This window comes from Antedon mediterranea, chromosome 7, assembly GCF_964355755.1.
Source record: "Antedon mediterranea chromosome 7, ecAntMedi1.1, whole genome shotgun sequence".
In the NCBI taxonomy this organism is placed as follows: domain Eukaryota; kingdom Metazoa; phylum Echinodermata; class Crinoidea; order Comatulida; family Antedonidae; genus Antedon; species Antedon mediterranea.
Window position 1 is genome coordinate 14073562 of NC_092676.1, and position 235923 is coordinate 14309484.

The 235923-nt window shown below is 33.6% G+C and overlaps 9 protein-coding genes across 11 annotated transcripts; 3 read left to right on the forward strand and 6 right to left on the reverse strand.

The window, feature by feature from the left end:
* Positions 1–525: 525 nt before the first annotated feature.
* On the reverse strand, positions 526–21713 carry LOC140054714 (G-protein coupled receptor GRL101-like). Its single transcript, XM_072099794.1, has 7 exons — positions 21648–21713; positions 8313–8384; positions 4417–4491; positions 2761–3752; positions 2305–2364; positions 1326–1570; positions 526–1125 (listed from the first exon to the last, which is right to left on the reverse strand). The coding sequence occupies exons 1-7, from the start codon at positions 21704–21706 to the stop codon at positions 979–981; spliced, it is 1650 nt and encodes a 549-aa protein (XP_071955895.1). The 5' UTR covers positions 21707–21713; the 3' UTR covers positions 526–978.
* Positions 21714–49893: 28180 nt separating this feature from the next.
* Positions 49894–114600, reverse strand: LOC140055431 (uncharacterized). The gene is made up of 20 exons (XM_072100769.1): positions 114502–114600; positions 106908–106992; positions 105141–105281; positions 87314–87433; positions 84956–85084; positions 77261–77365; positions 74801–75079; positions 73669–73707; positions 66222–66382; positions 62775–62945; positions 62205–62349; positions 61843–62009; positions 61225–61386; positions 60918–61062; positions 60513–60700; positions 59637–59795; positions 54187–54334; positions 51622–52026; positions 50578–50700; positions 49894–50252 (listed from the first exon to the last, which is right to left on the reverse strand). Exons 1-20 carry the CDS (start codon positions 114598–114600, stop codon positions 50050–50052), a joined length of 3174 nt encoding a protein of 1057 aa, XP_071956870.1. The 3' UTR covers positions 49894–50049.
* A 1567-nt stretch (positions 114601–116167) lies between these two features.
* LOC140055432 (uncharacterized) lies at positions 116168–120740 on the forward strand. The gene is made up of 2 exons (XM_072100770.1): positions 116168–119050; positions 120645–120740. Exons 1-2 carry the CDS (start codon positions 116168–116170, stop codon positions 120738–120740), a joined length of 2979 nt encoding a protein of 992 aa, XP_071956871.1.
* A 93-nt stretch (positions 120741–120833) lies between these two features.
* Positions 120834–156338, reverse strand: LOC140055342 (uncharacterized). Of its 2 annotated transcripts, none has more exons than XM_072100661.1 (11): positions 156087–156338; positions 152380–152623; positions 148828–148973; positions 140813–140930; positions 140247–140636; positions 139387–139498; positions 138339–138448; positions 137281–137423; positions 135485–135714; positions 129593–129781; positions 120834–129432 (listed from the first exon to the last, which is right to left on the reverse strand). In XM_072100661.1, the coding sequence occupies exons 1-11, from the start codon at positions 156179–156181 to the stop codon at positions 127742–127744; spliced, it is 3468 nt and encodes a 1155-aa protein (XP_071956762.1). In that variant the 5' UTR covers positions 156182–156338; the 3' UTR covers positions 120834–127741. The 2 variants fall into 2 exon arrangements, with proteins under 2 accessions (XP_071956762.1, XP_071956761.1); XM_072100660.1 differs by having other exon boundaries at positions 140247–140648.
* Positions 156339–156696: 358 nt separating this feature from the next.
* On the forward strand, positions 156697–218752 carry LOC140053862 (transcription elongation factor SPT5-like). The gene is made up of 25 exons (XM_072098590.1): positions 156697–156853; positions 162622–162714; positions 174118–174229; positions 176589–176721; positions 179396–179527; positions 180279–180378; positions 187611–187831; positions 188056–188250; positions 188513–188618; positions 190557–190632; positions 191152–191306; positions 196688–196843; positions 197411–197508; positions 200080–200149; positions 200399–200524; positions 200940–201065; positions 203364–203445; positions 206806–206901; positions 211593–211698; positions 212075–212202; positions 212537–212645; positions 215715–215923; positions 216091–216386; positions 216574–216669; positions 216940–218752. The coding sequence occupies exons 2-25, from the start codon at positions 162640–162642 to the stop codon at positions 217078–217080; spliced, it is 3144 nt and encodes a 1047-aa protein (XP_071954691.1). The 5' UTR covers positions 156697–156853; positions 162622–162639; the 3' UTR covers positions 217081–218752.
* On the reverse strand, positions 169360–170687 carry LOC140054819 (uncharacterized). The gene is made up of 3 exons (XM_072099912.1): positions 170510–170687; positions 170213–170233; positions 169360–169940 (listed from the first exon to the last, which is right to left on the reverse strand). The coding sequence occupies exons 1-3, from the start codon at positions 170685–170687 to the stop codon at positions 169522–169524; spliced, it is 618 nt and encodes a 205-aa protein (XP_071956013.1). The 3' UTR covers positions 169360–169521.
* A 3653-nt stretch (positions 218753–222405) lies between the features above and the next one.
* On the reverse strand, positions 222406–226991 carry LOC140053871 (uncharacterized). 2 transcript variants are annotated; one of them, XM_072098602.1, is made up of 4 exons: positions 226892–226991; positions 225861–226052; positions 224263–224366; positions 222406–223597 (listed from the first exon to the last, which is right to left on the reverse strand). In XM_072098602.1, the coding sequence occupies exons 2-4, from the start codon at positions 226028–226030 to the stop codon at positions 223446–223448; spliced, it is 426 nt and encodes a 141-aa protein (XP_071954703.1). In that variant the 5' UTR covers positions 226031–226052; positions 226892–226991; the 3' UTR covers positions 222406–223445. The 2 variants fall into 2 exon arrangements, with proteins under 2 accessions (XP_071954703.1, XP_071954702.1); XM_072098601.1 differs by lacking the exon at positions 226892–226991 and adding an exon at positions 226570–226729.
* Positions 226992–227014: 23 nt separating this feature from the next.
* LOC140053869 (uncharacterized) lies at positions 227015–228165 on the forward strand. Its single transcript, XM_072098598.1, has 2 exons — positions 227015–227223; positions 227651–228165. Exons 1-2 carry the CDS (start codon positions 227015–227017, stop codon positions 228069–228071), a joined length of 630 nt encoding a protein of 209 aa, XP_071954699.1. The 3' UTR covers positions 228072–228165.
* A 16-nt stretch (positions 228166–228181) lies between these two features.
* LOC140053865 (uncharacterized) lies at positions 228182–231193 on the reverse strand. Its single transcript, XM_072098593.1, has 3 exons — positions 230913–231193; positions 230255–230353; positions 228182–230164 (listed from the first exon to the last, which is right to left on the reverse strand). Exons 1-3 carry the CDS (start codon positions 231125–231127, stop codon positions 228352–228354), a joined length of 2127 nt encoding a protein of 708 aa, XP_071954694.1. The 5' UTR covers positions 231128–231193; the 3' UTR covers positions 228182–228351.
* Positions 231194–235923: the final 4730 nt, after the last annotated feature.

A 235923-nucleotide genomic window follows, 5' to 3' on the forward strand; every position in this document is an offset into this window, starting at 1 on the left:
ATATATATTAGTCTAGGACAAAAATCTGAAAAGATGCTTAGAAATCAATTTAGGGGGAGTGGAATGTTAGAGGCTGTCAACATAGCCAGATATCCTAATTAATCCCTTCTGATCACTCTAGGCCCTGTTGACACTTCATTTTTTGCCTCGTCTTGAAATGGCGGCCATTTTTCAAAATGGCCGCTATTTCAATACGAGGCAAAATCTGAAGTGTCAACAAGGCCTAATGGATTCCGTGTCTGAAGTACATGTGTTTAGACACCAAGATTGTGTATCTACCTTATTTAGATCTGATTTTATCCACATTTTATATAAAAATGGCGGCCATTTTGAAAAATGGCTGCCATTTTAATACGAGGCAAAAACTAAAGTGTCAACAAGGCCTAATGGATTCCATGTCTGAAGTACATGTGTTTAGACACCAAGATTGTGTATCTACCTTATTTAGATCTGATTTTATCCACATTTTATATAAAAATGGCGGCCATTTTGAAAAATGGCTGCCATTTTAATAAAAGGCAAAAACTGAAGTGTCAACAAGGCCTAATGGATTCCGTGTCTGAAGTACATGTGTTTAGACACCAAGATTGTGTATCTACCTTATTTAGATCTGATTTTATCCACATTTTATACAAAAATGGCGGCCATTTTCAAAAATGGCCGCCATTTCAAGACGAGGCAAAAAATTAAGTGTCAACAGGGCTTAGAGTGATCAGAAGGGTTTAATTAGGATATCTGGCTATGTTGACAGCCTCTAACATTCCACTCCCCCTAACTCATTTTTTTCACATTTTTTGCCTAGACTATATATCATATAAATCCAAAGGCAAAAAAATAAGCGAAAAGCTAAATCAAAAAATATATTATTATATACGGTATATATACAAGCCCACTAATTTCTACACGTTATGTAACTTATAATTAGTCCACGCTCTTTTTACTGTTGCTAACATCGACAAGATTTACACTCTCTTTATTTTACAATGTTGCTTCTCGTGGTTCTTTCAGTTTTGCTATAAGCGATTTCAGTTGGTCATTGTCGGAGTCTTGTAGTTTATGTACATCACTTGGATTGTCTAGATTCTTTTCCGTGTTTAATATTAAATAGGCTCGGCGAGGTGTCCCCTAAAATGATAATAGCGCAATTTTATACAAGAATTTATAGTACATAGTAGGCCTATATGTATAAGCGGCTACAGTAGATAAACATTGATTATTGCAAAAACTGTCATGACTCAAGTAATTAAATGGATAACTTTGTTAACATATTTCAGAGTTGCATGTGTTTATACAATTAGCATTATGTATGCAAGATTGCTACCTACCGCCTGCACTAAAATATAATGTTCGTTGACCAAACCATGCGACAGCCCATTTTTATGTACGAATGATACAGCCTTAGTAAGATCATCCTCAAATGCGTTTATATCATCTTCGGTTAGATGTTTTTCGGAACTATTCAGGTATTGAGACAGTAGAAATGGTCTTTTTGAGATAATACTGATCATTGGGAGAACATGGTATCTGTCTATCTCTCGAAGCACCATTTTTGTAAATCGATCTTGCTTATCTATTTTTTTTTTTAAAAGAGGTAACCTTTTAAAATATTTATTAATTAATTTTAAGAATTTTAGTTTATCTTTTTAAACTAAATATTTACATAATTTTACTAGGGTTGGACAAACTGAATAAAAAGTGGAGATCAAAAAAAAAAACTAGTGAGAAAATTAAAAGATTGAAACGGACCTTTAACGTAATGTCGAAGATTGGGGAAATAATATAGGCCTAATATTTAGAGGCGTTTTGTTAGCAGAATTTAAGAAGTAGACCACAGGATATTAAAATATTGTAGGCCTATTATATAAAATGGATAAAATGCACGATTACAATTTACCTTCATTAGAATACAATGTAACAATTAAAACAGTTTAATTATAAAAATGAAATAATTAATTTTAATTTTACTGGAAAATATTAACGAGCATGCAAGTTTATAAAATTAAGTTCATCGGACTTTGTGGTGATGGCAATGAATGGCCCAGAACATCGGTAGACTCATGCAAATTTCTGGAGACGAGAAGTTGATATTTTAATTTTTATTTATTATTTATTATAGAATTATTGGTAATAAATAGATAGCAACAGGACATCATCGCCAACCAATTTATATGTATTTACAAAGGTAAATAAGACCTCATTTTTATACATATTATTTAAAATAAATCCTGTTTATATATTTCACATTATTTGAGCGCTCTCATTAAATAAACTAAATGGATCAATAATCATGATTTAAAAAAATACCATTGTTAGATGTCATTTTTAGAGATTCCCCTTCATTGATTATTTGTCTGACAGTATTTCCTAATTTCAAAAATAAAATATATATTTGGTTAAATATTGAATTTATTTATATATAATGTATATAATGTATAAAATACGTAAATATGGTATTTTACTACAGTAGTGCAAACACGAGCAATGCATAACCGTTATCTCTCTAGCCTTCTCGTGTATTTCAGTATTTTATTGGTAGGCCTACTCACTTTAGAATCAGTGGCACACACCTTTCGGTGGTGCGTCCATACAAATATAAACAACAACATATAAAAGGTAAATGATGATAAAACTTACATAATTTACTTACATTGAAACCAAAAAAAACAAAAAAAAAACAAAAAAAATAAAAAAACAAATGTACAGTAGTAATTGTACACTTGAACATCGTGTACATTTGTACTTTTATACAAAATTACTTACGTGATATTTCGGAACAGGAATTTCTTGATTTTCTATTCCGGAACTTAATGGTAGATAACGTATATATGTAAGGATTTAACGAAGAATTTAACGGCAAGACAAAAACAGCAGTCCACGCATACACAGTTCCCGGAATGCTGACAGTACCAGATAGTGCCAGTATGCCCATTGTGACTATTGGTACCCAGCAGAAGAAGTCTGTAGATATGATTAACGCCATCTTGACTGCAAGTTTCTTTTCAGCCGATACGGCTTTGGTCGTTTTTGAAGCTACTGTTTTTGCAGATTGTTTAAATTTGAAATAAATCATTGTGTAGCAGAATAGTATAGCTAAGAAGCAAAACAGATTCAGTACAATAAAAATAAACACTGAATAGAGCCATCCATCGGGCTTGTCGCTTGTTAGTGGTATTGCTAAGCACACACTTGATCGACCATAGAAGTCCGAGGCAAATGTTGAAGCCACTAACGGATATCCAGCCAATGTTAACAGGAATATCCATTGCGAAAGAATGATAACTTTTACCGAAAATGGTCCTAGATGAAATTTACTAAAAGGATATTGTATACAGATAAATCGATCCATACTTATTGTTGTGAGTGTCAAGACGGATAACTCACTTGAAACAACCGAAAGAAATCCTGCCAGATGACAAATAAAACTGTCTTTCCATTCTTTAGCATGTAGCACGTACACATCACGATAATACATGTCGGCACTGGCTATAATTATCATGTACGTCCCGATTAAAAGGTCAGAAATTGCTAGATTCAATATCAAACTACCCTGGACCTTGTTACGTTCTTTCTGATGGCACCGCCAGGCTATTACAAACACGTTTCCTACTAAAGCCCCGATACCCAGAAGCCACATAAAAACGCGTAACACATGGTTTCGCATTAAATCGTCACATGATGAAAATTCGTCTTCTTCTGGCTCACATCTGGATATTTCGCCAATAAGACAACAGAACAAGAAGTCATCTGATATTCTACAAAATTGATAAAATTGTACAACCATAGTAGTTAAGTGTGCATAATCAAATTACCTTATGCCTTAAAATTTGTAATATCGTAGTCATATTCATGGACCATCGTAGGTCGCAGTATTGTCTCGTCGTGACTTCTTATTCACTCGTTATTATTCGCGGTGGAAATTCAACATGACTCTTCCAAGACGAAGATATTATCAAAGAAATGTAATCATTACATGTAATTTATTATGATTAGGCCACTCAGCCTAGTTAGGACTCGGCTGGACTCAAGCTAGGCTTAAGAAAGATGATTCAAGCGAGCTATAGAGAGCAGAACAATTATTTGGGTATTAATGATAAGTGTCGCATACCAGATCCTCAAATAACAAAAATATAACTTCACAGATGATCAAACGATTGACATCGGGAAAAATTGTAATAATGCGTAATGACTTCGTAGTACAGTCTTAAAAATTTGTAAAAATTCGTAACAATATTGTATCTCCATCGTGCGACCGTCGTAGTTTTTAGTACGAATGAATACGATTTTTGTAAATTCGTGTTCATTCGTAGACAAACTCGTGAATGTGGGAAAGGGGAATTTACTAAATATAAGTATCTATGTTGAATTTAATATAATTAATTATAATCTTTAACAATTCATTTATTTAGGTCTACTTACAAAGTTTCCAAACCATCCAGTCCTTGAAATACGTCTTCCCCAAACTTACTTAAGTTTTCATTCTCAGATATGTCCCTATAAGAAGAAGCAATACTTTTACAATACTCTGATTGTTACATTGAGAAAAATACCATGATGGCCTATATATCGTGAAACCTTTCACTATATTTTTAGTCGCGTGGAAGCGACTCTATAGTTCACTATGTCGGTCGGTTGGTCGGTCTGTCTGTCGGTTTGTCTGTCTGTCGGTCCGGTATCACTATGCGTTTTATCGCTTTCTGACCTTATCTTGATATCAGTTTAATCTAGCTAGGTCAATTTTTCACAGTATATTCCTTATGGCCAGGAATCAATGTGGTTATGTTTTCACGGTGCGCAATAAAAAATTACGTGGTCTACGCACGATTTAACGAAATCACGTTTGTAATCATATCTTCACAACCATGAATCACAATTAAATAAAATTTGGTACTCATAAATTTCAGGGCATAAATCATCATAATATGGCAATACAATTACGTGCGTAGCGCATGTAACGCATGCGTACGCGCGCTTAAAATTTTCAAAATTTATTTTCGATGAAATAAGAGTACATTTCAGGCAATTTTAAGCGTTTACAAAATTGCCATGAGTGCGCATTTTTTCGCGCGTTAAATGTTATTGCGCACTCTTTTTGCCCGATTTCTGTTTTCTTGACTTTTCAACTCGAAATTACGTTATACGAGCACGTCGAAAGTGACAGGCTACGCACGTGTAAATTAAAAAAATGTAAATGTTTTTAAACATTTCAACATTTTTAAACATGTTCAGTAATTTCGGTCAGTATAGTTCACTATGTCGGTCTGTCTGTTGGTCTGTCTGTCGGTCTATCGGTCTGTCTGTCGGTCCGGTATCACTATGCATTGTAGCACGCGACTTAATGGCTGTTGGCCTTGTTTCTTGTAAAAGTAATTGGAATTCTTGGTAATTATCCGCTAAATAGTAATTGTGTACATCATGGTATATTTTGAAAGCATTTATCATAGTATAGTAAGACATTTTTAAAACTACATGCATTGGATTACTTATATCTTATAGTATCAGAAAGTGACCTCGGGGGTTAGATCTATAATGATAAACCTAATTTTATTTGGAAATATATGTCACAACTTTAAAGTTTTATACCGTATGATGGGGGGGGGGGTGTCATATATAAAGTGTGTGCGGGGGCGACGCGAGGTGAAAACAAGGAGTAAGCAGTAAGCTGAGTGTGGCGCTACTTGATTGGGTGTGGACAACTGTGTTGGTGTATTGATAAGATGCCAAGCGGAAAAATAACGGGAAAATGTAATTAACTCCCTAACTTATAGGGTTTTCTTAATTGAGTTGTTCAGGATTGAAGAACAGTTTGACTAATGAAATAACCAAAAACACTTGTGAAACCAGAACATTTGTGAGTACAAAACAGCATGTGAAGTGATAGATAGCTAATAAATTATATTTCAATTGAATGGGACTTCACTATTGTAAAGTATAACGATGATGCAAATACAGTGTGGGGGAATTAGGGTAGAGTGTATTTGGGATAGAAGGGAGTCTGGTGGAGTAATTATTTATCTATTGTTGTATTCATTTATTTGTTTATTGTTGTATTTAATTGAAGTTTTGATTATTATGGGATATGTAAGATAATTGAAGGTCATGATAAATTCAATCTCTTGAACTTGTAATATATTTTTATTTATTCGTTTACAGTTATTTATTTACTAGATAGTATTGGATGCTTAAATGGGAAACTTTGTTGGAATGCACGAGTTATAAATGTTTTAAACAAAAGAAACATTTTTATTAAAAAACGATAGAATTTTTAATTATTTTTCTGTACGATTAAATTAAATTGGCGAGGTTTTGTGACAAAGTACCTAAGTGAGAGATATTAAGGCGGAAGTGTTATGAAGTAACCGATCTAATGTTGGTAATTGAAACTTGAATTTGAGCACAATGTCTATTTTTAAATCAAACCACACACTATTAACAATAAAGATAGTATAGTAGGATAGTAACGTAGGATAAGTTGCAAAAGGGAAATAATTATGAGGGCGCAATACTAATGAGACAACTGAAAGCAAAGATAGTGTAGTAGGAAGATGTTACACTTCCTATTCGTTCAATGCAAATAAAAGCGAGACAACATGGAGCTAAATTACGTCGAGTAGCTAAACTACGTCGAGTAGGGATACGGAAAGTTATTGTATAGGAAATAGGCTATTATAACAGTAGAATAATATGATTGTAAAATTAAGATTTAATACGAATTAACATATAAAATGTAATGTTATCTTTATAGAAAGTGCAAATGAATCATATTTATATGTTTTGGAATACAAATTTGTGTTTCAATTACCTGGAATTGTTTAGGTACCTGGAATTTATCTACCCGTATTTTATTTCTTTTATTTTAATGTTTTTATTTGCAAATCAATTGAACTTTTTTAAATTATTTACATTTAATTGTTTATCATTGGACATAGATAGAAAATTTAATACCTAGCTTTAGAAACACTTCTTCATCAGAGTGAATATTAGGAGCCTAGTGGTAAATAGGCCTACAATTTGGCATGTAATCAATAATCAATCAATCAATCAATATTTATTATAATCAATAATATTATACAAATAGTTGATCTGCATACACTGAATACGGTACAGTAGGCTTGAACATTATAGGAATTTAGGACTACGAGTATGTTTTTTTACTGAAAAAAAAACAACAATTATTGTTAATTATCTATTAATTTTAATAATTTAATAATACTGTAACTAATTATTATATTATGCTTTTAACACTCCGAACTTTCGTGCATTCATCGTAATTGTATATGCCCTGATTATGTAACGCCTAACATTATTGATAATATTAATTATAAGCCAATGAGTTCATTATTGGTAAGGTTATATCAAGGAAAATATATCCGTGGGGAAGCCTACTTTACCCCCTTTCATTATACTACCATTACAAAAAATGTTCTATCTATAGAAGTTTTACAATTCTATGTTAATCTATAGAAACAGATAATTTCTATAGAAATGAATTTACAGATTCTACCCCTAGAGTTTTATAGAAATTGCAGAAGAATTGTTATCATTTATTCATAAATCATATATTGTTTGTCAACAACAATACTGTATACTGTAAAATTAGCATTATGACTTCAGACTTAACTGGGGTTTACCAAGATTAGGTAAGAGTTTTTATGGGTACGGGTTGGTTTGGGTACGGGTTGGTTTGGGTACGAGATGACCAGCATCCATTCATGAATGCGTCTACAGGCGCGCGTAAGCCTCCTCCTGATCCTAGCTCAGTGTTTACAGTCATGTCATGACAAAACTCACTCCAAATAAATGTATTAACAATTAAAAAGATCCAAAAACAGTATGAAAACATCATATTAATTTTTAACTTTGTATAATAAAGACAAAAAAGAAGTTTTTGTTTGTTTTTTGTGGCTTATTTTTACAATTTATTGCCGAAAACAACATTTTCATTGGGCTTTGCCATTGCGCTCCTCATGTTTCAGATTCGTCTATCCCTACTCGTCGTGAGAGGCGCCCTATCTCGAGCGGTTCTCTAATTTTTGAGCGAAGTGTAAATCTTCCTACTACACTATCTTTGCTGAAAGTGACTAGTTGAGGAGTTTGAGTAAAACACATGAAAAGATGTAGTGCTAATATGAGACAGATATGGAAGAATGCCGCTGTACCGTGACTCAATACACGTTCCGAAAAGTATCTGAGACAGCTATGGAAATAACCGAGACAGAATTGTTTTCATAAGTTTTTGCATTTTGTTTGTCTAGATCAAAATTATGCATATGCCTACTTTATTATATAGATATAGTTACTATTAAACAACTTACAATTCAGTGGTTTGGTTCAAACTATTGAATGTCCCGGATGCAATTGTCTCCAAACTACTGTTTCTCAATGACCTTAAAATACAAAGCACATGTTCGTGAAAACTATCTTGAAAGATTAATGGTTTAATAAAAAGTGTTATATAATAGTAAGAATAGGCCAATATATCACACGAATTGAGAATTTTCTTCGTTACGTGTTTAGAAGAGAATCAATATAACAGGGACTTTACGAAACATGACGGTTACAGGCCCGTAACCAGGGGGGGGGGGGGGGATCGGGGGGATCGTACGATTTCGGTCGTACGATCGCTGAACAGCGAGTTCCGCTTGGCCTCCCACTTTTGTTTTGCTGGGCATACTAACACAACACGACGATTGTTCACTACAGGCCTAGTCAAGCCTTAATAAATTTAATTAATATATATATATATATATTTTAACTAAAATATAAAAACCTAACACTAAAATTTACAAGATAAGTTCTATTTGATAACTGCTGAACATCGTGGTTCTGGAGCTAGCGAGCTGTACACAGAGCATAGTTGTTGTTTGGTTGACATAACAGGGTATTCCCCTACACAGGTCTCCGCGTGCGTGTGTGACGTGCCCAGCCAGCTGCTTGATAGAGAAAGCATGCAGCTCACACGGACGCAAGTGCAAGATGCAATGGTTGAGTGAATTCAGGGATCATCTTAATTCCATGGTTTTTTACCTAAACACCACATGATGGTGAATATGCCTGTTAAAGTCTCAATGATACGATCCCTAATGTACCATGTTGTTGCTAGGAGGCTTGAAAGGAAGAGGGATCTAGCCTAATTTCGGTCGGCAAGAGAATGCCGTCCTCTGACAATATAAGGTCGGCAATATTAAGGTCGGCAATTGAAATTTGTGGGCTGGAAATTACACCAACAATATAGTTCATAAACAAAAGAGAATAGCCGGAAATGCGATTTGCGGCCATAGGCCTATAGAGAAAAAAAATTCGAGGGTATGGTTCCAGTGGCGGATCTAGCGGGGGCGTATTTTTTTTTTTAATTAAATAGATTTTAAAAACACGTATCGTTTCGACGGTCATCAATCACCGATGGTTTGCACATTTTCATAGTGAAAATAGTACGTCGGAGCACATCGTCAGCTTGATCGCATTCCACCAAGCATGTACGTCGACATCCTTTGTGTACTATCAATCTCTAGCGTTACCAACGATCATTCACAGTTAAGTGTAAAAGGAGCAAGTTGATAAAAGCCACGTGGTGAGCTTGGTCGCGTTCCACTAAGCAGGCGGCATTCTTTGTGATCGTCACTCCCGTATTGTAGAGTAGCGGTACCTCAGACGATCAATAGAGTTGATGAAGCCACATGGTCAGTGCTACTATACTACGCGCCCATTTATTAAGTACAATAAAAACAAAGGCTAGGACTGTATGCCTATGAAAATTATCCCGTTAGGGCTAAATTTGATTAAAACGTATTACTATTAAAATATTAACAATGCTGCAGCATTTCATGACCCTTGTTGTTTTATTTGCTTTCCCGTCGATGATTCTCATAAACACATCGCGATGACATCATGACAAAAGACGTGTTTTGTTTTTTTCAAATCACTAAATATAATGTAATCGAGCCGGACCGCTAATTTTTAAACGATCGTTTAAACCAGGTCGTTGAATATGCCGTAATTTTAATTGTCAAAAACATGACCGTCAGTCGATGGCTCGGAGTTTCGATAAATCTCGCGTCGCATGTGTTGCGTGGTGAAAACACTCTCAGCAAGTTTGCTTCATTAATATGCATGAGACTCTGTGACGACCCGCTTTAACGTGACGTCATTTTACTTTAGCTGCATGCGAAGTATAGTGACCGCGATCGACCCGGCGGCGATTATTTTTTTTCGTACATAAGTTGGGGACCCCCTCATGAAACGTCACAAAATAAACATGAATAATTCATCAGTTAAATTTTCTTGTTCCGTGTGCACCCAAGCGTATAGCAACAAGAAGTGATTACACAAGTGCGGTACGATTCTAGGCCTATCTCCGCTGTTGTTGCGGCGTGCGATTTCATAGAAGAATAGCGGCATTTTGTGTGGATTGTCGAAATAATCAGCCTTTAGTTTATGGTGTTTTTAATATAATTTATTACTAAAGAATTACGTGTTAAAATTATAGTTTCTATTAATACTATTATGTATTAATACTATTATGCCTAATTATTAGTCTCTAAACCCATGTCTATTCTAGTAGTAGCTGTGGGTGTGTGTGACGTGTGTGTTAGGTATGACCAAAGATAGTTATCTTTGGTATGACACAATCCGAGTAATAAGTCAGCAAAATTAAACAATAAATTACACAAAAATACATTTTTTATTCTCGTGGGTCAAATCTTCCCATCTCATGTGTTCATATACGCGCATTTTTAAAGTTCCTTTGAGTACATGCATATTGTTTGATAATAAAATAGCAGAATTAAAAAAATACAGTACACAAATTATACATATTCTTTATTCTTGTGGGTCTAAGCTTTCTTTGGGCTATGTCCAATGAATTACTACTTAGTTTAATGTCTTGCCTAGCTGTCGATTAGCCTCGACTCGACACATTTTGTGTGAAGAAGAGTGCGCGAAGGCAATCACGTGAATTGACTTATTCTAGGCCTACTGTAGAAAGTATCGTATCGCAGTTGTGTAATCACTTCTTGTTGCTATACGCTTGGGTGCACACGGAACAACAAATTTAACTGATGAATTATTCATGTTTATTTTGTGACGTTTCATGAGGGGTCCCCAACTTATGTACGAAAAAAAAAATCGCGGCCCGCTAGGCTAGTTTCCCTTTGCACCTGCCTTGTATTTTAACCAACTTTATCCTGAATACCACAGCTTAGAATTAGTAGGCCTACTTTAATGAAGAAAAATCACATAAAAGTAACAATAAATCCATTAAATTGGTGATTTTACAGACGTTGTTTTTCTCGCATTTCGCACACTCAATGTTCAATATTTTGGTTTCTATGGAACGCCAAAAGAGCAAAATTAATTAGAGGCTAAAAACTCTGTGGAATCCATTTATATTTAACGCATTATTTGGTGAAAATCAAGTACAATTTCAATAGATTTTGTCACTGTCAGTAAGGAAAAATGTTACTGTTGATAATGTACACGGTTTCGTTAACCTTTTAAAGAATAAAATAGAAAAATTCATCATAATATCCTTAGTAGGATGTCCTAGGTCTAGACTAGGTAGTAATGTTGATTTAGGATCGATTATTATTCGTTGAAAACAGAACAGTATCAGCAGTAACATATTACAACATTTTTATTGACAAATTAACAAATATATTGAAATGAAACGTGTTTTTCACCAATAAATGCATGAGAAATTGACGCATTCCACTGAGTTTTAGTCCTCTATTATCGTTGCTCTTTTGGCGCTCCATAGAAACAAAAATATTGAACATTGAATAAGTGAAATTCGCGAACAGTGTGCGAGAAACACGCCTGTAAAATCATTAATTTAAGGATTTATTTGTTACTTTTTATGTGATTCTTTCATTAAAGTACTCATGAGGTATACTTCTAAGGTGTGGTATTCACACGATAAAGTTAGTTATCAAATTTGGAGTAAAAATACAAGCGAAGGAAACTAGCGCCAGGTTTATTAGTACGTAATATACCTAGCTTACTAAAACAGGAATAGTGTATCATTATTAAATATTACACCAATTATTATTATATCAAAATTGATTAAATTATTTTCTACATAGGCCTCTTATCTAGGTTAGGGCTAAGCATATTAGCTAAAGTTTAATTTTAGGCCTAGTATTACAATTGTCGGACGTAAGTCTTTTTTCACACGCGCTCCAGAATTCTGTCGCAATTTTTTTCTTTGCGGCATGTTATTGGATCGGCATATCAGTTACCTTTTATTCACCGCCAGTTATTGAACTTGTCCTGGCAATCGCTGTTCACCTTATTTGCGAGAGAGGTACACGTGTTGTTCCTAGAGAATGGAATGTCAAAAATGTCTTTGGCACGCCGCTCAGAGAGAAGTCTGTGCGTTGCTGCTGAAACCACGTGCTATAGGAGGGGAATGCACCACAATCCTCTGAGCTGAGGGCTGAATCATTCCGCTACCTGCTAAATAGTAAAGAGGGATTTTCCATCTCTCGGGTCTACCGGATCTAGGCGCAGGGGTGTGACAAAATATTATTTTCACTCTGCTATGTTCGAGAGACATGTGAGTGAACACGCTCGAAATGCCAACAAACATTGCAGTCATTTGATGAGTGTGTCGCTATAACAATTATTGTTTATCGAAAGTTGAAGACTGTCGTTCAGATTTTTGAACCGTAGTTTGGGCACTTTTGTAAAAGTAAAATTTGACACGATATGACTTGAATGAAAAAACAATCGTTACATAAAAATAAACAACATGATGAGTGTATACACGAATCTATTTAGATACGCTTGTATCGATTGATTATTAGGCCTATAATATAGCATAATAGCACGTTAAGCTATGCCTCGCACCTTTTTGAAATTGTAAACTATATGCCTCGCATGCCTCGCACTTTTGGAAATGATAAAATGATGCCTCGCACAAATATTTGGCATGCCACGCTTGCCTCGCGTGCCTCGCTGCCTCGCACTTTGTCAACACTCCTTTCTTTGGGCTATGTCCAATGAATTACTACTTAGTTTAATGTCTTGCCTAGCTGTCGATTAGCCTCGACTCGACACATTTTGTGTGAAGAAGAGTGCGCGAAGGCAATCACGTGAATTGACTTGGAATCCTAGGCCTAATGTATAGAAAGTATCGTATCGCAGTTGTGTAATCACTTCTTGTTGCTATACGCTTGGGTGCACACGGAACAACAAATTTAACTGATGAATTATTCATGTTTATTTTGTGACGTTTCATGAGGGGTCCCCAACTTATGTACGAAAAAAAAAATCGCGACCCGGCGCGCGTGTAAAAAAATAATACCGGCCTAGACTAGGGCAAGTTTATAATATAAAGGTGAAAAACATCGTCGCGTTGTAAAAATTTAGATGTAAAGCACAGGCAAGTTGTTAGCTTGCTTTTGGTACCCTAGGTAAGTATCAGCTGCATATTCCACATGTCGTAATTTGCGAGCTTTAGAGTGTTTGGTAAATGACATTATGAGATGTTTGTAAATCGTTTTAAACGACTTACAATGCGCTAGAACGCCAAAATTTCCAGGGGCCGTCGGCCCCTGGATCCCGACCGGGGGCCCTTGGCGGCCCCCTGGCCCCCAGCCAATGTTTGCTCGCTTCGCTCGCAAAGCTACGCCACCTCTATTTCAATATCCTGGATCCGCCCCTGGGTTCCACTAAACAACTTAACGATCCACCCCGCCGTCAAACCTGGTTACGGCCCTGGGTTAGTGGGGGAGGACGACGAATATCCGGTGTTTTCTAGAGCGTATAATCATAACAGTTGTTACAACCGTTAATGTAGAACAATCCACCGCATATGTAGTAAAGCCTCCAGCTTATGTAGAAACACCAACAGCTTATGTAGTAAATAACAAGAATATTTCTTACAAAAAACGCTGCTCGCTTATTGTTATTGCTAAGGTCAAGTCTGGGGGTCACTTCATCTCGCCTAGATACTTCAAGTATCCTATTACAAACAAAAACTTCAATGGACTGTTTTGATAATAATTCAATGATTATAAAGTAGAGCAGTTAATGACATGAGCTGTGCATTTTATTACCAAAGCATGAAACTTGGCACAAAGTTTCTATAATGTATATAGATTCAAAATATCGGGGGGTGCCAAGTGTCCAACGTCCGGTATGGCGGCCATCTTGATTTCAAAATGGCCACCATAAAAACAAAAAATGTTCATATCTTGGCAACTATACACATTAGAGACTTAATTCTGGTCTCAAATTGTTCACAAACTATATATTTCTATTTACTCTAATGAAAATTTTCGTCCAAAAATGACCGGAAATGACGTTTCTTTCAGTTTGACCTTTGACCTCGTATTTGTATATCTCTGTAACTACTGGTCATTTTCAATCGATTTTGGTGTCATTTTGTTCAGAATAAATACATTTATATTTGTAGTAATGAAACATTTTCACATAAAATAACCGGAAATACAATTTATGACCTTTGACATTTAATTATTGATTTTTAATTATGTGAATATACTGTATGTGGTTTTTTGTGGTCTTAAATGCACCTAATTTTGAACTTTGACCTGATAGGCGTAATTATATTAAATGATTAATGTACTTAAATTGTATATTGTACATAAAATTGGTAAATATTGTGCTTGGTGGTACCATTAGTAGTTCAACGATGTTGGCACCTTCTGATTCGCTAAAAGTTTTAATAGTTTGACAGAGGAAATAACATACATGTTATGGAATACCGTCAAACCTCGAAAAGGTGATAGTATGAGCTTCTTTTCGAGATAGACTGTATTTGAATGTCAAATGAATAGTATGATGATCGTGTTTATATCAATATATTATTAATGACCTTACAAAGAACCCTTTATATTTCAACAATCAAGCCTCAGTTATTCTACAATTTATTGTTTTCCAAGTGGCTGGTAGGCCTATTTTGATTGCATCTTCTTTTTGTAGGCCTATGCTTCCTCGGTAATATGGTCCTACCCCTCCTTCTTTGTCTGTAGATGGTCTTATACCCCATTCTTTGTCTGTGGATGGTCTTATACCCCCCTTCCTTGTCTGTGGATAGTCTTATACCCGCTTCTTTGTCTGTGGATGGTCTTATACCCGCTTCTTTGTCTGTGGATGGTCTTATACCCCCCTTCTTTGTCTGTGGATGGTCTTATACCCGCTTCTTTGTCTGTGGATGATCTTACACCCCTTTCTTTGTATGTAGATGGTCTTACACCCCTTCTTTGTCTGTGGATGGTCCTACACTCCCTTCTTTGTATGTGGATGGTCCTACACCCCCTTCTTTGTCTGTGGATAGTCCTACACCCCCTTCGTTGTCTATGGATGGTCTTATACCCCCTTCTTTGTCTGTGGATGGTCGTGAACCCCTTTCTTTGTCTGTGGACGGTCTTATACCCCCTTTTTTTGTCTGTTGATGGTATTAAACCCCTTTCTTTGTCTGTTGATGGTATTACACCCCTTTCTTTGTTTGTGGATGGTCTTACACCCCTTCTTTGTCTGTGGATGGTCTTACACTGTACACCTCCTTCTTTCTCTGTGGATGGTCTTATACCCCCTTCTTTGTCTGTGGATGGTCTTATACCCCCTTCTTTGTCTGTAGATGGTCTTATAATCCCTTTTTTGTGTGTGGATGGTCTTACACCCCCTTCTTTGTCTGTGGGTGGTCTTACATCCCCTTCTTTGTCTGTGGATTGTCCGACACCCCCTTCTTTGTCTGTGAATGGTCCTACATCACCTTCTTTGTCTGTGGATGGTCTTATACCCCCTTCTTTGTCTGTAAGTGGTCCTATACCCTTTCTTTGTCAGTGGGTGGTCTTACACCCCCTTCTTTGTCTGTGGACGGTCCTACACCCCCTTCTTTGTCTGTGGACGGTCTTACACCGCTTTCTTTGTCTGTGGACGGTCTTACACCCCTTCTGTGCCTGTGGACGGTCTTATATCCCCTTCCTTGTCTGTTGATGGTATTACACCCCTTTCTTTGTCTGTTGATGGTATTACACCCCTTTTTTTGTGTGTGGATGGTCTTACACCCCTTCTTTGTCTGTGGATGGTCTTACACCCCTTCTTTGTCTGTGGATGGTCTTACACCCCTTCTTTCTCTGTGGATGGCCTTACACCCCTTTCTTTGTCTGTGGACGGTCCTACACCCCTTTCTTCTTTGTCTGTGAATGGTCTTACACCCCCTTCTTTGTCTGTGGATGGTCCTACACCCCCTTCTTTGTCTGTAGATGGCCTTACACCCCTTTCTTTGTGTATGGATGGTCTTATACCCCCTTCTTTGTCTGTGGATGGTCTTACACCCCCTTCTTTGTCTGTGGATGGTCTTACACCCCTTCTTTGTCTGTGGATAGTCTTATACCCCCTTCTTTGTCTGTGGATGGTCTTGTACCCCCTTCTTTGTCTGTGATGGTCTTATACCCCCTTCTTTGTCTGTGGATGGTCTTACATCCCCTTCTTTGTCTGGACCCACTACTTTGATTGATTGATTAAATCAGACATTGTTTCTTGTATGATTAGGAGACCAAGACCTTCAAAGTGAAAGTCCACAAGTGGATGCCTAAAAAGGTCTTGTACAGAACAGTATATTGTAGGTCCATGTCACTAATTTGAGAATTACTTGAATAATTATATTGAGATGTCTTTTACGAATTGATTTGGTTCGGATTTTGCTAAAAAATCAATGAGTAGAGAAAATCGAGGAAAAGGATACAGATGGTTTACAGCAAAGGCCCATTACCATAAAAATGGAGTACATTTTTTTAGATGCAACGAAAATGAACAAGAATTATTTGAGTTTCTGACTAATGAAAGTAGGTCTACTGCACAAATGCAGGATAAGTTTGTAGTAAGTTTGAAAGACGGTATTCTCTTAACTCATGAAAATGAAAACTTTCCGAACTTGTCTCGTATGCAACATCAAAGAGGCCAACGAAAGAATGCTACTTTACATCAAAAATATTTCCAAATGGCATCTAACAATTCAATTCAACTTTTATTTCAGACAATTGTCCATATGGTATAATACATTGCAAAAAAAAAAGATGATGGAGAGAGGACCAAAACTTTTATCTAACGATTGACACATCACAGTTTAGCAAACAAGTCGGCATAGATGAGCTCAGTGATTGCTGTTTCTCAGTGATCTGTCATACTTTACGCCTATCCTATCACATCAAAAGTCAAAAATTCAGAATAATAATTCCTGCTCATTTTTGCAGTGTCATTTATTTCGTTAAAAAAATTAGGTGCATTTATACCAGTCGAGCAGCAAAGTGCTCATTTAACCGTTAAAACGCTGTTTTTTAACTGCGCAGGTCACTGAGCATCGCCAAGTTATAGTGACTTCCGGTTCGCTTTTCACTTCGCGGCAAGCATTTTGCATGGGAATACCCTTACAAATCTGCTGCAATTTCCACCATCCGGGTTAAATTATATCTTTCTATATTTGGAAATTGTTACTCCTAATATGGAAGATTATTCCCGCCACAAAATTTTGGTATAAATAGCCCAGGAAATGACGACAGAGCTTATTGAAGAAAAAAGTGCAGATGGAGGTGTTCGTTGAGGTAGGCTACATGATTTATTTGTTTGGTTTCGTAGGGAATCCGGCACTTTTCTCATCAGCACGGAACCTTTATAAAAACTTAGTGGTTGGTTATTAGGTTATTAATCTATCTTTTCTGAAAGTTTAAGCTTGGTTCAGCTTGTGGGACGGATTCAATATCCGTTCAAAGCTGGGGATATATTCTAAGCAGACTCCATCTAGGATTCGTATGTTTAGTACAGGCCGTGTGGTTGAGTAATTTCAATCCTTCAAAATCACTATGTGCAATCCGTTTTTAAACCAGTTAATATACCAAAATATGTTATTAGTAGCTTTATTATTTTGGATTTGGTGCTAGTTTGGTAAATATTGCAATATAATTGTAGATTATTTGGTTGTAAAAAAATGTACCCAACTTGTAGTATTATCTAGGCCTAGGCTAGGCCTAGCCCATTTGACGGAAACCCAGTGCTATTTGTAGGCGGATAGAGAGCGCCGCAGGCTAGTTTTTAGTGGCATATCGCCGACTTATTATAATCAATGTGAAGCCATATTATTATTATGTTTAAAATGTTGAATCTATATCCACTGGATTATGGATATATATCGTCGGATATTTAAAGAAAGGCCTAGGCCTAGACCTTTTGATTTATTTAATTAATTTAGGACTATATTACGGGAAATTCTTTGCCAAAGAAAAGAAAATACGTTGTGGCTGTTGGAGGTTTGTAAATATATGACAATAATGTAGCCTAGGCTAGGAAGGACTGTAGGTAGGATGAGGTAATTTGGATGGTCGTACATATGATATTTATATATACAGTATTGTGTATAGTAGTGATCATGGCGACAAAATTTAGGATGACTAAATTTGACATTAAAATTATTTAACTATGAATAGCTCATTATTGGTGTTTTTTTTTTCTTTCAGGTTTCTAAGAATAAACTATCCGACTTGTGATTCATCTTGTGCTGCAAAAACAATCCTATTTTGATATTTGTAAATTGATGTACGTAACAGATGTCTTTTAAAAATAAAAAAAAAATAAAAATTTTTATTATCGCGATGATTTAACTCAAATATTGACATATTATACAGATATTGACTGCTTAGAGGTTAAATATAAGATTTGACATCCCCGAGGGAATGATATTAAGTTCGAGGGAATATATATTTCCCGAAGCGCCAGCTGAGGGAAATATATATTCCCCCGAGAACTTAATATCATTCCCGAGGGGATGTCAAATCTTATATTTAACCGATATAAAAGGCAATATCTGTTATATTATATAGCCAAGAACAAGTCTGCTGGGTTGGGTGAAGCTAGGCTAGGCCTCCTAGGCTAGCCTATAGTATTTGTATTGTATTTAAAACAAGCCTGCCTAGACACCTTACCTTGTGAAGAATAATATACAGATAATTACTAATTAATGATTCCTTGGCAATAAAATATTCACTTAGGCCTAGGTCGTTTAAATTAACAGAAGAATTTCCATCAATAAGCCTATTAATAATAATATTATAATCAGGTAGGCCGAATAAACAATTCGTCTTCTCTCGATCTTCGAGGAGCCGAATCACCGGATGTTCAGCGCGTACTAGTTACTAGGTTACTACCGTGAGTATTGACCAATCACAAACGGTGTTTCATCACATTTAGGGTGGACTTATAACAAATGAGGGCGCTATGTATGCATAGCTTAAATAGTTTAGAAGATTAATTTCTTCAAGCAAATTCCGTGGCCCAGCGGATGAAACGTTGTCTTGCGATGGAGTGACAATTCCACCCGAGTTCAAGATCGAGTAGATGACTTTTGTTTATTTATCGGCAAACTCGAGTGTTGCACACGAAAATTACACAGTCAATATCATCGTACTCGAGAATTTATATGATTAATGACAGGGGACACGATTATTACGCGAAAATTACACAGTCAATATCATCGTTCTCGAGGATATATACGATTTACGATCCTCGCAGCGGTAGTCATGTGATGCAGTTTCAACCAATCACGTTCGCGTATTTACATAGGCTATGTAATATAACTTGATATTTGAGCCTGAGCAAGATAGTTTGATAGGCATATTTTACTTCGATGTAAATAAGATATTACATGTTATACTGTATGTAAAATACTTTTTTGTAAATAAAAATATTTAATGGTGGTTAATTTATTAACTTGTTAATTTGTTTGTTAGTTATGATGTTATACTATTAATTATTTAGTTATTTATTAACCAAAGTGGAGTGGATTCGTGGCAATTGCAACTTGACTGTAATATGCAAATATATAATAATATTTACTTCTTCTTGGATAAAGTTAAACCAAAATAAGCAATAATAAAAATTAAATATTTATTTTGCCATAAAGAAAGCAAAAACTAAACATACAGTACTATATGTACAGTAATACCATGGACCTATAGGTCCATGGTAATACATACTGTAGTATTGAGCACCAGTAGCAGAGACGTCTGGACAATCGAATATAATCGTTATCAGCTGTCTGGGTACCCAAGGCTAGTGCTAGAAAATGGCGAAAATTCGTGTATTCATTCGCCGTCAGCGAAATGAATCCGACACTTTTCTCATCAGAAGCAAATCAACAAATCCTTTTATCAGTTTGTTTTGATATATAATCTGGATAATATATATTAAAATGGCCTTGGTTCAAGCATGTTTAACAGGTAAAATCAGATTTTTTCCTACCTAGGCCCCTTAGCACTGCGGTACCCTACGCCGTGTGGGGGAACCGATCTCGGCAGTATTTCTTAAGTAGCCTATCTTTCGTAAAATCCTTAGTTGAATTTTATTAATATAAATTTAATTGTATGAATATGCTATTTAAATGTTATTGAAATTTTTTTTTGCTGCATTTTGTAATTCCGCACTACTTGCTTTATCGCGATTCCAAGATGGCGGCAATTCAAATTTTGATTTGGTAATAATTCGCGAGGTCAACCACTTTGCTGCCCGACTGTATACCAATGTAAACCACATACAGTATGTTCACATATTATATATGTCAAAGGTTATAAATTGTATTTCCAGTCATTTTATGTGAAAATGTTTCATTACTACAAATATAAATGTCTCTATTCTGAAAAAAATGACACCAAAATCGATTGAAAATGATCAGTAGTTACTGAGATATACAGATAAGAGGTCAAAGGTCAAACTGGGAGAAACGTCATTTCCGGTCATTTTTTGACGAAACTTTTCATTAGAGCAAATAGAAATATGTGGTTTGTGAACAATTTAACACCAGAATCAAGTCTCTACTGTTTATAGTTGCCAAGATATGAAGACTTTTTGTTTTTATGGTGGCCATTTTGAAATCAAGATGGCCGCCATACCGGACGTTGGACACTTGGCACCCCCCGATATTTTTAATCTATATACATCAAAGAAACTTTGTGGCAAGTTTCATGCTTTGGTAATAAAGTGCACAACTTGGCTATTTTTATGGCACTAACTGCTCTACTATTATCTGACAGCGAATTATAGTAATATCATGGGACTCATAAATACCAGAATGCTTTGGGATTTGTCGTTAGACTCTTTTCCCAGCCGTTTTTGGATTGGTGGTACCAATAAATTATAGTGGAGTTTCCATTTTAACAAAAATGTCAAAGTGTAGTACTATAAAGCTGCTTGATTTCATCTAATGAATGAGTCATCTCGTGTGACGTAGCGGGCTAGAGCAGCAGCGTGAAAATCAACACCAGCTAATGTAGAAACAGTCAACAGCTTATGTAGTAACGAAAATTGTCTCCCAGCTTATGTAGTTACTATCGCCAGCTAATGTAGAAAATGTTATATATTTTACAAAAATGTCTAAATCATTGGAGGTGTGGTCGTTAAGAGAGGTGGTCGCTTATGAGAAGCGGTCCCTTATGAGAGGAGGTGATCCCATACAAGAGGTGGTCGATTAAGAGAAGCGGTCCCTTAACAGAGATGGTAGCTACGATGCGTGGTCGTTTTAGAAAGTTGGTTGCTTACGAGAGGTGGAAAGACTGATAGGTAAGTAAAGATCGATGCATTTAACACCAAATTGCATCGTGGTTATTCACTGTTATTTATAAAACACTTGATATACTCACAAATATGTTAACCTCGTCATACCGACAAATGTGTTTTGTGGTAACTCTTTCAAGAACATATCTTCTAAGAATCTGTCAAAATATTAACCTAATTTAAAATATCACAAATGCTATTGAATCGATACAGCGATATGGTTTATATATATTATAACAAACCAAGATCTATCTGTTCATTTATTTGGCGACTATTCCAAAAACCTTGTGGATATTTCATGTAACAGCCTTGTGAAATCCTCGTTAGCCACCAGAGGTCGCAGCCAGAGTTCATAATATCCAAAACCACAACAAATATGTACAAGGGTATGTTTTTTTCATACACCATCCGTCTTTGGAACAAACTACCACAAGACGCTATGGAGTCAACATCACTAGAGGGATTCAAAATTTATATCTCTTATGTTGACATAAATTTGAAATTGTTGTTTAAAAAAAATTGTTTTACTCTTAATTTCATTATGGACTTGAACTATTCTTTAAAGCTCATAAATTATATATTTTAAGAGTCAAACAAATTATTTTTAGGCTGTGGGAATTCATATTGTCTAATTTGCCTAAATAGTTCAATATTTGATTTATATACTCACAGATATGTAATGCTATGCAAACCCACAAATGTACCACTTTCGATTGTGTGTATTGGATTACCACTAATGTCTCTGTTAAAGAAATATTTAAAACATTAGGCCTATACCATACTCACTATATGTTGGTTTTACAACCTTTATAACACACATTACTTTAAATGTTGACCCAAGTTTCCTATTTTCTTTCTTTTTAAGGAAAACAAGACCCCGTCTCATTCTTTAACAAAAAAGAAAAACAATTTGATCCACGTCATCTCTTTTGATCTTCTATTATTGATACAATCGCGTTGTAGACCTATTTCTAATAAAATTATAGGCCTATTTTAGATTACAGAAAAAAATTACTTGCAAATTTGTAGAACGTCAAAAGTGATCGTTTTTACATTTAACCGCGTGATGTTTGCATTAGTGAATTACGAATTTACAGATTTGCACATTTTTTTTGCAAAACTGTGGTTGTTTGCACATTTGAGGGCAAAATGTTTGCTCAAATGTGGTTGTTTGCACAAATCTTTTTGCACATTTCACGGCTCAAAGGGCGTAATAATTTTATCTGTATTTATCATGCAAACAGAACACTACGTATTTGGGTCTATTGTACTTACATGTTGATAAGTTGATTGAGACCAATGAACGACCCATTACGTAAATGTGTAATTCTATTTCCAGACAGACGTCTTTAGATAAAATATACATACATTTTAAATAATAATGAAAATAATATAATAATAATACTACTAATGCAAAATTAAACATGGTTTTGCTATATTTGAAATTATATTTTAATATAGCCCTATACTGGTGCATGTTGTATTATCTCAAGTTAAATTTATAACACATTGTATAAATAAACACATTACATAATAGTACATTGAAACGTGCCTTGTAAGTATGATAATGTAGTCACTGAATAGAAGAAATATTTTGTGCATATCTTAAATTAAACATGTTAATTTAAATTACAAATTATACTTACAGTGTACGAAGATTATTTAATTGAGAGAACATTCCTGGGTTTATAATTTCCAAACCTACATTTGATAAATCACTTTGGAAAAAAAAGAATGAAATAAATACAAAGTTTTCCAGAAACTACACGGCTGTTTATTGTCTCTAGATATAGTACGCAAACTGGTGATTATGCACACATTTAGATTATTTAACAAACTAAAATTTACTAACAGGTGTAATAGTAATTTGAACTTATTAATATCTGTCAATATGACATCATTGAGTGTTGCTCCATTGATGTGGTCTGTGTTTCTACGTTTCCTTTCATTTTGTTCTATATCACTAAGATTCCTAAAAGATTTAATTAGATTAATAATTAATGAAAACTACTATTTTCGTAATGTCAATATTAGCAAAATAACTTCCATGCATTTTTCTCTCAGCAACCTCTACACATACACATTTTCAAAATCTCGTTTAATACAAAATGTTGGGGTTTAATTACGAAAAAATATCAACAAGTCAATTAAACTCTGAATGTCAAACTTACAAAGCCCTTGACTTCTCTGGTAGTTTAGAAGCTATATTGGAATTCCAGTATGCTCCTGCACACGAAACGGAATATCCAACACAGTTGCACTCATCGGGACAGTCAACATCTGTATAAACAAACATATCAATATTATAAGGCATGCTTAGGCCTATACAAGGCTATAACGAACGACGATAGATGTATAAAGAATTAGAAAAGTTTAATACAAGAACTGTATAGAATAACCATTTATATGCCCACGGTCTGTGATGAAAACAACATTTTCAAACATTTTATTAAATGACGCCATGATTAATAAGAATAATGGTTACGATACAACGATGTTGTTCTTACTGATCATGATGTAATTTGTTCGACTTTTCATCAAAGACAGTATCAATGGTTATTATTTAGTTGTAGGATGAAAACATTTGTAAATTGTTTTTTCTTTAGGGAGTATGTGAATTTATCTATTCATTGTCGTCGATATAAATGTCGTTGATATAAATGAGCCTTTAAGGTACTCATGGATATGGGTTTGGAAAAAATAAGTAATGATAAAGGCCTATTTGTCTAAAAATAAGTTATTCAAAGAGTACATGTTCTATTCGGTGTCATTCACGATATCTTTTTTTTTTATTCACTAACAATAACAATGATTGTGGGCCCTAATTAAAAAACTTTTAAACAAGCTTTCAATATTACTAGATACGGCTCGACTTAATCCTATTAAACTCGGATGTATAATAAATAGCTCATTAACAATTAAATAAAGTATATTTACCACAATATAACTCATCGTCTCCTTGTGGACAGTGGTTAATGTTGTCGCACACATGATCTTGAGAAATACAAACACTACCTGAGCATCTGTAACTTCCTGGACATGTAAACAAATCTAAGAAATAAGATTTAACATTATATTAAGCTCTTTGATTTTGACAATCAGAATGATCGTTCATAGTTAATTATGGTTGGCAACAACAAATACTGTATGCCACCTTCTATTATTATTAAAATTAAGCCTATAGTTTAATTTAAACAATTTAAGTGACATGTGAGGGTAATAAGTAGCATTCAAGTTACCACAGTAATCTTCATCGCTTCCATCTGGACAGTCTTTTTTACCATTACATCGTAGCAGCTGAGGTATGCAATATGATTCTGGACATTTGAATGCCATTTCTGAACATTCAAAATAATCTGTATACGTTACAAAAAAAATGTTGAAACAAATTATATAATATTAAAAGAGATTGATTTTCATTGTGAGATGAGCATTTTTTTCTAGAGATATTCGACATGAACATTTTAATATGAAACCCCGATATCCGAGTTGTTGAGTAAGCTGGCAGGTCTGTATAACTGCGCGCTATTGTGTCTCAACTAGGCCTATGGTATTTATTTGAATAAACGCACAACGTCCCACACTTCCCCCCAATAAAACAATTGGAATAATGATCACTATTATGGATTTTCACTGTAAAGCATTAATTATTATTACGTGTTTATTGATATGTGGCATTGGCGGAGGCTTGCGCTCTCTGAGTGCTCTTTTAGTTTTTGTAGTTCAGTGGTCATGAATACAATACATTAATTCCCTGTCAATACATAGCACATAGCCCACAGCATGTATTTTACTTTTTTATGCACACAAATAAAATCTTAAAATGATCAGTCACAGAATATGAAATAGATGTTTAAAATAGTAGTGTTTGTAGGCCTAACTGGGATTACAGCAGGGAGTTACAATTTCCTGAAAGCTGCAATGTGCAAGTGATTGCTGCGAGCAGAGAATAACGTACATATTGATATGTACTAGACGTTGCAAAGTGTAAGCAGATTTATAGCATTATGTAGTGCACTGTCGGAAAGTTCCCTTATGTTATATGGAACAACATACTAAAAGTCCCTATATTAGATCATATCTTGGTAACCGATGGGTGTAAATAAACAGTTGTGGTGTCAAAATACTCAGAAGACCCATATTTAAAGAAATGACCCGAAATTTGGATTGTCTCAATATCTTTGACTGACCGTTGGAACAAAAATCGTCACAAATTATTCAGGAAGATTTTTTGTAGACAATGAACTTTCGAATCGGACAATTCAAATTGCTGTTGCTGAATATAAATAGCACCCATTGTTTTTATTCTAAATAAGGTAACGTAACACCTATTTCATTAAAAAGAAGCCAAATGGCAAAAATTGATTTTTCTTCATACTTTGGTAATTAATCACACTTTAGGCAGGGAGTTGTTATCTTTAGGTAAATATAACAAAACTTAAATATATTTTTTTTAAATAATGGTTGCCATGGTAACAGGTGTGTGTGTGTCCTTTGTAGTATCCGATTAGATCATAGTTTAAGAATTTAGATTTTCACTTCGATAAAGTACATGGTAACTGAGTTGTTCCATCCAACCAAATATATTTATAGAAAATACAACTTCAAAAAAAATGTCACCTAGAAGGGACACAGACCAAGACTATCAGGGTTTTTTTTTTTTTTTTTATAGCCTTGCACACTAGACTAATGGAAGTGGTCTATTCTGTTGGCTAGAAGAAAGATTAACAAAATCAGGAGACACCTCAACATCTTGTTATTAAGTTCTTGACATGGCCACAAGTTTGAGCAATGAAGTAGTGAAGGGAAAAACAGGTTTTAAGCAACAAAATACAGTACTGTACATGGGATTGGAGAGGTCTACACTACGTACATTGTTTGGTATCTTTATGTATGCCTACCTATATCCGGTGAACACAAAAATTTTTATTTTGATATAAGTTTATTGTAATTAGATAATTAATGACGTCACATAAAGACATAATGTTATGTATATTTAAAGATGTATTGTCCCCCAAAAACATGAAAAATGAAGATTAATTACATCAGACTTTGTAGGTTTAATCAAGTTAATCAATTGCGTAGAAAAAAACGAAGACGAAATTATGTTTTCACTAAAATGACAAAATAAATGGTTAAATTCAACCAAAAATCCATTGGCTGCCAGCCAATTTGACTTGTTTGCTTTAAATTACAGTTTTTTTTTCAGGTAAATAATTTTGTTTAGATCCAAGTGTTGGCTATTATATGATATTAAAATGGCATAATCAACAAAAAAATATTTTTTTAAGGGGGACAATATATCTTTAAATAATGAACATTTCCGTATCTAAAACCTAAAATATTATTTTAAAGATATGACTAATATATCTAAAATTCTCATATATATATATATATATATATAATATATGATAGGCCTATACACTGATTCATTTAAGCATCGTTATGCACATGTTTATAGCTATGAATATGTACGTACACAACAAAACACTGAGTTCTAGATTATTAAACAATTTTGGGTAGGGTTTGATAAAAAATAGCCATAAGTACAGTTTTTCTTGTTTTAATATTTGATTTAATTTGAATTCAGTTCAAATTTTATGCCATTACTTTACAAATAACATATCCTGAAATCAGAAAAAATACCAACTTTTGTAACAACATCAATATAACAAAAATGTATTCCCCAAAATTTTTTGCCTCTTATCCATTCACACGCAAATCAAGTGTTACCATAGACGTTGTGAAGCTCCAAACCTTGACCAAAATTTGATTTTTTACCACAAGTAAAAACACCCCTATTGACAATAAATGGTACGGTCCATTTCCATCCCCGCGATCAACAATTTTTTGCTTTCAGTTTGTTTATAAGTCTTTCATCATCTTGTATTAAAAATTAAATTTCAACAATCCGAATTATTGAAATAAACGTTTACCCTATTTGACAGTGAAATAATAGGAAAAATTACAAGAAAATGCTGTAATTTTTTAAGTGGCCGTTACTATGGCAACAAGATACAGATACCAACAATAATTTTATCTGTGCATGTTTCAACCAAACATCTTTTATTGTGCAAATTTTAAAGAAAATCTATTTTTTAACTTGGGCCACCTAAAGGTCGATATTTATAGACAACTGCCCTTAGAAAAGTAACAACATATATTTATATATAATATACAGGTATATCTTATTCAGACTCCACCCTGTCTCCTTTTGTTGTATTTCTTTTATTCTTGTCCACCCAGGCAGCACTTGCCAGCTTTATACTCTGACGTTATCCAAATTCCTTCACTTGCACTGATGAAGGGCTAGTGTTGCCCGAAAGCTCTGCTAACTTTTCTGTCTGTTTTACTTTATCGTTTTGATTTAGCTTTTCGCTTTTTTTTATAGATCCAGCCAATGATATCCACAGAATTATCATTTTTTCAGTAATTTGCATTTGGATGTATATAGTATATATATAAACACAACAGGCAAAGAACATTAATTCTAAACCGCCCGGTGATATACTGAAATTTAATTAATTAATTTGAAACGATAAAGATGAGGAAATCTGTGAGAATGAGAAAAAGTCGCCCCAACCGAGACTCGAACTCGGACCGCCTGCTTGATATGCAGATGTCCTAACCATTAGACCACTGGGGCTTTCATGGTATTGTTCGAACTCGATTGGATAACGACTCTTTAACATTCTCGGCGTGGTACGGCGGAACAGCACTAGTCCTCAGTTGTACGCACGCGCAACAGAGATCAAATTGATACGCCCTCATCTTTCAGTATTTTTATTCACGAGACGGGATCTCCGAAGAGATACTTTTATATATATAAACACAATAGGCAAAGAACATTAATTCTAAACCGCCCGGTGATATACTGAAATTTAATTAATTAATTTGAAACGATAAAGATGAGGAAATCTGTGAGAATGAGAAAAAGTCGCCCCAACCGAGACTCGAACTCGGACCGCCTGCTTGATATTGATACCACTCCTAGTAATAAAATAGGCATTAAAGTGTTATGAAATACTTTTAGTAAGAATACAAGATTGATGGAAATACCATACCACAGTATCTGAGATGGGTTGAATCTCTACAACCTTTCTGAAAACCATCAACAGTCAACTCGTATATACATCTTGTATCATTTTGCATACACGCCCCGTTATTACACTGTATATCATCATCTTGACATTTAAATAGATGGTTGTGGTATTCTAAAAAAATGAAGTTTGTGTATGAGTAGGATGTGAATACGTTATTCATGTTTCAGTTTAAATTCGATGTTAAGTATATACATTTCGATAGATTATAGATACATTTGCTGTACACACACTTCAAGAAAATAGAAGAGCTTTTTTTGAAAAGTTTTAACTTAAAAGTAGTGATTTATTAAATATGTCATGACTATCGAGAATAAGGAACTAATTTGATGTTTGCGTAAAAATTAAACATTATTTTTTAATCATCTTATAATAAATTTTGCAAACAAAGCTATAAATCAGTATAGATTATTAATTAAAATGTATTAGATGTATTATACCACAGTTTTGTTCATCTTCCCAATATTGACCACTGCAGCTTTTGTAGCCATCGCAAACGGCACTCATTGGTTGACAAGTCCCATCGTAGCACTGAAAACTGTTGTTACATATATCTTAAAACATAACACAGAAGTACTATTTATGTAATTTATATGACATTTTTTCGTCTTTTTTTTAACTTGTACGTTAAATCGTCGTAATAAATGATGTCTATCATTTGAAACTCAAAGAGCCATCACTTGATTAGCTGATGCTCATACTTAGCATATCGTTCACAGTTTGGGCGTAGTAGGCCTAACACTTTTAAATGAGTATCCAATTACTACTTGTATGCACAATGCTGTGCACAAACTGGATTTCTACTTTACTGATCGTTAGTTTCACCAGTATTATAGTGCCAGAAATAAGGTCGATCTTTCGTGAGATCTTTTGACTATACCAGCCTACATGGCTGTTGGACTATATCTTCGTTATAACAATTTACAATCTGCTGAACCACTTTGAAAATCAAGAAAGAATAAATAATAATAATTTGACTAATTAAATTACATTTTTTTGGCTATTATTATTATTTTTTAGTTTCTTTTCGTTAGTTTGTACGTCATGAGCCTTCCCCTTTGTATGCATTTTACCGAATATAATAATAATTGTATTTTAAAGAAATATATTGTAATCAATTCTTACCGCAACTGAATTCATCAGAACTGTCAGTACAGTCTTCAAAGAGGTTACACCTGTACGATTCTGGAACACATTCTCCATTATGGCATCGGAACTCGCCGCCTTCACATTCCGAATGTACTTAATAAAATATTTATTGAAATTATTCACATAATACACTTTTAATAGTCTAGTTATTATTAATAGGTCATGCATAATACATAATAGGCAAATGTAATTCTGATATATAATGACGTTTTGAATAAAAATAGTATTTGTTTCTTCAAGATATTCCTTGCAATCGCCATTGTAATCATGTGTGGGAAATGTCGTTTTCGTGTCCCAAGGTTGGCCAACATGACTTCATGTATGATACAGTCCTCCAGAACAGGTGTAATATCGACATTGGCTGTACAAAAACAATGGACATAACCTCTACTCTACCAAAAGATGTAGTGGGTTCTTTACACACGTGCGAGATGTGTCCCTGAACATCCGTTTTAACGAGAATGAACGAGAACGCTTTCACCGAACTGTAAAGAGAGCTAGCCGTTGATTGTATGGTTAAACGCGTCTAATGCGTCATAAGTATGTACGTTTAAGCTTACATAAAATAATAATCTTTGATAATTCTTACCGCATCCTTCCTCGTCTGAACCATCTATACAATCAACGATGAAATCACACACGAGGCTGACCGAAATATTTTCCAAGCTACTTTTACATTTGAAATATTTGAAAATGTCAACACTTTGTGAATCATTGAAACCACAATAGAGTTCATCACTGTCGTCAATACAGTCTGAATGTTCATCGCAGACATATGTCTGTAAGATGCATTCACCATTGTCGCACCTAAAATGATTTCTTCCACAGGAATTGTCATAACCTAAAAATGATTATACGATTTGTTAGATTAGATTTAGATTTTTTTGTGAGATTATAATTTTTATTTCATTTTCACGAAATAAGGCCATTTATAATGTGGGACTTGAAGTGGTTAATTTTACTTACTTCATAATTTTATTTATTCAGATTGCGTGTAAATTTTACATTATAAAAACACACAAATAGACACAAAAAGAAAAATAATCAGACAGTAATATAGTTGCGTGAGTGAGATTTTAATTTGGAATCGTTAGGACTATTAGAATTTATTGCAACTGATGGCCAATTTTTAGCAACATCATTTAATCGTGGAAAGCAAATGGTAGTACAAACAGAATTACTGTAGGCCTATTTTTAAAAGTATATTGGATGTGCCCAACCGGGTATTCCTAAACACCACAAGCCTCCAAAACAACATAGCAAATCACATCGAACAAACATTCAATTGATGCTTTACAGTTTCACAACCAACTATTTTTTATGTAAAATAGCTATTTTTTTTTTCAAAATAAAAAATAATGGCTTATGTCAAATAAAACTGCTTTTACAATGTATTTTGGGTACATGATTAAATTATATTTATTTGATGATTTGTTTTTGTTGGTGTCATCATCAAATATCATTATCATTAACTATTAATAATATTACTAATACTAATATTACTATTATCACTACTACTAATACTACTATTATTATTATTTTTATAATTAAAGGCTAGGCAATCTATCTAAAAACAGCCTAAAGTAAAACAAATTGCAAACAGAGAATTTTCTTTTTTAAATGGTCACATATGATGAGGAGATCAGAAGCACATCACACTCACCGACAGCATCATTAATCCTCTGTTCGTTAGTTGCATTATCTTAAAAATACTATCCTGAATTATATTATTCTGAATTATATATAAACCTCTACACATTTTATTACATGGTGGTAGACCCGATTTTTTATAAGGAACAGAGTGAGCAAACCAGAATTAACAAGAAAACAAGAAGCAGAAAATAAAAGCAAGAAATAATTTCTTGAAATAGAAGAGACGAAGACAAAGACAACCAGATATTTGTTTGATAGGAGAAAACCAGAAATGTATTACTGTGTAAGGTACATTCATATCATTCATATTATTAAAAACTCAAGAGCCAGATATAAAACCATAGATCATCATCTTTTTCGTAAAGATATATTGTCCCCATGAAAAAAAAATTCTTAAATATTTTTTGTTGAATATTCTATTTTAATGTAACATAATAGTTATCCACTTTGACCAAAAGTGGATCAAAAAAAATGTATTTACCTGAACAAAATGTAATTTAAGGCAAAAAATGGTCAAATTGGCTGCCAGCCAATGGATTTTTCTGATTTAATTACTCTTCATTTTCATGTGTTTTGGGGGACAATACATCTTTAACAATTACCAAACTGAATACCGACGCCAGAAACGAAGGAGTATTGTATCTATGTTTCTAAGCTCAGAAAAACAAATTTCATGTATGTAATATTATGTGACAATAGATTGAATCTTGAATGAATAAAACATACATTATACGTAAGCATTTTAACCGACCAATCACAAAAGGGTTGACATCTTTTCTTGAACTTTGAACTTTGGGTGACATTTCAGAGCATCCCAATGCTTCCGAAGACGTTGCTTCCGAAGACATGCTGAAGATGACGTTCTTTGTGACGTCACAGGTTATTTAAATAAACTCATAAAATTCACATTTTGGCTCAGATTTCGTATGTTTTCAGCGTTTTCAACCCTCTTGAAACCATTCTAATGCGTTCTATGCAATACAATGTCAAAATGTTGGCTACAACAACATACATATCTGGGGCATTTTAGGTCATTACCTGATTTCTCCCTACGAAAGTATTGAACGTGTTCCGTAAAAGCTTTAGTCGTGTACAAAAGTTCCGGGAACATTGCGTCAAGAATGAATGATTTGGCCAAACTGTGCTATTTTATACCCTTAACCCAACAAATTAATTCAAATAAACGGGTTTTGAAATGCGTTAAAAACCTCCCTCGGGAATTAGCATATTTAATGTTAACATTAATTTTTCAGTTTTCATCAGATATATAGGTATATAAAAACACCAACAATGTAAGGATCTTCCGTACTGGTAACAGATATCAGAAGAATGGACAGTTTTGTATTTTTCCGTTTCACCAGAAAAGAGTGAAATTCATATCTTCCCTGGGATGACAGATTACAGACATCTAAAGTATTTTAAATATAATGCGACAGGCTCAACGTTACAGGGATTCAATAGCCCTAAGCAATTATGTGTCTGAATGATTTTCACTGAGAGTAGCAGTATATAGTTAATTAATTAATTAATTGTAAGTACGACATTCAATGTGTACGTTGTAACATAAGTTTGTTTTCATAGGTATAATGTAAAATTAGAAATGATACTTGCCATATTCGATTACTGTTGGTTCCTTAGGTGCCCGTATGTTCGTATTAAATACACCTGATTGAAACATAATATTGGTCAAAATCATCTTACTGGAAAGGATTATGCAGTTGTTCAACGTGGCATTTGTTACCGGTATGGTATGTGATTTTATCTAATGAGATTCGTCAGATTGTATTTATTTTAAATATAACTTACCATTAACGAACTTCTTGCAGATATAACGTTTGGTATGTTCTCTAGCGCACGGTACGTCGTGCCAGTGATTAGTTGAATGTATATTTTTAATAACGATTAGTCCACAATTCTCTGACGTGAACCCATCTGGTTGACTATTTTTCCAATCCGACCTAAATAACATAAGTTTGAACATAAATAAAAATGGTGTGTTTTTAATTCTTCTTAAAGATGTATTGTCCCCCAAAAATATGAAAAATGAAGATTAATTAAATCAGACTTTGAATATTTTATTTTGTAGTTTTTAACAAAGTTAATCACTTCCATAGAAAAAAAATAATGTTTTCACTTGTAAAATGACAAACTAAATAGTTAAATCCAACCAAAAATCCATTGGCTGGCAGCCAATTTGAAAATTTTTTGCTATGTTTACGATCCAATTTTTGTTCAAAGTGGATAACTATTATGTTACATTAAAATGGAATATTCAACAAAAAAATTTTAAAGAATTATTATTTCAGGGGGGAAATATATCTTTAATACATTTGATATTATTGACTTGCTGTTGACACTAATGATATACTGCTTTTATTGTAATGATAACCAGGCCTTTCGATGGAACCATATGCCTGGGATTAATTATTGTTGCTCAACTTGTACAGTACAATCCAATCCGACCTAAATAACATAAGTTTGAACATAAATAAAAATGGTGTGTTTTTAATTCTTCTTAAAGATGTATTGTCCCCCAAAAATATGAAAAATGAAGATTAATTAAATCAGACTTTGAATATTTTATTTTGTAGTTTTTAACAAAGTTAATCACTTCCATAGAAAAAAAATAATGTTTTCACTTGTAAAATGACAAACTAAATAGTTAAATCCAACCAAAAATCCATTGGCTGGCAGCCAATTTGAAAATTTTTTGCTAATTACATTTTTTCAGGTAAATACATTTTTTTTTCGATGCAATTTTTGTTCAAAGTGGATAACTATTATGTTACATTAAAATGGAATATTCAACAAAAAAATTTTAAAGAATTATTATTTCAGGGGGAAAATATATCTTTAATACATTTGATATTATTGACTTGCTGTTGACACTAATGATATACTGCTTTTTATTGTAATGATAACCAGGACTTTCGATGGAACCATATGCCTGGGATTAATTATTGTTGCTCAACTTGTACAGTACTGTATCTTACAAAACTGTAGCCTACATTTAATTGAATGAGTATGAAGTAAGTGTTTACTAACCCATACTGTCTTGCCCAGTCTGTATACGATAGAGGATTTCCGTCTGTCCACAGAAAACGTCCTTCATCAACCTCATCCGTCAAACCTGTAAATATGAGATGGAAAGGAATAGAACTATGCTCTTACTGCTCTGACAAAATGTTTAGCGTAATTTACTCGTACTAATCAATTTGGTTGATTGAATCCCAAGTGAAATTTTGGTTTCAAATATTTCGTACTTTACATTGTTTGTACAAAAAACAAGAAATAACAAAAATAGAGGTAGACTAAACAAATATTTCTTTCAAATTTTGCACATGTTTTGAGAGAAATCAATTTTTTTTTATTTCACACGAATGTTTCGATGGCAACAGGCAAATTTATGTGTGACAATTTTGTCTTTAGAGGTTATTAAAAATGAATATTGGTAGTATTTTAATACTATTAATACTTGTGTATGTATAAGAAAGCATTGTGTACCTATTTCATATTTATTACCGTATGAGATTAAACATTGTTTCATGAAGGCGAGCGAATACAAAATATTTCCCTTAAACAAAAAAGTTTAATTAATAAAGATGGGAGCTTAGCAACAAGCCCAACTGATATTTTAAAAGAACAAGTACAGCATTTCGTTTACACGCAAACAATGCCATAAAAAAATACAAACTTTTGTGACAACATCAGTGTGACAAAAGTTTGTTTAATTAACATATGCTGCAACTATTACTGATGTTCCAAAATATTTTGTAATTTTTTTGTATTTGTATTTTGTATTAATATTTGTCCTCAGTGAGGAAATTCGGATTAGGCCCTCCATGGACCCACGGCAGCCAGCAGTGCAGCGCCTACCAGATTAGGCAATGAGAGTAAAGCATCTTGCCTAAGGATGCAATTAGTATGGTACAGATAACCTCGAACCCATGCCTATCACATGCTAGTCCGATATTACCATTACACCATCAATCTCCAGTATATACAGCACCCGCCACGATTTCTAGACGGTCTCCCATCCAGAACGCAACCGGGCCCAACGTTGCTTAACTTCGGTGATCTGACGAGAACCGGTGTTTCAACGCAGTATGTATATGCATAGGTTAAAAAAATAATATAAATTTAATATGGAATAATTGGTGATGATGAGATGAGAGGCATTAAAATGCCTGATTTTACTCTTCATGTAAGCGCACTAATGTGTGGCTCGTTAAAAATATTATGAATGTTGATGGTGCTAATTGAAAAAGCATTCTAATGTATTATATTATACATTCATAAGTTCATTTTCATAAATTCATAATTTATATACAAGATTCTTGTTGACTGTTGACTGCGCGCACAAGTTGATGTTTGAAAGCGATCGCGTGGTATCAATTCTCAAATTGTTTACAAGACATTGAACGTGCATTAGCATACAAAAAAACACGCTGTAGTTTTAATTATGTCAAAAAACGACCATTAAATTCTAGGCGTACCTAGGCGCATAGGCCTGGCCCAATACTATGAGGCCTAGCTAGGTTAGAAAGGGAGCGATACCATTACGAAACTTCGACAGGCAACTGAAACTCATCTTATCTAGGCAAATTCTGTTTTTTCCAACGATTCCACGTCTTGTAGAGAAGTTTTCATTCATTAATTAATTTAATTAATTAATTGTTGGTTAGGTTTGGAAATAACTTGAATTAATTAATTAAGTAATTAATCAAAATCATACAAACGATCGAAAGGTAATTTAAATGTTTTTTTTTGGTGTAAGTTAGTACATATATAAAGCGCGGTAATTATCAGCATTAAATAATTTTTTCGTTAGGTATGGCTAATTCCAAATTACAACGTGCGTAATTAACAAATAAAATTGCAAGAATACAATCAGGCTTGTTTTAATATGACGTTTACCTTGTAGTAGAACTAAACGAAATTAATCAATCAGATGCGTAATACAAAACATTACTTACCGATGTATATACCATCATATGTATTTGAAAAGTTAGCAGTCCATGAAATAGTTATCATTTTATGAAGAAATATCATTTCTTGTGCTGTCTGTATACTAACTAAGAATGCATTCGTGGCAGTACACGAAGCATTCGCCTTAAACCATGTTATATATGTGTTTTCTTCAAACATACGATAACATTGTTTGTCAAAGATATCCCAGCCATCTGGACAGTATGCATCTTTAAAAAAAAATTATAACTCGTTCACTAATTTTTGTAAGCCATTTTTATCAATTAAAATAAAGTGATACAAAATACATTGTTTAATTACATACGCATTTAAAAGCATTTGAAAACCACAGTATAACCATAACCCGTCCGTTGTGACGTGCCGGTTAAGGGAAAAGGAGGAGAGGAGATACGTATTTTAACACTACGAGGGTTTTGTTCCGAAGGTCCTTAAAATACTGTATTTAAAGATAGAAAAAAATATCTTTTAATTAAAAAATACGTTAATGATTCGTAGGCCTATACCTGTTTCATTCTGACTTGTCTGAGGTATATGTGCATTGAATGCATAAGAATGATATTCCATTAAAAATCCATCGCCAGTTGAGCCAAGGTTCGATGAAAATTCAAGTAAAACTTGGTTAAAACTGCTGAGGCTTTTGTTTCTTGGCGGATGTTCGTTACAAAGTGTAAAAAGTAAAGTACTTTCAATTGAATCTCCATCGAATATTTTGACATAATCCGTCGAACAGGTACCATCACCTTTGACGTCGAATGTAATAAATGTTAGCTGGATGTATGTTCCAGGAGGAGTAGTTATTAACCAAGAACACCTCGTTCCATCTGGATAACCATGGGGATAATTTGGTGTTGAGATGTAAGCGGCTGGTGTGTCACATTTACTTTGATGACATGTGCCAGAAAATCCGCATCCAGGAATATCTGTAATAATAACTTGTTCATACCAGTAAAGAGGATATAGTATAATCCAACATTAGATAATTACTTTTAACACTTGTCAGACAAGATTGTATTGATACATACACATTATTCTTAGTTGACTACTTTCTTGACAGCCTAAAATACACGTACGGTATTATTTCTAGGAATATGAAGTTATGACTGGGCATGTTACATTCAGCAGACAAGCTGTTTATTGTCGGTATAGACATGATACCGTATGTGCATCAGCCACCTTAATTTTCTTAAAACCACACCTCTACATCCACTGCTAAAATAAAAGTTAAATTACCTATGCTATCTTTACTTCTATCGTTATATATAAGTCATTACACATTAGTCATATATAACAAAACAACAATAAACAACATTTGGGTTCTTACCTACTTCATGGTACGAGGCAGAAAAGCCATAACTCTTAAAGATTAATCCAGTTGAGTAGAATATTGCAATACATGAAGTCCTTGATATTAGAAGAGGTGGCTGCACACCACAAAATTTGCCCAATAATTCTCCATTACCGTCACATTCCAGTACCGATAAAAAATCATTGCACTGCAAATCATAACTATTCGATGATGAAATCTGAATATCAATAAATTGTAGAGATATCGACTTTTCCGGGCTTACAGTGATATAATAGACACTAAAGCTGAATGGCTCAAGAAGGCTAGGAAAATTTGGTGACATCACTGTTCCAGATACGTCTGTATAGTAATGGTGTAAGTCTGTACATTTCTCTCTATTGCAGTCTCTTGATGAACCATCTAATACAAGCAAAATATTGTGTTTTCATCAAAGTTCTTAAATATTTCTTGTCATTATTTTTATAAACATTGTTAAATATGAGATCGAACTTACCAATTTCCTCGTAGGCCATTACAAAACTAATACTAGTAGGCATGTCTGGTTTAAGTTCATCTATTTCAACTCTAAGATCAATTTGATTGGATAAAGACATAGCAGTCAAATCTTCAAATCCGCCACATACAATACCTCTTTGAAGTACGCCAAGGAGTGAATGCCGTTCAGTTATCACTACTTTGTCGATACACTGCAATGTTTCAGGATTTTGTCGAAGACTTGACCAAAGAAATGTAAATCTAGTAATGATACACAAATATGCAAAATGTGAATACTGTATTGCATTTGTTTGTTCTATCTTTGCACTATCTCTATACAGGGTAAGCAGTAAACAGTAAAACTAACGTTTGTATCCAAATTAAATTCATACTAACTTTATATAATGGCCTTTAATGCATGTGATACGAAATTTACAGGATGCACCAGCGTTAAAAAATGGAGGATAACCGAAGAAGCTAAATGTCCCGGAAGAAGTGTTCGATTCATAAAATAGCGTTTCCTCCCACGATAAGTCCTGACACCTTACATCTGAAATGTCTGTAATCGAAAAAAAAACAGTAAATGTATAATTTTATATAATGATTATTAACATAATAAACTCCCGAAAATGGTATCAGATGGAAATGTTTATGAACAACAGTAATCGTTTTTAATCGAAATTGACATTAAAATTAAGGCATATTGTCACTTAGCCGTAGCCTACTGTATACATATAAAACATCCTTCATGATAAACACGACAATTGTTCAACATAAGTGCTAACCTTGCTTACACAGTACTGGATACTCATCTAAGCAGCTGACATTAGCCACCATTGACGTGTTTAATTCCGTCGTCAGAACTGAGCAGTATTCATTATTCGTATCAACCCACGCACTTCCGATGCCAAACTGAACCAAAGCCTGTACAAAAAGTACAGTGTTTAATATAGTATTAGTTGTTCAACATTAGTACTAACCTTGCTTACACAGTACCGTACCGGATAAAACTGACATTAACTACCATTGTCGTGTTTATTTCCGTTGTCGTGTTTTTATTAATAACTTTGTCAACTTTCAGATTAAAATTTATTCTTATTATTTTTTGTAACTATTTATTTTTCTTATTCTTTATTGCCAATCAACAACAACAACAAATAACTACAACGTAAGTGGCAGGAAACACAAAAGGGAACTAAACCAGTAGCTAAAAGATAAAATATAGATTTTCAATAAATATATCAGAAAATATCCACACAAGAAATATAAAAAAAACATTCATAAAAATACTAAAACAACCAGAAAAAGTAAAACACAGAGAAATTCATTTTAAGTTTAAACAAAAATGTCCATTAAAAATGAGTCCTTGACTTCATCTTAGATTCCTTCCCACAATCGCGGGAATATGTGAATTACTGATCGATGCAGGCAGTTAGTCCGTGCATACAAGTGTCTGAAACTTAAGGTTTTTAGACGACGTGTATTGACGCAAATATTTTAACGGATACTTTCCATGTCTATGTACCCCATTAGCGTTTTACAGACAAATGCTCTACGGCTGGATAGCCGAGGCAAATTCAGTTGTGCTAATCTAAAATCATAATCACCCCGTCTCTTTTTCAATGCTAGTCTAGTGGCTCTACGTTGAACAGATTCAATCTTATCTATCAATTAACTGTTTGAAGAAGCTATGCAGAGATTCCATACTCAATTATAGGAATAGTAAGTGCACGGTATAATGAAAATATAGCTGGTACCTCCATCAATAATATAACCAATCATCATATTTGCCCTTGCTGTAACATTAGGAACATGGTTGTTAGTCCAGTCAATCTAATGATATACCCACGCAATAGTAACAAAACAAGTATTTTTGAATTCCATATAAAGTGTAGAATGACATTCTAAAAGTCACCGAAAATCCAAGCATTGGATAAATGGGTCAGAGGTCAAATTAATATGAACCATTAATTACATATATTTAACCATTTGAAATACATTATACAAGTGTGATTTATGTCTTCCGAAAGATTATTAAATTTCCTATTCATTGATATCAAACTTATTGTTATAACATTTTAAGTAGAATGTCATTTTTGCGGAATAATGTGTCAATTTTAGATAAAAATGTTGTTTTCGCTGTAAATAACAATGGTAAATACACAGTGATACCCCTGGGGTGAACATATCAGTCCAAAGTGATACACATGACTAGCTCAAGATGCAGTATGAGTGACATCTCCGTTCCTGTTGCTTCTGGATGATCTACATTCCATTTTTCCAGATGGAATTTGTGTTGCTATGGTTACAGAATTTATAATGGGACGTATAAGTATAATATTTTAACGATTTTGTGAATTTTAACCAGTAGACTTCATACCATTTACACGGGCGTTACTGCAGATGACTCGGTTAATATTGACAATGTGGTATTAAGCATTGAATATTTTAGACGGATGTTAGGCCAGTGGGTCTTGCAATGTATTCACTGCGTGAAAATAAAGTCATATACAGTCATACATCCCATAAGGGAAAATATGTGTGCATCGATCCTACAGTATTAAATTACTTTCTGAAATATTATCATCAAGCAATTGGTCTAACAAATCCTCCAGATTACCGGTCTCGGTTTCTGAAACATCAGTCATTCTAGATCTGATTTGATTTGTATGCCTTTTTCATGTGTATGATCCCACTTTAACAATATATTTTAATGGACTTTTCTCCTCAACTATGATTCATGGAGCCCATTTAATTTTGTGACTCCCTTCCTTCCTAAAATCTCTTACATAATATAATTGATCATTCACAACAAAACTTCTCAATTTCTTATTAGATTTTTCCATCTCTTTATGTAGGTGATCTGTAATTGTTATACAGTATTAACATTAGGTCTAAGTAAATCTAATCTTGTTCTTAGCTGTCTCTTTACAAACAAATTGAGCAGGTGATTGTTTGTTACACTGTGTTCAGCGTTTCTGTATATATGCTAACAGAAATTTACTTAATCTTGTTTGAATCGAATATTTATCATCAATCGCGGCTTTCAACCCTTTTTTCATTGTTTGAACGAATATCTCGGCCTGACCATTAATAGCCGGATGACCTGAATATGAATACTTATAAATTATGCCATTTGCTTTCATAAAATCCTTAAATTCTGAAGCCGTAAACTGACTTCCATTATCCAAAACTACAATTTGTGGAAGACCCCATTGACTAAACATTTGTCGAAGTGCTTCAATTGTGTTTGTGGTTATGGTCGAATTCATTATTTTTACTTCTGGCCATTTACTAAATGCATTAACTACAATAAGGAACATTTTTCCTTGAGATGGACCTGCGAAATCAATATGAATTCTTTCCCAACGTTCCCTAGCAGGTACCCAGTGATGCATCGGCACTGTGGCTGGTCTATTTTGAATACGTTTGCAAGGATCACATGCCTTAGCCAACTGTTCAATTTCAGAATCAATATTCGGAAACCAAATATAAGAGCGAGCAATGCTCTTCATTTTAACAACTCCAAGATGACCACAGTGTAGATCATCCATGACCCTGCTACGGAGCCTTGGAGGAAGTACTACTCTCTCTCCCCACAAAATACAACCTTTTTCAATCGATAATTCATTACGTCTTAAATAATATGGCTCTATGGTTTTATCATCATTTGACACCCAACCATTCATTATTAAGCGTTTCACTTTACTTGGCTGTTTATCTCTACTAGTCATTTTACTTTTTTCGTCAGCTGTTATAGGTAATGCATTTATCATGTCCATAAAGTTAACATTTAGATTTATGTTTATGTTTTCCGCTTTATCAAATGGTGACCTGGAGAAACAATCTACGTTAGCATTTGCCTTATAATACTTGCCACTACCACTACTGCTGTCATTCTATGCACCTCTTTGATTTGTACGATGATGAACTACATGTACATTTCTTGTTCTACTACCCGTTGCCATAGTATCAGACTGTTTCTGCAAGAGCTCAAAGGAATTTGCCATGTTGACTGCCTTTGGTAGAGTCAAGTAGTTACCTTTTCTTAGCTTTTCTGACGTACATCCATCAATCAGTTGATCTCTGATGTTGTTATCTATTTCTGTGCCAAAATCACACAAACATCAGCCTTTTGTTACCGATTCTGCTTCCAATTGGCTTAATTTCCTAAATTTACGTCTCTCAAACGGTGAGTTCACTTGAGCTTCAAAATAAGCATCAAGCTTCTTTATGGCGATTTCATAAGCATTAGTTCTCGCCTCTCCGTCTTCAACAACTATTTCGGGCAATGTAAAATACATTTCTTGCAGGTGTATGCCTCCCGCATGCAATAAAATTGCCTCTCTCTCTGTGATGAGAATATGCACGGCCTTTTTAATTGCCGCCATCTCGCTGCTAAATTAGTTGTATCGTTTCCTACCTCAAATGGTTGAATATTTTCCAATGTGTCTTGCCTAATCATTGTCAGTAACTTGTATAACTCACGTAATACGCCTATATACATTTTATACCAATTTGACACGTTTTGAGACTTTAGAATATCATATAATTCAAGTCATATAGGCCTACGCTCGTTCGGGTTCGTGGCCAAAGAGGCCGTTTATTCAGTTCCGTGTCAAAGGTCATATGTCATTACAATATTATAATCAAGTTTAAATACTTGTCATGGTGACAACAAGGGAGTTTTTGAACATGAACTTTTTTATCCACCAGCACTTTTTAAAACTTACAATACTTGCAGCTAATAAACCAACATGATGCCATGTAGAAACAACTTCTTTCTGAATAGCCTAACACACTGAATGATGTCCACTAGGCCTACATCCTAGATGGTGGTGCTCTAGCCTACTGCACAGAATTACATGGAATAGTGTAGAGACTTATGATGCGATCTGCACAAAAATATGACGCTGCTGATGCAGATGTTCTTTCGGTTAGTACAAAAAACTATTGAATCAGCAAACCGGAAAACATCTGTCATTATCCAATGACACGGATCTCCTAGTGCTCCTCTGCAGTCAAACATTTAAAACATCTTGTGATATTCTTTAGACTGGAACTGAGATCTGGACTATCAAACTGGTTAAAACATTACTTTTAAGAGAAATATGTGATAAACTTCTGTTTGCTCATTCTATACTGATGTGACACGACATCCAGAGTTTTTGGAATTGGAAAATTCTTCCAAAATATAATAATATAATATATATAAGCATAATTTAGTTTTAAGTTATTTTAAGAAAAATTGAGTTTTTGTAAAAGGTCAATGACCTCAGGGAAGAGTTAATGACCTGAGAGTAAGAAATATTTATTATACACATTTGAAGTTATTTAGATGTAATTGGCAGGTATAAATGTTACCTACTACTAAACTACCTGTTGTTGATATCAATTTATCATTATTATAGGATTATTAAAGTAAAGAAGTACATAACTAATTCAAAATACTTCTAAAATTATTTAGATATGATTATAAGGCCCCAGAATTGTTTACGTTACATTTGATCAAGAATCAATTTCAATAAGAATAGTACACCATTATTTTAAAATTCTTCTAGTTAACATCATGTTTTCTATTTTATGTATTGATATATATTATAGGTTATAGAAAAACACATGTTTGATTAAATACATCCACGATTATGGCATACGACATTATAAGTTAATCTTTTTAAAGGAAAAAATGAGTTTTGTAGAAGGTCAATAACCTTTTGACCTCTAGTTTTATAAATAAGTGTTGTTTTATTTTTTATTTATTTTTTTTTTTGGCATATTGCAAAAATATATATATTCTACACATTTATATCAAGATGATTGAGATTGGATTATAAAACCACAAGTTATGGGCATAAATGTTACCCCCTACCCAAACAATATTTATGGAATAAAAACATTATATAGTTGTTAAGATTACGTTTTAAAAAATGTGATTTTTAATATGTCATTTTAAACTATATTTGGAATGAAAAAGTCAATGCTTCGTTACTATTGTAATTTTTGGTGGGTTTACCTCTAAATATCACTAGATTGACTAGACTATATCCTAAGTCAGATTATGATTGATAATTACACCAAGATGAGAATGATTAAGAACAGATTGAATTGGGGAATTATTAAGATAATATATCGGACGGTACATCCTTTTAGATCTAGTGATATGTAGAATACAGGTTTTATTTGAATTTAATTCCATTTTGTTTAAGGTACACCATGTGTAGAGCGTGTTTAGGTCATTTTGAACTAAGAGTTCATCATTTTTCACTATGTATATTCATAAAAATAATGGTATCATCGGCGAAAAAAGCACAGGACGGCAAGCATGAAGAGCAGAGGACGGCAAGCATGAAGACAGATCGTTGATGAATGAATTAAAAATAAGAAGGGACCCTAAACACTACCCTGGGTACTCCAGATGTCACGTGGGCCACTGATAGATCCTTGGAATAAAACCTTTTGAATTCTATCGGATAGAAAAGATCGAATCCATTTCAATATTTGGCCTCTAATGTTAAATTGTGAAGCGACCTTGTTGAGGACAATTTGATGGAGTAATTTATTAAAGGTTTAAGAGTAATCCAAAAAGATAACATCAATTCTAGGTGGACGAGGTTTTTCTAATGACGATGTCCAATTATGAAGGAGGTTAGTTAGCTGCGTAACAAAACAAAAGAGAGCGAGAAGGAAAAAAACCTACACTGAACATCAATGATAAGCCCATTGGAGGTGACATGTTCAAATATTGCAGATTAAATAAACTTCTCAAGTATTTTACAACATATTGGTGTAAGTGACGCGGATCTGTAATTTGATATTGAAGTTTTGTTTACTGATTTGAAAATGGGAGTTATATGCGATATCTTCCAGGACATTATCTTTCTAACCTTTAAGGACAATTTGAACATACTAGATGGTACGCTCGTACGTAAATTTATATAATAGATTATGAAGAGGAGGAGCAAGCCTATCTGCTGCCATTTTAAGTATATATGGTTGTACCGTATCAGGACCAGGGGATTTATTGATATCGAGCTATTTAAGCTGTTCTTAATATTACCTAAATCAAAATCTACTAGTGAAAGTTCGGGAAGCGGAAAGTTAGCATTAGTAGATTTCGATATATAGGACAACTGTAATTTACCCCCCCCCCCCTCCCCTTATTTGCATATTTTATTTAACTTGTACTACTAATTTGCATACTTTAGAGGTGTGTGACAAAGGCGTGATTTGGGGAATTACAAAGTGGTCCTATACTGGTTATTAGGAACCTATATCTGGGTCAGTTGACGGCAAAATAAAGTCTTTACAGACATTTTAGTCACATTGTGTATGCCCCAAGAAATGGGGTTGAGGGTCAAATGTTGTACTTTCGGTCATTTTTTCGTAAAATGTTTCATTAGAGTAAATATAGCCTAAATATATACATTTTGAATAAATCAGTGAAATAATCAAATCTCTCGGACTAATAGTTTTTGATATGATAACCCTGTAATTTTACCCTACCTTGCATAGTTAAGCTAATTTGCATATCACCGGGATCAGTGACAGAGGTGTGATGTTCAAATTTTGATCTCCTCATCATATGGTGACCATTTAAAAAAGAAAAATATCTTTTGGCAACTTGTTTCACTTTAGGCTGTTTTTTTAGATAGATTACCTAGCCTAATAATCAAAATAAGATTTTTGGCACCACAGTTTGACATCCTTTCGGACCACCCTGTACGCCTCCCATGCAATTGTGGTACCTCGGATTTTGGGTTTCTTAAATAATCTGCGTTTCTTAGCTATCGCTTTCTTAATATCATCGTTAACCCAGGGGTGACCTTTTTTCCTCTTCTTTACGACGAAGAACACAATAACGCAATACAGCATCATAAATATCAAGAAATCCTTCCCCTGCATCATCTACATTATTGTCGATGAATATTCCCCATGGGGCAAGATAAAAAAAAAGCTGTAAGAGGTGATTAACGTCAGTTTTACGATAAGCTAGACAATTATTAATCAAGTTTTTAGAATAAATTTTAGATTTACAAATGTTTAAAAAAAATGGCATGATGGCCACTTTCAACATGTTTCTGACGTTGACCACCTCTTAAATGTATCTACTTATAGCAAATAATTATACTGGAGAGATTGGAATGTTCCATTCTTTGCCAAGCAATACGTTTGTATAAACGTATATTAAATCAAAATAGTATTGTTTAAGAAAATCGGCTTGTATTCAACATTATGATTCTGTTAACCAATTTTCAGCTATTAAAAACAATTAGTTTATTCTATTGTAATATAAGAAGTGTGAAAAACAAATTATTAGATTTCAATGTTAGATTTTCTTCTTCGTCTCATGACGTCATTGCTATATCAGAGACATGGCTCGATAGCACAGTATATGATAGTCAGCTTTTAAACAATGATTATACCATTTTTAGAAAGGATAGAAATTCTCATGGAGGGGGGGTTTTAACTGCTTGTAAAACATGTTTAAATCCATCTTTATGCACAGATCTCAATGTTGATACACTTGAACTGATTGGATAGAATGTCATAGTAATATAGGTAAAATTTTATTAGGAGTGTTTTATAGGCCGCCTTCTTCAAATGTTCAATATTTAAATTCCTTTAATGATAATCTAGATAAAGTTCAAGCAAAAGTTGTTGATTACAAACAGGTATTACTCATAGGCGACTTTAATATTCATGTTGATTGGAATTGTTTGAATGTGAACAATGGTTTATCCGCCCAAGCAGGAAGCTTGGTAGAAGGAACAATGGCAACTGGACTAGTGCAAATAATAGATCAGCCTTCTTATGTAACACGAAATGGGGATGGGCACTTTTTGGACTTGGCTTTTGTTAGTAATCCACTTTTAATTGATAAATGTCAAATTATTAACAATTTTGACTCATGTGATCATGAGGCAATTGAGATATGTCTAAGGATATCAAAACAACGTGACAAAGTTATAACAAAAACTGTATATGCACTAAAAAATGCAGATTTTGAAAAGATGAAAAGCATATTAATTAATTTTAATTGGGAAAATTGTTTTATGTTTGAAAATATTAATAATATTTGGGATAGTATAATGAACAATATAAACAAGGCTATTTCTGAATCTGTGGCTATTAAGAAAAGAAATAAGACTAAATCATTTCCATGGATTAATACAGAAATTAAGAAACTTTGTACAAAGAAAAGAAAATTATATAGGAAGGCTAAGATTTTAAAAACAAATGAAGCTACAGATAGATTTAAGTGTTGTAGTAAGGAACTGAAAAAAGCCATATATTGTAGTCACAGAAATTATGTTCTAGACATCTCAAATAAGGCTACTTCAAATATAAATCAATTTTGGGCATATATTAGGGCAATTAGACAAGATTCACAAGTTATAAGTTTTAAGATTAATGATGCTATAGTAACAGATGCTAGAGAGATAGCAAATTTGTTTAATGATCAATTTTCTAGTAATTTCAGTAATAATGATGATGGTGGTAATGATGACTTGCTCTGCAACTCTGATATTATCCCTCAGCATTATATGGAACTTGAGAAATTTAATGTGATGGAAGTTTATCAGGCATTAAACTATTTAATTATTTCAAAATCTCCAGGACCTGATAATTTACTTCCCATATTTCTAAAGGTTTGTAGGGTAGGACTAGCACGATTGTTGTGCGACTTTTTTAACTTATCTTTAGAAAAAGGCATTTTACCAAAACAGTGGAAAACTGCTAATGTTGTACCTGTTTTCAAAAAGCATGGAAAACCTAAAGGTGATTTTAAGAGTTACAGACCTGTGTCTTTAACACCAATTGTTTGTAAAATTATGGAGAAACTTGTGTGTACCCGAATCAATAATTTCTTAGAGGCTAATAGTATATTATCAGATAATCAGTTTGGTTTTAGATATGCTTATAGTACTGAATTGTTACTCACTAAGGCGTTTCATTCATGGGCTCAAAGTTTAGATGCAAAAAATTGTAAGCAAGTAGATGTAATTTTCTTAGATTTTTCATCTGCTTTTGATAAAGTACCCCATAATCGTCTGATTAAGAAACTTAACAATATTGGCTTAAACAAAGGTTTAAATAAATGGATCCAGGATTTTCTTTTAAATAGAAAACAAAGAGTTATCTATAGAGGTGAAATATCGCATTGGAAGAATGTAATATCAGGGGTACCCCAGGGGTCAGTTCTTGGCCCTCTTTTGTTTCTATTGTATGTGAGTGATCTTGAATATGGTATAGAATCTTCAATTTTTCAATTTGCAGATGACAATACCATTTCAAGACCTATTCATGAATTAGAAGACTGTATAAAGTTACAGAGTGATTTAAATAAGATTTATGAATGGTCAGTTTTAAATAAACTACCATTAAATGCATCAAAATGTGCAGCAATGAGTTTATCCAGGTGTAAAGATCCCATCATATTTGCTTACGATATCAATTCCGATTCAACGGAAAGAGTCCATGAATTCAAACTACTTGGTGTATATATCAACAGTAAATTAACATGCCACTCTCATGTAGATTATGTTTGTAGTAAGGCAAGCAAACTTCTTGGTTTTGTTTCAAGATGTAGTAAAGCAATGTCTTGGATGGCAATGCTAAATCTTTACAAAGCACTAATACTACCTGTTGTGACTTACTGTTGTTGTATGTGGGCACCTACTGAAATATCTCATATGTATAGACTTGAAAGGGTTCAGAGAAAGGCCACTAGAATAATTATGTACAGAAAAGAAGGAAATTGGGACACTTCATATTTATATAGGTTAAAGACCCTAAATATTTTAAGTATTGAAGATATATTTAAAGTGTATAGACTCACATTAGGTTTTAAAATAATGCATGGCCTCTGTCCATCATCCTTTAATGAGTTTGTGAGATCAAGTGAGAGGTGTGAAGGGCGGTTAATACATTGGAAGGCAAAGACCAATACATTTTTAAATTCATCGTTTGTTATTTTCCCTAGATTATGGGAGCAACTTCCCAATGAAATTAAACAATGTGCTACAATTTCAGACTTTAAAGCCCAACTCATCAAACATTTGATCTCTAAATATTAAGTTGTAATTGTTTATTGTTTATTCAATGCAGCTTATTTTTAATTGGTGTATCTCATTATAACTTTGTTTTGTTTTATTTTGACTTAATTTGTGCTACTTAGTTTTGTTATTTTTGTATTTTATAAGTAATGATGGAGTAAGAGCAGTTTTCTGTTTGGGCTCATGCCTATTACTTGCTCCTGGCAAGATGAATTGTAAAATGTACTTTATGAACTTTTGCCGAATAAATATTATTATTATTATTATTATTATCGTAGAAGGAGATTTTATTGCGTATTATTGTGTGAGGGTATTTTTCAGCATCGACATCCATTAGACTGTGTATACCACGGCGATCGGAAAACACCCCTATTTGGGGCAAATTGTTGAACCTCAATTCGTTTTAATCGTCAATAACTAATTATCTAACTCAACTTAATTAGTAAACAGGGTCACATTAGGTGGTTAAAATCAGTACCGAACGTATGAAACTTTATTTAGCATCAAGTAAAAATGCTAGAAGTAATGTGCGATTTACCGAATTTTGCCCTTCCGTAAATATAGATTATTATTTAATCTAATCTATATAACAAGATATGTTTAAGATATGTTTCCGTTACATGTGGAAGGTACAACAACTCAATAATGTACCGTTATATTCAATGATCTAGACGGTAATTCGGCTTAATATCCGCAAAAAAAGAAAACATTTTAGTCCATCTCGTCACCACATGGATGCCGATACCTTTTGATCATAATTTTATTTTTTTTTTAAATAAATATTTTGTACCTGAATATCAGTTTCGTGAATAAGAGTTTCAGACGATTCATTACATGAATGCCTGCTTGTTGCTGAATTAACTTCTTCATAATCTGTCGTGTAGCACGTCCTATTGAATTGAATCAGTGACATGTTCATTCCATTGTGTTCGTCTTCTTTATCATACTTATGATGGCAAATGGCTGGAAGATACAAGGTAAACGTAATTACTTTAACTTCAACGTTATTAAATCTAACAATACAGTATATATTTAATTATTCTTTTGCTGACCGTTTTGTTTACCCTAGAGGGTCCCTGAATAGAGCAGTGGTTCTAATGCATTTACTATTTGTAAAATGTCCAGAATGGATTAATGTATCAAAATTTGATTATAATTTTTTTAAATAACAGACTTTGGTGGAGGAGTAGCTGATTTGCCTACATAGACATACAGGTGCGCACGATTTTCCACATTAGTTGTATTAATTTTAGGCTATATATACAAAAAATGCTAATGTTATCAGTACCTTCACATTCGCTTCCACCAACCTCATGTAGTAGATAACCACGTGGACAAGAACAGTAATAAGAACCAGGAACGTTGACACACGTATCACACGTACTTTGATTCCCATAACACTCGTTTAAATCTAAAATAAATTAGTTTGTAATTCGTTATTATAACATCTATAAACTAATTAACCATAGAAACATCTCATAATTTCAATCAATGCGGTATACTATTTTTCAAATACGCTTCATAACACTGTAATCCCTCTCTAACTGAGTTGTTTTATTCACAATTTATTTTCATTTGCGGTGCAATGCAATTTCTTATTACTGACTAGATCCATTGTTGACAATACATTTCAATTATAAATAATTAATATCTAATGTGCCATATTATTAAATTATAGATAAAATGCAATAAACCATAGTTTGATTAACGTGAGCAATAATAATTGCCTTTGTAAATCTATTTGTAGAATCGCAATAAAGTGCGAAACCAGTAACTTCTGCACGATAGCAGTCGGTGTTGATAGTATTATCAAATATTATTATACAAGATTAATGTAATTTGAATAGCCATCTTGTATTTTTATTGAAGGTTAATCACTAAATTCTTTAGGGGGACAATATAATATATCTTTATTGTCTTTATTTACCATATAGAATAAAGATATGCTTAAATTACTTAGAACAATGAAATGTTAATTGAAGAATCTGATATATATATTATTATATAAATATTTATTGTGTGTGTGTGTTACCGCTACGTCGATCTGTTTTTGATACCATGAAATATGAAATAAATTAAAAATAATTATTATTATTATCAACATAATTAACACTAAACTATCACTTTAGTTGTCTGTATTGTAGTTTCTACTGTGTTAATAATAATGCATAAGAAATCCATAACGATTAGATATTTAAATATCATGAATAATAAAATAAAAGAGAAACAGGAAAGAAACATTTATTTAGTCGTGTTTCTTGTCCCTTGTTTTATTTTTCTCCTCATAGTACACTATGAAAAAAAAATGTATGGAAAAAAAACACTATCCTACCAAATTGACACAATGTTGCAAATATTAGATTGCCTGTCATACAATCATACGTGATCCATTGTAATCCCAAAAAGCGATCTGCTAAGACACATATACTGGTAGAGTTAACAATGGGTTCCTCGAGCCAGTTTTCATATACAAGGGGCGTTCTATCGTGCCAAGCCATAGATACAGAAGAATGAGTATCGATGATCCCTTCTATTCCAATTCTATAATACCGATATTCCTCAGTTCCAATTCGTTCAAAGTTGATTTTCAAAAAATCTTGTATTTCATAGCCATCGATCTTCAGCTTGTGACTGTGCTCTGAGAATATCTCACATGCGTCAGGTTCTCGACTGCCAACTGAACCTATACATTGACCCTTATATTCAACCCTTGTTCCTCCACATATCTGACCAGTTTCTAGAAAATTAAAATAAGTTCTATTAGACTTCGACGAATTATAGGTGATTTTGTTGATAGAAGATAACTTGCCGACATTTAAAAAAAAAGCAAAAATACTGTATTCGTCTTTCACTGTCTATTTTGATTTAATTCTAAAAGCAAGCTCACTGTCTAAAAAAACCAGAATCTTGTTAATAATATTATTGTTTAATATACATCTGTATCTTTTGTCTTGTTTTGTTTATGTAAATATATTAAAATAATAGACGTTTATTGATTAATACTATTATGTCAATTATTTTCCGTCCTTGAGTTTGGTATAGGACATACTACTACATTACATAGTTTTCTGGTAAATTGTCATGTTTTGTAGAAGCTTCCGAATAATGTTTTGTCATTTCAAACTGGCGAACAGTTACTTAAATCTGGTTGAATATTCTTGCCGTATCCTATTGTTCAGTTGAATGTCTTGATTTGTGGTTTTAAGAATGTTTGTGGTTTGTTTTTAAGATGAACAACGCTGTATGTTTGCTAGTGGTGTAGGCCTAATTAGAAATAAGTAAATATGATAGCAACTTCATTCTCCTTGTTTTAACCTAACTGTATGCCTACACCGCTTGAAAATAAATTACATAAAACGAACAATTAAAATTCCCCCAAAAATAACAAAACATAATGCAACACAATATTTCATATCGTAAAAACCTACCAGGAGCTAACAAAATTAGAAGCCTCTCTTAGTTAGTATATCGGCCTAAACGTGGTCTAGTGGTATCACTGTATTTGGTGAAAAATGGTAAAAAGGTGCTCAATCTTATGTTTGGCAGGAGCGGTGTGCATGAGGTAGAAACATGAGCAAGAATACAGTTTTGTACTTACCGCCCCGGTATTTATTTGAAATGGCGCACGGCAGCATTGCCGCTATACTATAACTGCAGCTGCGCTCTGATCACATGTGCTGCTGTCTCGATATCGCTAATGACCAGAGTGATCTAATTGTGACGCAGGAAAATGGCCAAGAATTTCCGAAAGCGGCGTTCGGCAGTTGCAAAGAAATGGACCTAAACAACACATTTTCGAACAAATTTTCCGTTCTAATACAGACTAATGGATAGAGGGGAATTAAAAGTATGGCGCTAGTATTAGACAAGCGGTTTGGGAGGAGATAGAGGAACAAATTTTAGCTTAGTGCTATTATATTATATATTATCTTTCTCATAAGATTTAACCTTACTTATACTTTACTTATTTACGCCAAGGAGGTATATGTAATCGATCGCGTGTGTTTGTTTGTTTGTCTGTTTGTTTGTTAGCAGGATTACTCAAAAAGTATTTACAAGATATCTTTACCAAAATAAATATACAGATATGTGGTCAAGGACCATTCCATTAAATTTTGGGTACCATTTGGGACCATGGTCCAAATTCTGGACCACTTTTTAGTATACTTTTCAGACCTGCTAGAATTTTTCAAAAGCCGGGGAGCAGTCTTAAAGTAACAAGTAAACCGAAGTTGCATTTTCTCGAGAACTGCTAGTCCAAAAAACTTCATGTTTGTACAAGAGGCAAGAGTTGTGATTTGTAATTTTAAAATATAATTTGATTTAATGTGCACCTTTTTTATGCGAGTAGTTTAAAACGGAGAAATATTATGTTAGAAAAATTTTACAGTAGGCGAAGGTATGCACTCTCAGAGTGGCTTTCTAGTTTATAATCTATTTATATTGTACGTGAAGCCGAACCTGTTAAAATTACAGTTCTTCTTTACTTGAAATAATAGGTTAGCCTTGCCGATATAGAACTCTCTCATCCTCTGTCTATAAATAGATTATTGTGTGTGGGACGCTTCTGATGGTCGGTTTATTAGGAGAACACTCCGTCCGATTACCCAAAAATCTTGTCTTTAATAAATTATAATATAAAGATTTTACCTGGCTTAAAAGGAACTAACCCGAGAAACGGACGTTATTTATTTTTTTCAAAAACCTCTCGAAGGAGAAGCATAAAATACACATATTTAAAATACAAGAATAAAATGTTAAAATGGTTAAAAAGGCAATAAAATTGAAACAATTCGACTTTGATTATACAGATTACCATCAAAATTATATGTGCAATTATGAGATCCTTAAATTACTTTTGTTGAATAATAGTGAGAATAATAGATCTTTCGTTTACCGTGTAAATTGCAGCCTACAATTTCAAGTCGTACACATGGTCCATAACCTTCCCACACCTCTGGACTAACTCGAATAGTATTTGTTATAAAAGGACGCTCTAGATTATTTTGAAACGGTGTGTTGTTATCAGCGTAAGATTTAAATGTCTGAAATAAAACCGAAAAGATTTAATTAGATTTTGTTTAAATAATTTTCATTTTCCATGTTTTTTGGAGATAATACATTATTAATAGTAATAAACCTGAAAAAGTTATAATATCCACCTAGGTACTACTATGTTTAGAAAACAATGTGAGATAAAAATGGAAATATGCTTATCCAATCAAGCTAATTTCAAGCTATTATTAGTATGTACTTATTGTTTAGTGTGTGTGTATGTATGGAATAAACGAAGAAAATAATTTAAACATGGTTTCCAGATTCAGAAACCTAACATTATATAGACGCTCTAAATTAAAGTTTGTGTTACCTTTGTGATAATATTTGGGTTTTTTTCTAAAGGGTTTTACGACTACAGACAATTACTTGTCTCTGTAAAATCCTGTAATGTAAATACATATATTGCTGAATAAATGTGAATTGAATGAATAATAGGAACATTTGATAACAGTTCACATTTATATTTGCTTTTCAGCTTTAGAAGGCCCGGATCCAGTAAGACAGAATAGGATAATCCGCTTTAAAAATATTTTCTAAATATATAAAAAAGTAAATTATTAATACCAGACGGTGAGCTCTCTTCGCTCGCTCCCCCTCTAGGAAGTGTAGACGATGGTTCTCGGAATGATAATGACTCGGGTAAAAAGATTTTAGAAGGACGTTCTCCTTGTACGTTTTCTGTCGGTTACCATTATTGAAAATGCTTGACATTCGTAAAACTAAACCTACTCTGTTTCACAGTGTCTTAGATGATTAATAACATTTTAAAACATAGTGTTTATTGTTTGGTAAGGTAGGGCCCTTATAGGGCGAAGGTGTGAAGGCGGGGTTCATTTGAGGGAGGTGTTTATTCGAGGGATATGTTACATTTCTTAGTTTTAATAATATGGTCACATTTATAATCAAATGAAGTGGTAAAAAAGAATAAAAAATGCTTGGTAAATTGTAAATAACAGTGCGATGAATTCTACTACAAATAGTATAATTGTGTTTTTATAAATATAAAACAATATTGTGTGTATTATAAATGTGGATGGGCGTTTATTAGATAGTTGGGTTGAGGTGGGGGATTATTATTCAAAGTGATGTTTTATTGGAGAGGCATTTATTCAAATAAATACCATCGTAATAATTTAACATCTTTTGAAACTAACTTCCGCGACAGAGTGGGCCGTTTCGGCACAAGAAAGAAGTCATTTTAGACGACTTGCAACATGGACTGACACCCCGGTCCTAACGGGACACAGACAGCCTACCGTTATTCCTGCCAGCTTACTCAATAAAACTCGGCTATCGGGATTTCACTTGACAAAATGTCTTATCATCAAATCTCCCTATGTAATTTTATAATACTATTTCCCACAATATATTCCGATGCTTTATGGGTTATATTTAATTTGATCTTTATTAATTTTCAGTATAATTTTTATTTTTTAACTACTGTACCTTCACGTGCGCGGTCCGTTCTTAAAATAAAAATACAAATAAAATGGCTATAGCCACTATAACGGCCAACTTAGTTCAATCCAGGTTGTTGCAAGATGAACTCGGAAATTGCTTTGACCGTGTAGAATTGAAATTGAGTTGAAAATCTACCGTTGAAATTATAATTTTTTGTTAAAAAACTCTTTATAATATCTTCTTAAAGGCCAGGTGCGGGCAAAAAGTTTCTATTGATCATACATTCCAATAATACAATATTGTGTGTATTATAAATGTGGATGGGTGTTTATTAGATAGTTGGGTTGAGGTGGGGGGATTATTATTAAAAGTGATGTTTTATTGGAGAGGCATTTATTCAAATAAATACCATCCTAATAATTTAACATCTTTTGAAACTAACTTCAGCAACAGAGTGGGCCGTTTCGGCCCAAGAAAGAAGACATTTTAGACGACTTGCAACTTCGGCAGACACCCCGAACGGGACACAGACAGCCTACCGTTATTCCTACCAGCTTACTCAATAAAACTCGGCTATCGGGATTTCACTTGACAAAATTTCTTATCATCAAATCTCCCTATGTAATTTTATAATACTATTCCCCACAATATATTCCGATGCTTTATGGGTTATATTTAATTTGATCTTTATTAATTTGCAGTATAATTTTTATCTTTTAACTACTGTACCTTCACGTGCGCGGTCCGTTCCTAAAATAAAAAAATAAATAAAATGGCTATAGCCACTATAACGGCCAACTTAGTTTAATCCAGGTTGTTGCAAGATGAACTCGGAAATTACTTTGACCGCGTAGAATTGAAATTGAGTTGAAAATCTACCGTTGAAATTATAATTTTTTGTTAAAAAACTCTTTATAATATCTTCTTAAAGGCCAGGTGCAGGCAAAAAGTTTCTATTGATCATACATTCCAATAATTATCGATCTAGTTTCCCCTATGTTTCATAATTTTTTTGGATTTTATTCTTAATAATAATTTATAATAATAATCGTATTAATGATCACTTTTTTTTATCAGTGGGGGGATAGTTCAAATTACACAGTAAAATCTCTATTTTTTTGTACACACATTTTGTAAATAGAGAGGCATTTTAAAAAGCTATGAAAAATAAACGGTGTGTTAAAAAATGTTATCAGATGACTAAATATAGGTAATATAACTTGAATTTTACATTTCTGGTATTTTTATTCAACTTCAGTTTTTTATTTTCGTGCTATAGCAAAAATTATCCACCGTATATCCACTATCTTTTTTCACCTTCTAGGGAGTCACCAGACATGTTATTACATTAGGTTAAACTACCTAACTGGTTTTTATGGCAGAGTTATGCCAAATTTTGTATTTGACCATATTAAGGGAAATTCATGTTTTTTCGTCTTGATATGATTTCTGTTATATTTGATTTATGTACAATTAACCAGATATTATATTTAAAATTCATGCCTGTACCTGAGCTTGAAAAGAGAAATATGGAACAATATCGTAAAAGTGAAAACTAATGGTATAAAATTTACATTTCACGGTACATCTGAGATAGATCAGGTAGGTATCCAAGGCAGAGATTTGTACCCGAAGTTTTTCCATTGTGCTCGCCTATGTCAGAATAAACCATACTTTATATAGATTAGTGTATACAATAGAGTACTTTAATCCAGAATCAATGTATATCATCTAGAAATACATACAATACAACGGGAAATTGCACTTAAACAATGTATCAAAACAATTAATTGAATATAGCATTTTGTTTGCAGCATATAAAAGCGTTATTTTGCTGAGTCAGTATCTATATAAAAATTATGGTTAATTCTGACATAGGCGAGCACAATGGAAAAACTTCGGTATAAATATCTCCGTGAAACGTAGATTTGATAACATTAGTTTTCAGTACTACGCTATTGTTCCATTTTTTTTATTTACAACGACAAAATTTAGCGTTACCTATCGAACTTTTTGAATATCACAGGGTTATTTTCACACATTCGTGCTGTTGTTCAACTAGCTTCCGGGTTCGTCACTTCCTGCAAAATGGCCGTTGGTGGCGAAATACAAATATTTTAGTGGTTCAACTGATCGTGAACTACTGCAATTAATTTGTTTTAGATATTTAACTAAAAGACATTTACTTTACGTGAACTACAATTTGTTTTAGTAATTTAACTATTATTAAAGCCTTTACTTTTACGTGAACTACAATGTGATTTTAGTGGTTTAACTGAATTGTGAACTACAATTTATTTGTTTTAGATATTCAACTAAACAATTATAAAGGTCTTTACTTTACGTGAAATCAGGGGTCCCAAGTCTACCGCTACTTGCGGTAGTCTACCGCTTTTAGTACCCATCTACCGCGCTACCGCAATCTCGACGTTTTCTACCGCATTTTGATTTTTTTTACCGCATTTTCAAATTTCCCTATATTTTTGGCCAAATTGATTTACGGTTACACCCAGGCTCAGCCCAGGTCAACAATAGTCAATAACCAGACAAAAGTGAGGCAGGATGTTGAAACAATGTCTATTCATGCAGTCTCCATGGTCTATTATTGTATTTTTATTTGTATGCACTGCCTTTGTTAAACCGTAACAATAATATAAACATGCACGGTAGGCCTCTAGCCTAGGCCTACTCCTCGATCGATCGATGTCGCTGGTGGGGAATTTCCCAGCGATAAGAAATCGGCGAAATAGCTCGGCCTACATTTTAATGTTATATCTTTAATGCCAGTGTAATTACGTATGGATAAAACAATATAAAACTCAATGTTTTTCATCTGAAATAATATGTTAACAAAATGTAGCAAAAGACGGATTCGAAATAGTTATTTCGATTTTGTTGGGGTTTTAAAATGGTAGCTAGCTAGAGCCTAGAAGTAGAAGCCCTAGGCTAGGCCTAGGCCTGTGCCTAAAAAAAATGAGTAAATTCTATTGGGCAATACTATCATGTGTAAATATTGTACATTATGTAATTAAGTTAAATTATTTTATAATATACTGAATTTTAGTTAAAATACAGTATATATTTTTTAATTATTTTTTTGTACTGAGGATGGGTCCATAAAAAAAATAAGAATGTAAAAATACTGATGGATAAACCTATGTAAAAATTTATGTGTAAATATTGTGTATACTGTATAATGTAACATATTTAGTTAATTAAGAGACGTAAACGACACGCGTGTTGATTTTCGATTCCCCGCGCGTTGACTTTCGACGCCCCCACGAATTGAATGTGGTTCACGACAAAATCTCCTGCGAATGGACTTTCCCAAGTTGGGACCTCTGGTGAAATACAATTTGTTTTAGTAATTGAACTAATTATTTATTAACATTCTTACAACCACATCAGAACGTGAATGGCATTTTACAAGTCCCACATAGAATACCCACGTTACCGTATAACTTGCCCTACCACAATATACACTAATTTGCTATATTACCATGGAAGCGATATTTTTGGCGTACCTAATTTATGGACCACCATAAAACATCGGTCATGTGCATAGGTGTCACCCGGTCTTCAATTTCCAGGGGCGTTGGTCATGTTTTCAAGGGTGCGCTGACAAATATGCCAGCCTAACTACTTATATCCAATAACTTGTATTTGCTTCTTCATTTACATTGGGCTCCACCGTCGAGGCGAATTGCCCACTGCAAACCGTACGTAATACACATTTGAACGTTCACACAAATAAATAAAATAGTGTTAGCCATTCACCGGCTTCTTCATGAACATTACACTAAAATGCATTATACATAATATTATTTACTAGATGATAGGCCAACATTATTAAATAATCATTATTTAATAATGTTGGCCTAATCCTACCTTGATCGCACCATCCAATGTTAAATAATCTTTCCAAATATCTGACTCATACCTGCTAAGGTATTGTAAAGTGTATAAGTAAAGCCACGACAGATCATGGTCGTCGCCACTACCTTGTGTTATTATACCAGTAACGGTGTGTAACTCAAGCAAATCAACCTTTAAAAAACATTAACCATTTTTATAATTTACATTTCATAATTTTGTTTGTTTTTATTATGCTAAAGAAAAGATGACATACGGTAATTTGTTTTTCAACATGGTATACAACATAACTCAGTAATATAATCAATATTCTACCACCGCATCACTGTGTTATTCGTCTAACTTGTAAACCCCAGTAATGGTTATGACATCTGCATATCAAGCATAAGGTTCCGGGTCCGAGTCTCGAAAAACAGATTTCCTCATCTTATCGTTTCAAATTAATTAATATATTTTCAGTATGTCACCGGGCGGTTTAGAATGTGTTCTGTGCCTGTGGTGTTTATACATATAAAAGTATCTCTTCGGAGAATACTGAAAGATGAGGCCGTATCGATTTGATCTCTGGTTTCGCGTGCATACAACTGAGGGACTAGTTCTGTTCCGCCGTACCATGCCGATAGTGTTAAAGAGTCGCTATCCAATCGAGTTTGAACAATACAATGAAAGTCCCAGTGGTCTAATGGTTAGGACATCAGCTTAGCAAGCAGAATGTTCCGGGTTTGAATTTCAGTTATGGGCGACTTTTTCTCATTCTCACAGATTTCCTCATATTATCGTTTCAAATTAATACATTTTCAGTATATCACTTATGGTCTAACTAAATCAATATTCAGAAATTTTCTACGTAGAATTGTTGAAGAGGTATTCATCAATTAGATAGAAACAAACCTGAAGCCATTGGTTAGTTTCCTGGATTCTAGGTTCCCAGCATGATCTTAGTTGATTTTTTGCACTACCTGTCCATGTTTCAAGATGCAGTCGAGCTTGAGATGGTGGTAGATATGTATAATAAGATGACGCCGATATCTGTGCATCTGAAATCTCACCAGACTCCAGACCAAGACGTGTATTACAAACTAAATCATGCAGCAAACAAAAACTATTAAATTGTCAGTCAACAAGAATATCAATTTAGACGACTATGAATGGGGTACGGGAAGATATAAGAATAAGTCTGAGCATATTTGAAAAACCTTGTAGTAATGACTAAAAAGAGCATTTGGCCTAAAACGTGTCAACATTGAGCCGCTGACTGCACCGTTGTGTTTATAATCTGATTATTTTAAATCTTACCAGAATAAAGGCATCCAATAAGTTCTAGTTTCAGGCATACACCATTGTCCCACGTACTAGGTACAATTCTTATTTGACTGGCATGGATGTCAGGTTTCAAAATATTCAACTTTATTCTTTTTGGGTCAGTGTTTCCTTCAAAGCTCTAGATATTTATAGACAAAAGGTATCGAATTAACGAGCATAAAATGTTATTTTGTTACAACAGATACTAGAAATAGTAGATAATACAAGTAGTATTATGTTTCACCAAAGTTTAACATAAATTAAGACATCATTAATCGCGACAATTATAAAATCGCCTCACCTTTACTGAACCATTGGATTCAAGATATGGGATCCATGTATCGTCCTTTCTAGGCCTATATTTGATTTGGTAACGCGTCACCCATTTGTTAGTGTATTCACAACCTTGTGTTGATATAGCAGTAATAATGTACGTTTCTTCTATAGGCCTACCTAAGTCGATCTAAAATAGAAATTCAGAATGACAAAAGCCATAATTTTAGTATAACGTTATACGTCATAATAAATATATTATGATTGATTGTCATAACACATCCATATATACAAAATAATACTATAAGATACAAATGTATTTTTAGCTTTAGCTAAATATGTTTGACCTACTAGGTATTTGGGTGTTGCTGTTGATATTCAGCTTTTTGGTATGTATTTGAATAGACCTGAGTATACGTTGAAATAAACTAGCGAATTTTACTTTATGTAAATCATTAGGAAAGGTAAGGTAATTTAGTCATTACTAAATTGATTATTTTAGACATCACAATTCCCTGATAACTATTCTGAATTAAAATAAACTCACAGAATATAATTTATTGTGAATAGATAACTTAAATTGTTTATCTATAGCTAGTTTCCGATTTGTTATATAATATATAGTATAATAGTAAATGCAATAAACCTCAATCCATTGATTTTTATTCTTTGATGGTATCCACCCATGTCCAGGTCGTCCATACGGCTTTAGTCGAGCAGCGGGCCCAGTGTGGTCTGCATCAAGTGTGGTTGATGCAACAATCTGACTATCTTTAATTTGGCCATTTATAAGTCCAAGTGCACTGTTACAAACTTATATATATATACATATATTATATATATGTAATAATAATATAATAATAATATAATATAATAATATATATAATAATAATAATATAAAATAGTAAGTTTTGGAATGCTTTTACTTGTATTTTTTATTTTTATAATGAATTCAATACTAATTCTACCGTTCTAGATGAAACAAACAGCATTAAATCTAAAACCTACCGACATCCATACAACCAAGGACTTCTACCCGCAAAGAAATATTATTAAACCATTGAAGCGGATAGATTCGAATACAATTTGCCCAGATTGGTGGTTCAAAAAATATTTTTGCATAACAATTGGGTTCACCATTTGCTGTAAAAACCTAGAAGAAACGGAAATGTTAAGCATTTTAATGCATTTACAGGATTTCATTTTAACGTACAGGTACGGTATTATAAAACCTTGTGAACTTTTTTCTTTGTCTGAAAAATGTAAAGGTTCGTAAAAAAAAATGAGTATAATTGATATTATTTTTTAGAAGCAAGGTACTTTATTATCTAGAATAAATAAAGTAGAGTTAATCCCCATTTAGTTTTGGTATTAGTATTAGTTTTGTTTTTCTGTGATTGTGATTGATGGGCGTGTACAATTAGGCTAGTTTCCATGTGTGCTTTAAACAGGAAAAGTGCTATATCACGTTATCTGTTGTTGTTGTTGTTGTCGTTATTAGTATGTAGATTTTTTATTTTATTGTAAGAAATATGGTTGTTTACCACAAAAAATGGTACAGGTTGAAAATATGTATACCTGATCCTTTAGGTCTACGTATTCTCCACCAGTCTTTTCGTATACTTTAAGATTCCACCAATTATTTCCATTGAGACTATAACGAATAGAAAGACTCTCAGTCCAGCTGTACGTATCACCACCACCTTGTATGAGTACTCCAGTAATTTTCATTCTTTTTCTGAATGATACCTAACCGTAAATTAAAAATTATACATTATTTTCTAAGGTTACAGGTGTTGAAAGGTGTAACTTTATTGTCATAATATTATAAATTATATATTCATCATGATAAAATCAATGTACTGTATTACTGTGTGATAATAACTCATCTTTAGGGAATTTTCTAGATAATGCAAATTAATAAAGATTGAATTGTATGGTCAACGCACAAATTGGAACAGAGAATGTAAGAACTTAATAACATCGACATCGTTTCAGGTACATGCTGCATTCATTCATATTAGGTTGTCTTTATAACTACGTTCATGCTGAGTCCGGATTTCTGATTTCCAGGCGATGCGTTCTTGCCTTGTCCTTCGGATGAGGCCTAAAACCGTTGATCTCGTGTACATAGTGGACGTCAAAGAACTTGGCACACTATCCCAAATAGTATGAAATCGTCTCCCAGTATGTTAACCTGGTAGGCGCTACTCTGGGTCCGTAGAGGGCTTAATTTTCTTTTCAGTTAAGCCTGAGGACAGTATAATACTATATCAGTTTAATTATATAGCCGGCCTTGCTAGTGCACAAAAAATGGATTGATATACCTAAACACGCAGCAATCATCGATGATTTTAACATGGATGAATTATTTCGATGTGAATAATATTCCTGATTTTATTATGTACTGTACAGTAAGTTGATTTAAACAACGTCGCATTTGCTCATTAGAGTAACATTTCGACAACGTTATATTTTGGTTAGCACATTAATCGTTACAGTAGGGAAGAGTAATATTTACTCTCCCCTGGGAAAAGTAAATATAATGTAGTTGTTTAACTTTACCGAGGTAACGTTGAATTAACAATTTATACTACCCACTAAACGTTTATATTAGCGTTATACTTCCCATTGAACGTTCATAGGCTATCCTGCCTCTAATTGTATTTTCAAGATTATTGCTATTTGAGAGTTACTAATGTGTTTGCTATTGCCAATTGTATACTAGTCTACAGTGTATAACAATAATAAGCCCACTACTAACTCGTATTACTTTCGAGTACTTTATTGTTATTCAAACCTGGGGAGGTTAATTTGTTCATGATGATTTCCAAAGCAATCGAGTCACACGCTTATACAAACATTTGTTGTTGTTTAATTTCTCTTCAGCAAAGTACTCATCAAAGCAAATGCAATAACATTGCTTCAAAATCAACAGTCACTTCACATTGACTATCAACCGTATTGATTAAATTTCTTAAATTTTAATATCCGTTGACATATCAAGACGTATCGGACCGACGGAACACGGCCGCCGGTGCCATACCTGCCATACCTGTATGTATACTAGCCTAGCTAGTGCCTAGGTACTGCTGACCACTACCACCACTATTATTAAATGTCTTAATCAAAACTATAATCATTATTAATTATTATATTATTTTATAGCATAAATAGTATTAGGCAATTTATTATTCTATCTAGTAGCCTTCTAACTAAGGCTAGACCTTCGTACACGGTATTTATTAGACAAATAGGACTGCTGTTAATTATTAAGCAAAGTCTTGGTATAACTGATCGGAAGATACCATCAGTACTTGATAGAGTTGTACAACAAAGTCAACTTACTAGATGCAACTTCATTGGAGCCTGCTTCAACAGAAATTTATAATTTCCAGAAATGTTTTAACTGTATATATGAACTGTTTTATAAGTTGTTTTGTGACTGTGCAATTTGGTAATAGTCACTCTCATAATGTACATTTAAAAGTAACACATCCAAATGCCAACTTTAAAGGCAAGGTGCGGGGAAAAAATTTTTATTGATCATACATTCCAATAATTATCGATCTATAGTTTCCCCTATGTTTCATAATTTTTGGGATTTTATTTGTGTTACACGAGCTTGTTGAAAATAAGCACTTTCTTATCAGTGGAGGGATAGTTCAAATTACACAATAAAATCTCTAGGCCTATTCTTTTGTACACAAATTTTGTAAATAGAGAGGCATTTTAAAAAGCTATGAAAACTAAACGGTGTGGTAAAAAATGTTATCAGATGAGTAAATATAGGTAATATAACTTGAATATTACATATCTGGTATTTTTATTCAACTTCAGATTTTTATTTTTATGCTATAGCAAAAATTATCCACCGTATATCCACCATCTTTTTTCACCTTCTAGGGAGTCACCAGACATGTTATTACATTAGGTTACCTACCTAACTACTGGAAAAAAGTCTTCCTGGTTTTTATGGAAGAATTTTGTATTTGACCATATTAAGGGAAATTCATGTTTTTTCATCTTGATTTCTGTTACAAATATTTGATATATGTACAATTAACCATATAGTATATTTAAAATTCATGCCTGTACCTGAGCTTTAAGTCAATGGCTACCAGATGTCTCAGTGAGACGGTTATTTGAACCAGTACCACCAGTACCAGGATAATTATCCATTATAAATAATTAATATGCCTATGTAAGCTATAACAATCTAATTTGATGTTCACGTACAAAAAATACTTCAATCTTAAAAGCGTTTAAAGGTATTAAATAGTAGAGGTTTTTGTATCGCGTGTTAAATCTCTACTGCGCCAAGTTCAATCTAGCCCAAAGATACACTATCTTTGATTTAGCTAAACGCTGATTGGTCAGAGTAAAAAAAAATTGTACGATCTGAACGCCTCTATTCTTCAACACTTAACCCATTTTACATGATTTTTTCGGGGTAAGTGTGAACGTAGCTTAAAGATGTATTGTCCCTCTGACTAATTCCAAAAAAAAATTTAAAAAAAGATTTCGAAAAAAGTGGGCTATTAACTTTCACCAAAAATTAGTCAAAGTTTTCGATCAAAACATATCTCATAATGCAACGCACTTGTTTTGCTACTCTGTATACATAATCATAAAACTTCCTCGCGATCTGTATGAAAACACCTTCTCAACCGTGACGATTTGTAAACAATCTTAATTAGCATCATGCATAATGCATACGCGTGGTTTGAAATCTTTGTTTACTTTCGCTCGTAACAATTTTCCGGACGTAATGTAATCAAATTAATTTACCTGTTAATTACGTAAACTTGTTGTTTTTGGCTCGAATGTTCTACTTAAAGTGAATAACTTTAATATTACTTTGATATGGCCAATTTAAATTTAGAATATTTTGACCTTCATTTTTTGTGTTTCAAGGAACAATACATCTCTAATATAACCAGGATACACCACACATAAAATAAAACATTTAGAATAGTGTTTTTTCAAAAGACTAGATTAAGATTAATCATTAATTAATCTTACTTGAAGCCAATGGCCTGGTTCAGTATCATTTGCCATCCATCCTGTTGGGTCATTAAGCCTCGCATTCTCTGGTTGATGGTCTTCGTCGTAGCTACTGGAAGCACTTAGTTGACTATCCAATACAATTCCCGTTTCTACTCCTACTGGTAGTGGACATTCATCTTAATAAATGAATAAAATAATAACTAGATACGTGAATAGAGACAAAGCTTCTAAAGAATTCATTCATCTAGCCTAATTGCTTATTTGACATTCATATTTTTTTCTCCAGGCTCTGTTAATTGCATTGCACTGTTTATTGGTTCATAACTTGATTATCTTATTGATTTCCCCAACCTAAGATTCTTGGTAACATGTAACAAATGAGGTTCGTCATAATGACTTGCATCAATTTTTTTCGGAGTTTGTTAAATGATAATAAGTAATATAATGTTTTCATCAAAAAAAGATTAAAAACGTAGTTTACTTACTGTAACACGGCTTGCTTATACAAAATTAACGTTGTTATATTATTGTGCTATATGTGTAACTATCATTTAACTACCGGGTATTATTTGTTATCTTTCATTACTACTATTAATTTGTTTTAATTTGTGACTCAAATAATCAAAATTAATGAGATTGTTCCTAGGGCACTGGGAACTGAACGCGTGCCGTATTGTACTTATCCATTAGGGACTTTAATAGATACAAATTATCAATAATCTGTTTCAGATTTTAAAAGATCAATGTAACAAATGCTTGAAAAATGGGGTCAACAGGGGCTTACATTAACCGTATGTGGGAATCATTTGTGAACACGCAAAATCAAAATCAAAATCAAATATCAGATAAAGGCTTAAAGATAACCAATAAAGATAAATCACATGATAATGCAACCCCAAACTCGGAAGTGGATATTGATAAAGTGTTTAGCACACAGGATACTGCAGATGACAGCATTGGAAGTGAATCTGACGAAAAGTACATGTAAAAGAAAAATATATAGTAATTTTAGATTGTAAGGCTGATAGAACATTAGCGAATCAAGTGAAAAAATGAATAGGAAGAAACTAACAGATGTTTTTGTTTCTTCCACTCGAAATTCAAAAAGTAACAATGACAAGAAAAGGCCGGGGGCTCCAATGAATGAGCAGGGTGAAAATAGAACTGTTAAAGGTTTAAAGAAAACATCACCGGAAAATCCACCACAGAAAACAAACAAAAATCAACCTGAAGGAAAAGGGTATTACAAAATTATCAGAACCGCTGTATCACACTGTGCAATATGACTTATATTTATTATTATTATTATAATTTATTACTTATAATCTGTAAAGGTATAAAGAAAGGAAAAGTAGTTTTTTATATTTAATAATCATATGACATCAATCATACACCTTTAATCGTTAAATGTTAGAGGATTTAGGAAAAACAAAAACAAAGCTGATATCATCTTCATTCAAGAATAACATTTGACAAAATAATGATACAGCCCAGTCACTTGATGATTTATGAATTTGAATAAATTTGGATAAAGTCATAGCATAAGAACTGGAAAGTGATGACTGGGTGGACAGGGATAAAAGAAATACAACAAAGGAAACCGAGTGGTGAATGGTGAGTGGAGACCGAATAAGAGTAGAAAACAATTTTGGAATAGAACTAAAAACAGCTTAAATGGTGGTTAATATTGAAACTTAAGAGCCATTGTCTGTAAAAATCAAAGATTTGGTGGCAGATGTAAAAAAATGGATTTCTCTCAAATTTTTACCATGAATAGACATTTCAATAAAAAGCATATCTACAACATTCATTTTAATTTTTAGCCTCCGTTGTCATGACAACGGTCAATTATCCAAATTTTGATGTTTTTGCCATTTTTCACAGATTTTCTATAGTGAAAAAGTACAAACTTGTATACTTATTTTAACCAAAAATACTTACAGTATACAGTTTTTGTTTATAGCAGTGTAAACAACATGTATTGAGTTCCATTTAATGTAGAAAAAAAATAAATTACAAAATGTAGTTTGGTTGATACCATTATTTTAAAAAGGGGTGTTTTTAAAAAATATTTTTTTTATAAAAGTATACCTCATAAACGTACCTATAACTTCCAAAGTGGTGTTTTTAAATCAATGAGGTTTTTTAATTTGATAGTCAATATGTTTTTCAACAATAATCACGAAAAAAACACTGGGGTAAATTTCGTACATAGGTTTTGTGTTGCCAGGAAAATACGAAAAATATAAAAAATATAACAAAATATCAACAAACAAAACACATGAAACACAATTTAAATATGGCTAATCCAATAATAAAATGTATATGTGGCTTGTCATAATGCTACTAGAGTCATACGAATAGTTTAGATAAAATAGGAGAATGTGTTGCCAGGTTTATTTCAATTAATTGCCAGAAAAACAGTATTTTGCATTGAAATATTTAGTTGATGGAAAATAATGTTAAACTTGGAAATAATTGCGTCAATGGTTTTTATAAATTTTTAAATCTATTTTGTGTAAAGAGATACAGAAAGACCTCCCAAAAAATCTGACCTTGTAAATAGGTCATTTGAGGTCAAAAGGGGTCAGAATGCAAAACAGGACAGGTCCTCACTTTACTACAACTATTGTTTGATCAAAATTTACAAGATAGTTCATAACAATTCTCAACAATTTTCATATTTTACCTATAGTGTTACCTTAGCAAGCATTTCTATGTGTAACTAAGGAAAGTAATTTTTTTTAAACGTAAAAAAGGGCGTTTTTATAAATACAAAGAATTGATTGCATTTGTAATTTTTCTCAATTTTACTTCTACTGCATTCTATTAATGACAAACTTGACCTTGTAAATTCATTCATTTTGAGGTCAACATTTTACCATAGTAACTGTTTCTATGCGAAAATTTCAAAAAAATAAGGGGTTTTTCATAAATACAAACATTTTTTCTACATAGTTTTACATTTCTACTTTTTGCCAAATTTACTTTAAATACTGAATCCTAATAATCTCAGAAAGAAAGTCTTGACGAATCTGAATAAAGGTAAAAAAAATGACCTTTAGTGTTATCTTAAACCTGTTTACGTTACAAATGATATTTAAAAAAAAAAAATTAAATATGGAGTTTCATGAAAAAAAAAATATTTTACATATTGAGGTCAAATGACCTATATGCCTAGTGTATTGTAGCAACTGTTTCTATACGTAACTAAGTACAATATTTTTAATATGGGGTTTCATGACTACAAACAATAGATTACATAGCTTTACTACCTTTTCCCAAATTTACTTATCTACTGAATCCCAGAAAATGTCTGACCTTGTGAAAGGGTCATTTGTTGGGTCAAGTTATGTCAAAATGTATTATTTATGTTATCTTAGAACCTGTTTCTATGCATAACTAAGGATAATTGTTTTTTTAAATACAGTTGAACCTTCCGTAAGTGGCCACCCTCGGGACCTGGAAAAGTGGCCGCTTACGGGCGGTGACCCCTTACGGGAGCCAAAATCACTTATTATGGCTATATACGATATTCTTAACGAAACGAGCCTCTCAATTTTCCAGCTAATTGTAGGCCTATTATTATTAATAATCAGGTGGTTTAGTATTTTTTAGCATTTTCAGACAAATTTTAAAAACTTTTATCATATGAAAAATGGTCGGTCAAAATCTGTGTAGTTTTCTCATCTCTTCACAGTAATGTTTTTAAAACCTCTTCAAAATAAAGCTAATATATAAAGAAATACAATAAACATGCACCTCTAATTCATAGGTCCATGCAATAAGTATCAAATTTTTCGATTGGCCGCTTACAAAAAATCTCATTTTTAGTATAAAAAGGTGCCTGCAGCTGCTTACGGTAAGCACCAAATGCACTAATTAGATAGGAAGAACAAACAGGCTTTTCAAAGTGCGTCCGTTAAGGAAGGTGGCCGCTGTAAATAAAATACGGGGTTTTCATGAATAAAAATAATCACAGAAGAAAGTGCTTACGAATATGACCTTGTGAAACGGTAATTTGAAAATGCAAATAAGGCATGACTGCTAATAATCTACAAATTTAAATTTGTATGAGATAAATATGCAAAATCTAAAGAATATCTCATTTTTAGTTACCATAGTAACTGTTGCTATGCATAACTAAGGGAAATTAAATAATTATCAGATAATTATTAATTAATAATTAATACTGAATCCAACCATCACAGTAAAAAAAATATAGAATTTAAAACCAATATTTAATAATAAAGTGTGATATTTTACATGCTGACCTTAAATGAAATGAAATTTCAAATAAGGGCTTCAATATTTGTTATGTAGCATTAACATACCTGAGTATATCATTGACTTTTGATTGGTTCTATTTTGGGGAGGGGAAAGTGGTGGACCCAGGACTTTTAAATAGTTAAAGGTTGAAGGCGAGGGTCTAAAAACTTAACTTTATGTCCTATCTTTTGCATTGCAATTTTTAACTTGGGGTGGGTGGGGGCTTGGAGAAAGGGGGAGGGGGTGGGATGGAGGAGTTTGAATCCGTCTATTTATTGGGGCGATAGTAGCGGCAGTGTGGGTGGTGCTTGAATGCATGCATTTGACACTCTATAGTGGATGATCGACCAAAGTGTTGCAGTTTTATGGTTATAGTCGGGGTGGGGGGGGGGGGGTGATAGTCGAAAGTGGTGGTGGATGGGCATGTGGGATCTGCTTAGGTTAGCAAATAAAAGAAGTAAACAAATGAAAGAGGAGCTTCAAAATAAGAGAGGAGTAATCTGTTTCAAAGATTAAAATTCACAACGATCTGATAATTTATTCAAATTTCCAGAGGATATAACCTATACAATAACATTAAAACTTGGAACTACAGAATCTATAATTAAAAATTAATTTTCTTTCTCACAACACAACTAGAACTATATAAAACATTAAGAATTTTTCTGACCAATGAGTTTCAAATCAAATAATCAAAGAAAATAAAATGTTTTTACTAATATACCATGTTTTTTTTTTTAATGCCTATGTTTCTCGCAACACTGCTTGTAGATTTTAAATTTACCCCAGTATTTTATTTTAGAAATCAATTATTAAACATTAGAACTACCTATTTGTAATAAATCAGCTAAAGAAATACACCACTTTGGGCGTTATGGTGAAGTAAAGTTTAGTTGCATTGAACAATTTTAAAAAAGTGAAAAACACCCCTTTTTAAAATAAATGGTATCTCCCAAAGTATGAAATAAAAAAAAATAAAAAAATTTGTAACAGGTACACAATGCATTTTTATTATGCATACACTAATTATTTTTTATAATTAAATGAACAAAACAAAAATATTGTTCATCAAAGTAGTACCAATATCCATTTTAAAAAACCTTAAAAAAGGACAAAATTTGTCAAAAACACAAATTTGGCCGTTGCCATGGAAATATACGTGTGAAATAAAAAATACTTCATATTTGATTTCTCTCAACACATATATAGCCATGTGCAAAATTTGAAAGAAATCCATTTTTTTTAGTCTGCCACTCTTTTTGATATTTCTTTGATTCTTACAGACAATGGCTCTTAAATGTTGGTAGTCAATAGAATAATTTTACCGATCTGGGAGTATGTTCCTAATGTTAAGTCCAAAAGGTTTGTGGTTTTAAGTAGTAATTCCAAGTGTTTTTGTTTTTTTTTGTCTTTGGGAGTTTTGTCATCGTGGTCTATTGCAATAAATCTGAAATTTGCAATCGAGTGACCAGCTGAATTAAAATGTTCGGCTACAGGTTGATCAAGCTTTAATGTTTTGATAGCTGATCTGCGTTGTGTCATTCTTAGGCCAAAAAAAAAATAGTTTGTTTGCTGTCATCCGCCGCCCCTAATTTCGCCAAAAATTTGGGGCGGAAATAAGAAAAAGTTGTTTTTTTACGTTGAGGGCGCTTTAAAAAAAAAAGTTTTTTTAATGATTTTTTTTTGGCCGAAAAGGTGTAAAAATCGAGTGTGCGAGGATGAAACAATAAAAATAATAACGTAGCGTATATTTCGGTGTATAATCGCACTTTTGACACGCAAATTTAACCTCTAAATTAAGGGTGCGTCTTATACACCGAACATAAATGCCTCAACACAGATATCGCCACCTCGTTGGCTAGTCCTGGGCTTTTTAAGGTAAGGCCTAGGGCCTAGGCCTATTAGTATTACTAAAGTCTAAAGAGTAGGCCTAGCCTAGCTACAGTGTACTAGCGTAACAGCAACCTGCTAGTTTTCATGGCATTTTAGCGTGATTTTTTTAGGCGCTCCGATAAAATTTCATTTGAAAACGACGTTTACGATTGGAATAGTATTATAGTTATACGCACGACCGTCGTACCCCCAGCGCGAGCGAGCCCTTCTTGGCAACCACATTGTGTAGACAGTATTCGACTAGTATATTCTCCAGTTGATTATATAGCATAGACCTAGCGTACACACTTCTAGGATACATAGATACTAATCGAATACGATTGTCCGTGAAAACGTGCGCCTCTCGATAAAAGGATCGAGCGAGGCTAGCCCACACACACGTGCGGTCATGCACTCGATTTTGCGGGTGCGAAACTCATTCATAACAAGTTAGAAAGAACTGACGGAATGGGGGACGATCCCTTCTTGTTGAGGCTGGGCGCGGCCGTCTTATACATCGACCATGGAGGTATAATCGACGATATACAAAATACCGATATTTTACTCTCAGTTAGGGGTCGGGTGCGTCTTATTATACACAGGTGCGACTTATACACCGAAATATACGGTACACTAACTTCTAAAAATTAAAATATTTAATTAGGCCTAGCCTGCTAACAACGACCTACTGTGTAGTAGTAGGCCTAGCCTAGGCTAGTTTAGACACGGGGCCTAACGCGCCCAAAACAGAATTAAAGTGTGAAACAAATTATGAATAGATGTTTGAGCTCGTTGTTTTATTCGGTGTGTTTTGTTACTCTCAAATTCGCGAGCAATTAACAGAGAAATTAACATTAAAAAAAAAAAAAAAAAAAAAAACACTTTTTTCCACCCCCTACCAAAAAAAAAACTTGACAGCAAACAAACAATTTTTTTTTAGGCCTTATACGAAGAGTGTTTTGTTTCCCCGACGTACTGTTTACCACAGATATTACAGTATATGGGATAAATGACGTTTTTGGTTAGACAATTAATTGATTGTCTTATCCGGAAAATGCGGCCAGCTGGTTACTCTTCAATTTTTCAGTAGAATCAACCAATGAACAAGTTTTGCAAGATTTGCCGCAAAGGTGACTGTCCAAGTTTTGGCTGTCATGATAATTTCAGTCTTAAATTTGGATATGACTAATATATCACGAAGGTTGGAAGGTCTACGAAATGCAATAATGGGTGGTTGCGGAAAAACAGTCCTGAGGCGTTCTGTGGACTGTAGAATGGGCATATGTTAACATTAATACGTGTATTTGATTAGTTTTTATACCTGGATATAATCGGTTCCTGTCTTCGTAGGCATCACATACTGTAATAAATAATAATTTGTTTTAATGTTATTGTCTTGATATTTGATTGGGTTATTACGTATCACTTCTCGTTCAGTCAGAGTTCTACTAAACGAAAAGCGATATCTAATGATAATGAACGATACTAACGCATATTTAGGACTTTAAATTTTCACGTCAACTATGTCGACTGCTACCCTATTACGTAATTTTATAATATGCGCATGAGCTAGGAGCCTGGCACGTCGACTTGCAAATTTGAGCACTTGAGCACAGTGGCATTTTGGCATTCGCTCTCTGATTACGAGTGGATGTATGCCGTCTTGACACTGCAAAAGTATACCAAAAACATGGCAGAGAATAATATCACAATGATTCTGAGAATGTAGTAAAAAGGGAATTTCAGTAAACAGGTTATGGCCTGGGTCTTATCACTAGGACGCCGTTCAGAAAATTAAGGATCTCGGCGAGGCGTAAGCTGCACACTTAGCCAGGCCTAAGCATGTGTACCTCCATTAGCCCAGCGCGGTTGGAATAGTTCCACGGACGAGCGCTACTTGAGATTGCAAGGTCAGATGATCCTAGGGTCACTGGCACGTCAACGAAAGTGTCCACTTAATCTAAACGTTAATATATCGACGAGTAACAGTCGACTACGATACATGTTGGAATTCGTTCACGTTCACTCAAATCTAAAGGCTGGTTTCCTGTCGACGTAAAGTCCCTGATATAAAACCTGTATTGCGCGCTGTATTCTATTCCGTAAAAAAAATTGAAGCTCTGTAATGTTTTAGGCCCAGCTTCCCGAATGCAGTGGGTAACAAAATAAAAGGTTACTTTAGAACATTGGGCGTGTTATTTAATTTACCCGTTCTTACACACGATTTCTTGTATATATCTATTGATCTAACCTGTTTTAAAATACTGATACTGGTCATCGCCAATTCTTGATGTCAATTCATTATATCATTCATATCAAAAACTAATTTGAATAGAGCCTACCACGTTTACAGTTGTGATCTCTCAACATAGATATAACACACAATCTTGAAAATTTCGCCTAAAAAACGATATAGCCTCTAGGACATTATATATAGGTGAAGAAAGACTTACTTGTATCTATTCGTGTGAAGAGATCAATTATAGGGTAGTGTCTTGGTGAATGCTGCATCCCAGTGGTAAACAGACTTTCGTTTGATAGGATACATTTCTTGTCATCCCATGGTCTGATGGAGCGGTATTCAAATGAACGGCATACAAATGAACTTATTTCTAAACACTTTTCGGCACATTTTTGTTCGGTCATATACGCATCCTGTATGAATACATTGTTTAGATTGCGCATGTATGCCTGGGTATGCCGTATGAACTGGGAAAGAGCTGTCGACGAACCTATAATTTAAATAACAGTATAATAAATTACTGAAGTCTCCATGACCAGGAACGTTTGAGGTTGGTTTTAATATTAGGTGACATTGAAGTTAGATAAGACTTAATTTTCATTAAAGTTTCTTGTGAAAATGCTGCTTGTCTTTAAAAGCAGTTACTAATTCTCTATCAAACCAGGGTGGTCTTTTCGTTTTAACTTTCACAACTGGAACAAGGTCTCTAATAGTAGCATAATTATACAATATCGTAAAATATATCGAGCTTATCGTTAACATTGTTATTAAAATCAAATATTACTTCCCAAGGGACCCTTTTAAATGTTTTGTTAAATTAAAAGTTTGCTTTTTATAATTAAATTGATATTTAGTTAAATTATTAACAAAAGCAATGTTATCGTCAAACTTTGTCAGAATCAAAAACATTTTGACCAGTTTTTATCTCGTATACCAAATCGTTGTTGTTACTCAAGACTAAGTCCATAATGTTATTGTTACAAGTGTTATTTAGGTTGCATTGTGTGAGGTTAAGTTCATCGAGAACAGAGTCCGTAAATAGTTCAGATATGGAGTTAGCTGGTCCGTGGTATGTACCATTAGGAAGCCAGAGTATGGATAACTCCGCATGGATGACTCCAATGTTCCGATGAAATGTTCGACAGAATCGCGTTTGATATTAGGTGGTCGATATTAAGTAGCAACTAGTAATTTCAAAGATCGAGATATGATCACTTCGGTCCATATTATTTTGTCTTCCTGGTGAAATAATCTACGACTGGTCAATCGAATTGAGATGTACATAAGAACACCTCCTCCACGTCGTCCGTCCTCCTGCCTATCTCGTCTGTAGAGCCTAAAGTCGGGAAACGTGATTTCAGAATCAATGACAAAATCTTTTAACCATGTCTCCGAGAAGGAAACGATAACATAGATGTGGTTTAACATGTGTGTCTGCATACTTGAGTGCAGTATATCAATTTTGTTTTTTATACTTTTCTAGTAATACATATTAATAATACTGTTTGCCATTTTTACTACTAAAATTCTGGGTTGTTGATTGTAGCGGACTCGGGTTTAATTCTCTGAATTGAGTTAATTTCGGCTGAAAAGATGCACATTTAGAATACTAACTCACCGACCGGCTCGATAAACGCTTTGATCCTGTAACGAACGTAGTTACTTACGAGGATGGTTCGTGATTGAACATCGTATTCCTCACTGAACTGAATGAACCTTATAAATGTTTTTCCGTAGAAACAGAAATAAAAGTAGGATGATTAAATCCGCATGTGTTTTCTTCAAAGCAGACATATTGGTTGAGATAGTCTAAATCCGTTGTTTTCTAAGGCAAGTAATGTGTGTAGTATGTGCTTGGTATCTTTGAAAAAGACATTCTAATTAATAACACAATGATACTTCAAGCTGAAATGTGTTTCAATCGGCAATGTAATCAAATATCAGAATTAGTAGGCCTACGCAGTTATTTTGCCGATTAATAAAAGCATAAGATCACAAACAAAGTCAAAAACACAATTCAATGGATATCAAACAAGTTTTAAAAAACATTAATAACAAAAAAAACACATAGTTATTGTTTCGTAATAATGACAGGACTTGGCCTTTTGTATTGTTAATAAAACGTTCTCCCAATGGTTCAAAGTTAAAGCCCATAGAAATGAATTCCGTAACGTAACGTAACGTGAATGTCCTATCATTAACAAATTAACCGCGTTTTGTCAGAATTTCGTCCGTGGAAAATCTGCGTGGGTATGGTACATGTTTTCTGGATGGTACTGGAAATGCATTTACCCCATGCCAATGGTGGTAATGTAATGTAATATAATATTAACCCAAAGGCAAATTACTGACAAAATGACAATGCTGTGGGTATCAGTGGCCAGATCTCAATGGAGATGCAAAATGAAATGAAATGAAAAAACTAAATCAAAACGATCAAAAATTAAACAGCCAGACAAATTTACATTATAGCTTTTGGACAACATTAGCCCTTCATCAGTGGAAGTGATATGATAAAAATGTATATATAGGTCTAGCTAGAAGATCTAGTTATATTTTAATAATTCACGTATTAACCTAGGCCTATCTCATTCAGAAACTTACTCCGATGCAGGTTTATTACTACGAGAACCAGTTAACTACCACTACTGTACATTAAATGTTAACTTACATTTGTCAATCTGACAATAGTCCTTCACAATATCATCATCCGGTTTGTAATAGCACCAAGGAGCCGATGAGTTATCTGGGTTTCTGCAGTAGTTTGATTCAAGATCTATTATAAAAACCAGTAACACAAGTTTTATTTGTTGGAATTACAGGCCAGTGTCAGAAGAATTCTGATTAATATGCGTTACAGCTTCACCATGGTTAGCGATTAGGGGGATTTCAAAAATATTATATTTTTAAAAAAACCAATATTTGTGCACGGAAACAGTATCGTGTCAAATATTGATACGGCGGCGGTGTATTATCCTGAACTGTTATAATATGTGCGTATGGATAACTGAAGAAAGGACACCCGCTATCACTGTCATTTTTTATCAATAATAATATAATTTAATATTTTAAAAAAAAGCAAAAACGATTAATAATACCTATATTATGTACTATGAATCCTATGGATGATGATTAAATCATGTAATATAAATAAGAAATTAATCACATAATTAAATAAATTAAATTTATAGAGATATTTCGGCAACTTTTAACGATTATCTACATTTTGTTGATTGCATTAGTTATCCAATTTAGTCTGTTTATACTCTCAATATTGAATATCTCATTCATTCATTTAGATCACGTTGTAGCAATTACTGGTAGATAAGCGTTCTTGTTTTGAGTGCCTATTTCTGAAAATATTAATCATCAGCACTATAATGATGTTAATAAAGAGAATAATAGGATTCGATATATTAATATTAAACAAACACACACAGTAAGTAAAGGTAAATACGAATAGTGAACATTGATATCTTCCTATTGTTAACGCTATGAATGAAGGCATTACAAAAGCTAATACTTCGAATGAGGTCTAATAAATATGCCTATTCTCCACGCTGTTTGTTTTTTGAAGACCATAAAACATACTGTTTGTGAATCGATGTTGCCTGTGTGATATGATCCGACACAATGTATCGGAACACTTTGTTTATATTAGAAGATATGCATGAAAATTCACTGTATCTCTTGTCTGACACGTCACCACTTGTCATTCAATGCTAAATTTACGCCGAAATTATGTTTCTTTATCTGTATTTGGCCCAATTTATAAATGTGATTTTTTTATGTCACTTACAACAATGTTCTGGTGGCAGATAAGGACTATAAACCGTAGGTCCGGTGTACATAGTTTCCCCGTCTGAACTCAGTTCATCACTCGAGACGAGTAGGGGGTTACCCAAGTGAACTGGTACACAAAATAGCCACTGTGTCGTGAGGTAATTTCCCGCATGATCGTAATCAAAACGGTACTGGGTTTGGTCTACTAGCGTTCCTGCTTCCAACTCGTCATCCATTCATAGAAGCCTTGATGGAGTAAGCCTACCTGGTGGTGGCCATAGAACGGTCCCGAGATAACGACTATACTTCGGTTTTAGTCGATAGAAGATTGAAATATTGTTAGAGATAGAGTATACGATGTTTGATTATGTGTAGATGTGTGACTTGTTCTATTATTTAAATGATGTTCCGCATCAGGAGATGAAAATAGTAGTTGGGTGTAATTATTTTGTATATCAATTAATTATACTAGACTGTATATTATGCGATAAATAATATTTTATATATATATATATTTAATGTATTGTAAAATACATAAAATTATAAATTTGCTCAAGTTAACTGTATATTTATATTATTTTGCAATCCACGTTTGAGCAATCTCATTTTCATCTAATCGAGTACTTAAAAGAAGTCTTCTACACATTTAGCAATAATGTGTACTGATGAAATCCATTCAAGTTTTGTTTGGAAAGTTATTACATTGTGTTTGTTTGGTTGTTATATTCAGGGTAATTGTCCTATATTGCATTGCTTCACTGAGTATCTTTCTTTAAAGGGCCTTCAAACTGGGGTATAACCTACTAATTAAAAGGATGGACATTTTCGGGACGCACAATATAAAAACTGTTGCCATATCGTGAACCACAACTGAAGTGAAGAATATATTTTTTTCTCTAGACCTAAGTAATCCTTGGTCCGCCAAACTTGGCAGTTGTCACAGACTTTTATTTTAACACAATTGACCATCATCTTGACGCGATTAGATGAGTAGTAACAGTTTTGTTACTTATGACATTACGCCTACAGTATAGCATCCCTTTTTACTTGATTTTTGGTTGATTAGTGAATATTTAATTGTTGTTATATTGGAATTGGTAACAACTCTTGGCTTGTGTAACATATAACGTATTGATGAGGTGTTTTAACCTCATTAACATATTTACTTTTGATACTTTCATTTCTTTTACGTACATTTCAGAGTATTGAATGATGTGCTCTTTCTCATATCGAGTATTTGGAAAATAATGGCTTATTCAAACTTTCAGTCACCATAAGCACATGTATGATAATAATACTATTTTCAGTGTTCTCGTAAAGACGAAATGCCCCACCATGTTCTCTGAGTTTGAGTATGATATTGTTCATTATAAATGAGGTTAAACCTTTTTGTTGATTTTTGCACACCATTTCCATTTATAACATTTGCATACAGTAGTTCACATAGTCAAAATCTTTGAGAAACACCAAGCTGGACGGACCAAGGATTACTTAGGTCTGGAGGACAGACATCTTCAGTGCCTTGATAAATCCCCTTCAGTCGTGGTTCGTGCTATGGCAACATTATTATGTAATATTCCTTAGTTTGAAGGCCTTTCTAAGATAAATGTAACAACATGAAATTGTTATGCAACAGCAAACACTAACTTTCCAAACAAAACTTTATATGGATTTCATCAGTACACATTATTGCTAAATGTGTGGAAGACTTCTTTTAAGTACTCGATCAAATGAGATTGGGTGTTTTTTGTCTATACAATTTTCTCTCATTTGCATTACTTTAGACTCCATGCCATAACTTCATGCGGTATACTTTGTTCAATTGCACATGCAAGTAGCCATCATCAAGAAGTTCTCAAAAGTGGGTTGCAAAATAATATCATAAATATACAGTTAACTATACAATTAACTGGGGAGGACAGGCAATATGGTCACGATGTGCATACGTGGTAGATGGATGAAGCTATATTGTATTAACCATGTAATTATGTGGCGTCGGTGTATTTATATTTATATATATATAAATATATATATATATATATATATTTTCCTTTTATATTTATAATAATATTGACATTAATTTGTTCTTGAGCTATGGACAATTTTTTACTCTGTATTATTTTTCCGAAATAAAAGATGAAATGAAATGAACAAATTTATAATTTTATGTATTTAACAGGTTATTAACTATACTTCCTGACATTTTTTTTTGAAAAATCTTCTATTAAGCAGAATAGTAACATATATATTCTGAACACCGACAACAAAATGAACTTTCCACGTCAACCCAATAATGAGATATGGATATTTCTTGTCATTATTTGAGAAAAAATAGTAAATAGAAATGTTTATGTTCTGAACATTTTGACACCTAAATTAATGACAAGTAGTTTTATAGATATCAAAATATATTAACCTTAACAAGGTTGGCAATTGCACAATAAAGGTCAAAGGCAAAACTGCGTATTTCCGGGCATTTATGGATGAAATGTTTCATTAAACTAAATAGTAACATATATATTCTGAACAATTTGACAACAAAACAAACTGTCTGTGACAACTATTTACTGAGATATGGCAATGCCTTAAAATATGGGTCAAAGGTTAAAACTGCTACGTCCGGTCATTTAAAAAAAAATTCATCATTAGAGTAAATAGAAATGTTTATGTTCTGAACATTTTGAGCTAAAATCAACTCTCTATGACCAGTAGTTTCAGAGATGTTGAGAGTTTAAGTGAAAATGTCCGCCATTTTGAATAATTCAAATTAGGTGACCCAAGAGGTCATTTTGCTTGGCTCCCATAAAAAATTGAATTCGTATAGGGTGGGCAACCTGTATACCAAATTTGGTGCTTTTGAAAGAAACTGAACCAAACATCCTTATTTCAGCCCTAACAGACTCCACTATTAAAGAGTCGCTATCCAATCGAGTTTGAACAATACCATGAAAGCCTCAGTGGTCAATGGTTAGGACATCTGCATATCAAGCAAACGGTTCTGGGTTCGAGTCTCGGTTGGGGTTTTTTGTTTCATTCTCACAGATTTCCTCATCTTATCGTTTCAAATTAATTAATTAAATTTGAAGTGATGTTTATATATAAAATAATATAAATTTAAATTATCTACATACTTATTACATACTTGCAAAGTTATGAGAAAACGGGAAATCTTGAATTGCGGGAAATGCCCAAAAGGGATTTACGAGGCTTTTAGTATGTTATTCTAAACACATCTGAACTAATCCTGAAAAATCAGCTTGTTATAATATAATAATAATTTATTTGGAAGTTACACTTTTGAAACAGTGACACACGTCTTGAATGAAGGTGCGTCCAGAGTAAATAAAATAAAAGTTAGAGAAAAAAATGATTTAACAATAGGCCTATATACAGTACATAGAAACGTAAACTAAATTATGTAAAAGATATAAAAAAAATAACATTAACAAAAGTAATACAGGATTTAAAAAGCAAAGAACTAATCATTTCCATTGTTGATTTCCATTCTCTTTTTCCATGCCCGTTTGGTGAAACCATTACAAAATCAAATGCAACTGCAATATTTGTAGAAAGATCAAGTACAGGTGAACCAAGAACATACATTTATTTTTGGTCTATTGTTCCATTATTAAATTGGTTCCAAACATCCAAAAGTTAAAATTTAAAACATTCTGATTACAATTAAGTTGAAGCAGAGCATTAAGCAAAACCTTTGGCCAACGATGTGATTCCATGTGTACAATTCGATTAAAATATTTTATACGCAAGTTATCGTGTGCGACATTTATTGGGAACGAACCCAGTTCACCATATAAGGTTGCACGCGGCGTGTTTCTAGACGCCTTAAGAATATATTTAGCCATTTGTAATTTTTATAATATTTCAATATCAACTTTATATAACGAACACTATTTAACAACAGCTGATCCGTAATTAATTACAGGTAGACCGATTGTCCTCCATAATACATCTCCAAAAAACATCCTGTTAAAATTATTACAATTGTTAATTAACGATTTGATATAAGCTATAATAAGCCTATTGCATTTAGTAATTACATTTTGGAACTTTAGGCCTACATTGTCATTTAGTTTCCTAGAAATATGGACACCGATGTATTTGTAAATATCTGCTTTAACAATAAATCTATCCCTGGCTTCCATTGTTTATGACTGTCAATTCTTTTCTAAAAAAACAGAATATTGGATTTAACAAAGTTAAAATTTAACTTCCGTTTTTTTGCAAATAATCATGTTCGTTGTTGGCAACTAATACAACATCATCTGCCCAGAATAATCCACTTATCAAAGTGTTATTTATTTTGATACCAACATTGTTTGATACTAGCATTTTCTTAAATTCATTTATGAACATGTTAAATAGGATTAGAGAAAGTACACACCCTTGTACAGAACCTTTAACATCTTCATAAAGTTTATCGATCAATCGCCAAATTTTACCCCTAATACCTGATGGCCAAACGGCTATAAGTAAACCGTTTCGCCAGACACTGTCGAATGCTTTACGGAAGTCCAGGAAGGCCATTTGTGTTTATTTTCTTTAAATCTGCAAGCAGCAAGAGTAACAATATGGTCTTCACATCTATATGTTGCGCGAAAGCCTCTCTGGACCTTAACGATATTCCTCTATAGTTGAACAAAATTCTACGGCTAACTTTCTTATGAATAGGAATAATAATGGAACTATTCCAGTCCTTCGGAAATTCTTCCAATTCAGTAATTTTGTTAAAAAGGCTAAGTAATGATTTAATGATATAAATTATATTCCTTCATTTTTAAGTAATTCATTTGTAATATTGTCCAAACCAGGGGCTTTTTTATTCTTTGCAAGAGATACATCTTTAACAATATCAAAATCAATAGCAATTCTCCATTATTATCAGAATGGACATCGTAAGAAAGGTTATCTCTAATTTTTCTAACTAGGCGATCAGTTAGAAAAGCATTACAGTCATTTAAATTCATATTGTCTTTACATAAATTTTCCCAATACGACTTAATACAATGGTTTATCGTTTTCTTATATAAGGTGATTTCTTCAGAATCAGAAATTTGGATGCAATCAAAAATCCGTGTTACTATTGCCTTTTAAATTTTCCCAGAAATCCTTACAGGAAGGACCTCCTTTATGAGCTATTTCTATAGAACTATTAATCCTTTTTTCTGTTATTTTATTTTAATAAGCCTTTTTACTTTATGCCGTTTTTCCAAATATAAACTCCATAAATCACCAGTATCATTGTTATTAGTGTTATTGTTAGTGTTGCTATTATCTATTATTATCATTATTGTTTCTATTTAAATTAACCCATTTACGATGGTGGCGTGAAGCGGCTCTTCTTCTTTCTATGGCAACGTCTACTTCTTTATCAAATCACGGTTTTTGTTTGCAATATAGTACTCTGGTTCCTAACAAGATACGATTGTGATTACTACCAAAATTAAATTCTCCCTTTTCATCAATTCAAACTGATTGTATGTGAAAAAAACTTTAGAGTACAGTAAATAATCTATTGTGCTCTGTTGATTGCCTCTACACCATGTAAACTTACCCTCACAAAAGATATTAGAGTTTAAAATTGTAATGTTTGCATTGTTCCTAAAATTAAGTAATCTATTACTATTTGAGTTTGTTATGGGATCAATAATAAATAGGTATTACATTTCCAATTCTTGCATTGAAATCCCCCATCAATAAATATTTGTTACTAGAAAGCTCCAGGTTAAATCCTTTTTTTTTTAAATTGAAAAAAAATAATCATTGAAACCATTAATTATTGATTAAAACTAGAGTTCGGTTTTAAAATACGCGTGCAATTTGTGATATAGGCATAATTATTATGATACTTGAATGTATAGCTCATTAGCTTCCATAATAATTTTTTTAAATGGGGTCATCGGAAAAAAATTGAAACGCTAAAAATTGTCTGAAATGTGCACTAAATTTATTAGAAATCGATTTTACGAATTTTAAAACTTCTTGTTGAAACGTTTCGTTGAAAATTTGAATTGATTTATGGCATCATAGGTTTTCACAAAATGGCGCGTAAGTCATGCCACGCGAACAATCACAAATTCCCTTACAAGTACGGTCCTTGAAGATCTGTAGCATTGTGTACTTCATTAAACATGCAATTTAAGTTTAATCAATATTGATTTAGTAAAATTAATTCTCAATCACTACAATTCTAACATGCTGTTTTCAACCATGGAATATGCGGTTTCTCTAACTGCGAACGCATTTTATAAGTGTTTGTAATCATTATTTTTCAATTTGATGAGACTCGGAATTAACATCCACCTCTGTACTTTCGATGGGTTGATTAAGAAATCAATTGTTGCAGATTTGTAACAATTATGTGTGTGTCAACGATTTATATAGGCCTAGAAAATGCATTAACATTGGCATTGAAGCCGCCTTTTAAAGACCAAAGCGCTTACGTGATCATCGATGTGAACTTTTTTTTTCTAATGTTGCGAACAAATTAAAATTTGTTCGCAACATTTTAAAAAATAGTGGGCTTTTAATGCATTTAAACACAATACGAAACAGCGTAACTTACCGTTATCAAACGATACACTAATGCCATATTGGTTGAGTTTACTCCATGAAAAACACCGATGTCCACTCTGTGTATAAGATGCCTTATCCCGATATGTTTCACCGTTTCCGGTTACACAGCCACCATGTACTGGAAAATAGATCACTAAGTTACACTATTTCACACTCAGCTATTAACACCCCCACTCCCCTTTTTTTTAGTAAAATGTAAATCATCTGTTCTATTCTCATGTAGACTTACTATTAGGCATCTAGTTTGTATACTCATTGAAACAACAATCTCAGTCCACCAAACGATTATCCTAATTGTACTTACAAAGTGGAAGAAGTTATAAAAAAAATGAAATATCTAGGTGATTGTTCTAAATGATACGATTTGATTAATAAAACAGCCACAGGAAAAACGATAAAAATTCAATCTGTGTAGTACAGTATATAAGAAAAATATCTATTCGGTCTTCATTGTGATATTCGATTCCATTAGATCATTTATTTATTTTTTGTTTCATTATTATCATTATTTATAAAAAGAGAACGTAAATGTATCAATTCCATTTGTTGTAGGCTATTAATTCTTCTTTGTAATTTGCTAAAAATGAATAAACCAGAAATGTTTCTTACAAAAAACACCGCTTAACGTTTTGACGTAACAGTTTTAATCATTGTTCTTTCTTCAGATATACCGTAATGATTTATTATATCAATTATTCTTGTTTACCAATCAGTAGTAAACATTTTGTGTAAATATAGTCTGGCCTATTGTACAGTACAAAAATAAAAACTAAACTACAGTATAATTAGGTACATTTTCCAGGGTAGGAGCATTAATCTCTAGCGACCCGGCCCACATAAAAAAGAGTGTTTATTTAACCTCATTCAAAGAATTTCAATACATTATTTTCCCGTTTGTTGGACAGTCCTCAGATACAATGTGACTTTACGGCACACGTTAGAAAATTCTTACGCAGTGTGTTGATTCGCGTCAATCAATCAAAGGGCGAGAATCCAAATCGTTCAACCGTGGGCCCTCATGGGACTCTCTTTTCCCGGGTGTCACGAAACCTAAGACCACGAAAGCTAAGACCCCCTAAGACCTAAGATGACGAAAGCAAAGACCCAAGACCAAGATTACAAATATTTATCTTTCGCACCTGCCTTGTATTTTAACTCCATTTATTCTGAATGCCACACCTTAGAATTAGCACTTTTATGAAAAAGAATCACATAAAAGTAACAAATACATTTTTAAATTGATGATTTGACAGACGTTTTTCTCGCACACATATTGTTTGCGAATTTCGCAAGACTAGGTAGGCCTACCCCATGTTCAATATTTTTGTTTCTATGGAACGTCAAAAGAGCAAAAGTTATATAGAGGGCTGAAAACTCTGTGGAGTCCATCTACAGTGTGGATGGAACAATGTAAAATTAAAATTGTAATGATAATAGTATAATCATGCTAGTACGAAGAAATAAATACTGGAAAATATTTTAATTTAAAAATCATGATAAGTTTTTTGTTTCGTTTTCTTTTTGTTTTTATACTTGTACTATTATTGTTGCTCTTTTGGCGTTCCATAGAAACAAAAACATTAAGCATGTGGAGGAGTTACAGTAGGCCTATACAAAGAAACACGTCTGTAAAATCATCAATTTAAAGGATTTATTTATTTGTTTTTATGTGTTTCTCCTTCTGAAAGTACTTATACGTCCTAATTTTTAAGTGTGGTAGTCAGGATGAAGTTACTTAACAAATTTGGAGTCAAAATACAAGAAAGGCAGGTGCGAAAGAAAAACATCCTCTGAACCAACACAATGGAGTAAATATATACCAACAAACAACCCTTCAAGTTTGTTTGTTGTAAAGAAAAAATATACATTTACTCAACGGGCGAAAATAATGTGAGTTTATCTATGTTTTGCGGTAGTATTTAATTATATTTATGGTAATAAATGAAACCTACTATGTTTAAAATTATGTATGGATAAACAAGTATTGTTTTTAAGCTGTAGTATATCTTAGAATTTGTAGTCTGGGGTCTTAGCATTCGTGATCTTAGGTCTTAGGGGGTCTTAGCTTTCGTGGTCTTAGGTTTCGTGACACCCCTCTTTTCCCAGACGTATTTGGGTCGAGCAGCATGGACCTATACATTAGTTGAGTTTACAAAATTCCAAAACTATCAGCAATAAATATAGCTTTTGCGTTGATAAAGCCTCTTAATAATTATGTCCTCTGGAAATATAGCTGCCTAGAGGCGAGGTGCGAAAACCCATGGAGCTTTTGGAGCTTTTCCTATGCAAACAAATTGGACCTTTACCAATAACATTAAAACATATATAGAACGCTGTAGATTCTTACCCGAACATGGGTCAATAACGCAATACTCCTTCCTAATACTTCCAGAATCGTCTTCGTAATAACACCATGGCCCGGATGACTCACCAGGATCAGGCCAACGGCAGTAGTTCTTGTCTAACTCTGTAAACATATATTGTAGAGTACATTTATAATTAAATGCGCTATATTTTTTTTAAATTATTATTTCATCATATAATACATTACAAAGAAAAAACATAATCAAATAAAAAATTAAAATTAAAAGCAAACAAAAACAACAAAGATATCCATCTAACAAATTAAATAAAGGTTCATAAAAATTATTCTAATCTCTAACCATTTCATATTTGATTTATAAATTCTTCTAATTTTATCCATTTTCTATTAAAAGTACTGTCCTAAAAATTCTGATGATAAATACAATTGTCCGTTTCATAAAACCTTTTAAACTCGTTCATAACCATTTTCATAGTTGGCTTACATTTAACTAGTTTACATTTATAAATAAATAATTTTACAATTAGAATAATTGCATTAATGGCTTCTAAATTAAAAAAACTGATGCGCATCTTGGTATCCGAAAATTATGCTCTCTTTATTAAAAATAAATTGCACTCCAGTTTTTTCTGAATTTTTTTCCTGGAGGAGGTTCCATATCCTTTTTACTATTGGACAATTACAGAACAAATGCTGAATGGTTTCAATTTTACCATCTCCAAATGAGCACGTTAAAGTTTCTTTTATATTCATTTTAAATAATTGTTCATTTGTTGCAATTATTCTATTTACAATTTTATATTGAAAATATATTAAAACAAAATTTATTGTACACGTATGTGGAGCTAGGTATAAGGTAGATTGTTTTCCATTGTTCTTTATTGAATACAAATTTATTTTCTGCCCATTTCTTTTGTGCTTTCCATGATTTAAACATTGAGTTATTTAAAACATCATAAAGAATACGACATCCCTTTCTTTGTTGAAAGAGTACTTTTATATGAAATGGAATATCTGGCAAAACTGTTTTTTTAATTTCACATATCATTAAATTGTTAAATTTTTCCATAAGAAGCCTTCTTAATCCTATTAATTTTATATAATTTATCTTAATACCATAGGTATCTTCGACTTCTTTTTAGTCGCGTGGACGCGACTCTATAGTTTACTATGTCGGTCGGTCTGTCTGTCGGTCTGTCTGTCGGTCCGGTATCACTATGCGTTTTAGCACGCGACTTATGGCTGTTGGCCTTGTTTATTCATAAATTGCCCATTGCTGTTAAACAAATCATTAACAAACAAAATACCTGCTTTTTCCCAATTTCCATATCTTATACATTCGTTGCCTATTCTTATTATTTCATTATTCCAAATTTGCATTCGTAATAGCTCGTCAACAGACTTTGGATAATAAATAGAAATGAAATTACTCCATGCATCTATTACCTCTTTCCAGAAGATATTTTTAACATTATCTCTAATGCTGGACAGACGTTTACAATTCGTTTCAAGTTGCATAGAGTTAGACAAATTTGTTGTGTACTTAAATAGCTTAAATATTGGGTTGTCTTCGGATTTATTGTTGAAAATTCTACGCAACCAAGTTATTTTTAATGACATAACAAAAAAGTTTAAATCTACCATTCTTAATCCACCATGTAAGTAATCACTTTTCATTTGATGCCGGTTTATTTTATCAGGTTTGTTTTCCCAAATAAAACGAAAAAAATAAATTATTAAGACGTACGCTATATCTATATATAAATTTACGTAAGGACAAAATTCGGTAAATCGCGCGTTACTTCTAGAATGTTTACTCGATGGTATATAAAGTTGGTTCGTACTTTCGGTACTGATTTTAACCACCTGATGTAACCCTGTTTACTAATTAAATTGAGTCAGATAATTAGTTATTGACAATAAAAACGAATTTAGGTTCAACGATTTGCCCCAAATAGGGGTGTTTTCCGATCGTGGTATACACTGTCTAATACATGTCCATCGTGAAAAATACCCGCATACAATAATACGAGGATGCTTCGCATTTTCCTATCTCCTCCTACGATAACTGTTTTTAATGGCTGAAAACCAGTTGAACAGCTCGAGTACAGCATCATAATGTTGAAGACAGGCCGATTTTCTTTTAAAAATACTATTTTGATAGATTTAATATACGTTTATAGAAATGTATTGATTTGCAATGAATGGAACATTCCAAATTATTGCATACCTCCATGGTTTAACACAAGTAGGTAAATTTATAGACCCTTGGAGAATAAACAGAAATAGTATTGTAATGCTATACAATACTGCAAATAGGTATTAACCACTTTTGATCGCCATTTGAATAAAAAATGTGTTGGTACTGTTAGATATAATATAAACAAATATACTAATAAACGTTATCACTGTGAGTGTGGGTAGCCCCTACTTTTAGATTATAAACACATAATAATATATACTTTATTACTGTCAGTTGTTTCTCAACGTTTGTATTAATTAATAATTACATAAATATTAACGTGTTAGTGGTCTTTAAATGTACTTTACTATTTCAATCGACCATGAGACAGTGACAGTTTTAATAAAGTACGGTATTAAATCGGAAATGTTTTACTCTAGTTAGTGGTATATTATTTATAGGCCTATATAAAAAAAATATTTCGTTACTGATTGGATAATAAAGAAATATAAAGAATAACTTAACAAAATTGGGTTTGTTTAAATGAGTCCAAATAACAAATTTCGAGTCATTTTTTGACAAGTTTCTAGGTGCTAATTTTGGTTGACTACATAAATCATTGTGTCTATTTATTTGTTTCTGTAAACGACAATGTTTTATAGTCCCGCCGTACGTACATTTGAAATCGCCAGTTTTTTACGCTGAAATTAATATGTATTCGAGAACCATCTGTAGGCACGAACTAGTTAATTACAATTATAAACACATAGTAATATAAACTAATAATCGCTTGGGACACAAACAACGAAGCAAACCATAGGATGCAGGCCAAGAAGAAGATCGTGCCGCTAAAATAAAATCTAAAATCATATAATATTAAATAAGTCATATAATAATAAAAAGTAATTTATAAAAAAATAAGCCTAATACAAAAGAATCTAATAATAACAGTAGTTATAGGCCTACGGATAAAAATAACCTACCTACTGCTAATAACATATCTAGTAAAAATATAGAGCCAGAATACAACAAAGGTAAAAATAAACTAAACGGTCTTAAAATGGGAATCTAAATGTTCGAAGTATCATAAATAAAATTGACGAGATAAAATTCCTTCTGTCCAAATTACAATTAGATATACTAGTTACAACAGAAACTTGGTTAAACGAAAGTTATACAGATGCACTTTTTAATGTAGAAGGCTACACACTAATCAGAAAAGACCGTTATCTAGTTTTATCAAATAAGAATGATGATGGATGGAGTAATTTATTATAAAGGAAGGAATCTCATGTGTTCACAGAGAAGATCTTAATCTTGACTTTGAAGATATAGAGATCGGATGGAAATAAATGATAAATTTAATTAAAATATTTTTATTGTAAGCATATACAGACCACCTGATCCTAAAGTTTATTTTTTTGGAATTTAGAAAATATGCTTGAAAGGTAACAAATGAGAACAAAGAATTTATTAGGAGATTTTAATATTGATTATACATTTGATATTGACTTTCATAAATATCCCAATAATGAACTTGAAAATATGTTTCAATTAACTCAGATTGTTAAAAATAAAACTAGGATCACACACAAATCAGCGTTATAGACCTAATATTAACATCGATTCCCAAACGCCATATGCTAACTGGAGTCGCTCATATCGCACTAAGCCACCATTCTTTAGTTTATACGTGTTTAGAATATGTAAATAAAAGCAATAGACACAAAACAATTACTTTCATTGAAGAAATACATGAAAATAATGAGATGAAAGAATTAAATAATAATAATAATAATAATAATAATAATAATAATAACAATAATGCAAACTCTATATGGACTAAATGGAAAGATTCCTTCCCAGATATATGTAACCGCCACGCTCCATATAAAACATTGAGAGCAACACATAACCTATCACCATGGATAACATCTGATATAATCCAACTAATGTACATAGTGAACTATAGAGTCGCTTCCACGCGACTAAAAATAAGAATAGCCCATAAAATAAATTTTGAAAATTTTAAGCGGGCGTACGCATGCGTTACATGCGCTACGCACGTAATTGTATTGCCATATGATGATTTATGCCCTGAAATTTATGAGTACCAAATTTTATTTAATTGTGATTCATGGTTGTGAAGATATGATTACAAACGTGATTTCGTTAAATCGTGCGTAGACCGCGTAATTTTTTATTGCGCACCGTGAAAACATAACCACATTGATTCCTGGCCATAAGGAATATACTGTGAAAAATTGACCTAGCTAGATTAAACTGATATCAAGATAAGGTCAGAAAGCGATAAAACGCATAGTGATACCGGACCGACAGACAGACAGACAGACCGACAGACAGACAGACAGACAGACCGACAGACAGACCGACAGAAAGACAGACCGACCAACCGACCGACATAGTGAACTATAGAGTCGCTTCCACGCGACTAAAAATAAGAATAGCCCATATTGTAAACTTAAGTTTATCTAGGAAACCAGTATATTAAAAATGTTTCACATATTAGGTACATAGGACATTGATGACAAAACATCTGTTAGTGCCAAATTAAAAACTTAATGATAACATTAATTCTAACCTAACACGCATTGTAGTTCAGTCAATCTAATGATATACCCACCACAAATTGTATTTTTGAATTCCATATAAAGTGTAGAATGAAATAGTAAAAGTCACCGAAAATTCAAGCATTGAATGAAGGGTCAGAGGTCAATAAAGGTAATTTTAAGTCAAAATTAATATGGACCATTAATTACATAATATATTTAACCATTTGAAACACATCATATACAAGTGTGATTTATGTTATCCAAAATCTTATTATTTTCTATTCAGTGATATCAAACTTATTGTCAAACATTTTATTTAAAATTTCATTTTTTGCGGAAACCAATTTCAATACAACATTTATTCAATAATGGTTAGGCAATACAAGAATAATAAACAATAAGAAACAGTAATACAATACAAAAACAAGAAGAGGTAAATAAGAGAAAGGAATGCCATCAAAAAGTCAAAAACTTGTCTCACCATGACCCCGAAAGAGAGAAAAAAAAAACTGTTGATACAGTAATCAATATTTATTTTTTAATTTACTTTTAAAAGCTGGTAAAGAAACAGAATTTTTAATTGAAGCATCGTGATTATTCCATAAATTAGGACCAGCAACAGAAACAAAAAATCGATTCTGACGAAGGGAACTCAAACAGAAGGATTTCTAAACTTATATGAATGTTTTTCTTAATAGTATCTAACAATTTTAACACATGAATAGGAAGCGTTTTCTTACTGAAACATAAATATTGCTAATCGTTTAAATAAAGGTTCAGATGGAAATCGGTAAGAAGATGGTATAATAATTCTGGCTGCACGTTTTCTGTAATTTAACAAGTTTATTTAAATTAGAAGGATAATCTGAAGCCCAAATGATATTGCAGTATTGTAAAAGTGGTGATGCTATTGTCTATGGGTTTAGTGTTACTGCTATAGCTCGGAAAGCAGTTGTGGTCGTTATTTATATGCAATTGTGCTAGTCAAATCTAAGGGTTTAGTGTTACTGCTATAGCTCGGAAAGCAGTTGTGGTCGTTATTTATATGCAATTGTGCTAGTCAAATCTAAGGGTTTGGTGTTACTGCTATAGCTCGGAAAGCAGTTGTGGTCGTTATTTATATGCAATTGTGCTAGTCAAATCTAAGGGTTTGGTGTTACTGCTATAGCTCGGAAAGCATTTGTGGTCGTTATTTATATGCAATTGTGCTAGTCAAATCTAAGGGTTTAGTGTTACTGCTATAGCTCGGAAAGCAGTTGTGGTCGTTATTTATATGCAATTGTGCTAGTCAAATCTAAGGGTTTGGTGTTACTGCTATAGCTGCTATTTCTGTTATAGCTTAAAAAGTAGTAGTGCTTTTGAAGTGTATGTGTTTGATGTTACTGCTTGGTCGCTACTTATATGCTATAACGCTGTTCAAATCTAAGGGTTGGGTGTTACTTATGCGCTAGTAGTCTTGTTTTGCTAAATTTGATAAAATGTGGATATGTATAGACATCACTGAATCCAAAAAGTATTTGCTTCATTTTTTTTATATGCAAGAGGGAGTTGGCAGCCATTGCAAAATGGCCGCCATTTTTTGCAAAATTGTTTAAAATATTGTAAGTTTATGAGATTAAAAGATGTTATCGAGATAGACATTAAATCATAAAAGTAACACTAAATGTTCAAATAATATATCACATCATTTTTGTAACTGAACAATCCAAACTGGCCGCAATTATGCCTAAAATGGCTGCCATTTTGTCCAGTATGGCCACCATTTTATCTAAAATGGTCACATATATCAATCAAATATTTTTTTTTAAACTTTTATTTACATATATTTGGTAAAAATTGGATATGTTGTAGAATAGACATCACTGAATCCAAAAGTAATTGCTCCATTTTTTTCATACGCAAAGGGGGTTGGCAGCCATTTAAAAATGGCCGCCATTTTGGACAAAATTGTTTAAAATATTTAAATATTTTAAGTTTATGACATTAAAAGATAGAAATTGAATCATAAAAGTAACAATAAATCATTTGTGTAACTTAACAAGCCAAAATGGCCGCCATTATGCCCAAAATGGCTGCCATTTTATCCAATATGACAACCATTTTATCTAAAATGGCCGCATACCAGTAAAATACTTTTTTAAAACTTTTATTTACATATATTTTGTAAAAATTGGATATGTTGTAGAATAGAAATCACTGAAACCAAAAAGTGTTTGCTCAATTTTTTTCATAGGCAAGGGGTGTTGGCAGCAATTTCAAAATGACCGGCATTTTGACAATTTTTTTTTAAATATTGTAAGTTTATGGCATTAAAGGATGTTATGGAGATAGAAATTCAATTCTATAAGTAACAGTAAATGTTCAAATAATATTTTACATTATTTGTGTAACAGAACAAGTCAAAAAGGCTGACATTTCAACCAAAATAGTTATCCACTTTGACCAAAACTTGAATCGAAAAAAAAAATTATTTACCTAAAAAAACTGTAATTTAAAGCAAAAAATAGTCAAATTGGCTGCCAGCCAATGGCTTTTGGTTGAATTTATTTTGTCATTTTAATGAAAACATAATTTTTTCTTCGTTTTTTTTTCTACGCAATTGATTAACTTGATTAAACCTACAAAATAACCTATTCCAAGTCTGATGTAATTAATCTTCCTTTTCCATGTTTTTGGGGACAATACATCTTAAAAAAACAACCTTATGTCATTATGTGACGTCATCAATTATCTAATTACAATCAACTTACATCAAAATAAAGAGTCATTTCTTTATACATTGATACCAAAAATTATGAGCAAGGAAACTGCACTTACAGATATTTGTGTTCCCTACCCCAAAATTGTCCAAAACTGTGGAACTCATTGGTATAATTAGAAATGCGTTAAAATCCCACCTTAGGCATGAGAATATTTAATATTAACATCGATTTTTGTGTTCACTGGATATAGGTAGACATGCATACCCAATGTACGTAGTGTAGACCTCTCATATCCCATGTACTGTATTTTGTTGCTTTTAACCCGTTTTTCCCTTCACTACTTCAATGTTCAAACTTGTGGCCATGTCAAGAACTTAATCACAAGATGTTGAGGTGTCTCCTGATTTTGTTAATCTTTCCTCTAGCCAACAGAATAGACCACTATCATTAGTCTAGTGTGCAAGGCTATCAAACAACTTGATAGTCTTGGTCTGTGTCCCTTCTAGGTGATATTTTCTTTTCTATAAATATATTGGGTTGGATGGAACAACTCAGTCACCATGTACTTCATCGGAGTGAAAATCTAAATTCTTGAACTATGATCTAATCGGATACTATAAAGGATATTACGTTTATATTTTACAGTCCCTTTCTTTTTCATGCAAAAAAAATATAGAATACTAAAATTAAACATTGACAAGTCATTTTATGTTTTAATCAGGTTATTTAAAAAATAATAAAACAGTAAATCAAATAAAAACACATTGAATTTCAGACAATGTGCTTCCAGTTTACTACTTTTTTTAAAATTATGATTATATTAGGTTAAATAATTGTTCGTTTTATCAATTTCCATCGTGACATTTAAATGGCTTATTAGTCCGGTGGCAGGAGGACGTTTTCTGTCGGTTACCATTATTAAAATGCTTGATATTCGTAAAACTAAACATACTCTGTTTCACAGTGTCTTAGATCATCAATAACATTTTAAAGTATAGTTTTTATTGTTTAGTAGTGTAAAACTAAACCTAGGGGCCTTCTCTGTTTCAGTGTCTTGGTAGTGTAAAACTAAACCTAGGGGCCTTCTCTGCTTCACAGTGTCTTAGATGATTAATAACATTTTAAAGTATAGCGTTTATTGTTTGGTAGAGCCCTTGTAGGGCGGAGGTGGAAAGGCGGAGTTTATTTGACGGAGGTGCTTATTCGAGGGATACGTCTAATTTTTTTGTTTTAATAATATGGTAACATTTATAATCTATATATAAATTTACGTAAGGGCAAAATTCGGTAAATCGCGCGTTATTTCTAGAATGTTTACTCGATGGTATATAAAGTTGGTTTGTACTTTCGATACTGATTTTAACCACCTGATGTAACCCTGTTTACTAATTAAATTGAGTTCGATAATTAGTTATTGACAATTAAAACTAATTTAGGTTCAACGATTTGCCCCAAATAGGGGTGTTTTCCGATCTTGGTATACATTGTCTAATGCATGTCCATCTTGAAAAATACCCGCATACAATAATACGAAGATGATTCGCATTTTCCTATCTCCTCCTACGATAATTGTTTTTAATGGCTGAAACTGGTTGAACAGCTCGAGTACAGTATCATAATGTTGAAGACAGGCCGATTTTCTTTAAAAAATACTATTTTGATAGATTTAATATACGTTTATACAAATATATTGATTTGCAATGAATGTAACATTCCAAATTATTTGGTTTAACCATGCTTGCATGGTTTAATTAATAATTACTACAAATATAAACGTAGTAGTGGTGTATCGTTACATGTACTTTACTATTTCAATCTACTATAACAGTGACAATTTTAACAGTTATTAAATCGGAAATGTTTTACTCTATTTAGTGGTATATTATTTATAGGCCTATAAAAAATTATTTTGTTACTTAGTGGATAATAAAGAATAATTTAATATAAAGAATATATTAAAAAATTGTTCCTCTTTGTATCTATCCTCATCCCCAACCCTCAACCCTAATGTTAGATACAAAACATAAATTGAGTTTGTTTAAATGAGTCCAAATCAAACATTTCGTTTCATTTCGTGACAAGTTTCCCTTTTAGAAATAATTCGCAGGGTACTAATTTTGGTTGACAACATAAATCATTGTGTCTATTTATTTGTTTTTGTAAACGACAATGTATTATAGTCATGCGGTACGTAGATTTGAAATCGCCAGGTTTTTACGCTGAAATTACTATGTATTCGAGAACCATCTAGTCAAATAAAATCCTCTTAATATATGAAAAGTGGTAAAAAAGAATAACAAATGCTTGGTAAATTGTAGATAAAGTCCGATGAATTCTACCATAAATAGTATAATTGTGTTATAAACAAAATGCTATTATTATTCTAAGTGATGTTTTATTGGGAAGGTGTTCGGCGTTTATTCAAATAAATACCATCCTAATTGGTATAATTAATACATTATTTAGTTTGAACATCTTTTGAAACTAACTTCTGTGACAGAGTGGGTCGTTTCGGCCAAAAAAGGAAGACGTTGCAACATGGGCAGAAGTATCTCAGGGTACACAGATAGCCCACAGTTATTCCTGCCAGCTTACTCAATAACTCGGCTATCGGGGTTTCACTCGATTTCAAAAGGTCTTATCATCTGTTCTCCCTATGTAATTTTATATACTATTCCCCACAATATACTCGGATGCTTAATGGCGTGTATTTAATTTAATCTTTAATTTGCAGTATAATTTTTATTTTGCTACTGCACCTTCACACGGGCGGTCCAAAAAGTAACACAACTAAAATGGCTATCGCCACCAACGGCCAACTTAGTTCAAACCTGTGTCCATATGATAGGAGAACACGTCGATATCTCTAATATCCATCAAACGTCATATTTCTGCTTTATATAAATACGACGGTTTTGCCGTAGAAAAGAAACTGAAATCAACAACTATACACTTAATATTGTAAATGTAATCAATAATAATTCCCATTAACCAAAATTACAGAGAAAATTATTATAAGAATCATTGTCAGAGTACAATAAAACTATCCAATTGTTACTAATAAATATGGCCTAGACATTTTATGCATTCGATAGATACATGGTCAACAAACAATGAATTATATGACAATTAGAGCTAAATCAGTATATATATGCTATTGTGTATTATCACTGGAACATGTTGGATCTCATAATCATATTACAAATGATGTTTATAATTGTAATTAAATAGACGTTAGAGACTCATCTTTCCTATGCTGTGAAGCTTTATAATGTATTTCAAGAAAATTTGTTATGTTGTTATGTTTATTCTGAGATTTGGAAGCATGATGGTCAAACTGTACACTCTAAAGTCCACAAGTTCCTGGTCTACTGTTGGGAGAAGGGCACATTTACTCGGGACCTTCGAGATGTAGTCGTAACTATGCACGCTCCGGTACTACATCCAATCGGTGTGAATTTTTCAGTCAGCATCAATCTTGCAACGAATATAGTTATGGGCTATATAAAAAGTTCATAACCCAAATATTTACTGAAATATGACTTATTCAATATTTTTTAAAACGTCTGGATCAAATGTGGAAGAATCGCTAGAGCGTCATTCATGACTATATAAGCAGAACATCGCAAACGGCAGCATTATTGGATTTCGATCCAAGTCGGCCTTAAACCGTCTCGGCCAAAGTTTTTATAAACATTAGTTTTTACTGTACTAATAATATCTATCTAATATAGGTATATCTAAGAATATTCTGGGGACATCCTTGTTTGTATCAAAATAGGCCTAGGCTAGCCTACTAACAAACACATAACATAACAACTAATAATATTAATATAAAATAAATAAATACTAGGCCTAACTATCAATTAAAAGAAAACTAAATTTATATTGAATTTTCCGTTTTATTTTGTCTAGGCCTAGGCCTATGTCTAGACCTAACCTTACTACACCTGCATTCCATACTTTAATAGGGCCAAGTTGACCGATTAGTATTTGGCCGAGTTGACGTGAGGCCGAGTTGGCTTGAGGCCGAGATGACGTAAGGCCGAGTTGACTTGAGGCCGACTTGACATGGGGCAAAGTTGACTGTGGGCAAACTTGACGTGGGGCGACTTGACTTTGCCGAGACGGTTTAGAAGAGGTGAGTCGATAGGTTAGGCAAAACTTTAGTTCACTTCCATTTGTAATAATAAACATTTATAGGATTATTATCATGTAGGCTACTCGAATATATGCACTTGTGTGTTTTGTACAGAGACATAAACCTATTGTTTTCTTTTTGTTCGGTTTTTTTTTCTTCTTTTTTCTCTCTTTTGTGGCGCAAACACCACTTTTATTCACATTCATATTATCTCATATTACATAAAATCGTATTATTTAACTTGTAAATGTAGTTACAGTTCATAAGTAACATTTTTACATATATGAATTCTGTATTACTCCTTTTTTCATTAATTTTCTTATATTTTGCTATACACTTGACAGGATCATCATTATCATCTATCCCGTTTTAAAATAGTTCACACATTTTCATTTGTTTGTTTTTTGGGTTTTTTTTAATGTAGCCTAGAGAGGAATAGTTAAAATAGAAGAAAATTATGAAAAAAGTGGATAATACATATAAAAGTATATGATACCGGACCGACAGACAGACCGACAGACAGACCGACCAACATAGTGAACTATAGAGTCGCGTCCACGCGACTAAAAAGGCATAATTTTGACGAATTTTTTAACTTTTTCATCAAAAACGTGCGCAAATTATCCAATTCGACGTGCTCGTATGACGTAATTTTAAGTCGAAATTGTTTAAAAGTTGGTAAAAGTATTAGAAAAGGCTGCAAAAACATAAATCACGCGAAAAAAGTATGTATTTAACGCTACGTGCGCACCGCGCGCGTAAAAATTTGCGCGCGTATGGGAATTTTGACATGCTCAAAATGACAAGAAACGCGTAGAAAGTTGATTAAAAATTAATTTTGCGCATTGTAAAATCTTAAATGCGCGTGCGCGCGTAACTTTGTGTAAAACACACATTTTTTTTCAACAGAAAGTTAGCGCCTGATATAAATTAAACTTTTGCAAAGTTTCAATTTAAAATGTTATTTGGTTTTTGACCTATGTTAAATACGAGAAAATCGTTAAATCACGCGTAAATCACGTTGCGCAACTCTAGCGTCATTCACAATAGGAGGTGCACAATTTCACGTAAATGCCCACATGTTGACATCAAAACAGTTCAAAAAGTACAGAAAAGCGATAAAACGCATAGTGATACCGGACCGACAGACAGACCGACCGACATAGTGAACTATAGAGTCGCGTCCACGCGACTAAAAAAGATATAGAACTAAAATGTCAAATAAAGTGGCAGTTGTACTTTAATACTACAATTTATTGGAAATTAACCTGGGAGCGTAAAATAAAATTAATTAAGGAAAACAAGCTCAAACAAATTAACTTTAAGTTACTACATAGGATTATTCCAACTAGAAAGAGGTTATGTATATGGAAAATTGTAAACATAAAACAAATGTCCACAATGCGACTGTGTTGAAGATGATGCACATTTATTTTTTGAATGTGCGGAAGCAAATAATTTGTGGCTTTACATAAATGAGCATACAATAACTAAATTCAATATCGAGGCAAATTTAAAAAATATAATACTTGGCACTGGAAATACATATGTAGATCATGTGTTTTCAATTGGTTTGCTAAGTATATACAAAGCTAATGTATTAAAACAACTAAATAAATGGAAATATGCCTCACTTCATCATCTCTTTATAAATGAAAAAAATATAAGAAAATACATATTATCAATGCTATAAACAACAATTATGTATAAAAATAATGAAACGTATTACTTACTTGAAAAATTCTATAAATAAAAAAATGAATGTTTTTTTTATTCATAAGGTATAATATTATAAAGTTTAGGCCTATTTTAATGTATGTGCAATATTTGTATACAGTACTATAAAAAGATTGTTTGTGTGCTGTCTTATATTAACAACTTCTTCTATAATATTATTTTATTATAATTATATAATAATGAATTTTGTATATACATTATTGAATGAATAAAGATTGAATGAATAAAGATGGGAGAGACCCGTAAAAATAAAAATAAATAATTAGAACATTAGAAGGAGAAAACTATGACTGCACACACGACCGAACGGTTGCACGTGACATTGGTCGATCTTACAAAAGAGTTCTGAAATAGGTTGTCCACCGAAATTTATCAATACAGAAATTCCCTCTCAGAATTGAACCTTTTTAAAATGGAAAAGGGTGTAAAGCAGGGTTGTCATCAGCATGGTGCTTCAAATGAAGATATTTATGCATACGCTATCGCACTGCTCAACCTGAGACGATTGCAGGTATGTGTAACTCCAAATTAAATGCAATTTCCAAATTAGGTTCGCGTGGTCTGTAATACGCAAGGCTAATTTGCAGGACGTTCTGAAGATAATCGTGTTATTAAATATTGATATTTATTATTCAATTCCAAATAAACACAAACTGAAATTATTAAAAGCTAAGTATATCGAACACAATAATCTAAGTAACAATCTATTTACGTAAATAATATTTACTTTTATTGGTGTTTGCAGTTTAGTCAAATTATTTATATATAACTATGTTTTGTTGAATTAATTATACCTTGGTACTGTAAAAAGTTACATTGAATATTATAATGTTTTTTAAGTGTTCCCTTGACATAAAATAATTTTTTCTGAACGTAATACATCGTTAGTATAAACTATTCCCTTTTCATACCATTTTTAGTCGCGTGCAACGCGACTCTACAGCTCAGTATGTCGGTCGGTTGGTCGGTCGGTAAACACTAACTTGTATATGACCTTATCTTGATATCAGTTTGATCTAGCTAAGTCAATTTTTCACAGTATATTCCTTGGCCAGGAATCGATGTGGTTATGTTTTCACGGTGCGCAATAACAAATTACGTGGTCTACGCACGATTTAACGAAATCACGTTTGTAATCATATCTTCACAACCATGAATCACAATTAAATCCAATTGGTACTCTTAAATTTCAGGGCATAAATCATCATATGGCAATACAATTACGTCTTAAAATTTTCAAAGTTTATTTTCGATGAAATAAGAGTACGTTTCAGGCAATTTTAAGCGTTTACAAAATTGCCATGAGTGCGCAGACTTTTGCGCGCGCACTGCGCGTTAAATGTTATTACGTACTCTTTTTGCCCGATTTCTGTTTTCTTGACTTACTTTTCAACTCGAAATTACGTTATACGAGCACGTCAAAAGTGACAGGCTACGCAATTTCGGTCAGTTTGTAGGTTGGTCGGTCGGTCGGTAAACACTAATGAGCACGCGACTGCAGCCATCTATATGGCCTTGTTTAAAAAACACTGGCCTTTTATTTCGTTATTTCCCCACAAAAATATTCTTGGGATATCTATATTTGTTTCTGGGTAATTACTTTGATTCAGATTATTCCAGGCAGTTACAACATCATTCCAAAAACACTTTTTCCCGATATTATACCACTCATAAGAGGAACAACAAAATTAGAAAGAGATTTCCATTTACCTGACGAAAACATGTATCTCCGGATCCATGTTAACTTTAAGGACTGAAAATCTTCTATATGAACCATATTAAAACCGCCTTGACTGTGATCTTTACAAATTTGTTATCTACTTATTTTCTCACTAATTTCCAAATAAATTAAAAAAGTAATGTATTGAGCTTTGCATTAAATCTTTTATTGGGGTTTGGCATAGTTAGAATTATGTGATTTAGTTTTGGAATAATTAGAGATTAATAAATATTATTTATATGTCCTTACTTTTAAAAAACTAGGCCTAAGTGTTGAAAATTAAGAAATAAATAACAATTTTGGAACCATTATTTCAATAAACACAACTGAGGAAAAACCCCAAACAAAATGTCTCAGAAGTAACAATTTTATATTTTGAAATGGAAGTATGAAAATAACAAACAATTTTAATAAAATATTTTATTATGAAAAATTGGAGATTACTGTAAAATAAAAAAGTTAACTACATTATATTGATGCGGGGAAATGTAAACAAGATGCATGGTTTTTTTTAAATAAAAATGATTTAAATGATATGTCCCGTCCTTAACAAAAATGTATGTCCCGTTACTCAATATAATTTTGAAATATGATATTTTCACCAAGAGTTAAAAAATATTTGTTTATAATTTATGGCATATAGTTTTTAAAGGGGGAAAACAAATTATTAAATTGTGGTATCAATACTTTTAACTGAAATGTAAAAAACACAATAAAACTACTATTATATGTCGCGGATGGGACAATTATGAATTTTGAAATGTATATATGAAATTTAATAAACAAAATATGTGTTATAAAATGCTTGACTATGTACAATAGGGTCATATAGTAATGTTTAAAAGATTCATGGTTTGTGAAATAATTAGGATTTATATAATATGTACCGTCCGTAACAAAATGTCCCGTCCGTAACAATATACTTGTGAAATATGATATTTTCATCAAAATATAAAATTGTCAAAAAATGTGTTCATAATATAATGATATATAGTCCTCAGGAGGAGAAAATAAATGTAAAAAACACCTTAAACGGACGCGTACGCAACATTTATGAATTTGAAATGCATATGAAATAAATTTTTTTTTTAAATAAATACTTGATTATGTATTATTTAGACATATCTGTTGATAAAACAGTAATAAGATACATAGTTTATGAAATAAATTGGATTAAAAATGTCCCGTCCATAACGTCAAATGTGGTTTTTTCATATTTAATACCATACAATATCCCATAACCGGTCGAATCATAGACAGTAAACTATACCGCGCTATCAAGGTATTTAATTGATCTTTTGATCAGACTCAATCTTCTATTAGCTGCTATTCGCAACTTTAACAGAATGAGCTGAGAAATCTAGTTTCCGATCAAACAAAATACCAAGGTCCGATTCCACATTAACCTCTGCAATTTCAACTCGAGACGAACTTCCTCCTATATAATATTTAAACATATTATTCCCTCGACCACAGATATCAAATATCTACATTATGCTGAAGAGTATCTCTATCCAACCCACTCTTACTCTTACTACTCTATACATCTGAAGCACCTTATTTCCCAAGAGGATCTCTTATATCAGTTTTTGAGGACTCCTTTAATAGAAGACACCTTAATATCAGTTCTAAAAAGGACTCCTAATCATTCTTGCGAGTACCCCTATCAGTTATAGAATGAACCTATTAAAATCATTTTTAGTCGCGTGGAATAGTCAGTCACTCACTATGTCGGTCGGTCAGTCGGTCTGTCTGTCGGTCCGGTATCACTATGCGTTTTATCGCTTTCTGACCTTATCTTGATATCAGTTTAATCTAGCTAAGTCAATTTTTCACAGTATATTCCTTATGGCCAGGAATCGATGTGGTTATGTTTTCACGGTGCGCAATAAAAAATAAAAAATTACGCGGTCTACGCACGATTTAACGAAATCACGTTTGTAATCATATCTTCACAACCATGAATCACAATTAAATAAAATTTGGTGCTCATAAATTTCAGGGCATAAATCATCATATGGCAATACAATTGCGTGCGTAGCGCATGTAACGCATGCGTACGCGCGCTTAACATTTTCAAAATTTATTTTCGATGAAATAAGAGTACGTTTCAGGCAATTTTAAGCGTTTACAAAACTGCCATGAGTGCGCAGATTTTTGCGCGCCCACTGCGCGTTAAATGTTATTGCGCACTCTTTTTGGCCGATTTCTGTTTTCTTGACTTACTTTTCAACTCGAAATTACGTTATACGAGCACGTCAAAAGTGACAGGCTACGCACGTGTAAATTAAAAAAATATAAATGTTTTTTTAAAAACATTTCAACATTTTTAAACATATTCAGTAATTTCGGTCAGAGACAAACATCCTATATTTATATTCGAGTGGCCATACGATGACGTCACAATGTCCGGTTAGCCATATTAATCATTGTATGATCCGATATCTACAACTCTATTTCCAGAATATGTAATAAAAATAAACTTCACCATGTAGTTTAGAAACTATGACTGTTTAAAAAAATGCATAATTTTGACGAATTTTTGAACTTTTTCATCAAAAACGACAAAGTTATACAATCCTATAATTCCAAACATTAGAGATACGCTGCGAACAAAATTCGTGGAAAGAAAGAAGAATATAGAAAAAAAAGATCGTGAAGTGCGGATAACCAATTATACCGGCCCCATACCCATATTTATAACTTAATTAGGCTTAGGTCAGAAGAAAACACAGCCATCTATTAGAATTAGGTAGAACAATTCATGATTGTAACTGTATGATATTATTAACGTACCTGTAAAATTATATGTAAGGTATAGTGTTACATTTAACTGAGCCCAGTTAATGCAGGGCCAACAGTCTAATGATCTTGTGCAAGCAGAATTGTTGTATCCGCTGTATCGTTTTGCAACAGTATCAACACAATCCCATTCACCTGTAAATAATTATAATAACATGTTTAATTTAAGAGTCTGGATCAAAAATCAGTGAATGGTGGTTGGAGGTATCAACATTGATTTGCCCTGTATTTTCTTATTTTGGAATACATAGTTTCGTTCACCACAATATTTTCTCCCCCATGGACTCTTACCGTGCCTTGAGTGGTTACCTTTTATTGGGCTGCCAACAGGACGCTGACTTGTTTGATAGACGAGTGTAGTTAGGTTATGCCACTCTTGTTCGAATTATTTCGAGTTAATATATATATATAACACTTGAACAATATTTAGGTTTTGTAGATCCGGAAACTGCAGGTCACAGGGGCACTTTAGGCCTACCTACTAAAATCTTTAACTCGCCCTTTTTCAGTGTCATGTTAATTAAATTTCTATCATTCTGCAATTTTCAAAAGAACTATAATTGTTTCTATATCAGTTTATTCTAATGTTCAATAAAAACAGTTAATTTCATTTTTGTGTTTTGAAATAAATTGTAAGTCTAAAATCTAAATCTTGAATTGGTAATTCCCAAAATCACATCTTTGTCACACACCTCGAAAGTATCCAAATTAGTAGTACAAATTACATGAAATATGTAAATAAGCGGGTGAAATTACCGTCTTCCCATATCTCGAAAACCATTAATGCTAGAGAGCCTTATTCAGAATGTACATATTTATATTCGCTCTAATGAAACATTTTACGCAAAAATTATCGGAAATATGACATTTGACCCTCGACCCTATTTCTCAATAGTGCCCTAAAAAAATTTGTCCTATGCTAGCTATTAGGAACCTATAGCCGGTTCATTTGAAGGCCAAACAAAGTCTCTACAGATATTTTAGTCACATTATCTCGAAACGATGCCTCTACAGACTTTGTCACTTTGTCGCTTTTTTGGAAATTCCTCGCATACATTTTTTCCAGTAGGCTACTCGATTGCCTGGTTCTTTGTCAACACTTACGAAACTGTCTATGCCTCTATCTACCACCTCCCCCTCCCCCCTCTCCCTCGAATGCATAGCCGCAGCTCTCGTTAAATTTGAAATGATAATGATAATAATTAAGCTCTTATTCCATTGTTATACCGCACAACAAAAAAGAGTATCTCAACAATGTATTTTATACCCGTAAATTATAAATAAATATACAAGAAGTAGAAAGATAGTATAAAAAAACACATTTGAATACTTTTCCCCTAAAACCTAAAGATAAAACCTGAAATATATACAGGTACACAATAATTGTGCGTGGAACTAAACTTAACCAGTAAAATTAAAATATTATTTGGATAATTATTTATTATAATATGAAATTATTTATTAAAAGGACAAGCATATAACGGTAATTTAGAGCATTCTTTCAAAAATACTACCACCGTACTTTATTACAAAATACTACATCTCATTTTATTAGAAAATATGAAAAGTTTGTAAATACAACAGGTATTAGAGAAGCTTTTAACATTATATTGATCTTAATACGGTAGGCCAGAAGTTTTTAAAAAGTCATTTACTTTGTATTTATACTTGACGGTAGATATTATCTACTGTATAGCGAATGATATTCTCTTAATTAACGGATATATTATTAATTATAATGGTGTGATTATTTAAGCTTACCTCGAATTCCGTCAATAAAAATTACAACTACCAAAAGAGATATCGTCTTTGAGAGAAACATAATCAGCCGGCTATCTGAATTGGTCTGTTATGGATATGTTAATGGCAACATCACTTAAAGGGTGAGAGATTGCTTCGCAACGTCATCAATAATACCGACCAATAGAAGACTCTAGTCTATAACAATAGAAGACATACTGTATCATGATTGTGCGAAACCGACAATATCGATTGATATGGAGTGATCGAATTATATTTCACTTTAGACTACTTCCTGCAAAATGTGCGGGTATACTTTACTTTACATAGACGTGGTTATTAGAGAGTTATACACATCTCTTTTCTACTCAGACACTGTTTTTTTATTAGAAGACATTTTCTAATCCAACAAGATATTACTTTAAATTTACGTTAAATGTAAAGATGTTAATACTAATTACATTTAGGTAAAAGCAGTACAGTATACTTTTAGTTTGTTGAGTGGGTTGGGCCAATAAACAAACATTTTGTTACATGCAAGGCACAAACAGAAGGTAGCAAAAACAAAGGATAAATTATATAACTTATATAATCTAACCCACGTTTATTTTCCAAAAAAAACAGTAAAAGATAACAAAATCAATTAAATGATTATACAGATAGTCGTGGTAACAAACAATCAAAATACAAACAGCAATCTAAGACTTACACTATATAGCTGAACCCAAAGCTTTAATTGCTCAAAACAGTCAAACAGACTTGTAGATACTTCAAAGACAGCAATAGTTTAGCTATCTCAGCAGTCGTATCAGAATTAGAACACCTCCCATATATCCTTCATAATAATATGTATGTACCACTGTATATACCACCATATATTCTTTTGCAGGATATAAGGCGGGGGGGGGATGATTATTATGATCTCATCAAATAATAAATGATTATCATTTTATCCTAACAATTTGCTTTTTTCAAGATCTAGTGAAATTTGTATTTCTCAATGCAATATAATACAATGATAATACATTTTCTTTTAAATTTTGATTTTTTTCTTTTTTATTTAGAAACTAAGAAAAGTTTGTAAATGTTTATATTCTGTACAACCATATCTATATATAAATTATGGTTAACTAGATGGTACGCTCGCTTCTCTCGCAGATGGTTATCGAATACACAGTAATTTCAGCGTTAAAAAAAATGTTTTTTTTTAAATGTACGTACTGCAGGACTATAATAGTTATTGTCGTACAGAAATGACTAATAGACACGATGATTTATGTATTAAACTAAAATTAGTATATATGGTATAAGAATGATTGTATTATAGTACGAGTATAATTATAAATATGACCCCAAAGATTCAGAATAATGTACTTGATTTGTCTTTGGTGTCAAGGTCAAAGGTCATTTCAGTACGCCATCTAAAATATGCTAATCTCTTAATCTAATAGGTATTTTGAATAAGAATGTACGAGTACAAATATAAACATGACCTTTAAGATTCAGAAGAGCACATTTGATTTTGTATCTTACTCTGGGGTCACTGGGAAGGCCATAATATAAAAATATTCAAATTATCCTTTAAATCAATTTGCATAGTAGTCTTACTACTATTAAAAACATAGCATTGAAGCAGATTGATGTCTGCACACTGCGCCCACACCCCTCCCACAGATTACTACGTCAATGATTATTATACCAGTTTGAACAAATTGAATATTATAACTAATAAATTTACATAGGATCAGTAGGTCATTTACTTTATACATGGAGTAAAGAATAATTCTTATTCTTTACTCCATGCTTTATACCATACAGCTTATTCTGATAATACATCATTTAAGTACTTTAGTAGGCCTACGAAGCTTAGTACCTTACATTTCTTAAACATTGGTCACAAAAATGTCTAAATAATTCTTTGGTGGGACTCTGGAGCAATTCTCGCTGCACTGAGGAGTCAGTAAAATTACGTCATATTAGACCAAAACATCCTATAAACTTAGCTTTCTGGTAAATTATCACCCATAATTTTGTTTTAAATCGAATTTTCTACAAAAAAAACTAAGCAACAACAGTTGCAAAAGACTAGTTTTGTATAGTATACTTTATAGTAAGTATCACAATGTTCTTCTTCCTTACTTACTGTATTCATTGCATTCTGGATTGAAGCATCATTTTGCTAATAAAAGTATTAATAAATACTGTTACTTGATACTAATATATACTGTTAATTAAACATTTCTGTGTTTAGATCAATTCTAACATACACTAAAATATGAATACAAACTGCACCTGATTTTAATGATGATTTTTTTTTCTTTCGTCACATAGTCTCTGTATTCTTAATACACAGAATTCTCTGTATTCTTAATACACAGAATATGTCATCTTTCACTACTGCACCCACTTCGGTTAGTACAACTTCACCTTCCCAATGTTAGGAAATACAAATCAAATGCAAATCTTTAAGAACACATTTATATTTCTATTAAATACATTTTTGTTCAAAATACCTGATGTTTAGAGGGATAATTAGCATATTTCATATGGCATAATTAGATGACATTTGACTTTGACCCCTAATACAACTCAATTGCATTATTCTGAATATTTAGGGTCATATTTATATTAACTGCAATTTTGTTAAAAAGTTTTGAGAGAAATTTTTTCATATTTTATAATTGTGTAATTAGATGACCTTTTAAACCTTTACCTCTAATACAACTCAATTGCATTATTCTAAACCGTTAGGGTCATGTTTATATTTGTACTTATAGTTATACATTCTTATTGAAAATATCTAATAGATTAAGAGATAATTAGCATATTTTAGAGGCCTTACTTGGAATGACCTTTGACCTTGACCGCAAAGACAAATCAAATATATTATTCTGAATCTTTCGGGTCACATTTATATTTGTACTTAAACATTCTTTTTCAAAATACCTAATGGATTAAGAGATAATTAACTGTAATGACCTTTGACCTCCAAAGACAAATCAAATATATTATTCTGAATCGTTGCGTCATATTTATATGTGTGTTCAATACATTCTTATACCAAATTCTTTATGGTTAAAGAGATAATTGGGATCAAGGTTGTGAAATGGCAGCCATTTTGATTTTATGCAAATTAGGTCATTTAAAATGGGTAGATCAGGGTAGATTTTAGATATATATAGTTGAGGATGTTTTAGCAAAAAAACGAGCTTTTCCAATTTGTTTGACTCAAAAGGCTATTTCACCCATCTAAATTAGTTAGAAGAATATTTATTTATCATTGGGCTTTGACATCAAGTATGAATAATTATTTTTTAAGATTGAGAGATTTTCGAGGACATTTTATTACCTATATTATTAAAATATACATTAAACAAATCTGAAATTTCATTTCCATCCGTTATCTTTATATTATTTTCAAGAAAGAACTGTGCTATTTTTACCCAATATTTAGTTGGTATATTTTTCCATGTTTGCTTAATATTATTTTTATATAAATTTAATTTATTTATTTTTAGCCGATATATTATTAGTTTTTAAGAATAATTAATTATACAGTCTATTCTTGGTATTTATCGATTTTATTATGGCCCAAGTGATCCATGGTTTTCTTTCCTTTCTTCTTTTTATTTTCTTTTTAGTTATTTTAATATGATTGTCATAAGCATTGGAAAAATTAATAAAAAAATATAACATAAGCTATATTACAGCAATTATTAACATTAAAGACGTCGCCCCAATCAGTTTCATTAAGTTGTATACCCAGTTCCGAAATAGTTTTACTATTTATTTTCCTACAATAACTATATTTTTGTTCATTGGTATTCAAAATAATGTTATTATCTTTTAAAGTAAATATCGGAAAATGATAAATAAAATGCCAGATATAAATGTGTTATTCAATATATTGGTGAAAATATTATCTTTGAGGGATGCATTGTTTGTATTGACTCGGTTTATCAATAAGGGAGAAAATAATTTGAATACATATAATTAAGGAATTTAGCTGTTGGACCAGATAATTTTATCAGATCAAGGTTAAAATCGCCACAGATGTAAGCAGGTTTTTTTCATTAGAAATAAGTTCAGTATTTTTCGAAATATAATTTAAGAATGGTTCGACTGGGGTGTCAGGAGCTCGATAAACAATTTCTAGAACATTGATTCATATGAGGTACAAGGTAAATTTAATCCTCTCTGATTTGATAGTTAAGGGTATCTCTTATGTATAATGCAACCCCTTCTCCTCGTTATGTCGCCTGTCCGTTTGAACAATACTGCAATGTGTGTTAATGGTGGAGGTTTGTTGTTATTATCAAAGAAATCAGAGAAATCTATTAAAGTCAAATTCATGATTTAAAAAATTAAAATTCAAGATAATCGGTAATAGAACTAATATTCTTTTTTAAACTACGAGAATTTATATGAATTAAACATAAATCTCCTATTTTATCTTTTGTCCGGGTAAAAAATGGTATGATTTTGCTATTAAAAAAATAAAAAAATAAATCAATGTAATTTTTTATTCATAAATCAAAATATAATTCAACATTTGAAACACTGTTTAAAAGTTTATGTCAAGTGAAAATATTAAAATTCATAAATATGAAATATTATTTATAAAATTAATTATTCAAAGAGTTATAAAGAGAAGCAATATTGTTAAATGTTATCAAAATATTTATTTCCACAAATTAAAAAGTTATGCTTGGCATATTAAACAAGACAATATATGAACACATTTAAGGCGAAACTTTAAGAATTGGCGTTTGATATCTGAATTTTTTAGTGGATCCAAGTTCTTGGTTCTTGGTTGCAAGTTTCTGCTGAGCAGAATAAAATCTACAAAGAATGAAATCTACAAAGTGATGTCCACACCAAATACTGGTTATGTTGTTTTGGATTTAAGTTTTGTTCTTTTGTGGATTGTTGTTTTAAATACAGACCACAATCTTTTGTGATTAATAAACAACAGTTAACACCTTTGTACAGTACTTTTCAGCCTACAGTACAAAAACACTTTTTAATTATAATGCCATCCCGTCTATAAAACAAATGTCCAATCCGTAACATTCAATACATTTTGATAGTAATGTGTTTTTTTTTAATAAAAAATACAAGGTTTAAAAAACATGTTTAAATCTATTGCAATTTAATATCCTTAGGAGTTGAAAATTAAGATTTAGAATTAAGAATAAAAATGCATGTATGAAATTAATAAATGTTAATACAATACATGATTATGAACAATTGGAGCTTTATGTGGAAAATTTTAACAAGGTGCATGGGTTTATGAAATGGATTTAAATGATACGTCCCATCCGTAACAAAAATGTCTGTCTCGTTCCTATGACTATCTCATCAATACATTTTTTTGAAATATGATATTTTTAACAAAAGTTTCAAAATATTTGTTTATAATGTATTGCATATTTCTTAAAAGTAGAAAACAAAATATTAAATTGTGGCATCAATACTTTTAAATGAAATGTAAAAGACACCCCAAAACTCTTATTAAAATGTCGTGGACTGGATAATTATGAATTTTGAAATGCATATATGAAATTTAATAAACAAAATATGTGTTATAAAATCCTTGACTATGTACAATAGGGACATAATAGTAACTATATCTGGCAAAAAAAATGTTTAAAAGATTCATGGTTTTTTAAATAATTAGGATTTAAATGATGTGTCCCGTCCGTAACAAAAATGTCCCGTCCGTAACAATATATTTTTGAAATATGATATTTTCATCAAAATATAAAATTTTCAAAAAATGTGTTCATAATCTAATGAGATATAGTCCTTATGGGGACAAAATGAATATCAAGATTTTTGCATAATTACTTTTAAAATAAATGTAAAAAAACACCTAAAACCTCGCGGACGGGACATTTATGAATTTGAATTGCATGTATGAAATTAATAAACAACCAAATTTTAATTAAATACTTGATTATTTATTATTGAGACATAAAGTAACTATATCTGTTGATAAAACAGTAATAAGAGATGCATAGATATATAAATAGGATTTTAAAATGTCCCGTCCGTAACGTCAAATATAGTATTTTCATATTTAATATTCAATAACTTAAAAAATAAATATCAGAAAAATAAAAAAAAATGTTATTTAATAAACTTCAATGTCTACTTTGAGAAATGGCCAAGAGTAAGTTACATCAAAATCAGTAAATGAAATTTTTCAACCCACGGACCAAATACTGTGGAATCTCCATCGTTATTTCCTATGTAAAGATATCATATACAAAAAATCAATGGTGTGATCATATTTGAAGCTGATGAGTTACCGGTATATGATTAAAAGGGAATGCACTCCCAAGACAAAATGGGCATTAAAATATCAAATCAACATTGTTAACAGGTATAAAACATTTATGGAATGACTGTTTAAGGCATTCAAGAACTAAAGCAGAAATGTACTTATTTCACATACGTATATCAGTAGTTATTTTTAGAATAATTCTGTAGTAAATTCTTTAGTAAAGATACAAGTTTGAATAATGACCAGATGAATATCATAAAAATATGAATTAAATGTAGCATAATAAAAGAAAACAATAATAAAACAAAACAGAAAAACATGCATGCAAATTAGGTAGCATACGCGCTATGAATATGTATATATATAACAATAGCATGGGCATACAAGTACAAAGGCATAGCGCGCGTTAACAACGTAAGACGTTTATAGATGCTTTACAGTGGTAAAGATTAAGCATTTAAATAATGAAAAAATAAAAACAAAACAAATTATGTGTAACATAATGTAACTTCTATTATAAGTTATAAATTCTAAATATTGGGACTTCTGTAAAGAACACTGTTAATATATAGGTCACCCTTTCGAAATACTGGTTTCTTCTTTCATTGAATGCTTTAATCAAGATATCCGAAGAGGTCGCTCCTGAAGATCTTCTAACACATGCATTTCTTTCTATTCAATTGGGCCTTTAAGCGTTTCAATTGAGATATTATTGCAAATTTTTCAGTTCTGTATAAAAACCGTGCAACAATTTGCCTGTGCTTATCCTTCAAAATGTTACCAATACAATGAGCATATTCAATATTAATATTTTTATCCTCCATTTTTAAATCTTTTTTAATAAACTTGTTAAGGACTTCTTCAGCGTTTTCAGCTTTAATTTCTGGTATCCCAACAAATCTAAGATTAACACTTCTAGTATATCTCTCATGCGCAAGCGCACTTGATTTCACACTATCCATATTGATTTGTAATTCCTCAAGTTTGCCATTCAACGATGTTATTTTGTCAGTAAGTTGCGTATTTTTTATAGTTAGTTCTTCTTCAATATTTTGGTATTGGTAAATTTGGGTTTTTTCAAGTACCATTCAACGATGTTATTTTGTCAGTAAGTTGAGTATTTTTTATTCGTTAGGTCTTCAATATTTTGGTATTGGTAAATTTGGGTTTTTTCAAGTTCCACACATTTATGTTCAATATTATCCATCCTTTTAACTATGGCGGTCTGATTAATCAGAATTGAGTCAAGCTTACCCCTGTTATCTTCACAGATCTTGGCCAAGTCTGCTATCTTCGTCATAAGCACGTGGTGGCAAGCCTGATTACATCAGAAGTCTCAGGATCTGCACCATTTTCGTCATCACTGGGGCTGAGGCCTAGAGATTTGGGCAAGACTTTTCCTTTTGCTGGATTTTTAGGCGGCATTTCTAAAATATAAATATACAATGGTGTTTAAACAACAATATTAATCCAGGTTTGATGTATTTTTTACTATTGTGGAGTCAACGTAAATAATGTATTCTCTGGGAGAGGTGTGCAGATAACGTCTTACTCAATCGTCGCCATTAAGTATCCTGAAGTCATACAATTCATTTGATAAAGTTCTACATGGAAGAAACGTTCTTCTTTAAATTACTCCCAATGATCGATTTATTGTATTATATTTAGTTTAGTTAAAGTTAGTTATTCAGGTCTTTTCCCCCAATATGTCCTGGACCGCATCGCATATTGTGAGTGCCACGGCGATTCAAACAAAGATGCGTGGTCAACAAAAAAATAAAATAAATACAAACAATGTTTGATCGTGTGTCACGTAGGCGGCCTAACAGGCACTACAGTAAATTATTATGTTTAAGACAAAAAACAAGTTGTTATTGCGATCATTTATTTAGCAACCCATGCTCCGCATAGTATTTTTCTGCCTTATTATGTGGTTATACTTTGCATGGGCAAGTATAATAAAAGCGCACTCTGATAAAAGTGCTTTGACAAATTATTAAAATAAAAACAAATTGTATCACGAATAAAATCTGGAACTACTTCCATTGATTTGTTATACACTATCCCTTCACTTTAAATATATGTAGGCTAAAAAATTAAAGCAACAGTGGATATGGAACTTTAGACTATTTTTTACTGTTCAGACTTTACGAAAATAAAAGACGCTAAAGAAAAATTGTGCTGTGTAAATTAGATATGCGCGCAAACATAACCGTGCTCCTCAGTGTGTTTGGAATTTCAGTTTTTCCAAGTGAATTTGACTTTGCTTTGGTGTTTTGGATGTATCCAGTCGTTATTATTTCACTTGTGAACATTCTTGATGGTATTTATGTTTGATCTGTGGTCCAATTTTGTGGATTTTAGATGTTTTTTGATGTATTTGTGCCGTCGGAACTAAGGAATTCCGGATCACGCCGTGATTTGCATTTCGCGCCAAACCAGCTGCTGTAGTACGGTGTAGTACAATGGCTCGCTAGTTGATTAGCTGTACCGGTACAACAAACACATATCTGGACCTATTTGAATTGCCTTATTTAACAACATAATGACTCTATTTAGTTGTTTGATGACGTTACTCTGCACATTATTTCTGAGATCAATCATATTTCAACCAGGTTCATTTGATTGTCTGGTTCGTCAACTCAGCTATCATAACGAAAATGTTCACTATAACATCCGTGTCGGTGAGTCATGTTCTCTTTTTTTGCATACATGTGCTAGCATTAATAACACCACAAGAAAACGATATATAAGTAGGCCTGTGAGATATTACGCCAATCATTATTCGACTTTTAACCTATGTTTGTTGGTTAGTGGCGACATTCATCCTCACCCAGGCCCAGAGCTGATGCATAGGAACAAGAGCCAGCATATTGGAAACGGTAATAGTACGAAGAATACATGTGAATCTTGCGCTAAAACGGCGAGAAGCAATCAAAAATGTCTGATTTGCTGTGAATGTCATCACATATTTCATATCAAGTGCATACCTATGAGCAGCGATAGTTATGTGTTTTATCAAGATAATCCATGGGCGTGTAACATCTGCTCCCTACCACAACTATCGGACTCATTTTTTGACAACTCATTGAACAACAACAACAACAGTATATTGTCACTTGCATCCAGCAATACATCAACTGATTCTTCCATCTTTGAAACTAACCTTATTCAAGTTGCTTTATTTAACGCCAGAAGTGTGGTGAATAAGATCGAAGAATTCCATGCGCGTATCGCAATTGATGAATTGGATATCTTGATTGTCACAGAAACGTGGCTGGACTCCTCTATTGATAGTACGGAACTGTTTCCAGACTCATTCGTTGTGTACAGAAAAGACCGTTCAAGACACGGTGGTGGTGTTCTGTTAGCTTTGAAGAACGCATTTAAATCCTCTATTGTTGACTTTCCTACTAACATTGAGGTCAAAATTATTGAAATAACTGTAAATAACAATTTTAACGTTTTAATATGTGCTGTTTATAGGCCACCGAGTTCAAATGACGATTGGCTCAATCAATTCCACGATGTCGTTGATTTTATCCTTTCTATTTTACATAAGTACTGTGGTGTAATTTTAACTGGTGATTTTAATTATGATTACGGTGTTGATAGTCCCTTAGTTTATAAGAAATTTAAAGAAATTATTGCTCCACTTGATACTATACAATTTGTTGATTTTTTTACTCGTGTATCTAACACCAAAAGTAGCATTATTGATCTGGTCTTGTGCAATAACCCTGACATTGTATGTAATTTCAGAAGTCATCCCGGTCTCAGTACAAGTGACCACCTTGGGGTTTATTTTAATATTAACGCTAGATGCAGTAAAGTTAAACCTGTAGATAGATATTATTATCAATATAGTAAATGTGACCATGACGATCTTTTTACAACGTTGGGGGCGGTTCCTTGGGGACTGTGCCTGGAACAATCAGACTGTGAGGAAATGTGGGAAAATTTTAAAGACCTCTTTCTCGCCACTATCAACGATTGTATCCCTAAAGTCAAAAGTAAAAAAAGAAACAGGCCAGCTTGGATAACTCAAGAAATGGTTACCATGGCTCGTAAAAAGAAACGAATGCTAAAAGAGGCTCATCGTCATCCTCATAACCTAAATAAGATGGACAAATATAGAAAGTTTAGTAATAAATTAAGAAACCTAACAAAAAAAGCTCATTTACAATATATTAGGAAATTAAGTGTCGCCTGTGTAAATGGTGACTCCAAACGTTTTTTTAGTTATGTTAAGACAAGGCGTAAGACTGGACAAGTCAAAAACTTTGTTTTTAATGGTATACCCTTGGTTTCCGATATCGATGCGGTAAATGCATTTTCCACATTCTTTGCGTCAAACTTTAACGAACCTAATCGTAATTTCAATGTTAACCATGAGATCTGTAATTGTGTTCACCCAGATATTGTTCCCCTTAATAACATTAATATTACTGAAAAAACTATCTTCGAGGCTCTATTGTCATTGAAACCCAACAAATCCCCTGGACCAGACGGGATTACACCTAAAATGTTATCCATGTCAGCTCCAATTATTGCCCCAGTGTTGTGCAAAATGTTTAACAAGTTCTTAACGGATGGCTTTGTACCAAAAGATTGGAAACTCGCAAATGTCACTCCTATTTTTAAGTCAGGTAATCGTAACGATGTTAATAATTATCGACCCATATCGCTATGTTCTATTATAGGTAAGGTTTTTGAACGTATTATAGCAGATAACATTCTTTTTCATCTTCAATTTTTTGGATTTATAAGTCCCACGCAACACGGGTTTTATCCAGGTAGATCGTGTGTTACACAGGCCTCAGCGTTATATCATGATTGGTCACAAACAATGGATGTTAGACAACCTCCTGTAATTGATGCAATATTCCTTGATTGGGAGAAGGCCTTTGACCGTGTTCCCCATGATTTAGTAATCAAGAAACTGCACAACATGGGAGTATGTGGATCTCTCCTAAAGTGTCTTCACTCCTTTCTCAGTGACAGATTCCAACGTGTTGTTCTTAATAAGGAGCATTCTGATTGGGATAGAGTGGGCTCGGGTGTTCCTCAGGGATCAGTGTTAGGCCCGCTTCTATTTAATCTCTTTGTTTATGACCTACCTCTAAATACCTCTTCTGTTATGAAGCAGTATGCAGATGATACAGTAATTTATAAACCTGTATTCAGTCGTCATGATGCACTTACCTTACAACAGGATCTTTGTAAAATTTCCAAATGGTGTGAGGATAATAAAATGAAATTAAATGCAAAGAAGTGTAAAGTCATGCACATAACTAGGAAACGTAATTATATCCCTCATTTTATTTATACAATCGAATCCAATCCCCTTGAAGCTGTTAATTCACATAAATATCTTGGTATTAACTTCTCACGTGATTTAACATGGTCTGCTCACGTTAATGATGTATCGATGAAATCAATGAGAATGCTTGGGTTTATCAAACGGTTTGTAGGTTTCAATGACACCGAAATTTTACTACGACTTTTTAATGCACTATGTCGACCTGTTATTGAATATGGTGCTCCTGTGTGGGATCCACATCAAAAACAACATAATATAGCTATTAACAAGTCATTAAGACGGGTTACTAAATTGTGTGTTGAAGGCGATTTCACTGACAGGCTTAAGATACTAAATTTACCAGATATGGTTCAAAGAATGAAATTTCATAGTATAATTTTTGTAGTTAAGTGTTTGCATAATTTAATTGATTTTGATATATTTGAATACCTTACAATTAATTCTCGGTATCCAGAGTCGCTCACCTTTAAACACATGTATGCTAGAACTAATGCATTTAAATACTCCCTGTTTGTTAATTTTCCTCGAATATGGGAATGTATCCCGCATGAAGTTCGTAACAAAGTCCTGTTTAACTTTGGGGGGTTTAGAAGGGATTTGAAAAAATGTATTACTGATATCGAATTCATCTAGACTATCACTGTGTTTTTATGTCTTTTGCGTTTTTCGTACTATTAGTTGGGAAAGCCACTCGACAGTGCAGTTCTTTTGAACTGATCCACTTTTGGTTACCCGCAGGTGCTGATAGTACTTTGTTCTGTTTTGTTGAATGATGCCGTGCCTTGTTTATGATTTTTGTATGTTACCTGGAAATTGAATAAAATAAAAATAAAAAAAAAAAAAATAACGAAAGTATAAAATGCCAGACTATATTAGTTTGGGTGTTTTTCGTGGTGTATCAATTATTTGATACATTAGAGATAAAATAAAAAAGTGGACAAAAATCGAACGAAAAACACATTGCTGCGGGAACACGAATTGTTAAGTTTATTAATTTACATTTTATATTTATTTCACTGGTTTTGATATTTTGCAATTTTTTTTGTATGGGAGATTTGTTACCTACTTGCTACTTTTTAAATTAAATTGTGGTCTACCAGTAACCCATGCTCCGCATGGTTTGCTTGCCTTAATAATAATTCGCATGGCATTAGAATGCGCACTCTTCCCGGCCCCTGACAAATTATTTTAAAAAAAACCAAACACATTGTCAATAATACAATTCGGAACTATTACGGCCATTGATTTTGTTATACACGGAGTAATTACTTTATTTTGAAATATCTGTAAGCTACAAAATGAAAGCAATACTGGATATGGGACTTTGTGCAGTGTGAATATTAATCTAGTGTGCGCCTCAGAAAGTGACAACGTGCAGGAAAGGGACATGCACGTTGAAGTCTGTTAATCAGTCGACAGATTAAAACATTTTAATGATAAAATATGAATTGGTAAGTTATCAATTAAGATGTGAAGTATTGGAATAATAATAATGCTTACGGACTCTGAAATCAACACAAAAGGTAGTCGAAATTAGATGATACGCTCGGACACAAACCTTTACATTTTGGGTGTATTTTTCGTTGATATTTGATATTTAACAACCTCCCATAAAATGCTGAAAAGCTAAAAAAAATGACACCTATTTTGATTCGTTTTATTTGTGTTTTTTAATTAATAATTATTTTTTTTCATTTACAATTGTTTTTATTTTTAATGGTTTTTTATATTTTGCATTTTTTTTGTTGGTTTGGTATCATTTTTTGCTACTTTTATAATTACATTGTGGTTTAGATTTTTTGCTTTAAGCGGAGATACTTATTATTTAAACTATCGGGGATTTGAACTCGAACCTACTAACTAACCTGCTAAGCATTAATAATAATGGCAACGGCGATTTACTCACTGAGCTAAACCGTAATTTACAAATTACATTCTGTTCCAAGGATAGGTGTAATAAATTAAAACTTCAACAGTATCATTCGATACGGTTGACTAACGACTGTTTTTTTTTTTTCGGGGCCCAGCATGGTATTTGTAGATCCGGCCATGGCGGTACACAATATTAGTTTATACAGTGACGTAACATGGTCACCGAGACGTCAAATTACTGCTTTTTTTTAAAGTATTTATCTATAAAATTCAGGAAAGTGACATAGCCTATCGTGTGCGGCTCACCAATAAACATCAGTGTGCCAAATGTGGGCACGTACCGTTTAGTGGTTTTGGAGGAGATATGTAATACGCGAAAAATGTAGTAGCATATTAATGTATAGAAAATCACATGCCTGCGTTAAATGCTCTTTCTGTATTGTTTGTTTTATTTGTTCTTTATTTGTATTGTGTTATTTATTTTCTATAACCTTATGACAATTTGTATGCAAACTAAAAAGTGAATGATAATAATTACGGGTAGACCTACAACCATCAAGTTATTTAGCCTTGACCCAATTCATCTCATTAATTTCAAATACAACAATTTAATAATAATCAGAGTTCAATAGTATCTAATTACGTACGTAGGTTTTGTATGAATATTCATTATTAATTTATTCTATTTTGAACTTGTATCATGTTTGTTTACAAAATTGTAAACCTTAAACAAACATCATGGACTTGGTCAATGTAAATTTCAATTAATTAGACACATCTTCAAGAACTGAGACTGAGATATATATCTTTCAAAATATTGTTGAAATGTTTCTTCCTTGCGTGTATCATTGTCGTCATTCAATAAGCCAAAGTAGGCCTAACACAGTAATGCTATTCTTTCAACTCAAAATGTTCAACAAAATAATTAAGCAAAGGTGAATACAAATTAATGAAAATTAATTTCATATTCCCATGCAGCAAAATAACACAACAAATAAGTAAAATACTATAAGTATTAATTTACTATCTAAAACACTCACTCACTCACTGACCTCCTAGCGTTAATTTACATTGCCTGCCTGGAATAGACTCAGAAATATCAATGTTTTGTAAATTAATTTTGCACTAAATATTATAGTTTATATTCCAAATCAAAATACTATTAACAGAACAAAAAACTCCTAGCTCCATAAAAGTCTCTCCAAACGAAATGTGTACAGTTGTTTGTGACAAAAGCAAAGTGACTACATACTTTTTATTTCATACAGATCTAGCCAAATGGGTTGTTGTGATTTGCATGTCATTTTTCCGGCTTGTCTCATGAATAATGTATGACATTAAGATTAGTGTCCTCCAAAAACTTTAACAATGAAAGATTAATAAAATCAGACTTTAAATAGGCCTAAGCCATTTTGAATGTGTAATAAAGTTATTCATTTCCGTAGAAATGCCCAATACATTATTCATTTCTGTATTAAAAAATAATGCACACGAGATCATTTATTCATGAATGCTATTTCAGATTGATTATTTATGGTTAGTTTCAGCAAAGACCGAAATCGTCGCACATATTTTTTTCCCAGAAAATTTGGCAATATTGTTTGTTACATCATAACTAATCACAATTAATTTTCTTAAATAATTTTATTATACAATATTCATAAATACAGTACAATATTCACAGACAATATTTTCTATTATTACAAAGTACATAATTAGTGGGGTTCCTTAGCTCTAAAAAAATGGTCGATACTCCAAATTTGGTTAGAAGCATGACATTTGGTATAGCAACTCGTATCGAAAATTTGCAACTTGTAAGATTGAAGGCCAGTTAAACTTTGACCTTTGACCTCAGATAATGTCAGATTCCTCCGTACATCCCAGAAACACAAAAAATAATGGCAACTGATACAAAAGTACTACTTTCTATTCATGTTTAAGGTCATGCTCAGTATAGTCAGTAAAAAAGTGAAACACATTTTCCAAATGAAGAAAGATGTTCCAATCAAAGAAAATGACCAAAAAAAATCTTACTTGACCAAACAATCCATAATCAAAATGTTTATACCTGTACTACAATATAACATATTTTCCATCAGTGTTGCATTGTGCTAGCTATTTCTCAAACCATTCTAGATATCACAATTGTAATTACATTTAATGTTACTTGTGGTAATATGTTTTTGTTGATAGCTGGTCTAGACCATGGATGAGCAAAATATGTACAAATTGCTACATGATAACTTCGACTTAAAAGGCACTTGCACCGACCATATTTTAATCGGATTACACATCAATATAGTCATGTCAAATAATTGTATTGATAGGAGATTAAATGATTTTAAACTATATTGTATAGTGTCCACAGTTTATCCGAACATTCAATTTAAATTTAACTGATACCAATAAATAACTTCAGTTACTTTGGAATTACTAGAGTAGGCCTACTTTTAGTTACTGTGTTTGGGATTGATGGAATTGGTGGAAAAGACTACTTTTAGTAGCCCAACACTCTTTCAGTCACTAAAAATCTCTGTAAACATATTGTAAGGATGCGTGTTAACTAATGGTGTTATTGTAAGGATCTTCTTTGACAAACTTTTAGGAATATAGACCTGTAAAATTCACTCGTTTAATGATACCAGTATAATGTTTTTCAGAGGATTCAAATCAGCTCCTTGTCAAGTAGACCAGGGCTTCCTTTTATTACACACACTGTATAATGTAGTCTTCAAAGTTACGTGCGAAGATATTCCTACAATAAGCGGAGGTCCAATAGCTTTATTAGAGAGATCATGGAGTATTTACTCCATGGAGAGATCCCATAGCTTGATTAGAGAGGTCACATAGCTTGATTAGAGATCCCATAGCTTGATTAGAGTGGTCCTATAGCTTGATTAGAGAGGCACCATTGCCATGTTTCTACACACTCAGCACACCCATTTTTTTGTTAGCTAATACCCTTAAACACAATAATCACGAGGTGTGCCGTTGCAAATTTACTGCGGTCACCTTGAAATCCAAGAAGGCGCAAAAAATGGCCGCCATTTTATAGTAATGCATTTTATTGTTATAGGCCTAACTTAATAAATAATTTATGTATTTTGTTGAAAATAAGGTTGATTAATAGCTATTTACATTATCTATTCAATCAAATTGTGTCGTCATTTCGTAAAATGTTTCATTAGAGCAAATATAAATATATATATTCTGAATAAATCAGTGAAAAAAATCAACTCTCTCTGACTAGTATGGTAACCCTGTAATTTAACTCTAATTTGCATATCATCGGGATGAGTGACAAATTTTGATCTCCTCATCATATGTGACCATTTAAAAAAGAAAAATGTGTTTCACTTTAAGTTGTTTTAGATAGATTGCCTAGCCTATTGGTAAATTCATCTAATAATAATTGTTTTAAAAAATCTGAGAATCTACGCTCGACATTGTTAGAAATTGCACTCAGTCATAATCAATATTATTACAGCAAATGCATATAAAACATTATGAGGTTTTGCATTGAAAATAAGGGGACCGCCCATACAAATATATGTGGGGTGGTAGAAGCTGGTCTGTATGAGTAAATAATCAGAACAAGTATGACCCATTTATTGTTTAAATGAACTTTACCAGATGGACTTGAAATGTTTAGGCAATTGATTAGAACATTGGCCCAAACACAACCAGCTTGATGATAGGCAGACCGAGAATAGGGTTTAATGTGTTGTTCAGGGCTTATTTAGTTGGTGGTATGTTTTCATATGATTGCTGATTTTTTTAGAAAAGATTAAATCTAGCGTCAAACATATGGAATGATCCCCCTCAGAATTCTGATGTAAGGGCAACACAGTATTGCGATGGACTAAATTGAATATTTCATATGTTGTGTAGCCTATACGACAAAGTGGATGACGCTAGATTTAACCTTTTCACCAAAAAGACACAATTACCGGAGGGCTGGTTTATAATTTTCCCAGTATAATGTTAAATTAAGATATAAGCAGTTAATAAAAAAAGATTTTCCTCTTATTTCTTTTACATGTTAACATGATACTGTACTGTCAGTAGGTCCAGATCTATCATTTTTAAATAACTCTTATAGTATTGAGTTAAATGCATATGTTTCTATTCAACATGAATAGAAAGTAGTACCTCTGAATCATTTGCCATTATTTTCGTGTTTCTAGGATGTACGGTTTATGAGTTCTGATGAAACGGACATTATCTGAGGTCAAATGTCAAATTTCCTCAAATCTTAAAAGTTGCGAATTTTTGTTACAAGTTGCCATACCAAGTTTTATGCTTCTAACCAAATTTGAAGGATTTTGGGTCTAAATAGTCCGACCTATATTTAGGAATAGAATACAGTACATACATCTATATTATAAGATAGACAATTCAGTCATGATTTACAGCATCATTATAGGCCTACATAATATCAATACGGTATCAATACACAACTATAGGGTGTAGCAGATGGTTTTCCTTTCTTAATGTTCATTTGTTTGAAAATTAACCAGTTTATTAAAAAAATCAATGCTTATTTTTATATTTGAAAAAAAATCTTGATATTCTTTAACAAAAATGTATTATCAAAATCCTGTCTCCCTACAATGTAGTGAAATTTTACTCAATATTGTAAGTTGCCAAGTTTAAAACAATTTTTAGTAAGAAAGTAACATCACATAAGACATATCAATAATAATGAGTAAATTCAGTCCAGAAGGAAAACAATAATTGAGTAATGTATTTATGAAAACATTTATGAAAACACTTCTGATACAGTTTCAGATCAAGGTGTTACAAACAGGAGTATATAGCGCGCGGCAACTGAATAATAAAATATATATTGTGCCCGGGATTGTGCCTCACGTGTAGAATTTATTCTACAACCTTGCAATTAAATATATCAATTACTACATTAATATACTTCTTTACATAACAAATAATACATTTCTCAACATGTAAAATTCTTTTCTCATAAAATATAAATATACAAACTAATTAAAGCTTTACTTATAATCATGTTTACTCGATAATACATGTTGTAAAATAAAAAGTTGTTCAAATGAGTAGACAGTCCGTAATTTGTAATACATTTAATGATATGACATAAATTGAGACAATTAGAGATTCAAAAAGTAGTAGTCATGTGGCAGGAGGTGGGAATCACCACCCGAAAGAGGACAAATTGCCATCCAACTTATCTAGACCAGAATTTTTCGTAGATTACGAATCTGGAAGGTAATCGGGATAGGAAGCGTTTTCGAGCTACAAGAAGTCAAAGTTCAAAATTGACCAATTACAACAATGTATTATGTATATGTATTATAACACATTTATTGAAGTACAACTTGGTCTTTTATTACATTTTTATGATTATAGGACTATTCTATTCAATCACAACATAAAAAAATCCTTTGTGAGTAAGGGTCAAATGTCAATATTTACCAATTGTACCTATAAAACCAAATAAAAACTAATATTTAACAAATATTGTTTTCTCATCTTGTTAATCAATCATACACAATGTAAAAGAGCGAATACATTTCATCAGTTGACATAATGTCAATTTCATCTGTTGACATAAGGTCAAAGGTCAACATTTTAATATGCGTATTAGTTACCAAATAAATGCAAAGTTGTCCAAACTATGATATCGATGGTTTTACAAGTAATCAAATTATTTGATCAGTAAAGTTATGTTATTTCATTATCATTTTGATTAATATAATTATGATAATGCAAAAACAGACTTTTGGAACAGACAGGAAGCGTTTTCAAGATATAGGGGTCAAAGTTCAAAATTGACCATATATATATATGTATTATAACCAATGTAGTGAAGTTCAATTTGGTCTTTTAATACATTTGTATGGATATAGGCATCTACTTAGTCACCTTATAAACAAATACTATGCAATTAAAGGTCAAATGTCAAAATTGACCAATCACAAAATTTGCCTATATAACCAAATAAAAACTATATTGCCAACATAAAGAAGCAGATCAAACCAGATAGTTTATTACCTCAAAATGAATATCGCAGGCCTGCAAACATGTTCTGACCAATCTGCAAATTTGCAAAATGAATTTTGAAAAGTTTTACAAGTCGTGCTTTAACCATTTGTTTTTTCAAGGTCAGCGTAACATTTTAAGTCTGATTTGATTAATTATCTAATTAAAAACTTTACTGATCAAATAATTTGATTACTTGTAAAACCATCGATATCATAGTTTGGACAACTTTGCATTTAATTGGTAACTAATATGCATATTAAAATGTTGACCTTTGATCTTATGTCAACTGATGAAATTATTAACCTTATGTCAACTTGCGTCTGATTGATTAACCAGGATGAGAAAACATCCAATTTTTGTTAAATATTAGTTTTCATTTGGTTTTATAGGTACATTCTATGATTGGTCAATATTTACATTTGACTCTTAATCACAAAGAATTTTTTTTATAAGGTGATTGAATAGACATTTATAATCATAAAAATGTAATAAAAGACCAACTTGTGCTTCAATAAATTTGTTACAATACATATACATAATACATTGTTGTAATTGGTCAATTTTGAACTTTGACCCTTATATCTCGAAAGCGCTTCCTATCCTGATCGATTACCTATTCGATTCATAATCTACGGAAAATTCTGGTCTAGAAAAGTTGCCACCGGACTATTATTTTTCAGCTGGTGATGTTCTCACATTTTAATACACATAATTATGGCATGTCTACATTAGGTAACCTTTCAGTAAGTCAATCCATGAAGGAAGGGATTTATGTGCATAGACACATTTAGAGATGTACAGTATTGTCTTCACAAAAAAAAAGAAAAATAAAGATGAATAAAAGCAACCAGAGCAATTTTGTAGATTTAATAGATATTCACTTCCAGAGGGAAAAAAATTACTAATATAAAAAGACAAAATAAAAATGTAAAAAAAAAAATGGGATTCTGGTTGACCCCCATTTCCTTTAAATTCGTCTTTTCAGGTAAATAATTTTTTCCCTGATCCAATTTTTGTTCAAAGTGAATAACTATGAAAATGACATATCCAACAAAGAATTGTTTAAAAAAAAAATTTTCTATGGGGACAATATATATATATATAATATACAGCAAATATGTACTGTTAAATCTATGAATTTATGCCATTGACCACCCGGATGTATTAGCTTTAAAAAAAAAATGAAACATGCAAATAGTTTACTTTAGGGTTGTGAACCATTTGCCATTACTGTATAATATATAAAGAAACACATGACAGTCACAATGTGGAATGGATTTGCTTCATCATATGCTACATACATTACAGTGTAATTTGATTCATAAATTTTAGGAATGCCAGTGGATTTTGCTAGCAAAATGGAGAGGCTGTTGGATCCTTGGTTTTAAAAACATCTTTGAGTGGTGCAGGTGGTTGCTGAACTGTATGCAAAGGTGGTTGTGGAAGTGGTGTTGCAGCATCATGACCAAGCCAAGTACCAGAGCTAGATTCGCTACTGATTGTTGTTGGAGTATGTGTCATTCGAGGTTGGTGACCAGAGTTAAATGAGCCTAGCATTTGAGGCATATTGTGATGAGCATTGGGTACAGGACGATGCACCATAGCATTAGAATTGTTAGAATTATCTGAATTACTGTTAGTATCAACTCGTGCAATTTTAGGAATTGAAAATCCACCCCCACTATCATTATTGTCATCTTTCATTGGTCTTTTTCTAGGATCGGATAGATCAGAGTTATTTATTTGAGATTTCACATTTTGACGCTGTAATCTAGGATTAATTGCACGCTGCCTTGGATCAGATGGTGGTGGGTGAATTCTTGGATCTGAAGCTGGTCCTCGAGGTTCTGGCAGTAAAGGTTGAGTTCTTGGATCGTGTGGTCCAGATACAGGTACATTACTTCTCCTGGACAGACGGGGGTCATTTAAAACAGATTTTGGGGGTTCATTTGTTGGATTACTATGTGATACACCACAAGGTGCTAAAGAAGGTCGCCAATTACCAGCTCCCATGTCATGTCTAACTGGTGCATTTGGTGGAAACCTTGGCCTTGGTCCAGGAAATGGTAATCTTTGAGGAAGCCCTCTTGGCATCATATTTCTTGGTGGTGGGCATAAATTGGACGACATCCTATTTTGTGGTCGTAAAACAGGAAAATGTGGTTGCCGTGGGGGACTAAAGGGTGTTGAATAATTGTTTTCAGGATCTGGTTTTAGTCTTGGATCTCTAAACACAGGAGGTGGTCTTATCGATGAAGTGTCTTGACCAGATCCTAACCACATGCCATCATTTTTATTTGGCGGGCCTCCTGGTCCCGAAAACCTCTGAGGCCTTACGTGTTGTATTGGTGGTGGTGAAGCTCCAACACCAAAATCTGCAGGTGGTCTTAGCAAAGCTGCTGGCATAGATGGTCTTATCCTTGGATCATGTGGTGGGCTCTTAATTGGAGCAATTTGAGGGCTATTATTTGATCCTGAAGGTACACCTGTATCCTTTAACTTTTGTAATCGTGGGTCTGATGGCTTTACTATTGGTTGAGTTAATTGTGGAAATCCAATTCTACTTTTGAGTTCAGTTGGAGTAGTCAGTTCAATTGGTGTAGGTGGATCATTAACAGTATGTTCAGTTAAAATCCATTTACAAACCTTAAATGTAAGGTTGCGCAAGTTCTTTCGATCACGACCGATTCTTGGATCTTTTACATCCTGACTATGTGTTATGTCTACAAGTCGAAAATCACATGGGGATGATGGTGCAGATGGCATTTCATTTGCTGCATTAATATCCACAGTTAATGAGTTCTTTGGTTGAACTTTTTTATCTGTATTTGTTGGATTAGAAGATGCATTGGCTACAGTTGGTACAAGTCCGGTCATTTCCAGTAAACTAACAATTGCATTTGGAAGCTGATTTTTGGGCTTTTCAGTCGGAGGTGCTGTTGAGTTTGACGGAGTATTTGTCCGGATTGTTTTTAAAATCATAGATAGATTTTTCTTTGATTCATCTTCTTCATCACTTGAATACCAATTATCAGCATCATCTTAACAAAACAATACAAATATAGTAAAGTAAAGATTCTACTAATTTAAAGAATTATATATTGATGGATATTCATTAAAAATACTCTACTTTACATTTCCACTGTGAAAAATTAAACTACTTATAGTATTAGTATACTTAATAACAAATTATAAAATGACCTGTTTTTTTTGTTTTTGGTGCCTCGTCCTCAGTGGCTGAATCACTTTGTTGCTTCTGTTGAATTCTTAGAAATAATTCACGTTGTTTTGCTGGCATTGAGGGAACTGAATTTTTCTTTGTTTCATTTACTGAATCATTTTCTAATTTTATTGATGGAGCAATACTTGAATTTTCATTAGGCTGCTGATCTAAAAAAAAGTATAAAATGTATAATCAATCATCTCTCAGCAGCAGATATACTGGAAATTGAGGAAATTCCCACTGATTTTGCCCTTTACAGACCCATGGCATCTATACATAGTGTATCAAGTATAATCTTTATTCGTTCCCACAAGGAGAAAATTACATTGCTCGTCTTCAAATACATCATAATTACAATATATAAAATAACATGACAATACAACAATACCAATATTAAAAACTCACAACAAGAACATATTATTACATATTATTTCATGGTGCTCATCTGGATGAATGTCGCTGATGTCTCCTGATACCTGTGGGCAGAAAGGAGAAAAGATATCGGTTTGCGTCAGCAGCCGCGGATCGCAATCTTCCACTACGAGCACTCCTGAGACTGCCTAAATCGGAATTCACAGGATGACTTTCATCCCTCAACACCATCCCAAAAAGCCTGTCCAGGTTCTCGCAATAAACTGAATCCACCAACTGCTGACACAAACCAGACATCCTCTCAACCCTTCTTACCACACGATCAATTCTACCCTTATCTCCCTCTGTAACATTTCCACCCCACCCTGCAATACAATATTTCCAAACCCCAACAATAATAGACTGATAGAATGTAATCAAAATATTATTATTTACACTGAACTTGTTTAGTTGTCTTAAACAGTACATTCTAGTATTTACTTTCTTCATAACGAGATCCAAGTGGTTACTCCACGTCAATTTATTGTTAATACAACCCCCAGATATTTATATGTTTCCACCCTCTGAATTTGTCTACCCATTATGTCAACTAGATCACATTTATTCGTTTTGTTTCTAAAATCTATAATCATTTCCTTTGTTTTTTCAACATTCAATTCTAAAAAGTTATCATTACTATATTTTACAAAATTATTAATCTCATTTAAATATGAAGTGCAATCGTCCTTCTGAATCAAGCCAATCATCGCCGTATCGTCAGCAAATCGTACAACTGGGCAAGAATCATATTTAGATATATAATCACTTGTATACGAGGCAAACAAAAAAGGAAGTCCATGCATACAAGTGTGGAAAACTTGAGGAAACTTTAATCTTTTTTGCCAGGCAATGATACAGTCCAGATTGATTGATTGAAATATATATTTATACTGGGTAACCTCTTTAGTCAAAGACTGGTCTCCCAGAGGGCTCAGTTATCAGTGGCTGTGATGTACTAGTACACCGGGGTAACCCCCTACTCGTCTCGAAAGATGTACTAGGTTCTTTAAAGTGCACACGAGCTAGATGTGTACACTGGACCTACGGTTTATAGTCCTTATCCGAGAAGACTCGTTCTACCACCAGAACCATGGAGTGAGTGAGCCTCGAACCCCTGCCGATAATATGGCTACGTAATTACGGTTCCACTGACTCGGCCACTCACTCTCACTAACTTCTTGCTGTGTAGTTGAATAGCGTATACCCTGTACAAACAATTTAAATAAATTACAGAGAATGATAAAAATGGCTAAGAAGGTAATAGGTGCAGACGTCCCATCTATTCAGGATATCTGCGATAAGGCTATAGAGAAGAAACTAAAATGTATAATTAATGACAAATCCCACCCTCTTTCTAATTTTTTAAACTTGAGTAAATCTGGTAGGTTCATCCCTTCAATTAAGAGCACCATAATAATTCATTCCTTGATAATGATATTTAATTAACAATTTTAAACAACAATAAGTGTTCTGTATTTTAAAATCTTAACTCAATCATAGTTAATCATGTCCAGTTTTTACTGTTTTAATCTTTTACTGTTTTTACATTATTGTATTGTTTTTTGTATTTATTTTTGTCATGTTTTTTAACCTTGGAATACAAATTTCAAATACTATGTATTTGACAATAAATTTGAAGATGAATCAAGTGAAATCAAATGAATGAAGTTTCTATTTTTTTTAAAATATTTTCACATATTAGCTGGATAGCTGAGGCCAATTCAGTTCAATCTAAGATCATAATCCATATAACTCATCCCATCTCTGCTTCAATGCTACCGATTCAATCACATCAATCAATTTAACTGTTTGAGGAAGCCATGCAGGGATTCCATACTCAAGTATGGGAATAATAAGTGCACGGTACAGTATAATGAAAATATAGCTGCTGATGAGGTACCTCCAGCAATAATAACCAAGCATCCTATTTGCCGTTGCAGTTACATCAGGTCAGAGTGTAATTGATAATTACACCAAGATGAGAATGATGGTACACCCTTTTTGATCTAGTGATCTGTAGAATATTATTATTTGATTTTAATTCCATTTCGCTTAATGTACACCATGTGGAAAGCGAGTTCATCATTAACAGTATGTGGTTTAGTTCAGATATGAACATCACCAATATAATATGTTCAATGAGTTTTTTTATATTATTTCCAGTACTTACTACCAGTCTACAATGATTTAAAGACACTAGACCTTCAATTTGTGACGTTTCGTAAAAATAATGCATATATAGAACTTTAAAAACATTAAACCAGGTAATTTCTTGTCTTAAATGTGCATTGTAAGGTTAATAATGATAAAAAAAGAAAAACAATGCAGTACTAAGTAGCTCATGTTGAAAGTTCTCTCGTAGACGTTTCTAGGTCTAGCTTAGTTTGGCTTAGTTTTGTAAGCCTAGCTGGTAAAGAGCAGTAACGTACGACCATCATACGCTAGCTATAGGCCTAGCCTGACGTTGTCACGTTGCTGGATTATTTGTCTTTCCTTTTTTGGCAGAATCCGTTAATACAAATTTGGGAAGACCTGGCATTTTATCTGAAAAGTTACTGTTTTTTTATTAGAATAGACTTATTTTTACATTTTTAACCGTTTAAATACAAAAACCATTATCGCAATAGGTCCATGCAGTATTTATTTATTACATAAAATGTAGTGTGTTAAATTAGGTCGAAAAAACATAAGTCTAGTGTCTTTACCTCAAACTCTGATATACTATAAAAAGGGTAAAAAAATATAACCATGGAAAGAAATGCTCTGTGAAAATGTCCAAAAAAATGGACAACATACAATTCTAGCAATGACATGCCAATTTAATCTTTAAAGTTTTTTGAAAATAATGTGACAAATTATTTTATATTCTTCTACATTTTTTCCCATTGTTATGAGCTGCTATTTCTGAAAACAACTGTGAAACACGAAGAATGTTTAAAAAATGTATTTATTAGACCATGATATGAGGTCAAAAGTCATCACAGTGTATTTGGAATAATATTAAGAAAATTATATTTAATAGTAGATCATCTAAGATGTCAAAATTATATTGCCAGCCTCCAATTTTATAAGAAATTACTTAAATTCTAATAAAAGAAAATTTATAGTCAAAAAAAGAAAGAACATGCGCAAATTTTTTATTTAAAGGATGCATTGTCCCCCCTAAAATTGTTGTTGTTGAATATGCCATTTTAATGTCACGTAATAGTAATTCACTTCGACCAAAAACTGGATCAGAAAAAAAAATGATTTCATAATAACTCAGCTACAGGTATGGCCGAGTATCCTGTTGAAAGAAAGCACTCATTGTAATGTACATTCTGGTGATTTTAACTATAAGAAGCAAATTAAAAGGATATTTAAAAAAAGTTGCATGCAATACCAGATTTAAGAATTTGGAGCATTATATGACATGAGGCACAGTAAACATCTTTTCTTGGCAAAATATTTTGATATATGTTAGCCATGTCTGATGGCTCATAAATGCAATGATGGATTGGCAAGTACGTTGGTCTTCAGTTAGATGATACTCTATGTTGTCCAATATCTTTTCCACTGCCTTGTGTGAGTACACACCCCAGAATCCGCATCCGCTGAATTTGAGTCGTAAAACGTTATATTTGATGTGATGCTGATAACTTATATGAAGCAAATGTGAACAATGTGGCCTAAGAGTTGAACTTTAGTACAGTAGTTACGAAGTACAGTATATCATAGACAAACCTTGGAGTGATGATGGGACCAAGAAGAAGATGATGATAATTAAGAAATTTAGTATTATTCGACACATTAAATCATTTAGTGATGATGGAATCAATATGACAGTCCCATTTAAGGTTGTCTTGTAAAAAAACTCCCAGGATCTTGGTCCTATTAATATATGGAGCTTATCAGTTCCAAAGTGTATGTCAACGTGTGAAGGTTGGGTAGAACTGAAACACACCTTAAGGGCTTGACATTTTTTGGGGTTAAGCACTAAACAATTGTCATTACACCAGCGGAAAAAAGAATTAAGATCATCTTGTAAAAAAACAAGCATTGAGAGCTTACGGTTTTCACAAAATGTAAGATCATCTACATATTTCAGATACTTAGTTTTAGAATTTGAACCAGCATCGTTGATCATGATCTGGAAACATAAAGGGCCTAAGAGTAATTAGATAAGGTACCATTATATTTAACACACTGCATACTCATAAAAAGAAAATCACACAACCATGGTACCAAAGCCCCCCTGACACCAATATCAATGATCTTATTAACAAGGATGGTATGGTCGATAAGATCAAAGGCCTTGGAGAAATCAGTAAGAACCATGGTACCAACATTGTGCTTATTCTCAGCACCTTGACAGAGATAATACACCAAGTGGGTCAGGTAATGAGCAGTAGACAAACCCTTAACATTTCCAAACTGGTTAACATCGATTTTTGAACTTATATCTTGCAAGATCCAGTCAGTGATAAACTCCGCAGCTACTTTGGCAAACACAAAAGTAATAGAGATAGGTCTGAGGTCAATAGTAGGAGGCTGAACCTTGGGCACAGGGACTACAACTGCCTTTTTCCACTGAGAAGGGACAATGCCTTCAGAAAAAGAACAGTTGAGTATATCACAAAGTGGTTCACTAAACTCCATGGCAAATAATTTAACAATTTTGGGTGGGACCAAATCTGGTCCGTAGGCCTTGTTTTCTTTAATAGATCTTAATTTTTTATATATATCCCAAGAATAAAGTTTAGGTGCAGGTTTGTCAGAGGGAAGGAATGCAGGGAGTTGAGTTTTATTTAGAATAGGGATGTGGGCACTAATGTTAGTAAACAAGTCATTGATGACATTAGCAATGGATTTATGGTCCAATGGAGATCAATTTTCTGTTGGTGCCATTTACCTGGGTCAGTTTTTTGCAGGTGTCTATTCTACTCTATAAGCATTAAATTTTACTTTAGCTTTAATGATTTCCCTCTTGACTTTGTTTCTGCAATCTTTCCAATGGGATAAGTTATTGGATTTAAACGCTTTTTGGCGTTCAGAAATAGAATTTCAGATATTCTGTTAATGTTTATCAGACTAGGCCTATAAAATCATTTCTATCTACAGTAGCATTCACAGAAACATTCATCATCACATCATCATTTCGCGAAGAAACGACATGGAGTTCATGTACACCCAAATCAAATGTACATGTGTTGTGTGTGTCTCCACATTGTCAAAACGTAACATAGGGCATGCTATCATCTTAGTTGTTCAATCTTTGAAATTTTTTTAAATGCATATTCAAATATTTTTGAGTAACCAATCACATGTGGCTGAAAATAGTCCACCGGATAATCGTATGCACCAAGTAGTATACGTATGAAGCGCCATATGTGCCCAAATATTTATCCTTTTACCACTCCATCTAGAACCTAGGTTGGTATTAACTATTGAGGAAAATAATTTTGAAAAAAAGAACTTACTATTTGATTGTTGTTGAGTTTCTTCATCTGGTTTTGTTGGTTGATCATTATTAGTTTGAGTGTCAAAGGTTTCAAGCTGATGTTGCATACTTATTTCACTATGCTTAGACTGAACAGTTACTTCAGTAATTTCTGCAATCTTATTTGCATGTTCATTGAATTCCTGTGCAATAAATTCCTGTGCAATTTCTATATTATCATCTTCCTCAGGTTTTCCATAGAATTCCACCCTAAAATGCAATACAAATGGTGAATCATTCCTGATACCTATCTATACCTATTATAATTCAGTTTAGCAGTATTTGAAATAAAATTTACAAATGGTTTAAAAAAGCAATCAAGGTTAGGTTAAAGACCCTAAAATCTCTTCCAAACTACACTAAGCATAGCCCATGACGATTTGTTGGCTAACAGCAGGCACATTCTTTTACTACTACAGTACTAGCCTAGGCTTGGCAAAGATCGTCTCCTAAAATAGCTAATAATCCTGCCACAATTCCAGTGTATTTTCAATTTCCAAGCAAAACAGTTTGTTTACAAAATTAGTAATTTAGTTACACTGCGCATGTGTTGCTTTCCTGGGACGCTCGCTCCAACAATGAGATTTAAATAGACTACTGTAGTAGTAACCCATGTTTCGCACAGTCTTTTTCTGCCTTAATACAGTATGTGGTTATATACTTTGCATGGGCAAGTATAATGACAGCGCACTCTGATAAAAGTACTTTGACACATTATTAAAATAAAAACAAATTGTATCACAAATAAAATTTGAAACTACTGTATTTACGGCCATTGCTTTGTTATACACTATCCCTTCACTTTAAAATATATGTAGGATAAAAAATTAAAGCAATAGTACAGTGGATATGGAACTTTAGACTTTACTTTTGACTGTTCAGACTTTATATTACAAAAATAAGAAAGACCCGAAAGTAAAATTGTTCTGTGTGAATTAGATGCTGCGCGCACCCACATAACGAATGTATCAAATGCCAAACTATATGATTTTGGGCGTTTTTCGTGGTGTATTTTTATTTAGTTCAGTGGTTTTTGAGGAGATACGTAAAATACGCGAAAAATTTAGTAGCATTAATGTATAGATTGGCTAAAAATATTTAGTATGTCCTTGGCCTTGCTTACCTACAGAGTTGTTCTAACTCCCTGTTTTACTAGATCTTTCTTGTGTCCAGGTCTCTGACTGTGACCTGTAAACATCACTCAGTTTTACACATAATAATAAGGGGAATTCCCGAAAATGCAAATATGCAAACCACTAGCTGCGTGTGTAGGGCGCAGTCTTTATGTCTGACAGCAATTTTTAGTTGTTGGTTACGGTGTAAAATCACATTTATATTTAAGTATCTTCACAATGTTGTACATTTTTTAGGTGTTGTGATTCTGTTAAAGTTTATTTATACAAGTCTTACTGTATGAGTTTCTATTGTAGTCATTGGTTCAATTACACTAAGCGAACATTTCATTCTTTAGTTTGTTACAATATTTATTTTTGTGTATGTTGCTGAATTACAGTCAATTATGTAGTGCTTCTGGAATGTTTGTTTTGGTATTTCTAGTTTTGGTAAATTTATGCGCAAGTCTCTTTTATAGTTTTTTGTTACGTATTAATTTATTTATCTAATAATTTGATTGTGAATACTGTGTGTGATAAACTGCTTTTTAATTCCGAATTGTATGCCAGCTGGTCTGGCATTTTACATTAATCTTTTACTAAATTCTCTTTTTCCCTGGCGGAGATTGCTACTTGCTTTTGTTATATAATTCTATAGTCTTACTGTTTCTGTTTAAGGAAGCCTTGGGTAGGTGCAACTTTGATGTCAAACAATGATGGAATATTAGGAGATTTTGTGTCATATGGTGAGTCACCAAGAAGACCTGGTTTAGGTGCTGCAGGAAAATCCTTGTTAGAATTCAAAGCCTGATAAATGGAAAAAAAAACATATAAACTGCCTTTATTATATTCAATAGTAAAATGATAAGAATTTAAAATGTTCTAAATATCACTGTAAGTAACTCTTTAAATGTTAAAGAATGAAATACTATAGCAAGCTTATTCACAATGCTAAGATTCGCTATCAGAAGCAAAGGATTTGATTTATAATTACACAAGCACTGTCTGTAATTTATGTCCCCTGTTCTATACAACATTTATACTATTTGTACCAACTCCAAATTACTGTAAGAATATTGTTATTATGTTATTTTAAACTATCTGAGCCGATGATCTTGATTTGTCCTCATATGTGTAAACTGGAAGACAATGTTATTTTTGTATTAACTGTAGTGATAAGGCTGAAATTAAAATACCATACAGTTAGGAAATTCTCTCAATGAATCAATCAAGACCATTATATCCGTTTTTTACAAAAGCCTATTAGTGCCTTTTTAATAACTATGTGTTTTTTTAGCGTAATCCGTTCTAACGAATTATTAATTCGGAGAGATATATGTACTAATTTAGACCAAAAAAGGCATTAAATAAAAATGTTTTAGATTGTTTGTATGATTTTGATTTAATTAATTATTAATGGGAACATCTACAAGACGTGGAATCATTGGAAAAACAGTAATTATTTGCTACCTGACCCAGCAGATATTCTACTGGTTGTTGGCTATACTGTATAATAACAGATATCCCCTTTTATATCAGTAAAATATAAGATATGACATCCCCTTGAGAATGATATGACAACATTTTTATAATACAGAACTATGGTTAAAAAACCCCACCAAAACCCCTACCCCTCTTATCAAATGAAATTGAAATTGACATGTGAAGTACAAGCACAATCAAACACTTGACCACTAAAGTGTTGTCCTAAAGTGTACTTACTTTGTCCAATAATGGCTTTGTTTGATCTGTTAGAGGATCATGAGAGAACTTGCAGCTGTCCCCTGAAAAGCATGGCTGTCCCATATGATAAAACTTGCAAGGAAATTGACCTTCAAATTATGTTAAGGTAAACTTTAATGTTAATAGAATTTTACCTCAAACTAATGTTAAAGTAGTGTAATACAATCAAAGGCAAAACAGTACATCAGCCTGTGTTGGTAGCTTCCTGAAACAACTAGAGGTGATTGATGATGATTGTTATTCTGATTATTATTCTTTAATATTATTTGCATGATGTAATTCAACACCTTTACTTTTTTAATATTTTACGTAATAGATACTCATTATTACTTATAATTATTAAAAGAGATATAGTGAATTTGACTAGACAAAATATTATTAGATTAAAAACATAAAAACTTAATGCAAATGACTTTTGTGTTCCTATTTGTGGACTGTATATTTAATACAAATATTAATTGCAGACACACTAAAATATTGTTACTTGGGCAGCAAAAATTACTTAATTGTTATTTGGATTTATAAAATTTACTGCAAGTAACACCTACATTACAATGGTTATTACTACAGCATATGGCAATACCATCTTAAACACTAATTCTTGTTACTGTAAATAACCAAAGTTAAGCAATGTTTGGCTGGTAGATAACTTGGATGGGAGACCATGTAGGAATAACGGCTGTGTGACATTCATAAAAGATTGATATGGCATAACGGTTACAGATTGTTGTATGCATGCTTACTGTATTGCTTTTGTCTTTCAGATAGAAAATATAGCTGTTGCTCAGTTTACATACAGTGCACGTTAATAAAGCAATTATAATTGCATTAAAAATAATATACATACAGTACTGTTCATGTACAACTTTAATCTGAAAAGAATTAATGTTTAGACAACATGTGATTTATAAAGGAAACTAAAATATCAATCTCCAAGCCAAATGCTTGTTTATGAAGCTTAGAACCTGAAGCCAAAATTCTTGAGACATAAGGGCAATCATTTGCAGATTACAATAATAAAGGATACCATGATAGAACAGACATGTATCACCTCTTGCACAGCTATCTTGAAGGTAAAATTTACAAATTTCTGGTTTCTTAGTTGGGTTCAAATCATGACTATATGTACAATTTGCTCCCTAAGGAAAAATAATAAGACTGCATGTTGTCAATAAGGCAGAGCCGATTTAAAACAATGATTGTTAAATGTTAAAACTTAAAAAATATTCTCTCCATTCAATAAATATAAAACATTCATTAATTGTTTTATAACACACCAACTGTACTGTTATAAAATCGCGGATCAGCCAACAATATCACGTGGCAAACATTTTAAAAATATTTTCAAAAAGAAAAAAAAATTAGATATCTCAGTTTTCCATTAGGTAGAACTAATACAGGCATGTGATGCCTAATTAATAAATCAAATCAGATGTGTCATGATATACAAATAATGAATGTTTATGATGAGTTGGATGGTGAGAACATTTCAGGCTCTGCCTCATTAAAAATAGAGCAGTCAATTTTTCAACGAATGAAATATTCTCTCCATTCAACAAATACAAAACATTCACACACCTACATTTATTCAATTTATTCATCGTAAATCTTTGACGAATGCTACAGTAGGCCACAAAACTAGGCCATTAAAAATGGCAGTGGTTCAGTTATAGATGGCCACCCAACACATTGATTTCCAAGCAACATTGTATGGCAAAAATTCTCAAACTGTTTACAGAAAGCTGAATGTCCATTAGAGCATGTTAATTTTTGTTTGGTAAGGAAATTCCAATTAACATGTGATGCATATTTAACCAATCAAATTGCAAGAATACAATCAGGTGTATTAGAATATTATATTTTTTTATACAGTACAGTCAGATTTACCTTTAAACAAGCATTGTCCATATAAAACTTGCAAATGAGATTTTTAGTGATTTCAGGCGGAGGTTTAGATTGTTGAGACCGATTTACTCCTCTGCCCCTGGCTGTTCCTCTACCACGGTCCCCAGCTCCTCGCCCTCTGTCTGCTCCTCGCCCTCTGTCTGCTCCTCGCCCTCTGTCTGCTCCACGTCCTCTGTCTGCTCCACGTCCTCTGTCTGCTCCACGTCCTCTGTCTGCTCCACGTCCTCTATCTGCTCCTCTTCCTCTACTACCTCTTCCTCTTTCAAACTCTCCTCTACCACGTCCTCTATCTGCTCTTCCTTTTCCCCTACCCCAATAGTCCTCACCTCTCCCTCTTCCAAATGATTTCCGAGTTGGACTACGTTGTTCCATCTGAAAGGTATCCTAAATATAGTTTAGCATCTACACATTGTCTAAGCTTGGACTCACTAGCCCTGTTTTAACGCCTCTGGTATATATAACTACGTAAATTAGTTTATCATGCCCATATGATGTTCCAAATAATAAAGTTAATAAAACCTCAACAGATTTATGTTCACAATACTTACACTATCCATATGATGTTCCATATCATCATGATCATATCTCCCGTGGTCATCACCATGATGTATGTCCCTGTATCCCTGCCCTTCATCTTCCGACATATATTCTTGTTCAGATTGTTGACTGTAAATAATTAAAATTACAGTTTATCGAGAGTATACTATAAAGTATAGTTGAAAAACTTTCAAAAAAGACTTTAGGACATGTATAACTATACTGGAATACTGTATAGGAAAGATGATGTCATATGTTTTCTTACACACCATCATGTAATCATGCACTCGATAATAATGCAGGATAAATATTTCATTGTTTTGGATTTAATATCAAATGATAGCTTATAAAAAGTTATGCTGGGTATATATTGGTTAATTAATACTATATTATAATAAATAAGCATTTTTTGCGTAAAAAAAAAAAAAAAATATTATATATTATTTTTTTTTAAGGTAGCACTCAATAGTAACAAAACCTCTCTAAAAATAATAATACCTTCAGATTAATTTGAACCCTATTTAAAGTTTGTCCAACTATTAGTTACAAAGTTATTTGATGTAGATCAAAGGTCAAATATGCCAAAAATCATACTTCCAGCCATTTTTCGACAAACTTTTCCATTAGAACGAATATTAATATGCATCTCCCAATAATTTGACACTAAAATTATTTCATTTACTCTAAGCGTTGCAAAGATATGACCATTTTGTTTTCAATGGGTCAAAACATTCAAATTGAGGTCAGAGGTCAAAGATGAATTTTAGAAATTTGACAACATGGGTTTTTATAACCAGCATGATTCAAATATTCATAAAACACAATGTTTACACTTTCCCCATGTTCTGCACACGAAGGTACTTTTTTTAACATAGGGATCTGGACTATAATAAAAAGTTACTGGAAATCTGATTTTACCTCTGTGGCCTTTGACCTCAATTAAAAAAACAGCCATAACTCTGCAATGGTTTGGTCTATTAAAATGGATTTGGTGTTAAATTGATCTTAAGGTATATATTGTTGCTCTAAATGGAAAGTTTTCTCCAAAAATGATTGGATTTCCTATTTCAAAACTTTGACCTTGGCATACCTTATCTTATTCAAAATGCAAATGTAATAAATTGAATATCATGTTTAATCAATGAATTCTACTACAAATAGAAGTGTTGTAATACAATTACTCTAGTAGTTGACTTCCGAAATTGGTTTAGGATTGGTTTAAACACATTTTGAAAATGTGGCGAAAGGTTAAAAGGTCAGGGTGAAAGGTTATAATACCAAACAGCAATAGGTTCTTAAATCTCGAAAAAGAAAGAAAGGAATATACATATTTACATTCATTCTAACAGAAAATTTGCTTAAAAGATGACCAGAAATACTATTACCGTACTGACGCGGGTATAAGCCCACCCCCCTTGAACATGAAATCACGTCAAGTTTGGGGGGTGGGCTTATACCCGAGGATCCAAAAATGCAGATCGTCAAAAACAGCACATGATGTACACTGTGTATTCCACCATGTGAGCGAGCGCCCTCACGTGTACGACGTTGCCTCTCTAATACACGAGGTGTAGAGTGTCGGAAAATTAAGCTTATAGTTCGTGTAATTTATCGTAGAATATCTTATTTTAAACATCAATTGAACAAGAATTTATCAAGCAGAAAAGCAAGTATACAATGTTCGTTAAATAGAAATGTACCAAAGAAATTTAATAAGCTTGTTTATGGCAGCCGATACCAAATAGTGGTTTTCCGTTTTGGCGACTTGTAGCGTCGTGTGTGAAGCGATCTTCGACCGCGATGGAGTGTAAACAAAACAGGACCGCTAGGCCTCATATGGCCTAGCGTATATTAGCCTAGCTTGGTTATGATCAAAGGTAGGTGTATTCGGTGTATGGACGTCGCCAAATACAGAATAATGTATTACGACACACACTGTAGATCTTCGAATTAATGGGTGGGCTTATACCCGAGTGCCTAATTTTTCATGAAAATTAGTCAAAAGTCGGGGGTGGGCTTATACCCGAGTATGGGCTTATACCCGCGTCAGTACGGTAATTACAAATGTTTCAAACAAAAAACATCTCTATACAAATTATTCTTAGACAGTATAAATGTTATACAATAACTGATGCTTTAAATGGTATAGGAATTACAACAAATCCGTTACTGTTTGTAATTGTACTTTTGCTGGCGCTAATGCAGTTTCGTACCCACCCCTTAAAATTACTCAAAATGATTTCAATACTTATCTAGCCTACTCACGAGTTGTCTACAGCATTCAGCAAGCATAAAATGGTAAAATATCGATAATTTCTTATTTATAACTATTTTTAATCAATTAATAATTGAGCACCCTTCAGAAATCCATCGCCAGCTTAGCTTCGCGAAAATCATCGCTCGCTAGGCCTGCCGATGAAAGTACGGAGGCCTCATAGGGCATCGATCTATAGAGGACGCTGTTATATGATCATATTATGGCGATAATAAAATAGTTTTTACATGTTCCTCGTGAAACGGATTTTAATTTTTTTTCATAAAGAAATATTTTGTGTTTAATTATGTTGAATTCTATTTATTTTGAATGTTGTGTGTTATTGTCTTGTCAAATTATATTTTTTGTAAGGGTCCCTAATAATCAGCTTCGGCTGGATGGACCACCCTCATAAAATATTGTTGAAATAAATTAATGAATAGACATGAAATGATGTATTCAGTGTCATCAGAAGTAAAATAAATTCTAGTAATTGATGGAAAACATTTTTATTATAATTATTATTGTATTACTGTACATTACATTTCAATAAATTATATCTTTCTGTTTTTGTTGCATTTCCTATTTCCATGTATTTGAAGAGGTCTTTCATAGGTGAATAAAAAATGTTAATTAATAATAATATACTTCTATAAAATCTTAAAACAGGGAAACCATTAGCGTTTCTAGTATAGCTAGTGATACCAAATACTAAAACAATTAATTCGTCATAGCTTGATTATTGTGTTATAACATTAACCATGTAACTCAGGAATGAAGTACTGTAATTCTTTTTATTCATTTCATTTATTTATTTGACCTACAAACCATAATGTAAAATAAACTAAAACAGAGGAAAATTGGTCAGTACTTATAACTTCAAGAGTCAGCAGTTCCATATTTATCTTCTTTTCTGTGTGAAATTCTACTAGTAAAATGAAAGAACAAATTAAAAACATAACATAATTATGATGATACCCACAATGATGAATACAGCAATTGTATAGTATTTCTTTTCTTTATTAAAAATACGAAACGCATGTCGGAAATAATGAAAATTATAATTATTTGGTGTGTGCTTTAAATGTTAGTAACTACGCCCTCTATAGAACGCAACTGTTTACTCTATAGAGTTGATGTCCTGTGAGGCCTCCGTACTTTTATCGGCAGGCTTAGCGATGATTTTCGCGAAGCTAAGCTGGCGATGTATTTCGGAAGGGTGCTCAGTATTAATTGATTAAAAATAGTTTTAAATAAAAAATTATCGATTTTTTACAATTTTATGATTGCAGAAGGTTGTAGACAACTCGTGAGTAGGTTGGATGAAGATTTTGAGTAATTTTAAGGGGTGGGTACGAAACTGCATTAGCGCCCTTTTGCTTGTAATAATGCTAGAAAATATTGTTGACCCCTGAGGATGATCAAACATTGATAGAAACGTTGAACTCAACATTTCTTTTCAGAATGCTAGAAGAAGTAACTTACCGTAATTATCCAAATAATAGCCCCAGGCATTTATTGTTCAGAGGGGTGTGTAGGGGGAGGGGTGTTTATTCGGTGGAGGCGTTTATTTTTTTTGGGTGTAAATATGGTAACATGTATAATCAAATAAATACACCCTAGATATAAAAAAATACAACACAATTAATATCGTAATAAGAATAACTGGATTAAATCTCCTTCTATCCGGGTGCAAGTACAATCATGATATTGAAAAGGTATCGGAGACAACTATAATAGGCCAATTCATTGTCATCATTCTGTATGACACTGTTGCAAAATATTTTTGAATGTTACCGACAAGTTATACATACATGTCTGTTCCCAGTGTACATAATAAAACAATATATATTTCTGGAGATTTATTATCAATACCACTAGAAACTTTAGGTTTTTTACCTTTTAAGTACTATGCATTGACAATAAAATCATAAAAGAAGTGTATATTAAAATCATTTTATAGATCATGATAAAATCATACTACAACACACTAAAGTACCCAAGGGTGTTTTCATGAAACTATGTATTGGCATATATGCAAAAGACAGTGTTGATTGTTAACAAATTGTTGTCACAAACAAACAGATGATAGAATGAAAATCCATATGAACAATTGTGTAATCGTGTCTCATATAGTGTCTCAGGATTAAATTGAGCATGTGACAGTGTCACTTTTATTCTAAAAGACAGAAACATTGTTACAAAAGTATAAAGAGGAAAATAAATCATGTAAATAAACATCCACTTTGAATAAAAGCCTACCTCGAATAAACGCTTCCCCTCCCTTAGATTTAAACGCCCCGCCACATGCAACAAGGCCATATATTATATGGATGCAGTCGCGTGCTCAAATTTGAGTTAGTGTTTACCACCCCAATGACCGACATAGTGAGCTGTAGAGTCGTATCACAACACATTTCAATGACTACCAACCATAATCTACAATTTAACAACCATTTTTTTATCACTTTTTGATATTAATTGTGCTGTATTATTTCTACTGTAGGTAGTATTTATTTGATTATACCAGTTACCATATTACACCAAAAGAAAATAAATGCTCCCTAAAAACCCTTCTGAACAATAAATGCCCGGGGCGTTTATTAGGATGAATTCGTAAGTTACTTCTAGTATTCTGAAAAGAATTCTGTTAGGCTTGACGTTTTTATCAAAATGTTATGATCGTCCTCGGGGGTCAACAATAATTTCTATCATTATTATAAGCAAAAATACAATTACAAACAGAAAAGGATTTGTTTTAAATCCTATTATGAAACCATTTAAAGCATAAGTTATTGCATAACATTACTGTCCAGGGGTAAGTTGTGTAGAGATATGTTTTTGTTCGAAAAAAATAACATTAGTAATTAATAGTATTCTGGTCATCTTTTAACCAAATTTTCTATTAGAACAGCGTTCCCCAACCTTTTTTGACCGCGACCACATGATCCTATTTTGTGACCCAATATTGCGTATTTGATTACAGACAGGTAAGGCCTGTGGCAAAGCAAACTTTGTTAAATGATACCCCTAGATGGCTGGAAATGGTACTCTCGCACGTAAAAATCATGATAAATGGCATCTCTAGTTGGCCGGAAATGACACTCCAATAATAGCGCGCTCGCAATTGGCAAAACGATCGTAGTCTACTTTTTTAGTCGGTAAACACATTTGCGTTCAATGCTAACGTCAAGGGGTTCTCCTGTACCATAAAGATTTCCACTGGCTAGGGCCTGAACAACATTGTAATTTGGGATGGACCCGTTTATATTGTTCTTTCTATAATTATTCTTATGTTTATTGTAAAAGTTCCCACTGCCGGTACATCAAAGCAGTTTTTCAGTTAAGTTACACACTAAAATATAATAGTTAGTTTTATATCTCAACCGTAATTGTAATAGTAAACTAGAAAGCCACTCCCAGAGTGCATACCTCCGCCTACTGTAAAATTCTCCTACATAAGATTTCTCCGGTAAAAATATATATATACCGTATTTGTGTGTGTCTTAATGCTGTTTGTGATTTACGCTAATTTCACTACAAGCATGTGTATGCGAGTTTGGTGTAATGGTTATGTAACAAGCCTTTCAATTAACAATAGCTTCAGTTGACTAACAATAGAACAGCAACGCGAAAATCAAACGAGTGAATTTGAAAAGAAATAGGTTTTGTAAACTATTCGCATCAAAAAACGTGCACATTAAATCAAATTATGTTTTAAAATTACAAATCACAAATTATAACTCTTGCCTCTTGTACAAAAATGAAGTTTTTTGGACAAGTAGTTCTCGAGAAAATTCAATTTGAGTTTACTTGTTACTTTAAGACTGCTCGCCGGCTTTTGAAAAATTCTGTCCTATCTTTTTAACACTAGCAGGTCTGAAAAGTATACTAAAGAGTGGTCCAAAATTGGGGCCGTGGTCCGAAATGGTCCCAAAATTTAATGGAATGGTCCTTGACCATATATCTATCTGTACATTCATTTTGGAAAAGACCTTGTAATTACTTTTTGAGTAATCCTGCTAACAAACAAACAAACCAACAGAAAAACAAACACACGCGATCGATTACATATACCTCCTTGGCGGAGGTAAATAACGAATTATTTATCTGACGTTTCGCCAACTATTAGTTGGCTTTCTCAAAGTGTAGTGGCGCGTATGTCACCATTGACCTCTAGATGACGGGGTCAACACATTGGTCTACACTTGACTGAGTTTGTAACCGCCCTCATCTCTATTCAAATTGGGGGTCTTCCTGATCCAGATGGATTCCTTAACCCAGCGTCTTAATCTGACCGATTCCCTGTCAACTACTTTCAAATTATCCCAATCAATAGTGTGATTTGTCTGCGCAGCATGGTCAGTAATATAATATACACTTTGAGAAAGCCAACTGATAGTTGGCGAAATGTCAGGTAAACAATTTGTTATTACTATTACAATTACGGTTGAGATATACTAACTATTATATTTTATTTGTAACACTAACCGAATTAATCTTTTTAATAAGTTACACACTCCTTTGCAAACAACAGAAAAATAGCATCGTAGAACCAGTTGGTAGGTTATTAAATCCACATCCTAAAAGGGATTCCCCTTATTTTAACAACGAACTATTTGTCAAAAGCGTCCATTGCCCCGTCGATTCATAATTGTGTGTATTACGGACTCGCCGCGCCTCAACATATGTAATGTAATCAGTAAGCAAAAACTGAGAACATTTCACATAGATCAGTGTATAATTGATAAAAAGTTTCAGTATCGGAAACAATCTCGCGACACATCAATTTTTGTTAGCGACCCACACATTGGGTTGCGACCCTTAGGTTGCTGAACGGCGTATTAGAATGAATGTAAATATTTATGTTTCGAATAATTTGATACCAAATTTAAGTTTCTACGACCAGTACTTACAGAGATATGATGATGCCCTGGTATGTGGGTCAAAGGTCAGAAATGACATTTCTGATTATTTATATTTTTGACTAAAATTGCCCATTAGACTGAATATGAATGCATGCCTTCTGAACATTTTGAGAACAAGTTGTTGCCAAGATACAAGTAGCTATTTATATTTGTTCATATAACCCTTGACCCTGACTCTTTTACCTTTTGTAACATTTTTTAAAATGTGTAACAAATAACAAAATGTATATTTTGAACAATTTTAGACCGAATTCAAATGTCTACAACCAGTAGTTACGGAGATACATACATGCCCTGGGTTGTTGGTCAAAGGTCAGAATTGGCATTTCCAGTCATTTTTTACTAAAATGTCCCATAGACAAATATAAATGTATACCTTCTGATCAATTTGAGAACAAAATTACCTTGCTACAAGTGGTTGTCGAGATTTAAGGACCTATTGGTGTTTGGTAAACCTTTCACCCTGACCTTTCGCCACATTTTCAAAATGTGTAACCAAGCTAAAATTGTTTGTTTGACCACCCTAAACCAATTTCTGAAGTCAAATTCTCTGGACCTCAAAGTGCATATGAAAGTTAATCTAGCTACTAGAGTACTGTAAATATTGTGTATGCATGTGGTGGGCATTTTTTCGAGGAAATAAATAAAGGCCCCATGGCATTTATTCGAGGGAGGTGTTTATTCAAAATGATGTTCTACTCTTGCATACCAGATGTTCGCCCAAATCGATGACACTTCAGTTTCAAACAAAAACAATCTGAACACTTTGCTGTTACGACGCAAATTATAATATGACATTATACCCATAACTCCATAGATCTGAACATACGTATGTAATACTAACCTGTGGTCTGAATCAGCATAGAGCCAATTTTGTACTCTTTTTGATCTATGTTTACGGTGCCGTCTGGGCTTCTTTTCTGCACTTCCACTCGTACTCTTTGAAGGACTCGGCTCAACAAACAATTTCTCTGTGCTCTCTGTGTGCAGCTGGAATATTATGAGAAAAAAATATTTTCCTACCTGTATTGTATTCATCTATAGGTTTTGATAATATATGGAGTCTTCGCAGGAGCACATAAACATTAACTTTAACGCACAAGCTCCGCCCATTTTGTAAGCAAATCAATATTTGAAGTTTTACGACAAAACAAAAGGTAACTTTAAAGTTATGTTTTTAATTAAAGCCAAACAATAAGAATTATTCATTGCAATATCCTATTTATCACCCAATATGCATCATTAAACATGCCTAACTAGGCTCTAGGCCCAAGGTATTCCATGATTTGTTTTAAAACGAGCAACATATTGCATGCGCGCGACACATGTGTTGCGTTCTACACTTCCTGTCGAAGTGTGAAATCAAAAACGAAAAAGTATGTTAATGCAACTGTTCAATGAACTACGCTAATATGCATGAGTAGAATTGACGTCATCCGTTAAAGTTAACATTTATGTGCTCCTGCGAAAGCCCCCTAATAGCAGGTAGCAGGGAGGTAAATAAAAATGTGTGATGCTAGAAGATTTAACTACCTGTAATAAAGGATGCAATAGCACAATTAATAGTTTACACCCGACTGTCGAAAATGTATTACCAACTTAAAATATTAAAAATTCTAGTTTATAAAACGTATTGATGACCATATTACTGTAGCTGCTCCTGTATAACATCCACATTAGAACAGATAATAAAAATGCAGGAATAAAAAATACAGTACTTCACAAATTATAAGTTATATACAGATGGTTCTTGAATACAGTAATTTAAAGCGTTAAAAAACGATTTCAAATACTTATCCCAGGATACATTTTGGTTACAGGAGCAAATAGACACGGTGATTTACATGTACTCAACTAAATAGACACGGTGATTTACATGTACTCAACTAAATAGACACGGTGATTTACATGTACTCAACTAAAATTAGCACCCTCAGAATTACTGTACTTCTGAATTGTCACAAAATGAGACCAATTGTCTCAAATTTAAACAAACTTAATTTGTGTTTTGTATATAACATTAGGTTTGATGGATGGGGAAGAGGATGGGTGCAAAGAGGGACAATTTTTAAATATATTCCTTATTCATTCAGTAACGAAATATTAATTGTTTTCATGTTTTACAAATAATATGCCACTAAACACAGAAACATTGCGATTTAATACTTTGTTGAAACTGTCACCATCATAGTCAATTGAAATAGTACAGCATATGTAACGATACACCACTACAACGTTTATATATTTTTTTTTTAATACAGTATTAATTAATACAAAAGTTGAGAAGCAACTTTTAGTAATAATAGGCCTATGTGTTTATACAGTATAATGTAAAACAGGGGAAAATCATAAATTCGCTTTAATTGTCAATAAATAAATAAATTATTAGGCCTAATGGTGTTCAATTGCTTCTTATACTTAAGTTGGTTCCTTAACCCACCAAAGTAGGCCTAAGTCTGCGTTTAGGGCATGATCCTTCATACTGTAGGCCTATCCTATACTGGCTTTACAACGCTACTCATGCCATTAAGGGGGGGGGGGGGGGGGTGGTGGTTTAACTGCAATAATAAAGGCGACTGAAAACCCTAGCTCACCATCCGTTTTAAAAAATGGATTAAAATAATTGCCTTTTTTTTGTGAGTGTAGGAGGCCTACTGTTAAACACATAATATACAAATAAACTATATTACTGTCAGTTGCTTGTATTAATTAATAATTACAATACAAAAAATATAAACGTCGTAGTGATGTGTACGTTACTATTTCAATCGACTATGACAGTGACAGTTTAACAAGTATTAATTCGCAAATGTTTTACTGTATTTACAGGTAGTGATATTATTTATATAGGCCTATAAAACATGAAACAAATAATTTGTTGCTAAGTGGATAAAGAATATATTTAAAAATTGTTCCTCTTTGTACCTTCCGTCAACCTTAATGTTACATAAATGAGTCAAAATCCAAAATTCGGACTCATTTTGTGACAACTTTCTCTTTCGGAACTCCCAGGGTGATAATTTTAGTTGGCTACATAAATCATCGTGTCTTATTCGTTTCTGTGAACAACAATGTATTATACTGTAGTCCTGCGGTACGTACTGTTGAAATTGAAATTTGAATTACGCTGAAATTACTGTGTATTAGAGAACATTCCATGTGGGCATGACCTACAGTAGATACCATCTAGTTTGTATAAACATATATTAAATCTATCAACATTACAATGCTGTACTCGAGCTGTTCAACCCATTTTCAGCTATTAAAAACACTTATCGTAGGAGGCGAAGCATGCTCGTATTATTGTGTGCGGGTATTTTTTCAAGATGGGCATCCATTAGACAGTGTATACCACGATCGGAAAACACCCCTATTTGGGGAAATCGTTTAACCTAAATTCGTTTTAATTGGCAATAACTAATTATCTAACTCAATATAGTAAACAGTGTTACATCAGGTGGTTAAAATCAGGACCGAAAGTATGAACCAACTTTATATACTGTACCATCGAGTAAAAATTCTCGAATTTTGCCCTTACGTAAATTTATATAGATTAGTTTTTCTATTTGTTAAATAACAATGGTACTGTTGTATTACAAAGTAAAACTTCTACTGTGAGTGTGAGTGAGTGCGGGCAAAAAATTTCTATTGATCATACAGTACATTCCAATAATTATCGATCTATAGTTTCCCCTATGTTTCATAATTTTTTTGATTTTATTTGTGTTACACAAGCTTGTTGAAAATAAGCACTTTCTTATCAGTGGGGTGATAGTTCAAAATCTTTACTCTTTTGTACACAAATTTTGTAAATAGAGAGGCATTTTAAAAAGCTATGAAAAATAAAAAATGTGGTAAAAAATGTTATCAGATGACTTAATATAGGCAATATAAATTGAATTTTACATTTCTGGTATTTTTATTCAACTTCAGATTTTTTTTTTTCATGCTATAGCAAAAATTATCCACCGTATATCCACCATCTTTTTTCACCTTTTAGGGAATCACCAGACATGTTATTACATTAGATTAAACTATTCAACTACTGAAAAAAAAAGTCTTCCTGGTTTTTATGGCAGAATTTTGCCAAATTTTGTATTTGACCATATTAAGGGAAATTCATGTTTTTTCATCTTGATTTCTGTTACAAATATTTGATTTATGTACAATTAACAAGATATTATATTTAAAATTCATGCCTGTACCTGAGCTTTAAGCTTGGTTCTCACTAGAGATGCAACGCAAGGACGTAACGCAACGTAAGGAATTTGACCAATCACAAGCGATTGATTTATTTAACTGTCGCTTGTCATTGGTCAACACGCTTGTGTTGCGCTTACGTCCTTGCATTACGTCCCAGTGGGGACCAAGCTTTATCTTGGTTGTCAATACTCACATTCATTTCACCCTTTTCATCTTCACTATCAGATTTCTTGTCCTTTTTTCTTTTTCGTTTCTTTTTCTTCTTCTTTTTTTTAGACACATCTTCTACTGGATCATTATTCATCTGTTCTATCATACCAGCCCATGGATTTTGGCTTCCACGAAACATGTGGTGGGCATCAGATGGCATTTCGTCATCTCCAGAATCAACAATCTCACCGTCCTCCAGGATCTCACCATCTTCCATGGCGTCAACTCTGTTTATACCAAAATGAGAATTACAATTATTTTTAATGTGATTTATGCGATTTTCTGCAAGCATATCAATTATATAGACCAAAATAGACTGGAGGAGTGTATTTGGATAGCTGCCTGATCTACTGTAGCATACAAAAAAATGTTCTGAACTCAATCTATTAATGTATAGTTTTTTTTATTTAAAGATATATTGTCCCCCTAAAAAAATATTGTTTCAAATATTTTTTTGTGGAATATACCATTTTAATGTCACAAATAGTTATTTACTTTGACCAAACATTGGATTGGTAAAAAAATATTTACCCAAAAAAACTGTAATTTAGTTGGTTGATTTTACTGTTTTTTCACAAAAATTGCACAATGGTCTATTCAAAGTCAGATTTTATAAATCTTTATTTTTTCATGATTTTGTGGACAATGGATCTTTAAGCTCAGGATGGACCAGGTCAAGCAACTTTCTTTCTATCCACATTTTCTTTAATTTCAACAAAATACTGTAATACGTTGCTGTAAGTTTATAGTATACAAATAATGAATGTTTATGAGTGTGATGGTATAAATAATTTCAAGAGGTAAAATACAACATTTCATCTTTCTGATCTACTGACCGCATATTTGGTATATTCATCGTCTCTTGCGACAGAGCAAAATTTCAATCAGAGATTGATCGCCTTTTCTTGTTGTTATGGGGTCTTCAAATGGTTGATAGAAATCCACCGTGCTGTCGCTGGATCATGTACAAAGCCGCTGGAGCATGTGCAAAGCATTGTTGTTATGCAGTCATTGAGGGAATGCGCTTTCTGTGCTTCATCCGGTAAAAATCGGAGTGTTGTATGTGGAGCGATTGATAGGGCACTTACTAGACGGTGCGCACAATAAGTGTATTTCTGAATGCGATTAGTCAACGTCGCATAGCAAAATTTCTCACAATAGAAAGCATCACCATTAGATATCACTTTTCCGTAATTTATCAGTTTTTATAATACGGTGCATTATTTGCACATTACACACAATTATCTAGCAATGTACAAGATTTCAAAATCAAAATCCAGCTTTAATACAATATGAATTATATTCTAAATTTAAACCTATGAAGTGTTGATAGATGACCGAGCATATTATTCATCATACCACTTTTACACTCCCTGCAAAAGTCTGTAGTTGACCTGGAATTATGTAACTCGGGTCATACCCGGGACATGGATATAATTCAGTGTCAAGTCAACCCGTATCATGTACTTCATGTTCGTAATGTAAACAGTCCCATCTATGTTTCCCAGTTGGTTGCTATCCTCGCTCACTTAGAGTATTTAAATTTTATTTCAATAAACATTACTCTTCATAAGTTTTTCTTATAGGCATTAAACAAATTGTAGGAGGTATATTGAGTTACTAGTCTCTTGATTTTGAACAATCGAGAACATCATGTAACACAGGTTGGCATTTGCCACTGTAAACACAAGCAACCCGTGTCATTCCCGGATTGTGGATTCCCGGATTGTGGATATAAAAAGATTGACTGCTCTATAGTATATAATTAGATGGAGGTAAATGCAAGTCCTATTTTTATTCTGAACGTAGTATTATGAGCTCCAGTTTCTTTCCACTCCGCCTTATCCTCTGTAGGACAATACTCCTACCCCAATCTATAAAAATCCTTGCTACAGGTTTGGTATCCTCTAAATAGGGGTTGGCCAGTGTAAAAAAATATTTCTGGTTCATTTAAGCGAAAGTTTCCCAAAGGAGGTGTTCTACTTGTAATCTTTTAGTGAGATCCCTTATGAATTATTCATTCAAGCTGTCTTAATTTAACAACAAGAGGGCGAGGCAGATCAAGGCCTGAAAAAAGTTGGGAAGTGGCATCCAACAGGCTGGGGCTTCTGGAAAAAATGTACTTTTTCCTGAGCTACAGCATTGCATTCTGAGCTACTGCACATCGTCTTCCAGGGTTAATGATTGATATTATCTTTAATAATAATGTTACAATATTGGTGTAATCAATTTGCAATTATATTTAGGAAATATATTATAACTGTAGATAATAATTGAACTGGGTCACATGAGTTAGGGGTCAACTTGTCAGAATAATTAAATGTACTCCATTTATTTATTTTTTTTTATAAATAAGCGAAATCAATAATTTTAGTATTTGAAAAAAAAATCAATTTAGATTTAATTGTTGAAACAGGGTAGATTTCAGTTTACATTTAATACAATATTTATAATTACTCAATATCTATAATAGTGGTTATTGAGGGTAAGGGGAGAAAGCAGTATTTCCCAACCAGAAGGGGGATGGAACTGTGTCTTGGAAATCTCTCCTCACATCTGTATATGAATTAACATCCCCCATCCCCCAAATATTAGACATTTAGCACTTCATATTACAATATTGTAATTAGGCCTGGCTTTGCATTCACTACTGATGTGAAAAAACTTCAGAAATTGTGATTATAAATAATAATGTATAATTTTCCTTATTTTGTTAAATGGTAAATGTCACAATTCTTATTGGCTGTGTTAAAATAATATTGCTTTTGTTTTAGGATCTTGTAGGGAAAGGGGTACACATTCTGAAATATAAAGGGACTTAATAAAGATGTATCAAGGTTTTGATGGGAAAAAAAATTGTATATAAAAATGAAATATAGTAAATTGGGTAACAAAGAATGTTGTTATACAGTATATCACTAAACTTAATGCTTCAATTTAAATGGTTGAAAGTGTATGTTGTTATTTTTATTCATTTCATTCATGGTTTGGTTTTTGTTGGATGGCATAACTCAATGAAGATGTTTTTCCATACTGTACTAATATTTTTCCATCACACAATTATTGTATTTAAACAAAGACATTACACTATTTAAAACACATTATTAAATAGGTAGGTGTCCTTATTGTTTTCATCTTTTTCGAATTTGATTTTATCCATCAAAAAATGAAATGTATAAAAGAGAAATAAAATAGGCCTAGTATAGTACTTAATTTGTATAATAGTACTAATAATACAGTACTACTACTAAGCTACTAAGTAGTAGTTTCTAAGTACCGTAGGTGCAAACTCTGGCTAGGGGGGTTCAAAATAGAAAAAAAAATTGGTGGTGAAATTGGGCAATTTGATAAAATAGAATATACCAGTTTCACTAGCTATTGTGTTTCCACCCATGCATTAAGATTCCCATTTAACCTTACCTCTGCCTATAATGGTATAAACTACTTTGATCAATCTGAAGGTAAATTACGTCATTTCACATGACGTCACCCATATTATTTCCCTCATCCCCTTAAAATTTGCATAACATAACGCCACACACACAGCTCCAAGAATATATGCTGGAATTTAAGTGTAAAAAGTGCGACAATTAAAGAATTTCTCACGTACAGGACAAACACCATCATTCTTACAACATACATAACAATCAATATTGAATTATATACAGCATTATGATAGAATTACTTGACCTTTCTTTTTCTTCCTTTCCCGAACCACAAGAAGGATCATCATTTTGATGACTGTTCATTGGGGGAATATCATCAGACGGGGTTTCTAACGCCATTACAGTTTAAAAACGTTGTGTTTCCCAATGATATATCAATAAATAAATTCTCTGAACTGATACGTATAAGATGTTCACATTATCCACTTTCGGCTACAAATAATAACGTTGAGTTGAGGGAATTTTAATAACAATTTGTAACGCCTCGTAATCGTTTCAATAGCAAAATGGCGGAATTACAAATGATAACTACGCATGCTCAAAACCCTAAGCTATTTTCTATACTACGGTGGTTTGGAAGTAACACCGATTCTATTTGATAAATTTGTTAATGTTTTAAAATAGTTAAACACGTTTCTTCTCATATTATTTCAACTAAGTTATTTGAAATCTTGATTTATACATTTCGTAATAATATAATGATTAAATAACAAAGCAAAGTGTTACGATGTATTATTCTTGCCTTGACAATTTGTTTCTCTAAGCAACGAATGGAATCGTCTTGCTACTACACAGTGTGTACTGTGTAGCCAAGACGGCGCGCGACATCATCCATCCATATCCCATGTGCATCATGCGACCCAGCCCCCAACGATCTGATCTTCCCCCTCGACGGCCGCGCGCGATCGATCATCCATACAACAAGGATAACTACCTGTTTAAGTTCTAGAAATCAGCGAGAATTTTTCTTTGTTTGACTGTTAAGGATTTCAATGCTATAAATCCATAATTGTAAGTAATTACTGGTTAAAATGTTTGATTGGTTTTGTATAATACGGCATGTTAATTTGCAATCAAGAAGCTTCACTCCGATCCTGGCTGGCTGGCCTGTGTATGTTGTGATTAGAGGTACCCTAGCCTGCCTAGCCTATACTTTTAGATAGTAGGCCTAGGCCTAGGCTAGCTATAAAAAAATCTGATCTTTCAGAAAAACTACCTTCACATATCCCACACCTTACCTGCCTGGTCTCCTTGGGCCAAACCAAGGGGTGTTTTTTAATTAATTCTAGAGCACATACTATGATTACATTACATTACATATAGGCTAGGCCTACATATTTCTCACATTTTATCTGAAAACGTGACATGTAAAATTGTGTGAATTTCTTTTGAAAAATGAAATTTCATCAAAATTGGTATCTAGAGCACATACTATGATTACATTAAATATAGCCTACTAGGCTAGGCCTACATATTTCTCACATTTTATCTGAAAACGTGACATGTAAAATTGTGTGAATTTCTTTTGAAAAATGAAATTTCATCAAAATTGGTATCGATTGAAAGGTTCAACATTCATCTAATTTCTAAATTAACCGATTCACCATGATTGTAAGTTCTTAAAGCGCTCATGAGGTTAAAATTCAAGGTCATTGTAAACAAATTGTCAACAAATAAAAAGTAAATTGAATTTACATGCGCAGTTTGATGTGCATGAATCGTGACAACAAATTATACAAAATACTCACAACTTTTTTTTTTTAAATATGCTTCTAAATATATAAAAACAATATATATAACAAAATATAACCGTTTTCGAAGCACGCTGTTCGAAACTCGACGGGAACGTTGAATGAATCTAGGCCTAAACAAACAACGCAAAATCGTCTAAAATCCATCTTTATTTGTAATATTCACTATTTTGAAGCTTGTAATGTATACAATAAATGTATAATAAAGATTATATATCAGTTACAGTGTCTAAATCGTCATATTTCCATGTAAAAAAAACGGAGAAAAGTCGTGGCCGTGTCCTCACGAGGGCCGTGCCATATTGTTTATCTTTGATTGTAATATGAACCCTGACATGTCAGATGCATTATGGGAATGAAATATTTGTTCAAACTTTGCGCAATAGGTCAGTTTGTTGTTAATCATAACTTTTGACAAACATTTTGATACCAAACTTGTTTTGGTTTCATAAGTTTCCGAAGCATTTTTGTCTAATTTTCTGCAAGCTACACATCTAAAAGATTTTTACTGTATTTTTTTTCCGCCGTTGAGTAGATAAAAGTCATGCACAAAGAAAACGATTACGATTAGTTAGCCGTGGCATTCACCTTACCTTGCGAAGAGTACAGTGTTCTCCCCAGGATTCAAATCAAGCGTCACGCTTGGTGCCGCCTCCCCCCCCCCCCCCCCGAGGGGGGAGGGGGCATTCCGATACTAAGTACTTGAGTCACAGCCCCACCATGGTTGGGGATGTGGCGAAGCGATTTTGGGTAATTTACACCCTAGATGGCCGGAAATGGTACTCTCGCACATAACATTTATGTAGAATGACACCTCTGGTTTGGCCGGAAATAACACTTATAGCGCGCTAGCAAACAACAAAACGATCGTAGCCAACTTTTTCCGCCGGTAAACATACGCGAAGAAACATTTTTTGCGTTCATTACGAACGTCAGGGGGAAGCCCCAAGGAAAAAAATAGGCCTAATCTATTAGCCTACTCATCAGTAGGACAACTCTAGTTGGCCGGAAACGAAACTTTATAGCGCACTAGCAAACAGTAAAACCATCGTAGCATACTTTTTCCGCCAGTAAACATACGCGATAAAAAAATGTTTTTGCGTTCAATACGAACGTCAAGGGGAATTCCCCGATGAAATAAAACTAGGCCTACTCATGAGTAGGACAACTCTGTAGTTGGCCGGAAAGACACTTCATAGCGCGCTAGCAAACCGCACGATCGTAGCCTGCTTTTTCCGCCGGTAAACATACGCGATAAGAAACATTTTTTGCGTTCATTACGAACGTCAAGGGGAATTCCCCGATGAAATAAAAAATGCCTACTCATCAGTAGGACAACTCTGTAGTTGGCCGGAAAGGACACTTCATAGCGCGCTAGCAAACAGCCCGATTGAGCCTACTTTTCCGCAGGTAAACATACTGTACGCGATATATGAAAAAAAAAATATGCCTACTCATCAGTAGGCAACTGTAGTTAGCCGGAAACGACACCTCATAGCGCGTTAGCAAACATTAAAACGATCGTAGCCTACTTTTTTTTTTCGCCGGCGGGTAAACATATGCGATAAAAAAACATTTTTTGCGTTCAAATACAAACATCGGCGGCAAGTCCCGATGAAATAAAACTATAGGCCTACTCATTAGTAAGACACCTCTAGTTGCCCGGAAATAAGACTTCATAGCGCACTAGGAAATAGGAAAACATTCGAAAGAGAGACATGGCAGTAACAAAACACGTGCTTACACTCTTGGCGGCGGCCGGTGAAAGCACCATGTGACATACAGTATCGCAGTACTGATATCACAATACCATGTGACATCCCTTGTCACTCGACTTTCTCACGAAGTAGGGCCTAAAACATTCTAGCACCGATGTACAAATGTACCTTAAGTTAAGTGAAATAAGACTTTAGCGCACTAGCAAATAGGAAAACGATCGTAGCCTTCTTGAATGTATTATACGATCAAAGCAGCTAGCATTGAATTGCGCCTAGAAATCATTTGATGACGTGCGTATGTTACCGACGAAAGAGTAAATCCCACCGATAGAGTCGATTAATTCAGTGTGATATTGAAAATAATAATATCATCGATATTTATTTTTAATACACATAACATTTTTACAAGAAAAACAATACAATCAATCATTTACTTTATTTACAATATACAAGTTACTACATTTTAGACAACAGCCAAATACTAGAGATCGAAAGAGAGACATGGCAGTAACAAAACACGTGTTTACATCTCTCGGCGGCGGCCGGTGAAAGCGAGTCTCAGTTGTTTAACACTTTGTTATGCAGTCTTTTGTTTTTCGTCTAGTGGTCATGTCACGTGTCTCGTGTGCATTAGGCTCTTTATGCATGCCGCAGAGAAAGTACCGTACCTCCTGCCTGTTAATCTATTTTTAGATTGTTGTTATTTTTAAGCGTCACGGATAAGGTTTTAAGCGTCACGGCCGACCGTAAAGCGTCACGGTAGAGAACCCAAGCGTCACGGTACCGTGACGCTTCAAAGGCCTGGGGAGAACACTGTGAGTAATATACAGATAATTATTAATTATTGATTCCTTTGCAATAATATATTCACTTAGGCCTAGGTCGTTTATATTAACTTTAGAATCTGTAAGCCTACATTAATAATAATAAAATTATTATTGGGTAGGCCGAATAAATAATAATCCATCTTTTTCGAGGAGCCGAGTCACCGACTGCTCAGCGCGCAGCGCGTACCAGGTTACTACCGTGAGTATTAACCAATCATAAATGGTCTTTCAGCACATCTAGGGAGGGCTAATAACAAATGAGGATGCTATGTATGCATAGTTTAAATAGTTTAATTGATTAATTTCTTCAAGCAAGTTGCATGGTGCAGCGGGTGAAACGTTGCATCGTGATGATGGACAAACCATCGCAAGTTTAAATCTCAGTAGATGACTTTTGTTTATTTATCGCCAAACGTGAGTGTTGCCACACAAAAATTACACAGTCAATATCATCATACTCAAGAATTTGCTGGATTTTATGTGTTTAATGACATGGACACGACAATTAAGCGAAAATTACTCAGTCAATATCATCGTACTCAAGGATATACGATTTACTATCCTCGCAGCGGTAGTCATGTGATGCAGGTTCAACCAATCGCGTTCATTCATGTACAGTATTTACTATGTAATGTGTATTTACTATGCTATGTAATATGAATCAATAATTAATAAATATTTATTGTAGGGAGCTAATTTTGGTGTCAAATTGTTCGCAATATATACTGTATGTAGGTACAATCAATGATGGTACTTTTTCTTTCAGTTAATCAAAAGAAACTTGCTGAAAATGAACTTTTGCAATTTAAATGATTATTATTAAGGATTATCCATTCAAAAGTTATGCCTGATCCAATTGAAGTTGCCAAAAAATAATAATGATATATATTTGGAACCATTTTTGAAGGGTTATAAACTTTTATACTAATAACTTTAAAGTTCTTATTTTTGCCAAACCCATAGATACCATAGAGTTGTACAAGACTATTTTTTTGGGGGGTCCTCAACAAAATTTTTTTTAGATACTGTAGCCCTCCATAATTGGTTTTCAGGGCTTTTTGCACTCGTTTTTTCCAAATGTCTTAAAAATGCCCCAAAAGTTCATGTCTTTATAATGATTCGTAACTTTTGAACCAGTGTATGAATTGACGTCCTTTTTTTTAAATTTTAGTAAGATTATTTATATTGATGGGTAGGTAGTTCTGAAATACAACATAAAATATTGTTAAAAAATGTTGTTAATGTTAACGATGTGCATTATAAACAGCAAGCTTTTTCCCAACACATTAAATCAAGTGGATTTAGTACGTCGCTGAGAATTACATCATCAGTCACGTGATTACAGAATACGCGTTTATCGATTTATGAATTTAACAAAATCAAATTTTAGCCTACACAGTGGTCGAAGCGCGTTTTTAATAGGTTCGTAAATAGTAAAACCCCCATACTTAATGGACTCTACCAATTTTGTTTACAATGATCTCGTGCTCGAGAAGAACGTCTCCTCGGCACACCACGAGGTGCTGTTGTGCGATGGGTTTTCTTATGCCTATTGTTTACCTGTGGAATAATTACACACACTTTTCGCATAACAACCGTAATTACTGATTACACAGCAATGAGCAAAGGATTCATCAAGGAAGAATACGTTGAATAAAAATTCACTTAAGAAATGCTGTAAGCTGTTTTCAAACTATTAATCAGCCCACTATTATTGAGACCACCATCTTGCTTCTCGCGATAGGGAATTTCCTGGATAGATGAGTCGCGAGTGAGAGACGGCGGACCATGGCCGATGAGTGAGGCGGTGGTAGCTTGGACGGATTAGTTAGGCAATTAAATTGAATGTTTTAATTACGTCTGGATATAAAGAATATAAAACTCATTTTTGTCATCGGCAATAATATTTTATACATAGCCAATTTTGTTCTGCTTCAAATTTAAAAGTTTGACGTTTCCACCTAAAAAATAAGTGGGCCGAAACGTCTCAGGACGAATCGTCCATAGGCTGAAACGCCCTTGATTTGGCTAGCATGAAAGCATGTCTTGATCTTAGTTTTTTTAATTTTGCTAAAAAGGTGTTAGCATTTGACTGTCAAGTGAAAAAGGTGTACTACTACTAGCTTGACCTAGCTAGCTAGGCCTACACCTAAAAACTAAACCTAACAATTTAGATTTTTATATAATTTAACTATTTTATTGAAAAAAATTGTGATTTGCTAGTTATGCTGCTGATTTTGCTAGTTAATTTTTTTACAACTAGCAAAGTTTGCTAGTCAAAAAAAAAGTAAATTTCGAGCCCTGTATATCTTAATATGTTATTTTAAACAGTGTACTGATACAATACAGTAGGTGGGGTAGATTTTCCTGTGCACAAAAAAAACCAGAAATCTTGCAATTGTGTACATCCTAAACTATGCATACAATACCAGTAAAGTTGTCCTGTAACTTAAAACACCCAAACTTTCACCTTTATTTTACAGTACCTTTAGGAGTCAAGTATGTCAGACAGTGAAGGTAGTGCATTCTCAGATGTTGAAGGTGACCAAAGTGCGCCAGAGGAAGAACAATTAGAGGTTTGTCAACTTACTAGTAATTTTGGGCATTTTGTGTTTTTTTAACATGCTGAATCTGAAATATATTACATGTATATTATCCAATCTGCAGACAGTACTTTTTGATCTTTTTACTTGGAGAAATTTTATTTCGCCAAGTTTAGTACTTACAGTATTTTGTTTGTTAGCAAATAGTTAACTGGGCTCGCACTGGCCGATCGCCAAGTCGCGAAAAATAAAACGGCTACTTTAGCCATTTTGGCAATGACATGATAAAATAGATATATCAAATAATCATTTTGGCGAAAGCATAAAGTCCAACTAAAAGGTCCATTTGTCGATCTTCAAGCATTTATTTTGTTCGTTATAATGTGTTGTTTACTTCAAGCTCCATTTTCGTCAACTTGTTTCGTTGTACCAGGCGTCTCTTTGTTATTTCAATATAATGGAGGTATACTGCACAGAGAGACAGACATTACACGACACATGGATGATGGAGTCTACCCAAACTGTCACGTGTTGCGCTGCACAAACGATCGACAGCCGACGGTCGGCTATTTACCGGGATTGTCTATTTTTCGATAGGGGTGTACTTTTCAGATTCAAAACAAACATAGTATCTTCAATGAATGATCTTATCGAAATCAATATTTATGCGTTATGCATTTTAGGCTCCAATAATGTAGTTTCATATTTTACCCTTAATAAAGTTTCCTCATGCGTGCAGTGCGTCAGTAGAGTAAACAAAATAACATTTTGGGAAATGGTAGAATCTAACAGGGATTTAGCTAAACAAACACGTGCATTTATTGCGGACTATATAAACAGCAAGGCCGGCCGCCGGCTTCTGTGTTGTTGGGTAATAAATAAATAATCGTAGCCGGGATGGTATAAATTTCTCCCCGACAGAAACGCTTTTTCCCTGTGCTTTGGCCTATATTATCTGCACGTTCAACAACGATACGAGTGTTCGTTTGGTAGAAATATTTTCAGCATATACGACGTACATAATTTTGTAGGCCTAGGCCTGCGCTAACTGCACTTTCGCACCTCTTGAGCATAGGGCCTACCCAATTTAAAAACATTCACCCGCTGCGCGGCGGTGACGGTGGGTGACCGTGAAAGTCTTAGGGACACGATTTTCGCGTGGTACGGAAGCCACCAGCCAAGCGTAAAAAAACAAAAATAACATTAGGTATCCCAATGAAAAAAAATTCAGATTAATTTTTTTACTTTTTCTTTCAGTTAACCATAAAGAACTTAATGTAATGTAAATTTTGCAATTTAAATGATTGAAATCCGATTACCCGTTCTAAATTTATGGTTATTTAAAGTGGTAAAAAAATATACGATTTTTTGCCTAAAAATGGTGTTTTTTGCAGTTGAAATTGGAAGCATTTTTAAAAGGTTATAACTTTTACAATAATTAGTTAAAAGTTTTGAATTTTGTTAAACCTATAGATATCACAGAGTTGTACAACTCTATTTTTTTTGGAGCCTCAACGAAACCTATTTTTTAAATTATTGGTCCGCAAAGTGGTAGGAAAGCATTTAGCGCCCATTTTTGCTGGAATTCCCTAAAAAAATGAAAAAACTGCAATTTTTCAATGATCTGTAACTTTTGAACTACTGTACTAATTCATTTAATTTTTTTTGTACTTGTTAGAATGTAGTGTATATTTCATTAATAAATATATTTTAGATGTGTATATGAAAAAAAAAAAAGGTTAATGGTAAAATTTAAAATTATAAAAAAAAAAAATGAAAAAGTATGTTAAAAACTGTGTGTACTGTTTCTTTTCTTTTACACTAATTTTCGGTAAGTATAATTATTAGAATATTTTAATATACTTTATATTTATAATTTCAATCATAAATACTATTATATCAGGGCTGAAAATTAACCTTTAAACCATAGTGGCCAGCAGGGCCAGTTGAAGTTGAAGGATGGTCGCCCTTATTAAAAATGGCTGGCCCTTATTAATTTTTTGTACATTTTTTTTTTGCCCAAGGGGGGGCGGGGAATTTATCCCCACCCCTCCCAATTATATCATTTATTACTTTTGATAATTAAATTACTCTCCCCAAAATTCCTCCCTCCCCCACACCCCTCCCACACCCACATTCACACACAATATTTTCCGTGGTGGGGATCGTCATTGAAAAAAATCAATCCAATTTTTTGTATGGCCTGGGTAGGCCTAGATTGGCTTTCAGGAGCCTGCCTGGAGAATCCTGACCAACATGTCTTTAGCCTAGCTAGGCCTAGCTTTTCTAGCCTAGCTTGTTGGCCGCCCTAGAAATCAGACAAAAAACTACCTGTATTTCATAAATTATACAATTCTAACATGCAATAGCCATTAAAATATTGATAATAAGTTACAAAGTATCATTTTAAAATAATTAAGAAAGATATTTAATCGTGTTTACATGTGTCACACATGCGCGCACGCACAATTTGGGGAGAGAGCTACCTTCTAGAAGATGATGACGTCACACGTCAGCACGTGTTTTGAGGAGGATTTGAGTGACCAAAATTGGTTGGAACTTTTGAAGAAATAATCCATCGATGACATAGCAACTAAGCTTTTTAAATAATAAACATTATATTTAGGCCTCCTATTAATGTTTCCTTTTAAAATTAAATATATTTTATAAACTTGTTCCATAAAAACATGCAGTAAGCATAAAAGGAACAATTATTGGTTGCTGTAAAGGAGGTATTTCTATGACACCGTACTGGATGCACTATTATGAGGCGATGAAGTAAACTCGTCCTTGAATGCAGGCAGGGGAATCCCCTTGTTTGGTACCTAACCTCGTACTGTGAGATGGAGCGCAATTAATTGCTTTCCTTGAAGGTTGTTGATCGCGCTTGCGATCCTTAAAAACGAGGGACTGCTTGTAGCTTATAACTTAGCTTATATATTATTAGCCTAGGCCTAGATTAGTTATAAAAGGTAGGTGGATGCAGATTCTGGAAGTCGCCAGACGGGTCGACCATCACACAATTAATACTCGCCCTTACCAAATAAAGGTCGCCATTGGCGACCGGGCGACCGTTAATTTTCAGCCCTGTTATATATATAACTTTTGAATACGTAAAACAAGATTTTAGGCCCGTATGATTATGACACCAAATCTAAGCCGGGCTGCTAAGTAAGATATGCTCTTTTAAGGCAAACGCACAATGTGTCAAAATAAACTCATTTAAAATAATCAATTTTAATCAAAACAATTAATTGTTTACCTGAATAGTATATATAACATTATAAAAATTGTTTTCTTTTCGTATTATTACGTTATTAAATTGAAATACGGAGCTAAAGTTTAGGCCAAGTCACGGCTTACTCGCGATCAGTAGTCGCTCCCGTTAAAGTATTTGGGTCGCAGTTAATGACTTTCGACCGCCGTATACAGAGTCAAATGTAACGTTGGTAAATTAGCTTAATAAATGTCTTCAGTACATTTTAACCTAACGCATTTGCATTGTATACTTGCATAATAAATCTTCCGCACATTACATCAATTTTAAGTTGTTAAATTAATGTATAAAACCAGATATTCTACGACGGAATAGGACATGTCAATCTCCAACATCGCTGCTGTCACACATCTCGTGTCGAGCCGGCCAAAGTCGAGCGAGGAAAACAAAAACAACGTGTTCAAAATATGGAACGTACCATTCGCTGATAGGGTGCATTGATGTATTAAACGGAAAACGTCACAACAAACTAGCGCGTACTTTACAGTACAATATTTTACTCACTACAATATTCACCGGATTATAATGGTTCAATCTTCGAAATTCTGAACGGGATTTACGCCTCGTGCACCATTTTAAAATGTAGTTCGCACAATTACCATGCACAATACGTATGTAATCTATGTTTTATCGATTTCAATGTAGATTTAGCTATAATTTAATACCAAAATCCATAAAATTTTTCCATAAACGGTTATTCAAAATTGGTTTTTTTGTCACCAAATTTGATCTTTCGTTACGAAAAACCTATTTATAGAAGACGATTTTCACATCAAATTAAAGCTCATTTAAAGCCTGATAACATACAACAAAAATTAATCCGCTAGCTTCAATGGTAATCGTGCGATCGTCTTTTGAAAACTGATGAGGATTTTCCGATGAGGTTTTCAACGCGCGATCGGCTCGACGGGATTTTAGAACCGTTTTAAAATCGCATTTTCTCGGCAACTACTTCATTAATTTTAATTGTAAACACACTTATAAATAGATTAAAACAAGTACTTTCAAACAATATAAATTTTTAAAGTATTAATTAAGAGTGAACACGATTTATTTACCATCAAAGTCATACTACTTATTCGAATCTTTTTAATATTTCAAAAGTGATACCCCTCTGTACGCTTTCATTGGGATACCTAATAACATAGCGTTCAGGGGATTTCAGAAAACTGTAAAACTTATTAAATTGATAACTGTATGAATGCTGTATGATTAAAAACAATTTGAACAATTGTTTTGATCATATAAAATACAACAACAATTTTTTTTAATCATACAGTGGCATGGCTCTCACTCTCCCCAAATGCCTTACAAAAACGTTCAGGGAACAGTGTATAACTAAAATGTTAATATATATTTCAACAATTTTTAATTTTGGCTAATAACCGATTCATTTGGCTAAATAAAAAAATTGGACTTTAGCCATTTTGGCTATAGATAAACTGATTTGACCAGGGCTGAAAATTAACCTTTAAACCAAGATGGCCAGCAGGGCCAGTTGGAATTAATTGATGGTGGCCCTTAGTAGAATTTACTGGCCCTGTTTTTCAAAAGTAATATTGCGCAATTCAGACTAAAAAATTCAAGAAAATAACACTCTACTAGACCATAGTAAATTAATTTGTAACTTTATTCCAATCTTTTCTATTTGTAAATTGTCATCAAAATCAATTATTATTATTATGGTGATGTCTGATGATAGACAGCTAGTAAATCCTCATGCAGTTTTCCTGAAGTTTGTGCTAGGCAAACTCATCATCTTCAAAATCTGAACCTTCTTCATCATCAAATTCATCATCATCATCTGATGATGATGTTCATTATCTTATTGGTGGGCCAGTGAATGAAAACACTGTACAGTCTGTACAACAGTTTAAGTATATTGTTATTCAATTATTATTTAAGGTCCCTGAATATATCAATAAATTATTGTCTTTAATTGTTTATACCTAATACTGGCAATGCAACTCTGCCTGCAGTAGAGGTTGCTGCAGTCTTGTCTTGGATATTTGGTCGCCTTGTCCTACTACCCATTGAATTCCATAACTCTATGGCTGGAATTGGGTTGAATGATTCAATATTATTACTGAACATTTTGATGGAGAGCAGATCATTTAGTCGCTTTTCGCTTAATGAGCTTCTAAGTTTGGTTTTCAGCAACTTCATTTGTGAAAATCCCCTCTCGACTTCTGCACTTGATGCAGGCAAAGTGAGCAGCAAGTCAACAACAGAAAGTAAATTCTGGTGGCATTCCTGATACTTTCTGTTGACTGCTGCCCACGTCAATGTTGGGATATCCGCTGCTTCACTGTGTATGAAAAAAAAAATTATTATGTGACATAATAATTTTAATGTCGGTTTGATTAAAGTTGTAATAAAGCATTCAGTAAATAATGATAGTTATTATTACTCACTTCTCATCATAGATTACACTTTTTAGTGACGTCCACTCGCTATCAACTTCATCTAATGATACTTTAGCTGTCTGTAGGATACTGCGATAGTGATCAGTAACTATTTTGAGTTCAGCATGACCAAATTCTAAATTAGCACAATGAAACTTAGTTACTAAGATTTACTTTAAGTACACATTTTTAATAATAATCATTCTGAATCATGGTGGTTTTTAAGAAAACAACAGAAATTACCATTTATTTCTGTAGTTGAATCAGAATGTGGCCATGAAGTAAACTTTACTATATGGCTAGCTTTGAAGATTCCTTGTGTCGGAAAACCTCTCCTGTAGAGCAGTCAAACGTCCATTAATTACGGTCTCACGGGCTGACTTGAAAGCTGTATCATTGCCAGAGAGAGGATGGCTAAAAAATTCATCAAAATCTATTAGGCCGTGGGCTGAACACTGAAAAGTGGCTTAGTTTTTTAGTTTCGTGGTGACCCTCTGGCAGCTACCTCATCTTTTGTAGAATTGTTCTACACATATATCATATCATAAAAACCAAACTCGTCAGTGAAAAAAGTTGCACATTAATTAATTAGAACGATTTTAAGATTATTAATTAAAAACATGCGCCCTCTATTGCCAAAATGTAAAACTCCCTATTCTTTTGCATTATACAATATCTATGTTTGCCAATAGAGGGCGCATTTTTATAAATTAAATAAGCTCACAATACTGTACCTGTCTGTATAGTATAAATACAGTAGTAAGACATAGCAGTACCACAGATACTGTATTATATTACATTGGAAGTTGTTGATTTTGTATCAAAACGTTATAAATTATAAAATAGAGTGGAAACGTGATTGAAAAGGATTATTTTATATCAATTTTAAAGAACAAACATAAAGATGATTTTTATGTCAATGTATTGTGTGTATAATAATTGTAAAATACTATAGACAACCTTTATTTATATACTCATCACATTTATTAGAGACTTGGTAACATAAATACTATATACCAAGTTACAATTATCACAAAATTAATAAATTTTACTTGGATATTGCATATATTATTACAGGATATTCTATTTGGCAAATAATGAAATTAGGTTATCTTTAATGATTCTCTGCTCAATAACATTTTGACAGAAGATGTTATACTATTGACAGTACAGATCCACTTCTGGGTTTTCAGTTCGACTGTAGCATCTACATACTCTTGTGTATTTTAAGTAGCACGATCGGTGATACTTAGCTTCAATAGCTACCAAATCTTTATCGTGGATTTTTAGCAGCATTTCTTGATCTTTTTTTAGCGTTGCTGCTGTTTTTAAACATCCTCCATCAATGGTCTCACACTGCACCAACTTCTCCACTCTGCGCTTTCTTGAAATGTTGTTAGTTGCATATTGTATACGCTTACAAATAATACATATCGGTGGCAACACATGTGCACGATCAACACGTGGACGGTCTTCAGGCATCATAGATCGCAAAAGAATCTTGGAAGCTTGTGCTGTGTTGTGTTCATCACCTGCAATTTCCTCAACATTTGGACTAGGTTCCAAAACTTCTTGTGCTTTGAAAGAATAGTGTTCAATAATTAATATTTATTGCTACAGTGTCTATGTGACCAGATACTAAATTACAATGACAGTTAAAGGAGTAGGAATGAAACTAAAGGATGAATTTAGGAATAATAAAGGCAAGTTGCCGATGAATGAACACATTTTACCAGTTGAGTACAGTTATACTTTTCACAGATATTTTCTTTTCCTTTCATTTTTATTCGCTTAGATGCCTTGGCAATAGGTGCTTGACATTATTATTATTATATATTCTGAAACTTACCTTTCCACTTTAAGTACCGTGCTTCAGCTCATTTAATCTTAGTAATATTGCAGAAGTTGAAATAACACTCAGTCAGTGTGGTATCCAGGAATCCCAAATCGATATAAAGCTATAAGCGAACAATCTAGCATAGTTTTAAAATACAGACAAAGAAAATGCTAACCTTTTTCTTGGCCTAGACGTCAAACTAGCAGTGCTAGTAGGCGGTCCTTCTTCGTCTTCGTCGGCGGTAGTACTAGGCTACTAGGAGTAGTGGCCTCATATATTCTTCGAACACGAAGGATGATGCAATTTTACTTTCAGGGCAATTCAGAACCTTCCAACGTGAGCAGCATTCTTTGAATTTCGCATAACCTTTCCCAGTTAATTTTACTAGTTTTCCTTTGGAATTTGATACGTGCATACAGCAATAATCTGGAGTATTTTCCTCATCTTCTTCCTCTAAAAACGTTTGTTTATCATCCGACGCAGCCATGTTTCTGTATTGACGCGATGAACCGAGCCACACGGCTGTGTTAAAACGTTTCTCATTGGATGAGATTGTTTCTCACATATGAGAGGTTAATTGTGATTGGTCCAACCGTTGGTATTTAACTGTTGATTTTTCTTCGTAATTTATCGTTTTTTATTAAAACTGTTTATTTACGACGATGGCGAGTTGGTGTTTTATGTTTTAAATTTTATTTTACAACTTTATATATAAAAACTGGGTAGCTGCCAGGGGTGGCACCACGACAAGTCAGGGGGTGTATAAAAATGAAATACAACCTATGCTGGGGGTCAGGGGGCCGGGGGAATTTTTGAGAAATTATAGGTTGTAAATTGTATAAATATGCCTAATGTAGATAACATTGAACTACGGAATTTTACCAGAGTTCTTGTTTTGTTTTATTTATGTCTGGACCTACCTGTGTGCGAAGCAGTGAACCGCTACTGTAGATGGTTGATCTTGTTGTAATAAAGCTATAAGGCCATTGCGATGGCCTGTCATCACAGCAGCTCCATCTCCCAGTGCCACTAATTTCTGATTGTAAATTTCCCATGGCCGTTGAAGATTTTCATTAAAAGTGTGCTTTATTGCATCGTATATGGAAGGCGCGTCTGGTCTTTCCACGTGTACACACGCCGCAAATTTTACATTAAGCACCCCTTGGTTCTTATAACGGACGTATATTAGTTCTTGTTCTTTAATTGATGAGTCGGTTGACCCATCAGACAAAATAGCCAGGTAGCTTGCGGTATCAAGATCATTTGACAATTTTTGTCTTTCAACCTGGGCTATTGCATCGGCGAATACTTTTGCCGTTGAATGGTTTGTGTATGTGTTGTCCAAACCTTTAGCCCTATCTAATTTGCATTGCCATTCATAGTCAGTAAACGGCCTGTTATGCATTGCCAGAGAATGGCAAGTACGAAACAAAATTGACAGCTTATGGACTACTTTTTTATTCAAATCTAAAATTATTTTGTGGCCTTGAGTATGATGTGGCTGTTCTTTAGCCTTCACGAGCGCTTTCGCTTTTGCGTGTGTTGCCGATGATTCGTGAAGTTTTATGGATTCAAGTTTTAAGGCACTGGAACCTTCATAAAAAGTGTTCCTTACTTTAACGCTTGGATCTATATCCGCTCCATCGAAGCATGTCCGACAAGACATGGTACCGGACAAATCGTTGTGAAAAAGCCATGGTCGGCCATGTTGCCATGCTGGCAAAAACTTTCTCTTTCATCCTTCTTTTTCGTACTTTCTTTGTGATTCCAACGTTTCTTCTTTAGTTTTGGTTTTTTTTTTCAGGCGGCGGAGAGCAATTTGCAATAAACTTTCACATTATGACTCGCAATAAAAAAATGTAAAATATTTTGAAAGAGAGATTTTTTTAAACTTTTGACCAACGAAGATATCAAATGGCCAGAAAAGAAAGAAAACGTTTATTGCGTCATCCGGCCTATTATGACCATATATAAGGACGCTTTATATTATATTTATGATTAACGCATATGGAAACACGTTGTTTTGTCTATATGCGCAATAAAAAAAACGCGAGCTTCGAATTTGCAACGCAGAGAGCGAAATCGATACCAACTGCCGCACATACAACGACCGATGACCCGGCCGGAAGGAATCATTGTAATTCAATAGCGCCGCTCTCTACGCGCATGTGACGTGTAGAGCAGTGACGCTATTTTATATTATTTACTTTGATACCACCACCCCATACCGTCAACGTCCGACACGAAAAGCAACTTTTTTTGGCCGGGGACGTGAAAATTCCCAACCTATCAGAGCTCAAGATCAATTGACGTATGACGACGAACGTTACTGATTCGCCTAGATTTCATTTTTAGTGGAACTCTACTCACGTGGTGCGTACGTAACACACAGTGTACACACCACCCATCCTCACATGTCACGCACACACAGTGTCTACAGCAGTTACAACAACTTAACCAAGCAATAATAATTTCGGATATGTTTTATTGTTAATGCTAGTGTGATCAATCAAGCATGCAAGCACCTGTCAGGCCGGCATAAATTATTTGTCCCCGACAAAACTTCATTGTGTCGGCGGTAAGCTAGGCTATTATGGTTTATTATAACTTTAGCCTAGCTAGGCCTAGGCCTGTTAATACTGTAATATTAATAAGGTAGGCCAGGGTCAGACGGCGGATTACGGAGGTCGCCAAACGGGTTGACCTATACTAAACTGATACTCGCCCTTAGTAAATAAAGGTCGCCACTGGCGACCGCTAATTTTCAGCCCTGTTTTACTAAAAAAAATATTTTGACTTTTGCCAAATGGCTAAACAAAATGAAATGTTAGTGCTACCCCAGGTTAATGATAGCGCTTACAATGTTCAATTTATCATTCTGCTAGTGTTAAAAGATAGAAGGCCATTTCAAAAGCCGGTAATGATCTTGTACAATGGCTGTCAATGCTAAAAATACCCGCGCACAATAATACAAGGATACTTCGCATTTACCTACATGTATCTCCTTCTACAAAAATTGTTTTTAATTTAAAAACCGGTTAAACATCATAATGTTGAAGAAAGACCAAATTTATTTAAAAAAATACTATTTTAATACTTTTAATACTTTTATACAAGCGTATTGATTGGCAATGAATGGAACATTTTAATTTCTCTGTCAATTCCCTTAGGCGTAATAAATCAGTGCCCAACAAAAACCAGTCCCAGTTTTTTTTACGGATATTGAGCTAGCGTTTTTGGCCGCCGTCTATACAATCAACTTTATTAGTGCACTTCCTACACCACCATCATGCTCCCCGCAAATACTCGTATCGTTGTAAAGCCAGTACTTCTGTTATTTCAATATATAACACTGAAATTGCTTGGTGACAATTATATTAGCCTACAGAATTACACTGTGTTTGTATTCATTCGCTCAGCGTACATTTTTACAATTTCCAGTTATTTTCCTGTATTAGTAGGTTTTATAGTAGGACGTAAAGTTGTATTCGTATTAAGAACAAATTGCATTAAATCTCAATTCTCAATGGTTTAGAAAGTGTGTTCATACATTCCTGGGCACAATTAACAACTAAATAACATTCTATCATCTTTGTAATTGTGTGTGGAGTGCCTTGCATTCACTTTGACAATTTTTGTATCATCAAAGCTTTATATATTCGAGAACCATCCGTGGGCACGTACTAGAGGGTATGCGAGCGTACCATCTAGTCCAATGTATATTTCAATCTAGATTAGTTTGTAACCTTTTGAGTTTTATTTTTCTTTTATCTCATTTCTGTTAATTTCCTTTTTTCCCCACTTCACAATGCATGGCCTTAATGAAAAACACCCATACGAATGAAGTGTTTTGTGTGAGAAAATAAAGTATATTAATTATTATTAGGTATTTTTAACATAACCAATTTTTATTTTAGGGAGATTTTGGAAGTGATGAGGATGAAGATGATTATGATTCAGATGATGATGATGAAGGAAAGCACAAACGACCAAAAACTGGAGCATCTAAATTCATTATAGAAGAAGCAGGTACAGAAAGAAAATACTCATTCTACAGTAGATAGGGCTTACACTGTAAAAATGTAATCCCACCTTGGGTTAGTGATACACCAACGTCTAGGCAACACAAAATAAATGCAAACCCATTATACTCCATGTTAATGTCATAGGTATATTCAAGTATTACGACTAGACTAGAAGTATTGTTCATAGCCTACGATGTATTGTTATGATAATTTTCTACGCGTCGATCGTACAGTACAGAAAGAAAATACTGCAACTTTACCTACGAAGTAGCTTCGTAGATAGAATGTAAGCTACATTGTTGGCTTCATAGGTTCCATTGTTTGGCTTCGTAACCTCAATAAACAACTTTCCATGAGCTACATTCTGAACTTCGTAGTGAGTTTGTAACCTAAATAAACAACCCTACGATGTTCTTAGTGAAGTAAGAAAAGAGTGAAATTAATGTGTTAAATTTAACTGGCGGAGGACTAAGTTGTAAATTACTAAAAAAGTATATAATATTTGTAATCGTAATCGTTTGCTTCGTGCTTGTTTACCTACTTAATGGAAATTAAATGTGATACTCTCTGCTTTACCACAACCTCACATGTTTTTTCTCACATGTTCTCAGTACTGGAGGGTGGCTGACGACGAAAAACGGTAATTAAGATCGTGTACCTGGATTGAACTGCTCGCATGTTTGTTCCCCTCCAATTTCTGGTCCGGCCTTTTTCTTTACACATGTCGTAATCATTTTAAAAGGCCCATGTTAATGTGGAATATATATTTATTTTGCATTTTGTTGGTGTCCTAGCCTAGGTGTCGTTTTTATAATTCGCTAACCCAAGGTAGGATTAAATAATTTATAGTGCAGGCCGCCGAAACTAGGCTAGGCCTAGCCTCAACTCTCTCTGCGTGAGCTGAGATCCACGGGCCCTATGTCGTCTCGTCAGCGGATTTCTGTCCAAATTAACCGATGCGTACAGGGCGGCTACAAAAATTGATGTCTATCTTTAGATAGGAATTTAATTAGCAAACAATACGTTGTTTGTTTGCGTTGTCCATGCTTCTAAAGGCGATGACAATGGTGTTTACTAACCCTACGAACCACCCTACTACGATCGACGCGTAGATAATTATAAATTTCCCACAATGTAAACGTACAGACACGATCCAACACAGGTGAACCTCAATGAACTAGGATAACTTATAAAAATAATCCAGAAACGATGCCAACAAAAAAGATCTTAAACAATTCATTCTAAACATGCACAAAGTAAACAATTATGATTAAAAAATAGTAATTTACAACTTAGTCCTCTGCCAGTCAAAATTTTCACACCTTGTTAATTCACTAAAAACACCGTAGGGTTGTTTGTTAAGGTTACGAATTCTGTATGAACTTCAGAACGTAGCTCATTGAAAGATTTTTATTGAGGTTACAAAGCCAAAACAATGTAACCTACATGATTTTTGCAACAAAAAAAAAGAAAAATTGAAATTGCGATATCTCGAAAATTGAAAGAGGTATGGTTTAACTGATTGGGTGATCTGAGATGGAATGACTTTATATTTGCCGTTGCATACATAAACATGTACGAAGAAACCGATTACTGAATTTAACCTAATTAAAATATTACATACTGTAATTCTGTTATTTGTTGAAAAAGTCATTTGCAACTTGGTCCTCTGCTAGTCAAAATTAATTTGTTAATTGTTAACATGTTGTAGGGTTGTTTAAGGTTACTTTAAGTTATTTATTGAGGATACATAACGTAGTCAAGAACAAAGCCAGCTCGTGGGAAAAGTTTCACTATTTTATTTCTGTATGTGTCCTGAATCTTTTTGCCTAGAAAAATGGTTTGATTTAAAACCATAACTGAGATTCACAGCCTTTGTCTCACCAAATTAAAAACAAGCAGTTGCTGCTTAATCCGTCCCATAAAACACATCCTGTGAAGTTTTATTTTCAGTAAAACAATTAGCTCTAACATTTTTAAATAAATTTGCAGTACTGTAGGTTCTAATACCTGTAATATTTATAAATAACCCCTGGGCAAAAAGGGAATACCTGAACATGAACTTCTTGTTTAAATGGAAATACAGAAAACATCTTCAACCGTGTTGCATCTAAATACTGTTTTCCTATAAATCAAAATCTGCAGTAAAAAACTATGTTATTTAGATTTGAGATCAATTATCAATTATGAAAATGTTCTTGACATTGCTTGCAGACTCTGAATTTGATTCAGGTGATTCTAGCAATATTCATACTTTTTATTTCTGTGAAAGTGTAAGAATTTCCCTAATAATAACTAAGCATTATAACAAAAAAGATAGGGATCTTAATGTACTGTACTATGTATTTATTATTGTTTTAAAGATGTTGACAAAGATGACAGAGGAGAAGAGGATGAACTGGAATGGGAAGCTGGAGCTGAAGACTATATTGATAAGAATTTCATTGAAAATGATTCAGAAAGACATGGTGCTCAAAGGCTACATCAATTGTTCAAGTACTAACAAAAAAACTGTCTTTAATATGGAAATGATATTAACTCCAACTAAATACAATGCCACCTCCCTTTCCCCCCCCCCCCCCCCTCATTGCATTGTATTTGGTTAAATTTATATCATTTCCATTACCAAATTTTGATTTAATACTAGTTTTTAGTGCTTTTAACATGAAAATAGCTTTCATTTGCATATTGCTGCTGATGTGCATATTTGTAAATCTGTGGTTGTTGTAAGTTATTTTCTATAGGCCTGTTGATCCATCACTGTTGCTTTTATTCCAATCTCAGCATTTCATAGTTTTTATTTTCCGAATTTTGCTCCCTTTTAGTTACTGCTTCCACTGCATACTGTTTTTTAAACAAGCACAAATGTGCAATACTCGGGGTACAGCAAAAGAAGCTGTATTGACGTCATAAGACAGGATTTAACGTCACGTACACATCAATAACCTCGCTACCAAATATAGTAATATTATATAATAATAAATATATTCCGAAAAGTTACGTCACATAACCGGAAATGGCATAATTACGAAATTATGAAATCTCAAAGTGATTTTCTTTTCAAAGATACCAAACACGTCCATAATCCAAAGATTTTTGTAAACCGGAAGTGACGTCACATAACCGGAAATGACATTATTTTGGGGTGAAATTAATCAAGTCACATCTACATTTGTAATGCAATGATTTCTCATTTATATCGAAATTGATTATATGCAACGTATACAAATAATTCCTGAAATTATGTTGTTTTGGCAAATTGTTCTGAATTTTTTGCTATTTCCGGGAGCAGAAGTGATGTCACAATATCATAATTGGTTTACTGTATATATTATTCTCCAAGTCAAGACCTTTGAAATGACACCAAACACGGCTATATTATAAAGAAAATCGTTTGGCACCAAGGTACCATCTTCGAGACGTCATATGGCTGCATCCAGTTTGAAATTAAAAAATCCGGCTCTATAGCTTTGAGGACATGTCCCTGTAGTATACCCATGCCAAATCCCAGCTCAATACTACAATAAATAAGGGAGGAGTAGTACTTTATAAACGCACTTTTTTCGATTGGTACCATGTTAATGGCGTCATAATTCTGAATCCGGTTGAAGTACGAAAATTTTCTCTCTATAGCTTTGTTCACCTATACCCTAGTATATGCATGCCATGTTTCAGAGCCGTCAGAACTAGTAGGACTTGAAAGTTGGCTCAATAGTGTCCAGATGGAAGAAGAGGAGAAGATGAGAGAGTCCTAGACTCGGGTACCCCGAGTAAAAAAATGCTTTTGTATACCTGGTGTTGGAGGCCCAACAGAGTTGTCCAAAACTGTGTCTACAGTTTTTATTTCTTTTTTACAGATGAGAATAAGATTTAACCACTGTTTACTGTTGATATTAAGAGAAAATAGGGACTACGATTACGAATATCCTATGTTCGCTAGAGCGTAAAATCATATTAGTTACGCACACCCTTCGCGTAGATGACGACATGCTTACTACAGTGCTAGCTACTACTAGCAAATATTAGGGCTAGTCTAGGGGCCCACCTAGATATTAATACCAGTAGTAGGCTACTTACTAGCTATGGTTGTATTGTCTTGAGTGTATGGCCTAGCTAGAACAGCAGTATCTCTCTCTTCCTCCCTTGCGGGGCCCTTTTGAATCTTTTGGCTCTGGTGATAAAGCATTGGCCTTCCTAGCTGGGAGCCTCGCATTTAAACGCTGCGCAAAACGTGATTGCTTTTAACACAACCATTTTAACCCACAAATGTTATTTCGTTAAACAATTTAATTATAAGTTCAAATGTTATTTACCGTATATGTCTGTGTACAAGACGCACTTTTGACACGCAAATTAGCCTTTTAAAAATAGTGTACTACTCTGCAATGTTGGCCTAGCTAGTTACTCTAGCCTGTCTAATCATGGTTGATCACCACATTGTGGTAAAAAGCTTATGGAAATAGGAAAGATTTTTATATACCGTACATGATATTCCTGGTTCATTATCAGCCCCCCAAGAAAATGAACATCATTTGGATTGATTTTATATAATGGTCATACACACAATAACAAGGTATATATTTAAATAATATGAAATTAAACTCATTTAAATAGACGTAGGCTAGCTTTACCACACAGTGCATCGTAACTGGAAAAATGTTCCCTTTTCATGGAACGTTGACTTGAAGTAGAGACTCATTACAATGTAATAAAGGCAATCAAACAACATTATATCATTTGATTCTAATAAATATGTCTGAAATATTATTGTTTTATTATTAAAATACCATTGTTTTGATTGTAAAATGGTTAAATTTCGGCCTAGAAATAAGTGTGTCTTATACATCGACTACATAAAAAATACTAATATTTTAGTCTCCGTTACGGGTGCGTCTTATACACAGGTGCGACATGTACACTTAAATATACGGTAGAGTTTCGAAAATTCTACTATTAAGTTTAATTTGAACTGTATAATTTAAGGTTATATGTACCTTATTTCTAGTTGAACGGGAAAATGGCAATTGTATCGTCCTCAAAAAGTGAAGACGACATAATTTCACGCTAAGCTCTGCCAACTTGGTTAATGCTCATTCATAAATTATTCATGAGCACCGTCCTGTGACTTTCTGTCCTGTTTCGTAAAGTCCCTATTGTTTTTAAATTATAGTCAAGAAGATGAGGAGAATCTTGAAGAATACTATAGGAATCGGTATCAAACCTCATTTAGCAGCAGACAGTACGTTGATGAGGATGAGTTGCCAGATGAAATTACTCAACAGGGACTGCAACCAGGTGTCAAGTAAGTTTAAGAAATACTTGTTCTCTATTTATTTCTTGTACTAGGTGACCTCTTCAGTAGTAGCCCAATGTACTGTACTATAAACAGCACACCCCTAATCTTTTCGAATAATGTACCAAGTTATTATTGTGCACATGAGCAGTAATATATGGGGCTTTACATTCAGATACAAGTCTCTCTTTTGCTCTCCATCGTGTCCATGTTACTTACGTTCTAATCTGAAAACATATCGGGGACAGATTGATATAAGCGGTCTATAGTATAAACAATCTTAGCGCTTAGCTATAATTGTGACGTAGCAAGTAGTCTTTATTATAGGCCATTGCTATACCGCAGTCTAACCTGTAAGCTTTTACATATTATTTATCTTGAAAGACAACCAATTGAGCGAGTTTTAAGTGTTAAATCAAATAATAACGATGACTTTATTCTTATATAGGCCTAGAATAGATTTTCTTGCGTAGAAATGTACGTACTGTTATGCGATTTGAACTTATTTGGTATTCTACATGTAAAGTATGCCCTCAATTTGTTACTTTATGCGGTCTTAGTTAAGACTGTTTTATAGCAATGGTCTAACAGGGGTGGCTTTAGTAAGACCGTCTGATCTGATAAAGCCGGCTTTAATCGGGGAGTTAGGACCATCAGTTAAGACTGTTTTATAGCAGTTTGCCCCAGGATAGATATATTTGCAGGATTCTTACCAGCATGTCAAGGTGGTAGCATATTTGTATTTTGTTCACTATTATAGAGACCCAAATTTATGGATGGTGAAATGTCGTATTGGAGAGGAGAAAGCTACAGCCATTCAGATGATGAGAAAGTATATGGCTTTCCAGTATAAGGATGAGGTAAGTAAAATTTCCAGTATTACCCTTTGCAAAAAAACCGTATACGAACGTATACGATTTACATACGTTTCGTATATGTTTCGTATAGGAAGTCCACTTCGTATACGAAACGTATACGTCAATTCGGAAGTTCCTGCCCGCATAATAAACATATACGAACCGTATACGATCATTTATAAACAATTTCCTAATTATACGCTCCGTATACGATCCGTATACGACGACGCGTGTATACAAACTGCATCGTATTACCAAGCGAAAAGGGACTCCCTCTTTTTACAAGACGACGATAGCATACGTTTACGATCGCAGGAGCATACGTTTACGATCGCAGGAGCATCTTGACTTCAATAATTAATGTACAATTTGGGGGTTTTCCAGTCGGTATATGTACATTAAATTCCCTATGATGATTTAGTTCATAGTTTTCGCGAATGAAAATTTGGTGCTGTATTTTACTAGACGTTGTTTTTCTAGCAAGCATAAAAACCCACCCAGGCTGTTCTGCCTTGCTTATCCCCTCTGCTATTTCTTTACCTTTTGTATGTTCCATTAATAAGTGAATCACACAAAATGTGCTGTTATTAATTTGAAAGTGCTTTAAATAATATTAATGTACTTGGAAATAAATAAGTAAATAGTAAATTGGGCCCGCAGTATATTAAATTTAAAACGAGTAAGTAAAATCCATAAATTACGATTTAATAAAAATGTAGAATACATGTGGCTCCCTATTATATATATGGAATGATCCAAATAAATTCGCCCAAAACGTGCCTGTGTTATGTGCGCTGCATACATGCATCACATGGATGGATCAGATTTCATTCATTTTCAATCATCATTGTTGATTTTTTGGCTACGGGTTTTGACTCACCATTAAAAAAAAAAAAAAAATGGGATGTAGGCCTAGTTACAGTAGGCCCAGGTAGATAGTAAATTCGATGACTTCTAGCTAGCTAGGCTATAGGCATATTGTAATTGTATATATCGAATATGCAGTATACTATATAGCTACTGCAGCAGCTCTAGTAAACTAAGAGTTAACTAGGCCTGGGGAAAATACGCCAAGGAAAAGAGTCTGTGGTACACTCATTGTGAAAATAAGCTACCTAGCTTTCCCCCATATATTAGATTTGGTTATATTGTATTATTTTAATAACCTACTCTAGCTAGTAGTATATCAACAACGGTGAAATGGAAATACGATGCATTATGGATATCATCGTTGCAGATTTAGGGGGTGCGAACAAAACATTCAACAGCCAGAAATACAAAAAAGAAGCGCCGACGTTTTTATTTAGAGCATTTTACTATTTTAGGCATACAGAACTAATTGCTGTAAATTTCCTAGAGTTGTCACTGATAAATACAATTTAACATAACCTACATATAACTTAAAAAATCCAAATGATAAATTGTACGCGAACGCAGTAAAACCAACCAGTTAAATGTTTGTTAAATAATTATTTTACATCTCCCTGGTAAAATGGTACCCTACGCCCCCATTTTTATGCCTCCATCATTGATAATCCCCCTCTGTACACACGCCTGCCGGCTATTTGTTTATCATTTTAATGAATGTAGTACGAGTCTAACTCCAAATAAAGATAGAACACATTTTAAGAATTCAAAGTGTTGATCTTTTTTAAGAATCTGATATATACCATGAATCATCTTTTTACATAATATACAGCATAAGCATGTACAATCTAATTTAATTGTCACACAATTGAATTAACAAAGGACAAGAATTTCAAATAAACTGTTACAAATAAACAATTATTAATGAAATAGTTGGGGTATTGTTGGGTCCATGGGAAATCAACAATGTTTAGTAGACTTATTTAATTTGTTATTTAAAGTTGAGGGTAGTTATTTTTTAAACAAATATTGGAATACCATGAAAATCAGGCCCGTAGCCAGGGGGGGTTTTTATGGTTCGGGCGAACCCCTCCTTTACAGCGAACCCCCCTTAACCGACTGCGAACCCCCATCCCCGACATGCCCAATACCTCGCCCTCATCTCCGAAAACCAAATACGTGCCCCACAGTACAAAAAGTTGTTCGTAAATTAAAAAATTCGTAAACTCGTTCGGAATAACTCATACAGTACCTTCTTCCCTGTATGAGCATACTTCGAGTGATATAGTCTGTAAAGAGTTACAAATAAATTGCCGATTTTAACCTGAAAAACAAATGTTTGGTCCCTGCATGTAACATGATATTGACGCGTCTCACAGCGAGCTGGGGGACGAACGAACGATTCGTACAAAGGACACCGCCAGACAACTGCGTACCAATTGTTTAGATCACTGGCAGTCGGGCAGCATGCATAAAGTAATATAGCCTTCCGACATACATCAGTATTTATGTGTGGCTATGAAGTATAATGTATCATAGAGGATTATAGTGAATATTAATATTTTACACTATAATATCTATGGTATCATGTACTGTAGTTCACATTATGACATCCGATTATTTTTTTCTAGACCACCAGCCGATACGTACTCAAATGTATCAATATCACCTATTTACATTGGCATATTTAATTTCCTCAACAAATTGCTGTAAATAAATATTATAGATAGAGCTATAATAAGAATTGCATTTGCCTTCACCCAGTGTGCTTTTTTCGGGGCTTCTCCTAGACGTACGTTCGCATTGAACTTGAACGCAAAACAAAATATCGAGTAAATGATCAAACAATCGGCGGTTCCGCACAGAGCACGCGCATCTAACATACGGCAACAAGCAACGAGTCCAAGTACGATCGTTTTGCTCATTGGTAGCATGCTGCATGAGAGTGTCTTTTCCGGCCATCTAGGGGTGTCATTTAACCAAATTTGCTTCGCCTCAGGCCCCACCCCAGGGGGGGGGGTGACCCAAATACTTAGTGTGCGAACCCCCCCTTGACAGATCCTGGCTACGGCCCTGAAAATAAAGAAAGATATGTTTTATGATTTCTTAATCACCAAGCAGAAATAAGGAAAGCAATTCAATCTGTTCGCTATAAATTGAGATTCGATATAATTGTATTTACTATCACCACTAATTGTGTTTTTTTTTTATTCATTCATAATTCATACAATTTATATATATTCAAAATCCGAATGTATTCATCGTTAAATAATAATTATTATAATGACCTTTTTACTTCTGTTTTGTGTCATGGTTTTCCTCTTCGGCATTGCCGAATTATTGAATACTCCATTTCCATTGCTACAACACACGTCGCGGAATAATATCGCTTAACATAACGATGTAATTTGACCACCCAAAGCTCGCACGTGGCGTGACGAATTGAGAACGACGAACCCGATGTTTTACCCGATGATATGCATGATTGGCCACCAGGGAGCCGAGTCGACCACGAGTTGGAACTGTAGGCAACCGAGTGACGCTCGGTCGTCGTCGGCGGCTGCACTTACTGACCTCTGTCATATTTTATAAAGGAAAACTGCAAACAACATCGTCGATTTGTGAAAATGGCCCCTTGTTTTTTCTAGGCCTACCTAGTAGTATACCTGTTTAGCGTACTTTATTTACTTGCGAAAAACGTTGTTTGAATTTTATCGGTAGCCTAGGCTATCTAATAAATATAGAAATAAATATGATCTTATGTTCTAGCTCCTTCCTACTACTTATTAATAATTAATACTACTAGACTAGGCCTATCTAATGGCTGGTGCTAGCTAGAGGCCTAGCCCTAGGCCAGAGCCTACGTACGTATTTGTTGTAATGACAATTTAAATGTTTTATTTAGCTCTATTCTACTCATTATTGCTATTATAATTTATAAAATGGCCTAGTTTGTTCGTATATGATTCGTATACGTCCCGTATACGATATTCTTATCATGAATAAACAACGTATACGTTACGTATGCTAAACGTATACGACGCCAACTCTTTGTGGAGCAACCGAGTGGAAATAATGTAAACAGTGAAATCGTATACGATCCGTATACGTCGTATACGTTTTCAGCGTATACGGATCGTATACGGCTTTTTTGCAAAGGGTAAACAAATAATGAAAGTTTATTAGTGTAATGGTACAATTAAGGTGAATGATGAAATATAACCTTTCATCATGCCATTATTTGTACCATTACACAAATGTAAAACATTCATTATTTATTTTATATAACATTGTAGTGAATTTATAGAGTTGGTTCCGAGCGTTCTCAGGCGTATATAAATCCACGCGACGTACACTGACACTGAATCATTTCTCATACAAAAAGTATACTGTATTCAAGTAAAACTTTTATTTCTTGTAACTCGATTAATACATCTTTGTACCAGTCTAGACCTTTCTTCTCTATAATCTATACGTCTATCTACTTTGATCTTATTTTCTCTTCCCTCTTAATATCTATTACATTCTACTACTTATACTGGACATGCAAATTAGGATAACATTTTCCCTCCAAAGTTTCCCTCCAAAATTATACGATTTTGATAGGTTAATAATATTAAGCAGACCTAGTCTAAAGCATCCTTATCTAAACACAGGAAATCAGAACATAAATATTATGACAAACATCTAAAATAAAAGGTAGGCCTATAGGCCTCCATTTGATTCACATTGATTGGAACAGTAACATTTGGTTTGCGAAGCCGAGTTGAAATATAACCTTTCATCATGCCATTATTTGATTCACATCTGAGCTCGCACTGGTCAATCGCCAAGTCACCACAAGCCAAAATGTTTCCAGATTGGCGAAAAATAAAAACGGCTACTTTAGCCATTTTGGCGATACATATGATAAAATAGATAATCAAATAATCATTTTGGCGGAAAGCATAAAATCCAACTAAAAGGTCCATTTTTCGATCTCCAAGCATTTATTTTGTTATATTGTTGTTTACTTCATGTTCAAGCTCCATTTTCCGTCAAATTGTTTCGTTGTACCAGGCGTCTCTTTGTTATTTCAATATGATGGAGATAGCAGAGGTAGACTGCACAGAGAGACAGACGTTCCCTGACGCATGGAGGATGAAGTCTACACAAACTATCACATGTTGTGCGCTGCACAAATGGAACGACAGCCGACGGTCGACTATTTCCCGGGATTGTCTATTTTTCGATAGGAGTATACTATTCAGAATAAAAAGAAACATTATAGTATCTTCGATGAATGACGTCTTCTTATTCAATCTTCTTTCTCTATCTTAATTCGTATCACAGTACAGTATTTTCGTGAGGATCGAAGAAGCGATAGAGAGCCAGAGGAGGAAAGCCATAAGCTGGTGCATGCACACAAATTGAATCCCGAGAGAGCAAAAATTACCCACTTGGCCCTAGCATTTACAATTTTAAAATGCACAAAATTTATTTCTAATGAACTTTCATCATGACATTTTGTGCATGCCAAAAATTCCCACGCGTTTTTAACCGTACGGTGTGCTTGGAGTATATAAAAACATGTTTTTTTCACTTGAATTATGTTTTTACAGCTTTTTCTAGTAACCGTGACCCCCAACTTTTTTTAACGTATAATGCAAGTAGATATGATTTCATGCAAAATTGTTATCTCTTATTATCTTGTTATGACGTCATCGTATGGCCACCCAAATATAAAATATAGTATTTTTGTCTCTTTCATTTAAAGATGTATTGTCCCTTGAAACACAAAAAAATGAAAGTAATATTAAAGTTACTCACTTTAGGTCGAAAATTCGAGGCAAAAACAACAAGTTTACGTAATTAACAGGTAAATTAATTTGATTACATTTCGTCTGGTAAATCGTCATGAGCGAAAATAAACAAAGATTCCAAACCATGAGTATGCATGATGCTAATTAGGATTGTTTACAACTCGTCGCGGTTGAGAAGGTGTTTTCACACAGATTGCAAGGAAGTTTTATGATTATGCATACAGAGTAGCGAAACAAGCGCGTTGCATTATGATATATGTTTTGATCGAAAACTTTGACTGGAAGTCAAAGTTATTTTTTGAACAAAAAAACTTAAATGTATTTTGGTTTAATTATTTTTATAAACTAATTTTTGGTGAAAGTTAATAACTATTATGATACGGTACTTCAAAATGACCCACATTTTTTTGAAATATTAAAAAAAAAAATTTTTTGAATTAGTCAAAGGGACAATACATCTTTAATAAAGCGCATCTCGCTATCCGTACCTCAATTTTGCCCATATTTTAATATTGCTCAATCAATTTTGTAAGAGTTATCAACATTTTAATTTTGATTACGTCATCATGTTCAAAAGTCTTAACAATGTGGGTCACTTATTTTCATTTTTCAGTAAATTTCAATACACAGCTTCTCAGAATGAAAAGTGATACTCATGATTAAAAAAATTTCTGGAAGCTGTTGTAGATATGAATTAATGTAAAAATTTTGCCTATCGAATGTTGTGACACCATCATATGATCCGTTTTTCATCTTTAGCGTCATTGTTCATCACATTTAGAGATGTAATGTCCCCCAAAAACATGAAAAATGAAGATTAATTAAATCTTGTAGTTTTAATAAAATTATTCACTTTCGTATAAAAAAAATGAAAAAATAATAATTTTTTCACTTATAAAATGACAAAATAAATGTGACATTACAATGGCATTTAAAAAAAAAATTTGTTATTTTTTCAGGGGGACAATACGTCTTTAAAAGAGCTATCTATATTCTACGTAGCTAAATTTCTTTAACATGTTAATATGTTGTTGCTCAGATTATTTTCTTCCAAAATTGCTATCTTAGTGTTTCATTTTGATGACGTCATCATGTTACAAATTGGAATAAAAGGCGTGTCTCTTAATTTCACCTATGTAGCATGTATACAGTATATACTGTGTATACTGTATATATACTAATACTGTATGCACTGTATATAATATACTATATGAAACACACTAGACAAAATTCAGCACTAACAACATATAATTTTCTTCATGTCATAATGGCATAATCGTCTTCTGTGCGCAATATTTCAACGTATGACGCGCATGTGGCGTTTGTCGTGCAGATAACTAACTCGTCAAAGTGACGAGTTCATATCTAGTTCTTCTTTCTTTCTGTCATTTTTTGTGGCTCTTGTATCTCAAAAACGTGTACGCATCACATTTCATAATTTTGTCAACATATGGACATTTACGTGAAGTTGTGCACCTCCTATGTTGAATGACGTCAGAGTTGCGCAAAATTACACGATTTTATTTAATGTTTAAAATTAAATTTTATTTATTTATTTTATCATAGCCTCTGCAAATCAAGTCTGTCATCTGTGTAGAAGGAATTAAAGGTTATCTCTATGTTGAGGCCTTTAAGCAGACACATGTAAAGCATGCCATTAATGGTGTTAGCAATCTTCGTATGGGTTACTATACTCAACAGATGGTCCCGGTGAAAGAGATGACTGACGTGCTGCGTGTTGTCAAAGAGAAGTCTGTTTTAAAAACACGAGCCTGGGTTCGCATGAAGTATGTCTCATAATTTAAAATCATCCTATTTAAACACATTTTTATTTTGAAATACAAACATTTTGAGTCCGGAAACCCAATTGTAGAATGCGCCACAGCTTAACTCTCACGGTCAAATCCACACACAATGTATTTTCATTTTTCAATGACAAATTAAAATGTTCTCTCCATTCAATTCATAAACATTAAATATTTGTACAACAATTTGCTTTAAAATTATTTAGACGTGGTGTATATAAGGATGATCTAGCACAGGTCGATTATGTGGACTTGGCACAGAATCAAGTAACTCTCAAACTGATGCCTAGAATTGACTACTCACGTCCTCGTGGAATATCACGAAGCTCGGGTGATGCAGGTGACAAAAGAAAGAAAAGGCGTCGACCGATTACAAAGCTGTTTGATCTTGAAGCAATTCGGTATTTAGAAAGTTTTTTATACATAAAGATCATTGTATCAAAACTAAATAGACTACAAATTATGAGTTTTTAAAATTAATGAACACTACATTCTCATTCCCATAGCTGATGCCGTAGATTAGTTTACTTGGACTGGTCCCTAACCCTTCAAATGTTTAGTGATAATATTGACCTTTGACTTCTCAGTAGGCTCAATCAAATACGTTACCAAGTTGCAAAGTAAAAATCATTTTTAACATATTTTTTATTAATTTCTTATTAGTGGCATTGGAGGTGAAGTCAGCACTGATGGTGACTATTATATGTTTGAAGGAAATCGCTACAGTAGGAAGGGATTTTTATTCAAAACTTTTGTAATGAGTGCCATTGTAAGTGTTGATTGTATATTAAGCTTATTGCACAAGAAAAAGTTGTTTTATATCAATAGTCATCTTTCTGTATCATTACAACAAAGATGTGAAACATTAGAATGTTAAAAATTATGTAGCCGCCCCCAAGTACTTGCCTACTACACTGGGCCTAAACGGCTAGGCATGGGCCTACGGTATATTTTATTATTAGGCCTAAATCCTACCTTAATTCAATTTGAGGGCCTATGTAAAATAATGCAACATATATTCCATGTCCATAATGAATTAATTGCTTTCTATGATAAATGCTTGCAAGCAAACAGCAGCCTACTTTTTTGCGTAACGTGTATTGGATTGAAAAACAAGTGCGCAGAGGCTTGGCAGCGGCGGTGGTGTGGCGGGGAATTAACTCGCGGAGTATCATGTTTCATGCTATGTGACAAAAAAGGTACTGTGTGTAATACCCTCGGCAGCATTTTTGCGACTGAGTGAACGTTGCCCACTCGGTTACGTGCAAGGTCAGCTGACATTTTTTTAACAATCTCTTGTCTGCATCACTTTATATATTGACTAAACGGTGATAGAACAAAGAGCTTCAATCGTCTGTGATCGACTGGACATCCACTAAAGTAATGTTGGTAAATTGTGCCTCTCTAATTAATTGTGGGAAATTTCTATTATTAGTATGTAATGCCCCAGTAATTACCATTGACACACCACGCAATGCAAACAAATATTAATGCATTGAACCTAAAAAATTGCAAAATTGAATTCCATACAGCCTCCAACAACACCCCCAGGGTAACATGATGTCCCCACAGAGTAAGTTTACTTAAGCCCCTTTCTCACAGATGTGCCACCAATATACCGGTATTATGATGGGGTCGTGCCGGTATCGTTACCGGCATATACCCATTCTCATCGGACTATCGTGCCGGAAATATAACCGGTATATACCGGCTTTCTGTGAGAAAGGAGTCGGGCATATTCCGCCAATAAAAAGTCTTTGACAAAATAATTATTGAGGGCGTCCTTTATTGTTATTATTTTTGTCTAGCGATATATGGCGGCGAATTTTAAGTTACAGATTATTATCTTCCTTTATAGCATATTTATGCAATACATGCTATGTACAGTATATTGTGCATATACAGGTACAGCAATTAATTAGCCGTCATCGGCAATCTGTAAAACACCTTAGAAGGCTGTACAATTTACAAGGCGACGAAGGGTCAGGCACCAACAAAGAGCTAAATGGCCTAGGCCTATAGATTATGCTACAAATTTCTTCTTGTCCCCTTATTTAAGCAGCTCTCTTATCTCATTATCCCTCCAGTTCGACATTATTATTGTTAATTGATTTGAATCGGTGCCAAAGTGATAGACTTGACTGCCCAAGGTGTCAAAGCCTCGATGGAGAATTAAATATAACCCCGGAATATAACGGCGTTACGTTCTCACAGAATGCCCGTCTGGCATTGCGGGGAATATCCCTAGAATATTACTAGGTCTGAAGCAGGTCATGTCGATGCCGGCATGATGCCAAGACGACCCGTTCTCACAAAAAACCATACCGGCATTGTAATGGTATATTCCCGCAATATTCCTGGCACACAGCTCTGTGAGAAAGGGGCTTTAGTGTAATATAGAAGGTGCTGTGCAAAATAAGGCTTTAAAATATGGTGAAATCAAAATGAGAACTTTAAAGCTGCTAGTTACCTACTTTTCATCAAAATATATTATGAATTGCTTGAATCATCCGTTGATGAATATGCAGCAGGTTGTCAGCTCAAAAGTAAAAAAAACATGATGTTATCATTGCTTCTGACTGGCACACCATTTATATTAACATCTACCATCCAAAATATTTATAGTCACATCTCAACAAATTGTATCTGATCATGTAATATGAGTTAAAATATAATTTACATAAATCACATTTTATTATTTATATAGATGACAGAAGGTGTGAAACCAACCCTCTCTGAGCTGGAGAAGTTTGAAGACAAACCAGAAAATATAGATGTTGAATGTATCCTTTTTTTTTTTTCAAATTAAATTTACCTGTTAATTACGTAAACTTGTTGTTTTTGGCTCGAATTTTCAACTTAAAGTGAATAACTTTAATATTACTTTGATATGACCAATTTAAGTTTAGAATATTTAGACCTTCATTTTTTTGTGTTTCAAGGGAAAATACATCTTAAATATCATGAGCTTTGTGCCCTACTACACCATGAATGATAGAATAAATATCACATGTAGAAATACATCATCATAGTGCAAGGTCAAATGAGTTACATTCATTAATGACATGCACATTAGTCTAGGACCTGGGTCAGATTTGTATGCATTTAATTTAGGAGAGAATATCTCAACTGTTATAGGATAATTTAACCCCAACGAACAACATGGAATTCATTCATGTACATTTACCTAGGATTTTTAGAAAAACTTTCAATAAAACTAAAATCTCAAAATATTTAGTATCTCTTCGTTATGCAGTACAGTACTGGCATTCAATCAGTTACTGTCCTTGACTAAATAAAAGTGGTAACCAGTAAAAGCAGTGGGGATGTGACACACACATTTGCTCCAGGAGACAATGTTGAAGTGATAGACGGTGAATTGATTCACCTTCAGGGTAAAATACAGTCTGTTGAAGGCAATACAGTATTTGTAATGCCCAAGCATGAAGATTTAAAGGTAATACATAGAAATATTATTTACAAGTTAAATATAATATTCATGACGATGGAGATGCCAAAATATTTTGGCAAATTTAGCTAAATCCCTATGTAATGTTGTATTCTTACAATACTGCCCTCTATAGTGTTATTGAATAAGGCGTCATCTACAAATTATTTCAGACCACAAATCAGCGTCCAGACGCGTTTTCTATTGTTTACCCAAAAACGCGTCTCAAAACCCGTCTGATTTGGCTGCGTCTAGACGCCAATATGCATGTTCGACTATGGCCCCGCCCCTATATACGGCTGACTGCACATTGTTATACTGTGTACTGGTGTTAAACGCGCTACATACAAGTGAATTCATTGAGAGCGTGTGATATTAAATTATTATTTACAACCGGCAGTAAGACAAACAAATCAGTACAGGTATACCCTTTTACCGCCGACAGAGTATGTAAAGCGCAAATTTTCGTTTCTATTTATTCGCGACCTTTTATTTTTGCGATTTCATTTTTCTTGTGGTAAAGAGTGAATTTACCACATGCAAAAACGTTAAAGTTAACTTTTGGAACATGGAATCACTCAAACTATTGACCTACAGACAGTACAGAAAGAAAATACTGCAACTTTACCTACGAAGTAGCTTGATCGTAGGCTACGTTGTTGGCTTCGTAGGTTCCATTGTTTGGCTTCGTAACCTCAATAAACAACTTTCAATGAACTACATTCTGAATTTCGTAGGGAGTTCGTAACCTAAATAAACAACCCTACGATGTTCTTAGTGAAGTAAGGTGTGAAATTAATGTGTTAAATTTAACTAGCGGAGGACCAAGTTGTAAATATAATATAATATTTTTTAATCGTAATCGTTTCCTTCGTGCGTGTTTACCTACTCAACGGCGAATATAAATATAAATTTCCCACGATGTAAACGTAGAGACACGCGATCCAACACAGGTGAACCTCAACGAACAGGCCAACTAATAAACATATTATAGCGAACGTCCAGTCCATCCAGAACGATGCCGAGAAAAAAAGATCGTAAACAATTCATTCTAAATATAGTATCAGAACGTTTTCAGTCGGTCGCTCAACATTTCGCTCAAAAAGACTGCCGACAGAAGACCGTAATAAATACAGACCTAGTTTTTTTGGGCACATGGCATGAAACGCGATACTCTGGTGGCTGCCGTCTGACGACGATAAAACAGTAATTAAGATAGTGTACCTGGATTTTGTGTCACATGACATGAAACATAATACTCTCTCTCTAGCTCTAAACTGCTCACATGTTTTTTCCCCTCCAAATTCTGGTCGAGCCTTTTTCTTTACACATGTCGTAATCATTTTAAACGGCCTAGGCCCTAGGCCTATGTTAAATCTTAATATGGAATATATATTTATTTTCATATCCTAGCCTAGGCGTCATTGTTTTTATAATTCGCTAAACCAAGGTAGGAGCGTTAAATAATTTATAGGCCTAGGCTAGGAGGCCTAGTGTAGGCCGCCGAAACTAGGCTAGCCTAGACTTTCTTTCTCTCTGCATGAGCTGAGGTCCACAGGCCCGATGTCGTCTCATCGGCGAATTTCCGTCCAAATTAGGATAACCTAGGCCTAGTCTCAGATTTGTTGGTTCTGTGAAATGATACCAATGTTGTTTCACCATACAAGCAATACAGACGGGTTTTAATCACTCAGACGCGTTTTCTATTGTTTTACCTACTAACAGCGAAGACGGGTTTTAATCACACAGACGCGTCTTCGCCGCGATTGGGTAGCTCATGAATATTCATAATAGATCGTTAATGAGGTTCAGCATTGGACAGACGCGTCTGATGGGTTGCAAGTTTTCAGACGCGTCTCTGTGGTCTGAAATAATTTGTAGATGACGCCTAAAGTACTCAGCAGATACACATGTTTATTGATTGTGTGTAGTATGTCCTATCATTAAACATCACATTGGGGACGAGGATGGCATCTTTAATACCACACTCGCACACTTTTGAGGTACATGGCAAAGGTAACACCCTAGTTGCACAGTATCAATCTAATCTTTAAAAAGTCTTTCAGAAGAAGAAATAATTTTAGGACATAACCACTGAAAAATAACTAATTATATTTCACTTTGAATGCAAGTGCTGTACATTTGATTTATTTGTATTTACAGCAGGATGGGAGACCGTTTGAGAATATCCGGTGGTAGACCAGAGAGTTACCCTGTATAGTGTTACATTAAAGTCCATTCCCTATGTTTTTTAGATCTAATTTAAGGTCACAAACTACATTTAATGTAAAAATAAATACTAATGGTTCTATTGAGATAACTTGTTTCGTCTTTAAATTAATAAAAATGTGAAAAATAAGATGATTCTAATCATTTTAGTAGCCCGCTTTAAATCCCGAAAGGCATTGCGTGCGGATTGATATTTGGTTATCCACATCAAAGTTGCAGGATAACTCTTGTGATTGTCAAAGTCAAATATAAAATAAAGGATTTTTGTCTCTTTCGTCATAGCTCATCGCATTTAATAGAGCGCATCTCAACTCATTCCATTTCCCCCCTAATTTTAATTGTCTAGGTCAATCAATTATCTTTAGCATGATTTACCATTTTTTAAATTTTGATGACATCATCATGTTCAAATGCGTGAATTACTTGGGTCACTTATTTTCATCATTACAGTATATTTAAATATGTTATAGCTCCTCAGAATAAAAACTGATACTTTTCTGGAAGCTGTTTAACTATAGATTAGTCTGGGTTCCAGACGGAGTTTTGTCTTAATATTAGTTAAAAGATAAATATTTTGGCACATATGGCGTTTCATACGTATACTACCTGATTTTGGATACTCCGTCTGGGGAAACACGCACAAGTCACGTGGTGCATACGATTATCCGGTTGACTAGTTTCAGCTGCATGCGATTGGCTACTCACTCGTACACCGTTTAAATATTCATATTTCAGAATTTCAAAGACTCAACAACTAAGATGATGCGCATGGGCTATGTTACGTTTAGACAATGTGTACTTAGGGTACATTTATGAAAGTTCTGAAGGCTAGAAATTATTTTATATGCCTAGTAGTCTCTGGTAAACATTTGATGTGATTTTTCCCAAGAACATGAAAACTCGTCTTGATATGATAGGCTAGCTTCTCCGCAAATTAAACATTGAATGGATCATTTATTACGCGGAGATAATTTTGATTTAATTCCCACCCAGACCCTGTCCTGTTCTGTGACAATGTGTGATGGTGTAGCCCTGTTGTGTGCCGGTGGTATGTAGGCCTACTTTATTGGCGTTTTATTTGGCAGGTCATACGTGCGAGTTGAGTAGGACCTACGAAAGAGGCCTAGGCCAAGGACTAAACAATTAATAAACAAAACAACTTGGCATTACGATTTTATATTTCAATAGTCTCGATCGTACATTAAGCACTGGTAGGCCTACGTACTCGATCTCTTTCATTTTGAAACAAAATGATCATTGGTTGATTCGAAATCCATATTTACATACCGCCCGCCCCATATAGCCAAATACGGTATGATAACCTACGTCATTCTTATCGTATGTTTGCGGTCTGCAAATCGATTTCTATACGTGTTTCACAAGTCTGTATTTTGTAACAAAAATCGCGGTCGAAATAAAAACAAATAAAAAAAAAAAAAAAGATAATACAGACTTGGGGCAAGTCTAACTATAGATATGAATTCATGTACAAATTTTGTGCATCCGATGTTGTGACATCATCATAATAATGGCCAGTTGAACTATAAAAGTTGTATTTTCACATTTTGTGTCATAGTTCATGACATTTAAAAGAGCGCGCATCTATATCCTACCTTCTATATCTTCTATTCTATCTAAATTTCTTCAACACGTTAATATAATTCCCTTCCAAAATTGCTATCTACATGTTTCATTTTGATGACGTCATCATGTTAAAAATTGGAATATAAGATGGGTCCCGTTATTTTTACCTTTCTGCACTGTAAGTAGTATGTGTAGAACCTGTGTTTAACATACCCTGATTTTACGTTCCCTGGATTTTACGTACGCTTAAAATAACCGATGACGTCATCATTTTCTTACATTGAGGGCGCAATTTAACAACAACAAACAAAGCCATTGCTGTGTGAGACAAGCTACACACATTCCCTCTACAGCAGCTACTGTTTTTATTGATAGAAAATACAAGAACATTGATATTTTATTTATAACACTTTATTTAAACGCACAAGCTGAATAATACTGTACTTTTTTAGGTAGGCCTCACATCTTGCTAGGCCTGCTAGCCTGGCCTGAATAGTCTAGGCATAGAGATATTATAGTGAACTATAATATCTCTATGGTCTAGGCAAGGCCTAGCTAGTGGCCACCTGCATGCTGTACAGCAGAACACGGTAGCCTTTAAAGCTACGATCTCTACGTATTTGGGGTCAATTTAAGGTCAACCTGGATTTTACGAATCCCTTGTTTTACGTACGCCTTTCGGTCCCATACCATACGTAAAATGAAGGTTCTACTGTAGTGTGTACTGTATTATACATAGACACAAGATAGAGGGTACACTAACAATTTATTTTCTTTAGGTTAAAATGTCATAATCATTTCTCTGTTCGCAATATTCTAACGTATGACGTGCACATCGCTTTTGCGCGGCGGATAACCTAACTCATCCATAGTGACAAGATCAAATCTAGTTTTTTTTTCTTCTGTAATTCACACACTTTTTGATCGATCGTAAAGCCAAACAATTGGAAAACTCCTAACTTTTTAGCGAAAATACATGGTTTCCCTTAATTTGTATCAACGGAGTCTGGCAAAAAACAGAAAGACAATAAATGCAGCAACTATACAACGTCAGGCTAGTACGATGTTTATACGTTACCAATGTTTACCAGCTAGGCCTACAAAACTAAAGACTGCCAACGAGCGGACATTCAATGCGAGCTACTTGGGTAGTGCATTGTTTCTCTCTTTTTATCATAATTGACCATAAAACGTACATTTAAGACAAGGAATGACCTGGTTTAATGTTTTGAAAGTAATATATATGCATTATTTTTACAAACATCACAAATTGTAGGGAATGGGTCTTTAAGGGAATTGGCCTGTCATGTATGGGTTCTACTCTGTCTGTGCCATACTGTATCCTTAGGCAAGATGCTTTACTCTTATTGCCTCGTTCTTCTAAAAAGAGCAGGGGATCATCTCCTGATGTGCTGATCTGGTTGGCGCTGCATTGCTTGACATAATCCGAATTTCCTCAGTTTCCTGTTATTATTAAGGACGATAATAAATACCTTTACAATCTTAATACATACATTACATCGATAAATGTGCAATTTAGGAAAACTTCTCTACAATTTTATTTGTTTTTTTCCCAGGACTTACTTGAGTTCCCAGCACATGAGTTAAGCAAACATTTCAAGGTTGGGGACCATGTGAAAGTTGTGGCTGGACGCTATGAAGGTGATACAGGACTTATTGTGAGAGTGGAAGAAAATATGGCAATTTTATTCTCTGACCTTACAATGCACGAGGTATTGTTACCTGTTTTGGCAATTTGAATTTTTCTAAATAGTTTTGATGGAAAAAGTTGAAACAGATTTATCAAAAATTTGGTTTAAAATGACCAAATAGTAAATCTGAATATTAGTTCAAATGACACTACAAGATATTAAAATTTAACAATAAAATATTACATAAAATTTTAAAATGACCCATGGCAAGATTAAAATTTATCTTAAAGGACAAATTCACCATATTTTAACAATGTATTAGGAATGTACATATGATTTCTGAACCATTGCGAGATTAAGAATATCGCTGTCGTAGTAAATTGCTTTGGACGTCACAGGTGCTTCTGGCAAACCGTGAACATTTCTAGTAAATGCACTAAATAAATTGTAAAAAATATGAAAGTTGATTTTTTTTCTTTTGCTTATCTGGACTCATTAGGTAGATTTTGCGATGCACCTGTGAAAATATGGTACTCGGTCAAGTTGTCCATTAATTACAACACAATTATTGAACTGATTTTTTAATGTCAATATTTACTCAATACCATTCTATTTTAAAGTGTAAACAATGTTATTTTTGTTATTCAGCTTAAAGTGTTACCGCGTGATCTTCAATTGTGTAATGAGATGAGCTCAGGTGTTGATTCAATGGGACAGTTCCAACTTGGCGACCTTGTTCAATTGGAGTAAGTGTTGATATTTAAAACTTGCACTTGTACAGTCGACTCCGCCTTAGTAGAATTCGCGTAATTCGAAAAATCGCGAAAGTCAAATTTTTATGAAAGTCCCAATTCTTTCCTATACATTACTGTGTAATTTTTATTTGTAAGTCGAAATTCGTCTAATTCGACATCTTTTCGCGGTCCGAATACACACATTCTGTAGTGATTTATTTATATCATATAAGTCACGTGGCAACAATGCGCTAAAAAAGCCGATGAAACGTACGTAATTTGATAAACAAACGACAGAGGAGATAATGTGGGACCATATCGGTTCTCTCAAGCAGGTTGTATAGTATAGGCGGCGTCCTACAACTCGTAGCCTGGGTGCAGTACAAATTTTGCGGGAAAAAAGTATAGGAAAATTTTTATTTTTTTTTCCTGATAGAGTATACCATATAGAATGTCAGGATGAATGATCCAATCACTTTTATGTTGGTTCGGTGGGGTTTGCTATGTTTTTTTGGAGGTTGGCGGGGTTTAGCAATACCCTGTTTTTCCCGCCAAATTGGACACCATATTGGATTCTGGCATGATGATGTCATCGTATCGACTTGATTCATCAACTACTATGAGAAGTAGTTATTAAAGTAAGCCTCTACTAATTTTAATCATTAAAACACAACTGCAAGTAACAAAAACCGTTTTCCCTATCCCCTATATATAGGTATTTGTGTGTGTTAATAGGAATTTGTGTGTGTTATATAGGCCAAAATTTTAAAGTGCCGTAAAAAAATTTCCCCTGGGATATGGATTTTTTTTTCTGACATTCCATTTTCCTATGCTTTTTTCCCGCAAAATTTGTATATTAACTGTTCTGCACCCAGGCTATCGCTCTAGTGTATAGTGTATGAGTTGTTTCAGAGTTGAGAACTTGAGCGGCGTTTTGTGGGTACCCATTTTGTGCTGGACAGATGGCAATAAACAATGGATACCGATTTCGAATAAGAACCACAATATGTTTATTATACGTTTTCGTATTGTTTCGGGCTTAAACCATAAAAGAAAATAAAGTTTATCATTGCCGATAAAAGAGGCTTAGCATTTATTAGGCCTAGCTAGCTAGCAAACTCAATTCAAGAAGGCTCATCGCGACAGGGCAGGGTCTACTAGGCCTAGCCATAACACAGCTAGTGAGTGAACCTAGGCCTAGCATTTTTTTGGCAAATCTGTCGAAGTTTGCGTAACTCGAATTTTTATACCGGTCCCATTAGATTCCACTTAAGCGGAGTCGACTGTATATTGAAAAGTTTATGCTTTATAGAATGACACAACAAAATCTAGAATAGTTTAATAGGTTTGTATACAACACAAATAACAAAGAAGATTAATGTTGGGTCACCAAGATAAAAATATGTTATTAAATATATAAAGTTATTTATTTAATGGAAATCGGACAAATTCATTGCTCTAAATTTGTGTAGTAACGATTAGTACAGAGAGACCATGTGACTTCACGGTACCCGTGGGAGAAAACATTCTGCTGTGAGTAATTCGCGTCCACCAATCAATAGCCAATCATTCAACTGTAAGCTGTCGATCACGGGGAAAGCTTAGCTTTGATTGGCTTACAATGACATCATATCACAAAATCATAGTTTTGTATTGCGTAATATTCACAATTTTGTTTAAAAAATGAAATAAATGGACATTCTTATGGTATGTGTGCTTTTTCTCTAAAAGATTTGAATAATAAAGGCTTCATATCGTTTTTGTGGCACTTCTTTTAGAAAAAAGCAGATGGCATGTGGACCTACTGTATATTATCTTGGCGTAGAAAGACAAACAAATCCAAGGTCATGAGAGGCTCAACTACAAAAACAAGGTTGAATAGGCTATGGTCACTGTACCTTTCAAATGTTTTTCAGTAAACAGTCTAGCGCGTATGGTCGAACGGGCTACATTATACGATATTTTAACTACATGTTTGGTTGGATGTAATAGAAATGACATAGCACGCTTGGCCTACCTACTCTCGCATACACAAGGCAAAGAGCTCATTTGATACAGATTTTTTAAATTTTACATGGAGTGGATAGTATTTCTGCTGATTCTTTTTTTGAGCGTGATGAAGATGTTAGAACACGTGGTCATTCTTTTAAATTAAAATTTAAGTTCTCACGCACAAATTGGATGAGGGACTCATTTGGTCGAAAAGCTATTATATTATGGAATTTGTTATCGGAGGATGTAGTAGCTTCAAGATCAACCAATCAATTTAAGTCCGGTCTTGAACGGGCATGGTCCAACCACCCTCTTAAATTTGCGCCATATTCAAGAGTTGATGTAATTATCAAGAGGAGGGGCTTATAGGCATAGCCTAGCCTCGACTCCGGACCCAGCATTGCTGAGCTCCGGAAACAAGTAAACGTACGCGAAGTTAAATACGTGGCAATAACAATGGAGTCGACTCTCGGTAACCCTATTAATACAAAATAAACTAAAAAAGTTGATGCTGTATGCAGTAATTGCTTTTTATTTCAGAAAAACACATTTTTCATATTGAATATTTGCTACTCTATTTTTAATAAACAGTGCCCACACCGTGGCTGTCATTGTTCGACTTGAAAGAGAGGGCCTACAGGTGTTGAGTATGCACAATAAGGTATGTGCACTTAAGTCATATTTAATGACAATCTATGTCACTCCATAATTGTCTTTATGTTGTCTGTAATGTCACTGCACTAACAGGTGACCGGCAAACGAGCTTCGCTTTTACGGTTATCCATCCATATAAGTTGTTTATCTTATGTTCAGAAATTGAAATGGAAAGTAAACTGAATTGGTGGTTGGTATTACTTGGTGTCAATCTTTACAATTTTGTAATTGCTGTGGTATTTTATTTACTTTACAGGTCTCTCATGTAAAACCACAAGGAGTAACCCGAAAGAAAGAATCCAGAAGTGCTATCGCATTGGATGCTGAACAAAACAACATACAAATCAAAGACATTGTCAAAGTTATTGATGGACCTCATTCTGTAAGAAAGAAAATTAAATTAAAAATTACTACATTACTATTGTTATCCGTTAATCATCCTAAATACCCCATATTTAGTGCTCATAAATTTCAATCAAACATAATATTACAAACATTGAAATAAATGCTTAGCACATAAACCTGTCTGTTTGCAATTTTAACATAAACAAAAGTAATTTTTTTACTAATTAGACCACATTTAAATAAAACCACTGTGCATGGTACGTCGCCTTAGAGTCAATATTTTTTACCGGATTCCAACCAAGATTCTGGATCCATTTGTACTTTTTAGCCTTGGCAGAGGTCGCAATTTTAAGATTGCCTTTGTCTTCTTTTTTTCATTTCTTTGTGCTAGTATGTACTAATAACTAAAAAAGCAATGAATATCAGTAACATTTCATTGTTCTGTTTTTAAGGGTCTTCAAGGTGAGATACGGCACATTTACAGAAGCTTTGCATTTCTTCATTCCCGATTGATGACAGAAAATGGTGGAATTTTTGTTTGTAGAAACCGGCATATTGTACTAGCTGGTGGTTCTCGGGTAAGAATAAAATAATTTGATTTAATATTTTCCTTTAATTTTAGTCATTTTAATGTTATGGGGTGGGGAATATTCTATGGAGAAACCAGCTTAGAACCTTTTTTCTGTAGGCAAGGAAAAAACATATTTATGAATAATTCTTGGCGATTTCTTTCTTGCCTACGTACTGAAAATAAATTTGCGACAAGAGTCCCCTAGCTCATTTTATCTACCTATGATGGTACGCTACGCTTCTTTTTGACATTGGCTTTAAATTTTGATAGCATGATTGAATTTAGTATATATATATAGTATTGATATAATACCTAAAGTTAATTACAAATTAAATGATAATTATATCAAACAGAAATCAATTGGATTGTCCCTTTGACTAATTCCAAAAAAACCAAAAAATTAAAGATTTCAAAAAAAAAAATCATTTAACTAAAATACAGACGTTTTTTCGATCAAAACATATCCCATAATGAAACGTGCTTGTTTCGCTGCTCTGTATGCATATTTCATAAAACTTCTACACGATCTGTGTGAAAATACCTTCTCAACTGTGACGAGTTGTAAATAATCCTAATTAGCATATGCATAATGCGTACTCGTGGTTTGAAATCTTTGTTTACTTTCGCTCGCGAAGATTTTCCAGACGAAATGTTATCAAACTAATTTACCTGTTAATTACGTAAACTTGTTGTTTTTTACTCGAATTTTCGACTTAATGTGAATAACTTTGATATGGCCAATTTAAATTTAGAATATTTTGACCTTCATTTTTTTGTGTTTCAAGGGACAATACATCTTTAAGTGATATTCAGGCCAAGTCTATTTACATCGTTGAGCAACAATATGTCTACCAAACAAATGACAGGTCCGAGGATTGATTGTTAATAAAGAGGGGGTTTAGTTTCCTAAACCTGGTCTTGATGTCTATTTATGCAATTTTCTGTGCATTCGTATTAATCAAGACAATTCCCACGCAATTCCTACACAAATTTGTAAAAAAAAAAAACATTTTAACTAAAAATAGGCCTATATTCAATATAAAATAAACTGAATTATACAAAAATTAAATGCAAAATTCAGGTTACAAATAATCGCCCACAATTGAACCAATTCAACCAACAACCATTCCCCATGAACACTTAATTAGCATATGAATTAGTGTGTAGACAAGAAATTGATTTATATTATTAATAAACAATGTCTACCAGCAAAAAAAAAAAAAGAACAATTTGATAAAAAAATTGAAACATCCAATAAACAGGAAAACACATAAAAACTGTGCTGAATTGTTTTATATTTCATTAATTACAGTATATACAATAATTTGTCAAAATAATTTTATATTTATAACAATATTATTACTAAACTAAACCTAATCAATAATGTTAGACTTGATACGTTGTCTAAAACTACAACGTATCAACGTAAAATGATGGACATTGTAGGGTATCTTACCAGTTTGCCGACTCCCAGTTTTACGTATTTGACGTACACCGCACCACTAGTAAGAACATTCACAAAATAGAATTTCCAAAAATTGGGAATAATGTTTGGCAAATCGGATTAATTAACATTTTTCATTATCAACAGTATAGTAGTAGCTAGCTCAGCTGCAATTTTGTTTAAAAAAATTAAACAACACTCGACTTACACCTGGCTATACCACATGTGTTTCGCTCTCTAGTCGAATTCCATTGCCATATCAACAGTTTCACAATCCCTGTTGTGCTATTAATTTATTATGTAAACTATTTGGTACAGATTTGCATGCAGGTACAATTTTGTGATTTTTTTTTACAAATTATAGTAAATTGAATATTATTATATAAAACAGTAAAATTCAAGTAACAAAGTTTAGCTACCAACGTAGCTCTCGTATATCACAATCTTTGGTATGATGATAATAATATGAATTTGTAATGCGCCAATTCCAGCAGTAAGTGATCAAAGTATAAAGAGAACTCAATTTGAAAGAAAAAGATGAGTTTTCAAGGCAGATTTAAAGGCATTGATGATGCAGCAGTTCGGATCATATATGCGTCGTATACAGATCGTATATGCAGGAACTTGTTTATAAATGATCAAATATGCCGTCGTATACAGTTCGTATATGCTGATTATGTGGACAGGAACTTCTGAATTAACGTATACGTTTCATATACGACATCCCCTTCGCACGCATACACAAACATATGTAAATCGTATATGTTTGTATACAGCTTTACAAAGGGTGGATTACATTGTAACCATTAAAGTTAAAAAAAGTGTAATTTAAATGTTTTTCGCTTATACTATTTTGCTTAGCCTATGGATAGCAGTCTAATAACAAGTGGATATTCTCCAATGTCTCCAAGAATTTCAAGTCCTGCTCATCCAAGTGGAAATTGTAAGTAATTTTTATCTTATTTTTTCCTACTAATTAAAACCAAATTATTTATTCATTTATAGAGCAGTTATCACCATAAAAATTTTGCATTTTATTACCAAAGCATGAAACTTTGCAGAAAGTTTCTTTGATGGTACCGATACAGCCCACGAAATTAAGAAAAAAGGTCGACCTTAAATTCGCCAAGGTCGGCAGTCTCGGCAGTTCTAAAAATAGAAATTTCACCAAGGCCTAACCTAGCCTCCCTAGCTATATGTTTTGCAAAAAGAACTACCAAAATTAACTAAAATATAAAAACCTAACACTAAAATTTACAAGATAAATTCTATTTGATAACTGCTGAACGATGTTCAGCCAGGGAGAAACACCGTGGTTATGGAGCTAGGCCTAGCCGTACACAGAGCATAGTTGTTTGCTTGACATAACAGGGTATTCCCCTACACAGGTCTCGCGCTGTGCCCAGCCAGCTCATAGAAAGCCTGCAGCTCACACAAATGCATGATGCAATGGGTGAGTGAATTCAGGAATCATCTTAATTCCATGGTTTGTTAACTAAACACCACATGGTGGTGAATATGCGTGTTAAAAGTCTCAATGATACGATCCCTTAATAGGGAGGTTTCGCAACCTTACGAATACGATAACGAAAACGGATACGTCATACAATTGTGAAACTTTTGAGCTGATCCCCATTTCATATTTGTAAAGCGTATTCGTGTTGACGAATATCACCAGTCATATTCGTAACTACAAAACGAGTATAGTTTTTGATCTATTTTGCACATTTTGCATTTGAATCAGGAATGATTCATGATTATAATATAATTATAGATTTATTGAAAGTAATTTACTAAAGTAATTTACTAAAATGCCAAGTCAATTTTGATAAATAGCAGTTTTTAAAGTCCTCACTCACTTTGATGTTACGCTAGGCCTAGGCAGCCAAGCACCAAGCAACACGTACCTGCGCTTCGCTCAAATTTACCGCAGTCATATTTTGGACGCGCCTCAATATTTCGTTGCCATGCGAAACAGATTTTTTTATGGCTTACGAAAACGAATACGTGTGCGTGACGTATCCGTTATCGTATTCGTAAGATTGCGAAACCTCTCTATTGTACCATGTTGTTGCTGGAGGCTTGAAAGGAGTTTCTAGGTCGGCAAGAGAATGCTGTCCTCTGTCAATTTAAGGTCGGCAATTGCCGATTGCCGACGTGAAATTCGAATATAGAATATATTGAATATAGTGGGTTTTATAGACCATATTTAATATAGGTCTACGGAACTGTTTTTTTTTTTTTTTTTTGCGTTAAATTTTTTAATTGAAAGTTGAAATTAAATAACGATAACGATGATCGAGCCAGACCGCAAATTTTTACACATTTTTTACTCGATCGTTAATGGTTTCTTGGTTCTTTCAAAGTATGGGGTACAAATCCTACACACTGAAGGTTATGACGTTCATAAATCGTCAATATCAAGAATTATAAAGCGATTTACTAAATTTAAACAAATTAGTGACCGTCTGCGATCCGGATGTCCTAACATCGTAACGAATGAACACCTTGACATCATTGACGAAGCTATGGCCGAGAACGATGAAATGACTGCCAGGCAGTTCCAAGCCGTTTTGATGAATATAACTAATGTCAGTTTATCCATAGCAACTATTAAAAAAACGCGACGCAAATTAGGTTGGAGATGCAAAGGTACAAGATATTGTCAGCTCATTAGGCAGCCAAATAAAGTGGATCGCTTTCACTATGCATTAACGTGTATTAAAAACAAGGAGAGCTTTCATATTGTTATATTCACCGATGAATGCACAATCGAATTGGATCATCATACAAGAAAATCATTCCGAAAACTAGATGAACAACCAAAGCTGAAGGCAAGACCCAAACATCCTGGGAAAGTTTATGCCGATTGTTATCTCCACGTTGAAGTGTTCTTAAAGTTACGTGCGCTGCAGATATGATTCATCTGCGTATTGGACTTCTAACAAACTCGCTTGCTGTACCCATGATGAGTTACGGTATCCAGTCCACTGTATCAGTATTCGTCCTTCCGTCTATTTTTTAAATTTTTCCCATTAGCCAAATCCCGCATTCCTTATCGTAACCCTGGATGTTGCTTCCAATTTTAAACGTCGACATTTTGTAAGTGATAGTAAAGATTAAATGATGACACACACCAGTTTTCAGCATGTTTTTATACTTGTTGAGCGGCAACATAAACAAAATCGAAGAACAATATAATACAATAACTGTAGAGCATTAATTGTGCCTTTGTTTTTATGTAACCATAAAAAAGCGCTAAAACAAAGGGAGCTGTCGATAATAATAATTTACAATAATCGTAGAACTGAAATTCATGAATGTGTTGAAAAATGGTGTAATTTACCGGTTGAAACATGAGTGCAATTACAGCACAAACAAACAAACATTACGCAAACATTTTTGGTTATTTTACATGATTGTAGGATTGTTTAGTGGTTTTTTTTTAAATCTATAAACAAAATTTTGTAGGTGTATGCCTACGTGGTACTCATTCGATTGTTGTTTATCGAAGCTACGAAGCCTACAAGTGGCGAAGCGTGGTAATGCATGGTACTTCGTGAGAACTGTTTAAGAAACGTGGGTAACGTTGCAGTAGTTTTTAGCTGTTCTGTATACATCAAATGAACTTTCAGTTTCATGCTTAGGTAATAAAATGCACACCTTGTGGTATTAACTGCTCTACTATTAGTTTTATATTTGGCCAGATAAGTTTTTATTAATTAGTATTTTGAAAGTTTATTTCATCTTTTCAAATTATGGACAAAGAAAGCCTTTGCTGTATCAATTAGGAAATGGTATGCCAAGAAAATTTTGTAGGTTTCTCAAATTCTTGATGTGAGAACCACAAAAGCTATAGGTGGCAAACCTAGCAGCATACAACACTCACTGAAGTAGGCCTGCAAAGTTTTCAATAATGTAACAAATACAAATATAAATACAATAATAATGGAAGTATTGAGTGAAATTTCTAAATATTTGACAGTAATTACATCAAAGAAACTCTATTTCATTCATGATTCACCTGACATGAAACAGCGTTTGATTTAAAGGGCCAGAGAACAGGATCGATCAACTTGCCCCTAAACTTGTAATGTCATACACATATTGATATTGAAGTTTTTCTTGGCATACTTTTTCCCGATCGAGATAGCGAATGCTCTCATTCATGTATCAGTATGCTGTGACATTTTTTTTAGCTATTGATAACATACATTTTAAAATTGTCATTATTTTGAATCTTACTATAATCTTAAAATGAAATAGATACAGTATTCAGTAATTGCTAAATTATTATTTTTAGCCACACAGCAGATGGGAGGACGTGGGCGTGGACGTGTAGGCAGGGATCGTGATATGATCGGACAGACAGTTCGTATCTGTCAAGGACCATTTAAAGGTAAGAATTGCCATTTGAAATACTGAAAATCACAAAATTTGTGCACCTAGTACAGTAGTGGCCTAGTCTGGCCTACTGCTGTAGATTACTCTAGGCCTAGCTAGTGACCACCACTGCATGCTGTAACTAAAGTATGCAAACACGGCAGCCTATTTAGCTACGATCTACGTATTTGGGGTCAATTTAAGGTCAACTTGGAATTTACGAATCCTGTGTTTTACGTACGTCTTTCGGGCCCGTGCCATATGTAAAATGAAGGTTCTGCTGTGTAGTCTCCATGTTTATTTAGTTACATCCCTAAATTTACATTAGCATATTCTGTTCAGGTTATGACATCCAGAGCTGAAGCGTCAATTTGACGAAGAGGACAACAATTTTGTAAAATCATGAACATTTGTTTATAATTCAAATCGAAAACAGAATTGTTTTTCTCCACCTAAACTTTCCAAAACAGTTAAAACCTTGGTGTAATAGTAGCCCAGTAAAAGTATGGTTGAACCTAGAATAAATTGCAACAGAATTCTGTTTTGGTTGATATGGTCCAAATGACATCACATCTAAAGTTTACGGGAAGTGGATTAATTAGCATAAATTCAAAATGGCCACCATTTACGATTTTTTAATCCCTGTTTATCCTTTGGTTGGTTTTAGACCACCTAAGTGCATTTATATATATATATATATATATATATATATCCTGTCCACCCAGACAGCACTTGCCAGCTTTATACTATGACGTTATCCAAATTCCTTCACTTGCACTGATGAAGGGCTAGTGTTGCCCGAAAGCTCTGCTAACTTTTCTGGCTGTTTACTTTATCGTTTTGATTTAGCTTTTCGCTTTTTATTTTTGTATCTCCATTGAGATCCAGCCACTGATACCCACAGCATTGTCATTTTTTTCAGTAATTTTCCTTTGGATTTATATATATATATATATATATATATATATATTCAGGTTGAAATTTTCAGACCGTTTGGATAGTGTGCTCAATACCAAGGTAGAGCATAAATAAATAAAATAACAGCAGAAAACTTGGTTACTTCATTGTTTTAATCACTACAAATTTGTTTCGTACGACCAGCATGTAGCTGGCCGCACTCTTCAGGTGAAATATAAAACATAAGTGACACAGTTGTCTCATAGTGCTTAATAAAAGTGAGTCATCAGGAAGTCGTATACAATAGCCTATTGTTTTAGATAAACTGTTTGGATCTGCAATTTAGTAAGAATTTTTTCCTATGTCTACAAGTAGAGACTAACTCGTTCTTACGGTTCAGTGAGCATAGCTCTGGTTGACATATAATAACATACTTTTCATATATACATAAATTACATCTTTTGTTAATATTTGAGTAAGGTTTGCATTTCTTTATAATTTTCCATTTAATTGAGTAATTTGTTTTAGAGTCTTTAAGTGTCCATATATATTTACTGAGTTCCGTTGCATTTCTTAGTTTTTCGTTCCGGAATGAAGACGTATGGTTTCTGTATCTGGTTTTAAACTGGTTTTCAGTTAGTCCGACATATGTTTCTTCTTTTGATGAATCTTCTCTCTTTACTGTAGCTTGGTAAACTACACCTTTTGTTAGGCAGTTACCTGGGAGCGGGCATTCATTGGGATTGCGGCAGTTACATCCGCTTGTTTTCGCGTTGGTTTCAGTAGACTTTTCTTTGGCTATCACATATTTGTTGTGTGCGTTAATTACTTTGTCTACGCTGGGCATGCAACTGTAGCTTAGTTTCAAGGTATTTTTGTTAAATATTTTTCTGAGCTTGTTGCCGGCAGGAAAACAATCTTCTACTATAGCTAAAAACTTGTGGCCGATGTTGGTTGCTACGTTTTTGCTGAATGGTGGGTTAAACCAAATTATGTTTCTGGTACGTGATTTTTTGGGCTTCTGCTGTTCAGCATTGAACTCAAGTTGATGATTGTATCCACTTTCTTTGAGGGCTTCCTGGTATAGGGGTGCAGATGCATGAAATGTATCTTTGTCTGATGAGATGTCAGAAAGGCGTCTATTTATAGCAAGTGGGATGTTTCGGATAATAGATGGAGGATGGTTGCTGTCATGGTGCACGTAGGTTGGTTTGTTATTAGACTTAGTGAAAGGTCGGAAGATCCCTGTCCTTAGGTCGAACATTACATCCAAATAATTGACTATTTTCTTGTTAGCATCAATTGTTAGCTTGAGGTTGTTCTCCTGGAAAACCTTACAAATATCTTTCTTGATTAGCTCAATCGTTTTGGCTGATTCGCGAAACGCGGCTAGGCCATCGTCGCGGTATAGACCAATTTGGTTGCCATATTTGTTAGACAGTTGCGACAAAAGATATTAACCTACGATTTCACAGGTTTCAGCACCATCAAAGCTTCCCATTGTGACGTCAAACACAGGTTGGTTTTCAGTTCCTTTTTTGCACCATGTAGCGTTATCATGGAAAAGGAGTGACTTTTTCGCTTGGATAATAATATTTGTTTCTTCATCGGAGGTTGCTTCAAACTCGGAGGCGAATTCAAGGGCTTTTTTAAGTAGGTCACTGGTTATTGACGGGTAGAAATCAACTATGTCGAAGCAAATAAACGAGTGCTTCTCCTTGTTTTGAATGTTCTTATACCATTCGATAACAGAATTAGTGTTCTTCCATTGATTTAATCCTGTAGACGCTATTATTTTCTTATTTATTCTTTCAAGGATTTGTTTACTTACGATGCCAATTTCTGATTTCGATGGGTTGATCAATCTACATGTCGGGTTGTTCTCGAAGTTGGGTTTGTGGTCTTTTAGTGTTATAAAAGCTTGCTTCTCGGCTAAACGCTCGATTCTGCTTTCCAATTTTAGTTTTGCGGCGGTTTCATATTCATCTCTGGCTAATTTAGAAGTTGTGCTTTTGTTCGTCTTCTTATAAGATTTTGTAACACGCCGAGAATGTTAAAGAGTCGCTCTCCAATTGAGTTTGAACAATACCATGAAAGCCCCAGTGGTCTAATGGTTAGGACATCTGCATATCAAGCAGGCGGTCCGAGTTTGATTCTCGGTTGGGGCGACTTTTTCTCATTCTCACAGATTTCCTCATCTTTATCGTTTCAAATTAATTAATTAAAATTTCAGTATATCACCGGGCGGTTTAGAATTAATGTTCTATGCCTGATATGTTTATATATATATAAGTATCTCTTCGGAGATCCCGCCTCGTGAATAAAAATACTGAAAGATGAGGGCGTATCAATTTGATCTCTGTTGCGCGTGCGAACAACTGAGGACTAATGCTGTTCCGCCGTACCACGGCGAGAATGTTAAAGAGTTGCTCTCCAATTGAGTTTGAACAATACCATGAAAGCCCCAGTGGTCTAATGGTTAGGACATCTGCATATCAAGCAGGCGGTCCGAGTTCGAGTCTCGGTTGGCGCGACTTTTTCTCATTCTCACAGATTTCCTCATCTTTATCGTTTCAAATTAATTAATTAAAATTTCAGTATATCACCGGGCGGTTTAGAATTAATGTTCTATGCCTGATATGTTTATATATATATATATAGCTATCCAATCGAGTTTGAACAATACCATGGTCTAATGGTTAGGGCAACTGCATATTAAACAGACGGTCCGAGTTCGAGTCTTGGTTGGGGCGACTTTTTCTCATTCTCACAGATTTCCTCATCTTTATCGTTTCAAATTAATTAATTAAATTTCAGTATATCACCGGGCAGTTTAGAATTAATGTTCTTTGCCTACTGTGTTTCTATATATCAGTATATCACCGGGCGGTTTAGAATTAATGTTCTTTGCCTGATTTGTTTATATATAAAAGTATCTCTTCGGAGATCCCGCCTCGTGAATAAAAATACTGTAAGATGAGGGCATATCAATTTGATCTCTGGTGCGCGTGCGTACAACTGAGGACTAGTGCTGCTCCGCCATACCACGCCGAGAATGTTAAAGAGTCGCTATCCAATCGAGTTCGAACAATACCATGAAAGCCCCAGTGGTCTAATGGTTAGGACATCTGCATATCAAGCAAGTCCGAGTTCGAGTCTCGGTTGGGGCGATTTTTTCTCATTCTCACAGATTTCCTCATCTTTATCGTTTCAAATTAATTAATTAAATTTCAGTATATCACCGGGCGGTTTAGAATTAATGTTCTTTGCCTGATTTGTTTATATATATATATATATATATATACAAATTTTGCACAAAATTAGTATAGTATTAGTACATCCAAAAAATTACAGACAAAAAAAATTATTTAATACTCTATCTACAAAAAAAAAAATCTTTTCAATACGAACACCTAAGTACACTGGTTACCATTTCAAATATTGCAAAAACCCCTATTATGGAGACACTATTGGGACTCTACAAAGTGTCCCCTTAATAAAGGTTTTCTTTGAGTAGGGTTGACTGTAGTGTAAACATTTACCCTCATTCGTTTCACAAAAACATGTCCCCTATTATAGTATAGAAGCGGTCGTGTCAAGTGGTCGAGCGGTTAAGGCAGGTGCACCGCAAACCAAAGCCATATCGACACAGGTTCAAAGCTCTCCTCGATACCATTGTTCTTGCGGTGGGACAAGCACACATCTGGCTTGTGTGTAAAGAAGTGCATATTTGGGAAAGGTACTGGTAGAAAATACCAATTATCCAACTGTAACAGGTACTTGTGTTTAAACTGTATTGTTATTTTCTAGGTTATATTGGTATAGTGAAAGATGCTACTGAAACTACAGCACGTGTAGAATTACATTCCATGTTCAAGACAATTACTGTTGACCGAAATCGCTTGAACCCAGTAGGGTAAATACAAGAATCATTAAACTATTGATAATCTCTATTTCCAACATTCAAATGTTATTCTTGGTTTACAGTTGAAAATTGCTTGTACACATTTTAATTAGGCCTAAAACCTTAATAATAGACACAAAATAACATGAGTAAGTTCACTTTTTAAATTTTCAGAATTTGGTGGAAATAATATAAAGACACATTTTCGTTTGCTGTCCCAACTCAACCAACTGCTTACTTGAGTGTAAAGTCCTGCTAATCTTTAAACTTGGAACATTAATAATCTAAAATTTTATGTAACAAATTGTACAATTATAGCCCACTTTATACTTTTATGATAATGGCTCTTTCATATGTTTTTATGATAAATTCATAATACTATTTTTAGGGGCCAGAAAAGAAGCGGTGGAGCAAGTACATTTTATGCAAGAACACCTATGTACGGATCACAAACACCAATGTATGGGTCTGGTTCAAGAACTCCTATGTATGGCTCACAAACACCAGTACATGAAGGTTTGTGTAAAGTTTTATATGAAAGAATATTTAATGTTACCATTGTTTACTAAAATCTAAGTCTAAAATACTAGACTTTTATTTTTTCTACACCTGTCAACTCAAAAACAAATTTGAAAAATTTTCTTTTTTTTTGTATGTGGAAAAAGAACCATCATCATATCCTAATATTTGTATAAAATAATGTTTAAACAATAGTAAATGGCTGAAGACTACAAAATGTTACTCTTGCACTATAGTTAATTGTGTGTAAAATGCACAATGTGTAACTAGGCTCTGTCTATATCTAAAATACAGGCACATTATAACATTTGTTGCTTTCTTTTCTTTACAGGAAGTAGAACGCCTCATTATGATTCATCTCAAACCCCATTGCATGATGGTAGTCAAACTCCGGGTAGATCTGGAGCTTGGGATCCAAACAATCCAAATACCCCATCAAGGTGAGATTGATACAGATAATTACACTTTTGTGAATGATCCAGGAAATGACCTTATTATAGTACCAACCCTTCCAAGTAGCTATAGCCTTACTTTTTCTCAGTAGGTAAATTATACTTATACAGTCCTTGTTGTGTATATTGAATAATCATGCAGTCCCAATTCTTCCTTATGCATTAGTGTGTATTATTTGCATGTGAATCTTTTTTAAGTTTAAATACACATTTGTTAATTTATATTGTATGATGTCAAATTTCCATTAATTTAATGTATAATTACATTTAATTTTTGTAATGTATTTTTTTACCTTTTTTATAAAGTCTTCAAATTGCAGTTTGCAAGTATAGTTTACCATTGAAATATGCATTTAAGGCAAAAAAAAAAAAAAATTGTGTTGGCCACGTTTTTGGTAAATCCTAAAAATGGGTAGGTCGGTAGGAAAAGTTTTTTTTTTTTTTTTTTTTTTTTTTTCCCAGACCAAAAATGTGGTGCCGGTAAAATAATAAACAATTTACACAAATGATACAAAAATACTTTTTAAACACTTTTCATAGCACCATAGGCTCACGCTAGCTATAATTGTTTCAACAAAAGTTTAAAAAAGGTTTATTAAATATACCTAGACCTAGCTTTTTTAGGCAAAAAGGCCTAGGCTCTAGCTACCATTTCCAACAAAAACAATCAAGGTCGAAATAAACTATTGCCGTGTTAATGCTGCAAGCGGCAAGTTAACATAGCCTATTATATTATTTTAGATAAAAAATATTGAGTTTTATATTGTTTTATCCATACGTAATTACACTGGCATTAAAGATATAACATTAAAATGTAGGCCGTTATGAGCCATATATTTCGGCGATTTCTTATCGCGGGGAAATTCCCCAACCAGAGACATCGATCGATCGAGGAGTAGGCATCATAGGCTTAGATGTCCGCCGGCTAGAGGCCTAGGCTACGTACATGCCGGAACAGATGGATTATCGCTATATAAATAACAAGCTTGAACAAAAGAGCTTACTACAATCTTTGGTAATTTTTTATTAAACGTATATAGGCCTAGGCCCTAGGCCTACTTGCTTGGCGAATCCATGACTTTTACATCATTTAACAAGTTCGTAATCGGATCGTAGTACTGTACAGTAAAACCAAAAATCACCGCATCAACAACCTCGTGCGCGATGTCGATCTGTTGTTCTTTTGCATGCTGCAGATCAACATTGGTAGAATCCATTAATTTTTTTGGCCTAACTATCATCAGAGTTCAATAAAGGTCAATATATAAATACAGTGCTTTATACTTTCATCAGTCCAATATGGGTTGGTCGCTAGTCACAGAGCTGCAGCTTTCAACCCTCGTCGGGGAGCCTAGCCCCCCCGTCGGGGAACCTAGCCCCCCCGTCGGGGAACACGGGTACTTTTTGTCGGGGAATATAATATACAGTAAAAAACGTTCGCGTTCACTTCATATAGCTTCAGCGCCTAGAAAACCACGACGTTCCATTGACCGTGAGAGTACGTCAGAGGGCTAATATGCACGTTTATGCATTCATTATTGCCAGCGATCTAACTTACTACTAAACATTAGCTGGTATCCCTTTGTACGAATCGTTCAACGTTGGGTCGAGACGCGTGATATCATGTTCCATCCAGGGACCAAAATGTGTACTGTAGTTATTTTCCAGGCGAAGTTTGCCGACGGTTACGTCGTGTACTGCGTCGACGTACGCTACACTACAGCAAAAACGAATTATGTTAATTGTTCGTATGTTCACCAATTTTTTAATTTACAAGTAACCTTCTGTACCGTGGGGCACCTAAAATAAATTTTTCATCCATTACTAAACAAAAAACATGCCATTTTCGCTTAGCCAACATCTTATTATAGCTATAGTTATTACATTTTCAATATCCTGTATGTCATGAATTTCTCACCACTCGGAAATCCAGATGGTACGCATGCATACACCTGGGAGGAATAAACTTATTTCCCCGACTGAAAAAGGTCTACGCTTGCGTTTTTTAAGCCTCTAGGCCTGATGTTTCCAAAGTATAAAATGCAATTTTTTGAAGACCTGCAGCTCTAGTTTTAAACATTTTCTTAGCTCAGCCCCAACAATAAAGCTGGTCATATTTCGAAGAACAAGAAGTACATTTTCTGGGACCTAACATCTCTATTTTTCAAACATTTCTTAGCTCAGTCACAACCATGATAGGGATTTATATATTTTTTTTTAATTTTTTGAAGTATAATAAGTCCAATTTCCGGGAACTCCAACTCTATTTTTCTAAATTTTCTTTGAACTTTTGTTTTTTAAATTGAAAAATATTGATTGAAACAGTCATCGCGCATCTTTTTTTGCACGCAGTATTTTATTTATGCATTATAAAAAATGGAAAAAATGGCTACCCTAAATCTGATTAAAAAGACCTCAAATGACGCTAGAACGCGTTGCTTCCGGGGGCTTCGCCCCCTGGACCCCCACCGGGGGCCCTTGGCGGCTCCCTGGGCCCCCCAGCCTAGTGATGCTCGCTTCGCTCGCATATAGCCCCCTCGTCGGGGAATGTAGCCCCCGGGTCGGGAAGATCCTGGCGCCACCCCTGCTTTCAACTCTCAAATTACTAAACCTTCTCCATAATAACTTCTTACTTACTATGTGTATAAGTGTCCACCATAATGTATATCAAGCATAGTTGTCTTTTCCACCATAATGAATTCCTTGCCTTTATCTCCTGGAATTTGTATACTGATAAACCTACAATGTCTTCTCGAACCGACTGATCAAGTCTTTTCAATCCGTTCTCTCTTTCCTTCTGCCTCTCATCACCCTCTTCCTACAACCACTTGACCATTTGCATTATAATACCGCTCAACAATTTGCATTACAAAACAGCTCGAAACTTGTGCTTGAGCAGTGGTATGACTTAAAATACACTAGTTCTAACGCAGAAAAATATCTAAAATGTTATATCCATTGACATATTTAGGAGCCAACTTTAGTTTCCTATGCCATATGGATGTGACAAGTGATATGTTTAAATAAAATGATTACATTTTAATATTTGTTTTAAAGACAAAGTGACTATGACTATACATTTGATGAAAACTCACCATCGCCTCAAGCTTACAGTTCAAACCCAGCTACACCAGGATATGCTTCTGAATCGCCTACCAACACTGGACCCTACACTCCAGCCACACCAGGTAGTGCTTCAGGTATCTATGGCAGTGAGTCTACATACTCTCCATACCAACCTACTCCATCACCAGGTAGTTACCAACGTAAGTGCACAATTAATTTTATTCTAAACCTATATCTACTTTCTGGTTTTAATCCATTTTCCTCTTAGAAACAAATTTAAGATACATTAATTTTTTTACATTTCATTGAGAGGCTTCACCAACTTATAAGAATAACCTTTAAGATTGTCATTGTTTAAAAATTATAGCTAGCCCATCAGGAAGTTTCAACCAAGCCCCAAGTCCTGGCACATATCAAGGAACCCCATCACCACAGAGTTATCACCTTACATCACCAGGCAGCTACCAAGCTACACCTAGTCCGGTTGGTTTTCCAATGACCCCTGGAGCACCATCACCCATGGGGTACAACCCGCACACTCCAGGAGGTACCATTGATCCATCTCAAGCTGAGTGGCAGACAACAGATATTGAAGTTAAGATACGTGATACACACGATGATCAGGAATTGGTATTTAAGACTGGTGTCATACGGAGTGTTTCGGTGAGCAACACATTCTTGTGTTTATTGTAATCACATTCCAAAACCATGGTTATTTTATTTTTGCAATATACAAATGCCTCAATTCTCGGCCATCATCATGTCATACAGTTAAGTTAAATACTTCAAATACACTTGTTATTGTAGTACTCACTGGCTACAAATATAATGTTTTGATCTATTATTGTAGGGTGCTATGTGTTCCGTGTTTCTACCAGAGGATGATAAAGTTGTCAACATTCACGCCCATCACCTGGAACCAGTTGTCCCAACAAAGACTGATAGGGTAACATTATTTAATCAATTTAATCATGATTTTTATACATAAAATTGGTTCTCAAAAACAATGGAACATGTATGCTTTAGTACAGTACATGGTTTTGAGACCAGAATTCGAATGAAATCCTAAAAAAAGTTAGCAAAACCTCGTATTTATGTTTAAAATTGTGAAATAATTCAAAATACTTACTTAAAGCCTGAAGCATGGCATCCATTCTTAATACATTTATGTACAGAAAACCTTTATGCACATTTAAATTTTATTGTTTATTATTAGGTAAAAGTTATTCTTGGCGATGATCGTGAAAGCACTGGAACACTTATTAACATTGATGGAGAAGATGGTATAGTAAAGATGGACCAAGCTGATCTCAAGATTTTACAATTGAGGTTCCTTGGAAAACTACATGAGAAATAAACATTTACACTGCAATGTTACATTTTTTTTAAAGATGTTAAAGGACACTGTTCCATAATGTGAATTGCGATGCTTCTTACTGGTCTCAATACATTTATTTGAGAATGTGTTTTATAAATCATATTATTAACATTCCTATGTCACATTTATGAATGCTGTTAGACATTTTGCCTGTAACTGAAGTTACAATTGGTATGCATGTAATTTAGGAATAGAATTCCTTATTAAACAAATCGATTTCATTTTACTGAAATTTTAGAAGTTGCACATTGCTTGTCAGCTTCCGTTCAAAATGATGTTCTGTGATGTTTAATCTGTATCAGTTAAACTTCAGGTTAAATAATTAATGAACATTTAAATGTCTCTGAACATTTTCTAATTTGGTATAAGATTGTATGAGAACATATTGGCTTTTATTGGTTCTGAACATTTAATCTAGAAAAAAATAATTGTTTTTATTATGTAACATGAGATAAAACACACATTTTGTAATCATTATTTTCTAAATTGAATTCTGAAGACATATTCACTAAAGCTTTTGAGAATGAACCATTATTTGGTTTGTTGTTTTATTTCATGATGATGAAGTAAAACCTACAAATTGGAAATGTTCTATCATACTAATAGGTTTTCATGTTTTATTGTTGTTTTGTATGTGAGTGAGGGTGTGTGGATTACTGATCGTGAGATCGTGGTTCGAATCCAACTCTCACCGCATTGCTTGTATTCTTATTCAAGACACTTTACTTATTTGCCTATCTCAACCCAGGTGTATAAAATGGGTACCACTTAGATCAGGACACAACTTTGCGCTGATTACTAGCTGCATTTTTATGAGAGTATGTTTCCATATGTGTTTGATCCAAAAAATGAACGGAGTAATAATGTTCAGCACATTGAGAGCTTGCTTATATGCACTATAAGAATGAATTATTATTATTATGTGGGGTAAAGAATTCGGATACAGGCAGCCATTTAAAATAAAGAATGAACCGTGTGATAAGATTAGCGTACTAAACAGTTAAAATCATGTGTCATATTACAAGATGCGCTGTAGATGTACCAAAGTGCGACTTGGTAATTTACATCATTATTAGTTGATACACAATCTGCGTGTATTGCTAAACCTAACCTCCGACTCCACCCTCTAGCAAACTATATTCACAATGTTTTTTTGCTTCCTTATAGCAATACAAAGACATTGTGTAACTTGGTAACTACATATATTGGAATAATATTTGTGACAAAATATCCAGACTACCCATATTGGCGAATTGGCCATATGAATAAAGTGATAATTTGGTCTCAAATTAATCGCAAGGTATATGTTTATACTGTATTTCCAATAATACAAATCTTTTAAATGTCAATTAGCCCCTTATTGTGGGTCTATACCATTGACATATAGCCAGCACAATTGTCGCATTTTACATTTCTCAGAAATTGTTGGGCGAATGTTGGTGTCAAAATACTCAAAAGATGCATAATTCTATTCACTCTAATGGACAACTTTTTGTGACTGAAACTATATTTTTGACCAATAGTCAAGAAAATGGCCATATCAATGTATCGGCAACCACTGATTAGTAAGTTTTAGTCTCAAATTACTTGCAAAGTATATATTTATATAAATTATGCTCTAATACAATAAAAATACACACAATTTTCAAAAAAGCACCTTACTGTTCAATAATAATATTTTTTTTATATCTGTTTTATATAATATACCTATGGTGTAACAGAAATTTATTTTTTATTTATTTATTTATTCTGTATATAAAAATATATTACAAAACAACAGTCAAGGACTGAAATGAATTGTATTACAAATAAATAAAAATTAGTTAAAATTGCTACAAAAATAGAAACATCTTAAAATTATAAAACATACATGAATAAAAAACCTTAATACATTCACTTATTACATATCTAAAAAAGAGCTAGTGGTGCCTATTAATTTTATCCACCATGGTGGGAACTGGAGACGACCTAGTCTGCTGGTTTTACAATGAGGTACTTCTAGAAAGCGGTTGAATCTGAGAGACCGAGCTGGCTGATGAAGAGGGGGAAGTATTTCTCTAAACATCTCGGATTTGAATAAGCCTTCCCCGAAAGACAAATTCAATAGGTTCTATAGTGTAATAGTTCGCACTCTGAATCTAGTGATCCAAGTTCAGGTCTTGGTAGAACGTTTAATTTTGTATTTTTTTTATAATTCCCTTTTAGTTAATTTGTCGTCGGTTCTATGGTATAAAGGTTAATACTCTAGACTATACTCCGCTATTTCATCGGGTACATGGAATAATAGGCTAGTCAATGTATCATTTTGAGTGAAACAAATTGCAAACAGATTTTTTAAATGATTACATATGATGAAGAGATCAAAATTTGAGCATCACACCTCTGTCACTCATCCTCATGATATGCAAATTAGCTTAAATATGCAAATTAGGGTGAAATTACAGGATTACCATATCTCAAAAACTACTAGTCCGAGAGAGTTGATTTTAATTCATTTTGAGACTAATCAGTCGTATGTTGGCTCTTAGAAATCTCTATCCGAGTCATTTGAGGGCAAAACAAAGTCTCTACAGACATTTTAGTTTCATATATATATGCAATATTGAGAAATGGGGTCGAGGGTCAAATGTCATACTTCCGGTCAATTTTTGGTAAAATGTTTCATTGAAGCAAATAGAAATATGTACATTCTGAATACGGCTGTGAAAAAATTAACTCTCTAGCATTAGTGGTTTTCGAGATATAGAACAACTCTAATTTCACCCACTTATTTGCATATTTTATTCAAATTATACTACTAATTTGCATACTTTAGAGGTGTGTGATTTTGGGAATTACAAAGTGGTCCTATGCTGGCTATTAGGAACCTATTCCTGGGTCATTTGAGGGCGAAATAAAGTCTCTACATACATTTTAGTCACATTGTGTATGCAAACATTGAGAAATGGGGTCGAAGGTCAAATTCTGTACTTCCAGTCATTTTTTCGTAAAATGTTTTATTAGAGTAAATATAAATATATACATTTTGAATAAATCAGTGACAAAATCAACTCTCTCGAACTAGTAGTTTTTGAGATATGGTAACCTTGTAATGTCACCCTTATTTGCATATTTAAGCTAATATATATGACCATTTAAAAAAGAAAAATCTCTGTTTGCAATTTGTTTCACTTTGGGCTGTTTTTTTTTTTTGCTAGATTGACTAGCCTACCGTATAACGTTTGTCCAAATTATTCAATAATTTAGTGTAGTTAATTAGAGTATACGGTTTAATGGTTAGTAGTTCAATGAGTTATTCAATAGTTTACACGGAGGTGTTTGTTTTTTTTTTTGCTTTACGCGCCGCGGCTTTAGCCAGCTATATCCCCAGAGGACTACTAATTCATAAGCTATATCAAGCAGAAAGCTTATTATCTACGGCTGACATTTTTGATATCTTGTAAACTCGACTAATTGATCGGTCCAAGCTGCTGGACCCAAAAAACGTCTTGGAAAAGAGAATCTATGAGGGCTCACGGTTGAACGATTTTGGATTCTCGCCCTTTGATAGGTTGACTTGCCGCGAATAGATTATTTAAGAGATTTTATATATTCTAAGACTAGAGGTCATCATTGATTGTAAGGAAGAAGTCTTTTGCTTCTCGCGTCGTGAATGATTGAAACTCCATTCCAAGTGAAGTTGTTTGTCGGGGTTCTGTCAATAAGTTTAAAGCTGGTATTGAGAAGTTCTGGTCTGGCCACCATTTAAAGTTCTGCCCGTATAAAGTCGGAAGAGGATGCAGTAATGTTTGAGGGAGATTCAAGGTAAATTCAAGGAATCAACATAAAGTCACAATGTAATGAGGACTGCATGTCCAACACACGGGAAAATAATGTATTGACATTTTTTTAATATTAGGTTAAATAAACACTCTTTTTTATTTTATAAATCCAGAGGCAAATTACTGAAAAAATGACAATGCTGTGGATCTACAAAATTATGGAACTTTCTACCTAACAAAATAAAAAATGATCTTTATGATATGACAGTAATTATCAACTTTCAAATCACAAATTTCAAAACTTTAATTTTAATTCAAAACTAAATCTAATTAATGCTCAATGATTAAAACTTCTTTTATCTTGTTTCAAAATCTCAATTATTTATGTTTTAGCCTTTAAATGTGCTTACTTTAATTGTGTTAATTTGATTTTGATAATTTTAGGTTTAATTTTATATTTTCTTTTGTCCATTTATATACTGTATTTTGTTTACATTTATGTAGTGCAGTACATTGTATTGAAAGTGTATTTCAGAATAAAGAAAGATTAAATAAATAAATAAATCAGTGGCTGATATGTGGTACGGCGGAACAACACTAGTCGTCAGTTGTACGCACGCGCAACAGAGATCAAATTGATACGCCCTCATCTTTCAGTATTTTTATTCACGAGGCGGGGATCTCCGAAGAGATACTTTTATATATATAAACACAACAGGCAAAGAACATTAATTCTAAACCGCCCGGTGATATACTGAAATTTAATTAATTAATTTGAAACGATAAAGATGAGGAAATCTGTGAGAATGAGAAAAAGTCGCCCCAACCGAGACTCGAACTCGGACAGCCTGCTTGATATGCAGATGTCTTAACCATTAGACCACTGGGGCTTTCATGGTATTGTTCGAACTCGATTGGATAGCGACTCTTTAACATTCAAATTGATACGCCCTCATCTTTCAGTATTTTTATTCACGAGGCGGGATCTCCGAAGAGATACTTTTATATATATAAACACAACAGGCAAAGAACATTAATTCTAAACCGCCCATTCATTCCTCTGATTCAACTGGCTATATGATGACATCACAGCATCCTGTATCTACAATTTTACAGCTTCCATAATAAGTTTTAATCATGACCACCAGAATTCATAATAATCATGACTGTCACTTTAAATCAAAAGTAGTTATAAAGAAATAAAATAAATTGAAAAGATGAAATCTTGTTAGCCACATTATTTACATTTCCAACATTATGACATCATCAAAATTAATACTGGGTTTCCCCAAAAACAGAAAGATAATTAAATGCAGCAACTATACAATGTCAGGCTAGACCTAAAGCTAGCGTACAATGTTATTATAGGATCACAAGTATGCACGTGTCACTTGCATGTGATGGAGAACATGCCTTTTCTAAATATTGTTTTTAATTTTGATAATACAAGAGAATATATTCTGTGTCTTTGATAATTTTAATAATGTGTACATTAAAATGAAAGTGGGATGAGCCCATAAAAGACACAAAAAAAAAAGAAATGTTGGAAACTTGAGACAAAATGTTATTTTATTTTATGAAATAAAATGTAAAATTCAATTGCAATGAAGTTTGATAATGAAAAATCACATTCGTCATATTTATTTTCTATTTTATTCACTGCAATGCTTGAGTAGCCAGATGTCAACACATTTAATAAATAATCATCGTACACAAATAATCTAGAGCATGGCCTTCATGTTTATAGTAATACTAATAACCCAATACAGCATGCAAAATTCATTTATTTCACACACCACATACTGTAATATGGATTGATTAAATAAAAATACTATTGTTGATATTAATCATATATCAAATCAAATGTCTCTCAGGATAAGGACACTACACGCATGTTCCACTTTTGGAAAAAGTAACAATTGATTCATTTTCCATACCCTTTTGCCTAGACTAAACTTGAATAAATCAAAATTTTAACTTTAAGATTACATTTTTACCAAAATTGACATATATACATTTGAAATTTTATATATGTATATCTAATGCTATGACAATTTGATTGGGTTCGGTTTGAATAGAGTATTATACAATATTTATTCATGTCAAAGCATTCACAGTAAAACGTTGAGACTCTTTCTCATCAACATTTTTTAAAACTAACCTCCCAAACTAACCCAGAGTCCTGAAATCAACTGCCAAGATCGAGTACTCTGATGTAATCTAGTTCTGTTCAAACTTCAAAATCTTCTAGTGTGAAGAATTTTACTTTGTAAAAATAACAGTCTTGGCCAAGATTAAGAAAATCTTTTGCACCAGTTAAAAGCCAAATTAACTGGTGTCATTCCTGGTTTACCAAATCGGTAAAACGGAAATTCATCTGGACACAGATTTATAGCATAGCAGAGTAAGGTATATTTACTGCAAAAATTTTGGGTTCTTAAAAGCTTCAATCACATTTCTAAAAACAATATTACAAAACCAAGCAAGCATAATGGGAGAACACAAATTGCACACCAACCACATGTTCTTTCTCCATAAGTTGTCTGGCTTATCTTAACATCTACTGTTGTTATAAAGGTGGTATCATTGTGTAATAACATTATCTGTTGTTTCATTGTTACTCTTATTTTCTTCATCATCCACATCTTCTTTCTCCATAAGTTGTTTGGCTTTCCGTATGTAATATGCTTCATCATAGTGCTGCTTGCGTTTCATTTTAAACTGACTTTTTTTTACTAAATCAATAAAAATAAAAAGCAGTTTAACCATGACAACAAAAATCAAAGCATTAAAATCCAATAAAACAAACAAGTTGACAATAGTATTTAAACAACAGTGCAACATATGATAATAGTAGGCATTACCAGCACTCAAAAACACAGCTCAACATAAATTGAATTAATTAAATTTATTATTTATCTAATGATAATTCTGTAGGAAAAGTGATTTGTCACAAAGGAAGGCAAAATGAATATGTCACAAACATTTTTACTACAGTTAGAATCTAGGACACCATATAAAGAGGACATGGCCTCCCCTATTCAAGAACATTTTGAGGGTCGCGATGGTTTCTTCTTTATAGGGTTGTACTGTAGAACTACAGTATAACAAATTTTAATTACAAGTGACTTTCTAGGCCTATTGTGTAAAATGAGTATGAAAGAGTCAAATTCACTTCACTTTTACTTTGAATAATTATGTTCGAATCACATTGAAATCTAACCATACTGATTGAAACCAACAGTAGTTATAAATAGATCAAAATCTACATTTTATTTGTTTGATATTATAATACTGCCGTTTGATCTTTGTGAAAATAAATACTGTACATATAAAACTAGGATCAGCTCAAAAGTATCAAAACGATTATATTCATTTCTGGGCATAAACTGATTTATACCTTGTTCCTCTTCTGTTAAAGATTCCTCTTCTTCTTCACTTGAAGTTTCTTCTCCAGGTTCCTTCTCCCACCATCTTTTCTTCACTGAACTGTCATTAAACAATCTGTATAAAAATTTTAAAAAAATTTGTTTTAGATTTTGTCAATCGCTATAATTCTATTTTTAACAGGATGTTCCTGGACTCCTTAATTAGAACAAACACAGATTTTGGGATGAAAATTTGGATGAATCTGTAATCTAAAGTTGAGTTTCTGCAGCTGTAAATTGTCCGATGAAATTACTGTTCATATTATTAATGTTATTACTTGGTTTAATCAATTAATCAAGACAAAATTGCCCTGTAATTATCAAATGTATTATAAATTGGCCAAATCTGATAAAATATGAGCCTATAGAAAACTTCCTGTCAGCTCAACATACTGTACATCTAATATTGAATGAATGTACTAGATTTTGATTTTTAATGCAAAAGACAGATTTAATTTATAAAATATCAAATCATATCAAAAACGTAACACTTTGACTGCCAAACACGAAGATCTTCGTTTTTGGAAACACAACGCTTGACTGCCAAACACGTTTTTCGCGTTTTTTTACGAAATCCGGTAGATAGGTTAATTATTGGTATATACTATAAATATGGACACTATATTCGGTCTGGACCGTGAATATTTTACTTTTTGAAAGTAACTAATCTGGTTACGAACGATTGTCAAAATGGTACCTGTCGAAATAACATACACCGCGCATCACAGTAGCGCGTACAGCGATGGTTTGGCGCATTGTGTATCGGTCGCGCGCTAGCTATGCCGCCGAAGCATTACAAAGGTTTATGTGGATTGGCATGTTTGTTTGTTATCTGAATAAAAAATAATGGATGAATTTTCAATATGAAGTCTTTAATTTTATTATTGTATGTATACCCTAATTGTTTTGGTGTTTCACTGTAAGTGGCCGAGTTTCACGCAACAAACTTGTTTAGAAATGGTATGAATATTATCATCAGTTTACTAGCTAGGCTAGTAGTACTAGGCTATAGCCTAGGCCTAGTCGTAAAATGGTTCCGGACCAACTTTAGGCCTAGTTAACAAGGACTGGTTTCTTTACTATGTGGATTTTGGCGAAACATTGATGTAAGATTTATGATTTATAAAATGTTATACATTTTTCGATAGTGATAACTTGTTTTTATAGGCCTACCGGTGCCGTGTAAGTAACCTTTTCGTTGTTTGTTGATCTCACCGGGCGATATTTTCATATTGTGATGTCTTGCACAAAATCGCGAATATCTCGACTTTCTTGCGCGAAACTACGAAAAACTAAAAAAGTGGGTTACTTTCATTTTACTATTACGATTTACATATTGCGATTCGAAAATCGTTCTTGGTACCATTGTAAAGCTAAAATCTTTATGATTATTTTAGTCTAAATTACATGTAAATCAGATCACATACATAGTTTCAATCAGCTTTAATAAAAACATCGAATTGGGCTATAAACGCTGGCGGTGGCAGTTTCTAACTGGAAAAACCTCTGGCAGTCAAAGTGTTAATTAGTAATGTTGGCATTTTAAAACAAAAATATTTCTCCGACTTACTTTTGACAAAGTAAATCTGATGATATACCACCCTGTTCATCTTCATTTTCACTCAAGGGTTCACCATCATCATCAGCTGCATTATACTTATTGTAAGGTGTGTCTGGTTCATCTATCTTCATATGTCCATAGTCTTTATCAGCAGGATGGTTTGTTGCTAATATGTTCATCTCATCCCATTTAATTCCATCTCTGTAATTATTTTTAGGTGATAATTCAGAATATTGTTACTGTATACATCTTTCTTCTTAATTCTTTCTGTAGAGATTTTGTGTACTGATTATCTGAAAAACTTAAATCTCAATGGCTTTTAAATTTTCACCATACTTTTATCATAATGAAACTTATCTTTAGCCACGGCGATTAAAATAATTATCATGAGGAGTTTTCTTAGTCTTAATTAATAAGAGATCGTACCGGGATAGAAAGATAGGATTTTCATCCGATGCGATGGCCTATTTGAAGAACCCCACTAACAGACGTGTTTCGTAAAATCCCTATTAATAAGAGACAATCATGACTAATGTACAAAGAAATGGGCCCGATTGTCTCTATGATGGGCCCAATCGTCCATGCCCATGTTTATACTCCCTCCAAACCGTCCCCACCCCCACCTCCACCTAGCTATAAAATCACGAATATAAATTTCTATCTAGTCTAGTAGGCCTAGCTAGGCCTATTCTAGGCTAGACTAAGCCTACGTACGTACTCAGCTTTATTGTCTGGATTTTCAAAATGACCAGGAGGTTTTAAAATACTTTTTTTAGGTTGCTGATTTAACTTTTCAGCCATTTTAGATTTCAAAGTTGTATTTTTCCAACAACATTATGGCTAGCTGTCTGCTGTGTGGGTGGCTGGCCGGCTGTGTTTAAAGTGCTAGTGCCACACTTTCGACAAATACGACATTTACTATTATCAGTATCAAGAATAATATATGTAGATACTGTGTTAAATTGAGTTTCAATAATAAAGTGTTATATATATGAAAAAAAAAGCAATATGTGTGTCGTTATTTGGTCACGAAATGTTACCTTTCGACATTTGTATGTGACGTCACAGCCAGAACACCGACGATCGCGAGGAGGAACTAACCTGCATCTTGCGCCTTATAACACACCCCGCGGCGATCACAACAAGCTTACTGAATATTTGTTATGGATTCCGAAAGCGATTTAGAAAGTGTTTCATCAGATAGACCAAGTAGTAGTAGTTCATCATCAAGTGATGAGGAAAATGGTACTGGCCTTATAATACCATATAATTTCGAACCACGTTTTGAGGAACATGAATTACAAGACATTGATGAAGAAGCCCAAGGTGAAGATGTTGACATGATGGCTGCACGCCTGGATAATTTAGAATGGTAGGTGTTCCCCCGTTGTGGTTGTTGTAGTGAAGCGTCTGCTTGATTGGGCTAGGCCTAATTAATCAATCGAAGCTAGAGCTACCTCAGTGTTTCTAAATTCTAAATATACAATCGGTTTTTTTTTCAAATTTTGTGAGATGCCATACGTTAATATAAAGTCCCCATCGTAATTTGTTTGATGATTATTATTAGATGGGTCGGATTTGGGACGGTGGTTTAATAATAATAGGCTACTCCTTGCTTGGCTTGGGTTTGGTTATAATAATAGATGGACTAGGCCTAAAGTATTAATATTAATATTCTGGTCATAGTTCAAATGGGCATTTGAATTTCACTTGATTGAGTGACTGCTGATATGATCAACTAATTATAATCATAATAATTAATTTTATAATGACTAAATACATGTTTTCATCTTGTTCAGGTGTTCCTGTGAACATTGCCAAATCATGGGCTCAGGGGAAGAGTGCATCTGCTGCAAGGAGTGCGAAAACACAAGTGCTAAACTTGAAGACAATGTCAATCTGTTCAACAATGATGCTCCATTCTCCTGCATCACAAATCATCCAGGTTTCAAGTCTGTTGCTCTTGACCCTTGGGTGCTGGAAGTAGCATGGCTTTCGTATAAGCAACACTATGATAAGAAAGTTATCTATAACGGACCAAAAAACAAAAAGTACCGTCACATATCGTACAGACAGTATGCCCGATGGATACATGGATATGTCGGAAAAAATATCCGTATAGTGCTTCCGTCTTGTGTTGTCTCTTGCATAAGAGCACATTTCCCACCACCTGGAGATGACCCAGTGTTTACAGGATTTAAATTACCCGACCTAAATTAAAACAGCCATAGCAGCATTTTAATTTTCTTATACTATTTAGTATTAGTTTAATAATTTTTTGAAATTAAATAAAGTACAGTAATAATTTATACAATTTGCAACTCATTTTGATTTTATTGCTTCTCTCACTCATATACATCTCCAATACATTGTTATTGGGGAAAAAATGAAATAGTCTGAAAATACAGTACATTGTGGATATTTCAACAATTTTATTATGTCTACAATAATATGCTGTGTTCAATTCATTTATATGATTAATAAACATGGTGTCAAGTTATTACTGGTTTTTAAACCGGCTTGTATGTTGGGCAACTGCAGCACTTTTTTCAGGTCTTTCAAATGCTGCGCACAATGATGGTGGTATGGTCTCTGTAAATGCATCTAGATTTGGTTCCATAACAACCTCAAGAAGACTCTTGAACAACTCATCAACATAATTATATGTACATTCTGTTAAAAGTTTTTTAACAATGTAACCCCCTTTCTTGTACTTGGGAAATGATATTACGTATTGCTTTTCTCCAGCCTTATTTACCATTTGTTCTCTGGTACTGTTCTCATTATAGTGAAGAGCAGCTATGAAAAGTCGACTCTTCATTCCACTATATGAAAAGTGGAACATTTTAGGAGCGAAATGATTAATAAGGCTATGGTACCCTTCCACTGATGACGTTTGCCCATGAGGTGAAGAATTGCGAATGTCCTTCACCAACATTTTGGTTTCAACAAATTTTTGTAAGGCATCACAAGCTTCAGTATCAGCAGTCAACCACTTTGTTAACCGTTGGTCTGAAGGAGACATTACCGGATGGGCACATTCCGTATATGGTTCAGGATGTCCAGTATGAAGATTTTGTACATGTCTTACCACAGACTTCCACTTTGCTTCAATGATATCTTTTTCATCAATGTTGGTGGACATTACACACCAGTAATAATGGTTAGAAATAGATTTTTGCCAATTACCTAAAAGGTTACACGATTTTTTTGTTGATATGGCCTGGATCTTTTTCTTAATACTTTTTGCAATGTGCCAGCAGTCAAAATAATGCTTAATGTCTGGAAAATTATCCCTTAAATATTTTTGTAGTTGTCTATGTCTATCGGAAACAATTGTACTTATATTTACTTTGAAATCTTTAAAGACATCCAATGTTTTTTGTAGACCCTTAAGTTCCATATGATAAGATGATTTAACATCACTACTCTGAACTAATTCAACATTCAAAATCTTATTTTCGGTCAAGTCAACTGATGTGTATGAACCATATTTTGCACTGTGGCCCATACTGTCACAGCGTCCATCTACGCCAATAGAAATATCCTTGCCCTGTAATTCAGCAAAGTGCTTATCCCTTTTAGAAAACCAATTATTCCTTACAACTCTGTGCAAGAAATTTTGTTGGTGACGGAAAAAAGTACGTTTACTAATGGCGCTCACATTTATACTTTTTAGCGCTCTTAAAAATTGTGTGGGTGTTGAGCCAGAAAAAAGAATAGCCCCACTTAGTAGAATGTTACCCATTGGGGTACCTCTAGCTTCTGGCTGACTTTTCCACTCGCGGTTAGTGTGGCAACATAAGCATCTTATGTTTGCAATAAGCATGCTTCCCTTGTTACGACAACATACTTGAACTTTACTGGAAAAACAGGAAAGGCATATAGAAAGTAGCATCAGTAGGTGATTGTGAAAAACAATGTATTTTGGCTGTCTATGTGCATCCCCATTAAATCCTTTCATCTCATCATCTTCCATCTCTGTATCCTCACCATCTGAAACCGATACATCCTCTTCCGGTCGATAATCTGAATCGCTATCATCTTCTGTCGACTCATCAAAATCTTCATCATCTTCATCAGACGATTGTTCTTTGTATGTTGGTTTGGCTTTTTTGGGTGCCACGACTTTAGCTTTGCTCATTTTTCGTCGCCGAACACGTTTTCTTTGCTTTCGTGTCTGTGTGCCTCTGGACACCATAAGAGGCTTATCGCATACACTTGCCAGCTCCTGTTCATCCTCTTCCTCATCCTCTGTTCCAGTAATAAGCTCCCTGATCACTCCCGCCTTTTCTCTTTTAACAAATGCTGACCTGTTGGAATGAATATTAATACTATTAATAAATAAATATCAGACAAACCTAAACATTTTTTCTTTTATTTATTGAATCTATTACACTAACCTCTGTGCTGTACACTCTTTGGCCACCTGACCACCATCGTCGGATGTCTCCCTCACAACATGTATTGTTGGTACCGCTGTTTTGGCATTCAGTAAAAGCCTAAAAGTAGTGAGGAAACCGTTGTCTAGTTAATATTAAGGGCAAAATAACGTAAGCAATATAATTATAATATAGTTGTTAGTTCCCACTTACACCGACAGGACATTCTCCTACTGAGCATAATAGTGTAGGCATTGACTAACCTCCATCATGTTTGTACAGCATTCAGTAGTACTAATTAGGCCTGGCTAGGCTAGCCCTTATCCCATTATTATTAATGTAATAAGCCAAATACATAACAACTAGGTTAGGCCTAGTTGAGTTATCTGTGTGGTGTAGGCAAAACTGTTACTATTACTTATTAATTATGTTAAGTTTATTTAAAGATAAACCAACATAAAGTAAATACTATACATATATATCAGGCGGAGCAACTGTACTCTGTATGTATGTACAGTAGTTTTAATGTTACTGCAAATTATGTGCCGGCGCGCCTAGAAGCTAGGCTTGGCCCAGCGGGCCCAGCAGGCCTAACAATAGCGACGGCGAACGTATTTTATGCAGTTTTTGTTGAAGGTAAAATATTAAAAGTAAATTCATCTAATTAACAAATACTTACTTTGTAGCTAGACCAGCTTTGAATTGACCCATGTTTGTAAATGAATCGTCTGAAAAATGCTTAAAACAGAGCACTGATCGAGCTGTGGGTTTCCATTTATCGCGTTTTGTACGTACAAATCGCGTCCATTGCCTGGCGATGGAACTGTCCTTTGGCCACCGAAACAATAAGTTATTTTCATGATCACAATTCGCAGCAACACAGCGAGAAGGCATATTGATTTATTATAATAGATAAATAAAAAAGTAGCTGACAATAATAATAGTTGAAAATAACAATTAGTACCAGTAGAAAGCAGTATACAGTATATATTATTAGTAGTAAACCAGCGTCTCATGCATGCACGTGTGTTGTTTTAAAAGGCGGAAGTAGAATGTCTTCTGCCTGTGACGTCACGCTTATAAAGTACGAGGGCATATTAACGTTCCTAATTAAGAGGCGATTACGGCCATACCGTTAAAAGTAGGTCAATGCAAATTTCGGTCAAGATTTATAGACATTAAGTCTACCCAAAAAATCATTAATATCTTAATTTAAAGGCTGTGGCACTAGCACTTTAATAGAGCTCTAACCACCCTAGCAGCAATATGGTATAGCGCCACGTACGTCGTGGGAGTGTTGATGATATGATGAAGAAGTGCGAGGAGAGGCACGCCAAATTCTTGTGCGAGGCATCATTTTATCATTTCCAAAAGTGTGAGGCACGCGGGGCAAAAGTTTACAATTTTAAAAAAGTGCAAGGCATGTCTTAACGTGCTATTGTACGAAGCCCCATAACAAAATTTCCGCCACTATTGTAACAACAACCCTTTTTCACCATTTCTCCCTAAAAATGGTAAAATGATTGAGTCTGGAACTGCCTTCCTTTACCGATGTGCACCTTGAACACCTCCAGAAAGATTTCGAACGCATTGAGTCGGATGCCTCTCATCCCCTCCACAAAGTGATCATAGACCAACTTAATCCAAGTGGTAGGTTGAGGCTCCTCAGTGTGAAAACAAATCGATATGCCAAATCCTTTATTCCCTCCGGTATCATCCAGTAGGCCTACAACAGGAAGTCAAGAAGATAATTTTATCTTGTAATTTTTTTAGATGTTTTTATATGAATGGTTTTATGCTATATTTGTTTTTATTGTGTTTTCTTTGTTATTTTGACGAGCAATGAATTTCCTTTTTGAGGATCAATAAAAGTTATCTTATCTTATCTTACTCCATCTATTAACATTCCTAGTGGTTTCTTCCTATTCCTAGGTAGCCTACTCTTTGTTCACTCTCCTATAACGAACCCCCTATAACCCATATCCTTAATCAATTACTCTTTCCTCATCATCATCGATCATCCATCCAACCACCGTGCTAAGAGGAAGTCTTAACTTGGGACGTAGGAATCTCAATGTTTATCATTCATTTATGAATCTCACCACATGATGTCAATTCCCGAAAGATTTAAAACATTTAAAATTTACAGATAGGCATCAGTATATTAAGTGCAGGAAGATTTTATAGTTATAGTGAGAAATGAAAGCATATACATAAGATGGTTTTGATTTATATGTGTGAAAAAAGCATTTTGTATTCATTTTGAATCCATCAATGCTTTGAATTGATTAGTGGTTGAAATAAATGGGGGTAACATCACATGAAAGAGATCTTCTTGGGGCGTCCATTAGAATTTTCTTTTTCAATCTATAAATTATTTTATATCTAGGCTTATCTATTATGTCTAATTTTTTTTGCATCTTTTGTATATATTATCTGATTAATGTTTACAAATCTAAATGTATATTTTAACGGAACAAGATTGGGTGATCAGATCGTTCGATAGAGTTACCGGTAGTGTGGATCGTGTTCTTACTCTATACTTTCTTACAGTTTTCAAAATAATAGTTTATTGCTTTATTGGCTGGGACTTCCTTTTGTAATCTGAGGATGTGTCCGAATAGCCGCCATCTCGATTCCAAAATGTCCAAAATTATAAGGTTCAGAAATATCAAAATTAGAAAAACAATTTATTATTATTATTACGATGATGAATGACTTATAATATAATAGAAAATAATAACAAAGCAATATAAAACCCGGTGAATTTCTGTAAATCATATCTGTATACCGATATTTTTGTATAGGACAATTACTTTCTCTCATTCTAATCATTGAAACGTTGAACAAAAACTTCAAAACATGCATGTAGCAATATAATGCTACCATTACTTAGTAGTAGGCATACATTGATCAAGATACATAAGTTTGGTGTTAAACCACTTAACTGGTGCCGTGATGTTAAAGGTTGGGCAGAATACGTCGTGCCTTTAAAGATTAAAGGAATAGAAAAGTGTCCAAGATGTTATCACTATTCGTTTTGATTTCTAAAGTTGTGAAGATATCAGTATGACTGTGTAAGTGTTACCATTCAGTAAATCAAAAATAAGTTTTATGATGGTTTCTTTTTATTTAAAAATCCTAAATTGACGCATACTCTGTGATTCTTAATATTATTTACAAAGTCCTAATTTTTGCCTCAACAAACGATGGTAGATGTGCCTACTTTTAAACCGTATACTGTAGCTTACACTCTTCTTGTAATTTTCGTTATATTTACTACATATATTTTAAAATCACTTTAATCAGGGAAGAGTGAAATTGTATTTTCACTCTTCCCTGCTTTAATAATCAATATACGTTTTTTGGTTAACCTAACTTTCAAAGCAACACAAACATAAAAGAAAAACACTGTGTATCCACAAACTCTTTCCAGAGCCATACTTTTGGAGCAAGGGGGACACTGGAGATGTTTCACACGGTTTCCAGCTGGTGGTCAATTATGTGGAAGATAGCTCTAACAGCTTGTGATGAATGGAAAGAAAGGTGAATGTTTCCAACATTGGAGGATTTTGCTTTCTCCTCATGCAGTTCTTGATAAATGTCAAGGATCATCGTCCTGTTTCAAGCGTCTCTTTGCGAAAACCACTCGATAAGCGTGATGCCGAGAGACCAGATGTCAGAAGGTGACTTCTTCAGAATTAAAGCCCAAGGTGACCTTGAAGATTTTAACTTATGAAATCTGATGGAATGTAGATATGAATTCATATAAAAATTAAGTATATCGGATGTTGTGATGTTATATGGCCAGTTGAAGTTAAAAAATAGTTTTTAAATTTCTTTAATCAAAGTTATACAAATTTCAAAGAGTGCGCACCGCGCTTCTACGTGCCAAATGTTCTCTAAATTCTAATATTTATTTATTTATTTACAATCTCATTCAACAGCGGGAAACCCGCCACTTACAGAATGGAAATACAAAAAAAAATTGTGTGCCCGTAATTTCACCTATGCTACATATAGGCCTAGCTACACCCGACCCAGCAGAGTAGATATTCAACTTCAACTTCTTGTTGGCTATGTAATACTGTATTATATAAGATTTGACAACCCCTTAGTCCCCCAGGGAATGATATTATGTTCTACAGAATTGCATTGCAAACATACTTTTCATTAATCATTAGACTCTTTCAATCCCCATATTTAAGCAGCTTTTAAAACTTAGTCAAACACTTCCATTCTTTATAGTGAATTACAGGAAAACCCTGTAAACATTACATCAAACGTTAAAACGTGTAATTTTATTCTTCATGATTTACTTTGTCATCTAGTTAGATGGTCACATAACTGAAAAAACCTGTATGTTATGTACTAGGCGCCAGTCTATGTACATGAAATTGCTGGTAAACCGAATATACTGTATTATGTGGGTTTGGCAAGATATTGATATTATTAAAATGTCCGTATCTGCTGTATGGCCTACCATAATATATTTTTTAGTTTCACTAAAACAAAATTCCAGGCAGTGTAATTATTATTTGTCTGAAGATCAAGTCTCAAGTCTACAGAATAACGTGCAACAATGTCAATTAAACAATTTATTTCACAGCATTGATTTGAAGTAAATTTTTTAATTGAAAAAAGAAATGTTGTACTAATTTTGGCCTTTAATTTGTTCAGAAATATAATTATGGAATTATGTGTTCAGAAATAGAAATCACATCCTTAATTACTACCAGCAAAAACAAATTAGGTCGGTTTCATCCACTTTTTGACACAAAATGTTTGTTATAATGAATATAAAAATATATATTATGACCATTTTAAGTCAAATGTTATTTTTTTCGAGATAGAAGGAGGTCAGGGTCAAAGGTCAATGAAGCCATTTCTGACCACATAATATTGATAAATGTTTCATTAGAATACAAATATTTCAGTTCACTATTGGACAAAAAAGTTCATTAGAATAGATCAAAAATAAATATATAGGTCCTGATCAATTTGCATTAAACTTTTTCTCTTCAAGATTATTACCGGTAGTTACAGAGATACACGACAAGGTCAAAGGTCACAATGCCAGAAATGGTAGTTGCAGCCATTTTTGGACAAAAGGTTGTATTAGAGAGTAAATATAAATATATATGTTGTGAATTATTTGACACTAAAATGAAACCTGTAACACCAGCTATTACGAAGATTATAAGCTATTTGAATATTTTGCCGCAATCTTTTAAAGGCACATAAAGACCCCCACAGGGTTACAGATTGGGAAACAACTTTTTTATGGTTTATTTTGACCCACTAACGATATTTAGACAAGTTGCCAACTTTCATCACAAATTGCACACTATTTTATGACATCTTTTAACCAGACGCTTTAGTGGTAAATTTAACTTGGGTATATTTTTCTTTCCAGAAACAAGTTAAAATTAAATCAAACTTTTTAATCGTCGCTACACGTCAAAACATCATTTATCACCAGAGGGCGGAATGTACGTATGGCACGCCACAGAACATTTGAACAACAGCAGATCAAACCTCACGCCAGGGCCTTTGAAACATGAAAAAAACATAATTTTATAAAGCATAGAAATGGGTTTTATTTTAGGGTATTATTTATTGAGCATTTGTGGGGCTCCATAGACCCAAAAATACTTCAAATTTAGTTAGAAGCATAAAACTTGGTATGG

Coding starts and splice junctions, on each gene's coding strand:
- LOC140054714 (XM_072099794.1), bottom strand. CDS start 21,706: ATGTTCTTGAAAGAGTTACCACAAAACACATTTGTCGGTATGACGAGG. Junction 3,753..4,416: donor CTGGATGGTTTGGAAACTTT/GTAAGTAGACCT, acceptor TCAATTTTGTAG/AATATCAGATGACTTCTTGT. Junction 1,126..1,325: donor ATTATATTTTAGTGCAGGCG/GTAGGTAGCAAT, acceptor TTATCATTTTAG/GGGACACCTCGCCGAGCCTA.
- LOC140055431 (XM_072100769.1), bottom strand. CDS start 114,600: ATGCCGCCTAAAAATCCAGCAAAAGGAAAAGTCTTGCCCAAATCTCTA. Junction 105,282..106,907: donor TTTTATTGACGGAATTCGAG/GTAAGCTTAAAT, acceptor AATTATTTACAG/GTGAATGGGATTGTGTTGAT. Junction 52,027..54,186: donor TGTAGGCTGCAATTTACACG/GTAAACGAAAGA, acceptor TTAATTTTCTAG/AAACTGGTCAGATATGTGGA.
- LOC140055432 (XM_072100770.1), top strand. CDS start 116,168: ATGAGCAGCGATAGTTATGTGTTTTATCAAGATAATCCATGGGCGTGT. Junction 119,051..120,644: donor GGGAATGTATCCCGCATGAA/GTTCGTAACAAA, acceptor TATAAAATTCAG/GAAAGTGACATAGCCTATCG.
- LOC140055342 (XM_072100660.1), bottom strand. CDS start 156,181: ATGGCGTTAGAAACCCCGTCTGATGATATTCCCCCAATGAACAGTCAT. Junction 152,624..156,086: donor GGAAAGGAAGAAAAAGAAAG/GTCAAGTAATTC, acceptor TGGTATAAACAG/AGTTGACGCCATGGAAGATG. Junction 140,649..140,812: donor TGGAACATCATATGGATAGT/GTAAGTATTGTG, acceptor AACTATATTTAG/GATACCTTTCAGATGGAACA.
- LOC140053862 (XM_072098590.1), top strand. CDS start 162,640: ATGTCAGACAGTGAAGGTAGTGCATTCTCAGATGTTGAAGGTGACCAA. Junction 196,844..197,410: donor CTGACCTTACAATGCACGAG/GTATTGTTACCT, acceptor TTTGTTATTCAG/CTTAAAGTGTTACCGCGTGA. Junction 200,525..200,939: donor TTATTGATGGACCTCATTCT/GTAAGAAAGAAA, acceptor TCTGTTTTTAAG/GGTCTTCAAGGTGAGATACG.
- LOC140054819 (XM_072099912.1), bottom strand. CDS start 170,687: ATGGCTGCGTCGGATGATAAACAAACGTTTTTAGAGGAAGAAGATGAG. Junction 170,234..170,509: donor GGTTCTGAATTGCCCTGAAA/GTAAAATTGCAT, acceptor AATGAGCTGAAG/CACGGTACTTAAAGTGGAAA. Junction 169,941..170,212: donor ACGGTACTTAAAGTGGAAAG/GTAAGTTTCAGA, acceptor ATTCTTTCAAAG/CACAAGAAGTTTTGGAACCT.
- LOC140053871 (XM_072098601.1), bottom strand. CDS start 226,652: ATGGCTGAAAAGTTAAATCAGCAACCTAAAAAAAGTATTTTAAAACCT. Junction 224,367..225,860: donor TCAGATTTACTTTGTCAAAA/GTAAGTCGGAGA, acceptor ATTTTTATACAG/ATTGTTTAATGACAGTTCAG. Junction 223,598..224,262: donor TTTAACAGAAGAGGAACAAG/GTATAAATCAGT, acceptor TTATTGATTTAG/TAAAAAAAAGTCAGTTTAAA.
- LOC140053869 (XM_072098598.1), top strand. CDS start 227,015: ATGGATTCCGAAAGCGATTTAGAAAGTGTTTCATCAGATAGACCAAGT. Junction 227,224..227,650: donor CGCCTGGATAATTTAGAATG/GTAGGTGTTCCC, acceptor CATCTTGTTCAG/GTGTTCCTGTGAACATTGCC.
- LOC140053865 (XM_072098593.1), bottom strand. CDS start 231,127: ATGCCTTCTCGCTGTGTTGCTGCGAATTGTGATCATGAAAATAACTTA. Junction 230,354..230,912: donor AAAGCTGGTCTAGCTACAAA/GTAAGTATTTGT, acceptor CACTACTTTTAG/GCTTTTACTGAATGCCAAAA. Junction 230,165..230,254: donor AAAGAGTGTACAGCACAGAG/GTTAGTGTAATA, acceptor TCATTCCAACAG/GTCAGCATTTGTTAAAAGAG.